This window comes from Perca flavescens, chromosome 18 (genome assembly GCF_004354835.1).
Source record: "Perca flavescens isolate YP-PL-M2 chromosome 18, PFLA_1.0, whole genome shotgun sequence".
In the NCBI taxonomy this organism is placed as follows: domain Eukaryota; kingdom Metazoa; phylum Chordata; class Actinopteri; order Perciformes; family Percidae; genus Perca; species Perca flavescens.
The window spans coordinates 22,992,930-23,281,287 of NC_041348.1; the positions used below are offsets into that span (position 1 = coordinate 22,992,930).

The 288,358-nt window shown below is 39.3% G+C and overlaps 4 protein-coding genes and 2 long non-coding RNA genes across 13 annotated transcripts in view; 3 read left to right on the forward strand and 3 right to left on the reverse strand.

The window, feature by feature from the left end:
- The first annotated feature begins 1,792 nt into the window (after window positions 1–1,792).
- Window positions 1,793–15,634, forward strand: LOC114573662 (uncharacterized). Its single transcript, XR_003694922.1, has 3 exons — window positions 1,793–2,748; window positions 2,973–3,074; window positions 15,551–15,634. It is a non-coding gene; the product is annotated as an uncharacterized LOC114573662 (long non-coding RNA).
- A 936-nt stretch (window positions 15,635–16,570) lies between these two features.
- LOC114572855 (disks large-associated protein 2) lies at window positions 16,571–97,879 on the forward strand. Its single transcript, XM_028604637.1, has 11 exons — window positions 16,571–16,604; window positions 48,665–49,821; window positions 57,332–57,549; window positions 62,073–62,226; window positions 63,491–63,710; window positions 89,839–90,200; window positions 92,297–92,382; window positions 92,472–92,878; window positions 93,236–93,327; window positions 94,840–94,992; window positions 96,544–97,879. The coding sequence occupies exons 1-11, from the start codon at window positions 16,571–16,573 to the stop codon at window positions 96,757–96,759; spliced, it is 3,099 nt and encodes a 1,032-aa protein (XP_028460438.1). The 3' UTR covers window positions 96,760–97,879.
- On the reverse strand, window positions 68,215–84,807 carry LOC114573131 (uncharacterized). The gene is made up of 3 exons (XR_003694865.1): window positions 84,674–84,807; window positions 81,200–81,412; window positions 68,215–68,805 (listed from the first exon to the last, which is right to left on the reverse strand). It is a non-coding gene; the product is annotated as an uncharacterized LOC114573131 (long non-coding RNA).
- A 12,992-nt stretch (window positions 97,880–110,871) lies between the features above and the next one.
- On the reverse strand, window positions 110,872–224,481 carry ptprk (protein tyrosine phosphatase receptor type K). Of its 6 annotated transcripts, XM_028604815.1 has the most exons (38): window positions 224,169–224,481; window positions 180,818–180,940; window positions 174,128–174,288; window positions 170,743–170,794; window positions 170,608–170,666; window positions 165,947–166,028; window positions 164,295–164,410; window positions 163,048–163,222; window positions 154,001–154,113; window positions 153,062–153,242; window positions 144,055–144,237; window positions 142,914–143,033; window positions 142,190–142,299; window positions 141,876–142,077; window positions 141,679–141,784; window positions 141,167–141,239; window positions 140,762–140,884; window positions 140,030–140,104; window positions 139,639–139,675; window positions 134,452–134,587; window positions 127,276–127,436; window positions 126,338–126,373; window positions 123,038–123,225; window positions 122,400–122,487; window positions 122,080–122,156; window positions 120,632–120,649; window positions 119,883–119,919; window positions 119,669–119,766; window positions 119,060–119,176; window positions 118,611–118,765; window positions 118,319–118,454; window positions 117,010–117,159; window positions 116,092–116,265; window positions 114,450–114,581; window positions 113,485–113,610; window positions 113,151–113,314; window positions 112,516–112,651; window positions 110,872–112,351 (listed from the first exon to the last, which is right to left on the reverse strand). In XM_028604815.1, the coding sequence occupies exons 1-38, from the start codon at window positions 224,248–224,250 to the stop codon at window positions 112,298–112,300; spliced, it is 4,356 nt and encodes a 1,451-aa protein (XP_028460616.1). In that variant the 5' UTR covers window positions 224,251–224,481; the 3' UTR covers window positions 110,872–112,297. The 6 variants fall into 6 exon arrangements, with proteins under 6 accessions (XP_028460616.1, XP_028460613.1, XP_028460612.1 ...); XM_028604812.1 differs by lacking the exon at window positions 126,338–126,373; XM_028604811.1 differs by lacking the exon at window positions 126,338–126,373 and having other exon boundaries at window positions 122,400–122,496.
- Window positions 224,482–262,439: 37,958 nt separating this feature from the next.
- Window positions 262,440–274,056, reverse strand: LOC114572856 (vesicular inhibitory amino acid transporter). The gene is made up of 8 exons (XM_028604638.1): window positions 274,038–274,056; window positions 273,293–273,470; window positions 271,973–272,642; window positions 265,835–265,971; window positions 264,867–264,987; window positions 264,432–264,634; window positions 262,949–263,186; window positions 262,440–262,616 (listed from the first exon to the last, which is right to left on the reverse strand). The coding sequence occupies exons 1-8, from the start codon at window positions 274,054–274,056 to the stop codon at window positions 262,440–262,442; spliced, it is 1,743 nt and encodes a 580-aa protein (XP_028460439.1).
- A 1,084-nt stretch (window positions 274,057–275,140) lies between these two features.
- The window catches only part of lama2 (laminin, alpha 2), a 192,402-nt gene continuing 179,184 nt past the window's right edge, over window positions 275,141–288,358 (forward strand). For all 3 annotated transcript variants that reach the window (XM_028604575.1, XM_028604576.1, XM_028604577.1), the window contains exon 1: window positions 275,141–275,288. In XM_028604575.1, the coding sequence (XP_028460376.1) occupies window positions 275,222–275,288 (67 nt within the window). In that variant the 5' untranslated portion in view covers window positions 275,141–275,221. The remainder of the gene's footprint in view (window positions 275,289–288,358) is intronic.

The window sequence follows — 288,358 nt, forward strand, 5'->3', positions numbered from 1 at the left end:
CTAGCACTGTGATGCTTTTGAAGCCAAAGGCCAAGACAAAACCATGAAAGAGCAATCTTAAATTCCGGGAATTTTTATTTACTTGGTTATAAATATTGACACAAAAACAAGTATTCTCAAAATTCTCGTGACATGAGAAAATAATTTGTTTCTCGCTAGGAACATGTTTGTTGGTGTATAAATTCACCAATGAACTAACATTTTGAGGTCAGGTTTGGCTATTTTTAAACTGAACCTTTACCTTTCTGTTCTGTTCATTAATATCTCAGGGACATTTTGCACATTTAGCCCGACACTAATTGTTACCGTGTGTCTGTAGTGCTTCAGCGTCATTCTATATCATAACACCATCCTTAGATAAAGACTGTAGGATCTCAAGTTTGACAGCATTTGCTCAAACAATGATCTTGTGTGTGTTAATCACATTCTGAAAATGTCTTTTTACGCATTATAAAATGAGCTGACAGTGGAGTTTCAGTCCAACCTCACATCAGAGATTATCTGTGAGTTAATCGTGTGTAGGTCCTACTGTGCTTTTACAGGCTTTGTCAGCACAAAGACCCAGATAAAGTGAACGTGGATACGGAAACATCTCTGCTTGTTTGATGTGCATAACCTAAAGAATTGTTCCGAGTTTTTCCTTCTTTATCAGCCATCCGCAGAACTTGCTCTTTATCATACCTTGCTCATCATTTTCTCAAGGTTGAGGCACAATGTTAATGTCTGTGTGGACCGGATCATTTTAAGGAACATAAAGCAAGCAGGCCATGCAGTGATGCTGTTTATGACTATTTAGTGCATTAAAAATGATGAGCATATCAAAAGTCTGCTGTTTTTAGCGTTTTTAATCTAGAACAGGATTACAGCACTAATGTGTAAATCTTTGACATTTTCTAAATCACTTCAGATCAGTGTTACACCACTAGGTGGGACTATGAAACACTGCTATGACATACCTGCTGGTGTGTTTCAAAAACTGGCCATGTCAGAATCCACTACAGAGTGTGTACTGTTATCTTGGAAAAGGTATTTACTTAGAGGGCTTTCTTGTGCTGTTCAACAGTTTGTGTCAGCAGCAGTGCAAGGGTAAGTTTGATAGGACTAAAAGCAAAGAAATCACTAGAGCACAAATATTGTATTGTGTCTCTCTGCTGTTGGAAATGTCCCAAATAAAAGTAAAGGCTTTAAATAAAGAATCTTTTAATAGTTATAAGCAAACTATTGTAATAATTTCAGAAAAGCAGCACCTTTTGGGTTGTCCCGACAGTCTCATTATTCATGATGGCTATTACTGTATGTGAAATAACTATAATAATTTTAGTTCATTTAGATCTGTGTGTCCAAATGTTTTAGAAAACAGAGATAGTGATATAGATATATGTATATAGTTGTTTTATTTGAGACTGGACAGTTTAGAGAATAGGAGCAGATATCTTGTTAAAAAGGCAGCATATTCAGTCCACTTTGATGTGCTGTCAGTCTGTACGTAGTGGAATAATAGAAAAACACCAGTTCATTTAGCTGTAGATCTGCTGGTTGGTATGGTGACTATCCATCACCGTTTTACAGTTGGCAAGAGACGATAGTAAGTTGAAAAACTTGGTCTCTTTCCAAACATTCACCTGCACAGAAGAAGTGTAGAAAACAGGACAAAAACACATCAAGGCATCTAGGTTTGAGTGCTTACATACACACAGTTTTACATCCTTGAGCGTTAGCTTTGTCTTTTACTGTGCTTATTTAAGCGGCCCTTCCTTTCTATCTGCATCAACTACTGCTGATGTGTCTTTTTCATCCAGTGAAGTAGCGCTCATATTTCTCTTGAGTAGCACCTTTACTCCTTCAGAATACCAATAAGTCTTACATTGGGCCTAAAATCAATATGATCCTTTCCAAATCTGTATTTATTCCTCTCAGATTGTCTCTCAACCTTAGACGCTCTGCTGTGCTGTAGGACAGAGAAGAGGCTGGTGAAGGAGGGAGGACGTGAGGGGAATGTGAGGGCTGTTGGACTTGGTGTCGTTCTGCTGGTTGGTGACATTTGCGGTTCCAGTTTGGACAAGAAGTCAGGACTTTAAAAGACAGGAATGTGTTCAAGACTTGTGTTGTAATTTGCTTGGATCTGGTACAGGTGAATTTGAACCATCAGTTTTGGCGTGCTTCCTGTTGTTCAGTTTTGTCTAACTTTCTCCATGGATTGTATGCCATTTAAACACCTGCACATGGCCTGAAAAACGTGTCTGATCTCGAAGACGTCAGCAGGGTCCCGACAAGACCAGGAAATGACTCCCTCCCTTTCAGTCGGAGGAGTGATGTCATCGCAGGGAGAGCGTGAGGTTGGCTAAGGCTTTATTGAGCTTGACGTTTTATCACCAAGAGCACGAGACGTATGACCACATGCACCAGTCAATACGAGGACACAGAGCAGGAAAAGTGAGAGCCAAATGACATGGCAATGCATGTGTGACTCGTTATAAACCCCCCTGGGAGGGAAAAGGAGTGTGAGGCAAAGGCACGCGGAGAGACAGAGATGCAGATAGAAACCCAGAGGGGAAGAGGGACAGCATGAGTGTGCATGCTGATGGGGATAGGAGTGTGTGGAGCTACAGAGCTGCAGAATCCTGAATCCAGCAGATGGAGACTCCGTGTCCTTGTTTTGCGGTGATCTTTGGGAGCAACATGCAGCTCGCGCCGCTGCCTCGCACTGCTGCAGTGGAGGAGTAAATGCGGAGCCCAACACTGCTCCAGGTGATCCACACGCAGCCCAGCCCGGCAGACTGCTCCCTCCTTAGCCTTCCCTCTCCTCCTCCTCCTTTTCCTCCTCCTCCTCCTCCTCCTCCTTCACCTCCTCCACCTCCTCTTCCTCCTCTTCCTCCTCTGTCAGTGCTCCATTCCTCTGAGGGCTTTGAACAAATTACAAGAAAGGAACAGATATACAGAGGAGAAACCCTGCTTTCCCCCTCCGTTCTCAGATGTGAAACACCTCTACATGACTGTCCGCCGCTTCCCTGTCATCGAGTGAAGACGCGCCGCATATGTGCTCCAATGTCTCCAGAACATAGACTCGCTGCAAGGTAAGAAGACTTGTTCGGAAAAACGCTTCTAGTCTTTGCTTCTTTTGCTTTTTTCTTGAGACATTTTCTACGGAACTGTTACAGCCTTGTGTGTGTGTGTGTGTGTGTGTGTGTGTGTGTGTGTGTGTGTGTGTGTGTGTGAATTTAACAGGTAGACGAGAAGTTGGCACAGCAGATTAGGTAATTGGTATTCCAGGCAATGGATAGAAATAAAAAAAGCTTAGAGATAGATCTTTGTCAGATATGACAAAATACATGTCTTCAGTTTTAGAGGAAAAGCACCTCTTCTTCCCCTCAATCACAGCGATCCGAGCAGGTGTGTGTTCATGTAACAGAATCCAGCAGGGTGGGAGGGATTGCTTCTCAAACAGGCTTCTCGATGGGCAACAAGGGGATTTTTATCTTGACAATCTGGCCAAACAGCTTTCCATCGATCTACTTACGGCTACTAATGTCGGCACAATCTCTGGCTTCAAAATAACTGACAGACTGCCTTCTGTAATGGTACCAGTTGTTAATCATTATGTAATCATTTTTATCGGTTCTGTTTGGCTGTAGAGAGAGAAAAAAAAACCTGTCAATTTACGTAGAGAGAATTCAAGTCGATGTGAGGATACAAAGGAGGAGATAAAGATAAAGGCAGCAGGTAGATGGGTACAGAGGTATATTGGGGGGGGACCTTCCCCATCTGTGATTTCGGGAGCCTGCTAACCAACAGCTAAACAGTGTGATCTCTTTCAAATCCTTAAATCTCTTAATCACATGTTGAAGCCTCAAAGCCTAAACCTGTAAGTGACCTAATGGGGGTTCATCACTTTCACCTTACACACAAACACACACACACACACACACCCTTCCTAATGGCATAATAAGGATGGAGACTAGCTGGTGCTGCAGCAATATCCAAATCCTGCATTGTGCTGTTTGACAGGATGTGTGTGTGTGTGTGTGTGTGTGTGTGTGTGTGTGTGTGTGTGTGTGTGTGTGTGTGTGTGTGTGTGTGTGTGTGTGTGTGTTTTGTTGAAACCTTTGACAGTGTCTTGGCGCTCCGTTTAGCTCTTGGATGTGTTTGTCCAGAAAATCACAAATGTGATGTAACCTGAAAAAAGAAGAAGAAAAAACATCAGCTAAAAATTGTATGTACATTCATGCTCATTCATGTTTGCATATAGATCAGATAGCATGCCAGGTTCTTTTATAACTGTAGTGATATGCAGCAGAATACTGACAGATGCTCGCATTAATCCTTGTGTCCTGACACATGCAGGCACACACACAAACTGTGCATATAGTATTTGCCCTGGCAACATGCTCCTTCTCCTGATACACCCTGTACAAACAGTGAGCTAAAGGCACACCTATATGCATAAATACAGACTCACTCGGACAGCTGTGTGGACTGAATCAAGCTGTTTCATGTGTAGTAAGGTGTCTGAGGTGGTCATTTGTCATGTGTGGCATTAGGATGCAGAAGGGCATCTCAGAGGAGCAGAGTCTCAGCTGCTCGCATCTTCCAGGCGGCTTTTTACTGCTCTGATTCTCCAGCAGATACATTGGCATCCTGAAACGCCTCATTTAGCCGGTTCTCAGCAAAAAGCTTGCAGCTCCCAACAAGAATAAAGTGTGGAAAGCCCCGCTAGCATCCCCTAGAGGCTGCAATGTTTATTACACACAATACGGAAATGTAGGGCAATATGGACAACATACTAACCAACTAATTTTGCTAGAGACCTACTGCTACAATGGTTAAATTAATATTCAATATTTTGAGAAATATACTCATTCACTTTCTTTCCGAGTTACATGAGAAGATTGATACCCCTCTACCGTCTGTATAGTAAATATGTAGCTGGAGCCAGCAGTTGTCTTAGCTTAACATAAAGACTGGAACCGAAATGTAGAAACTTTAATGTAATGGAATTTGCCAGGATCAGTAACTTGTTTGCTGGTTGCCTGGCAACACTTAGTTTTTTTGTACAGATTGAACAAACAATATAATGTGGTAATTAATGAGGTTTAAGCAAACTTCATGTATAGCAAGCGTGCCTCGCAACTGCGCATGCTCCATCCCTTGTTTCACACTCCAGTCGGTGGCGTATGCACCTCTAGCTGGGTTGCAAGAGGAAGAAAAAGATAACAAAAAGTATGCTTGTGTGGCCAGGTTAGCTCAGTTGGTAGAGCAGGTGCACATATAGAGGTTTACTCCTTGACACAGCGGCTGCAGGTTCGACTCTGACCTGTGTCCCTTTGCTACATGTTATTCCCCTTCTCTCTCCCCTTTCATGTCTTCATCTGTCCTGTGGAATTAAAGGCCTAAATTGCCCAAAAATTAAATTAAGAGAATTGTTTTGAAGAGAGGAGATCCGCCATATGTAAAGGCCAAGAGAAAGCTGAAAAGTGAAGGCCTGGAATGCCAAACTGACGCAGACCTTTAATGGGAATATGAATGGAAATGGTACAACTCGGCAGCTGTGCACGGAACGCAGAAAGTATGTCCGAGGAGATTTTGTTACCATTGGACAGAGCAAGGCTAGCTGTTTCCCCATTTTCAGCCTTTGTGCTAAGCTAAGCTAATTTCCCAAAATGTCGAAAAGGGTTTATTATCCCTTTGGGAGCATGAATCTGTTTTTAAAATGTCATGTTATGTTATAAGATATCCTAAATTGAGAATAGCAGAAAACATTGAGATTCAGCCTCTGCAGCCCATTAATATCTACGATTTCTTTTAGATACTTTGCAGTATCTTGTAACATTTCGAGGGAGTCCTATGAGGATCATGAACACCAAACCAAATTTGACAATCTGGCCAGTAGTTGTTGAAATCTGAACCAAGTAGCTGAACAGGGGGAAAGACGGATGGTTCGATCAACAGATGGGGCTAATGGAATATTGTTAGAGCTCCTTTTTGCATCATCCTTAAGGCTGACACCTGGTTGTGGATTTGGTTCAGTTTGATTAACAGAGTGATGAAACATTCTGCATGTTGGACATTATTTTAGATGTCATGTTCAAGATCTCTGTTGGACACCAGTTTGCTTTTTGTGTCCTATTTTGCAAATGGGCGATCAGTAGTTTGACAGAGTTAATAAAATAGCTAATTTGTTTATATACCCTCTTTGTTTTACTCACAGAGAGTGTGTGTTTGTTTTTAGGATTAAAGCTGCAGTACATCTGGCTGTTGATGGCATCTTTTCTATTTGTTTTGCTGCATTGGTTTGGAGGTCAGGATGGAATGATTAACCAGCCATTAACTGACGAGCTGATTCATTGCTGAGTGCAGAGCAGGACGACAATAGAAAGACCAGTGAATTCCGTGAAATGTATAGTGATAATCCACAGAATCATTTTTAAGATAGCTTTTATGATGTTTTATCCAATGTGTTAAACATGAACAAGACATCACCTGAAACTGGCACTGCTGGAATGACTTCTTTCTCATATTTTCTTTTTAAGAAGCTTGGTTTCTGTTGGTGGCACCACTTTATTCATGGTGGTGATGACTATGCATGTTATAACCACATAACCTAGTATTAATTCCCAACTGAACACATAAAACATTTAGGTAACACTTTACTTGAAGGTATCTACATAAGAGTGACATTTAAAATGTGTCAGTTTATTACGTCAGTCTGTCTACTGAGCTGCACAACACTGCTCTTTTTCCACTTAGACATGGTTTCTTGGACTACTTGGTTTCAACAATCAGTAACCTGCAGTTATTTCCACCAACTGCGGAACGGCGGCGGAGTCAATAGGTTTCCATTAAAGTCAATGTGTGTATTTTCACTGACTGCGGAACGGCTGCGTTCCGACTCCGTCCCAGCTCCGGCGATCCGCACCCCTCCAGAGCAGATACGCAGCGCTTCTATTTTTGTTGGATGCCGCAGAGCTCTGTAGCACAATTCAGGTTGTGCGGGACAGGAAGTCGAGCACAGAAACAAAACATCCGGTTAATTTTCAAAATAAAATACACCGTGCTCACGGCGGATCATATTTCCTGCACTACACCTTGTAAACGTCATAATGGGCGGAGACGGGCCTGCGCTGGTTCAGTGGATGGACCCAGTACTGGCTCCTTCTCCTTCTACCCCTCCTCCGCAGTCTTGCAAGCAGAAGTAAAAAAGCAATTGTTCTCCTCCTAGCAATGGGCACTGAAATGCACAGAATAATTTAGTGAATTACTATAGTATTACTGGGTTAAATAAGAAACAAAACCACAAAACACAAAAAAGGGGAGATCAGCAGGTCAGCACAGAGTTGTTTCCCCTCTACTCCTCTGGATGGAAACAAACTGTTGGTTTTGTAGTTCTGTTTATAGAAATTACATCCTATTATATCGCGCGATCATAAGTGAATTCGTGAGATCTCGTGGGTCCTCGTGACTTCAGCTGTCAGTCATGGCCGCAGCTGTTCCGCAACATATCCGGACCTTGTGGGTACTGAAGGACAGCGGAGCACGGAGCTGACACGCAGTGGAGCCGATCCACAGCCGTTCCGCAGTTGGTGGTAATTGCGGGTAACAGTGAGAAGTTAAAGTGTTGATGACAACCACCTCAGGGAGTGACACTTCAGATCCAGCAATTAACATACCTTTTAATGATTCAGGATTTGGTTTCTTTCAGCAGCTTACTTATTTAGATCTCAAACTGTTACAACTTTGCTACATCTTTTCTCTGTCTTGTCACTCTCTTGCATCTTTCTAGTGACACCTTGGTATTTTCTCTTGCTTCATGTCAACGTCTACAAACACTGTAGACTATTGTAACCACATTGTTTCAGATACATATCTTACTGTTTCCACCACATGGTACGGCTCTGCTCTACTCAACTCAACTCGACTCGCTTGTTTTTGGTTTTCCATAAGCTAAAGTTGGCTAGTACCTTTTACTTTTTTAGTACCACCTTGGTCGAGGTTACAAGCGAGCTGAGCTGACACTAACAGGTAAAGTTAAAACATTGCAGACCACTGATTGGTCAGAGAGAACCGTCACTAGCACTACATGGGACATCCTGCACAAACCCCAAATTTTTTTAATAGCCAAACTACCATCAATAGGGGCCTACGTACACTGCGCTGTGCAATTGACGAAGTGCAGATGTTCCTCTGTTTGGTTGCCGACGAAATTATTCAGGGAGTGTCTCGTTGCAGATGATATCACAGCAGTTGACGCAGCTGATATGGTTTTGATTCAAGATAAAATGAGAAGAGAAAATACACAATTGTAGTTCCAGTGTTTCAAAGCAGTTAATTACAATTCACACTTGCATATCTTCACTGTATAGCCAATATTTGCACATCAAACACATGTCTACTGTACTTTCCCTCCCTGTATATATTGAGTAGGGCTATTGATTTATTATTATCAATTAATTACCAGATTATTTCATCAAATCATTTGGTCTACAAAATGGCAGTCTATTGTGAAAAATGTCACCATGTCTTGCTTCGTCCAACCGATGGTCCATAACCCAAGAATATTCTATTCACAGTGATATAAACCAGATAAAAGCAGCATATCCTCACATTTGAGAAGCTGGAAACAAAGAATATTTGGCATTTTTGCTGAGTGACTTTATTCAATATCCTATCATAATTTAGCAATATGTTCCATCTGTTGTATTCTTGTCTACAGTGTACCCTTATTCTTTAGCTGCTGCAGTGACCCAAGACAGGAATCATTAAAAAATGTTTCATCTCAGCTCTGTTATCTTAATGTTTCCTGGACACCTGATGTTCAGTCTTCAAGCTGGATGGAAATAACCAGAATCTCCAGAAATGGTTCCCAGTTTTAATCCTTCTTAGTGGTGCTTGGTACAATACCATGTTAGGTAGCAAGAGAAGCTGTGTGGGTGTACGAGTGAGTGGAAGAGTGAATATGAGTTTGAATATAGAGAGCATTCAGAGGAGTGAGCTGGATATTGGCAGCAGAAAGCACGATTGATACAATTTATTGTTTTGTACTTAGAACATGTAGAAACATGTACTCTTCTCACATTTGACCTGAGTGGATAACTGTGTCCTACATACGTTTCAGGAGATGTAGCTGAATGTTATGGAAGATGTAAGACTTGATATTGACAACATCAAGCAATCAAATTTTATTTTCTTCCCATAAAACCATATGGGGTTGATGCTGGTATGTCAGAAAAGCAGTGATAGCATGAATGCTTCGCACCACATACTGTAAGTGAGTGCTGGTTATTGTCAACCTTAATTTTCTCTCTGCAACGTTAATTTCATGGCAAACGCCAGCTCTGTCATTGTCACTTAAACATCAGTTTGAAACAACCTCATTGAAAGGCTTCTCTGCACTACATTACATCTTGTAGCGCATGGCGTACACTCTCAGGCTTTTAACTCTGTGGGATTTTGAGGCAGCAGCAACAGCAAATTCTTAGAAAGAAGAATTCTTAGAATTCTTTGTTGTTTTTTTTTTCAAATTGAATCCCCATCTTTTGTGTTTCGCTTTGGGCTCATGAATGATTTCTACTTTGCATGGTAGCTGTCAGTTACTGTACTAAATCCAGGAGGTAAAATGGTAACTGTGAGGCGTTTGAAGGAAAATCAATGACGAGCAAGGATGAGACTGACTGAAATCATACAATCTGCATTGATCAGCCTGAAGAGAGACTCTCTTGTTGAAGTCAAATAAGCTAGTTGGAGTGTATCGACTACTTTGAGCATGAGGAAACCCCTCATCCAGTGTGTGTGTGTGTGTGTGTGTGTGTGTGTGTGTGTGTGTGTGTGTGTGTGTATGTTTTGGGGTGAACAAGCTGTTGGAATTAATAATGGAATCAGCCGCCTGGTGTGTGGTGTGGTTTGGCTTCCCTAATGAGAACTGGATTCAGCTTTAGTCTCTGACAGTATGTCAAGTGGGATATGCTGCTCTCCAGCCTGTTTCCATGGCGATACTCAGGAGCTGTAGCTTCCCCCCCACGCCCCCTCTGCTGTACATTTCCAAACTGTGCTGCTTCATGCGAGAGATCTGGGCCAGGGTGTGCATGTGGGATATAACAGTGTGAAAACAGGCACACAAACACGTATCAGGCCATTGAGAGATATGCTTATTCTATTGTAGTAGTATCAAGCTCTACGGCAGTGTATGTGCAAGTGTGTGTGTTGCAGCTCAGTATCTCCCGTAGTACTCTCTCGGTGTGTCATGCTAGTAGTAGCTGCTAATCTTGAAGCTCCTTTAACGAATGCCCGAGGGTGAGCGCGTTCGTGTTACGAAGGCTGATTGGTGAGTGGTCATTGACATAGTGTGAGTGTGTCCATGCTGAGTATGTGAGATAGTGAGTCAGTTACAGAAAGAGGGAGAGAGAAGAATGAGATCATGAGAGTGAGAGGTCGAGGGAGGTTGGGAAGAGTGGAGAAGAGAGGGTGAAATGACATGATGATCTAATGAATTTGCAAAACAGTGGTCGACTGTAAACCATGAAGGATGAATTCTCATTGAAAAACAAATCCTGCTGCAATCTTTGTAAAGCGCAAAGATTAATCGATTAGTTGTCAACTATTAAACGAAACGCCAACTATTTGAAAAAACAAATCTCTGATTCCACCTTCTTACGTGTAAATATTTTCTAGTTTCTTCACTCCTCTATGACAGTAAACTAAAATATATTTGAGTTGTGGAGAAAACAATACATTTGAGGAAGTCATCTTGGGAAATACTGGTCGCAGTTTTCACCTTTTTCTGACATTTAGACTAAATTACTAATTGATTAATCTAAAAAAAGAATCAACAGATTAATCGACAATGAAATAATCGTTAGTTACAGCCCTAAGTTGCCTAAGTTGCCCTAAGTACACCCATTTTAGAGGGCTGCATAGCCAGAAACTCAGGTTCTTGCTTAAAAGGTGACAAAGGTGACAAGTGATTCCTGGCCAGACAAAGAGGCTGCCACACAGGGATGGATTGTGTCGAAAATAGCTGCGAAAAGGATCTTTCTGTCTTGGCAGAATAATGCAGTGCAGGCCTGAACAGAGAGTCCCTTCTGTATGAAGGCCAGGGCATTCCCTGTTTCAACAGGATTTCTAATCCTGAAGCCCTTTCCTGTCAATATGCAGCCTGCATCTGTTTGAAGGGTAGAACCGCCCTCTGATTCATTGACCGGATCTGGTCGGTTTTTGTGTGTTGCTGGCTGGTTTTGTCAGAAGCGCACGATAACTAAGATACAGGTTACTATCGCAGAGGACTAAGAAAACTCAAATATTCACACACAGGAAGCTGGAGCCAGTGAGGTTTTAGCATTTTTGCTTTAAAAAAAAAAAAATCAAATCTAAATTGTTGCTGATTAATTTTCTGTCGCTTGACTAATTGATTCATTGATGGATTCTTTCAGCTCTAAATGTGAGCAAACTGTTCTTTATTTACACATCCAGTAGTTACAGAGCAACATTAGCATTCATGTCTGTGGACAGTCCAATATTCATTCTCTTTTAGCTGTTCTTTGGTCTCTACCAAATCCTGAGGGAACTGTATGTCTTTTTAGCTGCTAAATGATTCACCAGCTAGTCCCTAACTGTGTCTGTCTGCTGTTTGATGGGCCCGCGTTACAGTAACATAAGTACTTTTTCAGGTAAAAAGTATTGTAATGTACTACTACTGAAAATTTGGTAACAAAACGTAGTTACATTTTTCAATTTGTTACGTTACGAAACTTTACTTTTCCCAGGGACAGATTTGACAGCGACATTGCCTTCTCAGCTGCGCGCTCCAAAGCTCCACACGGTACGTGACAGAGGCTGGTAGCAGAGTAATCATGGCAAGTGAGAAGCAGTCAAAGCTAACTTTTGAGAGCTTTTCAAGCTTCATGGCTTTTTGCTGGATGGCGCTCTGAGCCAGGCAGACACAAAGCTGACAACTTCACAGATGGATGCAGTGGTGATGGCCTCATACATACACGCAGCGGACCGCTGTGGACTTGTGTTGGTTGCATGGACACGCAAGGATTTCCAGAAAAGACGCTGCGTGTGTCTACGACAATGCAAGGACCCCGGTACAAGTCGATACAGACATTACATAGTATACACTTACACCGTGTAATAGAGCTGGGTAATTTATCGATATTATATCGATATTGTATGAGACTAGATATCGTCTTAGATTTTGGATATCGTAATATCGTGTTATGACATAAGTGTTGTCTTTTCCTGGTTTTTAAGGCTGCATTACAGTAAAGTTATGTCATTTTATGAACTTACCAGACTGTTGTAACTGTTATATTATTTGCCTTTACCCACTTAGTCATTATATCCACATTACTGATGATTATTTATCTAAAATCTCATTGTGTAAATATTTTGTGAAAGCACCAATAGTCAACACTACAATATCGTTGCGGTATCGATATCGAGGTATTTGGTCAAAAATATCGTGATATTTGATTTTCTCCATATCGCCCAGCCCTACCGTGTAACGCCGAGGACCTGCTAATGTGCATTCAACCCGCGCTGGACTCGTGCATAATGAATCAGCCGTCACTCTGTGATTAGAGAATCCAGTCTGCAGTGTAGTTCAGACACTTCACTGATAAACCATAGATTGGTTTTATGGTTAAAGATAGTTTTTGTATAATTAACTTCAGTCTCTGCCAGAGACACCTGCTTTTAAAAGTAATGTAAAAGCAACGAGTAAAGTAAAAAGTTACTTTCCATAGGGGGTAACTAAGTAAAGTAACGGATTACTTTTTTAGGAAGTAACGAGCAAACACTGCTTTTTAAAAGTAACTTCCCCAACACTGTTGATGGGTGCTTTTTCGCTGAAAACAGCTGCCTGCTGTAAAAACGTCACTATGAGAGTAAACCAAAACAGTAAAGTTGTGGGACGAACAGATAAATGAGATGAAAGATGCAATAAAGCTCTGTAAAACCGAGGTGAGCTTCAGATTCAACAGTGACCCCTTTCACATTATTTTTATTATCATTTGATATATTATGAAAAAAATATTGGTCATAACAGCTTTAAATGGATAAATAAAATGTCAAGGTTTGTGCTTATTTAAACACTTACTTTTGTTAAAAACAATTTTGGTGTCTGGGCCATTTTGAGTTATGATCTCAGTCTTTCTAAACTCCTGGCTACGGCCCTGCTTACACTACACAAACATTCCTACCAAATAGAAAAGCAAATATTAGACAAAAACTAAAAATGGATACATGAAGCAAATATGTTCTTGATTTGGTCTTTCATTTTACATCCAAATTCATACCAGAGAGAGAGAAAAAGAAAAGATTAGAATCAGCTTTACCAACCTATATAGTTTTAAACTCTATGCCATCATGCGTGAAATTGATTTGAGTGTGTGTGTTTGCTCTCTGGCAGCATCCATAGTGAACATCTCCATAGCTGATAATAGGATATGCGGTGTGTAGGGTTAGCCTGTGGAGAAGCTGGGTGGTAGTCATCTCAGTCTATCACACTCTGGGGAGCGCTTATAGGATCTGTATGAATCGGAGCAGGAGAGAAGCTGTTTGTGTGTGTTTTTGTGTGTGTGTGTGTGTGTGTGTGTGTGTGTGTGTGTGTGTGTGGATACTAAGGTTAACATTATCACATGGCCTTGATCCTTTGCCAGTGGCATGGTACCTGCCGTGTGTTAATGGCCAGAGTGTTCTGACTCACGCAGGGCGGCGACTCCTGCCAGGTGGTACATGTCCACACAGGGAATTCAGAGTGCTAATACTAATGTTCTAAACCAGCGTTCAGTCAGGCAAGGGGGGAAGCCTGAGCGCCACTAACAGGATAAAACACTGGTAGGGCTTGGCAGGGTGCACTGCTTAGCTGGTTTACTCAGCTCGAAGCTCACACGCTCTCTGTTTCTGTATCACATACGTGAACATGTGAGCACACATGCAAAGCGACAGACAGAAAGAAGCAGGAGTTCAATCAAGACACCTGTAAAATGCAGGTGTTAGTAAAGAAAAACATTTGCTTTCATCCAAAAAACTGTATTTTTTTCGCTTTGCTTCAGTGATTAAGTCAAGCTTTATTCCAGGTTGCTGTCCTGCATTCACAGTCAGAACAACACAGCCTTGAATAAATGTGTTTTCAACTTCTTTTATATTTGATTTCAAACAAAAACTGACTTTCCACTCTTCAACCATTCATTCAACTTTCAAATCACTTTGGCAGATCCCTAGCTAGCCACTAATCAGAAGGCTCTGCCCACTTGGAAACAGCCTATGTAAGAGTTTTTTTTTTTACTTGACTCCAGCAGGCTTCTGGCATACAGCACCCTCAGCCTGGCCTGAACAGCAAACCCTTGGCTCATCATCAGCACAACTTGAGCATGGAAGTGGAATATCAATAATGTTGGATATTCCTCTCAATAGGGATCCATCAAGACTCTCACAGATGGTCTTGAGTTCACTTCTGAGTCCATTTAGCAGTTTGGTTAATTTTCAAATTGTGGTTATTAAGATGTCACTCCTTTAAATAACAATTTGAATAATTACAGTACTGAGACTGCTTTTCCTAGGTCATTTTTGATTTTGATAAAATGGACTTTACAGCAATGTGGCAATGAAAATACTAAATGTTTCTATATTTTATGAAATGAGTACAGAGCTTTGCCAAATGTGTGCTGGCACATGAATGAAATCCAACCTTTTAGTTCGAGGCCTTTTAGCCACCTCGGCATTCACTAATCGTTTTAATTGCGTGGAATTAGAAAGATCTGTCCCTCTCCATAGAAACAAATGAGGCTTAAAGATTGTGGTCTGCACTCTGATGTGTCATCGGCACACAGACGTGAGAACAGTGACAATACAGTCTTGTGGTGGTGACAGTTTAATTCAAAACTAATTATAGACACATTTGGAGCTTGTCTTGGTTTACTCAGAGGAGTCTGCATGGGGTGAAAAGTGTTGACATACACCTTTCAGTGGCCGGGATCATACTGTAGAACAACCTTCATTTATATCTTCACTCAAGGCAGTACAGATTGTCAACAGTAAGGTTTGTGTGTAGCTGACCTGAATCAGTGAACTCAAATAAAAGTGCCATTGCTGCTTTAATTTTGAAATTTTGCTAAAAATATTGAGACTTGCATTTTTCTCTAAGGTAAGAAAGCTACCACCAGAGGGCAACTTTCCTTGTCAAATCTTACAAAAAAAGAATCTCACATAATCCCGAGGAAACAGTCAGAGAGTATTTGTCAGTTTACAGGGTTTTTGGATTGACCACTTTAGAGACCTGGCATGTGTGTGCTGTGTCTCGTGCTGTGTGCTGAGAGGAGGGAGAGACGCACCTCTTTTCCAAGTCATTATTCAAAACCAAAAATCAAAGCTCTCTGCTCACTCGAATCAGCACACTATACGTGTTTTAGTGCAGAATACCAATATCCCACGATCCCATTCAGGATGCTTAAGTGTAACATGTCGAGTCGGGAAGTATCACATACAGCCAGACAGTTTGAAAGCATCTGGTTTATTATCTTCTTATACTAGCTATGTTTTTCTCTGTTTTTTTTAGTGCCACAGCCAGGGATTTTCCTGCATGGAGGAATTTTTGGAGCACCCCCAAAGAGGTTTTAGCCAGCCCCAAAGGAAAATCACCAGCACCAAAATGACAAGTATTGAGAATAAAAATAGCAATTCAAATCCTCTCTAAATGTGTTTAAGAGCAATTTACCAAACAACAGTTGAACAAGCAGAACATAAACTTGAATATGAGAGCTAATCTCAGTTTTATCTCCAGAGTCAGGCTGTACCCGACTTTCCCGGTGATTTTATTTTAATATTATTATTTTTTTAACCAGTTTTGTTTATTGGGGTTTTATTTACTCAAGCATAATATACATTGTGTTTATCAAATTGTCAGCAATAACAGGAAGATGCATAGATTTCTTTCAAATAAGGTAACACAGACTTTACTTTGCCTTTACTGTACGCAGACTGATCATGCTTACCGCCGTGCGTAGTCCCCCCCCAAAGGCCCATTCTGATCCAATCCAATCCCTGACCTCATGTTACCTTATAGTACATAAAAGATGATTCGAATGAGGTATACAGATTTTTTTATTTGAGAGAGACAGCCCTGGTATTGGCAGATTTGAGGTATCAGAATCAGTAACGGGACAGGGAAAGGGGGATCGGTACATCCCTACCATTTAAGAAGCACTCCAAGTTTAAACACATTTCTCCTAAACCGAGAGGCTCAGTAGCAAAATTTAGATTTTCAAGTGTTTGAAATAAATATTTTTACCACTAAAATTTGGCCCATAACATGTTATGACGAATCTGAAAAGAAAATAGATTTTTACCTGGTTGCCATAATGTGGAACGGCCAATTTGAGATGCTTCCATAACACTGTGCAACTGCAAATCTTGTTTATTTCATTTATATGTGGCGCTACAATAACATGGTACATTTAAATGGCCATACCTCAGCGGTTGTGAGTCTGACACATTTAAATCTTATACAATACCAACTTTAACAAAGTCCCAATATTACTAGATAGAATTTGGGTCAAAAGATCATCAGCCAGTCAGCATGGCATCTGGAGGTTTGCTCAGCCATGGTGAAGGTAAGTGCTCTCTGGGTGCTTTCTGGTAATAAATTGCTTGCCTAGAAACACAAGTATGTGTAGACATACTGTACTGTATCGATGTCAGATACTCCTACTGTCTATTGTTTTTTGCTGTCTACATTTTAAGGTCAGTTTCTATGGTAGTATTTATTTGCAAAAGGAAAATGAAAATGCTTGAGCAGGTAATCCTAATAAAATCTTATCTGGATCTGTCATATGAACTGTTGTTGAATATTGTTTACATGAAAAAAGCAACCAGCCTTGTGGAATTACCTTGCGTGCCTTTACTGAAAATCGCATTACTGTACCAAAAAGTTCATATCTACTTGCAAAAAAATCATTAAGATGAATCACTTAATGTCCTGGAGGGTTCTGATTTGATTTTAATTCTATCTTATTTGCCTCTGGACTCGCTATCCATTCAGGCCGTTTTCCCTGCACAAAACCCTTCACAACAGCAAAGCTACCACCCAAGGCGCTCTGAGACCAGGACAAAGGCTCACTATTGTTACTGCAGATGGGCATAATAAGAAATATTGCTATGTGAAATACCCAGTTTGTGCTTGTGTAATCTCCCTCAGCGGCATCTTTATTAAAATAGTCTGTCACTGCAGTGTGCTCTTGGTGTCTTAAAAAGAAACAGCTTCTATTGAATGTCAGACTGCTTTGACAAATCACACTTGAGTGTGAGAGCAACACTGCTGCTTGTGTGCAGTAAAACACAGCTGATGGAAAAATCTCAGCAGGACATCAAAATGGTTTGCAATTAAACAACATAGTGAAAGGAAATACACTAAAATACAATAAATGTATATAGGGAAATGATGTTCACATGTTCAACAGTTTTGACCTGATACAGTATGATGAGATTACAGACTAAACTAAAGTCATCGATAAATTATATTGGTATTACAAACAAACAAATAAATATTCAGTGAGGGAAAAAAAATAGAATTTAAATGGATTCAATTGACCAGAGAAACCCCTACAAGCAGGGAATTTCACAGTTCAACAGACTGAATGACAAAACACTGTCTCTTTTAGTTACAGGTTCCTACCTGTAGGCTCATACAGTGTTTGAAATACTGAGATGTAGCTAGCAGCCATACCAGGCTGAAAACTAAACAGGTAACAGTCTGTCAGTCACCTGGCTGCAGAATTCAGTCTGTGCAGTCTGGGGCTTAACAGTGAAATGATGATGATATGATTATCACATGACTGTATTGTAGACAATATAAAAGCCTTTTCTTGTTTTATTTTCCAACTAATTCGGCAGTTAAGGTGAATTACTCACAGCAGCTCAAAATTACGTTGTTATGCCTAACAATTATCAGTATTATTAATTTAAGTAGTGCACAAATATAACCGCAGAGCTCCATGTGGGCTTAAACAATACCCACACATACATGTGCACAGAGTCACACTGATGAGCACTGACAGGCTACAGAATGTAGACATCTGGTTACATCAACAGGCCAAGGGTGGCTAGAGAAGACATCTTGTGCACACAATAAGACACTTGTATTTGGAAACTGATTAAAAAGTGAGTAAACAGAGCTAATAGTCATTTGGTGCCATGAAAAACTGTATTAGTTAGCCTGTTTGATGCATAAAATGTTCATACAGTGGTTAGTGGCTTCTAGTAGTAGGAAGAGAGAGTAGGGAATGGCATCCTGTGTGTTTGCACACAATTACAGAAACAGTCCCCATAACACATTTTTTAGGATGTTTTATTATTTATGTTTTTTATTATATTATTGGATGCTCTTCCATTTTAGTTTTACAGTAATATTTTGTATGAATGTTGGGGTAAAACAGACCATTATTTTGCATATGAATATACCCAATGGTAAAATATGGTAGATTGTGCCCTTAATACCATATAGAAATAACAAAAATATAAAATGCTCCCTCCTGATTCCTGTTTTATTACCTTAAAAAGTCTGGTGATGTAACACCACCATACAATCATCCACATCTGACAAGGTGGATGATTTAAAATAAAGTCTAACAACTCTATGATGAGAGGAAAAATATTAATGATCACACCAAGGCTTGTGAAAGTTTTTCTTTCACAATTTTCAAGTCCTACATCAAACTCAGTAGATGATTTGATGGATCATTTAAATTCAAGAATGGTAGATATTATGGATGATATAGCGCCACTAAAACTTAAGGAAGTCAATAAAAAACAGAAAGCCCCATGGAAACTAAACCCAACAGTTAGCTTTTGAAGAGGGAATGTAGGAAGAAGGAAAGACAGTGGCGCAAAACCAAGCTCCCAGTACACTACAAAATATACAAGGAGATGCTTAACATTTTTAATACTGAAATGGGTAAAGCAAGTCTTTTCTAACATTATAAACCGGAACATAAACAATGCTCGAGTTCTTTTCTCGACAGTGGAAAACCATTTGGGAAAAAAACGCTAGTTAATTCCCCGCAACAACTAGTTTTTGGCAAACTTCACACAAACTGCAGTAAATTGTGCTTTTTGGGGGACTATTTTCAGTTGCAGATTAATACACACACTTGGTGTTGTAGTGAGTATTTAAGGTAGCAGGATTGAGTCAAAAAATGGGCAGTAGCCCAAATTCAGGGTTATGAAGGAACATGTCACCTAGTGCAACAGTGTGGTGCAAAGGAATGAGCTATATTAAAATCGGCTACAGAGGCAATACTTGTTACAATGTTGTTTGGAAAATATACAATATCTCTGGTCATATACTTTAAAGGGGCGGTGAGTACGAATTTAACAGCCACATAGCACAAAAATAACTGTGATATATCTGTGGAGGGTTGACAGGAAGTTGCTCTGCACCACTGACTCAACGATAACACTCTCTATGGCATTTAAAACTCACTCCCTGGCTCATACTGTGTTTTTGAACAAAACACTACTCTACCCAGTTTGGCCAGTATTGTTGCAGTTACTAGAGGTCCCCGATATAGGCCATAATAACACACACACACACACACACACACACACACACACACACACACACACACACACCTTCCCAGTTCCACAACCCTCTGCCCTTTTCTCCATCCTCCCCTCTCTACATGTGAAGCACCCTTTGCTCTCGCTCACCGCTCACTAAGCTCAGCTAAGTGTTGCTTTGAGATTAATATATGGGAGGCCCACTCTGCCAGATGATGTAATAATCGTGGCGGTTTGCTGTTGCCTAGATACAGGAAGACGGTAGAGAGAACACTCTGCCAGGTCTTACTGTCTCACCAAGACCCTCAGGACTGTTTGAGTCCATCAGAACAAAAGTGTTTCGGGCGAGGGGCTGTTCACTTTTAGAGCCAGTATGTTCATAAAAATGAAATAATTCTTAACTTTTTTTTTATTCCATTTAAGTGTCCTCCTTAAACACACATCTAAAAGCTTTAAAATATGTATGTTATAACTCCACACACATTCACTGTCTACTCGGTTAAAAAATTAGATTTTTTTATTATATCATTTTCTCGAACGTACACTGGGGTGTTGTTTCCTAAACTTGTTATGCCTCATCTTTGTACATATTACTGCTTTGAGGATGCAAAATCTCCATTAGCAACAAACTCACTAACCCTCAATATGAGCTGCTCCCATCAGGTCCACATTACAGGGTCCAAATTAAACATAAAAGGATACCTCAACTGGTATAAAAACTCATTCATCCCCATATCAGTAAATCTTCTTAACTCTGGCCATAAGGTATGAGGAGGAGTGGAAGGTATCTGCACACACTTTATTGTTTGCACTTGTGTTGCACACTGTATTGTATGTACTTATGTATTGTGTCTGTCCATGTATGTATTGTATAATGTATTTTTATGTGGCAGCCTTTCATCCAAGACAAATCTCCCTTGGGACGAACTTGAATCCTGGATCTTCAACACCTTCTCCTCTGTATACCTCTTGCTCTCCTTCAGCCCTTCACTACAGCTTGAAAGGGAACTCCAACATTCTGCAGAGACGCAGGTCACCATGTTTGTCTCAGTGAACTGTTATGTGTGCACTATGGAAGGAGGCGGTGACTAAGCCTCTGCTTCTCTAACAGTGTTGCATTAAGTGCATCTCCATTCTGTTTTTAGCCCAAACAGAGCCAAATATTCAATCCATCCGTTGCTATAGCAATAAAGTCTCCAACATTGAAACTTTTTCTGCCTTTAAACTGCATGAAGATGGTTTTATACCTTGGTTATTAGCATGAAGATAGAGTCTTGAAATAGGAGATGGATGACAACTGAAAAGGGCCTTGAACTTGAGGGGTTGACAAGTATCCCAGCATGCATTTCATATCAACCAGAGGTGATGGCGGTTGATATCAAACTCACAACTACTGATATAATTTTAGTTTTACAGCTGTGTGTCACCAAACTGAGATTTTAGTTTTTTTTTAGGCAGGAAATTAACTATTTAGATATGGAATATGTTATATAATTATATTGTAGTTATAATTATAAAAATAATTGGGGTGAACAGGCAGTTATGTCTCATCAGCATAGCATTTTAAACATTAGATATAATTACTTTTGAAAGATACACTTCAGTCTCAGGGTTGAACATCTAATATGTCGTTTGGCTTAAGGTAAAATTAAAGTTTTTGTTTTTTATTGGGTAGCTGTACAATAGCACCTTAGTGTACTTTTGGCACCTTGATCTTTCCATTCTTAAATACAAATGAATAAATCGATCAACAGGAAATTATATGGCAACATATAATCATTGCATAGTCATTTTTTAAGCAAAAAACATACTCACATTTGAGAAGCTGGAACCAGAGAATGTTTCTCCCCGGACTTTTACTTGGACTTTGGTTTGACAAAACAAGACATTTAAAGACGTCACTTAGGACGTTGTGATGGACAATTTCCAATATTTTCTGATGTTTAAGAGACCAAACAATTAATCAAATTATTAAGAAAATTATTCGTAGATGAATCAATGATTAAAATAATAGTTTGTTGCAGCCCTAGTTATGACCCCCAAGTTCAACCTGCCAAGTTTTAACAAAAAAGGATGCAACTAAAACCAAAAAATAAATTTTCTCATGGAAACCTTTTTATGACAGCCATCTTCTCTGCTGAATGAGTAATGATAGGCCATCATCTCGCCACCATCTGCTGCTCTGGTGCCAGTGCTCTGCTAGAGACTGGCTGGGACCTTGGGGGGATGCTGGGCCTGTCTGCGTGACATGGGCTATTGCTGCCAGCTGTCCATTAGTTCTGCTGAAACACTGTTTGATGAGTCAGTGGTACCTTGCCTATGCTGCATCTACTGTAGATTTGGCTGCTAGATTGGTTATCGTGGTGCATTTTTGTTGCTAAAAAACATTTCAAGTGATCTCTGTCTCATTTGGCCATGTGCAGCACAGAGAACAAGAGATGGAGCAGATCAGCTATGATATTGGAAAAGCATGGTTGATGACTCAGTCCTCCGAGTCTCCAGTAGACTTTTAAAATTTAGCCATTTTCAATGTGACAGCAGTTAAGTCTTACATTTTTGTCACTGTCATGTTAGGAGGAGCTATGCTGGTTTCCAAACCTAAAGTAGAGCCTACCACACATCCATTTTTCATTTCTCTCACACACCAAAGCCAAAAACCTTAATTGCCATAGTTGAACACTGCTGATAGGTAGTATGAGGGGCTCCATGTCTCATTGCTACATTTTGAAGTAATGAAGCTACCCTCCTACTGCCATTTCAGCTCAAGTGCCACATAACATTGCACTGATTGATTGATTCATGTCACATTGTGTTTATACAGGTTTAGCTGATTGGTCACACAAGGATTCTGCCTTGACGCACTGGAGGTGCAAATTAAGTCGTGAATGTTGTTCAAAGATGGAGAGTTTAGAGGAACATTAACTTATCTTGCTACCTCGATTAGACCAGTGACTCTGAGAGCCACTGACCAAGCGGGAGTGAGAACGGGTTGACGTAACACACGTACGTTGCCCAATTAATTTCTTTGTTTCTGATTTGAAGACGAGACATGTGTGACTCGAACATCTCACATTTACCAACAAAACATACAGCGAAAGACTGTGCAAAACATTTCAGATCGTCCTGCCAACCTGTATACATTTTAACATCAATGTACACTGTAACGATTTGTCACTCTAAAGTCGCTAAAAGTTGCTGCTGTTTCAATCCTGTTGGCTCTCTGCAGCAGGAGGGGCTGCTGCTCAGTTCCCCCCACGACTGACGCAAGCACACACACAAACACACACGGTGGATGTAGGAAAAAGCGGAGATGAGACGTACAAGATGACCTAAATTGAGGACAGCTATGCTCGTTATTGTAAGTGCAATGATAAGTTAAAGTTCAATAAGTACTTTATCGAACCGTATGAATGTGTGTCCCAGGCCAGGATAGGAAATTAACATTACACATACAGTATGTTCAAATTTGATTCATTCAATAAATTATTAATTTTTGTCTTAAATCCACCAGCCATTTTCATATACCAACATTTGCAGCATCATGAGCCTTTTTGGTAAGGTTACTAAGAAAGCCCAGAGTAATTTTATTCTCCCCAAAACAAGTTTCCTTTCTATTTTTAAAGAACTATACAAAAGACATCACAACTTTTATTGCAATTTTTTTACAAAAGCTCCCGCAAAATCAAGCATCTCAAAAAAAAAAGGCCGCAAAATCCTGGAGGGACTGTGAATAATAAAACTGCTTTGACATTTGCTTTTGCTTGAATTATTAGCCCTTGTAGCTGTGTCGTGATGGTGGTCACTTAGTCATGCTGGTTTTTAGCTTCCCTCCCAAATGGTAGAAATCGTGTTATGAGAGATGCTATTTGCTTTTGATCACTACCACATGTGTGTGGTTGTGTATTTTCGCAGTGAGCATACAGTGCAGGCTGTATGTACAGTCTGTACATGTATGTGGGTGGCTGTTTGTGTGTTTTGATTCATTTACAAATGAAAATGAACATTACACAGTGCTCAAAGGCACATTTTATACCACAGAGGCAGATACACTTTCTTTAGGCAGCCACACATATTGCTGTATTGATACTCCAGGGCCAGGCCCACACAAACAGTTACATGTCATCTCCTCAAATCCCTTTATTCCCCTCACTGTACTGTCTAATATAGCAGGAACAATTGGTGTCACCTTAGCAAACAGCTGCAGTACATCAACAGCAATTTCATAGTGCTGTGTGTAATCCCAGTGTCCATCGCTGCTGTCTGTGAGCTTCCACTGTGTCTGTTTTTCCCTTCTTGGAGGAAGGGCAGGGCTGCTCAGCTGACAGCCGAGGTCATCACCCTTGTTTTTATCTAGGCTGGTGCTGTGACAGGCTTGTACTTTCAAAATCCTGAAGACAAGGCCTGGAAGAGTAACTTACAGCGAGAGCAAAAAGACACACACACCACTGGGTTGTCCTCTGATGTACCAGCAATCAAATCCCAACCTTTAAATCCAAAGGAAATGCTGTTGGGTGTTTGGAGAAAATATGGAATGCTTAGTTCCTGACAAATCCTAATGCCAGGATGGAGAGCACGCATGAAATGTGGATGTCAAAAGTTAAAGGTAGTTGTGGGAATAAATTAAGATATGATGTACAGTGAGGTGTGTTTGATCATGAATGTCTTTGTCACCCTTTATAGTGCATTTAGCACGTTCTTATGGCTCATTAATGTGCGGCTCAGTGAACAGCGCAGCAGCAGCATGAGGTTTAATTATAGGGGTGGAACAAGATAATCTGTGAAGATGACTGATTTAGACATGTGTGTCCTATGCTGGATATATTTGGTATTTGCAAGATGTCAAATTTACAGTTCATGTAATTGCTCTAATACGCTTTGAGTTGTATTTATCTCTTTCACTCTCCTCTTAATTTATGGGTGCTTCGTTCTCCTCTGAGAATAAGTGCAAAGTTGTAAGTGAGCCCTACCTTGCAAACCGTCTCGCACTGACATATCTAGTGTTGCCTGGCAACCACTTAGCATTTTTGTGAAAGATACTCTCATACCCATATATTTAAAAAAAAAGGCATGGTGAAGGCTAACCTTCTTGAACTCCTACAGTGGGTGTTTGAAAACTGAATACATATATTCTCACCAAACACCAGGAGCAGTATCACAGTCCTATTCATGATCCAACTTCCCTGCCACAACATTTCCAAGAATGCTGCAAACTTTTCTTCTCATTGGCGGCAGAGAAAAAGCAAAAGTACAGCAAGACATTACACACAGTTAGAGTTACAGATACACTTTTCATGTAAGTTCAACAGGCTGCAATGCATTGAGGGGGGATAGAGAATGGAGTGTATAGTTAAATGGAATTAAATGGATGCTGAAAGGTCAGTTGCTGTCCTGGCTTGCAATTTTGTTTTTTTAAAGTGCCTGTTGCAATCACTGCAGATTCACGCTTTCATGCTTTTCATGTTATATATACTTTACTCTATGCAGTTATTACATTCAGACATTGTTAGCCTGGTAGACACCAGACTGCCCAGTCTGGGCAAGGTTCATTCACAGCTCATTTCCAAAGGGGCGTCACCAACGGACGCCGCTCAAATGCCTCTGGGCGCATTGGATAGTCCAACCAATCAGACCAACGATCCGGGTGACGTAGCAGCAATAGCGGCATCAACGGGTTGCTGCGCTTTGCTAGGTAGCCGTCATGTTGAATGTAAACAAAAAGCTGCTTGCCGTCGCTGCGCTATCGTCATCGTGTAAGCCCACCTCAACGGTTGTGATTGGTGCCTCGATTTGGAAAAATTGGAAACGGGCTTGAATGGGCTCTTGGCTAGACTGACTTGCAGAGCAAATATCAAATTTGCCGGAAGTTCGTCATGGTTTTCCCAGGCTAAGACATTGTAGTCGTAACAAAATAAATTATGTAATAACTGCCTAAAATGACTTCAGAATTACATTTAAAATAACATTTAATGTAAATGAAAAACAATCTCACAAAGTGTTTACCTTATACCAACAGACATTTTTGTAGTGCAATCATCTGACATATGGCTGATATATTGAAGGGCTCTTCTTTAGGGATGAAGTTGAAGTCCATCTTTCAAGACATTGCATGTATTGCTAAATTATATATAATGTATTCTATGTTACATTGCTTACACGTTAGTGTAAACAATAATCCTGTATTTAAAAAAGCGGGTTAAACAATTCACAAATTATTGTTCTTTTAAACAACGTAGGATCTCTTTATTGATTTAATCTTAAACTTTATGGAAATAACAAGTAATTCAGAACTCATCACAGCAAATTGTTTTAACCCAAGTATTTAGGATACAGAGTTTTATTATATTCAGCTGAATTATTATTACTATTTCATATAATCATAAAAGTGAGAACCCCAAAAGTATTCTTACTGTGGATAACATATGGATGTCATATTGATAACTTCATTATTTGTTATGAGGAAAATTTGCAAGAAGTCACCATCACAGCCAAATGACATGTTAATGGATTCAGAACAACAGCTGATCAGCCTGTAACTGCAATTATCTCCACATCCTGCTTTTACTTTCATTGGCAGCCTGTCTCCATAGTGTGCTAACTGTGAGACAGCCAAATGAGAACAAATTAATAAGACTCAAACTATCCCAAATCTCTTGGAGAGAAATATCCAGCTTGTTGAGGAAAAGCACAACAATTCAAATACAAAAATAGAGCAACTGTGTTGTGAGGCTTACCTCTGGAGGAGAATACCAATCCTTTAATCTGAGGTTTTTTGGTAGCATCTCATACTGTGTGTTGCCAGATCTATTGACAGACAAGAGGAAATACAGAATGTTAGCTAATGTTGCTTGTTTAATTGAATTTTTGTTTTGGCTTAGGAATATGAAGCCATTATTGCAAATCATTATATATTGGTCTTGGAACATTGTTTGCAACATCCCACTCAGTTAGCATCTTAATTGAAAGGGCATTAAAGAGAACAAACTTGGATTAAATTAAAGGCGGTTCCATTTTTGCAATGTGTGAAAGAATTTTAAATTTTTCCAGCGGCTCATTACATGTTGTTGCCTTTAAAGCTCACTATTTCCAGGGGCATTGTTTATCTAATGATGTAATTATGGAGGAATAGTTGACATTGCTTTGGACTTGAACCAAGAGACCAAGGTTTGCCATGGCAGAGAACTAATCTGTCTTACTTATAAAACCATTAATGAAAGAAATTGAAAATAATCTGTTGTGCTTTTCTATTTCTCTATCTTTCTATGTTTAGTTTCCTGTGCCGATGATTTTCATACTGCAGGTACTCTAGACTGTAGATTCTGTTGTAGCAAATCCACTCATCCCTACAGCAGAAGTATGTCCTTTCATGTGGGTGTGCGTGTGTGTGTGTATGTGTGTGTGTGTTTATGTGTGTGTGAATGAAAAAAGGGAAAGGATAAGTAGGGAGGACACGAGATAAATCACTTAGTGATACTTGTCAGTAAATGAGTCAGTGTATATGCAGTCTTAAAGGCAGAGAGAGGAGATTTACCCAATTTAATGAGGACTACGCTGCCTTATTATTTATGCACAAGGTGTCCAGCATCCTTGAGTAATTCTGATAAATCACTTTCCCTGCGGTATAATCAATATGTGTGGCGCACACAACATTTCAGCCCTAAACAAACCCAGATAATGCCCCAGATATGGAAGCTGTGTTGTTCCTCTCAAGGCGTGATATGCACAGTATCAATAATGCATAATAAGTTGCAGATTGTTTGCTTATTTTTGTAATAAAGTTAGTTCTAAGCTCACACTATGGCGCCAATTAATAATTAAACAGAACATGAGAATCTAGCTGACTTAGGTCAGCATGTGAGACATGTCGGACGAGGTAACATCAGGGGATTTTAAAACAATTTTCAGTTGTAATTGAACAAGAAAATGCCATGGCATCTGAGAAACTGTTTAAAGCTGCGCTTGACAACATTTTAATGTCAAAAGATATCTTATAAACCTGCAGTGTAAATGAAAAGGGGGACACCAACAGAACAGATGAACTGAAGAATGAGCAGTGAGACTTGGCAGTGTAAGATCTACTGCTACTCTGTTGTGTCGTTGGCAGTTTTTGGTTCTCCTTTTTTTTTTACATTTATTAATTACACAGTTACAGGCATGACGTTTATGTGAACAGGCTACATTCTGCTTCAGGTACATTTTTGTAATCTATTTCATCTGTAAAAATAGTTCCAATAAACTGTAAATTATCCTCAGGAATCTGGACATTGTTTCTGGACCAACACCTTGGTATTTCTTTGATGCTTTGATCGCCGCAAAATGGCATTCTGGCAATTTGCGGATCTCTAAAACCATGAATCAAACATTTCAACTTTAACTTGAACAACTAACAACATTGATTCCTCTTCTGTACACTGTGAGATAACATCAATCTTACAATTTTATAGCATATCACAAAAGATGGGGTGTGAGATGGGTCTAATAAAGTCTGTGCAATACTGTATGATATAATTTCTGAAGCATGTGAGATGGTTGTTGAATTATAAGGCTAAAAAAAAGACAAAAAAGATGCAAGCAGAGACAGATCGTCAACCTACTCTCCTGTTTTAAAAATGTAACAAAACAATAAAGGTTTTGTCCATAGTGCTGAGATCTTTAGTTGTAAGGAGTTTATATTACTACTGCCCATGTGTTACAGTGTGAGTAGGATGACATACTTTGATTTGTGCATAAATAAATAACCAAATATGCACAAGCGCTTTAATTTAAAATACCATAGTGATCAAATACCTTGTTATTGGATAGCACAGTGCAGAATATCAGGGGCAGTCTAAAACAAAGAAAAAAAAAAAAAGAAAACTGTGATCAAACGAACTGAGAGCCTAACCCCCCTCTAAGAGCTTTTTTTTATTTGTCACATCTGCGGCATTTCTGTTACTTTTATTTCAAACACAACTGGGAATAGTTTAATAATCTACAAGCTTTCTTTGTAAACTTACTGAAAAGAGATTGCATAGAAGAAAAAAAATCAATATTGGATGTTGTGCTACCTCCAGATTACTTTTCTTTTGCACCATTTTGGACGTATCCTATACCTATATGGTTATGGTAAAAACACTAAGGATGGCCCGATTTTTGGCCCTGACCGATTGTAGGGCAGTTTTTTGGCAGGTTGCAGATGATCTGTATCAGTGTTTCATTTGCCTGATAAACGTTAAAGTTAATTAATTAAAAAAGTGCGCTACTTTGGCTCCGCTACAGCTCTGTCTTTCCCTCTGCTCCAGTTTCACTCACCACTGAGTCTGACTTAATGTCCCGCCCACAACACCTTTTGACTATCTTTTACTAAGTATTATGTTGAAAGTTTCTAATTTATTAAATAATTGCTTAAAGCAGAGAGCTTCAACAGGGGGTCTGTGACCCCCTAGGGGGTCCTCAAAGTTACTGCAGGGGGGCCACCAAACTATTAATTAAAATAAAATATTTTTTTTCAAAATGTTTAATGTCTTAACATGAATTCAACATATTAGCAAATATAAATATCCCAAAGCATTCACTGTGCCACATGTATGTTTAAACATTAAAATATGATTTATAAAATCATGACAATTATTTTAATAGCTTAGTATTCTAGTATGCACTAAAAAAGGTATGTATAAAGGCTTTAGGCCTCCCTACACATCATTGTAGGCCCAATTTCTTAAGCAACTTAATTTTATACATTTTACGTAGTTGCGGGTCTGTCTCTCTTTCAGTTAAGGGGTCCTAGGTTTAAAAAATGTTGAAGGCACTTAAAGCATTTAAACAAAGTTTGTGTTGGAGTTTGTAACATTCCAAAATCTAAATTTTGACTTAAAGATTTTCATTTTCACTGTAAATGCATATCGGTTCCAAATATCGGTTTCATTAACTACTAATAATTAGAATAGTTATCGGCCTTGAAAAAACAGTATCGGTCGATCCCTAAAAAAACACACACACAAATTGAATTTAAAAAGAAAAGGGAATTCACATTTTGGTCCACTCTAAGGCTTTCATAAGAATCCGTGACATCGTTGAGCAGAAAGACTACCGGTATATACCCTTTTGATTAATTAGAAGTAACTGAACCTAATGAGCAGAGGAGCTCAAGGCTTCCTTCCTGGCTGTAGGGTTCTTGGGAAAATTGGGTGCAAGCCAGCACCATACAAGGAAAGCGAGCAAAATCCTTCACATTTTGGCAGATATCAGCACTCTGGAGTCCTGCAGTAGCTAAGCAGTCTTTTACAGGGTAATGTTTTTAATAAGTCTTGTGTTACTCTGTGTAACTAATGCCCTAATTGCACAGCACCAATATAAACCTGGGAGCTGAGGGATTTGTGACCATACAGTATATAGATTATTTGCAGTTTAAATCAATTGTACATCTAATTTGTGAATCATATTCTTAGTAATAGCAGTCATGATTTGGCATGATTTTTATGTACGTCATGTAAAACAGAGGCAGTAGTGTATTCTATTGTTGAGTGCATTTTTAAGAACCAGCTTCAATTTACGGTTTGATTAACCAAAAAGGGTATCTGTGATTTTTGCTAATTTCATTAGCTGATGTGAATGCCTTTAGGGGTTGCAACTAATGAATGATCATTATTGATTAATCTGATGATTATTTTCCTAATTCCCTGATAAAACAGTTGGTCAATAAAATGTCAGAAATTAGTAAAAAAACAAAAAAACAATGACCATCACAATTTTTCCAGAGCCTACAGTGACATATTGAACATATTTATTTTATCTGACCAACAGTCCACAACACAAAGATACTTACTTAGATGTACTATCATACGAAAACAAAGAAAATCAGCAAATACACACTCTTGAGAAGCTGGAACCAGAGACTTAAATAAGAGTATTTCTGTCAAATGTTAAATTAATTAACCAATGATAAGCAATCATTTCAGCTCTAGCGCCTTTGTCTAAACACAGAAGTTGAAAGATAATTCATCAGTTACATGAATACTATTTTCAAGTGAATATAGGCTTCAGACAATCATTTGAGATCTTTTACACCTACTTTACGGGTCTGGCATAAGCAAGACATGTCTATTAAAATCTGCATGATAAAGTACTCTATAGTTACAGTATGGTCCATTTCCCATACTCTTTTGTAGGCAGACAGTAGACGTTAACATGTACCGTGTAATTGTCTAATGCAATAAACCTCACAAGGGACCTCTCAGAGTTGTTAACAGCTGTCTGCTCCTTCAAGTGGAATGGACAATGCTGAAGCTTTAAAGAAACCACATTGACAGTCATACAGGTGTTGCTTTAGTCAAAGGAAAAAAAGTCCAAAGCGGAGTTCCAGTATTTTCTCTCAGCACTGTCAGGTTGAGAATTCAGCGACAAAAGAAATTTCACTTACATAACCAGAGAGATTGGCACTGGGGTTTGCAACTTGTAGTCATAATTAAAGTTCTTCTAAACCCTCATTGACCCTCATTAATGACTAAACAGGGTGTAATTAATCTGCAGTAAAATCTTCGAGAAATATTGTCAAGTGTGAGGAGACTTCAGGCTGAAACTTGAGACTAGACTTGAGAGATTTTGTGACTCAGACATCCTTGAGTTGCAGGTTGAGCTTGTATTTTCTTTTTTAGGATTGGACTTTTATGTTTAGGTTGGTTTTACACAGACATATGGATTGGTTTGTCAACTGGGTTTCCCGACAGTTCATAACCGAATATTTGTAACAAAATACTGATTGAAAGCTTCTTTTTGAAGTAACAAACTAGTCTGAAAAGTGGAATAAGAACCTCAAATAGCATGAGCAATGACAGTTGCCATGGTCGAACTGTAAATTAACGAAACTAACTCAAACTTATGTCACAATACTGTTTAATTGACATGTGACACCACATCAAAAATCACTCAGAATCATAGATGGACCTAAACTCAGATACCTCTTTGAAATGTGCTCTGGACTGTAGCCTGTATTTGTATTTAGATCCCAGGTAAATTCAATCAATGTGTGAGCTCTGCCTCATACAGAGAATGCATATTTAGACCTCAGCCTGTCTTAAGATAACATTGCCGATCAATAAATGAGATTCTCGACTGGCAGGCTGTGCACAATCATGGTAAAGACTGCTGAAACTGACAGTAGCAGAGACATTTGGCTTGCTGGGCTTACGTTATAATGTAATGTTACCTTAAGGTTAGTCTCGCTTTACCAGACCTTCCTCTACAGCGCTGCGGAGGAGGGTCTGGCTAGTACACACAGCATTCTGGGATGGGAGAAAAACATACTCTGGTTTATTGGCATTTCTATAAACCAATCACAATCGCCTTGGGCAACGCTAAGCGCCGGACAGAGCCACGGGGCCGCTGAAAAATAGCCTCGGGAAGGAACTTGTTTTGGTGGAACGTGTATGTTCAAAGGTTGTTTTAGTTGTACAAAGAAAACTCAGATTGGACAGATAGTCTCGCTGAGGAGCAGTTAACCATAGTCCTCATAAATTTGACCGGAGTTTAAAATTCCATCCGGCGGAATTTTCGGTGCCAACGGAGCAATCCCGGAAGTGGAACGTCGTGGATATAGACTACCTTAAGGTTAATAAGGAAGTGTACTGTAAAAAAAAAACAAGAAGTATTTCGACTGAGCTCATATTTCAACCCCACAGTAAATGTGAAACAATGAATTTACAAATCAATGAATGGATATGTGAATGATTTAACAGATTAAATAAATTAATAGACAACGATAACACAGAACAGTAATTTTCTTGCTGCTTGGCACAGTAAGGGCTCTGATACTGGGAGGTACAGGTTGTAGGATCTTGGTTATGTATGGCCTGAGATTTAGGTTGTGATGAACAATGACTAGAGAAACATGGATGGAATGTTGGTCTGTAACATCATCTATGGGTTACTGAAGGGACTTTTTGGGGTTTACCTCTTGCTGTAATCTTTTCAGTGAGTGAGTAAATGTGGCCCTGTGGCAACAAGGGGGGAGCTGATGTGGAACAATCAAACCTGAGAGACTCGTCAATCATCAGACAAACCCCCAAATATGGCTAACATAAACATTATTACATAAAAATTATTCTGTGTATATTATATAATATATATTATGAAAATAACCCTAACCCCTACACATTACCCTTCAAGACGCACATACAAAATTTAACTAGCTATTAAGTCCTTAAATTCTGGTTTAAAATCAATACTGAGTTATTATTTGTAACTACATTTCTCATTGACTTCTATATAGTTTGGATCTTGCAGCGAATCAAAGAACTGAGTCCAAAGGTTACACGCTGATGTTGATGTTTCTAAGAGCAGATGGTGCCTCCGCTGGGGTCTATAGTCTGTGATCCAGGTGAGATGGATGTCCAGGTGTTGGCTTCCTCACCTCTTTTGTAAGGGCAATACCAACCAATCAAATGTTAAAGCAACACTATGTAACTTTTCCCGCTTCGGTCCACCTACAGGTTGTCTCATTGGAACTACAGCTGCAGCTAAAAGTTACATAGTGTTGCTTTAAGTGTGTCTGTTGAAGTGTTTATGTGTTAATGTCTGTGCACATGTGTGTGTGTGTGTGTGTGTGTTTAACTTCATGTACATCAAGAAAAGAACGTCACGTCACAGCCCAGCATGAGTAATAAATCCAGGGACAGGTTCCCCTCAGTGGGCTCTCTGACAGACTGTCAGTGCTGTTCTGTGAGTCAAATTCAGATTCAGATTGTGCTCAATGTGTTCGGTTCTGTGAAATCCTCATTCCAATTGCTAGAATAAGAAAAAACAGAACTTTAGAACAAATACATTTAAGTGGGAAATTATGACACCTGCCATGAATGACAACTTATTTTGTAAGTGGTTAAACATTTTAATAAAGACAAATACAAATATTCTCTGTATTCCCATGCATAAGCTGAATGTTTTTAAATTGGACACACTGCTTTTGATATAACAGCATTAAAGCATCTTCATGTAAGTCAGACCTTGCATGAAATTATTTTGGTTACAGGATTTGTTTTCATCACTACTCTCTTTTAAAGCTCTCGAGAACTGGATCCAGTCTGCCATGTTGTCACCAGACATTTGCGTTGACGTGTATAGCAATCAGAATCAAGGAACAGATCCGTTTCAACAGAGTCAATTCATAATTACTGTGAAAGACGTGTCAAACATGACCTCCTCCTCTGTTAGCAAACCAAATCTACAAAAATAGAAAGTTTTCCCAACAATGAAATTAAGGATTTGAAAATAAAACAACTATTCCGACACTACTAAAAACAAGATTTATTCCTACACTGACAAAAAAACCTGTCGCCTAATGTTATGCATCATATCTGATAGTCAGGCTTTACAGATGGAAATTAGCTTTGCTTCTAGACAGATTTTACTGTTGATTAGTTGGCATGCTCCCTGACAAACTCTTAAATGGAACGAAAAGAAATACTCTACACAGTTTGTCATGTTAACAAATCAAAGTTCTTTCTTTTGTGATTCTGTTCAGCTTCACAAAGCAGCCTTTCATTCCTGTGTCACGAAATAGGTGGTTGCCACAGCAACAAGCCTTTATCCTACTATCTCTTGAGTGTTAGACAAATGGCGTGACCTGGCCTCTCAGCAACACCCTGCTGTGATATCAATGGCCGGACTGTAATTCACACTAACAATTTATAGCAAAGTATTTTAACTTAATTAAGCCTGATTATTAGCATGAGTACACATATTACACACCTTTTGTTTTTATTTGGGATAGCTGTGAAGGAACACACTACCACAACAGAGTATGTAAGCTATGTATGTATGTAGGCTTTCCTTTTTGGAACCGATTATGAATTTCAGTATCCTCCTTTTATGTCGTTTAACAAGCATTGCTGGATGGGGCAATCTTGCCATTTAGGTTTGCTGCCAAGTATCATCCTCTTTATATAGCTTATTGTAAGACTCCTCTCATGGTAGTTTCTCTCTTCCTCTTTTTGAGCATCATGCAGGATCTTTTCATCTTTTAATTCAGCACATTCATCAGAATGGTTGCCTGTCTTCTTTATGTGCTTCACATTTGGTTAGCCATCATTAAAGCTCAACTTTTCACACTGGCTGCTTGACAATCTGGTGCAGGCTGCACAGGTATTGGGGAAGGAGTTGTTCCCCACCCCACCCTATATCCTTTCCCTGTCTCTCTCTTCCTCTCTCTCTCTCTCTCTCTCTCTCTCTCTCTCTCTCTGTCTCTCTCTGCTGCAGTAGGCTCAAGACAGATGGAGTGGTACATGACAAAACAGCCTAATTAAGAGAGTGGTGCACCTTTGAATTCCCACACGTGGAAACCCTCTCCAGAACCGTGACAGAACATGTTTGCAGCGAGGAAAGAAGAAAAACATGTTTTCAATTTGCATCATCCATGTTTATCCTGAAAGTGCTAGGCTTTTACTGCTACCTAGAAAGCCAAGCGAAAGAGCGTGTAACAAATAGGCCATTAAAATGTGCGCTTTCTATGGCACGTCACATGCAGTCAACACAGAATAACAACATAGAAATCCTAATGAGCTACACAGCTGAATACATTTCCAAGCTGAAGATGATTTAGAGATGGATCAAAAAATGGCAAATTGTTAGACCTGCACATCAAGAGAGGTTGTAGTGTTTTCTTGACATGAAGATGAATATATACTGCTTATTTGTGGGCAGCTTGAAAAACAAAATTTTAACAGCTGCTAGATATACCGTACACCTTAGTCTTTGCCACTGAAATAAGGTATGAGTGTGACTGAAACGATTAGTCAATTCATTAGTCAATCAACAGAAAATTAATTTGCAACTATTTTAAAATTCAATTTAATTATTGAAGTCAGTGAAATATTTGATTGTCCATCTTCTTTGTCCTGTGTTATAGTAAATTGTATATCTCTGGGGAATGATGCAGTTTGAAGATGTCCCCTCTGGCTTTGTAATATTGAGATATGCATATTTTCTTTTCTTTTACAGACCAAAATGGTTAATCAACAATGAGTATAGTAGTATTGTTAATGCAAGTAGTAAATAGTTGCAGCCCCACATGAGTGTGCCATTCATAAAAATGTTTTATTTACAATACTTGGTATAGCTAATTCTTAAAATTGCTTGATGTGACACGTCTCATCTGGAGCCGTTCTGCTGTGGCTATTTTGTCTCACTCTAGGAAGCATTTTGCTTAATTTTAATGTTGATGCCAAAAGTCAGCAGCTCAAAAAGCTTTAAATAGCTCTGTTTTCCTTGCGGCAAAATTCAGAGGGACAAATATTAAATTATCTGGAGGACACTTTAAACCCAACAACCTAATAATATCTTTAGTGTTTATATTTAAGGATTGGCTGTCTGCAGTTAGAAGAAAACACCAAATTGTAGTTTACACATAGTATCATCGACTATTACTCTCACAGCACTAATAACTGAGATGTTGTAAGGAAGCACTTCATGCAATGCTGCAATGGAACTTACATTTAAACACCCACCTGTGTATTATGCCAAGTACTGTAGGCATTAGCTACTAATTCCTGAGTCCAAATATAGTGAAGTAGTTGCATTGAAACAAACACTAAGCAGCTGCTTCGCAAGGTATATATAAACTTAACTACAAAAGTACAATTTTACCAAAGACTAACAATCTACTAACAATGGACAATGAAATAACTGTAATACTTGTTTCAGTGTCACTTTGTGTCTCTGTGCCTTCTGTGTGGGAAGACTGAATTACTTTACTTAAGCATGCTGTAAGTTGTCAATCGTTGTCAGTGATGATGTTGCTGCTGAAATAATTGTGAGAGGGTTACAGAGAGTTACAGGGATTGTTTCACTTTTGTACTTAAGTGGAGCTATAAAGGCGAATTTGTGACACACAGCAGTGATTTCTTTGTGCAGAGGTACTCGCTGCAGGCCAGGACAAGCTGCACCACGCTGATGCCTTTCCACATACTGTATATCACTTAAACAGATGCTTCTTAGTCAAGGGGTATTTATGAGATATATTGCAAGAGCATTACTTTTCTATTGCTGTAATGAAGTCCGACAAAGTATCTGGTCGAAGCAGGCATTCTTAATTAAACATCTGTTAAAACACGATGAGGATGAAGGCCTGGCTTGTGCTTAAATATTGCAGTTGTTGCAGATATGAGGTGCAGATATCAGGATATTTTTTAGGAAGAAACTTATTTTTAATTCCGTTTTCCTATAATAAAGAAATCATCAATTAGCATTATACATTTAGGAGGAGCTTTGGTTTTATGCATTTTCTTTTTGTACTTTTCTCTCTCTCTCTGTGCATCAGAAGATGTTACACCAGCTTCAATGTAATAACTGGAGATTAATGGCATGATGTATTGCATTATCATGAAAACAATATTACAGTCAGCCTTACCAAATTACATTACATTAATTTATATAGTATTACATTTATACTAATTATTACCTTTGTTTGTATCTTGCTGTAAGTTATAACTGTACATTATATAAAATTGTGTTTTAATCAATTTAGAAACAACAATAATGGCAGACTACCAATGTTAAATATTTCTAGCCATAGTTTGCCATCAGTTTGGCTACGTTCACACCGCAAGTCTTAATACTTAATTTGGATTTTTTGCTCCAATCCGATTTTTTGTTTGGCTGTTCACATTACCTTTTAAAAAATGGCCTATATCAGATTCCAGTGTGAACTGTTTGCGGTTTCGAACCGACCTGCATGCGCAAAAGAACAATAACAATACATCAGACGCAGCACGCTGTTGCACTAAAGTTAGGGAGTTTATGGAGGAAGTAAGCGTTTTCGCTTTTATTTCAAAATGTTTGTGTAATGGCAGCCATAACATTAATGAGCAGGTGCTGAGGAAGAGAATAATGAAGAGAAAGAGAGCCAAATTGGCTATTTTGGCCTTTTGTGGGGTTATGGCTGCAAATTCACTACAGAGGTCTGTGTGGATGCAGAGACGAAGCAAGGAGTGGTGGGAGTGCATTGTGAATAGCTTCACAGAGACGCATTTTATTCAAAACTTTCGGATGTCAGGGCAACTTTTGAATATCTCTGTCAGCGCCTCTCCTCAAGACTCCTATGGCAGGACACTCAATTTAGGCGACCCATCTCTGTGCAAAAACATATCAGAGTTGGGCTGTATTGGCTGGCAACGGGGGCAGGTTACTGCACACTGGCTAACCTGTTTGGCATTGCCAAGTCCTCTGTGTGCGCTATTGACATAAAAGTCGCATCAAATCCGCCTTGGTTGTTCACATTGCAGCCACATTGACCTGGGTCTGATTCATGACCACATAAGGAAGTGGTCTAAATCTGATTTGAAAAAGATCTGATCTGGGCAAGATTTGAGTGTTTACACTACTTCTGAAGAAGTCTGACCTCTTGACCCCCAAAACCCCCAGATTTGGGCCACTTTTGCCTGCAGTCTGAACGCAGCCTTTGTTCAGCATTAGCAACAGTTTTACATGTGTGAGGATAAATCTGTTATGTTATATACAATAAGTAATAAGTGAGTATTAACGATTAAGAACGGATGTTTTTGCTATAAATTATCTGATAAATTATCTCAAGGATGTTATTTTTAAACAGTGATTCATGCTCTACAGTTTAGCTGCCTGTTGCTCTGTTCTTCCCTGTGGCATTAGCTAGCTGTGCATTGGTGTGGAGGAGGAAGGCCTCATTTATTCCAAGTTATGCAACCATCTTGGGAAATGCTGGCCAGGCACTGATTGTAGCATAGCAGCAGAGCTTTAACTTAGCAGCCAGCAGCACACTGGTTTCCCAGAGAGCCGAGCAAGCAGTGAGGCTTTCCCCTCTCTCTTTTTTTCTCTTCTGCACTAGCCCTAATCTCTCACCCCTTAGTGTGTGGCATCTTTGTCATGGGGGAAAAAATGTTTTACAGGCTTCATCAGGTGCTGACTGAAGCACATTTAAGTAGAGAGGATGTATGTATGTATGTTGATCATGCACCACAATAGTTGTTCCATAAGATGTGATACAGGAAATCTCTCATCAATGTTTAATGGACTTGCAATGTGAGATCTTAAACAGCCAAGAGGGAGTATTTCCATCTATAAAACCTACTGTCATATTGAAGGAAAAGAAAAATCAACCATGACAACTAAATGCATTTTCACTCGGTGATTGTCACCTTGATAAAAACGTTTTGCATACGGTGTATCAACCTACAGTTTGATTAACATTCACACCATGGCTGCATGTAATCTTCTGAACTGTAAATGTAATCTTCTGAAATGTTCCCCTCACCCTAAAATGGAAACAAGCTTGCTTGCTTTTCTCAAAAGCCTTTCAGGAGCTTGAAAAGAAGTTTGATTCTCACCACTCTGAACTCCATCAATCTCTCCAACTCCACACCTACTCTCTTTTTTCCCCTTCACTTCTGATATTAGCTCTCCTCTCATACTGTAAGAGTACAATGTCTGTTGATGCACATGTGCTCAAAGGTGTACACACAGATGTGCTATTGTGTATTTTCTTTTAACCTATTTGTATTCAAGCACAACTGCTCTTTTCCACAAATGGCCTGCTTTGCATTCACACACTCACACCTGGAAGCTGCGAAATACAACAATCTGTAGGCCTCTGAAAAGTTTGGGGTTAAATGTTTGCTCAAAGGCAGACCAGTGGTAGTGACGACAGAGCAGCAAGTGCTCTTTCAGCTCCCAGCCCTACTTATTCTTCCATGGTTTGAACTGCCGCTACTGCAGCTTTACAATCAGTACAGAAATGTGTCCAAAACTACAGGCTGCAGCACTCTCCTAGTGACTGAAATGCAGAGATGGCAAAAGTACTCACTTCCCGTACTCAAGTAGTACGGGAAGTACAGATACTTGTGTTAAAAAATACTCTGGTAAAAGTAGAAGTACTGATTTAACTTCTTTACTCAAGTAAAAGTAACAAAATACAGGCTTGGAAATGTACTTAAAGTATAAAAGTAAAAGTAGCCTTGCGAATGACCATTTTTTACGCAAAGCGACCTGGACCACACAAATGTTACTAGAGTGCAAGCTGAGAAACTTCAGTGGACATGGAAAAAAGGCTCTTTATACACTACCGGTCAAAAGTTCTAGAACACCCCAATTTTTCCAGGTTTTTATTGGAATTCATGCAGTTCAATGTCTTATTGTACTCTGAAATGAAAGAATAGAACAAATGAACAATTTAAGTTAAAAAAGAAATCATGGACCAAAATTTATTCTACATTTTTGACTCATCAAAGTAGCCCCCTTTGGCAGATAAAACAGCTGAACAGTGTGTTTTTGTTCAGTGAACACACTCGTGGCATTCTTTCTACAATGGAAATCAAATATTCTTCAGAAAATTCTTCCCACCTCTGTTGCAGAAGTTCCCATAAATGTGTGGCACTTGTAGGTTGCTTTGCTTTCACTTTTCTGTCCAATTCATCCCAAACCAGCTCAATGGGGTTTAAGTCTGGTGACTGTGCTGGCCACTCCATGTTTTTAAGCTTACCATCTTGTTCTTTTTTTTCTAAGGTAGTTCTGGCATAGCTTGGACTTATGTTTTGGGTCATTATCTTGCTGTAGTAGGATGAACCCTTGACCAACTAGGCGCATACCAGAGGGTACTGCATGGCGCTGCAAAATGCTGTGGTAGCCGTTTTGGTTCAGGGTGTCTTTCACTCTGTACAAATCACCGGCCCTGGATCCATCAGCCCCAGACCATCATGCTTCCTCCTCCATGTTTGACAGTTGATGTCACACACTGAGGAACCATCCTTTTGCCTACTCGGCGGCATACAAAAATCCTGCGTGATGAAACGAAGATTTCAAATTTTGATTCATCAGTCCATAGCACCTTCTTCTAGTCTTCAGTATTCCATTGATGATGTTTCTTGGCCCAGGCAAGCCTCTTTTTCTTATTCTGACATCTTAGCAATGGTTTTCTTGCTGCAACTCGACCTATCAAACCTGCAGCTCCAAGTCTTCTCTTTACAGTTGAAACTGAGACTTGCTTATTACGACCACTATTAAGCTGTGCTTGAAGCTGTTATCCTGTGAGCCGCCAATCACACAAGCTGTTGACTCTCAGAAACTTGTCTTCTGATTCTGTTGTGGCTTTGGGTCTGCCAGACCTCTTCCTGTCAGAGTTTCCCCCAGTTTCTAAGTGCCTTTTGATGGTGAAGAATGCGGTACTCACTGACACCTTGACTTTCTTTGCAATTTCTCTATAGGAAAGACCAACATTTTTAAGTGTTATGATGGTCTGTCTCTCTTCCATTGTTAATTGCCTTTTTCCCGCCATTTTTATAACAACACACTACTTTCTGCAGTACAATACTGTTTAAATAATGCTCACGAGGGTATGGTACCACAGTGTGTTCCAACAATACTTTTATACAAACAGAGGGGGTTGGAAGTAATGCAGACAATTTGGAACACCTGTGGGAATTGGTAGCACCAACTTTCAAAGCTTGATCAACCTCCATTGCTGCAGAGCAGCTTTACATTTTGTACCCATTTCTTGTTCCCTGAAAAAGGCCTTTTTGTAAAATACTGAAATGTACATTATTTTTCAGTTTTGGGTAACCTTACTTTTTTTTTTAACCTCAGGCAGTTCACCACTTGCCTTTGTACCATTTCAAGCTATTCATTGGACTTGAACTGCTAAAATTTCAATAAAAAACAAAAAAAAATTGGGGTGTTCTAAAACTTTTGACCGGTAGGGTATGCCATTGCCTACATTTTAAATGGATGTCTGCCAATAGACGTAAAACATCACATATATGATTATTGTGACAGAGACTGGGACTCCAGGTTAATACGCTTCTGACTGAGTAGCAAGATATGAATTCAATTGTGATTCAAACATTAGTCCTCTAACTTACGTCTGAGAGGTTTGAGACATTAACATTAACATTAGCCCAAAATAAAGACCAAGTAACGTTAACTTTAACGGCCTTGAGGAACGTTATCATTACTACAGCAATGTTACACTAAATCAAGTTACTGAATTTGTTTTTAAAGGTGCAATATGTAATATTGTATGTAATACTGGCAGCTAGCGGTTAAAATAGTTACTGCACTACCAATTCAAAATACTGGAGAGTCGTCTCCCCCGCCCCCTCCTGCTCAGACTCGAAGTTCACGGAGGTTGCCAGGCTGAGACCGCAGCATTCACAACAATGTTGCTAGACGCTTTTCTTACATAGCCAGACATTACTCCACAGCACAGCGGAGTAGCTAACGGTAGATGCTGGCTATATTGACAGTCATAAAAGCCCGTGCTCGCGCGGAGCTCTGTAACCAACTGACAGACACACTTTTTCGGTAACAACCTCACCGTCCTCTCCACACGCCAATCAGGCACACTTCCTCGGCTTAGAATTACAATACGAAACGCTAAAAATACCACTACCTTGCCAACGGAACACACTTCATTGGCTTAGAATTACGGCAACAATTGCTAAACACACTGCAAACTCACAGTCCTCTCTTTACGATTTACAGCCTCCCTCTCGTGGCTTAAAATAACTCACCGTTGTCGGCTGCAGCCGCTGAACTACACGTTGTAAACAGCCATGGGCTGCTTGCCTGGTCCTCCCGGTAACGTTAGCTAGCAGTTAGCAGGGTTAGCATGATAATGGTAACTCCACTGAAATTATTTGAAACTAAAGTAACGAGCCAATTTTGTAAAATGTAAGGAGTAGAAAGTACCAATATTCTTGTGTTAAAAATGTAAGGAGTAAAAGTAAAAAGTCGGCACAAAAATAAATAGTAAAGTAAAAATATCTGAAAAATCTACTTGAGTAGAGTAACAAAGTATTTGTACTTTGTTACTTCCCATCTCTGCTGAAACGGGTGCTATTGTAGAATCAGAAGTAAGAACTGTGTGGCCACATGGAAGTCTGTTCAAATAAGCACTTAAAACACTCCATGGTTCACCTCAGGCGGATGAGCTGGAGGCTAAAGGTGCTCCACAGTTACATCAGCTAGGGAGAGTAGGCGGTATTGTCCAAGATAGAGCTGAGGAACACATCCTCCCCTCTACCCTGCCTGCAGGGCATCCAGACTCAGCCCTGTGACACAGCTAGTTATTTGTTGAGCCTGCCGGCACCCCCTGCATTGATATCACCTCCCCCGCACACAGAGAACAGTGCACTGGGCACTATCTGTAGAAGTTGCAGAGCAGTCTGTTGCAAATATTGGATGACACAAGCCTCTTCGGGCAGACAGTCAGTGTGTGTTTGTGTTGTCATACTGGATCAAGTTGTTATATGATATGAACTCTTGTAGCTTGAATGCACCACCCTCACATCCTCACTATGGATTGATGGCAGGTGTCACAGACCTCCTGCTCTGCCGGGTTGTCTGCCACAGGCTACTAAATGGAGTTTTAAAGAGGGGCTTACATGAATATTGAGTTTTAACACAAAGGTGAACATTTTTGTTCTACAACGCAGAGACATAAAACTACAGAGAGTTGACAGCTCAACTCAGGCTCATTCACATTCACCTCATGGCTGAAATAGCTCCCAGAGGATAAAGTTATACAAAAATGTTGCCAGAATGTTCTCAGGTAAAAGACATCAATCAATTTGCCAAGCCTGGACAAAGCCTGAAGATCTCGAAATGTTGCTCTGCATTTATTGGGAGCTAATAGAACAGTGTATGGATCTTTTATCTGGTTTGTGTCTTTAGTTTGAGTTTCTTAATAAGCACCAAAAGTACTTTGGATGTGTTCATCTTCTACTATATTTAGCTTCACAGGCTGCCCTTTTCATTGACCGTGTGAGAACACACTGAGACAAACTTGCCATAACAATAGTACACATATGCAACCAAAACCCATATTTTCTTTATTGTTGGTGAAAGAAACCCCAATGTTTTACATTTTTTTGTTATTTCAAAATTGGGTTCATGACACAAAGTTGACACAAAATCAATGCTTTAATTGTAATAATACCACCATATATGTGATACTAAAGATAAGATATAAAGTTACATTTTAGCAACAGTAACCCCGGAGTAGCTGGATATATCTGTGTTCTTCAGGAGGGGTAATGCTAAAGTGATCGTAGATAATTACACTGCTGCCATAATCTACATCTGCTTAATGATTGTTTCATCAACTGAAAACATTTTAGCACCTTCTGGGAAGTTTATTTGCTTCCTTCTGTCTCTCTCTGGAAAATGATTTATGTCAAATTAACTCTACTCGAAATGAATTGGTTGATAGCTAAAGAGACCAATCTGGGTTGAAAGATTAGTCTCTAAACAGCTGATTATGGGGTAATCAAACCACCTCAAGAGAGTTTATGTAATCAGAATGCTGGGGTGATTGTAGAGGGAAAATGCAGATGAGGATGACAGGGATACAGACACCACTCAGTGGGAGCAAATGTTTTGTGTCTTCTACTTCATTATTTCACAATATTCATGTTGCAATGTAGCGGTAAATGATTGCTGAATTTGTCTGTTTCCCGTAACGGGAGCGTCTTTACAATATAGTGCAAGCTAAAAGAGAGAATGGTGTGAAAAAGATTCTGATGCACCTATTGGCTTTTTGCAGAGATAAAAATTTACTTTTTCGTCCACCCACCAAATGTCTAATGAACATTCAAATTTTACCAGTCACTCAATAGATTACCATTGTTTTTTTGGCTGGTGAGTGAAGCAAATTTACCAATATTTGGCTGGTGGATAGTGCTAATTTTGAACCCTGGCTATTTATAAGACTAGTGGAGATAGATAAGCAGGCCACAGCATTCAGATGAAACTGCAGTAGAAGACTGCAAAGAGTCGTTTCAACAAACAATTTCAAGTTGTAACCCAGTAGCATCTACAGTAGAACCGCCTGAACGATTACATTTAGAGGTAGAAAAAACATATTGTCTTTAGAGAAAAAGTAATGGCTCTCAGACAGGTATTAAATATTAAGACCTTCCTCTAACTGGAAAACCAGATTTAAAGCTGATGTCTTTAATGTCTTACTGAAATGTGAATTACAGCTTAATTCATCCAGATAATGCAAAATGCTATACATAAAATGTTTGGTAGTCCATTTTGTACTGGGTTCCTTCATCACTGTATAGGCAAAACTGCATTTGAACTTTAAACAATATGTTGATGGATGCTCAGCTGATCTGGTGAATGCAGCCTATATTGTATGTTTCCACAATCATACTGACACGTGTGTTTGGAAGTACATCTTTGGATTACATTACACTGTAGATAACAGAGCATGGCATGTGTATGCATGTACACACACACACACACACACACACACACACACTATCTCTGTGTGCATTCATTGCTATTGTTAGCTTTAATTTGACACATTTTGTTGCCTCAGCAACCGTCGATGTCATCTATTGTAATGCATTGAATTTGAGAGATAGTGAGAGGTGACCTAGAGAGACAACAAAGAGCTATGATGGTCGAAATGAGATTAAGAGAGGAACACAGAAGGATGGTACTATATTCACTGTACAGTGAGTATTGCAATTAAACTCTACAACACTACATCTCTTGCTTCCTATAGTCACACACATTGTTTTAATATTGACCCAAAAATGTACAACTTCGGCTAATATTAAAGACAGAAATCAAATGTGAAAATGAACCACATAGGTGGCTGATTATACCCTCTAATGAATAATAGTGGGTTTCAATGTATTCTACTGTAGTTAAACCAAACCTTGAAGCAAGGCAAGGACATAAATCAAATTTAAACAATAATTACATCTACTCAGGGATGTTGTAAAAACCTGCAGGACAACAAATCCCACTGAGGGAGGATTTTAAGGGTTAGTAAAGTGTTTCCCAACTTGTATTCATTTTAAAGGCAGGTAATGTAAGTCTGGGTATCTGTGGGTGAGAGACATTTTAATTCTGAAATCCATAGTAGAATACATTTATAGTGATAAATTAAATGTGCAATTAGATCTGGGGGGGTTGTGCGTATGCAAGCTTGTGCTTAAATTCATCATTCATTTAAATTCTAATGCAGCACAATTTGTAATGGTGCACCAAACACAGCAGCCCATATGACAAACCAAGCTCAAGTGTCTGTATCACATTACATACTGTATGTGTCTTTTCTCTCTCCTTTTTTAAGACTGGGATCCACCCTAAACAACCTTGAAAATCCTATTACAGTTCCTAGGTTTTCAGCAGTGGTTGTCATGACAACTGTGCATTTTATTTCTGGCTCCTTTGAAATGGTGTGTGAGATCAGAGATCCCAAATGTTATGTAAGACGATGTGCACTGTTCCAGACTGGGGTTTCCTGCTGCAGAGAACTTAAAGTAATTAATTACAGGGGAATGACAGACACTCAAGGCACTTTGTCTCCCCGTTTACCTTACAGCTCTTAACACATACTGGTAAGATGTAGACTGTAATTGTTATGCAGAAAGCTAAGCAGGATGGCATATAATAATGCTGCTCATTTTGACACATTTTGCTGAAAACTGATGTCTGTTTTCTTGAATCTCCATAGGACACAGAAGAACAAAAATAATGATCAAGATTTGTGCGTCAATCAGAGACGGGGAAAAAATGGAGAATAATAATAAATATTGGTGGTGCCTTTGACATTGGTAAATTTATAATAAACAGCGCTGAGGAATAATGAACAAATGGGATTGCAGGACAAACTGTGGCATCAAGATAGGATTTAAATAAGTAGCTAACCACTTATTGGATAAGGGCATTTTATTATTATTCTTCACTATACAATTCACTTCACTACACAATTTCAGTATCATGTAATTTAGAAGAAACCTTTTTTCTTCAAATTGTAAACCTCCCAATTTTTTAGCCACTTCCAAGAGACGGGTTTGTGTGGTTAATGTCACAAATACAATATATGCAGTGCTAACTTCAATAAATCTGGAAATGAAAACCAAAGACAGATTTTGGACATTTTGCTTGAACGATAAATCGATAGAGCTTACTCAGTCATTAACAGCTGCAGACACACAGAACTGATCTTATTGACTCACAGTATCTCTCAGTTCCTAATTATAAAACTCCTTTGTTGCATGCAGACAATGTGTCCTCAAAGCTTTGTAACTACAAGTGCTGGTCTGTTGTTCATTTACCACAGATTATAGTGCCCACATTATTAATCAGAACTATACAGTCTGATTAACAACTATACTATAGAACTATACAGTCTCCATGTTTAGAGGCAATACAATCAGAAATGATGCTATCATAATATGGTGAGTGGAATGAATGAAAGGGAATTGTCTTTATATTAATGTAGAGATTTGACATATATTTTGTCTTTTATTTTATGTTCTTTATCCTTTGTCATTTAACATCAAGTACAATAAATGTTGGATCTCATAAATTACTGTATGATTTTACTATGTGCATATTGTTCCAGCATTGCATGAAGGTAATATAGAAAAACTCATTGGAGCTTGAGGAGTATTCATCATTAAGCACCTTCCAGAGCAAAAGAATATAGGAGGTTAGGCTGAACTTTTTAACCCCTCATATAAAAGCTACTAAACTCTCTAATCTTAAAGTCTCTTTGATGTAGTACAAAATGTGTTGCTCTTTCTGATCACCGCCCAGTGAAATGCATGGCTCTTCTCAAAATAATTAGGCATACAGCTAATAATAACTGGTTCACCACTGCAGGGCTTGAGAAATAATACTTTTATCACAGATTCCAGATGAGTTAGTTCAATTTGTTGAGAGAATCAGCTTCTAACTGCTTACAAAAATGCTGTGGGATAGGTTTAGGAACCTAGGGACAGATGTATAAACAATACTGTACATAAGCACAAAAGAAATACATTCAGTACAGAGTACACCATTTCCCATATACAAACTGCTATTTATAAATGAAGAATGTGCGGTAAGAATGTGTGCACCTCACGCATACTTACATACAGAACAGGCATACGGTTATCAAGAGATTCAAATAAAATGATGAGGTTGTTGCCAATGTTTGCCAATTTATCTGACTTTGTTATTATTTTTGCAGTCTACACAGCGTTCTGTAAAATGTCAAAGGCACAATTATAAAACACATTTTAAATCATCTAGGAGTGATACATTTACATTTTTTATTTACATTCAAGCCGATATTTCCCTGTTGTCAATGATATTTTTAATTTTAAAGTCTGTGTCCATATGAGCTCTTCAAATTAATCATTTATAATTTTTCTGATGTTTAATAATTATAAGATATTGCGCGATGATGGTTGACAGGTATGCGATGAATTAGTGGTATGGTGCTATAAACAGCCAAAGCCCTGTGTAATGGTCGTGCAAACAGCTGTTCTGGTGCCATTGGAGAACCTAGCAGATACAACAGAATCGATGAAATTGCACTGCTTCTTTGCCCTACTTGTCACTGATAGGTCTAATGAGTGGTGGAGCGGGCACAAGTATCAATATGCAAACAGATGTTTAAGGACGTTTATACATCCATTTATGGCTAACTGTGGGAGTGGAAATGAGGCTTTTGCACATTCACCCAGCTCCACAATGACTGAGATTTAGAAAAGAGTTTTATGCAACCTGCACTTGGTCTTTTTTACCTTATGACAGAAATAATAATTTTTTTCTGGTAGCAAAACACCAATAAAAAAGCATTTTGATGCAGCCTTGCTTCTGTATATCTGGTTGAAACAGGATGTTAAGCAAATTTCTTCCAGCCTCCTGTAGAAGAAGAGAAAGTATTTCTACCTGACTTACTGTAAAAGAGAAATATATCTCTTGCCAAACATATCTTTGCCTCCATACTATATTTAAAGCTGTACAGTGATTATTGAAATGTTTGTGTCTTTTATACTGCAGGTTAATCCACATTTCTGACTTTATTAGCGAGATTAACAACTTAAATTCACTTCAACACTCTGTAACTAAGAATTGTCATTCTTAGTTATAAATAATTATACTTCCATGTGTACTATAATACTGTAACAACTTCTCACTAAACATGGTTTCTCTATTGCAAGAATGTTCACCCGTATTATACTGTAGATCCCTTGGTGCATACTGTAATGGAAACACCATAAAGTGGGAGGATGAAATATTTACATAGAGCAATCAGAGCAAGTCTCTCTCCTACTTGCTTGTATCTTATTTCTTTCTTTTCTTCTTTCTTTCCCCTTCTCTGAAACAGACCAGACATTTTCACCTTGGTCCCCGTCTCGAAAGTTCAATGAAGGCAGACGCCTCCCTCCAGCCAGGAACATGAAGGGCTTATCGGGCAGCCGTTCCCAGCACCAGATCCCTTTACCCTATGGCTTGGACTATGACCCTCACGTTCATGACCTCCACGCTCACCATGGCTCTGACTCCCGCCACTCGTCCTACCTGCTCAGCCCCACAGAGAGCTGCCCCATGGACTTCCACCACCGCTACTCGCCGCGCAGCTCCATCCACTCTGACTGCATGATGATGTCTCCTGTCATGATGCCCCCAGTTGCTGTGTCTGAACACATCTCCAGCAGCACATTCCCCAGAATGCACTATAGCTCACAGTATTGTGACCCAGCCACACGGGACGACTGCGCTGCCATCACAGCCTCTGCCACCTCCCCAGCTGTTGCTGCTGCGGCGGCAGCGGCAGCCGCATCTTCCCATCTCGCCGGCACCAAGAGCAACCGCCTTCCTGCTAACCTACTAGACCAGTTTGAGAAACAAGTGCCACTACACCGCGATGGCTTCCACACGTTACAGTACCAGCGCACTTCCACCACCACTGAGCAACGCAGCGAGAGTCCTGGCCGCATCAGACACCTTGTTCATTCTGTCCAGAAGCTCTTCACCAAGTCCCACTCCCTGGAGGGATCATCCAAGATGAATGGCACAAAAGGTGATATGATGGGAGGCGGAGGTTATCACCATCATGGTCACCACTCCACCAAACATGGTAGCAAGAGGAGCAAGAGCAAAGAACGCAAGCACCGCTCTGGTGGCTGGTGGAGCTCCGACGACAACCTGGATAGTGACAGCACCTACCGCACACCCAGTGTCATGTCGCGGCACCATGGGGAACATGTCAGCCACTGCTACCCAGATTCCATGCACAGCCACCACTTTGGAGACCTGTCACTCAAGACCTCTAAGAGTAACAATGATGTCAAGTGCTCGGCCTGCGAGAGCATGGCCATGGCGCCCGAGGGCAAATTCATGAAGAGGAGCTCCTGGTCGACACTGACAGTCAGCCAGGCCAAGGAGGCCTATAGGAAGTCATCGCTTAATCTAGAGAAACCCATGATGCACTCGATGCACTCCGACCTCAAACCTTCATCGCGGACATGTCACTACCTACAGGTAAGTGGTGCTTTACTACTTTATGTTTTAAATGGACAAAAATCAAACAAAATAGAAAAGACAGAAGAAAGAATAATAAAACATGAATATATTAAAAGATGGATTAAGGTTCTTTATGTTATACTTTATGTGGATGGTAGCCTTCTGTTTGGAGCTACTGAAATAAATGTTTATCTTCTACAGCTGGTATATGTCACTATATAACACTGGTTATATATTCCAAATTAAATTTTGGTAATTGAATTAAGTTTGCTATTATTTTGGAGCGCCTGTTTGTGACTGTCACCTGTCAATCATACTTACTATTAATTGTGATGTCACTGAGCTTAAGAGTTCATGCTCGATGAGTGGTTTAATTTATGGCAATTTAAGCAGTATAAGAAATTAAGGTGGACTTTGGAGCTTTAATTTTACACATTCCACTTACTATATATACTCAATTGTCAAAGCAACCTTAACATACAGTAATGGTACTTGGTACTACTTCAGACAGTATTTCAAAGCTAAAGTAATAGGTTGAAAGGGCAGTAAATGCATAGAAGCCCTGAGCGTCACCAAAGATATCAAACAATCATTGAGATCAATATCCATTTGTCCCCAAAGAGGACCTCTTGAGTATAATGCAGTGATTGATGTATTGATTAGAAATCCTGCTAGGGAGGTCTTTTGGATTCCACCTTTATTTGTGTTACTCTCCTGAGGGCAATTACAGTGTCCAGTGTGAGAAGCCAATATGTTTAACCAGGATTCCCTTTTGTGTAATCACCTCAGGGAGCTATTGTCAATTAAGATGTAGAGATCAATTGAGTGAATCAATGTCATAGTGGAAGACTCTGAGAATAAAAGGCTAACTGAGCTAGACTGCAATGTAGAAAACACACAGATTTGGTGTCTTAAAAAAATATACTGTTCAGTCAGAGCTCATAACGCTGTTACCGATTACACTGCAAACGCACCACAGCTGTGTCAAGTAATAATTGTGTATTGCCAAACTCTGTGTAATACCGGTAACATGAACTACTGCTGCAATACAGTTTTTCAGGTCTCTGCCTTTACTATCCCACTGACACATTAAGAGTTTCAACTAGTTTAGCCACAGGTAGTGGCTTCAAAAACACATTCAAAAGCCAAGTGCTTCAGGTTATGGCTATCTTTGATTCAATATCTTTTAATTTTTAATATTCAGCCCTTAGAAAATGCTCTCATCCAGAGTTATTCATGGTCAGTGCAGCATAAGCTTAAATTCAAATGTCAAATAGCTTCACATGAAGGTGATTTAACATCTAAAAATAACGGCAACATGGTGACAGGGATTTCTGTGCCTTCTGTAATGTGAATTAAACTAAAAAGGGGGCATCATCAGGCCTTAATAACACATTTAGGGGTTATCTGTGCTTTGGAACTCTGCAACTTCCAAGAAGACTTTTCTATAAGGAGAAGTTGGCATGGACTCCCCTCTCAGCCCACTAAGAAATAGTCTACTGCTTGTAATTGGGATGACAAGAGCCAGAAGTGATTGGCCATTATTAAAGCTTGCCCCAACTCCCCCTGAAGATGATGTATGCCTTCTACTAACATTGCATTCATCCTGCTCTGGCCCTTTTTTCACATTGTGCTTTGTTATGATTGTGCCTATCCTCACCCAATCACCTAAAATTGTGCTTTTGCACCCAATTTCAGAAAAAATGACAACTGAGTTACATGCATGCACTGTAATCTAATTTTAACTGTGGGCCCTACTTTTACTAGTGATAGTGAATCATGATGCTCTCATATAAATGCATGATGCATTTCTGTCAATGCTTGGAAAGGGAGGAGAGGTTGAATCTTAGCCCAGTGCATGCACGTTGATGCTATGTGGAGTGCACAATTACACACAGACACACAAACTGCAGTTGTTTGTGTGCCATGGGGACAGAAAGACTCTGTCAATACAGAGGCTCTCTCACTGGCATTCGACAAGCTTATGTGTCAGCAGGCAGTGACCCTACAGCTGCTACATGGGCACATTCTGAGTGTGTCCACACTGAGAGCCTATTCAGTGGAATACGTGAGGGGAGATCTGTGCACAGGCGTTGTGGTCAACGCTCTGTTTTATTATCTATCTATCTATCTATATTATCTATTTTATCTGTTTGATGTTTCTCGGTCCTTTAGGTCTGAGTTCACTTGTGATGAGGACAGGTCTGCGTTGGGAAAGTTGTTGACATAATCTTGTTTCAGCAAGTGTCAAGTATTCAGGCTAGCCTCCGAAGCCAACAACCGCTGTTGTACGGTGAAGCTTACGTCAAACAAAATGACTATTACACATTTTCAGCTGTAAATCCTAACTTGTAAGCTCTCAACTAGGCTCAATGCAGAGATATTGTACAATGTGACAATTTCCTATTGATTTTACAAAGTCTAAGAAGCCAACTTGAGGAAACCTTTATCTATCTTTTTTCTATTTTTGCGTCTGTTTTGCTTTCTTTCAAATTCTAAGATTGACTTTTACTAATTATGAGATGTATTTTATCGCTAACTTGGCTGGGTCTTCTGTGTAAAAGAAATACTTTAACACGATTTAGCTGGGTAAAATGTAAATAAAAAATGGTTTGGACTGGTCCCAAGATGCTGGAGCATGTTTTGAAGGTGAGAAACGGTATTAAGTATGCAGTAAAGGCAAACGGTACAGAGTTTCTGCAGTATCCAATAAATCATCTAGCCTCAATCAATCATATCTTATCACCCTTTCTTGTCTGAAATGTAGCCAGAACAGTGCTTTCCTTTTATTGTAATAATGAAATCTGCACTCATTTCAAAGGGTGTTTAACTTCCAGTTACAATAAGTAGGTGACTAAGCTTTCAGAACCGTACTTACAGAATTAAGTAGACTGCATTTAGTGTCACAAATCACATATCTTATCATTTCAACAACCAACAACTAACCAGCATACTGTGGGAAGAAATTACAAGACTCATTCACTTACAAACTAGAAATTGTTCTGCCAGTTCTTAAAGGTCAGTGTTTTTTTGTGCTGGTAAGTGACAAGATGCTTTATCCCAAGGTTATTTTTGTACAAAGTATTCTCAGTGTTTAGTGGTAACTAATGATGGTGTAAAGCAGCTTGCCTGTATAGCTGCCTCAGTGGCACAGCTGAACATGTTCCTTCAGGTGTATCATCAAATAAGCACAGATATAAGGTAATGCTAATGAGCTAGCATGATGCCTCCATGAGTGATGGCGTCCTTGTTAACCACAGCTCCAGACGATCAATGCCCGTGCATTAGGAGGAAAATGATTCTTTTACTTTATTGCGGTCTTTAAGCCTGATTAATTTAGTTTCCAGACAATTGCTGCATTTTATTCCATTCATGTGGGAGAGGATAAATGTATGCATAGCAGATTAGTGTGCGTGATAGTTTTACTGATAGGTCTTTAAAGGAAGACAGAAGCAGGTCAGTCAATTACCATGTTACCTTCCCAGGTTAGGCAAGGTTGGAAAGTACAATCTTTTTTTAAGCAGATGACTCACAAATATGATGTGAATGAATGAATGATCATCATTAATTTCCCTACTCTGCTGTTGTATACTGGCAACATGGCAGTGAGTCATGCTGCCCAAAAGTTTATTTGTTTTGAATTCAAAGGAGTTCTAGTCGCATATGGTCTAAATGCTTCAGAACCCTATTCATCTTAACTACAAAAACATTTGGGGAAAACATCTGAGTAAAATATACTAGATTAATGATGGTGGAAAGCAATTGGTGCTATTATTATCATCTCTCTACATTTTCCCATTTGCCACCTTCCATAGAACAAAAAAATGTTCATCATTTTAATGTTAAGTGCCTTATGCTGTCTAGTCTTTCACCTTTCTGCCCTGCTGAAGTGGACCATCAAGTCAAAGAGGATTTTGGATGTTAAAGGAAAGACAGAGTGGAAGAGATGGCTGACAAGACCAATAGCGAGAACAGATGTGAAGGAGAAAGCATTCCTCTACCTCTAGATGGAAAAAAGCCATATCAGCCACTCTGCTTTCTGTGAGAACAGCTCAGCGACTGTGGCGGAGAAACAGCTAAGCTATATGATTGAGAAAAGTGAGTAACTGGCAGAGCATTAGCGACAGTCCTGTGCCTAGGGCTGTTATTCCAAGAGCTAAGGCAGCCCTGTCCACTGGGACAACTGCTACAGCTGCACTACATACTGACAGAGTGTTGTACTTAGATCAATATTGTGCCAGAGCATGTAGTGTGTGACACATTGCCATCGTAAATCACCATCTTCAGGAACACAAAATCTCATTGTGTGTGCGTATGATTCAGATCCCATGAATAATTTGACTTGTCAATATTAATCACAGTTCAATCTCAATAAAAATCAGGTGAGCTAAAATGTAAACAGTATATTGAGTACATTAAAATATTGAGGGTAAATGCTTTTTAAGAGTGAGTTGTATTCTACCTTGATTTCTATCACATCAAAATGTAATTAAAACCTAATGGTTTTTAGTACATGAGTACTTTATTATGTGTAGATGTTTGTAGCAGAACACCCCACAGTGTACAATAATTAGTACACAATCACTATGTTAATCATGATGCTGTAATGTTAAGAACAGTCACTGTTTTACACTTATTAGAATATGAACACAAAAAAGCTATTCATGCTACATGATGTCAAGGCTGTGATTATATACTGTATGTATTTGAATGTTTATGATTTCTGTATTTTTGGTTGCTTTCAGGTATTGTATGTCAAAACATATGTTGTGCTCCTTTGGTTGTCAGTCAAAGCTAATTTAAGAGCTCATATGTTTTTTTTTTGTATTAGCAGGGATGCTGGATGCTGTGCCATTAATGACAGTGTGCTGATTTAAAAGTTACAGCCCTAGCCTCAAGGGTATGACTGGCAGCCTTGGCTGTACAAGCATAAAAATAAACAAACTGCATCGCCGTCAAAAGAGTGCAGGATATTCTATTCATCTTTTTCTACAAATCCTTGAATTAAGTATGCTCATGTTTTGATTTGCAATATAAGTTATATTCTCAAAAGTAGTCTTACCCTTCCCATTCAACTGGTTTGATGATCCTGCAGATGTAAAGTAGTGGGTTCCGTCGGGTTCGGGCTTAATTTCTATTATTTTTCACGGGCTTGGGCCGGGCTCGGGCTTGCGCTTCGGGCTGCATGGTAAATGAGCGGTCAGGTGATGCGTTTCAATTAGCGTGAAAATGGATCTTGAGAAGGTGAAACGGAGGATAGTCTCTGGAGAACTTAATTAATTTCTATGTTCCAACTTCCAAGTGGCCTATAGCCTCCGTTATTCATGAATAAATTATGTTAAAAAATGTGTAAATGACTCATTTTTTTTACGAAAGACAAAGGAGCTGTGTGCGTGCGGCGCAGTCTCTTTTTTCTTTCTCTCCCTTTTCCGCCGAGTGCTGCGTGTGTCCGACACTCTAATGATGCTGATAGACGGCCTTTACAGTCAGGCTGTAAATGGGTTCGGGCTTTTAAAAAGCTGTCAATCAAAATGTACGGGTCGGGCTCGGGCCGAACTCTGTCGGGCTCGGGCCTTTTCGGGCCGTACTTTTAAGGCCCGATTACAGCTCTAATTTGAACTCCTTCTAGAAATGTGCTGATGAAACTCACACAGTACTTCACAAACATTTCCCTTTAAACCACAAACATGGACTCTAATAAAATTAATGAATGGAAAGCTAGGTTGTGGATATTATTAAAGTTATATAGTTGTTGAATTGCTGACATACCACAACTGCAAATTGTGATAGTGATTAGAATTTATTTAAAGTTATATGACTTGGACAAATGCTACAAATCCTTTAAATGATGGATCTAAGTGCATCCCCCAACTGTAAGGTGTTTGTAGAGTCTAAACATATAAATAAAGAGAAAGAAGAGGTTGTTTTTCAGACCACTAAAGTAAATGCAGTTAACTTAAACAAACCTGTAAATGTATTGGTGTTACTTTTAGTCTTCACACATCTTGACAATTAACATGTACACAAAACACACAATAATATACTTATACTAAATAAGCCTGCCTGCTTATCCCTCACAGGATGCAGTGCCCCTCGTTATTATCACCCACTAGTCGAAATAATACAGATGGGATGGAGCTTTCACTTACACTCCCACGCACACTTCCAGCCACCATCAGGCTTATAAACAGTGGTTACGCAGTTTTTGTGTTTATTCCAGACAAACCAGTGTTGCTGCTGTCGGAAGTGTAAAACCCACGACTCTTAGTGCAGTAGAGGATTTTACCGAGGAAATAACTGACAAATGTGTTGAGAATAGCAAATAAAGGAGCTTCAATGAACCAGGGCAAGCCTGATTCAATGTCACATGAAAACATTGCACATTGTAAGTTAAATGTTTACCAGCGATTTACCCTCTTTCCCACTTAAGAGATTTAAATTTGTTTCCGAATGCATTGCATTTTAATTGAACATTCAGAATTTGGACACTTGAATAAAATTACAGAATGCGAATGTACAATGTAGCAAATTAGTAATGATTTCAGACAGCATAAAGAGAGACTGCGTCTGAAAGTCTCAGCACCATAAAGAGAAACACATGGAGAAAGCATAGTGAAGCAGCTTCTTTGTGCAGAAATGACAAGAATAACGATAGGCAAACAACTTCAGAATTTCAGTTCAGTTTCATTATTCCTGTCATATACAAGGAAAATGTGCCTGTTTAAATAAAACAAAGAGAAACTAAAACAAATCATTTTTAAAAATTTTAGAAAGTAAAAAAAGAAAAGTCCAAGTGCAATTGCTTTGAATAATTATAAAAAATAATAAATTCAACAATTTCCACCAATACTGCATTACTAAATATATATATATATATATATATATATATATATATATATATATATATATATATATATATATATATATATATATATATATATATAAATAAAATCACATTACTTTGTGATGCTTTATTTACACTTGAGGTGCACACACAAGTAGTGGCTCTTGTTGACATCAGCTACTCCTTGAGTTGTCAAGTTCAATAATTGCTTTGGTTTAAGCCATTTCACCAACAGTAGTTCATGCTTTTCACAAGAATGATGCCTATTCATGATTTTGAATAGGATAGATACTTGGCTTAAAGAAACCCACTGGATCTGAATCCCAAGGGGGGAGAAGGGTTAAGCATTGAGCTTGTTTAATTCGAGAGCCCAGGCTCAGGGGGGAATGAAATAGAGGTGGAGCTTGAAACCAGGGATGTGAATCAGCTTAATTTTCTGTTTAGGGAAAAACCAGCCAGAGCTTATCCGACTACTTGTCTGATACTGTTCTCACACTCGTTTGGCTAATTGGGCCCTATTGTACTTGCAATTAATATCTCTGATGTAGCTCCCTGTACAAGCCTTAAATTTGGTCTCTGAGCAGGACAACCTACTGTTACTTGTCTGTACTCCATTATGGATTAACAAGTGTATGTGTATAAATGTGTTTATAGTATTCAATACATGTGTGTTATCTCCCACAGGTGCCCCAGGATGAGTGGGTTGGATACCCAGGCGAGAAGGATGAGGAGATCCCATGTCGGCGGATGCGCAGCAGTAGCTATGTCAAAGCTATGGGAGAGGTGGATGATGAAAGTGGTGACTCTGACACCAGCCCTAAGACCTCCCCACAGAAGGCCATTCCGTCTGATGCTCTGGTCCTCAAATCAGCCATGCAGAGACCCCATATAGACTCCCAAAGGTAGGCCTGGCTGCCTCGCTTAATATGTCCATGCCAACGCTTTGTGTTGATTTCAATTTGTTCCACTTCTTTTTCATGAAACCATTAAATGATTGGATGATGATCAGAGGATATGCTGAAAATAAGGTAAAAGGATGCAAAAGGATTGCATTTTCTTAACTTTTTAGAAATTTAACTTATGAAACTGTCACTTTAAAATACACTTATATAAATAGGAATAGCAAAAAAATTGGTGGTTGCTTTAGGGTCAACAAAATCAACAGCTTTTTGTTGGAATTATTAATTATAACATGCAAGGGCTTAAGTTTTGATGCAGTGTGTGTCTTGAGTGAGTCTAAGGAGTAAGGAGTTGGACTGTTGGCTCCAGTGTCTGACAAAGATAGTGGTAAATGGCACATAGACTGTACTATGAGGTCAGTACAAATGGAAAGGGTAAAGTTATGTTAATGTGTTGTACATTTACCCATGCACACAAACACACACTTTGGTGGCAGACCTGACATGCAGGGCATTGGCGCAGGTGCTGGCTTTGGCAAGCTTTAATGCAGTCGAAAAACTTATTAGTAACATCACTAGTGCTACATCCATATTTTCCGAGCCCTTGATCAGTGAGCAACTAGTCTTGCATTGCCAAACCTATTTCCACAGCACTGTGGAATAAGGGCTAGCTCAACCATGCATACATTCTAGGACAGGAGAAAACATTCTTTGGGTTGTTTGAATTTCTTTAAACCAATCACAATGGTCTTGGGTGGTACTAATCTCCGGACGCAGCAACGGTGGCTCTGCAAAATGGTCTCGGGAAAGATCTTGTTTTGGTGGAACATTTGCACCCCGCAAAAGAAAGCGCCACATCAAATATTAAATTAAGTTAACTGTTTACACAATACAGTAAAGTGAGCTATTTAAATTAGCTGGATACATGGTTAAACATAATATGCTTTTAACAGTATATCGCCATGTGTACTTCGTCCATAGCAATCCCCGCCAATGCGTCCCCAAACCTCTCAGCGCATGAGCCACATGCTAGATGTTAGGCAATTATCCTGGAAATGTACTTCCGTTGATCCAGACTAGTGAGCATCAATAGTGCATGTCAGTAATGCATATAAGACCTTTCTTTCAGCATTGTATGCAAACTACTCCACACACTTCCAAATATTCGGGGAATGACTGGAATACGAGTTTGAGAGAAATAAACGAAAGTTTCATGCACAACTGATTTGCACTTCAACTCCTAACTACACGCTGTTGTGTCGCTGAAACGATAAACTTTGGTAAAAAGATAGGTTCAAAGGGAGAGCATTCAAATAGGTTTGTACAAATTCTAGACCTTGCCTTCAACACATACAGTATTTCTCTTACAACCTACTTGAAATTTGTATTCACAGCCTCACAGCCTTTTTGTTTCTATAAATCTGAACATCTAACAATGACTCACTTTGTCAGCATGCTGTCCAAGTAAAACTGTTGTTTGCCGATTCTGCTCTGCTGTCCCTGAGAGATTTGAAAAAGTTTTACATTATTTGGTGATTTTAAGTGAAGCGGCTTGGCAACAACACGACAGAATGGGTTTTGGTTATCGTTTCTTACATAACTTTATGCATGCCTGGATAACTGTATTAAGCTGCTATTTAGAGCTGGGCTGTACTTCTTGGCTTGTTTTATAACCACATCACTAACTTGCTCGAGCATTGTTGGCTAAGTATTCAACCGACAACTGTTTTATGAGTTTAGGTAAAGTAGTGCTCTGCTGAATGCTGCAGTACCAAATGGGTTTTGTGTTTGTGACCTTTTTCAATATTTGCCCAACATCTTACACAGGCAATGCTCCTCATTTTACCACAGTGTTGTTGACAAGTCTGTAGCAAAACATTTATACAATGTCAGACTTAAGAGAACAGGTGCATTTAGTGCCTGGGTTTACTGGATGGGGGAACTGTTGTCATACAGAAGGCCATACATTAAAGTTACTGTCTATTGTGTTAAAGAATACTGAATGATGAGAAACGTAAGGTAGGAGAGATGTGTTTGATCAGTAACACAGCAAAGTTTTGAGTATATTTCTCAATCCCAGAAATGTTTTGTTTTGTTTTGCATTAAAAAGACAATCATGGAAAGTTGGTTAGTTGTATTACATTAGTTTTAGCTAGGTGTACTAATACAATAGCCTTGAATGAATCCTACTTTCATGGAAATTACAATGTTACAATCCATACATTTGGAGTTTGTTGTGCCGGCAATGTATTGTGTTATACTGAGAGGTCTTTGTGGTATTTACTCTACACTCATTGATATAATTGTGGTGGGAAGTATGTATCAACACTTATAATCTGTTAATCTGTAAATATACATATAGAAATAATGTGTTGCAAAAGTCTCTGCACTGGTCAAGCAGAATGTGAAACATTCGGGATTGATTAATCAGACGCCTTAAATACAGAAAACAACTTGTGGTGGACAGTAATTTAACACCAGGCTGAAAGGCAGTGGGTTGTTGTTTCATGTCTGACTGGGTTGTGGAGTTCACCTGTATTCACTGCAGCAAGGTGAAAAGTTAAACCACTGGAGGTCAGTAAAGATTTTCAAGGGGGGTTGCATTACTCTTAAATCATTTCCTAATCATCTCTTTTGTGGCATCATGCATCTGTTGCCTAGTAAACCAGCACAAACCACCAAATATTCCATTAAGTGATTTTGTGACCCAGAGGATACTGTTGCTTCACATTCCCACTAATTACGATTCTCCATTGGGCACGTCTGTGCTGCGTTCCGGCTGCGCCACTGTTTTGTTCCATCCTCGGCCACGCACCATACTACACCGGGCGCGTCTCTGAAGCGGAGCGTTTTGCTGCCCGACTCGCAGATTATATTGACTCTATAAGTACTTTACATAACAATCCTGTGTATCAGTCCCTCCAGGATTTCGTGATGTCGCAATCGCAACAATTCATGCAAATTCAACCAATCACCGTGAATTTGGCGTGACTTGCAATTTTGACCAATCACCACAACTTCAACCAATCCCAGCAGTCTCACGTGCCAGACTTTGCATCAGTATGTGACTCTAAGAGCTACTGACCAAGCGGGAGTGAGAACGGGGTTAACGTAAGACACAAAGTCGCCAAATTCATTTCCTTGTTTCTGAAATGAAGACGAGACATGTGTGACTCGAACATCCCACATTTACCAACAAAACATACAGCAAAAGACATTTCAGATCGTCCTGCCAACCTGTATACATTTTAACATCAATGTACGCCGTAACGTTTTACACTGTAACACACACACACACACACACACACACACACACACACACACACACACACACACACACACGGTGGATGCAGGAAAAACTGGAGATGAGATGTACACGATGACCTAAATTGAGGACAGCTACGCTCGTTATTATAAGTGCAATGATAAGTTTAAAGTCCAATAAGTACTTTATCAAACCGTATGAATGTGTGTCCCAGGCCAGGATAGGAAATTAACTAACAATGTAAAGATCAACAAGCCACTGACACATATGTTCAAATTTGATTGATTCAATAAATTATTATTTTCATATTATACCAAGATTTGCAGCATCCTGAGCCTTTTTGGTAAGGTTACTAGGAAAACTCAGCCCATAGTAATTTTATTCTCCCCAAAACAAGTTTCTTTTTTTATTTTTAAGGACATAAAGAATAGAAGACATAAACAATATTTGGGGGTGTGTTTTGGTAAATTGACTCGATAGTCTCGCGGTTTCACTGCCTGCCTGGCTGTCCGAACGGACCTGGTGCATATATTTAGCGGAGGGGAGCAGAGAGCCGCTTCACGCACACTTCTGGGACACGCTGTGGCGCAGCTGGTGGAATATCAAACATTGACTTGAATGGCCGCGACTGCTCGCGGGGCACGCCACGCGCCTGGTGGGAATTAGGGGTAAGCCTATTGTTGCTCAGCTTGTTTTTACTCAGCTTATTGTTCTATGTGACTTTCAGAAAAAGCCAAATTCTATGAACTTGGAGAGGCGTCATGCATCTGTCATCCCTACTGACACTATTTTTGTTACCATCATCTCAGCAGGGTTCTGATAACTTCAGCTTTTGTCCACAAACAAATCAGCCTTCTTGTTCTTTAGCCTCTGGTGGAGAATATAATAATCTCTTATTATTGCAGCTCCTAGCTCTCATTGTTTCTCTAATAAAAACGAGAGACATGCTCTCTATAGTTTTGGGATGGAATCATAGGACACTTGAAACTAAACTAGAAGTTAACAACGCAAGTCAATAAAAATAGGTTAATGTTGATCTTAGCAGTTCAGATACTGTCGGAGAGGAGATAAGTTATTCAAGTGGCTGATATTCATTTTGGATAGAAATACTTGATCATGAACTATACCAAACAGAAGTCACATAATGCCCATAGATGCTTGCCAGTAGATTTGTTAAGTACATTATCATCTAGTGATGTTCCATTTGTGTGGCTTTTGAACTGTGCAATCGTATCTATCCCTACCCCCTGTCCTTGTTCAGCCAGGGCTACCACTTGCAAACCACAAGAGATATGCGACCCCACCCTAGTGTCACGCTGGACCCTGCCACCTTTCACCCCCCGCCCTTCCGCTCACGCAACCAGAGCTACATGCGCGCCGTCAGCACCCTCAGTCAGGCTAGCTGCGTCAGCCAGGTGAGTCTTAAACACATACATTGCACAGAGGCAATACCTGGAGACATTAATGAGAGCTTATGTTATGTTGTTTTGTATGTAGTTGCTTTGTGGAGACAATATTACAGAGACATAAAACATCCATGTGTCCATATTGGAGATCCACAGCTGATTGACCAGTAGACAATCATGGCTGTCTCAACTGAAGTCAATAGGCATAACTAATTATCTTTTTTGGACTGGGAATTGATGATTTAACTGATAGTCTACCTCTAAATTCGCTCCAGACACAGTTGTTTCCAGTTTTTTTTTTTTTAAGTGTATCGTGTTATAAAGGAATGTAAAATTGTAGAAACAGTATGGCTCCTGATTTGGCACAAGGATGTCTGGTATAGACCACAAATAAACGATTCATCACTCTCCTGCTGTTTTGGCATGGCAGCTAATTAGCTAACGATGCCAATTTAATTAACTGAGCTTATTTTTCTACTACTAATTTTTAGAATTAGAGACCAGGGCTAGAGGCAACTTCATGTCTAACATCACACACCAACCTTTTTAGCTATCTCCCTTTTTCATACCCTGCTGAATCTATACAGTTGCATCAGTTGTGCAAGTCTGTTTTGGACCTCCATGGTGGCACAAGACGTGGTTGCTATGAAGATGTTGGCACAGCAAGAAACCCTCCATAAGGAAAAGGAGTAACAAGAGGAGGAAAGATTTTGTCCAAAAGAAGGGTTGTACTATCAGCTTACTGCTGGTGAACCCAGCTCTCTTCTGTAATATAATTTAGTATGTTAAACATTAGGCCCTATGTGGAGAGAGGACAGGAGAGGACATGACAGGATAGAACGTAATTGAAAAGATAGCTCCTCCTCATATGGTGAGATGATTTTGTTGCATGTTCTTGACAAAAAATAATTAATCTTGTGTCAGCTAAAATAATTTAAAATATATGTAAGAGACTTGCTAGAGCTACAAGATAAAACATTGGGACTGCAGTGTTTTCCTATTTTCCATGTAGTAACATAGTAACAGATAGTTTTGGGGTATGTGATAAATTGAAAGTTTTATAACACAAAGTGAATATTTTTCTGTTTGTTTTCTGTTGTCATCTGCCTTTTTTCATTTGATCTTGACATTTATTCAGTTTAAGGTCGGAATGAGTGGCATTTCCTAACGCTAACACTCCTTCATATTTGCTGTGCAAAGGGGAAGAATCAAAGTGAGAAAGAGAAAGGAAGAGGAAAAATTAAGGACTGCTATTCCTGTTTTTGTCTCTCAGGTGAGTGAGACAGAGATCAATGGCCAGTTTGAGTCAGTTTGCGAGTCCGTTTTTAGTGAAGTAGAATCCCAGGCCATGGAAGCCTTGGACCTGCCTGGTTCGTTCCGCACTCGAAGCCACAGTTACCTCCGTGCAATTCAGGCTGGTTATTCCCAAGATGACGACTGCTTGCCTTCAATGACATCCTCCACTGTCACTTCAACTCTCAGATCCACAACAGGTAAAACAATCCCCCCCCTAAATGAGAGAGGGCTTAGACTACATATCCTCATACATCCTATACATGGGCACAAACTTGACATACCTACATATGTACAGTGGGGAACCCTTGAGCTTCAGAGATGCCGAGCTGAATGATCCCATGTTATTTTCTTTGGAAGCTATGGTGTGCGTGTGTTTGTTTTTGCCTCTGCATACTCCCAATTGTTGAGATGGATTTGCTTGTGTGTTACTTTGCACGATTCATGCATCATTAGCCAAGCTTCTGGTTGGTCACTTGTGGTGTTGCCAAGCTGTAGACTAGGAAAAGGGTGGGAGGGTCGCATAAACACTGAGAAACTAACACATGCTCACGGTACACAATATTACAACACAGCACAGCCACATTACATGGCATGCCTAAGAGGAACAGGCCCTACCCTAAGCATGTTAAACTGTGGTGTTATATATGTGTTGTGCGAAGCGTGTGAGTTACTTAGGGAGGGATGAAGACTGAGGCGGGCCAGGGGTAGGCTTTGTAACTGACCTGGTCATTGACCTCATAAAATAAAAAATAAAAATCTTGTAACCAATTAAAGGTAAGTCAACAACCTCTAGAAACTAGAACAGGTGCACACACACACACACACATGCTGGTTGCACAAAGGAACCGTTTACCGATGGCATATTCAAGTTTGAGAAGTACAACCCTTGATTATTTGCAGTATTGTTGTATTGTGTGGCATGAAACTCAAGCTTTTGAGCAGCGGTCTCAAAATAAATCAGTTGTATGTAAAGTTTATTACAGGACTTCCTAAAGTTTCTTAATCACTGTCATCTTCAACTGCAGGTTTCCAATTAAGCAAACTTAATAATTTCATTGTTCATATTTCAATTTTTAGCTACAATTATAATTTGATAGTGGATCCAGACTCAACATGTTCTGAAAACAGCACATTTTGTTTATGGACTTGCATATTTTTGTCCTACATGCTGCTTTTTTATTACAACATGCAAGGATTTCAAGGTTTTGTGCGACACAGTGCAAACAATATAAATATATATAAAATTAGAATTTCAGGTTCTTTGTGCAAGCAGAGTCTTTTGCAGTAACTCCCTCCCTCTAAGTGCATTTGGTGTTTACCTGCAAGAGTAAAGCTATGAACCCTATTGAAACATTTTTCTTTAATTACGTGCATTTTTAAATATTATGACCTGGATTTTTATTGTTTTTGTACACTTTTCTGTCAATTGAATATTTGCATTTTTACTCATTTTGTGGGTTTTGTTTTCTTGTGCAATCTGGACTTTTGTTTTTGGAATCCTTTCATCGTCAATTGGGTTTCCATCGACGATTTCTTCGATGTGACAGAAGTACTGAGAATACAGGAGTGTTCTCCAATCCCACTGTCTTATTTGCTGAACTCTATTCATTTAACTCTCTGCTCCAAATCTGTCAGCTCTATGTGGACTAAAACAAGCAGTTGACTGTACATATGTTGTAAAGTTGTATTTTGAAATTTGGCATGATTCATTAATAATAATAATAATAATAAAAATAATAATATGTCAGATAAGGTTATAGCAACCCAGACAAAGGGTTCCCTAGATGGTGATTAATTATATACAGTACTGAATAAGTTATTTTATTTAATGTCACCTCCCAGTCAAGCCATAATGTAAATTATATTTCTCCTTTGGTGTACTGTTTGCACTGTTCTGACAGAATAGTGGCCTTGAAATTAAATAAAATAACTTATTCAGGCTACCTTGGCTAAGAAAAAACATTGATTCCTGGAATCATGTTTTTATGTTAGTTTTCAGTACTAGTTTATAATTAAATTGTAAGCGGCTTACGAACCAAACACTGTGTGAGGCTAGTGGGCCCTTGAGTGGGGAAAGGATCCCATGGTGCTCCATAGGGCAGACGAGCAGCAAACCCCTCTCCATTTGACCATCCATCTCTTGAAGGATAACCAGGGGAAAAGAACAACTGGAGGCATCAGTGATGATTGTTGCAGGTATTTTAATGTTGACACGCATACATATATCTATGTATATGTGTGTTTTTGCACTGCTTTCTCAGTAAAAATAATACATAGAGTTTATATATATTTATATAGTTGGTAGAAATATCTCAATATGCTATCCTAAGTAGCAAACACGGTTCCTAACAACTCACAAAACCTCAGACGCTTTGATTTATTCTTAAAACCTTGATACCTCTGAATATTGATTACAGTGATGAATGTGATGCTGGCTTTTGTGAGTTGTTTACCATGTCTCTATTTTACTATTTTACGTGTGCTTAGACCACATTGTAAGTGTAAATGTATGAGAGATATATCTCCCAAACTTTTCGGAATGTTTTCATATGGCAACCGTAAAATAGCACTAATTATTGCATTGCCACTGTCTCCAATCATTTGTGAGAGCAGCATGCGTCTGCTGTACATGTGTGGACTCTATTTTTTATTTCCATGAAAATCTGACTTCTTTTAAAAAGGCCACATGTGGCAGTCTAACCCTTGGCATTGAGTCTGTCAGCTGTCTTTGACTGTGGGATTGCAGCCTCTCCCTGGTGCAGCCCCGGAGGGGGGAGTGACCCCTCCCCTCAACGGGTTACTTACTCCACATGGTCTAATCAGCCACCTTGGACCTGATATGTTCAATAGGGTTCATATCTGCTTCTTGACCCAGTGGGTTGTGATTCTTCTACTCCCTTTACATCTTTTCTTTTGCACAAAATAGCACAAAAATAAACATTTTGATGTTTTGAGAAAAGGGTTCTCAGAAAATGGATTCATGATTTGATAATGATTGATGTATTTCATGTTTAATTCCACTCTTTACTGTGCTGTGCAGTGAAAAGATGGAAAGAAGCCTTGAGATGACTGAGAAGGCAGTGTAAAAACATTGTGAAAAGCCTACAGTATGTGAGTTTAATGACAATCATTATTGTCTTAGTTAAGGCTCTCAAGAAGCTATTTTAAAAAAAGGTGTCTATTCCGTACTGGCTCTGGCAGGAAGTAGCTCTATTAATTTGAGCTGACCCATTTTAAATTTGGTAAAATGCTATACTTGAACACCACAGAAAGTTCATCCAACATTTTTACTGATGATAAGCAACTTTCAAAAAGATATTAAGAATTCCGCCAACAATATACTTAAAGCTATAGTGCATAGTTTCTGCCGCCCCATGAGGAACTCTAAGTAACGACAAACTCCCCCTCCACCCCCAACATGATGGACTCTTCAGAAGAGGTAATTATCTTCACTCGAGTTTCTGCGTGGGAAAGTCACCGGATGAGCTCAGAGAAATCGGGTTAATATCCCCATAGACATGATAAACTAGTATCCTGGTTACTGATAACTGCAGTTCATTTGCACAGGCCTGTGAAGTTTACAAAACAAACAACTTACACTGTACATTTACTACTACTAGGCTAAAATGTTCAAACCGGTTTGATATCATGCCTAATACTGGAGCAGACCGGTATACTGAAGTTGACCACTAGGTGTCACACTTGTCTCAGCCACTCCCGAGTGAAACAGCTGAGAGAGCCCATAATAACAGTGTAGACTCCAGACCACATGGTGGTTATGCGCCTCTAAGCCATGACCTTTTACCTGCAGTGAGGTTATAACAGAGATGGTTTAGTATCTTTGGTTATAATAACTCTTTGGTTAGGTGTTCACACTTTGACTCGTTTTTTTCAGCTCACTTCTTTCGTCGGCTTAAAATCCCAAAAATGTAATCTCGGCGGTGCAGTTTTAGTTTTCTTTGAGACTAACTGCCATATAGGCTATCATCTTGTCACTAAAAAAAAACATGAACTTTCTAGTTACGTTAAACAAACATTGTGTGCCGCTTCCCCTCTCACACATACTCCCACCACTACTGGAATGTAAAGGAAAGGAATTTTCAAAGTGCCACTCGGCTCGGCAGTAAATTGCCACTGTTTGCGTTTCTGTTATGTCACTTGGTTGAAGCCGTGCCAGCATAGGTAGTCGACAGCACTCAATAACCGGTATAAGGTGTATAGGGCTGCACATTATATAGTTTTTTTTTTTTATTGTCATCGCAATATTAACTGGAGCAATAAACACATCACAAAAGGCTGCGACATATCGCGAAAGAAATTTTTTTGAGTTAGTTGAAAGAAAATATCAGTAGAAAACTGCACTTTCAAATGCAACTGTCATAATTTTAAGTGGTGCCTTTACATACAATTAAATGTTCAATTTGTTCAATAAAATAATGTTGAAAATGATTCCCTTGCGTTTGTTTTACATTGAACTAGATTTAGTTGTATTTTAGCAGAAAACTGTAAGCAGCAGAAAGGCGGAACAACAGAGTACACTTTAATATATTTATTTATTGTAAGTAGGCCTAATATTGTTATTGTGATATTCAAAGTTATTGCATAATTTTCCTCATATCGTGCAGCCTAGTGTATACATGCAAAACTTACTAAATGCACCCATTGAGTAAAAAAAAAAAAAATAGATAGTTTCTTCACATTTGTGAGTTTATTAAACAACTCTGTTACCTCTTGGTTTTGTATAACCTGGTGCAGACGTAGTCACATTTGAACAGCACACCAGTCAATGGTGGGTGCTCATCCCTGATTAAATGCTTAAATCTTTAGAATCAAACATGAAATGATTGGGTCTGATCTTGTATGTCTTTTAAATTACTTTTCACTCACATATTGTATGTTTTCCATAGATATGTGTTTGTGTTCTAGTTGAGAATCCAAATCACACTCCAGCGGTTCCTTTCACTTTGAATGTCCTTCTTTTTGCATATTTACATTTTTCTTCCAGAGGGATATGATGTTTTGGATGGTACCTCTTTACTAAATGACGACATGATAGAGGATGATGACGGTGCTAGCTCTTCTGCCTATGTGGAGCTGGAAAGGCTGGAGAGAGAGACTGCTGCTGTTCGTAGCCATCACAGTACTAGCTCCACCGTAACAGCCATCTCTGTCCCACCGGCATCCCCACCTTCATACAGGGTCCCTTCTGCCTCACCCGTAGCCTCTGAGCCGCCGGTCCCTCAGGCCATTCAGGCCTTTAAAGAGTCTGCTAACATGGTTGCTGCCTTTAACCTGCAGTGGAAGGATGAAATCTCAGCAATGCGCTATGAACTGGCAGAGCTGCGTAGAGATGTCTGTGGGGAATTGAAGACTTTCAACAGTAACTTCTTCAACTTTACTCAGTGCTACAATATGTGGACTTTGTGTCGGGAGCCTTGCAGTGACAGCACCACACAAACAGATGACAGAGTGTCCATAGGAATTCAAGCAGGCTCAAGCTGGTCCATTCGACAGAATACAGAGGACAAGTCAGTGATGTGCCAACCAGAGCCAGCCCCCTTCAGCATTATGGATTTGATGGACCCACCCCGAATTGAGATTATAGAGGGAACCCCCGAGAGCACGCCAGAGGGGTCAGGCAGCCCTGCCAGTCCACTTCCAATAGAGGATTTCCCATGGGAGATCAACAAAAAGCAGGCTCAAAAGCAGCCAGACATAGGTGGCCACACAGGTGGTCACAGAAGCGCCAGTTTAGAACTGTGGAGCAGGAAGTACACCAGTGGGCCCATGTCATATCTGTCTATGTCATTCTAATCATTCCCATTCTACGCAAACTGTAAAATGAGATGAGGAAGCCAGTGTAAAAACATGACATTTACTAAGAAAGGCAGGGCAGAGCTGTTGTTAGATGTCCCTTTACTCTATGCAGACACAGTGTCTGTCATATCTTGAACAGGCTATAATGTTGTTCAAGCAATCTTTTAACAAGTGTCTTGGTTAGCCATGGAATAAAAGAGAATGACTTTACACCAGAATGAGGTGACATAAGAATGTGAGAGAGAATGTGGCTGATGTTAAGATCCTCAAGTGCCAACAAGTGCAGCATCATCTTCCCTCCGCTGTCTTAAATACCCAACCTTCAGAGAACACGTCAATTCAAGTAAAAATGATCGGAAATCTGAGGGTCTTGTAATGATAAAACTCAATAATCAGCCATTGTGAGGTGAGGCATAAGTTTGTCTGTTTCTGCAAATTTCATTCCAGTTTCTCTTCCTGTAGAAACATTATCTTAAGCACCAGAGTATACTGAAAAAATACTGTGAATAACTTTATAAACCCTAGTTTTTTAATAAATGCATTAAAGATGATACATTAATGAATATATTAATATATAATTTACTTGTTTGTTATTTTTAGTTATTCTAATCAAAGCTTTGTTTTGACATGGCCTTCATCCATTTTGTAGCCAGTTCTAGTTGAAATGGGCATTTAGAAAATATCCAACTTAAAGGTTTTCTCAATGGCAAACTAGTGTACCACACAGCATAAAGAAGTTAACTGTAATAATTTGATAAAAAAAGTAGATAGACCTGACAATAACTTCTAATGAAATGTTTGAAAGCCTAATCCTTTGGAATACTGTATGGATGACACTGTCTCAAGGCTTTGTGGACTTGGTCCCTGGCTAAAATTGTTTACGATGAATTACTTATGAGTCACTTTAAAGTCTAACAACATGTGGAGGGGAGATTCACAAGTATGAATGTATTGGCTTTAGTTCATTCTTGCACAAACTGCATTCATGTTCAAACTCTGTATATGTATATACATGTACCATTTGTATATAGAGAAGCTTATATTCAATACTTGTACTGTTTGCAGTTATTAACATTCATTTCTGACAGCGTTGAGAGGGGCTATACAGTAGTAGTTATTGTACACAGCACTTTTTCCCAGTCTTCGAGGTCTGTCTTCATTTATTTCATCATGTTCATCATCCAGCTGTTTGTGCACGTTATAAGGAAGTTGGTAGTTCATACCAATGTTTAGCCTATTGTTTTTCGTGCAGTGGTGACTGGAGATTCTTTAATGTTTTGTTAAGTATCTTACCTATCCATTAATTTTATTTCAGTGGAAAGGGGTCGAACAAATACTGAATTGGATTTGTCTTTGTTAAGATATTTGGACTAAATTCTATATTATTCACTTTTTTAAATGCCACATTTCTCTAGTAATGGCAGACTTTTTAATGCTGGGGGGGTTCATCACTGCGGAAAGATAATAGAGAAACATTGGTCCCTATAAGTAGACAATCAGAGCCACTGTGGGCCTCTACCTCTCTGACATGTCCCCAGAGGTGCAGTATATTACCACTGAATGTACTAACACCGCCTCACTAGTGATGGCTTAGCTGGGCTCCTTTCAAACCTTAATGGGTGGGAGCCCTCGATCAACTGCTATATTTGGCCAATTGCTCATTTTGTCTGTTACTAATAAAATAGTTGCTCATTAGCCACTGGCATTCCCCGCAACCACTCACCTGGTCCATTGTCCCATTGTACCAACCAAAGTTACTGTAATACTGAGGCCATGGAACTGAGGCCAACAACAAACATGTCCAAGCTTGACAGCACTTATCTTTGGACGATCACTGCAGCACAGGACCATGGGAAGCCTATATGTATCAGACCCCTGACTGAAATGTGAACCTTTCAAAAAGACTTTTAATAAAGCAGAGGCGTCATCTCTCACTTTATAAAGAAAATGGATCTTCTTCCCCCTTTGCACGACCAAAAGACAAAACTTGCAGAAAAAGTGGCATTTTGAAAAAATATATTTATACAAAAGGTTGTACTAGAGGTAAGATCAAAATGAAAGTTGAAGCCACAGAAGAGAAAAAGGCAAACATTTTCTTACAAGTTATTGCAGTAGCTCCGCCCCACACACCTGTTACAGTAACTCATTAAACCTGAGCTTGAATGCCTAGCTAAATGATTCATTTGCCTTGATAATGTAATATATGTGTTACATAGGAACACTATATTAAAGGCATGTTTTGCTGGTATTTTCTGGCAGCAACTCCATAACTCAGAACTTGAGGTTTTGGTACAACGAATAATAGGTAAGGACCAAGCTCAAATGTATTGTTGCCATTCTCCACTATTTGCAATACAGAATAAGAATTTTAAAAACCTTATCACCTATTTATTGTTGTTATAAACCCAAACAAACCCAATGAGTTTTTCATAACATACCTGCCAAAGGCTGGGTTAGCATAAATCATAAATGATTTCAGTTGAAGGCATATGACTGTGAAAACATTTAACCTAAAGCCATTTTAATATACGAGATATATATATATATATATATATATATATATATATATATATATATATATATATATATATATAAAGTATATATGGAAATAAAATTGTAAAGGCTTGTATTCATATTTTTGCTTTTTGAATGATTAAGAGGGGATTTCAGTGACATTCCTTACTTACATCTTTTCCCATTGTTTGGGGAACGCAAACTAATTTAAAGGTGCTGAAAACTGGCCAATCATGATGTCTCCAATCTACATTAATTCATTCTATGCAAGTTCTTTGTTCTTTGTTCTATTTTTACATCATCTAAATATTTGCAGTTATAGATATTAGGTGTTAATGTCAAAATTTTATCAAATGTCAATGTCATCAATGACGGGAATGAAATGACGTTTTCAGAAAATATTTAATATTTTTTTATTTAATTTAGTTATTTTTGCATGAGCCAGGGGCCACACACTGAAGGTTGTTTGAGTGTTTCCTAGGGTTGGGTATCGTTTGGGTTTTATCCAATACCGGTGCTAAAACGATACTTTTAAAACAGTGCTGGTGCCTAACCGGTGCCTGAACCGACTTTAAAAAAAAAATAAAAATAAAAAGAGCACAAAACCACGGTCAGCAACATTAAAGAACGGCTTGTTTATTGCTAAGGCCATATGGTCAACAAAAAGAAGAAACACTTGGATGGATGGCAGAAAGGTACTTTACAACAAAAGCTTAAATTTTTTGAGGTGCAGTTGAATGCACCATTAGTTTACGAGGTGCAATTGCAGCGTTGCCAATTTGGCAACTTTCTCGCTAGATTTGGATCTATTACATTGTAATTCATTTCCATGCATGCTGCTCTGCATAATCAGAGTCCACGGCTCTTCTGCCAACAGCACGGGATCTCTCTCCCTCTCCCCTTCGGCCGTGAGCAGCAGGCAGTTAGCCGAAACAGCCACTAAGCTTTATGCAAATGATACATGATGACGTCATCATTATGCAAATGAGAGTGACATCATCTGCTGAGTTTTAGTGACTTTTGGAGCTAGTGCTAGCTACTTTCATTGAAAAAGAATTGCTAACACTGCATCTCCAAATGCGGTTGTGGCCATGGTGTCTCAGAAAGTGCAGCTAGGCTTACACTGTCTTTAGCTGCAGACTGTTGCACATCCCGGTGTTGGAATCCTTTTGAGTGTAATACATCCACACTTTGGACCGTTTAAGCAGTTTAACCATGTGTAAGCCAGCTACAAGCTAACGGTAGGCTAACGTTACCTGCTAAGTTATATGTAATGTTAACTAGCGACAAATCCAGTAATACTTCCGTTGCCTGTAATGACCACCAGAGGGAAGCACAGGCATTTAAGTAGTGGTCCGGTAGATACTTTAATACATCCATATCGGCACCGGGTTTCGGTACCCAACACTAGTGTGTTCTGGCAGACAGTTATTTCATTCACATTTCTCCCATTTTAGAGTATATGTATACTAGAATCAAAGAGTTTGTTGGTGAGATTCTTGAGATTTCTGCTAAGTGGTAGCATCCGTGTGTTTTGTGACATCATAAAGAAAAGAAATTAATCATATTTGTATCACACATTGTTTTTTTCAATTTACTTACGGACTACAGCAAATTTGGAAAACAATGCTGTACAAATGCTTAACATTCTTCTAAATTTATATTTAATTGAACTGTAAACTGGTGATTAATTGATCCCAGGGAACTCACCCATGCTATAAATAAGTTCAATCTACTGTTTCATTATCATTTCATCATTTAGTCCAAAGAAATTACCCTTTCCTAAAACAAGTTGAAATGTAGCAAAATACAGAAATAGAAAGTATTATTTTAAAAATATATACATGAAAGTTGTACATTTAACAAAGACTGAAGAGGAAATAGACAAAGGGTATTTAAATTATTTTTTAACCATGCAACCATATTTTGTGTAATGAAATATATCATTATATATTGAATTGTCTATCTTATATGTTACAGTATGTAGTCAATTGCCCCATGAGTTTTTGTTTACATTTTGTTGTCATCCAGAGATCTGATGCAACAACTATGCCAACTCTGTGACGTCCAGCTATTAGGACAAAGATTTTTGGATGGAATCTGATCTCACCTGAACCTGTAACACTGCTTGAATATAAATCCTTTTCTACCCCTATGTTCTCTTCCTGCATTTATTCAAGGTTTCTTGGAGAAAACATGGTACTCTGTTTTGCATCAATCATGTTGCAATTTTCAGGGATCTCAGACTGTATTGTTAGTGAATCAGACTTTGTCAAAGTTATAAAACACCTTTTGAAAACCATACTTTAGCCTGCATTTGTTAGCTTATGCTTGTTTTGTTAAAAGTATGCAATACATTTTTTTGGCTTATTGTGGTGTTTCTTGTGAATTTTCATTTACAACTTTTATTGGCCTTATGTATTTTTCATATATTGATATAAAACAATGGATTCAAATGTTTATGATGTTCATGTTTATGGTAATTTAAATGGCAAAATGGGGGTCATAGCTTTACAATGGCATATTTTGTGTCCATAGTGAGTAATCTACACACTGTTAACACACAAATATTGTACACAGCATGGGCCAGACACAGTGTCTTTTACTTTGACCCTGTCAATATGTATTGCTTTTCTACTAAGCTATCATCATTTTGTTTTATTTTATTTTTTCCCCCATTTTAGGCGCCCGTAGCTTAGCAAGGGGGCGTAGAGAGTACGGTAGGTCTGGTAGGGAACCGCTTTATTCTATCTTTTTTTATATGTTGTTAATAGTTTTTCATACATTTTGTCTGACTCATTAACATTTTCCACTAAAATAAGATATACCATAAGTTAAAAATTCTGTCATACTCACTAAGTATGTATAATACATTTAAATGTTTTCATCTGTTTCCACATTGAATCAAGTGGAATTTTTAAGAGTATGTACTAGTACTAGATAATGAGTTAAAAAAAACCAAAAGAACTAAACTAAAACATCTGTTGTTTACTGTCCCACATGTTGGCCTTGTGTTAGCACACTGGCATTGTACAATATCTACTGTATTTGAACAGACAACTGTGCACATCTGGAACATACTTTAACTGAGATGTGGATGAAGCCTTTTACAAAATCCATGAAATTATTTATTTGGTTTGTTTTTATTTGTTATGATTTATAATACTTCTGTTCAAATTCATTGGTATTAGTAGTGATTCACCCACTTGCTTTAACCATTGTATACATTTTCTTTGAGCGAACAGAGGGGAATAAAATCAGTATTTATTATTTTAAATATCCTGGCATGCAGCAAGGCAGGTTATGACCAACATAACTGCTTTGTTCTACAAACCAGCACAAATCAATGCTGCTTTGAGATGATATCATCAAATCAGGTTTTCATACTTAAATTGTGGACAAGCCACAGTTCTTTAAGTATAAAAAGACATTTTCAGATCTGTATTCAAGTCAGTCACTTTCAGTAGCTGTGATTTTGACAATGATGGCATAAATTCAGCTTATTTGTTTTAGGGGAAGGATAAATACTACTACCAATACTCAAACTTAACTTTAAGGGGGTGAATGATTTAATATTCAAAACTTTCACATGGTTGCAGATTGCGAACTCTGGCATGCTGAAGTAATTGAAACATGGAAGATTTCATGCAGTCTACAAGTAAACCTACAGTATTATACTTGTAGTCAGATATATTGGGTAGGTACAGTTTCATATGTGTTATTGGTTCCAGCTTGTTTTGAACATACAATTCTCTAACAAACTACACACATTGTGTGGGCTAAAATTCTATCTAAAAAGGTCTGTTCATAATGAAATGTTTATATTTGGTGGCAAGGTTTATACTCAGCTGCCATTGCTGTACTATAGCAAACCCACTTTAATGGCCCCACTAGTAGCAGAGCCTGTGAATGGTGATATCTAATGATTTGTCAGTTGTTTTATCTGTCCAACACTTTTGTTTAAAGCAACATATTAAAGAAGTTATTAAAGACTGGTTGAGAGTCAGATCCCCAAAGGATGAATCCTTAAGTTTTTGGTGAACCCATGGCCTTTCCTATAGTGCCACCATCATGCCAAAGATTCCATGTGTACACATGGAATGGGCAGATTTGCTTAAAATTTCCGGAGCAAATGCACACTTCCCAATTTAATTAACTATTTACGTTTTCGATAGAACGCTACTCTAGTTTCACTTTCAGACCAAAAATATAATCTTTGCACACAAATCCTTCAATTCAAAACTCTTTGGATTTTCTTGTACATGTACACTGTACATTCAAGACAAACATCCTTTTAACCCAACTATATATAGGTAAGGCTCTAACAATAGCAATATGGTCAATATGTTCTTTGTTTTGTCCAACACTTGTGATTATAGGGTACAATGAACTTCACAGCTTCTAGGGGCTGCTATCGGGGCGTTTTAAGTTACTTTAACTGTGAAGGCCGGAGAAGGTTAACTTTTTTGTGGATTTATTTGGGACACTATCCAGTACCTCATCACTGGGGCAAAGGCAATTAAAAGAGAGTTTGTTGAAATTATACTTTCAGGCCATTGATTTGTATTGGTTTGTTGTGATATATCATACATAAAAGGTTAATCCACCTTGCATCCATGGGGGCATCACCACTGTATGTATATATGTATGTGGCTATGAACAACATGTTTGTTTTAATTGAATTAATCTTGAAAAAAGGCCTACAAAACCTGTTTTAAATTTTGTAAATCCAGCAGAATCAGCTGGAATTCCTGACCTACACACCCTCAAGTCCTACTAATTGTCCTATGTCAAATCATCCATCCATTCATCCATTTATAGATCCATCCACTCATCCAACTTTGCTAACCACCAGTGTCATACTCAAGCTCAATCCTAGGCCCGACGAATTTTCACAATGGTTGAGTCAGGTATAGTAACATTGATAGAAAGAAATTATAAATTCCCTTTAGTCATTGCTTTTTTTTGCATAGCCCAGTTTTTTTTTTTTAGCTAAACACAGTAATTTATTTTGCCTGTGGCAATATGTGTCTTTTATGCCACACTAAAGAAATACCATTTAGGTAGGCAAGAAAGTCAATTTTAGACTTCAGTACACAAGTAATTAATTTGCACGTAATCCTCAAGTTTATCACTAAATAGACATGCAATGTAAGATATACAGTAATCATCAAATTAATATCTTTTCTCAGTTATTTTCACGTTAGGGATTTTGTGATGAGCCTAGCAATAAACAAGCTACACTAGCTTCATGAAAAAAAATTGGAGTAGACTACATGCTACATTTATGCAAATATGTAAAATAAAAGCAGTGCTTGTTGGTCCATATATAGTATACACTCACTGCTCAGACAGCCAGTAGAACAAATTGTTAAAGAGAGTGATAATTCTCAAAAATATTGCAACTAGATAAAGCTGTAGGCAGTGGTTTTTAGGCTTTAAACACAATGATTTTGCAATATAATTACTTGTTTTTTCTGAGCCCCTGCTAAATGGAGTGAAGCTAGATACTCAGTTTCCATGCTTAGTACAGCATGGAGTCAAACAAAAGTGTTACATTAAGACCTGAGAGCCTTCACATTCACTTTGTTACATCTTCAGCCCCCATGCTCATGTATGCAGCTTGTCAGTCATTGCATGCACATCATTAAGCCACATCCACCCTGACCTGAGTAAGAACAGCATCTCACCAGCCTCTTTGCCAGTCTGAGTCCACAACTATGGCAAGAACGGCCTCTGGCACGAATGGAGGGAGTCGGACGGGAAGGAGACACAGTCAGAACTTTTGCAACGATTTTTCTGAAATTTAAGTCTTGACCACAAAGGAACAAAAGGTTTGAGGGGCCTTGTTGAAAAAGCACAAGAGAGAAGGTCTGTTTCATTTCTCTGCACCAAAACGTTTATGAAATGATATTAGGTCACACTTTACATAAAGTCCATACAAGTACCACAGTTTTAATAGTACCTACATAATCTGGAATCTCAGCTGCACTTATCGTGTTCACATGGCAAAGTGTGAACACAATAAGGCGTTTTTCCATTACATGGTACCTGCTCTACTCGCCTCGACTCTACTCGACTCTACTCGCCTCGACTCGCTGTGCGTCCGTTTTCCATTGCAGATTTTAGTATTGCCTCAGCGTGGCTGGTCGTCATAGCGACTAGGGTGGGCGTGGCTTAGTAGCTTGCTTTTCCCATTGACATATCCCCGACGCATTTCCTGGTTCTCCGTCTCCGTAAACAACATGATATCAAAGAGATAGTTAACGTTTACTGCTCCAGATTTCCCACCGTGGTCACATATATATGACTCTAGAGTCGCTACTCGCTGCGGAGATAATCGCCGTCACTCTCTCACTTCTCCCTCGCTCACTAGCTCCCCACACACACACATACGGTGACTCGACACACACACATCAAACATGCACACACCAGTGCACCAGTATAACCATCAGGCCACTTGTATGCTACGGAAAAAGTTCTGCGTGGAGCCTCCAGCAGCAAAAAAACACTGCTGGCTAAACTATTTAAAAATGCCGTCTCTCACTAGCAATGCAGTGATCAATGACGCTTCTTTCCGACCAATCAGAAGCCTGCAGGGTTTCACGTCACCTTCTCGGCTCGCCTCAGCTCGCTTGGAACCTCGACTGAGCAGGTACTAAAAAAAGTATCTGTTAGCAGGTACCAGGTACTTTTTTTCGTAATGGAAAACCAAAAAAGGCGAGTAGAGTTGAGGCGAGTAGGTACCATGTAATGGAAAAGCACCAAAAGTGATCACTTAATTTTCCAGTAATTAGTATTATAATTATATTTTAAGTGCAGCAATGTACTTGCACTTCCTGTAAAGTATGGCTTAAGCTCATGTAACCAAATACAAAGGGATTGAAATGCAGTAAACTGGCTTTAAAGCGTAACTCTCGCCAAAATGCAACCTAGGGTCTTTTTGTGAATGTACCCGAGTCAAACTTTTGTTTAAAAGCATAATTAGGACGTAAACGCAACTTTTAAGATTTACCGTATTCTCATTTTCGGTCAAATGGCCTTTTGAACAGGAGAGCTAGGGGCACTACTATGATAGCATCAAAATCACTATTTTTAAAACACTAAGATGACACAACATGAAACTTTGCTTGAAGTATCACCAGGGGCTCTACACATGAACGCGAGCCTTGGGAACATTGTTTGTGTACACAGAGTATACTAAAAAGAAAGGTTTTAACGACTCACTGTAGCTGTTGGTTTTTCCGGTCGCCGTCCATCTAGCTAGTCAAAAAGAATCGTTCTCCGAATGCAACGTAACAGGGAGGAGAGTAAAGATGGAAAGCTCCTAAAGCTTATTTCCATATAAAAAGGCATGGATAATTTTTTTTTTGTCGTTGGTGAAAAACAATATTGACCTTGTAGTTGAAAAAGGAGCCTCACATAAGAATGACATTTCCTCCTATGGAGTCTGTTCATTGGCATTCGGAGATCGACACTTTTTGACTGACAAGATGGCGGATAGCGTAAACAAAAACTGCTAAAGTGAGTCGTTCAAAACCTTTTTTAGTAAACTTTGTACACAAACAATTTTCTCAATGCTCGAGTTTATGTGTAGAGCCCCTGGTGATCCTTCGAGCAAAGTTTCATGTTGTGTCTTCTTAGTGTTTTAAAAATAGTGATTTTGATGCTATTATAGTAGTGCCCCTAGCTCTCCCATTCAAAAGGCCATTTGACCGAAAACAAGAATATGATAAATCTTAAAAGTGTCTTTTCCGTCGTAATTATGCTTTTAAACAAAAGTTTACTCAGGTACATTCATAAAAAGACCCTAGGTTGCATTTTGGCGAGAGTTACGCTTTAAATAGAAGCGGGGTGGTCATACCCATTCAGGATAAGATTTGAAAAATGGGAATGTAAAAAGTGGAACTCCACATGCTGCAGCACAGCATGCCACTTTTAAATATACTATATTTTGTTGCATCACCAGAGGCAGTCAGCTTTGGCATCTTTCTATCTTTGTCTGGATCTCTGTGCACATTTTTTCTGCTTTTCTTTGTTTCCCTACTGTCTAGACCTCATTTCTGTTAGATTTACAAAAATTCCACTTGACAGGGATTGAAATGTTTCTATTCAAGCTAATATTTGTGGTATTTTACTACAGTTGTGGAGTGGCTAATTCAGTAGTTGTATTAGAATGATTGTCTGTGTCTCTTTTTGCTAAGTCTTTGCCTGTACATGACATTATTTTTGGCCTTATACTCCAAAAATTGCAATACTCTGTGCCTCTCTTTTAGGAGACACACTGTACCGCTAATGAACCAAGTTTAATGTTTAAATATTTAATATATGTCTAATATCCAAAAATTTGAGAGAAAAGGAGTTATCTTGCCATTTAAAACCATTAATTGGAAAATATGAATTGGTTTTATTAAGTTCAGAATTTTAAAATTTGACTTAATTTTTATATTTATGTTTTAATGATGTCTTAAAATAAGTTAAAGCATAGCGGTCTGTTTTCAGATTCAGATGATGCATGTTATCTTATGCCTGATAAGTAAGGATTGCTCTTTAGATAATGATACATGGTCAACATATTAGGGAAATGTAAATGGATAAAAAACAACCTTGGCAGACATTGATAATTCAAAGGCTTTAACCTAAAGACAATATAGCTGATTTTCAATTTGGTCCATTTTGGATAATCTTTTGCCTCTTACTTAATTTTATTGTGATTCTATTGTTAGTGTTATAATTTAATAAGACATTTTTCGACAATATTGGCAGCTACAACAGAGGCAAAAGCGAACAAGTATAAACTAAAGTCTAGACAAATACATATTCAAATGTCCCTGGCAATATGTTTTGTTATAAGGCACTTAAATAAGGCTGAGGCACCTCCTGGAGAATTGTTGCCTATGTGCATTGTCCATCAAGATGCAAGTTTTGTCCGTGTCATTAGAATGTCTGCATTCTGAGAAAGAAACACAGCAAATGCTGGATAATGAATGTTACCCAGAAATCAACACTTCTACTTATTTCTTATCATGGTGAAGCAGTGTTTGAGATTGTTACAGTAAGACTGTAAATGTAGCTCATTCATATGAAATCATTATAGACCAAATGCACTTTCCCCAAGTGCATTCAGCTGCTCTGCACATTCAACATTTAGAAAAAACATTGATGTGACCCATTTCTAAAACTATATTGAGCACATCTGTGTTTCTCGCTCTCCATGCTGGTTACTGAGGGACTTAACAACTGAAGAAGGCAAAAAGAAAACATTCTGTAAATATTTTTTAATGACCTCTTGGAGTTAGTTGTGGTAGGTATATGAAGATGATTTACTGTAGGTGTGCATTAGTGTGTTCGATACCTGCATTTGTCCTTTCTAACTGGTGTTTGCTCCTTGCAGGGATTCAGTTTCGTCTCCCTACTTCCTGCAGCGTGGACCGCGCTCAGCCACCTCCAGGTACCAGTCCGTCTCCATCTCTTCTCTTTTTCGCCATACTAGCCCTTACCTTTGCAAACTACATTTCAGTTGCAGTCATACATCTGTGGGTGTATTAAGGGAGTCCGGCTACTTTTGCTAACGATAAGAAAGAAAGAAAGAAAGAAAGAAAGAAAGAAAGAAAATATCTTCCTGGTAAATGGTTGGGTTACACATAACTTTAATAGGCTAACATGTAATGGCTCTTAACACAGAGGCTTTGGTTTAATGTTTTTGAGGTTTTCGTACATTATGTTGTGAAAAACATTCCCCTCTGTAGGCTTGGAAAGTGGCTCTGAAAAGCTTGCCCTACAAACACAGTATGTCCCTCGTCACAGTGTTTCCTTTAGGATTTTTTTCAGCAGTGGGGGCAGGTCTGTCCGAACATTTCACCAGTAAATTCCTGTTAAATGTATAAGCTGTCAGCATTTTAACCAGGTTTACTCCAGCTGCTAGCTAACGGTAGGCTAACGTTACCTGCTGCCAAGTGTAGTGTTAACTAGCGTGATATGCGGCGATGTTTAGGTTGCCTCTAACGTCCATTTCGGAGTATCAGAGAGAAGCGCAGGCATTTCAGTGGCACCTAAATAAGGCCCCGAAATCCACGTAGTGTGAAATAATTTTTTACTGTCGCTGTTCTTCACTTAAAGTAGGCTGATAAATCTCCATGGAGGGTTGAGGTGAAAAGATAGAGGCAATGCAATTTTCTGTTCACGTGAATGTGGCCTGTTAAAATCAGTTGTATGTTCATGTGAACGGAGCATGTTAAAAGCAGTTGACAGAGACGGCCATGGCTGCTGGAGGAGCAGAATAATTTAAAAAAGCTGTGACACCGGCAACAGAGCTCCGTCGTATCAGCGGTAGTTGGTAGTTGAGTTACCCGAGAATAGGGTGACCAGACGTCCCGAAAAATTCGGGACAGTCCCGAAATCCAAGCAGTTGTCCCGAATCCTGAATCCTGCCCTAATTGTCCCGAAAATTAGAGCAAAGTCTCAAAAGCAGACTCGAGTATTTATTTTATTTTTTTGACTCTCGAGTAGTTCTAGTCTGATAGAACATTAAAACCTGTTCATGGTGATTGAGTTATCCTGCAGCCCGCTCCCATCGGCTGGTCATTGGCTGCAAGTTGCAACGCAAATTTTCATTCATTCATTTTTTAAATGGAGGCTCAGGCTGGTGTCTGGGACCCGATCAAGATCAACACGTAGCTAAAAAGCAAAAACGTCTCTGCAGGTACAGGGAGGACTGGGTAGGGAAATACCCCTGGATTACTGCAGTTTTCCGCAATGCAAACAAAGCGTTTTGCAATGTATGTAGGAAGGAGTTTGGTGTTTCACACGGGGGGGGCGACTTCAGGCTAGCAGCAAACTACATATAGCCTAGCCACGTATAGCCATGCTTTCCAAAAAAAAACAATTCTTCATCTTGTTTAACACACAACTTTAATGAAACCTAGATTTTTTTAATGGTATATGTTGTTTTTTTTTTACTCTCAAGTAATTATAGTCTGATAGAACATAAAGAAGACCAATAAAAAAAAAAAAAAAAAACTTTGTCCAGTTTATTATTCCGAGGCGAATAGAACGGGCAGCTACGTGCGGGGTCCGACCATGCTGTATTTGTTATGGATGCGCTCAGCTGTGTCCATGCTGCGGCAGATGTGTTGCGTTTGTGCTCCGTGTATTCTTTAGTTTCGGGTTTCCACCTCCGACGTAGAGCAGCGTACAGCCACTTCCATAGCTAAACAATTTGTCTCATTCAGAGACCAGAGTCTCAAACGGGGCTCTGTGTCTGTCAGAAGGTCTGAGATCTACCGTATCAGCAGAGCAATCACGTAATGCACAGCAGACTATGGTGCTGGTATAGATTATTTTCTGAAATATAGCTTGTGATTTTATTCTTGTAATAGCCTATTATCACTTTATTTTTCTCAAAATATCACGACTCCTCCAAATCACAGAGAACACTACTGTGTTTATATACTTTGAATGTGCACAAAGTTTTGGATAAGAGCAGTAAATCTTGCTCAAACATCTGAAATATTACAATCCAGGGGTTTATTAATAAATTAAAATGAATGAATGTATCATTGAGGTGAATAATTGTCATATGCATATTAAGGAGGTTACCAACAAAAGACGCAAAACAGGAGGTAAGAGTAAATGATGCCTATAGGCTACATGTGTGCTGACTCAGATATAATTAGAAAAGTCCATCCAAAGGAGAATAAATAGTTGAAAGCAATACAGAATGCCTGACAGCCTTATTGCAATATATTCCATTATGTTTTTGTATTTGGATTGTAATCTGTTTATCTTTAAATAAAGATATTTGCAGCATACATTGATTCAGAAAAAGGTAGAAATAGGTGCATAAAAATTGACCAGAATGCAGGAAATTAAGTGTTTAATGCTCAAAATGTTCAATAAATCATTTTAATTACTTTGCTGTTATTGGAATAAATAACACTTAAAAAAATCTTTTTAAAAAATCTCAAACTAATTCTCAAAATTAACTGAAAAAGGCTGTTACTGCAATTTTGTTAATTTCATAGGAAAAAACACTTATTATTAGACTAGGAGCCTAGGATCAAAATAATGAAGATACTGTGTCTGTGTCTGAACAGGGCTGGCACATGTTCACGTTAAAAAGCGTGTGCGTGCACAAACACTACGGTCCCGTGCAAAGTGTCCCGGTTTTAGCTCCAGGAAATCTGGTCACCCTACATTATGCGCCGACATCAAGGTTAGGCACGTGGTTTGGATTAAAACATTCCCAAGGAACGAGCATTTCCGTGAAAGTCCTTTGTTTTTCTAGGGAAAGCGAACTCCACTCTCGGCATCAACACGCTGTGTTTTATGACAATTATTTAAGTAATAAATGGAAAGCATTTCAAAAATATATATTGTCCCCCTTTTTTTGTGCACCCTTAGCTACTTCAAAAGGTGTAGCGAAACGTCCAAACAACAATTCAAACTACGTCAGCAACATTCCTCTGTCCATGCCTAAAAGCTCTGTTTATTTGAAACACTGATACATCTCCAATATTACAAAATAGGGCTATTTTTTATTGTTAAAATATGTCAATATATCAAAACAAAAGAAACTCCAAAAGCACTTCTCTAAACTCGACATGTTCCAAACATTGATATTTTCCCAATGTTAGAAAAAAACTGCTTCTGATTGTCGATTAACCACCGTGAATGTACTAGTTAGCTAGTTTACCTGTTTGCGTTCTGTTTGACGTGGCTTGACGTTGGTTGCGAGCGCTAGACGTAACAAAGCCAGAAACCATCGGAAGCTGTATTTATTTATTTATTTATGTACATGTCGGTGTAAATATTTGTATTTATAACATACTGTGCTGACAGACAATAAGTGGATTCAGTCGCAGGAGTGTTTTGAGAGGCTTATGAACAATTTACATGACAGAATCCTCCTCAAGCTTCCTTCAGATCGAGCGACCCCTCAAGCCTTTGCTGCATTCACGTGCTCCTGGGATGTTTCCGTTTCCAGAACTGGGAAGTCGTTCTTCTGACTTCGGTGTGTTCTGTTCATGAGCTAGTCGTATTGTGGGGAAAAACATGGACGCTACAAAGAAGATGTGATGTATTTTATTGCTCAGAGCTGTTTCCAGTATTTATTTCCAGTTTGAAGCTTTTATTAGTGATTTTGTCCCAGACGTGTTGCTGCAGCACTAGGCTACATTCCTTTACCTGACTTGTTATCAGGGTTAACGCTAATAAATACCTTTTCTAACTAGTCCAGGTCACTCTACGTGGACAGCTACTAACGGTTAACGTTACAACCTAATACTATATTACAAATTGCATACAAATGTATATGCAATATGTGTATATATTTTTTTACCATTAACCCAACATTTACTTTCGTAAATCAGTTTTAAGATCAATTGACGTATAGATAATTATACTCATGTTGACCCCTGCATTCTCAATTGTAAAAAGTAGTCAATAGAACAGTTAAAATACTTACGTATTCATTTGACTGTCAACCGTGTAACAGTAGTCTCAGTCTCAGTCAAATGCTTCTCAGCTGTGTACTTGCCCAAACCAACTTTTAAATCCAGTTCGTTCTTCTTTGCTCAAGGATCTTGTCAGTGTTCCAACTTTTAACAAACACAGATTTGAAGGGGGAAATTGTAAAAAAAAGAAGAAAAAAAAGACTGTATCTGTGATCATTGATTAATCTGCCAAGATTTCCCATCACAATGTCCCAGAGCCCAATCTTCAAATGAGAATGATAACCTATAAATGAGAGAAAAGCTGTAAATCATTAAATTGTGTTCCAAAGTATGTTAGACATTAGTGCTTGATACAGTACACAACTTAAACGATAGCTGTCAATAAATTTCCTGACAGTTAATTGATTAGTTTGATTATTTAAGCAATAGCCTGCTGCTTCTCAAATGTTCTAATATGATAAGCCTTGCCGTGTCACGCACAGTATTGAGTCACTGAGTTGATGAAGTTAGAAAAGGCAACAGAAAGTAATTGGATAGTCAGTGAGGACAGCAAGGAGATACATGAGGATGAATTGTAGATAGGTTAGTTAATTTGAGTCTAGGTGCAGAAGCATGTCCCTGCTTCTGAGCTGCAGTGTGGCAGATGATGTGTCAAAATATCTATTTTGAAAGCAGAAACCAGGGTCTTCACTGATAACTTGTAATACTACAAACAACTTTTAAGCAGAGCAGCAACACTATTTTTCTTTTTTTTAAGATTATTTTTTGGGGCTTTTCCCTTTATTAGAAAGTGGATAGATATGAAAGGGGGACAGAGATGGGGAATGACACGCAGCAAAGGGAAGCAGGTCGGATTCAAACCCTGCACCGCTGCAGGACTCAGCCAACATGGGGCAAACCCTCTTACTGGGTGAGCTAGAGGCTGCCCACAGCAACACTATTTTATAGCATGACATTCATGTCCATTTAGTCTTGGCTGCACCTCCAGTGTGTGGGTCTGTTTACTGAACTGCCCAGTGCAGCAGTGCTAAACCAAACAATCCAATACAAACAAAGCCATGCAGGCACAACTGACTACACGAAGGACAGGATGCTTCCCTAGACTATATTAGCCAAACTTTCAACTAAAGCCGTAGTATTTCAAAAGAAAACCTGCTGTACAGTAGCCCTGCAAATTTACTTTGTTGACGTAAACCCTTTTTGCCTTTGCCATCTTCTCAGTGGGCGATTTTCCTTTTTCATTGAGACTCTATTGTCAGTGTCAACATTAGATTTTCTTCGTCTTTTATATTTGAATTCCATTTCAGATTTTTTTTTATGTCCGTGTAGTAGACATTGAACTTTGATCTTCAGGAACTGATATTTACCACAATGTTTTAAGGCTTAATGTTGTTCCTCCCTGGCTGTTAATGAGCCCCACCACCTTCAAGACAGTAATGGAAATTTAATTTTACAGTATCTTGCATGGACCCAGACATGTAAACCCTATACCTAGCACCCGTTGTTCTTATAGTGTTAAAGTGAATTCTCTTTGGGGCAAACGCAAATTTGCACTACACCGTAGCACTTGAATCAGTTATTACTTTAGGAGGTGCTGAGAGTTCTGACTCTGTGGTTGAAAAAAACATCAATTTGGAAAATTGAGACACTCCTCATTCTGTGCCCGACGCTTTTGTAGTACAATATAAGACATAGGAGATATGCCCAGCATCAACAGTTTTGTAATACTACATATGATTACTATTATTACTGCTCTTTTACTGTGTACGCAGCATTGTAGCTAGATAAGGTACAGACCTTCACTTTTAACTACTTTAGAAAATGTTTAAATCTATAACCCTGTAGTGAAAATGTAGTGAAATAGAAGTATAAAAAGGCATATAATGGTGGTACTTAAGTATGAGCACTGTACCTAAGAATTGTACTTAAGTATGGTAGTTGAGTGAATGTACTGAGCTACTTTTAGGACTTTTAGCAGCTTAAGTGTGCGCTCCACGTATTATAAACTATTCTTTTTTGTCTTTGTGAAGCACTTTGGTGCAAACTTGTTTGCTTTTAAAGTGCTATATAAATTAAATAAACTTGAAACTTAAAAGGAGATAACCTAAAAAAAAGGATGCTAATACACGGATGACGTAGGCACATGAAGACACTCACAAATCACAATGCAATCTTAATCCACTGACAAAATCCAATATTGATATTGGAATCCAGGTAGATATTTAAAGGAAGTATGTACAGTCCATAGGAGGACATCTGGTGTCCAGTGAATATTATTGCAAGACATTGTGATTTTTCTTTTTCTTTTTCAGATTGAGTAGGGCATATCTCAGCAAAAGAGGAGTCAGTAAATGAAATGTCTTCACTAAACAACATTAAGCTAAGCAAATAATTGTGTAATTATGCCCAGCACATAAATGTAGGCATATAAGGCAAAACATGTGTTTGCATATTTCAATCCATTTAGGCAAGCATACATTATATTAATGAACTGCAGAAGAACTGTGTATTACTGATTCAACTTTCAGTCTGATGATAGGCTAATTTAGAGTCCAGGGAGCACAGTCATTCATTATTTCTGCAAAGGACGTCATGACTGTTCAATTGTTTGTTCGTCTTAAGTCTTAGCACATCCCCAGTATGAAGTCTAATGTTGGGGACCCTATGACCTTTCCTGTAGTGCCACCATTACTTTAGGTCAAACTTCCAGTTTTAAAATCTCCTGACTCACTGGTTGTTAACACACAGTATATGCTGTGCACAGTCATGCTTTTTGTAGTTAGAGTAGGTAACATCTACATCTCAAGTTTACAAAAAACTTAATTCATCACTATAATGTGGACTGTGGCTGCCAAGAGCAGCAACTCTACCATGCTTTAAAAACAGTCCTTTATATTATTAATTTTGACTGAGGACCAGGATAAATGTCTTTAATTAGAAGGCCAGGTTCCATAAGAAAAGCATGTTAGGTAAATATTTTACATGTCTTTGAAAAGATGACGAGGAAGTGAGAGTTTAACTTCATGTTCATGGCTTTTCATTTACTAGTACAGTTTTATAATCAGCTATCTCTGATATTTGTATTTGTTGAAATGAAAAGTGAGAATGTTTAGAAAAGCCATGGGTATGGAAGTGAACTATTATTTTAACATCTTGATCGTTGACCTACACATGATAATCATGACAAAAATCAAACTAGTGAACTGACTTTAATGTGTTTTATTGGTAAATAAATGCAAGGTAACCACAAGAAACAGATACTGGCAGTGGGGGAATGCCGAGGTTTATGCCACTCAATTTGTATCCGATACGAAGCAATCTGTAACATTTTCGAAGTTGAATGGGTAGAATGTGTAAAAATAGAATGTGTGGTGTTGCTTACTGCCTGAGTCACCGTGCTCTTTTCATTTTGGTATCCACCCACTGTGTCTTGCAGAATTGCAGCCCCTTCAAGTTGGAAGGAAGTCAAGTCTGTGACTGGATTTATCTTAACAGAGTTCCCTGTGGTTTCTTATTTCTTATTGCACTTAACTACCTGTAATCCAAAGTGGTTTGTGTGTGTGTGTACGCGTGTGTGTTTGTTTGACGAAGCAAAGCACAACAATCTGGCTGTATTAAGCAGTGTATGTACTACCATGAATATTTTCCTATGGAAATTAATATAAGAATAATGAGGAAATGAATAAAAGACTCACAAGTGAATGACCAAATGAACTGACCAGAAGCAATGTAGGAGTGGATGACTGAATGCTGATTATAGGACTGTCTTGACAGAGCTTAAACGTGTAAAGAAAGTTTCAGCTACGATTCTTTTCATAGTTTCATTTTCTCTGTGATTCATGCAGATTTTAGGTTAACATTTGACAAAAACTCATGAATGGGGTTCATGGATATTCACCCTCATGTAGGGCATTAACCATTAGGCTCAAGATGTGAAAGAACATTGTTTGGAATTTTAAAAAGAATTGTCGGTCTGACTTGAACAAACGGATGCTATTTTCTTTAAATTAATGGAGCAAACTTACTTTATACATTGCAATCTCTTAAAAGAGAAATCTTCCTTTACCATGTAACAAAAATGTATTCAAAATTATTTTCAAAATTTGTATGCTGAGCAACTGTTACAAAAAAATCAAAGTCAGTGTTTTATTATAGCTTTGAAGAAGAAAACAATCCAGCAAGTGAAGTTTGTACGTTTCTCTGCTGTGAGGTCCATCTGGATGGATTACCATCAGATTCTCATTTGCACTTAACAGAGCAAATCTTTCCCACAATCCTTCATTGAACCTCCCCAATAAACACACACATATTACAAAGCTGCTGTTGCCTTTCACCTTACTGACATTTCCCTTGCTTTAAGTGCTAAAGTGCCCTATTGCTTGCTATCATGCTATGATGCTCTTCTATCACACTGTGTGATACAGGTGAACTGCAGCACTTGGTCCTTGTCAGCTTTTGGCCACATTTTTCATTCTCATGTTTTATTTTATCCCCTTGTCTTGCCTTGTCCTCGTCCTCTCATCCTGCTTGTGCTATCCAGCGGTATCATATCCTCCCAGTTACAAGAAGACTCCACCTCCTGTGCCCCCGCGCACCACCACCACCAAGCCTCTTATCTCTGTGACAGCCCAGAGCAGTACAGAGTCCACCCAAGATGCCTACCAGGAGGGCAGGCATCCACGGGGTGGGCTGTGGACCACGGATAGCCTTGGTCGTCCCATCTACAGCTCCATGGACAGCCTGGACAGCACCAAGGCAGTCACCATGGCCATGGAGTCAGCAGCAGGCAAGAGGCATGCATCTTTGGGCAGCCACAGCTCGGTCCAGACATGCGACAAAGCAGTGCTGGTGTCCAAGGCCGAGGAGTACCTCAAAACCCCACGTTCCTCTATCGGGATACAGGTAACAACATAACTGACAATGCCATTCAATTTGCTGCTCTCTTTGCAGTCACCAACTCACTACCCAGCCTTCATGCTAATTACACCAATCCTATCTATCTTTTTCTATCTAAAACCACCTCTCAGTTTTCTATAAAAAAACAACAACAAAAAACTTAAATCGACCAAATACACTTTTTTTTATCAGAACACAACAGGTACATATTTATGTACAATATGTAGTTGTTTCAATTGCATTGCAGTCATTGGATTATTGACAAAAGGATTAGGTTTCTTTATTGAAGACTTACTCTAACTCCATATCCCCAGGCAGACTTCAAAATGTTGAATTAGCAATACAACTACACACAGGCAAATTAGCTAATCCTGTATTTTTTTATTTATAGAATTACAAATTCTCAAATGTACCAATCTGTGTGAAGTATTCCAGAAGGTTTTGGAGGCTTCTTGACCTTTACAAGTGTCAGGCTGTATGACATGGACAGGGCTTATTTAAAGTGAGGATTTCTCTTACTCTCTTTGTTCTAGCTTGTGATCTGGGTGCTAAACCTGTTTAGTTCTTCTGTAGTTTGCTGATTTGCATTGGCCTGATCATTACTAGAGCCCATAACTAAACGAGTAGCTCCACCGCAAGATAAGGATTCTTATTCTGGTCCTCATTGACATCCATGCAACTACCCACACTGCAGTTATACTAGTGTTTATTTCGTCAGACGAGACGAGACTAAATATGTTCGTCAACGATCTTTTTTTCCATGACTAAGACGAGACGATGACGAGACTACACCAATGTCCAAAAACGCTGACTAAGACTAAATTAACATGCATTATTGTTGACGAAAAAAGACGAGACTAAAATGTTTTGCATAAAATAAAAACTAAGATAAAATCTCTCTTCATTTTTGTCTACAATCGTCTCTACTTTTTCATCATGATCTAGAATATTCAGTTACTGAGACCCGGTGCTACGGCACCGACAGGTGCCCTAACGACCGGTATCTACCGGACCTAATAGCCTGCGCTTCTCTCTGATGCTCCTAAACGGACGTTAGAGTCAACCGAAACATCGCTGCACGGGGCGCTAGTTAACACTACACTCAGCCTCGCCAGTTTTGTGCTGCATTTATTTTATTGTAAAATATCCTTTCCCCATGCAGTGGTTGTTTTTGTCGTTAACTGGTGAAATAAGCAAGATGCTCAATATTTATATAACTTTATAGCATTTATTTATTTTTATAACTATTTGACTGAAATGGTTATCAGAAATAATTTATTTAAAAAAAGACTAAAATGTTTTGACTAAAACTTGACTAAAATAGCGAGACTTTTAGTCGACTAAAACTTGACTAAGATACCTTGAGTTCTCTTTTGACTAAAACTAGACTAAAATGATGAGACTTTTAGTCGACTAAAACTTGACTAACAAATATTTTTGGCACAAGACTAAGACTAAGACTAAATTAAAAATAGGTGACAAAATTAACACTAAGTTATACATGTTGGAACTAATGACACCAGGTTTAAGCCATCAATTAAGCTGTAGCATGATTTCCAAAACCTTGGAAAGCATTAAATGTACCCTCCAGATCATGTATTGTGTATCATTACAGGATAACTTTTAGTTCACACTCACAAGTGCTGGTTTCTTACAGTTGCACTGACTTTTGGTATACCTCTCTACCCTGAAGAACGAGTGGGGAGTGGCCTCTTTTATGGTTCTTGTTTAGCACTTAAAAAAATTCCGTAGATTTGAGCAGCATCAATACGGGCCTACATGTGAAAATAAGCTCTTTTGTAACTTTTTTAAACAGATGTTAAATATTGGATTGTAAATAAAGAGCAACGTTTTTTTAATTGTTAAAAGCCCCCATCAGAACCAGCACGTCCAGCAATTATTATGCTAGCTTAAAGACAAAAATGGAAACTTAAATCTTCTGTAATACAAAGTAGGTAAGAAATCTAGTCAACATATAATATATTTCTAAATATCAAGCTGTCATTTTGAATAGCAGACATGTGTGTCTGTACTGTACTGTGTGTTCATTTCAGTTGTGAATGATGATCATTTGACATTGTTCTGTTGACTGTATTTACCAGGTGGAAACTGTAACAGACTCTGAGACTGAAAGTAAAGGCCTTCCTCAGTTCCATTCTATAGGTATCCAGGTGGAGGATCACAAACGGTATGTGGCTCAGACAGAAGAAACACAGTGTCCATAGTCAAAGTTTACTACATTTTCAAGCAATGTCCCTGTAACTCATGCATTTTTAGGCATGGGAGGTTCAAGCGCTCCAACAGTGTGACCACTGCAGTACAAGCAGACATGGAGTTGGAGGGCTTTCCCTCCATGGAGGACAAGGGCCTGCAGTTTGGTGGTGGATTCGGTCGCCACTCTGAGCCCAGCACGCCCACGCAGTATGGGGCCATCCGTACGGTGCGCACACAAGGCCTGTTCAGTTACAGGGAGGACAACCGGCCTTCCAGTGGGCCCTCCAGCCCACAGCCTGAAACCTGGCTGGTTGAACCCAGTCTGGAGAGCGCCGAAACAGGCCGAGTGTCCCCCCTTCGCAGGGACGGCAGCTGGTTCATGCAGCTCCTTCACAATGAAACCAAGCGGCTGGAGGGATGGTGCAAAGAGATGGAGAGAGAAGCAGAGGAGCATGACCTGTCAGAGGAGAGTGAGTGTCCTGAGTGAAATTACATTCTTGTCAAAGCAGGAGCTGCTTTTGTCTGAGGTCAATGCTTACATATGTTCTCTATGATAATTTCTTTTTTTGCAGTTTTTATAACAGTATAGCCAAAGTGAACATTCACGGTATTAGCTGTCACGTTGACTATGAAAACACAGAATCGTGATAGGTGTTTTGTGAGCAGATTGGATCCTTGTGAATGACATGTTAGCCTTTGCCAAGCTGTGCAGTGATAAAAACCAAAATCACTCTCTATCTCTGTCTGTCTCTGTCTCTTTCTCTATATATGTGTGTGTGTGTGTGTGTGTGTGTGTGTGTGTGTGTGTGTGTGTGTGTGTCCACCAGTCCTAGGAAAAATCCGGAGTGCCGTGGGAAGTGCTCAGCTACTAATGTCTCAAAAGTTTCAGCAGTTTTACTGGCTATGTCAGCAGAATCTGGTGAGTAGTATGTGTTTGTGAACTAGAACACTGTATCGACCTACATGCTGTTAATATGTTACATAGAAAAACACCAAAGATCATTGGTAAACTTGTTGATAGGCCTCTCTTTCTCAGAGCTCTGAGAAGGTGCTCGGCCCGATGCTGCACTTGTGTGCCTTCCAGAAATAGAACACAGAGATCAATAGTGAAGCAGTCCCTCTGCCACTATTGAACCCACAGTTAATGAAAGGGGAATTCCAATAGGAAGCAGCACCTGTGTTGAAGCTATCCATTAGTGCACAGAGGCAGCAGTTTGAATGGGATCTCAGATTTTGAATAATGGACTGCCACACTGTCTCACTGTTTAGCCCTCATGTCACGTCGACTAGAAATTCATACCTTTTCTAATGCTAACTATCCACAGAGTCAGCATATATCATAGGATGATAGTGTCATAAATGGGAATGTTTCTGCAGATACAGTAGAGAGAGACAGTGGAAGAAACAGAAAGCCACTTAATCACACCTTACCAAAGCATAGCTACTTTTTTGAATGAAATGCTAAACATTGTATAGGTGGTCTGCCTGCTTTATCACTGCCCTGTTTTGGTGTGTGCCTTAACTCTGTGTGTTGCTCTCTTTTGGATGGTTTTGGACCGCTCTCTCTCCCCATAGATAATGGGATGATGAATTAAGTCTAACATTGGTAGTGACAAGCCTTAGATTGCCCTAAGCTTTAAGACGTGTCTGAATAAGAGAATGACTCAGTTTCCCTGTTGGATGGAGGGGGAACTGCATGATGTGTCTATAAAAAGCTCCAAACCTTTGAAGTTTAACTTGACAGACCTTTTCTTGGTTGGAGATCACACTCATTCTGTGTTTGGTGTCTAGGCTTATCAGCCATGTCTGTATGTGGCTGACTGATGAGATTGAATTTTGATTTGTAGTTGCCAACTGGGTACAGTAGGTATTATGAACAGCAAAACACCTGTGCTGACAGTAATTCGTGCACACTTTGTTGGTACAAAAGGGAAATTCTAAAGAGGGCAAATTAATATATTTCCCTCCCCCAATGAATTCTGTCCTCAATGCATATGCCCATAAAATTACAACTGATAATTAGTAATCATTGTTGTTGCTTCAGCATACAATAGACCAACTCTGCCGTTATAAAGAAGATGCAATGAAAGGCAGTGTAGGGAGTCAGTTGAGGTTATGAACCAATGTTGATGCTGCGCTGCCACACAGTGGTGGGAATAGTGAGGTGGCTATGTATCACAAGCATTACACCACCTGTATCATACTAAACTTAAATTAAAAAGCAACAAAAAAGCTAAATAATTGGAATAGATATTGCAATTATTTAGAAAAACTGTACCTTTTTTGTTGCTTTTTAATTTAAGTTTAGTATGATACAGGTGGTGTAATGCTTGTGATTAGTGTTTAGTAGTCCTGCACCTAACAAAGACGGGATATAATTTCACTTGAGTACGAATAACCCACTACATTTTGTACTCCACTGTCTCTTCAGGACCCTAGTGCCATGCCCAGACCCACATCTCAGGACCTGGCTGGATTCTGGGACCTCTTGCAGCTTTCCATTGATGACGTCACTGCCAAGTTTGATGAGCTGCAGCAGATCAAGAGCAACCAGTGGCAGCTGGTGGAGAGCCCAGCAAAGAAGGTAGAGCTGGTAGCTGTTTTCCCTGGGATCCACAAACTCATAATAATTAGTCTTAATGGGCTCTAGATGCACTCGCTCAGCTTTTGAAGAAAAAAAAAAAACTACAGTGACAACATTTGCCATCCTTTTTAGGCTTGTGACCAGCAGGAAGTTAATCATTCTTATCATAACACTGGAAGGACAATATGAGGAGGCTTAGAAAACTAGTGCATCATCTAAAATCTAAAATGTTTTCCTATAAAAACATCAGTTAATGCAGGACTTGTTTTATCTGTCAGATGCATGTTGGCCATATTTATTTGTTACCAATATTATAGTAACTCATCACCTGCTTTTGGTCTGTGGTATTGTAAACTTTGCCTTAATTATTACAAAACAGTGACACCACACACAGCACTGGCTATTTGCTGGCTTTGCTTTTACACAGAACACTGGTTAAGTCTTAAGACAGTAGGTGTAGTGGTGAATCAAAACACTTCACATGTAACTTTTGACATACTTGCAATTCTTTAAAAAACAAATTATACTGTAAATTGTTGATAGCATTTTTAAAAACTTGATTTCAAAGTATGTCACTGTAAAAAATAAAACTGAAAAGCATTTAGAATATCAAACTATCCAGTTAAATCACCAATTCACAACAGTTGAAATAAAAGCACATTTGTAAGAGTGGAGCTGCATTTGTAAGAAGCACATTTGGATAGTAATGTGGTTTTAGAGATAGAAGAGCTCCTTCAGGGCACTTGGATAATTATCTTCATGCTACAGTTGTAGTTGTAAGGGAGTTATTTACCTCCAGCAGTTAATAGGCACATTGCAAGCTCCATGAAGCTGGGCCCAAACAGTGACACAGATGCTCTGTATTGGGTTTCTATCCTTCAAGGCAATCACAGTTATACACTTAACACCAGCTTGCCAAGCAATCACAAAAGCTTGCCTTGCATTCAAAAGGTTTTGTACGTTAGTATGTTCAGATTTGTAGGTCATATGGGTGAAGTTGTACTGCCTTCACGGGTAAATGTTGCAAACACTCTTTGCAAAGGGTAATGTTCTAGCAACATAATCAATTTATAGTTGCTGTAGTGTCTCTAGATGCCTTTTGTTTGAGCGAACATCTTCTGGTTCACATGAATGTCTTACTGCTGAATAAATATACAGCACCTCAGCAATAGTGAGAATTATTCATGCTGTGGCTCAACAAGCTGCGATACCTAAGATGAGGCAAAGTGGCCTAGGTCTGTCCATGACACACACCTTTCCAATATACAAAGAGTCCATATGTTAAAGGATTATAGCCAAAGTAAATTAAAGCTGTGCACTCCATAGTGAATAAAACTCCTTAGCATTTTCTGGATTCTGACTTTAAACTCAGAACTCAAATACATTTTTCACATGTGGCCCTAATCCTCTTCTGTATAGACTCCTACACTGTTGATTGAGATACACCGTTTTATTTGCATTGCCCTGTGAATCAACGAGTGCTGTCAGATATATAGAATAAGAACCCTACAATTGTTTGCCTTGCTTAATCATGTCATTCTGGATCCTAAGGAGCGGAAGTGGCCACCACCTATGCCAAAGCGGCCGTCCAAGGGGCGTGGCGGTATCATGCGAGAGCGCTCTCTGGACCTTCAGGACCGCCAGCGACAGGAAGCCCGCAGACGCCTCATGGCCGCCAAACGAGCAGCTTCTTTCAGACAGAACTCAGCCACAGAGAGGGCAGACAGCATCGAGATCTACATCCCTGAAGCCCAGACACGGCTTTGAGGTTTACGGATTCATCCTTAGCTCCTCTTGTCCACCTTCACCCAATACCAGCTCGTCGCATCACATCCAGCCTGCTGTCATCTGTCACTGCTCATCCACTTTTTCATCATCTGTCGCCATTCTTTTGGTTGCCCCTACTGAAGCTACACTAGGCAAGAATTTGTTGTTGTAGTTATTAGCTTAAATGACAATGTGGCACTGCCATAGGGAAGAACGCCCCATCTATCCTGAGTGAGAAGTTCGATGAGTCAGTTGAGTCAGGTGTGGATGGTTGTTTTCTCACAGAAAGTAATAAATAAAAAGTTTAAAATAAAGCTCAACACACACAAAAAAAAAAATACTAGACACACCAGCAACATTTTGCCTCTAGCCCTTCTTGGTTAAAACTGATTGCAGGCCAGCTGGATTGGTAAACATGAGCCACTAACGTGAAGTTGCCTAGTGTTGCTTTAAACCCACAAGGGAATGGTATTTATTTCAGCATTATTTCAAGTTGGTGATTTATTTGGTCATGGCCATTATTGTTAAAACTCCAGTCTTCACCATTGTTGTCATTACACCGCTGTGATAAGGCTATACTTACCACATTCAAAAGTCAACACAAAGTGCAACTTTTCACTTCTCAACAGCAACAATGGTCTTTGGCCAAAGCATCCTGAAAGAACAGCGGCAGCAGAAATTGATTGTGTATAAAATATTTTGTCATAATAATACAAATACATTTTCTTTTTGATGAGGTTCTAATTTCACATCCAGCCTTTTCTATGGAGGTGGCTAAGACCTGGTACCTTGCTTGATCAATTTCCAGCCAAAAATTGTCCAAATAATACGGTTTTTAAAATGTTCTACAGCGTGTCTGAGGTTCTGCACAACTATATAATCTATCCATCTTTAACCAGGCATGCTGCAGCCGCTGACCAGTGTTGCTGAATGAGATCTGAAAAATAAGGCTATCCTAGAACCTAGAAATCCTAGACCATCATTTCAGCATTTATTCATTTCCATTCATGTACTACCATACACTCTTAGGACTATACATTTTTAAAGCTATGTACGTTATTTGCTGCAGGATACATTCCATTGCAGAATAAATATGAATTATTAACAAAAGACAGTTTTGCGCAGCCTGGAAGAAGTGACTGTATCAAACAATGCATTTTGCACCTTATAATATTCATGTTTGTATTTCCAAGGGAAATGTAGTTTTTGAAGCTCATGTGATAGTGTTGCAGTTGAATTGCAAGGACAGATATGGGAAATTTACTACAGAATTTCATGTTACTTACTATAGGTTATATAAACTGCACCTTGTGTTTTCATTTCTTGCTGATGCCATTCAGGCCTCTCATTATTACAATATTGTGATTCTAACACTTTTAATTATACTTACAGTATCTATCATATGATCGACATCACAATCTACAGTATACATTTAGTATTTATAGTTGAAACAGTGGTGGGTTGATTTGACAGTGCATTTGTCTTGCTGATTAAGGGTTGTTTCTCAGCTAACAGAAACCATATCTCATCAACACACTGCATCCAACCTTTTGTTCCAAGTGGGGCATAATGAAAACACTTCTGTTGTTGTTTTTGATCTGCTCATGTAGTTTAGGAAAGACAGGTGCAAATGACACTTTAACAATATTCAGTTACTATAGTAAATGGTGCTGCTTTTTACTCTAAAACTGTTGTCCTTTACCCAGTCCTACGTGCACGCACACACACACTCAAGGACTTTTTAAACAGAGATTTATTAATATGGTGCCCGTTGTCTCTCCGAAGACTTGTAGTAGATTGTGACTTTAGAAAAGATCATCTTTGCAATGCTCTTGCCCTCAGTTATGTAAATAACTGAGGAGAAGGTTTTATGGTTTAACTTCCTTTCTAACCTGCAAAAAGGCCAGTATATTTATTTATCAGATGAGAGAGATTACAGGCTTTGACATTCCACCAACCTTAAAGTCAAATCAAATATGCCCACCCTGAGCCAAGGGCATACTGCTATAGCTAGCTGAACATACTGCATTGTACCTGTCCATATTTTATACCACGCAACAATGTTTCCCTAACATTTGCAGTGCATGCCCATTCATCCTTATTTGCCAATCTAACCCCAGCTAATTAAAAAATTTTTTTGATTTAGGGCCACTAGAATTATCCTGCAGTAGTGTTTAATGTTTCCCATTTTATTGTAATTAGAATAGCACTCAGTAGGTGAAGGAAGTCTGGTACTGTAAATACTTGTGCGAAGCAGTGAGTCATACTTGTCGAGATTATGATGGGGTTTATTTGCTTGCATTTGTCTGAAAAATAGCTTTTATTTTGTGACTTGTGTACATCAGTGCTAAATCTGAAACCCTTACCTTACCAGACGGCCTTAACCAAAGCACTCATGAATGTAAAGCCCCTAATGATGCAAAAAAAAAAAAAAAAAAAAAAACTTTGCAGGAGATCAGCAGCTGCTGAAAATTCAACTAAATTGGACAGGAGAGAGGTCACTCCCAAACTTTGACTTTTTGTTTGATTTTTATTAAACTCAATTTAGTTTTTTTAATTCTTTTGGTTTGAAGATTGGTTTGAAGCTTAACTATTTAAGGGCACAATATAATACTGACAACGTGCCAGGTCACCAAGGGCAATACATAATTTCACACTGATTTCAGGTTCTCTTTTCACAGGAAGTACAGACGTGTGTGCTTTTACTGAAACACAAGCATGTATCTCTCAAAAAAGATTTTTGAGTCCTATTAGGATCAATCCATGAAGGTTCCAGAAAAAAATACAGTTTATTGATTTAAAGGTGCAATATGTAATACTGACAGCTAGTGTTTAAAATAGTTACTGCAGTACAAATTAAATCCCTCCTCCCCAGACTCAGAGATCACGGAGTTTGCCAGGCTGAGACCGCAGCATCCATAGTCTCACTTTGCCAGACCCTCCTCCAAAGCGCGCTGAAGGAGCAGCCACAACAATGTTGCTAGCCACTTGTCTCACATAGCCAGACATTACAGCACAGCGGAGTAGACGTTAGATGCTGGCAATATGACATAAAATGTCATAAAAGCCCGTGCTCACGCGGAGCTCTGTACCCAACTGACAGACACACTTTTTCGGCTTAGAATTACGGTAGGAACCGCTAAAAACACAACAACCTTGCCGTCCTCTCCACCCGACTGAACACACTTCATTGGCTTAGAATTACAGCAACAATCGCTAAACACACTGCAAACTCACGGTCCCCTCTTTCCGATTTACAGCACCCCTCTCTTGGTTTAAAATAACTACACGTTGTCAACAGCCGTGGCCCACCCACCCGCCTGGTCCTCCGGTAACGTTAGCAGTTAGCAGGGTTAGCATGGCGGCGTTAGCCAGGGCCAGTTGGGATCACTTTACTGGCTGTGTCTCAATTGTTTTTGCGAGTAACCAACTCCAGTATAGCTATATAATTCAATGTGAGTACACAAATGTTGAAATGAAATAAAATGCCCTTGTAGCCGTGATAAATTAGCCTGAAGCTAATGCTTACCTTACTTCAGGAGGAAATTAGCCAACTCGGCGTCCTCTTGCGCTCTAAGCTGTCTCCATCTTTCAAATACATCTCCAATATTTACCCGGGGTTGGTTACATCTCTGGTCACACAACCGTTTTTTTTTAGGTCGGGTAGAATCTATCTCCATTGATCCTGTTTGTTTGTTTGCTACTTTCATGGCTGTACTAACGTTAAGGCTGTAGCGTGCTGGGTTTACGTTTTTAAAGTTATATCTGGCAACTCGGCCTGGCTGACAAACTGGGCAGTTGATAATAACACACAGGCCAAAACATAAACAGAAATTCCGTCACAGAACGTAAATCTTAAAAAGGAGAAAATACTGACATTCAACTTAGCATGTTTCCTTAATAGCTGATGACGAATTTGGGTCATTTTGGGATTTATTAGGCCTACAGTAAATATATTATATATTGGACCTTTAAAATACAAAATGGAATGCTGGCTCATTTATATTTACAAGTCAATTCACAATTTAAATACAGATAAAAGAATTGCCTATGCGAAGGTCTTCTTGCAGTATATATACCATGAACCATATTTGCTGATACGTTTACACATAGTAACAATATTTATACAACATAGTACACATTTTCTCTGGAGTTTAGATGCCCAGTAAGTGTATTCACAAGACCTATCCAGCTTCCTCAGTAACTTAATTCTTAAAATCAAATTCTAGTCGAGTAGTTTACTTTATTTAACTGTATATCTCTTTACTGTATAAATACTGTGCCACAGTATACACTAAAGGACTAGGAACTGAAGGGAAGAATAATTTGCTTATAAAATCAAGTGCATTATGTAATTACAGAAACTGTTAAAATGGCAAGGGCTTACTTTTAAGTTCAGTGAATTCTCTACAGAATTCATTGAACTTAAAACCCTAGCATCTTCTTCCCATAAGGGGCTTTACCTCCAACATTAACACACCCTTTATATTGTATTTCAGAGAAGAAGGATCCAACTCTGATGATTACCCTCTTTAGACAAGCTACATTATTTGAAGTTATCTCAGCTTATTAAACCTTTTCCATTTCATATTCAATCTGAAGAACAGGTTGGCAATTCATCTTCTACAAATTGCAGTGCTTAAATGTTCTGTTTCAGTAGGAATGCACCAAGGATGCCCACTTTTCCCATTACAATTTGGTGCATAGTGACACATGTTATGGTGACTTTAAAGTCAGTTAAATTTCTCTTCTTCTAATCTATATTTCATTATCTATTCTCCAGCACATCCTTCACAGGAAGTAACACATTCTGTACTTTTTCTACAACACATAATCTACCTACTAACCTTCTCTTGGCCTGCTTGGTTGACTATAGTCATACTTTTGGGGGATACATACATACCATAACTAACTAGGAGGGAGTTTACTACTTTATTATTTATTAATAAATAATGTCTATTGTGCCCGTGCAATTTTAAGAGCTAAGCTAGGAGAGGACTGATCTTAATTAATATATATATATATATACAAATCTAATCCAGCTAAACATGGTTAAGGGCTGGCTTTACTAAACACTGATACACAGTAGTGCTATCCAAAAGTCTAGGCACTTTGGTAGTCATTAAGCAAAAGTATTGATGGTGAACAAGAACCTTCCATCTTCCTTGCAAGTCTATAAATAGCATCTTCACTCATCATTTGAAAAGATGGAGGATACTGTTTGAAATATTAAAGTCCTCATTTATTTCACTGGTTCCTCCTTAAGTCTTGCCCCCCAGAGGAAGTAACACCAGTTGATGGGCTACTCCAACAATCCAACTGCTCTTCCACCTGACTGAAAGTCATGCAAATCAAGTCTACTTCCCACAGACTGCATACTGTGATTCCACCATGTGTAGTAGTACTTGATCTGGTACTCATTATCATCAATCCAGGCTTTCCTTAAAAAAACAAACTTTTAAAACCGTTTCAAGTTTGTACTTTTTGTTGCTAGTAATTTCCTTGCAGGTTGTTTAAATCAGTTCCACTTTCCAACCAGTAGGTATGAGAAAAATCTCTAAAATGTTGGTAGTACAGATAATTAGTTGGTTTTCCTGCTGGGTCAAGTAGTCTTGCACCACCATTAAAGCCTGACTATAACCAAGCGGGAGAGCATAAAAGGGCACAGCAGAGTGACAAGGCTTAACATCACTGGCTGGAATGAAAAATGATGTCACTGTTTTTGCACCAATCACCTGTCAGAAAGACTGATATCAGACACAAAGATGTCCTCAAAAGTCACAGGGACACCAGCTGCTGCGAGTGATGTACACTATTAAAGTATGTGTGACGTGAAATACACATTATGACGTGTGTTTGTGGTATCAAGCAGGGCTATTCTACAATCATAGTACCATTTTCCTGTTGTGTACTTTAAGGTTACTCAACATAAGCATGGCATCTCTGACGAAAAGCTAAATGTTGTTCTTTCGCATCTGTGTTGCATATTTTCACCCACCATGATATGAGGGGCTTAGTAGTTTGGCAATTATGTACATGACAAATCCTCAGGTGCCTTACAGTTTGATTCTCATAGGACTCTGTGAGTGAATGTTTTATGTGAAAGGATTTCAACACCTCTTAGAATGCAGGTTTGTCCGTAATACCGTTCCAAAGGGCTGGAAACTAGGCTGGGTTGGACTGCAGAAAATATTACATTTATATTTGACCAATTCAAACGTCCTACTGTAATAAACTACAGCACAATACAGTCGAGGAATTCAAGGATATTAAAGGAGAATTTGCTAACTTTTGAGTATTTGGTTCATGATCACATAAATGTTCTACTACGATTCACCACGATGCAGTTATATTTTTAGAATTTAATTAATGTGTTACGGACAGCAGATACAGTCCATTAAAAACAGTAAATTGTAGAAAATCTGTGAATTTCTTGGAGCGGAAATGATGGTGTAAACACAACAGCTCAGAGTGCACGTCACATCTATTTCAGCAAATCATTTCTTTAAAAAGGTCTTTATCTATTTTTCCTCCTTTCTGTAATATTGTAATCTCACGATGTTTTTTGCCTTTTTGGCATCTACAGAATCTGGAAACTGACAAAACTTGACCAGCCAAAAAGTGCAATAGTGTTTTCAAAAAATGATAGGCAGGCTAACCTACAGCTATTTACCTCACGGTTAAGTGTTTTTAGCAAACATGGTATAGTAGGACTAGTTTAATCTCCACAGGAACACTTTGTCATGCCTGTGTACTATGCAGCGGTACTTCTGTGGGGCGGCAATGCTTGCAGGCCCCGGTGCAGATCACCTTTCATTTACAGAGCACTATCGTGCTTCACACTACAGGAGCAAAAATGTGTGCTGTCATTGTCATTGTCAGGACTCAATACATCCATGATAGTTACTTTATGCTGATTTCAAAAATAAAGTATCAAGTGTAAAGAAAAAGTCAGCTAACTTTCAGTCTCACGCTTAAATTATTCACATGGATGTGATAAGTTAAGAGTTCCTTTGCCAGGGTAACTTTTCCTTGTTAACAAGACAGTTCGCAGCACCATATGTTAAACTAAAATTGTTTAACAGTTGTCCTGAAGATAAACCTCAGAGAAGTCTGTATAGGTGCTGAATCAACCAACTTCTCTCCTTGTACTTTTCCTAAATTTTCTTTTTCTTTTTTTATTCTGACAATCAGCACACACCAAAAGCATCAAATGCACACACATACACACTACAACAGCAGTGTCATATTATATACTCAAGAAAACCCCTGAGTTTCCTTTATATGTATCTTGAGGATGTCTTTACAGACTCCATTAAAAGCTTTTCTCCTTGTTTCAGATACAGTTGCACTGCAAAGATGTCTTTCTATTGCTTGCTCTCTCCTCTCATAAACCGTGACTTTTGATGACATTGATCAGAGTTTTGTCTGTTGTTACAAGCCAGTCAGTTGTGAGTAATTATGGACCATATTTGATGTCATGTTTGCATTAATACTGGGCTGTATGAGAGTGGATCTGCTCCTCAAGCAATAAGCCTAATTTAGATATTTAGTTTGGCTTTTCATCTTGATCTTTAGACTCCTGATAAACCTAAATTTGAGGGCTGTTAAAAGGACTGTTTAGGTGGTTGTCAACACTTAAAGAAACATTAACATTTTGGGAATTTTGCATATTAGCTGTCTTGGCAAGAGTTAAATAAGTCGATTGATACCACTCTCGTATCTTTCCGCTAAATATGAAGCATAGCCAACAGCTGGCTAGCTTAGCATAAAGACTGAAAGGGACACAGCTAGCTTGGCTCTGTCCAAACGTAACAAATAAACACCTCTAAAGCTCACTAATTAACTCCTTATTTATCTTGTTTGTTTAATCTGTACAAAAACTGAAATGTAAAAATGAAAATCTGTGGTTTTACAGGGAGTCATAGGTCTATTTCTATTTTTTCGTGGTGCCTGCCAGTCTTAATGGCTAAGATCGCTTCTGACTTTAGCATTTAACCGATAGGGAAACATCTAGCCTGGCTCCAGAAGTAACAAAATCTGCCTAAAAACAAATTCATAACTAGCAGGTTGTATATTGTTTATCTGTAAAACGGCAAAGTGTAAAAACAGAAAGTTGTGTTTTTACGAGGTTATATACGGGTCAATTTCTAGCTGTTTCCCCTGTCCGCAACACCCAAGAAATGGTTAGCTTAGCCATGAAGACTTAAACAAGGGAAACAGCTAGTCTGACAAATAATGAAATAGACCAGCAAAAAGAGATTTTTTTTTGTATGGAATTAACAAACAACATATGTTAATTAGAGAGCTTTAGGGATGCTGGTAGGCAGATTTTGTTACAGGCTAGCTGTTTCCCCCTGTTTCCAGTCTTTATGCTAGGCTAAGCTAACCGTCTCCTGGCTGTAACTTGATATTTATCGTGCAGACATGAGACTTGTGTCAATCTTTATCTCTCCAAGAAAGCTTATTTATTTCCCAAAATGTAAAACTATTATTTTGAAGAGGCAAATGTTTCGCTTAAGTCACGTTAGATGAGAACGTTTTAAGGCAATGTAGATGCTAACATGTGACATTTTCTCACCCTTGATTTCTGTAAGTCTTTTTTTCTTTTTTTTCTTTTTTCTTGTGACCTCAGTGCCCATCTACAGAGTTATGGGTCTGTCAATGTGAATCAGTCTACATTGCCTCTAAAGGACAGCTATACTATTTTACACTACTGCTTGTAACTGCACCAGTTCTTGGAAACACGATCACAACTAGATTCTACAGGCATATGTTGACCACATTTGCATATATGTTTTGGGAATTGTGTGCTACTGTGTAACTGGGAGGAGAAATCTTTCTCTATCTGTGCTGTTCTTTATGTTTCAGTGTTTTATGAGGGGAGAGAGCAGTCACAGTTTTGTTTGCCTTTGGTGGAGAAATGTCTTGTTTCGTGGCTGTGTAGAAATGACAGAAGGCCTCGTATAGGTTTTGCAATGTGACATGAAAGAAATTTGATAACATAAAAGATTTATGGTGTGGTTAGCTTAAAATTATTTTGAATTGTTAGATATATCAATAATGAGGATAAATATGATGCCAAATATTCAGTATTTGTACAGAAATATACATATATAAATATATAATATATGCCTAATTTAAATGGAACTATTTTCCGCTCTTGACCATGTTTTTGTTGTTTAACGTTCCTTTGTCAACATTATTTTATAAGATCTTCAGATAGCATGCAGGATAGTGAAAATGAATGTATTATTTAGTGTTTCATTGCTGGTCAGTATAACGGCATTCTACAGATCAGTTTGTGTTTGTAAGATTAATTTAAGCTGAATATTTAATTTCTAGATTTGTTTACCTATAAATGAATTGTAAACTTTCTTTTCTAAATGCAAGGTTTTAAAATGGTTTCAACAATTTATATAATTTGATTATTTTTCCTGCTTTATCAACGTGGCTCAGTATATTTTGCCTCTTCTAAGTACGCTATCATCCATCTGTTGTAAATAATTATGCAAATTAAACTTTTTGAAGAAAACGGCATGGTTGTGAGCGAGCACTTTCATTGTTCCTCTATAAGTACTGGGAGTTAGAAGAGGGTTCAGTGATGCAGCTGTACCAAAAGTGGACAAGTCATGCAGGATTTTAGCTCAATGGCTGGGTTATTTATGGGGAATTACCAAAAACCCAAATAAAGTTTTATTCATCCTCTGGAGTAACTCTGCGGGTCTATATAATAATAATAAAAATAGAAATTGGTTCTCAGTTGCAACTGTGGTGATTTAAATGAATTGAGTGATCTAATAAGTTATTGATAGAGCAGTTATCAAGTTATCAAGTTCAAACAACTGTACACGATGTCCCTCTGGCCTGCTCTTGTGCATGCTGGCTCACTGTCATGATTTACTGGGACACTTATATTATTAGTAACATCTGTGTTTTTCCAACGACCATGGGGCTGCATCTCATAACCCTCGACTCCTCGGTCTTCGGCTGAACCAGAAGTGGTTCTGTCCCTCCTTGGTAACGGCTGTCTCAAAGCTCTTATTTCTGTCCCGGAAGCCATGCAGCTGAAGGAGATGCTAACTCCGCCCATACAGCTAACAAATTAATGTAACGCTTCAGAGGAAAGGATGTCTCCTCCCTCTTAAACACATATGCTCGTTGCCTCTCTCCTCCCTTGATTTCCTCGCGTCTCTCCCGTGCCTCCTCGGTGGGAGCGACTAAGGCGCCAGAAAGGGAGGCAAATGGAGGACTCAAGGAGGCAATTTAAGGATTATGAGATGCAACCTGGGCTGCTGCTGTGGAAAGATCTATTGTCTTCTAGGTAGTTGGACTGGATGGGACTGTCACATCACTCCAACTGTGAGCAGCTAGTACCTGAGGTTCCACCTGAGACCCAGGCAATGGCATGAATGACAGAGGGGCAGAAGATATGTTTACATCAACTGTTTTCTCTCACAAACATACTATGAACTACAATGTAAAAATGAGATGATGTAGTAGTGAGTGAAGTCAGTAGTGAAGGTGGTTGATGTTGGAAGATAAATAAGTAAACAGAACAAAGTGCATAAAGAGACAATAAGGTCTCTGTGGTTCCTCTTAGTGTTTGAGGAGCACCGGGACCTGGTGTTCCCAGTTGTACTGATGAAACAGCCCTGCCCACCAGTGACCTCTCCTGGCAGATATATAGCAGGAAAATAATAACAACAATAGCATTAATGATGCACATATCCAATGAGATTCAGGGAACTGGTATAGCTTCAGCCACTGTTAATGTTCCGGTTATGAAAAGTCAAAATGTCTGCACTGAAAAAGTTTTTATTAGATCAATATAAGTAGGTTCACTCAAGCTTGCCAGAGGAGAGGGCTGTCCCAAACAGATATAGCTTAAATTCAAATGTTTATAGGCCTTTTTCACAGAAGACATTTTGACACATCACATTAGGAAAGGCACACGTTAAAATGCAAAAAATAATGATGGCTGAATTTCATTTAGCTGCTTTGGTTTCAGGGTCCTGGTATTGTGCATACTGGCTCGATGTCACGCTGTTGGGGCTTACTGGGACAGAAGGAAGCTTGTTATTTTGTAATTAGTAACACCTGTGCTTTTCCTACGACAATTCAAGATGTCCGCTGCTTACTTTGTCTAGTTTGACTTCAACTCAGGTGGTGCTGCCAACTACGTGATATCATCAAACTCTATGAACCAATACGTGTACATGTTCCTGCCCTAATAGATGCAACGAGTCAGTCAAGCCCACATCGTACACATCCACAGAGAAAAGGGCTCATTAGCACAAGTGAAAACTGTGTGGGTGGACTATAGGTGTGAGGGTAACAGACCTCTTTCACGGCAGACATGTTATGTCATAGTAGGAAAAGCACAGGTGTATTCAAAACCATTAGTGATGGCTGCATTCCACTTAGGAGAGGCCCTGGTACTGTGCATGCTGACTCACTGAAATAGCTTATGCTGCGTTCATGCCACCTGGGAATAACAGGGACCGCCCCCGTGATTACGTTGTTTCTGCAGACTGCCAGCGTTCATATGGTCGGGGATGCGTGTTCTTCTTCTTCTGTTATATTGGCCTTTGGCATAACAACTTGTTGCGTGACTGCCACCAACGGTTGGGCATAGAGCATCAGGTGTGTGAAAACATGGAGGCCACAATAACAAATGATTTGCTGCTGTTTTCTTATCCAAGCATACAAACATCACATGGACAGGTGTTAGGACACGGATAAGGTGTTGTTTTTTTATACATGGGCCTATTTATGAATAATTTGCAATATATGTCTGCGTATGTTTCTTGGCAGAGGTATTTGTCCACAATAAACTGTTTATTGTCATTGAAATATTTTCAGTGAACCAAAGTCGCCTACATCAAACGTCAATGGTCAACAACCCGTCACCAACTGGGAAACTCCGTTAGCTAGATCTAGCCCGAGTTTCCCACAGGAAGTGACGTGAATGATGACGTTTTCCGTCAATTTTTTTTTTTTTATCCGATGTCTATGAACGCAGCATTACTGGGACACTTGATGGAATTGAGCCATCATTAAGGTTATCAATTTCAGCTGTGCTTTTCCTACTATGACAAGTCAAAATGTCTGCTGTGAAAAAGGTCCACCATGTGTGAACATTGTCAGGTTGAAGATCGAGTTTAACTACTACTAAATAAAAAGGTTTAAAACATAGAAAATCTGGCCCTATATATATATATATATATATATATATATATATATATATATATAAAAATAATATATATATATAATTTCACATATGCATCCATATGTTTATGCTCACACTAGCTAGCCTTTCCATTAAGTGCTGAGTTGTACAATCTGACTGCCGTGGGCAGCGTTGCTGTCTTCAGTCTGTTTGTTCTGCACTATATATATTATATAATATCTGTAAGATGGTCTCTGTTTGGCAGCAGCCTGTTGGCGTGTATAGCTCTAGTCAGTGGGAGCAGGTCATGGAGAGGCTGGTGTTCAGATGTCATCTCTTTAACCAGCGGAACTGCTGCCTGCTCCCTCCTGCTCTGAAGAGATGGGAGTGGCACCTCTAGTGATGATCCTGAGGGCCCTTTTCTGGACCGTTCTCTAGAAGAAGATATCAGATATAACATCTTTTTAATTGTAAGCTAACAACAGAACACTCTACACAAGTTTTAATTAAAGAAGTGGTCTTTATTACATCAAAGAAGTCAAACATTACAGACAAGAATAATCATGAGCCATGAATATCAATTCTATACTTAGACAACTGCTCCATTCACTGCTCCTCCTTGCGATTACTTCAGATTTATTAAGAAGGAATTATGGGCATCTGAACAGGATTTGCTCCTTAGTTTTCCCTTACATGTGTAGTTATGAAGGCTAATTTACTTTATATAATTTCTGTTGACACACTTGTCATTATTTTCTCTCTCTGCTTGCTATAGAGATGGGCCATCAGTTTTGTCCAAACTGACTGTATTAACGTGGTGTTATGGCCTGTGAATTTTCTCTTCCTCCTTTGGGTCAGACCAGAAATCTGCAGAAATAAACTAAAAAAAAAGTATGTTCCACCAGCAGAATAAAGTTCTGTATTCCGTGGACACTAATAAGTTTTAAACAATATCTGTCCTACAAGAGTACAATCTCTTCATCTACAGCAGAACTAATGTTCTCACATTGCATCCATCATCTAAATCTCTACTGTTCATCCAACAATAGAGCCTTTTAGAGTACTCATGATAGTCTATTTACAACAACATCCTTAACAGGAGACCCGGGCTACTCTTGATCCAACCAAGTGGAACCTCTGACATTTTATTTACATTAAAGTTGTTGTTTTTTTCTGAATAAGTTTGTAACACACAAGTGGTATTCGGTAAGACTGTGAAGTCTCACAAAGAATTTGTGAAGCATTCTGATTAATAAAACACGCTGAATCATGGTCCAAAAAGGTATTCAAAACAGTGATCGTCCATGAGAACGCATTCAACAAAGCCCTGGTTGCGATCTAAGATGGTGTTAAAATGCTTGTATCAACAAGAAAATTCAAATGATTAGGCACAAAAAATGTTTTTGTTTCACAGTCCTGCATGTTTCACTCACTAAGCCTGTTTGCATCACTGAGTCCGTGTGTATTCAGGGATAATGGTGAGCAGGATATGAGGATGAAGATAAACAGCTTATCCCAACTAAAACATTAAGAGGGATAGGAGCGATTATCCAAAATACTCTGTGCATATAAATGCATTGATGTTCTACTGACCACAAACAGAGCAATGGGTTTTTACACAAATAAACCACGGTAACATCACAGAGTTTCATTATTTGAAAACAAGACAATTACTACTGAATTCCACCTACATACTGAAAAACTACTTCTAATGCTTTAATATACAGCTTCGATTAGGGGTTCTTAAACTTTTCTTCATGGACTCAACTTGAGCAGATCTCTTACCTAAGGACCTTTTATGGGCTCATTAAACCATACTAATACTCTCAATACTTGCAGTCCATTTTGCATCCCGACCCCCAGTTTAAGAAACGCTGGTGGTAGAGTAAACGTGGAATGAAGAATGATTGTTCTTACAAGCAATGCAAGTAAACAAACAATAAATACAAACAATGTGCTTTATCCATATAGACATATTTACACAAAGTCTTTGGCTTATGAATAAACATCAGCTACAAAATAATAATAAAAAGTGTTGGCCACCAGTGCACAAAACAAATGAGGCCTGGGGTCAGTTCACTTCCAATTCCATTCAAACCATAAATGGAAACCGTAATTCACCCATTCATGAAAAAGCATTTATTCTTAGTCTTTTCTAAGAGTAAATAAGCCGATTCCTTCGTACCCAAAATCTGTTGATATTAGAGTTTTGAAATTAAATATCCCATTTCTGAATTGGCTGAATTGAAAGTGCATTGGGCCCAGCCCTGAAACAAACATGATTATGCTAATGTCACATGGTTGAACACAATCTTCAATTTTTACAATTTGGGTTACAAAGAAGACTTCAAAACTTCTATCCAGACAATCAATAAATGATGCAACAAATCAACTCTGCAGTGACTGCAGAAAAATATAACAAATAAAACAATGATACATATCACACTTTTTTGAACGTATACATTTTAGTGAAAATCCTACACTTAACATTTTTCAAGTCGCCACTTCATGATATCATAAAAAACAAAAACAAACACACAAAAAGCCTAATACTCCCTGTGTAAACTTCCTGTTTTTCTTTTATTGTCAGTCTTGTTTCTAAGATGCTGCTTCATCTAATTACACGTAGCAAACTTACATTGACATTTAGGGTATTTTCTGTCTATATATTCCGTTATCTGACAATATGCTGTGTGTAACCAATGAAGAATGGGTTCAAAGTGGCTATTACGTACTTAAATACATAATAATGTTCTAACTCAGAAAAATAACATGTAAATGCTGCTGATGTATGGAGTAGAAAACTGAAGCATTCACAGAGTTTGGCCAGGCTGTAACTTTAAGTTTCTTGTTCTTATACAAAAGTACTGGCAGCAAATATTCAAACATCACCATGATGAGATGCTCAACACTGTTAAGTAGTCAGAAATAAGCATGAGAGCAGGCTTGGTTGCAGTTAGCAAGGCGGGAGGGAGACATCTACAGTGCACATTGAGTACTGCAGCTGGAACAGCATGAGGCATCAAGTCCATGGGAGGAGGGGCTGTGGTGAGAGGCTAAACATTTAGTGCCGGCCGGCACTCAAAAAGCTGTACAATAAGCATAAAGGAGTAAAAGCAGTAACATCTCCACCTCTGTTGCACTCCCAGCAGCCCCTTCTGTTAAAAGTCTGAATGTTTCCCTTTGTTTGGATACTTTACAACACTGTACAAGGAGCCTATTTTGCTTCTCCCATTTGTAGGGACGCAAAATGGGTACTACAGAACGGCAACCACAGAGGGGAGTCGGGACCAAGCTAAAGCAAAGGATCAAACACACGGGAAGTGAAATTAGTTCTTCACCTCCTCCTCCTCCTCTCTACTTTGTTTATGAGGACTCTATGAACTCCAATGACAGGTCGTAACAGAACCGGTACTGCTCCTGTAGACAAACACAGACAGACATACTGAACTTAACATCTGGGTGGGTTAGGGTTCATATTTTGGGTCAATCTCTGACAAAGTCTGATATGTTGTAAAACCAAACCAAACATTTAGGTAATCTCCCTCTGTTACTCGGTCTGTCTCTCCTTCTCTCTAACTCACCGGAGTATCCACCATGTTGGGTTTGCTGTTCCTCAAGGTCTTTACGGCGTGGAAGACATCGACCACACTCTGTCTCTTGGCCATCTCACACACAATGCTGCTGGCACAGAACACTCCACTACGCCCTCCTCCGTTCCTGTAAACACGCAGACAACGATACAGAGACATGTCACAAAAAGCACAATTTAATATTTCATTTGCAGTTTTGCCACCTCTCAGTGTTCATGGCACTGATTTTGGAACACTGATAACAAATCGTCCTGCTCGTCACTAAATCTTGTGCATCATCAGACAAAAAGACATTCTGGTGAAAGAGAAGTGTCACTCTGAGTAAGCCATTAACACTTTCTATAATAATCACCAAATGGTGCCAAGATAACTGGTAGTACCAGTCCTTATAAGACCACTGCTAGATGCAGTCTTAACAAACATGTTAGGCAAATTTAGCAACCTTTATTTGATTCTTTTCCTCTTTACTTGAACAAATTAACTGATACATTTTTCACGTTTTTTAATAAGTAAACCAAATGCTCTTTTGTTCCTGACAGAGCTGCTGATTGCTTTTCACAAATACACTTGCTAAATTAAAAAATTTAAAAAAAGCGTATGAGACTGTATGTTTGGCGTGAACCCACAGGCAGTGTACGATGGTTCTTCCCTCTCCCTCCTCTCCCTCACGCTGCCACTGGTCGACCTGCAGGATCAGTTTGAGGAAGGAGCGTTTGGAGGCGGGGATTTCTCTGTGCCCCGCCCACCCCAGGTACTGGAACTGACGAACCATCAGGTAGCCTTCCTGGGGCTGAAAGATCAAACAACAAAAAACATTTAGAGGAATGGATTCTGTTAAACAGGAGACTGTTCGAAGAGATGAGTTAACACTGTTTCTGTTCGTTTCTCAATCCCACATAAAGGAAGATGTGGCTTGAAGAAAATCACATAAACATAGCAACACAATATCAATCAACTAACCCTGGTGAGGTTGCAGACTCTGAAGAGTCGACTGATTACGTCACATTCCATTGAGCAGGACATACATTCCACCTGGACCGGACCGTAACGCAACATGCCCTCCTCTGGCCAGTACTGAGGACAGCCCTGGGCAGAAACAGTCACAGCGTTTAGATACAGTATATGCAAGAGTGAAACAGCAATAAATAGAAGGGCAAAATTCAATATTGTAAGCATTTTTCTTATTGTTGTTTCCCTATATGTTGTATGGTTTTTTGCCTGTTTGAGGCCTTGGTGATCAAAGGACAACTTTTTACTCTTCTGGAGACAGTAAAATCCTGTTCATATATGCTGACTTTGGTTTGAAGTTGATGTTGAGGCTAGACTGACATTTTAAGCCAATATTAGCATTTTTATACAAATTGCTGCAAGACAGGATTATTTTCTTCAGTATTATAAATGTTCCTCTCTGTTCACAGACAGAGTTTAATTAACTTTTTATTTGATAGAGCTGACCATAGAAATCATTCCAGTGTGGTCTGCAAAAGTTTTTACTTCAGAATGGCAAAGTATTAAACATTAAAACATATACTAAATTATACATTTTGACTATATTAAAGATGATACCTGTACATGTATACGTTTTATTTGTAGAACTCTACAATGTGGCTCCTCTCCTGTCGATTATTCTTGCTTGTTATGACTGTTGGATACATTAGATATTGTTTGTCTTCCTCCCTTCACTGCTTATAATGTAGGCATATTGTATTTGTGCCCAAGTGCCTGTATATGAGTATAGTATTTTGATAGTATAATAAAGTTCATAAATGTTATACTACTATATTCATTGATGTTGTTTGGTGAAAGCTTTATATCTCAAATATATCATCCTCTCAGAAAGTAAGACAAACCGTGACAGATCAAAATTGTGATAATCAAATGATGATCAAAAGTGATAATCCTAAAAAAACTGAACAGTGAATTACCTGAGCCAGGTCAATCTCATTCAGCATCACCAAACTGGTACATCCATAGTCATAAACCAGACGCCAAAAGTCTTTGACAGTGTTAGGCAAAGGATGCTGGGTAACGATGAATGCAGCAGGCTGTCTGTAGCTCTGCAGGAAACAGGCAACAGAAATAATGTCAGGTTTTTCATACACACAGTGGTGTCATTTCATTCACAAACTTATTAAATCCAGCAGCATGAAGCACGAAGTTTTGCTTTTCATACACATCGTTCACATCCCTGTTTTGTTACCTAAATATCTTTATCCTTGTTTCTATTACATATTTCTTTCTCTCTCTCATACACACTATCATGGTCACATAATCATGCAGTAGGCCTATCAAATGTGAGGGTGAGGAGCATGCATTGCATATACAAATACACTGTACGTACATCTATGTCTAACAGGGTCAGTGTACTTCATGTTCAGGTCAAGTCTTTAAATGGCAAATTTGTCAGTCACAAAATAAAGTTTCTATTGACATAATGAACTGACTGAACTCAAAGTGAACTGAGCCCAACTCATCCTGAATGAAAATGTGCAGCCAAATGTGTGACATGAGTGTGAATGACTTTAGTGACTTGTAATCATGAGGAGAATCTAATGTGAGGGTCGGGGTCAGGTTTAGGATTTAGGGTGTAAATGGCTTTACTAAACATGGACCTGGTGGCAGAACGACACTGAAGCCATGAAACAAATCCAGTATTGGACATTTGAAGTAAAATCCCATTACCTGGAACTCCTCTGAGAGCTTGGTTAGAGAGAGGCCAAAGGTAAGTGACTAAACTTTAAATATGAACTTTAAAAATTGGAAAGTTTTACAGCAATTACAGTATTTTTGTCCTCCAACAGATTTGTTGGAGAGAAGCCAGGTTTCTATCCACACCATGCATATATTACATTTTGTGTTTCAACCATTATTACTCACATACTGTATCTATAGCCCACCCCTTACTATCCTTCTCTCTGTCTAATTTCTATGAAAACAGACCTGCTAATCAACATTAAATTGTATTTATGTCAGACAATGACCAGATATTGCCATCTTACCTGCCAATTTCAACCTACATAATGACTTTGTTTTTCAAGTCATAGTGGCAACATGTTGTCAACTGTTGCCAATGTTAACAATGTCCTGCAACAATGAGGCTGTTAAAGATTGGGTGGTGGCCAGAGAAGCTAGTGGTCTTTTCAGAACCTGGATTTGTCTCTAGCCTTCTGCTGCTAAAACCACAAACACAGCATCACACAAACAGGGAGGGGAGTCTGTGTGTGTGTGTGTGTGTGTGTGCGTGTGTGTGTGTGTGCATGTGTGTTGTCTCTATAAACATATGTGCATAAATATATAATATGTGTTTCTCTTCATCATCATTTGTGTATAACGTCTTCAAAGTGTGTATAATTTTTAAACAATTATGTGATTGCAATTTGGGACAACAGACATTATACATTGTTTTTGTTTTGTTTAACATATTCAAATTGTGTTATGTAAATGCAACACATCTGTCTAAAATGCTATTTCCACATATGTTGTGAAATGTCCCAAACTACTCGTGCTTGATGTGTTGAAAATAACACAACCTAACTGTATGTGAATGTGAGTGTGTTATACACTTACATCCATCAGAGCAGCATTGATGTAGTTGCTGCTTTCTCCGTCTATTGTAATGAGAAAGGGAAGGCATCTATCAGGAGGAAGGCCATCCATAAAGCGGTTCTTATCTTGGTTTCTAGGCAACAATGCAATGCTGCAGTCTTCGGGTTGAGGCTGAGGGGTCACAGAGTTTAACGTCTGGAAAAAGAGAGACATGCAAAACATATAAGTTAGTGCATAAGCAGAGTTTTTAGGTCCCTGGAATACTCTACCTTTCCGTGCAAAGTTAGGATTCAAAGTTGGGTCCCATTAAGGTTGAAATATATCCTAAAATCATGCTTGAAAAACAGGTGTCCATAACATTTTTTTGTTTTGCTGGTTCATTTAAGGTACCCTGTAGATGTTTTAACCACTATTAACAGCTATTCCATTCATTTCCATGCTATTGCACTAATTGACATTTACCAACGGTAATGCACCAATAAAGCCAAAGAAGAGGAAGACTGTGCAGCATTTACAATACTTGAAAATACTTAAAAGCTTCACAGCTTTATTTTATATGTCAAAATTCCATTAATAAAGTTGTTTTTAGAGTTGTTTCTGTCTGTTGCTTCTGGGTTGGAGCTAAAGGATTACATTTTTGGGTTGAGAAAGGCCAGGACTGGATTCAGAAGCTGATCATTTCCCCAAAACGTGGCTAGATATACTTCTTAGATGCTGCATGGTCATTCAGAGGCTCAAAAACTGCCAGAAGCCTTGTTAAAACTATTACAAGCAAAATACTGAACAGCTGAGAAGTGGATTATGCTGACACGAGACACTTCTGTTGACATTTTGATATTTGTTTTGTTTTGTAAAAACTCAGCTTCTAAATGCATTTTAAGATAAACTTTGGAGGGGTGTAACTTTAAAGGCTTAAGATACAGATTACATTAGGTTTACCTGGAACTCATCCTTCAGATGTGACGAGTTGGTCTGCGAGTCAATGCGGATCAGCTCATAAAAAGCAGCTTTGAACTCGCAGACTGGTATGGCTGTTTCTCCACATAAACAAGCCTCTAGAATGGCATCATGGATGAATATATACTGCTCCTGAAGACATATAATTCAAGACATGCATAGTGTTATATACATACACATATTTCACTCCAGATAAAAACAAAGGCAAACAATAAAACACACACGTGTCACATAGATAACACAAGCGGCTGTGATGTCAAATTAAAGTGAGCATGCGGACACTGAGTTAGTGATGACTGATGGGAGATGGCGCTATGAATGAGACAAGATGATGAATGGCGAATTTTGGTTGTGAGTCAGTCCACACAGGAAACTGTATTTTTTGGAAATGACCGCAGCTTTAATTCAATGAACAAAGTGAATGGCTTTGTTATGATGTTTTTTGTTACACCGTTACAGACTAATATGTCTTACATTTTACAATCAGCACCGAAAGATTATGATGATGGTTACATAAAAGAATGTATTTAATGTAATCAAAATAACTCTTTTTGCATTGTTGTAAGAGACATAGATAGAGATCGATAGAACAGATAAAAACGACATATAGGAAATTAAATTTGTAATTCTTCATCCTACTAACGAATGGTGCCAAAGTAAGATATTTTCAAATCCTTGAAAAAGTGTCTCTTTAAGGTGCTCTAAGCGATGTTGGGTGACGTTACTTCTTGTTGACGTTGGAAGTATTGTCAAACAAAACTTAAGCTAGCTCGCCCCTGCTTCCTCCTCATCCCGTCCCCTCCCCCTCCCTTCCGTGCTTCCTGAAACAGTCATGAACACGCATTGTGGAAGTAGCCTACATGCTAACGCTGCTGCGAGATGGCTCAACCAACTCCTTCTTGTCAGTTATTGGCTGGAACACTGTTTGTTATGTTTCGAGATTGCGTTGTTTTTTTTTTACAGTGTGTTCAGGGGACAGGCAGCTAGTGGATAGTGAGGAGATGTTTGCTGTATGTGACAAAAAAAAATTTGTAGCCTAAAAAACGTTAGAGCACCTTTAAATAATAACGAATTTCCCTTTCGCCCAAGTCAAGATAATACTCCTAATGGTAAGTATATATTCCATGAAATGTTTTCTGTGTTTCTGTAATGAGATGACATGTTTATGAATGGGTGGAAGGTAGATGTAGTCAGCCAGCCTACACCATGCTAATGGCTGAGTCTTACACTGAGGGTTTATTGAGTATATTCTGAGATGTGGATGCAGATGGAGGATGGGCAATGCAGTCACCTCAGTCTGTACCATGTTGATCCTCCTAGAGCGAAGAGCCTTCACACAGTTGTAGATGTCGACCACTCCTTCTCTCTCCGCCATGTCCAGCATGATGTCAATGACTATGAAACAGCCCGTACGCCCTGCTCCAGCACTGCAGAGAGAAACAGAGAAAAAGAAATTATTCTTTATGTTCGTATTAATTGAGAGAGAAAAACAAAGACATTTTTAATGACTGTATGTATATTTCAGATATAAGAATGCCTAATAGAGTGGTACAGAATCTAAAGGTCTCCATGTATTTCTATACCTGCAGTGGACCACAATTGGCCCAGCAGAAGGTGGATTGGAGATTTTAACCCTGCGGATGAAGGAAAGTAGTCCCGTAGCGTGATATGGAACTCCGTGATCAGGCCAGCCTGTGAAATGGAACTGCTTGACTTCCCGCACCTCGTTGAAACCACGCTGAGTAAAGAAAAAAAAGACATCTTTAGGTTAAATTGCATGGTACCTGTCATTATATATTTTCCCTCATTGAATATGACCCAAACCTATTAACCAGTTAATTAATGTGGAGCTCCCTAAGATCACACAGAAGAAACAAACACATCCTCAACTAGACAAGGTCACATTTTTTAGGGTACAAGCATTACAAATTTAAGTATTTGCAATACTGTAAATTATGCTAAACAAATACAATGCCAAATGAATACAAAACGAAACATTATGCAAAATGTGAGTTAAATAAATATCACTCACCCTCTCCAATGTAAATGTGCGAACCACGTATTCAGCAAGAGGTTCAACCTCTACAAAAGTCACCTTGAAGTCTCCGTACACCTCTGCATCGTCTGGCCAATACTTATAGCACTTAACCTGTGAAAAATAACATTTAAGATTTCATCAAATACAGTATAATAATTATAATCAAACATGTTCAAAGACCTGGATCAAGTAGCAGATATAGCACCTTAATAATAAAATACAATGCCCTAAACATTGCATACTAATAAAATGGTAGGACAGCAGAGATGGTCCACTAATTTCTTTGCACCCGTCAGCTAACCTACTTGTTTTTTTCAATTAGCACAAATTCCATTGACATTAACACTATCAAACATTAAAATGCTTGAAGAATATCTTTCTGGCACACGTGCTAAAGCTGCTTCAAAGTGTAACATGATTCTCATTCATGATTTCTTACTTGTTATTTCTTTTATCTGGCTATTATAATTGTCAATGGGCCTAAATAATCTTTGCTAGGCAAAATGCATGTAAAAATATATTTTACAACTATGGGTGAAGGTAAAATGTCTTGCACAGTCAAACTTCACAACAGAGTGAAGAGGGAAAAAAAGAGCAATTTACCCTTCCAACTTCTACCAGATTGGTTACCATGACGATGCAGGCTGACTGTTCCTGCCACACCATTCTCCAGAAGTCATACACTGTCTCATGAACGGGACCTACACACACAGACACACAAAGTCACATACTCAGTACTTTGTATGATTACTAAGTGTGAAGAAAACTGTAAAATCCTGTAAAACAGCAGTTATGAAGAATTGTTGCAGTATCGTACCCTGAGTAGCAATGTAGTGACTCGGTCTCTGGTAGCCCTGAAAACAAAACAGCAGAACACAACAACTCAGTATCCATACAAGTGTATGCATCACATTGTAAAAAAATCTCCTATCACAGTTGGAGACATCGACAGTCAGTGCATCATTATAACCGTCAAAACTAATCTCTGCGCTTACCTGTGGCAATAGAAACATTATGGAGCGTCTCCAAGTAGTTTATAGTGAAGTTAACTAAAATATTTGGACGATATAATGAATGCAACTGTCATTTTTGTTGCAGTGCAACATGTTGAGTTGCACTGCAAGTTGCAAAAGTTGGTCATCTCATCAAGGGGATGGGATGTGGGGGAACTTTTACTCTGAATACTCTGATATTTCTGCATTCTCAAAACAAAATTGCAAAATTATGCTCAAAGTAAGGCCCTGCCAAAAGCTACAGATGACTGCATTGATGCCTGCCACCTTTACAACAACTGACAGGAGCAAAAAGATATGACAACCACTGATTGGGATTTCCTATTGGTAATTAGACAAACACAGATACTACGAAAAAGTAAATGCACAGAGTGGGAAGTAAGGAAGACTGGTGAGAGGGCAAGATGGAGTGAAATCTTTCATGCTGCAGAGGCCCCAGCAACTCAAAATGTTCGAACAACGCGACTAGATGCATTTAATGACGAGTGTATGAATGGACGTATAGGTGTAAAGGTTGAGGGGCGTGAATGAAAGAATCCACAGTGATACTTACATCCCTGTACAGCCAAATCTATAGCCCAAGCCACAGGTTGAAAGAACGAGTGGAAGAAAGAAAGAAAGAAAGAAAGAAAGAAAGAAAGAACGTCAGTGAGTGTCAATCAGAAAAAGAAAAGTTGCATTGACATAATGGGACTTTGAATAGGACATGCAGAAAAAAAAAACATGATCTTAATCATCTTAAAACTTAGAATTAGACTGAGTGGAATGGACACTCCCTGATGCCATTTGACTTCCTCACAGCAAAAGCACATTGAAGATCTGCAGCCCAAAGAAAGCTGGTTGTTAATCTAATTTTCGAATACAATCCAAATTATATAACAGCCATCGGACCATAGTTGTACCAACAGAGATAAGCTGGATACACCAGGGAGTGTCCACTCTATTCATCCTAATTCAACCTTAATGTGGATGATAGCATGCATGTAATTGTTTTAATGGAAGGTAATGGTAATATAAAAGAGCATGCTAGAAGCAGTATTAGCATTTAAAAAAGTACAATTTGAGAGACTAACATGCAGAGTGAAGTGGTGGAGATGGAAAAAAATGAATGGATGGATGTGTACTTAGATGGAGTTATGCAGTGATAGATGAATGAACAGACAAACGATGAATAAAATGGATAACAATGGATGAGTGGATGGATTGACCACTTAAAAGATGAATGGATTGAAGGCTAAGTGTAGCGACTTTAAGGAGATACTTCTTTTTGAGAGTTAGATAATAAGATTGATACCACTGTTATGTCTGTGCAGTAAATATGAAGCTAGCACCAGCAGCCAGTTAGCTTAGATTAGCAAAAAGACTAGAAACAGGGGGAAACAGATAACCTGGCTCTGTCAAAAGGTAACAAAATCTGCCTATACAGCTCATTCAAAGCTCACTAATTAACACGTTGTATCTCATTGGTTAAATGTAACTAAAGTGTAACAATGGCAAGCTGTGGTTTTACAGGGGGTTATGTACCAGACTATTTATCAGACTATACTGGCATAATGGCTTCCTGGAGTCACATAATGTGTCAAACTATTTCATTAAAAGGGAGTTTATGAGGAAATAACAACATTTCTCTTTGTATAGCTCTTAGCGTAATGTGGTTGTTCCAACTAAATCCAAATGATGACTAAAATTCTACGGTTTTATTTAATGTAACTTATATAAGACTAAATTGAAATTTAAATTAGGATACTATGATAAATTCAGAATGGATACATAGATGAATATATGGATAGAGACAGAAGAAAGAAAACAGAACAGACACCTGAGAAAGACACATTTACTGTATGCATGATGTGTTTTTTGGAGTGGCTGGATGCGTAAAATGGTATGATGGATGACTAGTAGACGCAATAAAGGTATAGAGGCCTGACATACGAGCGAGGGAGTGTGGTTTCGTTGGTTTCGTTGGGAGCCAATAGTAGCATTCGATGCGTTTCCACTTACATCGATGTAGTTGGCGTTGATGTAGTCGGAGGAGGGGTCGTCTTCTATGGGCTGGAGAATAACCCTTGAATGGTCATCTAAAGAAAGTACAGTGTTGGAGAGAGCAACAGAAATACATAAAAAAAAGAGAGACAGTGAGATTGAGAGGAAAGCAAAATGAAAAAGAATATTTGTTTTAGGGCATATGGACATTTTGGGACAAAAAGCGCTTTAATGTATTTTTTCTGTCTCTTACTCCCCTCTTTCCCTTTTCTTCCTCCTGTAAAGCAAGTTGTAACTTCTGATGTGAACATAAATATACATAAATGAAGCTTGCTTACATGCTATAATGTTCCCATAGCGGTTCTTGGTACGGTTCTGATCCTTCTTGGCCACGTCCCAGGAGGCCGACTGGCCCTCGAAGAAGCTCTGTATCACCAACAGCACACAAAACAATACAAAAGAAAATTACACGTCATGGATCCTAAAAAAGCAACATTCCTACTGGATGACTCTGAGCAGGAAGATGTAATTGAACACCTTTATTCCATGGGCACATGAGTGGTGACAGAATGCTTATTAGATACATAAAAAGGGGAAATAAAAAAAGGTTTGTAGCTTTTTGATTGTTTAGTCGATAAGCAGAAAATATTCTGAAATTAAGAAGCAATTCAACCCTAATAGTCACTTTATCATTTCAATGTAGCCAAAATATCAAATAAAGCATGATTGATTTTCTTCATAGGCTTTTCAGATATCTTACTCTTATCCGATATCGAATAGGAAAAAGCCTTGTTTGGGTTATACTTAAGGTACTAACATTTATATCACTACTTCTTAAACCAACAACATTAACATGACTGCTTCTACTCGTTAACACTTTTGCTGCTTTTGCTACTGTAACCAACCAGGCTACTAATACTTCCTTTATTGCTACTACTAGTACTAGTAATCTAAGTACTGTTTATAATAATCTTACTTCATACTCCTCCTTAAAGCCGTAGCTGTCAGATGTTTTCATCAGGTTGATGTGCTGCAGAAGATCGGCCACTCTGATGGCAGGGTGAAGCTGTCCAGTCTGATAGGGAGATTCGGTTCCTTCACAGTGATACCGAGGAACATCCAGAAGCCTGCTGTTCTCTGCTGCAGAGCCACTGTGGTTCTCATCTACAACAAAAGAGGAAATTACTGGTTAGTTCAATCACGAATTTACCAAACATTTCATTATCAGTGCCTTTACTGTTTTATACTGTCCAGGGTAAAAAAAAAAGTATAAAACGGACCCATTTTTTGTTATCGTGTCTGAGGGATGAATCATACAGTAAAAGGCTGTGTTAGGTTGGATAAAAACCGAGTACATTTACTAAACACTGGCTTTAAAAAACAAAACAAAACAAAAAACATATTATTTTTATCTATATGGCAAAATAACAATTACTTTTTCGTCTTCCCAAAACCAGTTCTAGCTGCTGGCTTCAAACTATTACCATAAGAAAATACTAGGGGTGTGACGAGATCTCGCGAGATTAAAACGTGACGAGATTTCTCGTCGAGGTGAAAAGTTGTCTCGTGAAGCGATGTGATGTCAGCGTGATGGAGCGTGAAATTACTATTGAAGATCCCCCTGCCACTTTTAAATCATTTGTGTGGCAACATTTTGGTTTTCCTGCGGAAATAATAAAAGGCGAAAGAGTGACAGACAAGACGAACGCAATATGTAAACATTGTAAGAAAAAAATGACGTACTACTAACTACTGCACCCGTGAGTCGCGGGTGCAGTAGTTAGTAGAGAGCTGTGGTGGTGCTGTAAGTGCTTTTGCATAGTGCTCGTGTTAGCCGCGGTACACGGCATTTTTTTCTTACAATGTTTACATATTGTGTTCGTCTTGTCTGTCACTCTTTCGCCGTTTATTATTTCCGCAGGAAAACCAAAATGTTGCCACACAAATGATTTAAAAGTGGCAGGGGGATCTTCAATAGTAATTCCACGCTCCATCACGCTGACATCACATCGCCTCACGAGACAACTTTTCACCTCGACAAGAAATCTCGTCTTGTTCTCGTGAACCCAATCTCGTGATGTGTCTCGTCTCGTGGAGTAAGCGTCTCGTCACACCCCTAGAAAATACTTTATTTTCCTCACACCAAACAAACCATTTTCTCTGTCTAATACTCACCTGTGATTGGAACTACATGTCAAAGCAGCAGAAAAAGAGAAGAGTAAAAAAGTTTAGTCAGACAGCCAGATAGGAGGATTTGTTAGTAAGACTCTAAATGTGAACTACAGGTTACATCGACAACTTTGATCTACAAGGACCTTAAACGTTACACATAATGGATGATTTAAAAAAACAGATGATCTCACAAAACTACAGAGCATGGCCAAAAAACATGAAGTGCCACTTTGCTAAAACAATGTTTATGGCAACATAAAAGCCGTAGTCTACTGCAATGTCCTTTAGTGGTATCATCCACTGCTATTTACAACTCTGTTACTTCATTTAGTAACTGATACTTAAATTTCCCTCTACTATTCCAAGCTTTCTACACTTTCCATACCCACTGTAATAGCAAAGGTAGTGGTTTTATTCAATATTTACAAACTTTACCGCATTGACATATTTCAGCATCTGGAGCTACATGATACATCTGTTATATGTGGAATAAAACAATACATTTTAACCACAGATGAGCAAGCATCTGCTATATACTGTAGTGCAGAAAGGCTGCAGGTTTAATTATCAATTGTGAGTATAGTATATATGATTTAATTAACTTGAAGCTTGTACATAGAAAAAGTATTTCCGTTGTAGGCAATTATGGGGTCAAATTGTTGCAGAATTTCCAGGTGAGGGTTTCTGTGTTGTGGGGAATAATGTGAGTTGGCAGCAGTAATGCACAGACTGACAGGTTTAATGGAGCAGCTTGGGGTTGCAGAACAACCGACTGATTTCATCTTCACCACTGTTTATTAACTGACACTGTTTATTTCATCCAACTGCTGCTTTTCTCTGCTCTGAGAACATGTTAGCTCATTACTGATATTTAAAGGTTTCCTAAGCCCTCGTCAGGCCAATTAACAGTAAACTTAACCCGACACTGCCTCTTAATTTGCTACTTCCTGCTACTTCTCCCCACTCTGTGATGTGACTGGCCAAGACGGACTGTAACTGCAGCCTTCACTCCAAATTAGAGGCTCTGGATCAGTTAATTAACACAGTTGGGTGGTGTCGTGGATTGTGGGGCCCTTAAGGGTATGTTAGAACTCCACATCATGCTGCGGTCAGTGTCAACACTAGAATAAATTAAATATAAAAACATTGCAGTGCAACACTGGAGCTGAGGTAACATCCAACTTGGCAGAAATTACAGCTACAAAACAAGCCTAGTGGGTATCACAGATGGTAGACACTAAAGCAGACCTCCAGATCCAGTGCATAGAAAAGGTCCTGCCAAACACACAGGCCTGTAGACACTAAGTTATTCACTGTCACTTGATGTCACAGATTTAATCTGCACTCGTTTTGCAGTGGCACTGTGACAAATTGTCTTCCTCGTTTTACTGTATGCATTAGTTTCTGTCACTTTTGGGACAGGAGATGGCATGCCTTAAAACAACTCCAAACTGTGGAAATAATGAGGTCTCTAAAGGGAGAATGATGGTAATTACTGTGAATATCAATCACTCTCAGTATGAAACAGAAACCATGGGTGGGATTGGGAGTGATTGAACCTGGGGAAAACACAGTATGACAGACGAAGTGCTTGGCTGTTGTTTTTAGTACCGGCCATGTTTTACAAAGACAGTTGGCACTAGGTGGTAAAAAAAACAAGATAAAAGATGAACACACAGTTTTGCTATCCTCATATATTCCATACATTACACATAGTTAGATTGCCTTTGAACCAAATCCAAACATAATTTTAACATCAAAAACAACATTTTGTATTTTTGTTGTGTTTAAACACTCATCTACAAAAATGTAGATGAGAGACAACACTGTGGTACGGAAACTTTCAATCAAGCCAAGGTATCCACCCACAAAACACACGGTACTTGACAGAGGTCAAAGTACATAAGACAGGATGCAGGATTTAACGGAATCTTTGACAAATGTCTGACATTTGAATTGGCTATTTGGACACAAAACTGGGACCCACGTAATGCTGAGATGTACACACGGGGTTACAAGCACAGGGGCTTTAGGATGAAGAGGGGTGATCACTAAAGGGAGCTGATGGTAAATGTGACACATCCAACCATGCTACAAGTCTCACCTAGCACAGCAGTTGGAACCAGAGGATCGTTGGGCACTGTGGGAGGAAACACGGTGAAGAGATTTTCTAAATTTCAACGTTACTCAAACGTACATGAGGACCTAAAAGTGAGCAGTACGCATCAGGAAAATTCAATCCGTATGGCTCCTGATGGACTACACGTTCTCCAGTCATGACTTAAACATGAAAACCATCCACAATTTTTGCTCAACGTGATCTTATAAAGCTATGAATTATTTAACTTGCGACAGAAATGATTTATCAGCAGTTCTTCGAGACATAAACATGTACACTTTCTACACTTTTCTGCACTTTTTGTTATTGGTCTTTGTTTCCAATTTTGTAACTGTAAAACCGATCAGGCTGAATCGATTCTTGAGTTGTTATTTTTAACAGCTGAAATGATTAGTTGAACGAACAGTGATTGGCAAACATTTTGATCGTCAATAATTTGTGTCAATCATTTTCAAGGCAAAAATACCAAACATAACCTCGTTCCTGTTTCTGTAATTTGAGGATTTGCTGCTTTTCTCCGTGTTATAACACTGTAAACTGAATATTTTCGGGATTTGGACGGTTTGTGAGACAAAACAAGACATTTGAAGACGTCACTTTATAATCTGAGAAGCTGTGATGAACATTTTTCCCTGATTTTGGACATTTTGGAGAGAGACTAAATGATGAACCAAAAAAATTTGCGTAAGATTCATCAATCAAAACTGATCTTGAGAACGGTTACCTGGCTGTTAGTAAGAATAACCTTGCAACTGCAAAATTCAAGTCTTATCAGTGAGGATAGAAGAAAGGAAAGATAAAAAAGGATAAAACTGAATATTAGATTCCAAGTGCACTTATGAGTTTTATGTTTTGAGGTAGCCCATGGTTAATACTACTGTTTATGGTTAGAATTACAATATTAATCTTGTTTTTAAACCTACATCTGTTGTTGTAGTTGTGAGAGTCCATGAATGTCACAGCCATGGGATCCTCTCCATGCAGAGTGCTCTGGTCAGCATAGCTGCGATCCATGGAATTCACCATGTGAGTCATTTCCTGCCGTGTTGTTCCGATGGCATCTTTACGTTTTTTAGCCAGTTTCCTGTTGGGGGCAGAGACAGACACAGTCAGGCATCTTATAAACAAATACACAAACATCAGCTAGCCTGCAGACCACCGCCTTGTAAGGAATAGTCTAAAATTTTAAAGTATAATAGGATCTAGTACGAAGTAGGTGGTATCACGTCTTTTTTGGAGATGAAAGCACGGCTGGGGGCTGCAGGCTGCTGATTCAAGATGCAGAGTTTGGATCCAACAAGGAAGAGAAAAGGAGAAAAGACGAATGGTGAGGAGAAGAGAAAAAGAGAGGAAGGAAAAAGGAGAGAGCAGGCGAGGGATGTAGAGGAAAGTCTTGTTTGTAAATGGCAGCATGTAACAGGCTCAGCTATAGAGCTGAGGGAAAAAAGCATCTAATACAGACCAGGGACAAGTAGCAAAGGGAAAACCTGTTAGAAACCTTGTTACCAAAGATGAGCTGTCAGATGAAAGCCTTTAAAAGTGTTTTATTTTCAAATATGTTTCTAGTTGTCTGAAACTGAAAAAAAAATAATAAATAATTGTAATTTAATGAAATTTCTACATTATCACAAAGAGAAAAGGAAAACAAACACAAAAGAAAAAATTCACAGCAATATTAAATATTTGGGTTTTCATCCGACAGCAAAGATAGGAAAATACCAATTACAACAGCAGTAAGGGGATGACTTATGATCTATGGGAGCTCAGGAAAAACCATTTAGCAAACAAAGTACCACCGTTATCATCAGATGAGTAGTAGCACTCCGGTGACATCATTAATAGTCGGTCCAGAATTTTGAGAGACAGATTCATTGTCTATCTAGGAAAAAGACACCTTTAGGGATACCTGATTTTAAATTTTAATCTGCAATTTTTCTTCACAGGTTGTTTTTGTATTGTGGAATTAAATGTTGCAAGCAACATAAACCTTTCTTTATCATAAAGACCGGTGCCTGGTGAAGAAAATTAACAGATTAAAAAGGTTATAATTTACAGGTTTAACATCCATAAAATCCCAGGAAAAATAACTGTAAAGGGCTTAATACTTTGAGCATGACAGAGCATGCAGGAACATTTTGTACCCAGAGCCACAGATATATATCAGTTAGGACAACTTCTGTTGTAGCAAAACCAACATTTATTACGTTTTTAGTTGACCTGCTTTAAATTAGTTAGTCTCTAACTTGTATAGCAGTTTGAGGTCCAACATAAATGTAAAAAAATATTCTCTCAGAGTTTTGATGAAGAAATAAATGTTTGATTGTTGCATAACTGATAAAATGTACAGCTCTGACTTTTCCCCAGTAAACAGACAGAAAGCATGCTTTGTTTTATTGTATATTTTACCTCTTCACCCCAAAATACACCAACTCCACCTCCACCTCTAAGACCACACACACAATGCACACAGAGACACACACACACACACACAGACAGACAGACAGACAGACAGACAGACAGACAGACAGACACACACACTCACATTCACTCACTCAGGAACAGTGATTTAACTGCTGACCAGGTGTAGCTGTTTATGTGGGTGTTTGTGAGTGTAGTACTGGTTGTTCAACAGAAGACATGAAAATCAGAGAGAAGGCGATACATATATCATAAACCACCATATTCTGTGTACTTATACTGTATATTTATGGTATAGAAAGTAGAGAGAAGTAGAAACTGAGAGAAAGAGAGGGGGTAGCTGTGACCAGAACTAGAGTAATATAATTTAAAATAATTTTTAAGGTCTGATATGTAAAATGAAACTGTAAATTGATTTTGAGCGCAATATGTGTTATAAAAAGTACTGTAATATCCACTGAACATGCCTGATTATTAAAATGGTAAATGTATGCCAAGAAGACACTCGCTTAATAATGATTAACAAAACTAAAACATGCCACACCCCCCTTATAAATGTATGAGGACAATATTTGTGAACAGTAAATGTTGTTTCTGATAGATGTATTCAAAAAGTTGCCAAATTGTCCTGCCATTTAACTTCAACTTCAGAATTTTTATATTAACAAATAATCCCATTTTTCTACACATATTATCTCCATAACTAATAACACACTGATTTGCAGGCTTGGGCAGTAACAGAATACATGGAACAGCGTAATCAAGATACATAAAAGGAACTGTATTCTGTTTAATTACAGAAAAAAAGATGTAATCATATTACCGATAGTAAAAACAGGGATTATTAGCAGGATTACAATTTTAAAAATACATTTTAAAATAAGGATATACTACAATGCCAATGAGCACACATTTCAACACTTCACGAGCCTCACACAACACTACTCCAGTCTTGATTGAAATCATAGCTTACAGTTGCCAATTTATTATCATGGCCTTTAACGTTAGTGAAAAAAAAAAAAAAATCTCTTAATTATTTTGTATTTAAAGCAGAAAAGGGAAAAAAACATCACAGTACAGTGCCAGTGATGCCAATATTTGGTACAGTATTGAGGTAATCCAAAAGTTAACAAAATAATCACGTTACATTACTTTAATATTGTGCAAAATAAAAAACACAAGCTGGTGATGAATAAATATCCATATTTCTTAATTGATGTGTTTTGTTACTGCTGAATAGTGCACTAAATAGACCCCGCCTCTTTTTAAAGGAAGTGGAATTGTCCATTGTGGTCACAGCCGGTGAGAGACAATAACAGACATAGTAGAGAAGTAAAGAGTACCCACAACACGAGAAAACCCACCAATAACTACCAAAATCAGAGCCATGTGCTCCACACAGAGAGCTGAGAGGGAACCAGAAAAGAGACACTGAGTATGTGCAGCAGAGTTACCATGATACCGGTGACTTGATGGGTGGATGGATGAACACATGACTACATGCACACAAAGAGCTACAAGTCACAAGTGCAGCATTCTTTTTTCAAATAACACGCTTAGGCCTGTGTTGTCCCACTTTGGCTTGCTTTGTTCTGGTTTATGGCCTACTTTGGCCTTTATAAGCCTGCTTCAGAGCAACTTTGGAGCATGTAGAGGACACCAGGGCTGAGGTCAATTCACTGTCAGTTCAGTCCCTTTAAAATTAAATTTGCTTATGATTCAGCATTTATATATTTATTTGGAGATATTTTTTGACAGGAAACCAGCAAGGATTCTCTTGCTCGAGAAAACGTTTTTAATGTCAAAGCATTTAAAAATATTTATATAAATGGTTGAAAATCCTGACCTGACTGATGTGAAAGTGAACTGACCCCCACCCTGGCAAGGCGTCAATGAGGATGGCTTTGGCTGGTTGGTTAGAGCTGAAAATGTGTTTTGTCTTGAAAAAAGTATACTGCATCTTTAAAAATAACAACAACTAGCCACTAATAATTTGCCCAATAAGATAACAGCAGCTGGGTGAGCTGATTGTTGATTGGTTGTTTACTTACAGGTAATAAGAGTATGAATAGTAGGTCCTCCTGGGGTTGTGAGCCAATCAGAAAGCAAAGAATGAGACAGGGTCATGAATATGCAAATTAGGACAATACTGTCCTGTCCCAACCAGCAACAACAGAAACAGAAGAAACACCTTTTGATTGCTACGACTTGAGGGTCATGCAAGGGGTTGTTATAACTATGGGCCCTATTTCTTTAAAAGGTTCAATTTAAATGCTAAATAAATACTTAAAAAACAAGCTAAGAGATTTATAAAAAAAATATTACTAAAATAACAACGAACTATCAATTTTAAACTATTAACGTGCAGTCTTTCTCGTCTTTACTTCTGAAGGTGTCAAATTTAAAATATTCATGCAATATTTTTAAGCTGAATTTACTGTAACCGGAAGGCCCTGATCAGAGATTTTTAAGCCCTAATCAGCCAATCACCTTTACTTACTCCTACTGAAAGTAAACAATTTGTCAAAACTGATACAAAGCTATCCGATCTGTTGCACCACGCAGCTCGCTTCCTGCAAAGCAAGCATGATGTCATTGCGATGTCATCATGTCCCACCATTTTAAAGATGCAGTATTGTTCAAAGTTGTAAAGGTTCAATGACAATGAAGATTGATCTCCCCAGAAACCTTTATGAAAAACTACCAAATGCCGTCAACATAGCTTCACACTCATGAGGGTGACATAAAATCACAAATCATAAAAATTAAAACCATTTCTGCCAGTTGTCAGTAGTCACAGTTTAGTTACACATTAATGATTACATGTCAGGTCTGTTTTTATCAAAACAAAGATACATTTTAAATGAAACCAAGTTTTTAGGACTCACTCTCAATTTTCTATACAATAGAGATATGCAAATGTTTTCTCAACCAGAAACTGCTGTCATGAGTTGATCAATGTTGGTTGCCGCACAATCTCATGTGTTCTCATAAATCAAACCAAAAATGTAACTAAAAAAAAAAGTTATGTAAAAATACCACACACAGTATATACCTTGAAAATATTTTGTTTCCAAAAATACCATTCATTTCCGGTTGTTGATGCTGGTAATATATTGTTTCAACCTGTCAGAAACACACTTAAATATAACATTTTAATGTTTTACTTTAGAGGAACATTGTCATGCTGTTGAAGTCCTTGAACTCTCAGTGATCTAGTGCTAACATTTCCTCCAGCTCAAAAGCATGAATGCAGCTTGAGCTGGTTCAGTTCAAAACAACAACAAACACTGAATTCAGTTCCTCCCAGCTGTGCACACAGAGTAGTTAATAACAGGCGCCTACCAAAAATACTTTATCTTTCAGTTTGGACCAATTTTCTTTAGTCAAAAGGGACAAGTAATGTTGAGTAATACATGTTACAGTAATCAGGCCAGCCACTGAGTGCAAACTGTGGATGAAACACTTAAGTTTTTGGATGAATGTGAATATATTTCAAACACTGCCAGGTATCGTGGAATAGTAGCAGCTTTGGCAATAAATAGAACATTCTACCCAACACTTGAAGCTCAGGTCCTTGGGATATCATTTACAATTACACTTTGACACTAAGTCGGCAACATGACTGCTGAATCACATGAATTCATTAAGAGAATTAGAATAAAAATCTGTAGGTCAGGGGCTGCAAGAGCAAAGTTCTCCTGTGACAAGAGTTCATTACTGTCTGATATTTAATGTCTCTGATTTTTTGGATTGGCTGAGTGAGATCACGATTGGTTGTTATTGAGAAACTGTTTTCCTGGTTGCTCTCTAAAGCCTCTGGCACAATGCAATACTTCAGTGTATCTCCTGAAAGAGACAGTTGATAATTACAAGTTAATGATAATTAATCCTGCATTTCTCGTAACATGTTCAAGATACATGGGGATCAATGAGCGAATCAAGCTATTTATGTTGATACTTTTTATCATAATAAGAAAGGATGTCATATGAGGCACTCAACATGCATGTATCTGTCCTGAATATGCAAATTAAGTTCCTAATTATTCTCTTTTTAATGAGGCACTCAGGTTCCCTGAACACCAGATTTTAATTAAAAGGTCACTGGAAAAAACGGCGTGTTAAGTAATAGTTAATTATTACACACATACACTTGTGTGCATGACTTAGAAATGTGCATACACACATATGCAAACGCAGGCCCTGAAAAGTACAAAGACATAATTCTACCTCATGTAACCTTGCAGTTGCTCAGGTTAGATTTGATGAATAGAGAGCAGGTTATATGCAAAACAAAAATTGTCTAGACTTGAGATGGGGGTTTGCGTTTAAAGCATGATGATGACGTGATAATATTTCACAATTCAAATAAGCCACTGTGATTTGCCTTACAGTGTGTCATAGCTGGAATGATGAACCTGATGTCATGTTAATAAACCCAAAACAACATGTTTCATGTGGAACACTGAAAAGTAAACACATTTTAGTGCTTCATAGACATACAGTCATCTTACAGAAATAGAATGATAACATAAGACTACAAGGTTTCTAAAGGAAATGTTACAGCCATACTGTATATACAAGTCACCTACTGTCTAAAAACAGTTTGATCTACTGCAAAAAAGACCTGTATGATTCAGCTGCTGTTGTAGCTGTGTTCAGCCACCACATGGTGGAGCCATGCACCAAACTAACACATCACAAGCCAAAACGTTAAAGTGACACAAAGACCAACTGAGACTCTTCTCGACGCTGTTCTCAAAGTGAAGGAAGATACAGTATATAAAGAGATATCCCACTTTCAGTCTCTAAAAAGCCTTAATGACACCAGTACAAACCCCTTTTACGTGTTTAATCCAGTTCACCACATTACACTAAATGAGAAATTGTTGTGCTTGAATTCTTCTATGTGTGAACCTAGGTTATAGACACCTCTATCCCTAACTTCAATCAAACACCTTCCAACCCCTTACATTCTATTCACTGTGCAACATTTTGCTTTTTCCCCTCAATCAACTTTGCCAAAATATCCTTTTCAATGCATAATGGAACTTCATATATGTCTCTTTTCACCTCTAAAATACCACATTCTAGGTTTCTATTAGATATTATGTCTTTTATGTGTTTTTATAATCCATGTGTGTTGGAATTTTCTAATTTTTATCTTGAAAGGTTGCTTGAAATCTTCTGCTTGAGGATCTCTTTCACTGTGGTTCTCTTTCTGGCTCTGTGAGTCGACTGTTCTGAGTGGTTGTTTTGTCTAGTTTGATTCAACAGCTGTACTGTACAAGAAAAAAAAACCAACAAAGCTTCAGTTCTCTCCTGTGCTAAATCCCACAACTGTGAGGCAGGAGTTTCTAATTTTGGAAACACCATATTTTTCACTTTGGATCTCAGGAAAACATACCATCCGATATTTAGTCCCTTAAAAACAGAACAGACTTCACGAAGAGGTTCTGAAGGGAGATCAACGTGTATGGTGGATGGATGGAAGATGGTGTTACTACAGCAAATACTGGACCAACACACAAGAGAATGGATTTAGGTGCACAGTTGTGTCTGCGTGTTCTTGCATCTGCATTTGTGTTGGTGTAGTACTGTTGTCCATGTAGTATTTGCACTCTTCATGATACTCTTCATTAAAGCTACTTTAGCGCACATGGTTAGGAGCGGTCACTCACCTCTTCTTGACCAATAGGATGGCTACTAGCACCAGAAGTATAAAGACGAGAACACCAGCACTGATCCCAGCGATCTTCACCACCCGGTCCGTCTGTTTAGCGGGGTCAGGGATGACTTCTGGCTCCTCTGTAGCACCTAATAACAATAAAGCAACAGTAATAATGTGGCTATAACATAATATCAGCTCAAACTACCTGATTAGTAGAGTAATTATTCTTTTGTAGGATTAGGAGTGAACAAAAGGTCATGTTGCATTCCCATTTGAAAAACACGTGTATTTACAAGATGCAAAGTGACAAATCACCATTATAAGAAAGTATGTTTCGATAGGAAATTACATTAAAGGGACATTCCAACGGGACTTTAAAACTTTAGTTCTCTAAGAAAAATGGCAACATCTTGGAATGCTGCAGAACAGCGAAAAAAAAAAATTAAAACAAAGGATATGAAAAGTACTTCGTAGTTTTTTCAATTTGTAGTTCTCACTTGTATATATTTTTTTCATTGTATGAGCTCACAGAGTAAATGTTTACTGGACAGCAGAAGTTGAAAAACGTCACTGACACTAACCTCCGAGATATCACTCACTAAAGTACTAAAAGCTTTGTGAGCTTGAGGTTGCTTTGTGTTCTTGTACTGTTATCATGGTGACCATTGCTGGTGGTAGCCATCTGGGGGATACATATGTATAAAATATCCAGTTTCCTGTATATTCCTTTTTATTGACAGGCTACTTTTTAAGCAGTAGTTTAAGAAACAGAAAGACTGAAAATCAAACACTACAGTTGAAATTATCTTCAATTATCTTCTGTGAAGTGCTGTATCCGATAAAGAAAAAGTAAAAAAGTGATAATGTTTCTAACCACCCCTATTTTTGAAACAATCTTCTTGGGCAGCGAACAAGTCAAATCGAACCAACTACGCTTTCCAGGAACCCTGAATCTTCAACTGCGTAGACCTCCACATTTCTAAAATGTTGCCCTCTTGCACTGACAGTAAGTCTGTTATACAAATTATTGAATCCTGGCACTATTTGAAGTATACCTGCAACCCTGTGTCACCCACGGCTGAAAAAGAATGCCACCTAACAGCCTCAGGAACTGTGTTTGTTTTCTCTCAAGATGTCTTTACAAAATGCCCTCACGTCAGGAACGTGGTGAGGAAGGTTTAATCATTCCTGTGCTAAAGATCAGGTAAATATCAAGACTCTAAATATTCCTTGTAATACAAAGTCAGACAGCTGCAAACACAAATGCCATGGTAACTGTCATTTGTGACCCAAATATAGCCAGAAGTTTTGTTTGAGGAGCTTATTTGGCACAGAGATTGAAATATTGACATTAACAGTTAACTCTCCTTTAATATGATTGCCATGTAATAATGAACAACATAGATTGCTTCTACCCACAACAATCACCTCTACTGAACAATTCATATCTGCACATTTTACAAGTGAGTATGTGTTTTACATTAGACATCTGGGACTAAGGCAGCTAGAGTTGTAGCAACACAACAAAGAAACAAGAGTCCGTGCTTTGAGCTAAATGCTAACGTCAGAATGCTAACGTCAGAATGCTAACGTGCTCACAATGACAAATGAGCCGGTATAACATTTGTTCACCATCTTAGTTTATAATATTAACATGCTTACCTTTCCTAATTAGTACAAAACACAAAGCACTATTAAGTAATTTGTTTTGCAGATATTTGGTCATAAACCAAAGTATTAAACAAATTAAAAAAATTGTCCTGATGGTGGCGCTACATGAAAAGTCAGGGGTTCACAAATATAATTACAACTCATCCTGAGGGGGACATGGATGTTTGTACAAAATTTCATGACAATCCATCGGGTAAATGATGAGATATTTCAGTCTGGACCAAAGTGGTTAACCAACCAACCAACATGTCCCTTGGGCCATGACGCTAGCACGGCTAAAAATCTAATCTATTTCAATCTAAAAAGGACAATATAAAATCCAGTTAAAAGACAGTAACACAGCAGCAGTGGAAGTTGCCTATTTTTATCATTGGCCTGTACCACCTTCTGGAGCTGGGTCAATTGAGCAACAGGCTTACGCAGATATCAGCTTCTCATTCATTTTGTTGTATCACCTGAAGGCAAATGTAGTGAACCAGTGAACTCTGCACACTCACTACTCCTACTCTCAGCTGCAAACACACTAGAAATTGAAAACATATGCACAGATAATGAAATTCTCAATTGACCGTGTGTCTTTTCAGTGTATTTAGGTTATCCTTGGCGACATGCTCTCATTGGGAAATGCTTTTGAAATGCAATTTGACTGGAACTGGCCGATGTTTCTGCACCAAATGTCACAGTATATTACTTGTACTCAAACTCATTTCTGTTCCTGATGACTTCAGAGAATTTCTGAACTCCCTGATTTGGTCTGTTTGGAATATAATTCACAAATGGTGTTTCAGGCAGAGTGCACACTGTAGTGGAGATTCAACCATGTTGATCATGCACAGAAAGTCAACAGAAAGAGAGCCTGCATCGGTTTTCATGCTCCTAAGCTTAATGATCTGATCCCATAACACCAGGATAGTTCGTACTGCAACGAAAGAACATTATCATGCATTATGATAATCCAAATAATCCAACACAAAGACATATGCACAAAACTCAACATAATGCAATACATCAATCAAAAAATAATCCACTTCTAATGCTAAATATCAACAACACAATCTCTCTATTTTTATCTCCCTCAGTATTTGTGTCCTTAACATAATATTTTGTTATAAAATGTTTCTGCTGGCTGAAATGCCCCCATCCAGCACCGTGTCCTTATGCAACAATATTACACTTAAACGTCGGACTCAGATTGATAGTTGAAGCATTAGCAGTGATGTGTCAGCCAAAAGGATTAGTTTGACTTTATTCTATATTTTTCTTATTGCCAGAAAATTCCACAAAAAGACCAAAACAACAATCAGTTCTGTCCAACTACCTTCCCTGTCTGTGGCCCTAAGCCCTAACACACAACAGTTAAACTAAAAAAAAACCTCAACAAAAAACAGTCACAAATATTATGTTTATTTTTCATAAAAGGCTAAATCATTTTCAAAAACAGCTGGGCAGTGAAGTCATCTGGATATATCACAGATTTTTTAAACACTTAAATATTGACATCAATATCAGCTTCAAAAATCCAGTAAGTCTAGCTGTAGTTACTTCTGCTTTTAAAAAAAGTTAAATCTGGCCATTTATTGTTTTATGTTAAACAAGTCCTGACTATGACTGCAAATCATTTTGCATATACTACACCACACTTAGAGGTTGCGTCTACTTTTTTATTATTACTGACTGTCGGACCAGTCATTGGGCAAAGGGTATCAAAACAAGACATAACAAAAAAGAAAAACAATCTTTAAAAGCTTCTGAGTCCTAAGACCTGACCTCATAATGTCGGCGGTAGCTCTTAATGTCTGGAAAAAATTATCCAGGTCAGTACACTAACACTCAACTTACCCACACAGACACAGACACAGACACACACAGACACACACACAGACACACACAGACACACACAGACACACACACACACACACACACACACACACACACACACACACACACACACACACACACACACACACACACACACACACACACACACACACCCTGAGGCAGCAATGACAATACACAATACCCCAGATGACCTAATAGGACCACCATCGCTTAATCCTCCCTCTCGGATGTAAGGTTGAGCGGACACACACATGCAGAAGGACAGAGAGAGAAAGGAAGGGACAGTCGTCTGACCTCTCTGTCCATTAGTGCCTTGCTGCCTTATAAAATAAAAAAAAAAAACTAAAATAAACTTCACTTAGACCTCCTCAGGCTAAAACGACAGCGTGTCATCTCTTTCTAAGCCTTTAGCGAAGTAACCAACCTGTTCTAGTAACTACAACCACCAGCAATTGTTGAAATATGATGACACCGGAAACACGGCAACTCGACGGCACGGAAACATGACACCTTACAGGCACTGTAGGGATTGAATCCCACCTTTGATCTATCCCAATTTCCCATGAGCCTACTGGCTGACATGTCTTCGTCACATTGAACTCTGTACTCTGTAGATGAACAATTCCAGTTCTTTTCAACTAGATCCTTATCATATTTGAACTTATTTCATTTTATAGGAACAAGGAGATAGCATGGAACGATGCCACATGCCACAGTACTTGTAGCCTAAGCTACTTTTCGGTCTGATCCTAGATTGGTCTTTATAAAAATATACAAATCAATCAGCCACAATGCTTCATTCTACAAACATTATGGCTGATTGCTTTGAAAATGATATCACTTTTACGGTCTGGTTTTATGCTCCTTTGGCACTAGAAGGTCAAAGCAAGGACCCTCAGCTGGGTGCAGAAAGTGATTAGAACTTGTTTACCATAATAACACCCAAAATAGTAGAAGGAAGATAGCTGGCAAGTACAATATTCAAGTAATCAGCTTTCTAGTTTTGCGTTACCAGCCACAAACACTTAATTGACTTCGCTGTTCTTTGAAGCTCAACGCTACCAGCCACCAGGATTGTCAATTTCATTGAAAACACGTTAATGTATTTTTCTGTTTATCCTTGGTTTTACTCTACACAGCTAAACTCTGATCCATCAGCCGCATTTCTAAAAAATCTTTCCTGAAAACTGTGTTTGTGTGTGTGTGTGTGTGTGTGTGTGTGTGTGTAGTTGCCCGGGGATTAAACCAGTCTGATAATCTATCAACATATGGCTGATGGTAAAAACATGACATTTAGACTACGTGCACATACAGAGGCTAAATCTGCACACAAACATTTAACATCAACGCGTTTTCTCTCTCTTACATGCAAAACAATACATCGTCCCCACTTATACTTAAAATACAAGTATCAAAACAATCATTACATCAGTCATATAAAATATTGGATTAACAACAAACATGAAGGGACGGTAAGCAACTTAACAACAGACGATAAGCAAAGTTGACTGGACACACTTTAATATCATTAGTGATATCCAAAAATGTATTCTGCATTTTTTTCTCAGCAGCCAAATTCGGGAAACATTTTTTAACCCCTGAGTTGCATCTGATTGTCAAGTTAATATTGATCTGGGCTCTGTTTTTTGGACATACAGTGGTATCAACAGTGACAGTGTGTTCTTACCTTTAGTCGCCAGCCTCAGACACTGTGTCTTAGTTTCCTAAAGAAAAACAACAAAACAAAACAATAATAGCACACACAACACACTATAGCATTAACAAAGAGAATGTGACTTTGTATATTATTAAAGACTGTATATATGTGAAAATATGTTTAAAATATATATGAAAAACAAGTAGGGTGTATTCAGTTGCCTGCAGATATGTTGTAGTTTTAAGTACTCTCATAAGGCATGACTGCTTGCAGGTAGAAGCTGGGATGCGCACTGTAATTAGTGCGTCTTTGAATGTGAATAAATATACAGTAAGTATATTTATTTATGGCAGCTAGAAGGTGAGAGTTGTGAGTTCACTTCGTGTTTAGTACGTCTTCACACGAGTAAATATATATTTACTCTCTCTGTGCTGCTAACAGCTTGAAGGTAGATGTTGTAGTTCTTTCTCGGGGCCAGTGGAGGATTCCAGAAACCCTGGGGATTAAAAGAAAGCGATCATCAACTTTATTGGAGGCTCAAAATACGTAGATTGTCAGCTACTAATTCTTTGCAAATGAGGATTTGTTTTATGCCCTATTGGCTTGCTTCTTTTGAGTCAGTAAGCAGGATATTTCAAATCTTGTCAAAGGAAAAGTTCAACATTTTGAGAAATACCCTTATTCGCTTTTTTTTGCTGAATTTAGATGAGAAGATCAATACCATTCTTATGTCTGAGTCTGTATAGTCATAGTCTGTACGCTAAATAGGAACATATAGCCAACAATCTGCTAACAAATACTGCCTACCAGCACACACACAGCTAACAAACTACAATAAATATAATTATTATATCTCGTTAGTTTACCACATAGAAAATGAAAATCATTAAAATAACAATTTGCTGTTTCTTAAGTAACTCACTGCCAGAAAGCGAATAAGCGCATACAACCCCTTTTATTACAGTATATTATAAAAACCCAAGTTAACATAATTCCCCCCTTTCTGTTAGCTTTTTGCCTATGAGTATTTCACATCCTTATTCTTCTGCATTTAAAGCTATGAGTTTACTATGATTTCTATTTGATTTATCTTTTGACTTGACATTTTTGCTGCACTACGTACAGAATATGTTGCTCAGATAAAAGGCCTTGCCTGATATGTCTTGTTGTCTCCAACAGTGAAGGGGAGCGGCTCAGGCAGGTTGCTGGGGGACAGCTGGGCGGCATAATAATATGGAGATCCACCGCTAGACGCACTGTGGTAAGAAACATGGACCTGGGAAAGAAGATATTTTTACATTAAAATGATATGTTCATAAATCTGTCTTAGATATACAATGTAAGTCAGTTAAAAATGAGTTTTTTTCTGCAAATAAAAGGACTGCTTTGTAAGAGTTGGGAATCCAAATGTCCAATAGTTGATCGAGCCAAATGGTGGCTAGTTATGCTTTTTGGAATTAAACTCTTTATATTGTATGTTAGCAAACAAATATATGCACATTAGATAGGCTGTAAAGGCATGGCTTGTTAAATGTATTTAGAACAGATTAATAATCACCTCATAACAATCAGAGGAAGCTTGACGACGTGTCCGCTGAGGATTCACTTCCTCAACTACAATCTGGTATGCACTGTGGACAAGAAGACAATGTAAATAAGTTATTAAATGAGTTTTTGTTTATTCACTAATACACTTGGTTAATGAAATATTTCAAACGTAGGTTGTGTAGTGTCATGTTTATGGGGCCTTGCTCATTTAATTACTGTTTATCAACTTGTTTTTTGACGTGTCAAAGAAAACCTCCACGTTAATCCCCAAAATAACAAGGTTGGCATAATTATTATAATAACTGATTGTACTGTAATGCACATGTTCAAGTTTGAACACTTTTCATGGCTTACTGGTTGCTTTACATTAAAGGAGAATACAATATATGTACAATATACACACCAACTACATGCTAAAAGTAATAAATATGGACTATGGAGAGTATGAAGACATATAGCCAATTACAGGCTGGTGTAACAAAAGTTTGGGTCTGGGTATATACTGTATATGTATGCATGTACCTTATAGGAGCTCCCTTGGCCTGGGCAGGTTTGAGCAGGACAGTGATGGTTGTTGCAGTTTCATTCAGAAAGGCCTCTGACCCATCGTACTCATCTATTGTGGGGGCTGAAGAAAGAGCAAGAGTCTGTATTAGTGTCCATGTATCACCTTTTATCACATTTTGTGACAATAAAACATATTAAAACTTATTTTCTACCTGAAATATTAGTAGTCACGTTGAGCGTGGTTGCAGAACCGAACCCTTTGGAGGTGGATGCGCGTATAGAGAGCTGGTATGTGACACCTGGGTGGAGCTGGGAAAACAGGTGATGGGTGGCGTTGGAGGGCAGAGACACTGTGAGTCCTGGCCGCTGGAGAGGCACCGACGGGTCAAATGAACGCACACCACTGTAGCTGATCTGAGGCGAGGCAGAGAGACAAAATTCCGGTTTATACATATATCCCACAGACTGAGCTGAGTGAAAGTTTGGCTGCAACAATTACTGTTCCCACTGTTTCTGCTTATAGTACCTCATATTGTATGATGACTCCGTTGGGTTCAGCTGGTTCCTTCCAGTAAAGAAGAATTCGGTCTTCAAATGGAGTGGCTCTTAGTGACTGACTGGGAACTGACCCTGGGACTGTTAACACACACACACACACACACACACACACACACACACACACACACACACACACACACACACACACACACACACACACACACACACACACACACACACACACACACACACACACACACACACACACACACACACACACACACACACACACACACACACACAAAATTATAAAATGCTCACAAACATTCGCTCCTCCATGTGAAGGAGCTCCTAGTAAAAACATACCAACAACAGGAATACATTGTGACTTTGCTGAACCAGGTTGAAGTGTACCCAAAGTTATAGCGCAAGAGTTTTCTTAATTAAATGTGACTTTCTCCAAAAATATCAGTGACAAAGGTCAAATGTGACATTTCTTGTTAATTTACAACAGCCTAGCACTAGTCAGGATTGTCTTTGTGCTTTTTAATTTGTTTAATTTACTTCCCAACAGCGGCCTGTTGTGTCACCTAAGATGTCAAAGTACCTGTAAATAAGCTCACAGAATTAGAAGCATTTACTTTTTACTCTTTTTTCAAAAGTTAACACAATAAGTTAAATATAAATTATTTTTTTTAAATGAGAAAATAAATACATAGATACAAAAATGAAGTGTGCTTTGTTTATCGCACCATCTTCATCAGTTTGTATGACGGTCTCGTCACTCTCTTTCCGTCCCTCTGGATTGGTCAGAATCATCCTCAGACTGACGTTGGTGTTGGGTGGCAGGTTTCCCACCAAGTGGCGTGGTGCTAAGAAGAAAAAGAGAAGAAAAAATACATGATATTGTAAAATAATAATGTATATCATTTTAGTGCTGCAACTAACAATTATTGTTCTATTGAGTCTGCTGATCATTTTCTCATATTATTTGATTGGTTGTGGGTGTTGTTGGTCACTGGACTCCTCAATGACATGTACTGTATCTTCTTATTATAAAGTACAGTATTTCAGAAATGATATGAGGAGTTGGCTTATCAACCAGACAGTTCTCTATCAGCTACATTTGTATTAGTATTTTATTAACTTATCATTTGCTTTAAGAAAGATACCCATAATGCAGCCTTTACAAATGTAATACTGCATTCTTTTATATTGTCATATTCAATGTATAACAAGGACTTCCTTCCTTTGACACACTGAGCTGCTCTCTCCTCTCCCTTTCTATTACTATTACTATTACTATTTGTGTGTATCCCGTCCCAGAAATGCTTGTTACTAATCCTATCTTCTAGGGAGTTTACTCCCCGGAGTCCTTATGTTTTTTCCCCTAGCGTATTTCCTTGGAGAACATTGGCACCAAGATCCTGGTTCCAGCTGTCGCCGTGGTCCTGCTGCACTCCCTGCTGAGCTCAGCGGTGCCCTGCAATGTCATGCTGCTTCCTGCTGAACCCTGCAGCTTCCCGCTACATCCAGTCACTGTTCCATTATTAATGTGACTACTATTGCCACTGTTCATCACACCCCCAACCGGCCCGTCAGACACCGCCTACCAAGAGCCTGGGTCTGTCCGAGGTTTCTTCCCAAGAGGGAGTTTTTCCTCGCCACTGTTGCACTGCTTGCTCTTGAGGGAATTACTGTAATTGTTGGAATTGTTGGGGCTTTGTAAATTATAGAGTGTGGTCTAGACCTACTCTATCTGTAAAGTGTCTCGAGATAACCTAAGTTATGATTTGATACTATAAATAAAATTGAATTGAATTGAATAACAGTGAAAACAGCAGTATAAGTAATGGTAACAAAGGCTGTATTAACAGTTAAACTGAGTATTACCTTTAGGGTCCATGTCCAAGCATTCGTCTTTGCTGCGGTTGTTGGCAGTCGTGTAACGGTAGCAGATGGTGACGTTAAAGGTGTGACAGCGAGTGATGTTGTAACCCAGCGACTCCCAGTCCACCGCTATCAGACGAGACCTGGTCTCAGCAATCTTTAGCCTCTTAGGAGTCCGCATAGGTTCTACAGAGAAACAGATGATAACAAGGAAAGAGTTTCCTCAGTGACCCAACAGATTATTGACACATGAACTGTGTTAGACTGTAGCATTCTGATCATAAATATGCCTGGTGCACTGTAAGAGGCAAATGTACTTTGTGTTGCCAAAGCAAGAGTGCTGAATCAACATTTTCCCCAAGATAAAACAAGGGTTGTTTACGAAGATCTTTTTCTGCTCCTCGCTGCCATTCAACCATTTTTCAAATGCAATAACTTCTACAAGGCGCGTCTTTGCTTTCCATCTTTTATGTGAATTTAGAACGGTTATTGTCAATATAATCTACCTTCTCTCCAGTCTGCCCAGGGCTTTAATTACCTTAACTGGCTCATTTAACTGGATCAATAACCCCCAGAACCCACCCACCCACCTCCACACACACACACACACACACACACACACACACACACACACACACACACACACACACACACACACACACACACACACACACACACACACACACACACACACACACACACACACACACACACACACAGACCACAAACACAAAACCAAACATTTTCCCATCTACTTCCTGCCTGCTCATATCAGTCCACTATATATCAGGCATTACATTCTCATGAATGTTTACCAACTTGTGCTTCTCCACCCATTCAACAGTAAAGATGGAGATATATACCTGGAAGAGCTGCCATTTTCTGTAGAAAAGCTATCATCTTTAGATACTAAAAATTGTTGTAGAAGAGTTATTTCTGTGGGTAAGGAAACCACCTCTCCAACGAGAGCAGATATCACTCACAAATTGAAATGGAACACAAACATGTACTTTTCTTCTAGTCTTTTTGAAATACTTAATGAAGTCCGAATGAAGATTGGTGAGGTTGAGTCAGAGATGTTCACAAGTCATTTTTGCAAGGCCAAGTCTAGTCTCAAGTCTTTGAGCTCGAGTCCAAGTCAAGTCTCAAGTCTTTGAGGGGCAAGTTCAAGTCAAGTCTCAAGTCTTTTGCCACAAGTCCAAGTCAAGTCTCAAGTCTCTGGCCATCTGATCTGTCCCTAACACTGTATTGTTAAATCTTCTGAATTCAAAGCATGTGCTGTAGCTACCATCCATACAGTACAGTATCAGAATCAGTTGTAGGATAACTTTATGGGGTCTACTTAACACATCCTTCTAGCCCTCGGACCTGGTGAAATATTAACCTAAGTCTGTCGCATCATATGGATACAACTATAAAGATACAATTTGCATGTTCCCAGCATTAGCACAACACTTTGCGATGGTTAGCTTGTTACCTGTGATGATATATGCTAAATCTAATATCTCTTTCACTCAAAAAAATGTCTAATGTCCAAGTGGAAATCAAGAGAATAGTGGCAGCGCCACACCAGTTACAGAACAACATGCATCTCAGTGTCAGTCCAAATTACGCACAATAAGCAGTTTGAACTCACTGATGTAATGCAATTTATTTTCTAAGTGTTAGTAGGCTCAGTGAAACTGAGTTCAGCGCGAGGGAGACCCGGCTCAGAGGAGGAGAGGTTAGTGAGGCCAGTGTCTCCACGGCAGGTGACAGAGCGCACGGATCCGCTGCGCCACGCATGGATGAAATAATGAAATAGTAAATAGGACTACAGTAACAGAAATATGTGCAAAATTAAGACAGTCAAGACAGTGTTTGGTGGACCGGGTACACCTTGTTCACTTAATAGTCTACAAATCATCCACGGGATCAATTACACATCATGTTGCGTAAGTCATTCACGGTGATGGTCAGTTTTATCACCAGATGATGTTCCCTCCTCCTCCTCCCTCTATAACCTACTTGGTTCCTTATGTCCTTCCAGGATTTTTTAATAAAAACAGCTCACCTTAAATACAGACGAAAGTCTCTCCCCAACCCCTACTTGTCTCGCTCTCTTTTTTTCTCTGGGTCTTCCTCTCTCAGAGGAGACAACACAAGGACACAAACTTGTCATTTTTTTCTGACAACCCATTATTTGCCTGTCACTCACACACACACACACACACACACACACACACACACACACACACACGCACACACGCACACACACGCACAGAAATGTACAGGCACGGACACTCACACACTCGATTATTACCCAAATACACACATACACACGCACGCAGGTTGTGACAGATTCAAGATTAAATCTGGGCAGAGCATGTATAGGTGTGTGTTTATGTGTGTGTGTCAATAAAACTTCTTATAATAAGAATGCATAGTGAAGGACAAACACAACTCTCTTACACACACACATACACACAAAATACAAACATGTTGAGGTTGGCTAAGTAATTTAGATGTAAATAGCTTACTAATAAAGAGCCATACAGGCGTGAGAGAAAATGAGTGTGTGTGTGTGTGTGTGTGTGTGTGTGTGTGTAATAGCTGAAGGGTCAGAACATTTCATTTTTGCTTCAACCTGTTATTGGATGGTTGACATTTAAATAGAGCAAGAGGGAGACCTACTGCCTGTCTCTCCCTCTATTTCGGTCTTCTTCGTCTAGGTCTTTTCCTCTCTGTCTCCCTGTTTAAATCAATATTTGTCATCATCATGATAAACCTGGCTATTAGGAGACGGACACACGGACACACAGACACACAGACACATACGGACACACACGGACACACACACACGGATACACACACACACACACACACACACACACACACACACACACCTCCATTCAAAACCCTATTCCCTTCCTGACCCACAATTCATTGCTCTCTTGTCCATTTACTGTAGGCAGTAAAAGAGGGTAGGAGGAGAGACAGTAAGCGAATATGAACAAATAGAAGAAGGAAAGAAAGAAAACAACTGGAGGGCAAAGAGAGCAGCATAGAAAATGAATAAAGAAGAGTGTAAAAACAAAGCAATGCCTGAAAAAATGAAACTGGGGCTGGAGGGAGCGAGTGACAGATAAAGGGAACAGAGAGAAAGAGGGAAAGAAAGAGGCAGAGAGGAGGAACGGGGAGAGATGATAACTAGTTTGGAACGTGGCCAGAGTCAAGCGGGAGCAGGTCCAACGGTAAACCACAGAGGCTGCCTTGTCCCTTTCCCCTCCTCCGGTAGACATACAAACGGCTGGATTCATGTTGGAACTAAAAGGCTTTGTTCTCCACAGATGGAGCTTTGAAAACAACAACAATACCAATAAACACCAACAATAACACAAAGGACGGCAAGCTTCATATCAGCTGAATCCAGAGGTTGGAATTAAAGAATGGAAAACAAAGGGAAAGGAAATGAAACTAAATTAAATAGAACTACGTTCAGGGCAAGAGAAAAAAACTGTCCCTCAAATGAAGCATTAGAAAGGGCCAATAAATATACATTAAAAAGACCACAGAGCAGGAGACAGAAGCTTAAAGAAAAGCAGAGAAGTAAAGAGGTAAGGTAAGGGGAGAGGATATGAGGGAGGGAAATAGAAAAGGTTGACAGGAGATGCAGCTAAATCCAAGTTAATCTGTCCAATTAGTTCCTGGTAATCCTTCCACTGTCATGAGAAAGACAAATGAAACTGCGTGTATTCACTCTCATTTTCTCTCTGCATTTCTCACTGGGCCAAGCACATGAAAGTTGCAAATAAGTGCTGAAACATTCATTCAATTTGCACTTGTAGGCTACGTGGAATTTTATTCTGACTTGCCTATGCAGAGGCTAAATATGAAATCAGCAACCAGGACTTCTAGAGTTTCAGAAATAGTGTAGATGTTGTTGAAGTAGTGGGAATTGTCAGAGATCAAGAAGCTGAGAAAAAGAAAATAATGAAGTAACAACATTCAAATACCTTTACAGTCACAAAAAGGCAGGTTGGTAAAAGCAACGAGGTAAGAATAATTTAACAAACAACAAACCTCTATGGACAGGAGAAAGTAATACAAAAAGATATGCACAAAACATTTTAAGACTTCATAAAAATAGCAGAATGTCTTTTAAAGTTTCATTTATACTTCTGCGTGGACGGCTATGTGCACAGGCTTCAAAGTTTCACCGTAGCAGAGGTGTGCCTCCTCAAAAATGATACTACATGTCGGGCCGCTAGGATTATAAAACATGTGGACCGCAACTCTCCATTGTTTATTTCACTTTTTTTTTATGGTAAAATATTACAGCCATTTTTTCATTAATAGACTATTTATTTCTTCTGAGAAGCGGTCACATTTTGTCCTTTAAACTTTATCTTAACAGCTTTCCCTGACTGTGTGTCTGCACACTTTTTTTAATACACAATAGAGTTTAAGGTATTTCTTCCCCAAAACTACAGATCTAGATGTGCCCATTTAAGGCAGAAAATGATCCAAAACAATCAGAATTTGCCATGAACTACCACATGCACACACACACAGAACATCATTGTAAAACTGCTTGACTTCTTAAAACACACACACACAGCGTACAGTACTGTGTCTATAGGTTCCAAGGACCTGCCCCTTAAAGCTTCGTGCTGCTGACTGTGTGTGTGCATGTGTGTGTGCTTTCACATATATAAAGAAGTACATGTGATATATTGTGTGTGATTCCTACAACATCTGTGCTTGTATGTCTGGAAGTGTGTTTTGTGATTCCATTCTTCCATTAATCCAAGTGATGCTGAGTTTGTGCAACATATAAGAAATACTGTAGCTCCCTGAACTGTGTGTGTGTGTGTGTACATTTCTTTCAATCTCAATATACCGCTTATTGTGTCTCTCTTCTCTGTGTGCTCATGCCTGTTAGTGTGTGTTCATTTGTGTGTGTGTGTGTGTGTGTAACCTGCCATGACCAAGAGGTTTTCAGCAGAAAATTCAGGATTTGGATTAAAAGCTACTTCATCACTTTCTTCTGTCACACACACACACACACACACACACACACACACACACACACACACACACACACACACACACACACACACACACACACACACACACACACACACACACACACACACACACACACACACACAAGCCCTTCACTTCAAGTTGATTATTTTTCACCCTTCTGACAAGAGCAATGAATCACTACTAAAGAAAAATCGAGAGGAGTGGGAGAGGAGAGACAGGGGAAGCATGAGAAAGCAGTAGAAATGGAAGAGAAATAAAAAAAAGGGTAGAAGAAGAGTTGAAAAGAAGAGAGAAGAGATGAAATCTTTCCTCTTACCATATCAATTGCTCTGCAGTGTGTGTGATTTTTGCTCTGTATCATATTAACTTTATTGGTTATTAATTAAACTGTTTTGTGTGGTGACATGCATGAGTTTATGCCTGGTGTTTGTGCACAAATTTCCCTGTGTGTGTGTGTGTGTGTGTGTGTGTGTGTGTGTGTGTGTGTGTGTCTCTTCATTATTTTGCATTGAACTAAACATCCAGTAAACTACAGGTGGTGGGATCAGACAAACGTAACCAAACAGAAAAAGCAAAGGAATCATTACCATTTAAATAACATTTCTACCCCATGTGTGTGTATGTGTCTCTCTCAACAAACACAAGTCCATCTCCGTGTGCATGTGTGTGTGTCTGTGTGTGTGTGCGCACACGTGTGTGATGTGTGTTTGAATACACGCGTGTGTGTGTGTGTGAGAGTTTATATGACCTTAGTCTCACTAAAGGCAGGTAGGAGTAGGTAGGTAGGAAAGGAGGTAGTCTCTGTCTTTTTACACTATGCGACACAGGAAAACCATTTACCCATAGAAATAGAATAAGAGTTGAACAGTCATTGAACGTTTTTTATCGTGGGTCGTGGTCCTTTGACTAGTTCAAGAGAAAATGGTGATTGTTGTTAGTTGTTATGGTGACAACACATGTCAGTGGGGCCGTAAAGTTTGTCTTACTCCTCACTCTCTATTTTGAGAAAACTGTTTTGGCCTACCATTAATACAACGCCTGGGTTATTTTTCTAAATTCAGCAATCCTCAATTCTTCTCAGTTACTGTAACAAACCAATAAACGTCAAATTTTGGTTTCATGGGATGTTATATGCTGGACTATTTCTTGGCTGGTTGTTGTCACCATGAAGTTGCTAGACAACCAGTGCTTGCCTGTGAGGCAATTTTTGTGAAGTGGCCACACTTAATATTACAACTTCCGAGCAGAGTGAGATTATTTGATCTTTTTTTAAAGAGCTATCTTTTCTTAGTACATGTGGGGAGATGCTTATTTGTTTGCATTGTTTCAAGAAATTAATATTCAGTGCAATAGGTTCGCCCTATTAGCATCATGTTTGCATTTCCTTTACAAATATATTTTTAAACTGAACATAAAACTAGATAACTTGTTCATTACAACATTTGCTGCATTGCTAGTGTCTGAAATGCATTAGAGTGGAAATTCCTCTAAAGATCATGGAAGATTGAAGATGTTGTTCTCTTTACTTTCTAGTCAGTAGACAAAAATGATTCAGATATACAGAATGATTTGATGCAATTCTGTATATTCATAACCATATTTTTCTCATTTAGTCTGATATCAATGTTTTTAATATCTCATATCACATTATGTGGATTACAATGTGTTATCGTCTTTAACTCAAATGTGTTCCTGCGTGAGTGAGGAGAGGAAGATTAATTTCCTTTTCCTGTCAAACAGGAAACTGTTCAATACATGGGTCGCCTGAACAAGTCTATGACTTCCTTCTCTGTCAATAAACACACACACACACACACACACATACAGATACAGATAAAAACACACACACACACACACACACACACACACACACACACACACACACACACACACACACACACACACACACACACAGGTTGGCAGACATCAGTCAGGCCCCGTGCTTATGAGTTTTCATCTCTTTCATTTTCATTCTCCAGTTTCATCATTCTCTCGCGCTCTCTCTTGTCACCACTTCTATTTTCTCCTTCTCTTTCTTTTTTTGCCTTATTGTTTTTCATCATCTCACCATCACTCCTTGATTCTGTTTCTCATTCAAGCTCACTGCTTTTCATTCTGTCTTTTTCTTTCGCATATCAACCCTCTCTCGCTCTCTCTCCCTCAGGCTGGCTGTGTTAATATTTCAGTCGTTTATTTCTACAAATGTCAGACAGTGTTTTTGCCCTCCGTCTATTGATCCACAGAGAGAGAGAGCGAGATGAGGAGAGAGAGAGGCAATGAGAAAAGTGGGAAAGGCAACGACAAGGAACAAAGCGGAAAGAGAGATATATAGAAGAGGAGTGGCAGTGAGAAAGCAGGAATACAGTGAGAGAAGAAAAGAAAAATCCAGATAAAAAGTGAGAAAGGTGGAGAGAGCCTCCAGTATTTTAATCACTCTTTCTCTCAGATCACTGGACTGACTCAGGCTCTCCCCTCCTTTCTTTTCCAATTCTATCCCTCGCTACACCTCTCCTCCCTTCTCCCTGCCTGCTCATAGTATAAATATCACTCTACCAACTAAAATATAGATACCAAGACAAAAAAGAACAACAGTAGATGGACAGATCGATAGATAATCAGACGGGCAAAACAAACTGTGTGCACAAGCAGACTTGGCTAAAATCAAGGTACCTACCTTTTTCTTGCAGAATGCAATTCATCATATTTTAGGACATACATGTTTATAATCAATGATTTATTGAATTCATTATAGTAAACAGTGTGAGGAAAAAGGTTGTTTCATGGTAAACTTTTAAGAATTTAAGATTATATATATATATAGCAGTGCTGTCAGTTAAACTCGTTATTAACGGCGTTAACGCAAACCCATTTTAACGGCGTAAATGTTTTTATCGCGAGATTAACGTTCTTTTTGGCCCAGCAAAAGTTTTTTCACATGTTGTTGCAACAACTAGTAACGTTAGAAAAAGTACAACACCACACCGGATCTAGCTAGACCGGAAACAAAACAACATGCACGCTGCACACACTTGTTTGCACTTGCTTGCGAGCCGGCCAAAGAGTAGTACATACCTGCAAACTAGTCGCTTTTTGACAAAAATCGCCGTTTTGAATGGGGTCCGAGACCCGGTGCTAACACGGCACCGGTGCCGTAATGACCGTTATCTACCAGACCAAATAGCAACGCGGATTTTGGTGCCTTATTTAGGTGCCACTTAGATGCCTGCGCTTCTTTCTGATGCTCCAAAAACAGACGTTAGAGGGAACTGAAACATTGCCGCACAGGAGGCTAGTCAACACTACACTTAGCAGCAGGTAATGTTAGCCTAAAGTTAGCTAGCAGCTGGATTAAACGCGTTTAAAATGTTTACAGCTAAACGGTGTAAAGTGTGTCTGTATTTCACTGGAGATGATTCCAACACCGGACTGTAGCTGCCGTTATCTGAAAAACACAGTCATGATGTTAAGTCGCTCACCTCGCCAGCCTCATGGTGCATTCACTGTAATTGTAAAATACCCTTTTCCCATCCAGTGGTTGATTTCACCGTTTTGTGCTCCTTTTTTTTAGATCAACTTTTTATTGTTTTATATTTTTTAACATACAGACAAATACAATTGAACAAGGTGCTCCTTTTTTAAATATATATATATTTTGGTTCAGGTACCGTTTTAAAAGTATTGTATCATGTTGATAAGAGCATTAAAATGAGAAAAAAAAAAGAATGGGACAAAAAGAAATCAAGGGACATTTAAAATAGATAAAAATGTGCGATTAATTGTGAGTTAACTATGACATTAATGTGATTAATCGCGATTAAATATTTTAATCGTTTGACAGCACTAATTATAAGTGATTTAAACAGTGTTCAATTTATTTTTGCACTTCTGATGGTTATTTTCCTTATAGTAATCACAAAACTGATTTGTATATACTAGTTAATATTAACACAGTCAAATACAGTATGCATCTATGTCCTACCTGCACATTTGGTCCGGGTAATGAGAGGTGGTCCAGATTTGCCTGTCCCTCCCTCTCCTGGTCTAGTGAGTAACACTCTGATCTCATACTCTGTGTCTGGGTCAAGATGAAATAACTTATAGCTGGGAGAGTTCACAGCGTGAGTCTCCGTCCAGCTGCCTGTTGTCATGCGGTACTCAACCTAAAGAAGAAAAATCAAGTATTACATATTATAGTTATGGGATTCTTAACTATTAATCAGAATGTATGCAGGATATCAATCGAAAATATCATTAGCTTTCAGATTTATATTGAGTGGGAAATAAAATTACTTATCTATGGTAAAAGAATAGTTTGATATTTAGTTAATAATTCCTGATGATTTGTTTTGCCTCTGATCAGGTCAGCGGGAAGTTGCTGGCCCCAGCCAAGAAAAGCTAAGTGGCTACGGTAGCTTCATCTTTACTGTATAGTAAATTATCATCCTACTCTCTGCCATAAAGTAAATAAATGCATTTGCCAAAATGTCAAACCGTTCCTTTAAAATGGGTCCTTATAAAACACTCGATAAATACAGTCACACTAAATCACAAATAATTTCACTAAAATGTGAATACATTCAAACATATAATTCAAAATTACCACTTATACCTTATATTTAAAGAAATAGTTTGAAATAGGAAATAGCGAGTGTAAGACTAGAAGATCAATATCACTCTCATGTCTTTATACTAAATGTGAAGCTACCTCTTGTTCTCAAATTTAGCGTACAGACACGAGTGGTATCGAACGTCTCATCTAACTCTCAGCAAGAAATCACATTTCCCAAAATGTTGAACTATTCCTTTTACATATGTCAGCCAGAAGTCAGTCTATTTTCCTGCTTTCCTGTGAAAGGATACATGCTAATTGTCATGGTCATTTATTGCTTAACTATACAATGTCTCTTACTGAACATACCTCTTTCAGTATAATAGGTCCATCTCCAAATATGGAGTTAGCATTCAGCTGAATCAGCAGATATGTAGGGCCGACGCCAAGCAGCTGGGGAGGGGCGATGGGGTGCGGAGGCTCTGAGGAAAGAGAATAATGAACAAAATCGTAAAAGAAGGTTTCAAAGGGCCTCACCAGGTGAATGAAACACACTCAAACAAGGTCACAGCAGAACAGAAGAGGCAATACACAAGGAACAACATACTGTAGTGACTGTCATACAAAGCTGTGTGAGTGTAACAGCTGACGTGATATCTGTGAGCTCAAATGAATATTTTAAACAACCTACCAGTAAACAATGACAACTATACTAATGGCAGAAATTGTAAGGGACATCCTAACAAGTGGAAACTGCACTAGCCTGCAATATTATGACAACCAAGCTGCGTAAATCTAATAGTGAACTAATTGGCTGAATATTTATGGTCATGGGGGAAATACATTTTGAGACCCATTGTGTTTAGTGCTGAGTAGCTGATGTTTGGAGTTAGTTTCAATCCTAGCTTCCTGTTCTTACTTTGTGTTGAGTGCTTTTCTAGATACTCAAAGACACTTCACATAACAAGATTTATATCCAGTTACTTTCATCAAACACTCGGAGCCATGTTGTTTCACGCATTGAAACTCCTTTTCTGTGTTGACGGAGTTATAATGAACTTAATGTTAATGCAAACACACCCTTTGCAGCTGCTTCACATCAAAAGCCTTCCACCTTCAAAACAAGAAACAGGAAGGCTTTTATTTGGAAGCGGCTTCAGAAAGTGTCTACCACATTGGTTGATACTGCCCTCTTCACACATCTTCATAGCTTTATCTATCTGAAAGTAATGACTTTTTTGTTTTTCAGACATGGGTGTCTGTTAATGTTCCTTACAGCTTCATTCAGACATGACAGGACATTTACCGAAAGAGCCACAATGCTAGGGTGATATTTTGCATTTAGTACGAGAGGTGAAAGAACTGCACTGAGTTTAAAAAGTAACACTATAGAGGGAGAAGAGTGTTTTACAAGCTGCATGACTGATATCTTTTAAACCCTATTTTTCCATCAAAGTGAATCCTCTACATTAATACATTTTCTCATCAGTTTCATCATTTAATGTTATTAGTGAGCAATTTCTGCTGCTTATTTTATAAAGTCCATCAGTGCACTGCACAAGCAGAGAATGATAAGATTCCTTTATTGTCATTTCTAAGCACTAACATACAAACCAAATGTTCCCTCTGCCTTTAACCCATCCTATACATAGGAGAAGGGGGCAGCCTTTAGTGCGGCACCCGGTGACTACCTCCAGTTCTTTGCCAATGCAATTTAAAAGTGACAGAAATGTTACAAGGTCCAACCTGGTCAGATTACGGTTGTGATTTCTACGTACAAGTGAATCAGTGTTTATGCAGACATGAGACCTAAATGTTAAATTGACATTAGATTACTGTTATGTGGTGTATGTCTGAAGACGGCTTTGGTTAGCAATTGCTTGCTAACTGCAATTTAAATATTCTGATCACCGTTGCCATTTGGTGTATGTATCCTGATGTAAACTCAATTTTACAATAAGCTTACCAAATCTCTCCCTAATTGGTCTTTATCAACATCTCATTTTTGATTAGCATAGATTTAGCTAGGGATTTAGTAAGGGATAATCCCCTTTACCTACTTAGATAAGACTGTATTTCATAAAAGGTACCATTAAAATATTGTATATGTGTAACTTAAACTATAAAAACGACGCAATGACGTTTTTATGATTATATAATTTGATTGCATATACTGGAGTTTTCATTCGAAATATATATGAAATATGTCTTGTTATGTAGCCATGTACTACGTCCTGTGATGCTCTCAGTGAATAAATACTGTATGTACATAGTGTATGTACTTGCAGGTAAATATGATGGATGTGTGATGGTTCAGGGCCAGTCAGCCAGATCAGAGCTAACTGTCAACCATCTGTGATTGACAAGCCGAAAGCACAACACACACACACACACACACACACACACACACACACACACACACACACACACACACACACACACACACACACACACACACACACACACACACACACACAACCTTAAAACACACTGTATCAAAGATTTATGTACTTGACACACACACCCACAAACACACACACACACACACACACACACACACACACACACACACACACACACACAAAGTGGTCTATCTCAAAACCAAAAAATCATATGGCTCTTATCTCTCTCAGTCACATTCTGAAAACACACTACCAGGCAATATTGCTATCAGTATAAAGATAGAGAAAATGTCTTTTTTTTTTGCAATCCAGCTTCAATCATATCATATCTAAGTAAGTGTTATCTAAATTATATATGTGTGTGTGTGTATTTGTGTTACAGTGCATGTTGTTCCTTTAATATCTATATTTTGCATTGCTGTCACCTCTTTTTCTCTTTGTTTGTGGTTGCATTTCTGTGTGTGTGTGTGTGTGTGTGTGTGTGTGTGTGTGTGTGTGTGTGTGTGTGTGTGTGTGTGTGTGTGTGTGTGTGTGTGTGTGTGTGTAAATATGGCTGTCAGAGGGGTGCAGGCTGGGAAGTGTCTTTTTAGCAACAGATGAAACACCATAGTTTGACAGTGCCACACACACACACACACACACACACACACACACACACACACACACACACACACACACACACACACACACACACACACACACACACACAGAGAAAGAGAGCTGAATCCAGATAACGAATGCAGAAGTGACTTCAGTAAAAAACCGACGTCAACAACATGTCAGCTCACAACGCCATCAAATAAACAAAGTAAACAAGTCGATGATTAACAAACAAATAAGGAAATAAAGCAAAAATTCAGAAAGATATACATTTATACAAAATACATTTATTCAAGCAAACAAAACAGTAGATTTGTCTGCTGACAGCCTCTGTGTTAACTTAAATAAATGTGTGTTTCTTACTATTGAATATCTAAAAGATAAATAATACACATAAAATGAAACCGCAAGGAATGTAAGTGGGTCATTATGTGACTCCAGAGAAAACAAGAGCTGGAATGAGTTCATGCATTTACGTTTTTTTTTCTTTTGTTCCATCACTTGTCATTTGCAAAGTTGACCTAAAAAAAATCGTACAAATCATCAATGGTGTTGTTTTGCGTTGAGTTATTTGTCACCATCTTTTTTATTATTAATCACATGTGCGAACCCTCTCATCATTTCTCATTTTTATGGGTCAAATGTAAATGATGATAACAAAACAAATCAACATTGGGAAGACTCCAAATGTGTTTGTCATCTTCTGACCTAACCCGTCTGGGTGATTAATTTGTTTTCACCGTCACTCACGTTCTTTACTGATATTAGAATTTAAAGAAATCTTCAGAGGCATTGGCAGAGGGTTTGATAGATTTTCTGATTTAAGATTCATGATGTAGTGAACAAACAGCGCGAGAGAGCGACAGATAAACCAACAGAAAAAAGAAAGAAAGAAAAGAAGGAAGAAAGAAAGAAAGAAAGAAAGATAGACAGAGATTTTGTTGGTGACGAGAGCCCACTATGCTTTGTTTTCCATCGTCAGCAACCTTGTCAATAAAGTTTACTTTTCACAAACTGCTGCTGACATCATGGAGCTCACTGGAGGCCATCTGACCTCCAGAACACGCAAGGAGTGTGTGTATGAGTGTGCAAGTGCGTGCGTGTGTCTGTGTGTGTTTCAGTCGTATTGACAGCCAACAGTGGTAGTAGGTTTTCTATAGTTCCATAACGCCTGAAGCTTCACCTGTCACTATTACTTAGAGTGTATGTGTGTGTGTGTGTGTGTGTGTGTGTGTGTGTGTGTGTGAGATGGGTTAAAAGGAGAAAGGGACACTTCAGAAGTGGACGATTCCAGGTTGTATGAATTCAAGTCAGTTGTGCGTCCTCTTAAGTCTGATGTGTGTGTTTGTGTGCATGTGTGTGACAATAATATTGCAGGAGCTTTTTGGGCCATGGGTTGTGTGTAATGCAAGCTGGCATGGGGTGTGTGTGTGTGTGTGTGTGTGTGTGTGTGTGTGTGTGTGCATGCATGATACGAGCTGGCGTGATGATGCGCTCTGTCACCGTAGGAACCAGAGGGCAAGGCTTTATTAGAGTTCGGCTCTGACCAAACCACTAGTGACACACACACACACACACACACACACACACACACACACACACACACACACACACACACACACACACACACACACACACACACACACACACACACACACACACACACACACACACACACAGTTAGATTCTCTCATACTTTTTGTCTCTCACACACACACACACACACACACACACACACACACACACACACACACACGCACACACACACAGCAATTATAAACCGTTCATCTCAAGTAAAAAAAATTGTCCATCTATCTAGTTTTGAAACGTAGGGCTGGATATCGATACTCTTGGTGTTTGAAAAAAAATAAAAAAAATAAAAATAGTGTTTAGATATTGTTAAATAAGAAAAATAATTGGTAGAAAAACATGTTTCCCCCATGACGAATTCTAAGTAACTAGTACAGTGCTCATTGAAAATGTGCCTGTTTGAAAAGGGCCAATTGCTTGGCCTATGGTATTGCTTCTTGTAGAAAAAATGACTAACAGGAGGACCCCAAACCACTTAATATGAAACTCCACTGTATAGCCTACTGCTGACTTGAAGACGTAGCCTACACTGACAGTGTAGGCTACGTCTTCATCAGAGGAAGACATAGTACTTCTATATTTACCTGACAGAAAACGTTGCAGATTTGGAATGTAATCACATAATATCACAACGAAAAAAATCAAACAGTTGCCGTGTGTGTGTGTGTGTGTGTGTGTGGAGAGTAATGTTATTAGTGTTATAAGTTAGCAGTAGACTTAATTAACCAGACTCAGGGTGAGTGTGATGAAAACTGGTGTGTCTGCCAGTTCAGCGCCAAGATAGTTTCGCATTGCCCTGTGCCGTGAAGGAATAATCTCAGAGATTAGGTTATGTTCTGCCTCTGTTTAGAAGTGGTGAATGTAGGCTACAGCTCACGGCAACTTAACACGGTATAGTGTCTGGCTTTTGTTTGATATTTAGTGTTGGCAAATGGCTTTTTACTAAGTTTCCTCTTAGCCAAATAATAGACACGGAAAAGCCAGCGTTACGTAGCCCCTTTTTCCATCCTTATTCGACACAACAGTTGCGATGTTCCTGTCAACTATCCGTTCATGCTCCAGGAACATGAAGAAAAGTTAGCTTGGTATATCCAGCAATCATGTTACGTTAGAAGCATCAAAAAGTGAACCGCAGCCCAAGCCGGTAAACCTCCCCCACCCCCCTTGCTGTCCAGAGGGTGTCAACAGCCTGCTACGTGCTGCACCAGCAGTTTATTGTTACCCATTTAGTTTTATTTTTAATATCCAATATGCAATGCTGTCCAAATTGCTCCAACATCCAAACCCAAAGCTCATTGGGTACCCAGGAAACCAAGTGTGAAGTAGAACGGTTCATGAGATATTTGATAGACACACACACACACACACACACACACACACACACACACACACACACACACACACACACACACACACACACACACACACACACACACACACACACACACACACACACACACACACACACGCATCCCGCTTTATTAGATAGATGACAACAACGCTGTCTTTGCATCCATATGACGCAAGCCTTCGATGATCGCTCACCACCCCCACCCTTCCTCCACGCCGTTGCTACTACTAAGGAGGACACGGAGGATTAAAAAAACATGATGAACTCTTCAGATGAGGTAATTATTCTTCTACTTTTGCCATTTTGTAGACTAAGCCAATAACTGAATTATTGGAAAAAATAATTAACAGCTCAAGTAATGAAGAAACAGACATTCCTGTTCAAGGAACAGCAAAAAACATCTAGGTACAAGAACAATCTGGAAATCCCATGTCACACCCCTCATGCTCCCATGATGCACCTCTGCCTCAAGCAATCTTGACAACTCTAGCACACACAGAGGGAGACGATAATGGCACATCTCTGTCATCTACATGTCATAAATATCAATAGACAAGGCCTGTGCGTACCTGCACCGAGGGAATATCACATCACCCAGCAGACCACTTTTCAGACTTTGAAAATGAAACCTGGGTTACCGTCCTACTGCCTAACATTTTTAACATATACATTGTCATATTTTGGCACTTTCCTATGATTCTTTATTCCATTTTCCTGTTCATCAGATTCGTACTCCAGTAATCATCCCTCATCTTTTTTCAATTTCACGATAAATACATTTTAAAAATAAAATATTCAGAGCAAAATATTAATAATGCAGCTTAACTCTGTCCATATGCATGGTCATCAACGTCCTGCAGGAACCTCAAATCTCCAACACGCAGACTTCTCAAGCGAAATAAACATATTCCCTGTTCCTTTGATTTTTCTCTGGCTCTCATCTACCATCTGATATTTCTAATAAATAAACATGAGGCTTCTCTCCTTCTACATTCACACATGCAGTCCTCATTCTTTTATTGTGATATCGTTCTAACGGCAATATCCCTCAGAGCTCCAAAAGCATCTTTTCACAGATTCAGAAAGTGGCTGGTTTTCAAGCTGATGCCTGGCTATGAAACACACGTCACTCAATGCATATGTGTCTTATTGAACCTGAATCTATTTTCATATATGTAGATTGGTCCTGTTCATGTTTAGACACGTCTCCTGCTGAGTGGATCCTTCTTCTCTCTCCTCTTCGCCTTCTCATGTTCATGATAAATAAACATTAGCCACTTGTGTATTCTTACTAAATCAGCAAGGTCCTCCTGCAAACAAAACTGGACACTGTAAGCGCTCGATTATCTGGGCAACACCAGCTGAAATTCGTATTCACGGTGCTCGCTTCTGCTTGGATTTCTCATTTCATTCTCCTCTGCCAACTCTTATGCAGAATAATAAACACAACTCTGCTCAGCTGTTTACATATTCAGACATATTCCTGATTCTGATATGGATATTCTTGAGATAATGAGCAGACTATTTACATTTAACTTTTCTTCACCATCTTCACTTCTCTCTTTGCTCACCCTCTTTTGCCTCCCATTTCTACCCCTCCTTTCTGTCACTCTCTTATCATTCTTTCTGAATCTCTTTCGCCTTCACTCTCTCTCTGCCCTCCTCCCCTGTCTCTCTCTCTGGGAGATGAATTGAATATGTAAGCTACTGGATGTGAATGAATAAAGCATCCCGTCTCAAACACACATTGGTGACACCTTATTAACCACATGTCAGCTGCACATGACAGCTGGAGCACGCACAGTTCCCATTCACGCACACATTCACAGCATACACATGTACACATAGACACTAATGCAGCTGCTGCTTCACACAAGCATCCACAAACACACACACATGTGCACGCATACACACACACGCTCACAAGCTGGCATACACACATCTATATACACTCTCACACACAAACTCTCCTCATTAGTCTATATTGTGTTAGTGACTTACATTTTATCAGTCAGACACAGTGAATGCACATTTGATTGGAAAGACATTTGACATTCCAAAGGTTAAACATAATACAAAAGTTACCCATTTCACAAAATATATATAACTGGGTCAAGAAAACAACTCTGGTCAATGACGACTTGACTTTATAACGCGTCACACGCTAAAACATTCCGCCCAACAGCAATTGTTTAATATTAGGCTTAGCAACCGTAACTGTTTTTGCCTTTCCAAAGTAAAAAAAACAAACAGAAGAGCAAAGTGTAAGAAATTGATCAAACAGTGTTGGTTTGCTCTGACGTAAGCCGCCCAGGACAGTGATTGGTTTAAAGAAATACAAACAATTCAGAGTGTTTTTTCCCCTATCCCAGAATAGATAAGCGGTATAACCAGACCACAAACCAGCGCTGTGGAAACAGGTCTGTCAAGACACGATGTGAGTCCTCTACACGATGTGAGTCGCACATGTGCAGAATGGCCGCCATCTTTGACAGCTAGCTACGGCAACACCACTTGGGCGAAGTGATAACACAAAATACTTTCACCCAGCAAAAGTGTCTGTTCTTCAGGAGTGTTTTATCCAAACCACGATCTTTTTCCTAAACTTAACTATTTGTTTCGGTGCCTAAACCTAAATGTCGTGGCCGAATACCGCAGACTTTTTCTGGGCTAAACTCAAGTGCCACGGCCCCTGAAAGGGCCATCATCTGGTGGTGCCTGTACCTAGCTGACTGTCACCTATTGGCAGCAAAACACAACTATCAACTGCCGCTGATACAACGGAGCTCTGTAGCCGGTGTCACGGAGCTCTGTGGCGGCTAAACAACCACAAACTGCCCAGAAAAAATAAAAGGAAAATAACATACATAAATATTGGCCTTTATATATACATGGAGTTTTTCGCGTATCGCTTTGGTCGATAACTATGTGGTTTGCCCAAATAGTGTTGCCGTAGCTAGCTGTCAAAGATAACAGTCATTCTGCAAATGCGCGACTCACATTTTGTCTTGACAAGGTCTAGCAATGCGAGACTGTGGTTGTCCTTATATAAACTAAGAAGCCAAGCAGTGTTATGATACAAGACTCCTCCTAAATTTTTCTCATCATACTTACAAAGTTACTAGCTCTAAACTGCAATACACAAACAATGCAGGTTCTTTAGCCTGCTGTCGTCTACCTCTGTCTCACATCAAGGGCCCATAGTTGAGTGGTAAAACTGCCGCTGTTGTCATTGTAAACTGCACTACATTTAGTGCGAGATTTACATTGCATAGCAACAGTGAATAAGGGAGGCAGGCCTTAGCGAACAGTGAGTAGAAAGCACCTTTGTTACTTTCCACTTAAAGATTTCTACTAATGCTGAGGTATCAACTATTAAATCAGAGAAGACAAAAGAAAACACAAGTATTACAGAGATAACAAAACAATCAGGCAAACAATCAAATAACCTTGAAATAGTTTGAAATCCTCACCTCTGACGATAAGTCCCGCAAAGTTGGACACCCCGGAGCCGCGCTCTGATTGGGTGACGCAGCGGTACAGATCTTGATCCTGATTAGTGACTTCTTTGAGGTGGAAGGAGGCGGCGAACCGTCTGTGGTTGATGTTTTTGGTCTGGGCCACGGGAATATCTTCTCCATTCCTCCTCTGAATCACAGACAAACACAGAGACACATATCAACGACTGCAGAGGCTGGTAGAGGGTTAACAGCCTTGCTGTAACAAGGCAGCACTGGACCACACATGCCCATGTGTGTGTGCCTAGTCTCACCACACACACACACACACACACACACACACACACACACACACACACACACACACACACACACACACACACACACACACACACACACACACACACACACACACACACACACACACACACACACCCCCTCTTCCTTACTGACAGCAGGTTTGAAGGTCATGACTACAATAGAGCCTTAATGAAATCAGCAGCTATTAAACTCTTAATCATGTTAGCAGCTAGGGTGTATGGCTTGGGGTCACTGTGTGTGTGTGTGTGTGTGTGTGTGTGTGTGTGTGTGTGTGTGTGTGTGTGACACTTTGTTAATGGATGTACCAGACCTGAGGGTGGCGCACCGAATACAATGTTTCATTTCTTTGTGTTTGTCTATTTCATCGCCATCATAGTGGGGGCATGCAAACATACTAATTTGTATTTGCATTTATTTATTTTGTTCCAAGAATGAATAGTCTCATATTAAAGGCTTGGTTCACCAAATGAGAAAAAAAAAAACATATCTCTCACCTGCCTATAGCTTTGTTGGTTTTATTTGCCCAGGTTTTGAGATGGATGTCTTTATGATTTCTGCCCATTTCAGTTTGTGGACAACCATTGGACATTTAAAACAACCAATAAAAACTGTTAACAACAGTTAAAACTGTGGGTTTTATCTAGTGATTATCCACTATTTCTGGAACAAGGAGTTGCTGTTAAATTTTATAAATTGTCTTTTTTTTTAATGCTGTGAGCAACATAAATTAAAGTCCCTTCAACTCCATTTATTTTGGGGGAAAATAAATCTCAGAAACAGAGGATTTAAAACTTGGGCAAATAAAACCAAATCTATCTTTAAGGCTAGATACCACAATAGTGAGTAAGAAAGTATGTTGTCATCTCCTGTTCATCCCATACTAGTAGACTAAAACATAGTTCGTATTCAAGTGTGTGTATATGCATGTTTTGTAGCTGTACCTGTAGCCAGAGTTTATTGTTCGATGTGTCTCGTCCTGTAGCGATACACTGAAATGTGGCGTTTTGTCCGGCATTCACCTCTACGTCCCCAAGGCGAAGAAAATGAGGAGATTTATCTACAAAGCAAAAGAGGACAAAAAATTATTTGTGAGGTGACAGAGTCAGAGGGATGTACAGATTCAAACAGGTCATGTTATCAAAAACGCACTGTATACATTTCAGGACATTTTCTAACCCTAAGGAATATGTTCATTATTACTGTGATTAGATTTTATTGGAGTCAGATGAAGCAGCAGTGCTGCATTGCCACTGGGAGGTAACATCAATGTCACATACAGTATATGTAATTTGCACATTGCTAAAATATGAAATAAGCCTTTCAGACCCTGAAGATGCAGTTCAGCTATGATATTCTTATTCTGGGGAGGTGATTGCAATCATAGATAGCAGCTACCATGTTGAATACACACACACACACACACACACACACACACACACACACACACACACACACACACACACACACACACACACACACACACACACACACACACACACACACACACACACACACACACACACACACACACACACACACACACACACACACACACACACACACACACACACACACACACACACACACAAACCTGTGTCCAGAAATGCAGCTGTGAGAATGAATGCTTCCACTGTGGAGACTAAGTATAATTCCTTTTCAAATACTTGCTCCTTCCCATTAGGAGTCCTGCTCCTCTGCCTTTAAAAAAAGACTGGGACTCTTCTTTTTTATATCTTTCTCAGATTCCAGGTCACTTTATTGACAAAATCAATGTCGAGGAATTATTGTCAGAGACATATCGCTAACTTCTGACAGGGACAACAATGACACCAGGACCTCACAAACGGTACAAGAGGATGGTGCAAGACAGTTTATCTTTATGACTTTTAATCAATAGAATCTATTAAGAAACAACATTGTCCTCAGAGATTTCAGTGCTGCTACAAGACAGATGACCAAAAGGATTTGTAATTGCTTCCTTTTGCAACACAGGGACCCTCCAGGAACCTGCCTATGGCTCTAGATTAATAGGCCGTTCTGTTAACAGTAACAGTTTGTTGTGCTAACTCTTTTCTGGTCTCTGGAAGTAAGGAAACACTCAAGTGAAGGAGAGAATACAACTTGAGATGTAGCGAGAATTTAAAATGGATCACAGTCCTCATCTCTTTCCTGTCAGTGAGACAAGACTGCTACTGTTCACTGTGTGTGTGTGTGTGTGTGTGTGTGTGTGTGTGTGTGTGTGTGTGTGTGTGTGTGTGTGTTAAAGAGAGAAAGTGCTGAGTGGTCAGAATCTTCTCTCCCTATGATTGCCCTAATACTGTCTCATTTCCCGCTTCACTCTCTCCTATTCCCTCTTTCTCTCTGTTTCTGTTTCTCCCTCTCACAATCTCTCTCTCCCTTTTTATTTCTCTAATTTTTCTCTAGAACTTGTCTTTCTCCTCTCGCTGCATCCCTCCTCTCTTGTGTCACCTTCCCACTTATCTACCCATTCAAGTGCAACAGAAACCATCCCAGGTATAGTCTAATTAGTGGCCAAAGCTATCAGCGTCTATTCAGCGAACTAGGACTAATTGCTGGCATGCTAATGACTCACCGCACGGGTAACTGAGCACCTGAATGTCCTCAATGGCGATGAAGCCGGCTTTGCTGTCTGAAACCTCTGCTTCAAATATGACCTGTGAAAGATCGAGAGATTTAGCCATTACGGTCTTCATTAATACCAATTTTATATACCATATTTTCTAGAAAAATGAAATCCTTTATCTAAACAGAGAGTCACACACAATTTACACACACTAAACAGTGGTTTAATGAAAACATTTACAAGTAGCAATAGAAATGCTAAAATAAAGATAAAATAAAGGTTTGAAAGAAATGAAAGCATTAAATGAAAGCATTGTTTTTAAATTACCTTTTTAAGTTTATAGCTCTTTTATTTGTTTAAATTTATGCGGAGTGTATTTGCAAAGTGTATTTTGGAAGAAAAAAAAAGGTTTATGAAATTAAACACAAAAAAAGATTGTTAGAATATCAAGTCATTTCTGACCCTCCATTAGCCTGCCAATAGAACAGCTTAGAGCACATACAAAATGTACAAAAAACAACAACAGCAAAAATACTGGAAATGCTGGTCCTAGGAGAAAACTGAAACTTACATAACCAACAAATGCTCTGCTTGCATATCACAAGCCAAAACATCAACCCTCTTTAGTATTGTTACTAAATCAGAAGCTGTGCCTCTGAAGTTTTAGATGCATTCTGGGTGCACTGAACGCTACAAAGTAAGACTATTGCCATTTAAATTGGCAGTTAAAGTGATGGATCCAATCTAAGTTACACACAGGATAGATAGAAAGTCAGTGATATCCGCCGGTGATGTGTGCTAAACTGGATAAATACAAAAGCTGCCATCCCGACTGCTGCTGCATTTATAAATTCAGGCCAACAAGTCTGGAAGGATAAATGAGATACCTTCTGTTGGATCATAGTGATCTCTTTTGGTACACATAAAATTGCTGCCAAAGAAATGATAAAAAGTAATGAAACCAAATGCGGTAAGGTAGAGAATAAAGGATTGGAGCCAATGGGAGCCCATTTTTTTTCGTTCCCTTCCATTATCTGAATTTCAACACCCAAAAACCATAGAACAAAATCGTGAGTCAAATACATGGAAAAAGAAACGAGAGGAAAACAGCAATATTTGGAATGGGATAGTCCAAATGGCCTTTGTTGTGATTTAATAGTGTTTTGTGGTTGATGAACGTCAATACTGCATGCAATAGGTGCTTCAATTTACTACCGTCTCATTTCATGAACTTATAGTCTAAATAACTACTCCCCTCTCTCCTCATCCATGTCTTCGTCCCTCCCTCCTTCTTGTCCATAAGTTAGCCTTCCAACTCCCTTCACTCTTTATTTCTTACAATTTCAAACCACCAACTCTTCTCTTTCAGTCTCTCGCTTCGCTTGCCATATCGGTTTTCTAACACTGTTTACTCAGAGAGGTGCACTGCAATGAACAGAGAAGAGGAGGGAGGAGAGGAGGTCGCTACCAAAAAGAGAGGCAGATGGAGAAAGAGAGTGTAGGGGTGAGCAGTTGTTGTCATTCATCACCTGTAAAAGGAAATCTGCTGTGAACTGTTTACCCATAGCTTATCATCCTCTGCTTGTCACACTCTCCCCCTCTCTGTCTCCCTCCCATACCAATCTATCTTGTCTCTCTGTCCTATCATCTTTCACTCATAGTTCACTGCGGAGCACAGCAGAAAGACATCAGTTGACTTTTAATACCTTCATATCTCTGTCTGTCTGAATACCGTCTTGCCTGTCTGCCTGCCTCCCCAGTCTGCTGGTCGGTGCTTGTTATTATAACCACGTTTGTTTTGGCAGCCATAACATGACCTCATGACTTCTTCTTCTTTGTGTGCACATGTACGTGTGCAATGAGACCTAGTCCACGTGTATACAGGTATTTTTGAAAACCGTGGTTATCCCATCTTCATTCTCAAAAAAATAAAATCCTGTCCACACAAGCACTGTTTTGAAAAAATCGCTGTTCAAATAAAAACGCAAAAACACAATTGAAGTGTCAAGAGCATGCCAAACCAACAGCAATATAACCAAGGGGGTAAGCGAGCCTCCGCAAAGCGTACTGCCTATGGAGGCATTTTGATGCTAATAAGCCATCATCTGCCGTTAGCATTCCATTGACTGCCATTCATTTTGGCGTCACTTTTACAGCAAATAACTTTACATCTGAAGCGTTTATAGACTCTATTTGTCCATTGTTTATTTCTAAAGAAACACAACAATGTATAAAAGGCTCCATTATCTTGTATCTCATGTTATGGCTCCTTAGCAGATGTTTTTTTCTAAAAATAGGCTAACGATTGTGCCATAACCACGCAACTTACTGTCGCATAGTAGAGGAATTACCGTACAGTACAGGAGAAGCTCGCAGGCAGTTTCGACTTACATTAGTTGTTTAAGTTTAATTACTAATTTTAACTAGCATTTCAGTTAGCAATAATTAGCTTGTGCCTATGTTATCTCCTTACATACACACTCTGACATCACAAGCACAAAAATCTGTTTATCTCTATCTGCACATCAACACTGAAAACTGAGTTTCTGAAGATCTTCACGCTGGCAGGTATTTTCCAAAATATCCGTTTTCAGTGACCTAAAATGTAGTTGGCATGTGGACGAAAGACCAAGAAAGGATAGAAAAAGCTAAGTTTAAAAAAATAAAAAATACCCGTGTATGTGTGGATTAAGCCTAAGTCTCAAGTCTATTGCTTTGTTAATTATCACATATTCCAAAAAGTGGATTTTGAATGCTTTGCACAATGCCTAGAGTCACTGCAGCCTGAATACAAGTCATTGCTCATTTTGTTTCCTTGTAGAATTTAAATCAGTCATGAGATCCATTCTGTGATTCATGGGTCGATGGTGGTCACCTCTGAGGAGATAGTGTTTCAATCATGCAGGTGTCAAGCAGTCACTTCCTGACTGGTCTCATCACTGTGAGGAAGGATTACTGATAGCTCGGGTTTACAAGTTCTCACATGGGCAAAGCAACTCTGATACGCTCAAGGCTGAGGACTGACATATCATCCCTCCAGAGTAGGCTGGGACGATAGCAAACATCCCCTTATCAACTAATGGCATATATCATTTTGATGTATGCATGTATAGGCACTGAATCAACTGTGTTTAAATCTACAAGCACAGAGTGTTTTTCACTTCATGTTATAGTTTGACTCCTCTCAGTCATGAGTCATCTGGGTTTAGGGCAACCGTTTATTCTAAACAAATTGTAATTAAACTTCTACATGTATATATCTGTGTGAAAAAGTTGTGTTTTACTTAATGTGATGAATGCTGAAACTGACAAAAACAGCAGTGAGATTTCTAATAGTGATGGAAACAAATACTGAAATAAAATAAAACAAAGGGCTGCAAATAATGATTAATTTCATTATCAACACAAGATTTTGTCTATTATTAGTTTTAAAAAAAAACATCCATGCCAGTTTAACTGAAACTATCAAAATAGTTGGCAATTAATTTTCTGTCAATCAGCTAATCAATTTATCGATTCATTGTTGCAGATCTAATTAAGTAAAAATTTCAATCTGAGGTCAGTTAATTGTATTGCAGTTCAGTGATAATCAAAGGAACATCATCTGAAAGCCAGTTTTCATTCAAAGTAAACTTGACATAAAGACAAAACTGTAATTACAAGGTCCACCATATTGCTGTGTGTGTGTGTGTGTGTGTGTGTGTGTGTGTGTGTGTGTGTGTGTGTGTGTTTTCTTTTGTGTACACATCATTTCTTGTGTGTGTGTGTGTGTGTGTGTGTGTGTGTGTGTGTGTGTGTGTGTGTGTGTGTGTGTGTGTGTGTGTGTGTGTGTGTGTGTGTGTGTGACTACACGTGTCTGCATGTGCCTACACTTCCCCTGGTGAAACCAGTCTCATTACAACTCAAGCTAAAGTGCTAACACAGAAACATGTTCCCACATGAAAAAAATTGCTTCATAACCTCAAATCCAATAACCTGTTCCATAGCCTCAAATGCCTACATAAGCCTTAGCAAACCGGGATGATTATATTCAATTAAAACATGTTGACACAAGAGTTTCATGCTAGTGATCTCCTACCATAGTCACTGAGAGGGACTGGGCTCCAGATGGGCCATTTGGAGGATGCTTTCACACTTTGTCTTGCAGTAATATTATATGGTCCCCAGGCTATGTGTTAACATGATCAGTGTGTGTGCATGCCTGCTAGGACATCCGGAGACAAGCTATCCCACAACAGGCACACATCTGTCAACACCAGCCAACAAACACACACAGATCATGATGACAGCCATAAATTAAGAAAGAAGACGAAACATACAAGTAGAGGTCCTGCAATAATTTCTAGCCCTGTGAATCTTATAATGTTAGACAGTGGTGCATTAAAAACAACAACAACATTGACAACAATATCAATGCCCAGCATGGTGACACACACCCATGAACGCAAACACATGTGCTCACACTTCATTTTTTTCTGTCTTTCTAGCCTAATCGTCACCTCCTGAGCCTCAGTCAACACAGATAAATCAGCTGCCTGCCTCCCAGCATGTGCATGTGTTTGCGTGTGAGGTGTTTGTGTATTCAGATGAACACAAGTGGAGATAAAAAACATTTACATGATAAAATAATCATGAATTAACATAGCAGTTGGTGTTATTTAGGGAGTTACCTGATATTCATTAGGCCAAAAGGTGGAGACGGCGAGTTCGGCTCTTAGCCATCCTTTACCTGAAAAACAACATTACTGTCAACACAAGAAATAAAATCAACAGTGTCAGAGAGTTTGACTGGATCTGGTCTTTACCAGTGTAGGACGTCACATTCCATATGGGGTTGGCCAAGGGACCCTTGTTTACCTAGAAACAACACAGAACACAATATAAAACACAAATAATAATAATAAAGGCATATACCACCTCTAGGCTAGTTGAAACTTTGTTTTGCTCAACACAGTTCAGCAGGGAAGATGTTTGCAGTAATGTGGGTATGACTTTGTGTCATCACATTAAAGGGCAGTCTACCAACTCATAATGCCACCATGCTGTTCAGAACCAGGAAATGGTAATACCAGTAAAAATGGCAATCTTCAGTTAATGGGTTTTCTAACCACTTCCACAAATTGTAAGAAAACTTAAGAAGAGAAGAGAGGAGAGTGAAGACAGGAGTGTCATGGAAACAACCAAAGTGGAGGGAAAAGTTTGGATTTAATGCATCATAAAATGTGTGTGATAGATATGCCCGCCCTGAGTCTATCCCCTACACTTTGTACTTTAATATACAAAATAACATTTTAAAATAAACACAAAGACACTTGGTGCATTTTAAAAGTCAACATTGTTTTGTAAAAGTAATTGTTAAAGCTTAATTAGGCAACCTAACAAAACTCTTGGTTAAGGCAAGTCAGTCAGCAGCCTCTTTTGCATGCTAGATGCATTACTTGTGGTTGTATTTCATAACATCCAGACCACATTTCCCATAAATCCTGGTTTGTTTTAACTGAAGAGGCTCTGTTCACCATCTGCTTTCATGACAAACAGAAAGCTTTAACTCAGCACTTGAACTTTGTTTCTAAAAAATAAAAAGATACTGCAGTCCAACTTGTATTTCATGAAATCAAACCTTGCTTCACACAGTGTCAACTAGAGGCCAGTAATAGATTCAAATGGTCTCTTTTCTATACATTATAAAAGGTGCAGTAGGTAAGACTAACTTTCTGTCATACTTGCTGAAACTGACCCTATGTTCCAGTAGAACTACATGAAGCAGGTAATAAAAAAAATTAAAAAATCCAGCTTCTGGCACCACCTACAGCCTGTAGTGTGATTTGTAAAAATCCACAGCTCCCTGATGCACCAATCAGGGCCTGGGGGTGTGTGTAACACATGTCAATCACTACTCATGTACACGCATTCATTCTCCCTTGTGGGGGGAGGGGCTTAGGAGACGGTTTTGGGCTTTAGCAGAAAGGGGGGATGGGACTGAGAAGTTGTTGATGTTCAAATTTTTCCTGGATCATCACAATCCAAACTACGGCACCTTTAAAGGGGTGATAGAATGATTATATAGGGTATTTTACACTGTTCCTTAAGGTCTCCTAATGGGGTATGTAATATTGGTTGGGCTGAAAATTGCCTGAATGCTATTTTATTAGGCCCTTAACTACCCTGTGAATATGGCTCTATTTGGAACAAGAGCTTTTCTTCCAAATATGGTATGCTCATGAATATTCAGAATGAGCTACGCGCTGATTGGTTTGAGCAAACTACATAGAAACACATGGGAGACTGACAGCAGGTCTCATTGCAAAGTTATACATTGTTTGTCGGGCTATTACGTTATTAAATTCACTTCTGAGACTTTTTTAAGCGAGAAGTCAACTATATAAAGCTCAAATATGGGACGTTTTACGAAAATTGATGGCTTATTGCAAATTTGGTAAGACTGTGTGTCGGAGTTCAGCTGCTGGTGCTGCCTGTGTTGCTGCCTCGCTGCACGGCCTGAATTCCTCCACAGACCCCGGCCTGCAGCTCCCCTCTTCCTGCTAGCTAAATGGCCCGTGTGTGAGAGTGATAGCGCGGTCAGCGAGCTTGTTACACCAGCAATCTCTTACAACAGTTCCAGTTAATCTTGGCTGGCTGTCAGCATAACTAGCTATATTTACAGTTTGAATTTTGTCACGCCACTTACAGTATACAACATATCTCTAAAAGGTCTTATAAAGCTAACAACGGTGTCCGATTTCAAGTTAATGAATTTTTGTGAACAGTGGGGGTTTCGTTATCTATGACTGTCCCTTCAATCCTAGCTATGTGTAGCTAGCTACAAATCACGGATGGTTAGCTTCATTTTTGGCGTAATTTCTGTATATTTACAGTTTGAATTTCATCATGCCACTTATACAAGATTTCCCTAAATGTCTTATAAAGCTAACAACGGTGTCCGATTTCAAATTGATGAATTTTTGTGAACAGTGGGGGTTTCGTTAGCTATGACTGTCCCTTCAATCCTAGCTATGTGTAGCTAGCTACAAATCACGGATAGTTAGCTTCATTTTTGGCGTAATTTCTGTATATTTACATTTTGAATTTCATCACGCCACTTATACAAGATCTCCCTAAATGTCTTATAAAGCTAACAATGGTGTCCGATTTCAAGTAAATGAATATTTGTGAATTTCAGAGGAATTCTAGGAGGAGCTAGCTCTCATTGATATAGCTACATCCAGCCGCAGGCTCTATCAATGAGACTCGCGGACAAGCGGCGTTTATTTCCCCAATAGTTTGTTTAAATAACTCAACACATTATAATTACACACATTAAAAGATTAACTGGAACCTGTGGTAACAGATTGCTGGCGTAACAAGCTCGCTGACCGCGCTCTCACACACACCGGGCATTTAGCTAGCAGGAAGAGGGGAGCTGCAGGCCCTGGAGCTCTGTCAGAGCACCAGCGTTTAGTAGTTCATTATCCTAAAACCGGTGACTTTGAGCGGGTATGGAGTGTTGTGGGTTGCCAGTCGTCACGGAGCTCCAAGTACCTCAGAGCAGGCGGGGTGTGTAAAGGAAGGCAGTCCAGGCGGCGAGGCAACAACACAGGCAGCACCGGCGCTGAACTCCGACACACAGTCGGACAAAATTTGCAATTAGCCATCCATTTTCGTAAAACGGCCCATATTTGAGCCTTACATAGTTGATTTCTCGCATAAAAAAGTTTCAGAAGTGAATTTTGTAATGGAATAGCAGAGATCTGCGCGACCTAGATTCAGAAGACTACCTGATCTCAGGTCAGTTGTGTAGCCTATGTAAATGTTGGGGCGTGACCGTTCTCTTAATACACTCATGGGCTGACAAAGGTTCCGGTTTTTGGGAGGTTGACGTCAACTTCCAGCTTTGTTGGGATTCGCCCGTTTTCAGCGGCAGTTTCAAAATATGAAATTTTCATAGTAAAGGGGTGTCAGTGGGACTTTGAGCTTCTATGTATGTCCTATTTACCCACCGAACTGTCGTTATTCAACTATGACCCCTTTAATGTTAATTTCCAAAAATGAACAAGCTAAGGACATGTAGTTTACTGGGTAGGCAATACCATATAAAGTGTATCAGTACAGTACAATCACTCCCAGTCCGCTAAAACAAATAAAGTACTATATCTCTTTTACATTCTGTTCTATTGTGTTTCTTCTCATTACCTTCACCAGGACGTTGAGGGTGCCAGGGCTGGAGCCATCAGGGCTGGTGAGGAGATAGTTGAAGTCGATACAGTGAGTGTCATTCTCCTTCATGACTGGCAGCTGAAACCTGGCCTTCTCCCCAGCATCATACTGTGAGATGTCCACATACATGTAGGAACCTGGACACAAAGACAGAGACAAGGAGAGGGTCAAAAAAGAAACTCGATGAATCGTGTTCAAAGTGTTTGTGAATCAGCCTGGTGAATCAGCACATTTTTGTTTGCAGCTGTTTGTGCGTGTCCCACATACCTTCAGTAATTCACTGCTTGAACAGACGAGCAGTGGTGGCCTCTGAGGAGGCAGTCAGTGTGTATAACTGGAATTGTTAAAGAGTAAGTTGTACTGTATGCCCACTGCCTGTGTTACATGTACCTACATGAGTAAACCAACTCTCTCTGCTACTGTGTAGCTTGAGAATAATCCATGTTGAAGACATGAACAGCTTAAACAGACAGCTGCAACAGTTCTGTGAATTGTTCAATTACAGTAACTGAATAAAAGTGTTTTTAAAAAAAGCTATTTTTTCATTTGCATTTGTAGAATTTATTTATTTTTAACTTTGTCCTTTGCATGGTCAGTACACTTAAGTTATCTAAATTTAAAACTTCTGTTTATAACTTCTGTCATCGCCTGTATCCTGTGTATATTCTGGTTGCTTTGACTTAATTAGTCAATATTTATCTTTCTTTATTGGGCATTGGCTTTGTTGTCTTTTGTGGTGCTTGTCACTTTACATTTTACTGTACATTCTGTGCTGAATAAAATCTAAAATCTCACCCCTTACCCATTTATGTATCTCTCCGACAGTTAGTATTACTATACTGTATATCTGTATATCTGTGTGTGTGCGTGTGCGTGTGTGCGTGTGTGTGTGTATGCCAAGGAATGTTAAGTAAGCCAACCAGGAAATCAGGACATTCTCCTGTGACAACATTGTGCTTTTGAGTCCAATTAATTACACACACTAAACTTCAACCTATTAATTGAATCAATGACCACCTAATTTATGTTATCTTGGACACAAAACTGGAAATCAAGGTGAACTTCCCCCATTCTCCTGCTCTGTCCTCAATTGGCCTTTAAAGACACTTTGAAGCAGTGAGTTTTTTGTCATGAGAACAAAAAAACACAAATAGCCTTTATTCTTTCCCTTTATGTTTGCATGTTTTTACTCACTTCTGTTCCCCTCCTCTCATTGCTTTCATCTTTACAGTAAGAATCCCCCACCAGACACATAAAACAAACCCCAGTCACTACAACTGTGTCATTTGTTACTCATTTGTGATTGTGAGGCAAATAAACACATGGAATTGGAAAGAGAAGAGAACAGAAAAGCTACTTCTTTTTTTCTTCTTTCTTTTATATTAATTAAGTTAATTTTCTTTCATCATTTCTGACTAAGAATTGTGCAGCCTCCAGGTGATAATGATTGCTAATGTGTGAGCGTAAAAGCAGAGATACATGTCAACAAAATTGACCAGTCGCTGCAGTTAGTACTCCCTAATCATTCTAGTCACATTTTTCCACTGCCTACAACATGATTAATTGCATTTTTCATAGCTATCCTTCAGGCTATATTTTTCTGGCTTACTTTTCTTGTTTGCATTAATTCAAATATATCCATTGGTTTTGTTGTTCTAATATTTTTGATCATTTTATTTATCACTGGCAATCAACATACTGTAAAAGAATGAAAAATCTGATAAAAACACAGATAAAATACAAACATAAATCCGATTCCATCAAAGAACAAAAAAAAGGATGAGTTCGACAAGGATCAGGCAGAAGCATAATGCTTATCAAGTCCTGCCCCTACTTTACAATATCATATTGTTACAGAAAAAAATAAAAATACAATAGGACTCTGGAGAAGGATTTTATTTACTACTGATGAGAAAGATAATATGTGAGTATAAATGTACATTAGGTAATTACTGTCATTACTGAGTAAAATACCTTGTACCTATAGTAGTTTACTGCTGGAAATGGAGCTTGAAATACTACATAATCTGGGTGTGCTGACAGGATGGTCAGTCAGCCCATCCAGATGTCCCTGTAATCAGCTCAGACCTTAACCAGATGTTGTTCCAGTGAAATATGATAAAATGTGAGCCTTTCCTGCCTGATGTCTAATCTCACAATATCACATTAGCTTATCACAAACTGAGAGAAAGTAGCCATGATAGTGTTTAATTCTATTTGTGAGACAGAATAGAAATGAATTGAAATAGAGCTGAAACAGTACATCATTTAATTGGTTAGTTAATCTTTGATCATTATTTATATAAGTCATCTCTCAAGCAAAAATGCTGGTTTCAGCCTCTGAAATGTGAGGTTTTGCTGCTTTTCTCAGTTTTATATTGTTATAAATTGAATATCTTGAATGTCTTAGGGTTCGGTCGGACAAAACAAGCAACATGAAGTTATCACTGTGGCCTGTGGGTGATTTTTCACCATTATAGAGCATAATTCATTAGATTAGAATAGAAAAGAACAAAATACAATACAACACATCTGTGCTCCAGTTAAACAAACACAGCTGGTTAAATCTATTTGCATATTATACTATTAACATAAACAATATGCTCTATACAATGAGCTGGGAGACAATAGTGATTATCACTTATTGTTTAGCTAATCTATTGTGAGAAAACACTTTTCTCTGCAGAATACAGCAGAACATAACCGGCTATCAGCTAGTGCACAAAAACGCACGCATGCACGCACGCACGCACACACACACACACACACACACACACACACACACACACACACACACACACACACACACGCTTTTTAAAACATCCAAACTGGACTACAGCCAATCAGAACCGAAACAAGTCAGAACCATTCTCTCTCTCCAACTCTGTCATCTAAATCCATCCAAAACGAACCCACGATGGACATCACTCCTGTTCTTTCATTTTTGGCGCTGATACTAAGATGGTGACATGGGAAAAGTGCCTTTAAGATGGCTGCCAAGATGGTGTACCAGCTAAAAATACTCCTATCAGTCAGAGACCCAGATATGTCACACAACACATAAAACATGGCCAAAATATAAATAATTTCAGATAATCATAATGCTACATGCTGCAAATTTATAACATCAAGTGGATGATGTACATACGTAAAAATAGCTTAATATTTGGTAAATAGGAAATGTCCAACATGTTAAAGCATTACCACTACATGGTCACTGAAATAATATTCAATAATATTCTGTATATCATTCAAACGCTTCAGCCTGGAGAGACAGAACAATAACAAAAATGGAAAATATGAGTAACAAAAGACTGAAAGTACATGTAACTGACACAACACCCATTGCTAAGAGAGCAGACCTTGTGATGCCAAGAACATCGGACACCTGAAGTCTGCCAGTTTCTAAAATGGCTGATGTCTTTGAACTGCCAAAGTCTAAAATGGCTGCTAATAGAATGACAACACAATATAACGATGAGGCTAAAAATACCCCTGTGCCAGCCTTAAGACCTAGATATGTCACGTAACAACAACAGCAGCAGCAGCAGCAGCAGCATGGTAGATAGAGGACAGTATTCTTCAGCAAAATACTAACAGTCTGCTGTTGGGATAACAGCTAATGGGAGGGTTTTACGTTCAGCATCTTATGGTAACAACCATATTAAGTGTGATACAAAATAGCTGACAACTTCTTGGTATAACATACTGTACCTCAGTAAAAACATGCAACTCGTCCAAAGTAAAGAAACAAGACTCACCATGTACGTTCATGTTAAATATGGAACTGATTTTAAGATCATTTAATTTGTATTAAAAAGGCCTGCATGGACCAAAACTGCTCGTTTCTCCTCAGCTCGTATTTCATGTTAAGGCCTCTCAGATTTACTAACCAATCACTGCTCTTCATCCCATGTTCCCAGTTAAAAATCCAAGGGCGATCGAGTATTTTTCATTGCTGCTCCCAGACTGTGGAATAATTTCCCCCTCACTATTCAATCCTCCCCTTCCACAGGTATTTCTATGTCTTTAAGATCTGTCTTTTTAATGTAGGTTTTTGAACGTTAATACAGGGATTTTATGATTTCTTATAAAAGCGCCAATATGTGTTGATTTACTTTAAATGTGCTCTATATGAAGAATGAAGGGGTGCGGTCAAACGAGGAGTGGGATTGTGAGATAGCTAGGGTGCCGGCATTTGAAAAAATGTCATATAAACGGTTTGCCAGGTTAATATTAAATCTTCACAACTGAGAAGCTTTAATCAGGGGATTTTTGCTTGAAAACATCTTGTTAATCTTCTGTCAATCAATGACTTGATCAAGCTTTGCAGAGACGCTGTCAGAGAGGTTTGATTTAATGGTAATTTTAAGGCTGCATAGTTTGTGTTGCTGTAACCATCATTATTCACTCATTATTAAAACATTCAGTGAATGAGAGACCAGCTCTACTTCAGTCTAAATCCCTTTTTCTTCTCCCTTATTAGAGAGTACACTGTGGCAAACAAGAGGAAAGATAGAGAGAATGGCATGCCAAATAGGTTTAGAGTGGTACTGGCGGACAACATTATGAGTCAAGAGTATCTGCTTTAGTCCACTGAGCCACAGAGCCCCAGCCCATGAATGTTCAATGTTGAAACAACACACATTGCCAGCGTAGCATGTAGACCCTGCCATGGTGGCTAGTGCCAACATCAACCCCTAAAGAGATTACACAGAATAGTTTTAGCTCTATAAAAAAAAAAAAAAAAACTGCCAAACCATCCCTCCACACTCAATACTGCCTTAAGCACAAATGGTGATTAACAACTGGGACAAACCAATGTGGGTTATAAGGAACAAAACTATAATTGTTTGCTGAACTATCTAATGACTAATAGATTCTCCGTAAAAACCTAAGATGAACCTTATTTTCTTTTGCCAATACCTTTGACACTATTTGACCCCCTGAACTACTAATCAGCTAAATACACTCACTCCCAAAGGTCTTTGAGGTGCCAAATATTATTAAAAACCAAAGGGAGTAGGTATTCCTTTGTTTTAAAAGGTCAAAAGCCCAAAAGGTTTACTGCCTATGCTCTAAATCATGCCTAATAATAGACATTATGTGTCCCTGCATTTAAGCTACCAACTCAACCCCTCACCCATTCCCTGCCACTTCTTCCAAATACAAAACCTAGCCAAGTGCTGTATCTGTATGTAATTCCCTCCAGCAACCTTGTTTTCCATCCACAGCCTTGCTGTCCCACACCCTGCTGGCATTATTAACACATCAAATGTCAGTTCATGCTCTCGTACCTTTAGGCAACGCTCTGAACCCCCCTTAGGATCCAACATCTCCAAACCATTAACCTGCCCTGCCATCCTCGTGCCCCTGCTCAGCCCACTGGCTTCTATAAGAGTTAATGCTATGCTAATTCCAGGCATAACTTTTGCACTCTTGTGCAAAGTATTTAACCTCTTCAAACTGCCAACTCTGCCCTGTCTTTGTACGGACTCCACTTGGTATTATTATCACTAAATGTTAGAGTTTGGCACCTTACCTTTGGGCAATGCACCCCATGCTTGTATTTTTGGCTTATATGCTAGACCACATGCACCAGACAGTAGGTAAACACACATCTTGGGAGGAAAAGTGTGTGTTTATGTGAAAATCGTAAAGAGCTGGTGTTGAACTAAACCTTTCTCTAAATGTCAGCGAGGATGGGCTGTCATTATGATTAGCATGAGAGATAAATAACAGCATCACATTGTCATGGTAACAAAGTTATAATCTCCAACAACAGAGATTGAGAGAAGAGGAGCAAAGAGGGGAGACCAGACTAGACCATAGAGCAAAGGAGACAAAAGGAGACTAGAGGACAGGGAAGGAGAAGAGAAAAAAGGAGACTAGAGGACAGGAAAGGATAGGAGAAAAAGGAGACTAGAGGATAGAAAAGGAAAGTATTAGAAAGGAAAGAAGGGGAGATGAGAGGAAATAAGATGAGAGGAACGAAGGTGAAATGAGACAAAAGGAAAGGAAAGGAGAGGAGAGGAGAGGAAAGGATATGAATACTCAAGCATGTTTGTTTGTTACAATTTAACATGGTTTTCTTACTGTGGTAAAGGCCATTGCTCATACATTAGTCAACATTCTCACTCTGTGGGTTTATTTTTGTAATACCAGTTACTATCTCAACATTGCATAGCTGGTTATTGTTGTAACATTTTGCTTTTAAGATTGTAAAGTAGGCAACCTTTCCTGTTCCCTGCCGTTGATTAATGACCTCATATTCTGTTAATTAGACCCTCAGCCCTGAGGCAGAAAGATTTAATTTCCCCTTCATCATCACCACAGAGAAAAAAAACCAACTGATTAAAGAGGAGAGGATGTCTTAGAAAAGAGAAGAGAGGGAGGAAATGTGGATGGGATACAGAAAAGGACGAGGTGTCAGTGGTGAAAGAAGTACTCAGATCCTTCACTTGAAAATGAATGAAAAGTACCAATTAAAAGTGTATAAATACTTTGTTACAAGTAAACATCCTGCATCTAAATTAAAGTATTTTCAAAATGCACTTAACACATCAGAAAACATAAGTTGGCCTCTGTGTACTAAGTTACTTTCCCCGACTGTTAGGTGTTGAACAAGTGGATGATAGAGAGAGGAGAAAGGAAGTCAAGTCTCACCTTGTGGCAGGTCTGGTGAGATGTATGGCACTTCCTGGGTGTTGATGTGCGTCCAGTCAAAGTCATCATAGGGATCTTGCTGGTAATCACACTGAGTGAAGCCCTCATCAAATGTACAGCTCCCTGCAAAGAGAAACACAGTAAGATTTAGTTCACCTCATAACATCAGTGGTTATTGACTGTATGAAGTAAATCTAATTTATTGTAATACAACATGAATTCCTCCCTGGTCTAATCCAGTAAAACGTCTGAATCTTTCCTGTATGTTGTTTTTCTGTGCGTGTCTGTGTCTCAGCTCATTAACAAACCACCAGGAGTATGAGCTCCAACAGTCATCACTCAAGGCCAGTCAGGATCACCTCTGACTCAACCATCAGGGCCTTCAGCCGATCATCTGAGCCCATCGCCACAGCCTCGGGACACCCATGTGTGAGCTGGCCGCCTGTGGCCCAGCCTAAACAGGAAGTCGCTCTAATACAGTGAGACGCCACTTGTCCCTGACGGCTAGTTGAAACAATCAACTTGCAATGATATGCGGCTTGTACTTGCAATATTGCGGATAGAAATAAAATGCTGGCTACTGCAAGCTATCTGATTCATTGACCTAAGAGGGATGCATGGCTTGTGTTAATAAAATGGCTAGGAGAGATATGGCTAAGAAAAGCCACAATGCCATCTGATTCAAGTCACTGGTCGTTAGTGGTCACAGATATGTGTCCTCCGTGTCCTTCTTGACTTTGGCCAAAGTAGGAGAAGATAAAATGTGCCATATATAGTTTTATGGTAGTGACATATATCATGATTTACACTGTACATATAGTACACAGTAGTTGTAATTAATTAACTAATCGTTTCAGCTCTAATTAAAATAACTAGACGATAATTAATTATTTTATCACGATATCCATATTATAGTGATTTATTGCCCAGCTTTAGGCTAAAGCCAAACATATAGGAACATGCATAGCTGAAAGGACATTTCATTTAATTTTTTATGGCCACAAAATACATTTGCAAAGACATTATAATGTGAAATGTGCACATTTCCAGGTATTTTGGAACATTCTCGCATCTTTAGTTTTCGAGAGAATGAAAGTCATGAAAGAGCATCAAACCTAAACATTATACACAGAAAGCACACTTATACTATAGCCACAACCACTAAGAAACTGAAGGTATACAAGAGCAGGCAACTATGAAGCACTATTAGCAACCTGCACTGCCGGCAACAAAAATCTCCTAGCATTCAGTTTGCACTGCAGCTTTGCTACCTGTGTCCTAGAGCGTGCTGCGGTGGCTGTGATAGAGAGCAGACAGACAGGCCCTCAGATACCCCACTGATCTGAGCTCCTGCTACAGAGGGATACCAAGAGGTGACAGCCGCCGCCGGAGGAGAAACAAGTTCACGTCTAACTAGGCGACTGTCTTCAGCTGCCGGCTGTATGGTTGGCTGTGACTCAAAGCCTCGGAGATGTACTGGATCACATTCCTCTCGGCATCCTTCTTTAAACCAGCCTCTCCTCCCATTCTATTCAATTAAGTCTTTGTCACAGCAAGTGACCTGCAGTCATAATGCGAAAAATGCTGGGACATGTAGAGGGCATCAAGTACAGCACGACAACACATTTTGGTCTACTCCAAACTACTCTATTACAAGCTCAGCTTGGATGAACAGAATCTAATTCAACAGATGTCTAACAAATGCTGCAGTGTGTGTGTGTGTGTGTGTGTGTGTGTGTGTGTGTGTGTGTGTAGAGCTCCATGACTTCCTGTCTCCTACAGTGTGTGTGTGTGTGTGTGTGTGTGTGTGTGTGTGTGTGTGTGTGTGTGTGTGTGTGTGTGTGTGTGTGTGTGTGTGTGTGTGTGTGTGTGTGTGTTTGTAGAGCTCCATGACTTCCTGTCTCCTACAGTGTGTGTGTCAGTTTACATCTTGCTGTCAGGTAGCTCTCTCTGCATGGGTTTAAAAGAGCAAAAGTGTGTAACTCTGGGAGTATGTTTGTATGTGTATGTGAATATACTGCAACATAAGCAAGGACAGCTGTGTACAAGTGTAGCTATGTTTTCTGTTACCAACTGCCTGTATACAGAAAGGGTAAACTTGTGCAGGTTATGCGGTTATGGTGAAAAATAATATTCTTTGTTAACGTTTTCCACTTTCTTTGTACAGAAAGGTACCTCATAACTGTTGGCAAAGTGAGAGTTGGATTGTGTGGACCACATGCACAGTAGCACTATAGGGTTGTTGTAAGAGTATAGCTTTGCTTAAATTAAACTGTGTATCTTTGTTCCCAAATTACTCCCAAAATGCTCAATCATTCAGACGCTCAGTAAATATGTTCAAGATTAATTAGCAATCTAAATTACCAGCTATGATTGTGTAATTATTATGATCTTCCATAAGTTTGCAACCTATGATGAAACAAGATGAGCAGTTGTCATACATCAGTATCCAATAATTGGGTTTGATTGCTAATGTGCATGATAACACAATTTATTATACATAATTTGTCCAGCTTAAAAGCACTGCAGTTTACTGTGAAGCTGGTCTTCAGTGGTTAGCATTTAAAGTGTCTTACAAATGAAAATTAAAAAGAGTTGAGGAAAATGTAGTAAGGTTAATGTCTGTTGTATGGAAGCTATTTCTAATAAAAGGTAAGAGTAAAAACGAGATAAAAGATTGATTCCTTCAAAGAATGGACTGTTGTGCTCAGCATTGCACCTGGTGGCTGGAAAGTAAAATTTAACTTTGACATTGTAGAAGTATGTATCCTTAGTTTACAGCATGTTTGGCCTCTGTAGAGTAATTATCTGGGGGTTTGTCACTATGGCCAAACTCTTTCACATGACTAATAGCCATCTGATTAATTGATATTATAAAAATAACCACTTTGGTTAAACATGTTCCAGATATACAGCGTATTTGTGCATTTGTACTGTGGCTGTCTGCATCTGTTAACGGTTTATATTGTATAACAAATCTCTACAACAATTTTCCAACTATATGCACAAATGTGTGTCCAGATGGGTCATTATTGCCCCCCTCCCCTTCATTCACAAGGACACTGAGAGAGAGAGAGAGAGAAACCGACTGCATGCTAATCACTTCCTAATCAGCTTCTGTGATTGGCTGCCTCGCTAATGAAATAATGGCAACTCATTTGCATTATAAAATAATTAGAAGGACTTGATAAAGGCTCAAGGGCAGAGAGAGGAGCTACACACACACACACACACACACACACACACACACACACACACACACACACACAGACACACAGACACACACAAAGGACAGCCGCAGTCTTTTCTCAAAGATTGTTGAGTGGCATCAGACACAACATCTGCTACCGTCACTCAGATTCATTTTGTAGTGATTTGCACTGACCTCCACCTCCAGTAGGTGAGTCAAAGAAAAGTGCTTTGACTCAAACTGTTCAGAAACATGGGAGCAGAGAGCCCCCAGGGGGGGTCGCCGGAAAAAAAGACCACGTTCATTCCTCGGTTATTAGCTTAGATCATGATTATTAGTTGGCAACACGGCAAGAATTTGTAACAGTAGCTAGCTGGAGAATAGGTAGCATTAAATCAGATCTAACAGCTATAGTGTGCTCAGACAGAAGTCCCTGGGACACGCTTATCAAATGAAGGTCTGAGGTGCTTTTTTTTTTTTTTTCTCTAGACAATTCCATAAACTCTATTATGACAAAGAAACTCGATTATAACTAATAGATGGCTAATTATCACCGTAGTGTGGCCTTGGTGGTGTACAATCAGTTAAAATAAGCTAACTTTACATTGCCTCAGCAGTTACTACTGGCTTTATGCTGCAAACTGGCACTGTTTGCACATGCTTTGACATTGTCTCATGTGTAAGTAAATAATTAGGGTCTTCAATGCCATTGAATATAAGGCTCCATTACTGCAAAAAGCTCTTTGGCTGTTTTTATTGACATTTGATATTTAATTGCATTCATTTTTGAATTCAAGAGATCAATAGTGACTCCAAGGAGATAGATGTTATATAAGACTTAATATTCTCTAAACCATTTTAATTATAAAATGATGTGTCAATGTAGGGAAAACAGCTAAAGCAATCAGTCCTGTAAAGTAAAAAAGTGAGATTTTTAGTTGAACTACATTTATTCTACTGTATGTGTGCTGGAGTGCCAACCAGCCTGGTTTGAAATGAAGAAAGGATGAGTACTTTCAGGCATCCAATCTGACAGATATAAGGTCAGAGTTCTGCATGCAAGATATGCAGATATGTGTGAGATATAAAAAATATGCAAGGTCATTGAGTTGAGATCATGTCAGCATAACTTTTATGACACCAGAGAGTCTGCATATTCAAGGACATTTTCTTCTTTCTTTCCACCTGTCCACATTCACTGTAAATAATTTTAAGATAGTACAACGTAAAAACTGTAAGTTCCTCTGCTGCTCCCCCCCCTGTGCAGTATTTATTCTTTATGCAGTAGTCATTGTTTTGTAAATAGGCCTTGAATGTATATAATTTTTATAGCTCCTTATATTTTGTTAGCATTTTTTATATCTTTTTATATTTACTGTTTTTCTTTCATTGCCTTTTAGATTTGCTTATTTTATAATATTTTAATATATCCCTTACATGTTCTACTTAATGTTTTTCTTTAATGGAGCCTCCCAGCATAAGCTTTCAAGGTGTTTGTACTTGTATAACAGGTGTGACAATAAACATCTTACCTTACGAATGTGAGTTGACCGATCTTCGGTTGAATAATTAGTTCAAAGAAAAACAAAAAAATGCTAAAGTCAGATTTGTTTTCTTTTTACAATCTCAGTTTGCAGTGCCAGTTCTTTATTTGACATGGAAAAAAAAGTTTAAGGGGGTAGGGACTGGATTCCATGCTGACCTTCACCATGTTTAACACGGTTTTTATTACTATGAAAAGAAAGAATGACTTATCTTAACATGTATTTAAGACACACAGCATGTTCATATAGGTTTTCTTCAAACTATGAAAAAGAAGCATCTCTGGTGAGTTTTAACTCTCACATTTCACAGGCTGAGGCCAAACAGCATCAATCTGCTCAGGAATCTGAAGGATAAGCCCCATTTCACTCCCCCGCAGACCAAAAAAAAAAATACACATTTCTTCTCTAATGTACGTACAGTAAATACTCTTGCTCTTTCTCTCCCTCTTTCCGACTGTGTCTAGTATTTATCAGCTCAGCTCCATTTCAGTCTGCAGGCAGAGATATAATCACCGGAGAGCAGATAAGACAGGATGAGTGAAAGAGGGTGAAAGAGAAATAAAGAGTGCAAAAACATGGAGAGGGACAGAAGACAAGGGAAAACAGACAGACAAAAAGAAATAATTTCAGGGAGATCACTCTAAGTCTGTTGATTAACTTTATTATATTGTTAACAAACATGCATAAAAACTTTTCTTTCTTTCTTTTCTTCTTTTGTCGTGTATTTCTATCCCTGTCTTTCCTGCATTAATAATGAGTTCAAAGAGGATTCAAATATTTTTAGTTTGGAGGCATCACAATTATACCACATGAAGAGAAGAGAAGCTCCGTTTTGCAAACGGAAATCATTTTCAAGGACAATAATTACATTTACATCATTACAATCCAATTTCAACCATACAGTTTCCCTCCAAATCATTAACATTTTGGCAGAGTCCAGTTAAAAATTACGTTTGCTGACCTGGATTTCTAACCATATATGGCTTTTTGGGACATTTCATACCAGTGAATCACTACAACGGGTTTAGTTTTTGGCTCAAACACATGAAGATAACTTAAGAAAGGAGAGAGGAATAAAAGGAAGGAGAGGAACTCATGCAGAAATTATGGTATATAGTATCACTTTACTTGATCATACTGTATTATATATTATGTTATTATACACTATCTCTTTATAATGCCCTCTTGACATTGCAACTAAGCTATAGTCCTGTTGCTATGTTAGTTGTTTTCACGTGTGTGTGTGTATGTGTGTCACACACAGAGTGGCCCTGACCGCCTCAAGGACACTAATAAAGTTGTACCTTATCATTTACTTTTTGTGTTGTCCCTATTTTTTTGTTCTCTTTCTCTGCCTCTTGTTCTCTCTCTCCCTCTCTGTGAATAGGTGAAATTAGCCTGAAATGATACAAGGTGACATCAGAGAGGCAGGCGCACACACACACACACACACACACACACACACACACACACACACACACACACACACACACACACACACACTCTCACTCGTCACGCTTCAGTGGTCCTTGCAGCGCAGCGCGACGCCATCAAAGCCAAGACCCATATACACATACCTCGCCTATTAAACATACACACTGGCACGCGCAATCACGCACCCAAATACACACGACTTACACAGCAACACACACAGTGACACTCATGTATGTGCACACACTCAGAGCAGTAGTTTAATTGGAAGTGCTGAAGGCTGAAGAATTTCTCCTTCATCTCACAATGCTGTAATTGAATCTGAGACACGTGTGTGTGTGTGTGTGTGTGTGTGTGTGTGTGTGTGTGTGTGTGTGTGTGTGTGTGCTCAGCTGATTCAGGAGTTTCCATTGACAGTAACAGTAAAACAGAAATGTGTTTTTCCTTCTGTGAGGAGCCTTTCTGTCCTTCCATCCCTGACTATCTCTTCACCTCACCCCTCTCCTCTCTTGGGGTTAATGCCGCTTTTCAAATCAAATTCATACCCAAGCATTTTTCAAGCGCCACATTATTTTCCACAAACTGATGATTTGGCCGTACAGGCTTTGTGGTGAAAGGCAGCCCCGACCTCCATCGCTGCATGTTGGCATTTCATTGGCCAAAATGTCTGGATGCGGTATGTTTTTAACAATAAAACGGACTGATTGCCAACAAATAGCACACTCACTGTATTTGGAGTGCTTTCTTTGTAAAGTTGTGACTACATAGACTTTTGCTGTTGAATGGGGCTCTCATTGATGGTTCTCGTTGCTGGTTCTCAATGCTATATGTTGTAAGACAAAGAAAGTTGAATGTGGCACCTGAAAACACACTGTCTCTCACTCTTTCCAGCAATGGTGCATCAACTGTAGTCTGGAAAAGGTTGTAATGTTGTAATATGGATATCAATTTCAGCCTCAAAATAAAATTTCATTATTGGTCAGGGAATTAATTATTCCTTCCATAAGCCGCTAGCATGTTGATTATTTATTTAATTAACTGATTAGTCATGTATTATAGATCATGAAACTAACGCTGTCAAACGTGTCGATACTTATACCACCTGTGCTGTTTTCCATTAGTTTTATAGTTTGTAGCTTCAGCACCTCAGCTTAGCCTGATAGCAGGTGAGCAGTTTTTTTTTCTTTCTCTATCACAATACCACATGTTTAAAACCATCCATTATTCATACATTCGAAAACCAAAAGATAATATAAAACAGAATTACAGCAAATCCTCACATTTTCATGTTTTGGGGTATTTTTGCCTGCAATTAAAAAACCAAAAATGTCAATGTCAATTAATTTGCTGTTGGTCAACTAATCTATTAATCAACAAACAGTATCGGCATTAATACTGTATGTAGCTCTAAATTCCTCATGGCAGTGACAATTATACAGTACATCCTAAATGACCTGTTGACAGTCAACATGATACTTAAACCCTAAATACATCACACCTCTATGGGAATATCTCCTTTCTTTATTTCTATCTTCGTCTGACAACTATAAACAGTATACGCTGTGTGTGTGTATGTGTGTGTGTGTGTGTGTGTGTGTGTGTGTGTGTGTGTGTGTGTGTGTGTGTGTGTGTGTGTGTGTCCAGAGATAGCTGTTAGCACTGTTAGCAGGGGTTGAAACCTTTCATAGACACTATCTTTATGGCATTCACCTCTCTCCTGTGCTTTCTCTCTCTCTCCCTCTTACGCTCCGGGTCTATCTCTCCATCGTTAATCTCTATTGCTATTCAAATGCTGACATTTAAAGCAACTTCACATGCAGACTGACCACCCCCTCCTGACTGAGGAGGGGGTGGGGATGATAGAGAGACGGAGGGGCGAGCTTGTCGTTCAGAGAGAAAATTGGGAAATTCTCCTCACCTCTCTTTTACCTCCCTCCCCCTTCTCACTGTCTGTGAATGAGTTCACCCATACACTCCCAGAGGGAGTCAGATTTCACTCGTTCTCAGGAAAGCTGAACCATATCCTCCTCTTTTTGTGTGTTTGTTCACTCATTTATAGCCCCCCACCCCCGCACACACACTTCTCTGTTTACTGTCTCCCTGTCCACTCCTTTCTTTCTGTCTCTGTCAGTGCAGGTTACAATACAGATACAGTTTGCTACCTGAGGTTCCCATTTAACAATTGACTGTAAAACATGGGTCAATAGGTCAACTTTTCTTTGCTTTTCTGTAGCAACGAGAGCTGAACTGAAACAGACAGAAAAAGTTTTATGGCCAGCAATTAAGTCTTAAGATGACTCTAGACATTGGTAGCTTATAGCGTCACCGAAAGAGTAGCCCATAAACCACGATCTGATCCTATGTCAGTGTGTGTCATTCTGAATGAGTCAGGGGGGAGTAATTATTGGGCCCTGAGACAGCACTCAGCTCGGCTCAGAACTGAGAGCACCGCTGGTAGTTTCTTTTAAGTAAAAATCCCCAAACAACAAGTCCCAACTGGCTGCTCCTCTCCACCCTTCATTGCACACTTGACCTCAAAAATGCTGACTGGCTGACTGACTCACTACAGACACTCAGCCTGTATAAACTTTAACCGTACTGTGACTCCAAGTGGGAAAAATGTAGAAAGCAATTAATATTTTATCGCAGATATCTTCGTCAATCATCTAAACATCATGTGAGTGATCTGAAAGTCATAAGATTAAAAAAAAAACATTCCAGATTTTACTGTACAGTTTCGTAGACACACAATGTGAATGAGGCTACATGGACAAGTCCCATTGAAATATACAAAAGGGGCCTGGACTGTAAAGCGATCAATACTGGACAGAATGAGGTCAGAATGATTGCTAGCGGTTGGTGGGCTGCATTTGGACGGAGCAGAGAGCCCCACACCTGTATGTACACACATGCCACTGGATCCGGCAAGCTTCTTTACCCTGTGAAACTAAACCATTCATCATGTTCTCCTGATAACTAACTGATATATTACCAGGAGAATACAATCAAATAATGCTTGATCCATTGTAGAGGATTTAAATGGGCCAATAACAGAGCAGACAGGAGGCAGTTTGTTTCTGAGCCAATCAGGGCACAGCTGAGGTTTTGGACTGAAAAGCAGGTCTGGTGTGGACGAGATAAGAGCAGAACAAACACACATTAGACACCAACCCCCACATAAATGCACACACACTCAAACACACCCACACAAGGTAAGTAGGGCCAGATGGAGAAGGAAAAAGAAAAATGTACAGAAAACAAAAGGGAAGGAAAGGGAAGAAAGACTGAAACGGAAGGAAAGAGTCAGAAAAGGGAGAGGAGGAGGAATCTTGGAGTTTAGAAAAGAAAAGAAAAAACACACCCGGGAGCTATAAGCAGGTTAAATCTGAAGCAGCTAGCTTAGCAAGTCAGCACAGAGGCTGGTGACACACTGAACTGCCTGGCTGACTCCTCCAATTGTCCAGCAAGCTGGTTCAAAGGTTGGCTGACTGACCGACTGGCGGGTCGGATTTAGTCTATCCTGTGTTTGTGCAGCCGAAGCACTTCTGTTGTTCAGCCTGTCGGACAAAAAGCAGTTCTCCACACCGACACACAAAGAACAACCTGAAACAGCACTAATAATACTGGAGAGGCCGACAGAGACGGAGAGAGAAAAAAAGACGGAGACCAATAAATAAACACACTTCTTCACGCCTCTAAAACATCCAACTTCAAAAGGAGATAAAAGCGCCTAAAATAACAATTGGAAAATGTTTCTGGGACTTCTGAAACCAATAAAAATCAAATATGAAAAAAAAAATCTCAAATAGAAGAAAATAATGTCAAAGAAGCTCTTTTATCTGTGGTTGTGACACAGTTCTGTCGAACAACAAAAGATACCTAACGATAGCATTTACTGTCCTGGAGGAAGTTTACTTTTCACTGCCAGCACAGAACAAGAGCACATTACCCAGCGGTGGAAACCATGGAAACCATAGACCCAAACAAAGGGAATAACATTCAAGTGGGAAAAAACATGCTAGCAGGCCAGACAACTACCAAAGCACCTAGTTCTGAGACTGTCTGCAGAGCTAAACATACATTACACATTTCTGTCATACACATTTCATTTTATCTGTCATGATGGCGGCTGTGCTGAGGGTAAAAGCTACGTCTGCAATGATGACAGGCATAAATAAAAGGCCGTAGCTGTGTGTCACAAGTGCCAAGACCGTGTGTACAAATGTAAAACAACATAAAATAATATTTACAGCTATGTTTGCACTGCTGTCAGTAGGTTTACATTCAAAGGTAGGTGTATATTAAAAGGGGAATACTGTTTAATGCAACGTGGTCTTGGCCATCATTCCTATCAGAGATAATAATAACATTGCTCTCATAATGTCAATTGTTGACATCTGGGAAGATGTCAACATTGCTAAAAAATACATCAGATGTCCTTTATAAAAATCTAAATACATTGTAAACATCTACAGTATACAATCTCCTCTCTAATACCAAGCCTTGTCTTCAGTCACACTTAAGCTTGATTTATGCTTCTGCAGAGGCTCCACACAGAGCTTTCGTCGCAGCCTACGTAAGTAGCGTTGGTGTGTGCGTCAAACTCTTTAAGAGAATAGCAGAGCCGGAATGTGTGTGCGTGTGGGGAGTGTGTGGTAGAGCGAGTGAAAGAGTGACGGCGATTAGCTTCAGAGCGTGTACCGACTAGAGTCATAGTGAGAGAAACAAAGTGTCTCCCCTGTGTTTTCTGACCACGGTGGGAAATCTGTAGCAGGAAAAGTTGAGTCGGGGGAAATGCAACGCTACCAAGCCACGGCCGAGTGACGTGTAGTTTCATTTTTTGAGAGGTGCACGCCGGGCTACGGCGTAGCGTCCGCCGTGGGGTCCATGCCTCCAGGGTACCCACGTACGTAGCCCCGGCGTAGATTTAACACAGAAGCATAAATCACACTTTAGATTTTTCTGGCTCAACTTTGAGCTACTGTAGTTGTGCGCAAACAGTTTTCCTGTGCATTGAAGGATCATTTTAAGCTTTACCTCAAAATGGAATAGTTAAAATAACCTGGCTAAACTGTAGGCTTGTTTACTGAACATCCGATGGCTTGTGTTTTTTTGCCCTGTTTGACTGCTGCCGTTTTCCCAAATCTTAGTAATCACTTTTGTAAGTATGCTAGTAAGTTAAGCGTTATTTATTCAGGAAGTTTCATTAAGACCAGTATCTTTTTGCAAGAAAGTCATGACATCAAATGACATGCTGTATTTTTAGGAAGATTTTAAGGTCAACCACACAAAATAATCATCACATAGACACACTGATTAAAAACAATCACAAATATGATTTAAAATATTAAGTACAACTTTAAAGTTGCCCAGGAATGGGTTTTGCAGTTCACTCCAGTAGTTGGGTACCAGAAACCAGAGTACCTCAGTCTACCCCAGTTGTAACTTCACCACCAGTTCTAGGAATGTGTAGCATCTCATGTTTCAATTACAACACCAATTCTTCAAAGCGCAACAAAAGCGAAACTGCAGGAATGTGAACACACTACTACTCTACTACTTTCTCCTCTTGTCTGTTTCCCCTCCCTCCGTCACAATCCCACAATCAGACACACTAGCCTGGAGACTAGAGAGAACACATAATGCAGAGTGTGCATGAATGTGAATGTGTACGTTGTCACCTTCAGCTGTAAAAAGTGGTCAAACTTCACTTAGGGCTGAAAAAGAGAGATGCAAGACAGAAAGAGAGAGAGAGAGAGAGACAGCGACAGAGAGAGAGAGGAAAGAGAGGGCAAGATAAGTGCTACAGAGACCGCCACTCCTCCTCCCTCCAGGTTCATGTCGTGTGTGTGTGTGTGTGTGTGTGTGTGTGTGTGTGTGTGTGTGTGTTAAATGAGTTTTGGGAGTTGCCGTCTCTTTACGACAGCTGGAACTGGCCCGAGGACAGCTGTTATTACACTTTACAACAGGGAAATACTGTATGTGAGAGCGTGTGTGCATGCGTGTGTGCATGCGTGCGTTTGAGTTTTCAGGCAAACATGTTCATGTACTTGTTGCTTGTGTCGCCGTGTGAGTTAAATGATAAAGAAAATTAAAGATGCTGTGGATGGCGCTCATTTGGACAACGAGCCATATATAATATATATAATTTACCTTGATTCAATAATTCACCCAAGTCTAGTTATACAAACTCTTATTTTTTTTATAAGTGTATGTGTGTTTTGAAGCTAAGGAGTGGCTCCTGGGAAAGAGGGCAAGTTACCTACAGGGGAGTGGTCTTTGACTGTAAAAGATAGTGTGTGTGTGTGTGTGTGTGTGTGTGTGTGTGTGTGTGTGTGTGTGTGTGTGTGTGTGTGTGTGTGTGTGTGTGTGTGTGTGTGTGTGTTGTTAAATGACAAAGCCTTGAGCAGTCAAACCAGTTTCTGAGACACATTTAGGTGTGACCATGACCCATGACAATTGTGATTGGTTTAAAGAAATGCCAGTAAACCAGAGCACGTTTTTCTCCCATCCAGGAATGCTATGTGGACTAGCCAGACCCGGTGTTGTTGTTTTTTTTAACTTGGCAAGAAATTTAAAAAAATAAAAGGAGGAAACAAGGATTGTGCCTGGCCTTGACAACAATACGTGCAATGTGACAATTTTGTATTCACTGTAAAATCTTTGAACACTTTGAACTGTATGAATGCAAAACTGAATGTAAGTGCCCCAGTGTCACTGCAGAACTCTGTTTGAATAAATGATATACTGAGATGATAAGAAACGGTGAATTAAAAACAGTATTTCCTCAAGGATGTCGGCCGTGTAGCTGACCATGAAATGTCCTTTTCATGTGGAGAGTGTGTGCACATTTTGAGGGGCTGTGGCCTATTGCTCTAGGGCATCAGACCCTGTTTGATCAGGCATGGACTCGCACTAAAACGCCTTTAATGTCAGCGCCATGGCATACACACCCATTCCATTCCATGACCTCAGACCCAGACATGAACACTGCACAGGCTGCACAGAGCAAGCGCTACAAGTTAGCTCACAATGTACTTTTCATAGTAACATGACTATTATTTCCATGACATTTCATTTATGCAGCACAGGGAGCCTATGGTACTCATACAAAGACTTCTGTTGCTAGCTGTGAGCCGCTTACATTCCTGTTCTACCTCTTCCTTGTCGATAAATTAAGAGAGAAATCAATTTCTATGGAGACTTTTTTTTCTTCTTATAAACATGATCTTTAACTGAAATGTTTTGACGAGGGAGGAACAATTTAATGTGATACTTTCTTTACTGGCGGCTGTGGGTAAATCTTTTGCATGCGCCCTCTGGAGAGATCAGCGGTCAAGATCTGATGCAGCACCAGATGCCTAAAGCTTGTAAATAGTCACTGTTAGACATTTCAGCTGTACTACATGTCACTGCACAGTATCCTATGATTATTATAGCTGAATAATTTCAGCAATCTCCTTTCAAGGTGACCATAAACCCTGGATTGGAGTGCTGGGCTTTGATCACCACAGATGGCACAAACCTCCTGTCACAACATGTCTGTGTTTTGGCCAGGTCTGGTTAGTTGTCTGCAATTGGTTGACAACATCGTGCTTCATTCATGTTGATCTCATAATTGGTTAGGCTAGGTAGAGTGACTTTGAAACAAATCAAAGTCTGATGACTTGGAAAAAAATCATCACCTAAGCAGTGCCAGATGACTTGATATGGGGGAACATTTTTATTTCAGCTCTGTGGTGCATTCTTTAACATTTTTGTATTGCTAAAATTTCTAAGAAATGAATATTGTTTCTCCAAAATGATATATGAAATAGATTGTAGATCAAGAAAGATTCACTCTAGCTGCTTATGAGTGTTGCCCCACATCTTTTAAACTTTCCCACAGCATTGTCCTTTCTATCTTTGTCTCTCTCCCTTTTGTTTTAGAAACATGCACATTCACAAGCTCTTACTCCCATTGCGGCACGTACGCCACAATGTGTGCCAAGTAATTAACGCTGTTTGTGTTTGTTCTGTGAACAGTTTGGAACCTTGCTAATGGAAAACAAGTACAGACTAGATGCTTTTTTTCATTTATCCCATCTATCTCTATCCATGTCCATCTTCTATCCGTCCCTCCTCCTTCCTTCCTCTTCTTGATCACTCATCCTCCCCACCGTGACCACTAAACACACACAAACACCGTCTATCGCTTTCCTTCTCCTCATCCCTCCATGTCAGTGCCATCGCTCACAGCAGCCAGGCAGAAAATGCTGGTTCCTTTCTGGTTTGACTCACAAGGAAACCATTGGTTGTTATACAACGACCCAAACAATCACTGCTCTGTTTGGTTGTTGACTTGTGTCTAGGCCGAACACACACACACACACACCCCGTCACTCTCTCTTTCTCTACAGCGCACACACAGGCAAATCCAGAGCGCAGTCTTTTTCTTGCTCACGCTAATGTAAGTAATCAAAGTGGACAAGGGGCTTTGTAATGCTGAGAGAGCGAGGGAGACAGAGAGAGGGGGAGTGAGGGATCATCTCCTTTAACTGTCCACTCCTCTCTGCCTCCTGTCCTGCAGGCAAGGGGGAAGGGAGGGAAAGAAGGATGAGGAAAGGAGAACGGGAAACGGATAGTGACAGAGGCAGAGAAAGAGAGGATATACAGACGTGATAAAAGAGGAGATAAAACCAGTTCCCCCACTTTACCAGCATTAACTGCCCATTCTGTCCTCAAACTGGGGTTTTTCAATCGCAACATTTTTGTTTTCTTTCAGACTAAAACAAATCCCCTGGCGATGCACAATGTGGACCATTTCCTGAATATTTACTCCATAAAACCCAAAACGGACTGTAATTTTTTCCAAATCACTACACAACATTACAGCAAAAAGCCTCAACTAGCAGTCTGTTGCAGCTGCATCCTTTGATTAACAAACCTACATTCATCAGCAAAACATACAGAAGAAAAATGTCTGCCATAACAACAGATGCAATTTGAGAAAACATGCACACACACACACACAGTACAGAATAATTGGACTGCATAGTGTTGCCTAAAAATCTGCATGTATGCTTCCACATATCTCTCTGAATGCATGCATGCATGCATGTGTGTGTGTGTGTGTGTGTGTGTGTGTGTGTGTGTGTGTGTGTGTGTGTGTGTGTGTGTGTGTGTGTGTGTGTGTGTGTGTGTGTTGTTATGAGTGTGTGTGTTATGTTATGCCAAGGGCATTGTGTAAAATCCACTCGAACAAACAACTTGAAGAGTAAAAAACTTGTGTTTCCTTGGACCAAATTTTTAGCCATGGGCAATGTGAATGTGTGTGTGTGTGTCTGTTGGTCTGAGGCTGTGTGTGTGTGTGTGTGTGTGTGTGTGTGTGTGTGTGTGTGTGTGTGTGTGTGTGTGTCTGTGTGTGTGTGTGTGTGTGTCTGTGTGTGTGTGTGTGTGTGTGTGTGTGTGTGTGTGTGTGTGTGGAGTGGATTGCTTTATGCCTGGACGGACATGAAAGGTGGAAAGAGAGAGAGAGAGAGCGCACACACACACACACACACACACACACACACACACACACACACACACACACAGGAAATAGGAAAAGCCCTTTGCCATCATACTCATGTATGGATACGTGAACAAACAATTGAATGCACCCATCTCTTTTCAGTATAAACCCAGAAGACACAGACGCACAAACACACATGATTATTGTGAATAGTGAAGCAGAGAATTCTTCAATAGTCAAGGGTGGTGAAAGGAGAAGAAGTAACTAACTAAGTTACATCTCTCCACCCTCTATGTAGTGATTGTGATGGCCAGACTCATCCCTTGTTTGGGAGAATTTGGAGAAGATCAATGTAATTTTAAGATGACCTGTACCAGAAAGGTATGTTCATGTCTCCTAAGAGAGAAGTAGATGGAGAGAGGTGGGACCAAGTGGAAAATCATGCCAACATCGACCTCTAACAAAATCTGTATCTGTGTTCTGTGGTAAGCTATAATGATAGTTTCTGTGCTGACTTGACTCTCTCCACTGACAGAGTCTAAAGTGGAAAGAAGTGTTAACTTTGCATTTAAAGTAGGACTAGCCAGTTAGTAGCTGCACCTCCTAAGCACCCAAATGGTTGACATGTATCTCCTCAAACTGATCTTTAGAATATTAAACGGGTAAATCTGTCTGTAACAGCAGAAAGACTGAATGGAGGACATTCCTCCATATAGCTAAAGCTGATTTCATTATAGATAAATGAGATTCATCTATTGAATCTCTCTTTCTATCAGTTGGCCCATTTCCATTTCTCTGCCTTTCTTCTTCTCTATGTGTTTCTTTCCCCCCTTTTATTTTTCCCTTAACGTTTTAACTGTCTGTCTTTCTCAATATCTGTCATTCCTTGTATTGGTCTTGTTATCTGTGTAATATAATAAGTATGATTGCAGATGAGTCGGGGGAATGAGAGAATAGATGAGGGTAGAGGAATAAAAAGCAGTGGATGGTAGAGAGAAACCAGGAGGGAAGAAGGGAACAAAAAAGAAGTCTCTCTCTTTCTCTCGGCCTCTGATACAAGCTGGCCACAGTAATACAATAAAGAACTTGGCTCAGCTCTGTGCGTCGGTTTGCATGAATGTGTGTGTTGTGTGTGTGTGTGTGTGTGTGTGTGTGTGTGTGTGTGTGTGTGTGTGGTAGACGACACCTCAACTCCCTACTCTCTGTCTCATCATTGCAGCTGTTCCACAGAGGTGTGTTTCAATATATCACCCTGTCACACACACACACACACACACACACACACACACACACACACACACACACACACACACACACACACACACACACACACACACACACACACACACACACACACACACACACACACACACACACACACACACACACACACACACACACAAGCGGTCCCTGCTTAATAAGCAGTATTCAGAGCTCCTGGGTTTATAGAAGCTGAAACTGCACTCCTGCACAAAAAGAGTCTTTCATTCTTTCCTTTGGTCCTTCTTCATTTCTTTTTCTTTATTCCCTCTCTTCTCCTTTCGGTCGTCTTTCTTTTGCTACCATTTCTTCCATTCTATAATATTTCTTCTCGTCTTGGCTCCTTCCCTTTATTTGTTCTACTTCGGCTGCAGTTCTGCTCTTATTAATTTTGTCTCTCTCCTTATTCCCCGATTAATTTGTTTTCTTTACCCTCAATCTGTGCTTCATCCTTCAGAGTAACTTGAACTTGTACAAAACGATTTAAACCAATGGCTAGCTCATTCAATGCCCATCACACAAGCTAAAGATATGGACACTAAATGAGAAAAATAAACAAGCTAAGTTTATTGGCTGCTGGTTGTAGCTACATCTTTAGCGTGCAGACATTAGAGAGGTGTTGATCTTGTAATCAAACTCTCAGCATGAGTAAAGCGTATTTCACAAAAAGGTTCAACTATTTCATTGAAGGACAATTATATAAAATTAAGGATTACCCTGAACATGAGTACAAATGAGATTTAGCATGAAAAGAAACTGTAAGTGTAAAAGATCTAATAGCAAATAGGAGAGTTGGGCCACATCTTTCACATCTTTTTGATACAGCAGTTCTGGTTAATTTGATGTATTTCTTTGCTTTACTGTGAAGATCTGTCAGTTGTCCAGTGATTTTTATACATGGATAGAACAGAAGGCAAAGAGAAAACAGAAAAGAGAGGAAAAAGAGCAAAGACGCCAGAGGAGGAAAGTGGACACCTGGATGAGTCCTGAGGCTCTGCAGGGAGGAGGGGAGAAACCAAGGAGGGGGGAGGATGGGTGGAAGGGTGGGACGTTTCTTTCAGCTGTTCCCTCATATGAGTGTGTATGTGCTGTTAAGTGTGTGTGTGTGTGTGTGTTTACAGTCCATATGTGCATTAGTGCTGGAGGAGTTGAACAGGGGGTCGTACCAGATGGACACACACAAATGACAGATTCCACCCACTAGCCCGATGTGACCACAATTCAGGAGTTCTCCTGATTGCTGCTATTCCACATACATTATTCTTACTTTTAAAGCTGCAATATATGAGCAGGAGATGCTTTGGCGAGGGTAAATTGAAGTGAGATTTTCTGTCAAAATTTAACTGTTACAATGTTCTTTGCTCTTGCTCTTTGAATTAAATGGGTGCAAATTGTTCTTCTGTGGCACTGATTTCAACAGCTATCAACTAATTCACATGTTGTTATCTACTTGTACATCAAAGCAGGTGTTTCTCCTTTAAATTGCAGATGGGAAACACCAGCTGCAACATAACTGACTGGCGAGTGGCCAGAAGTGCAAAGTGTCTAAAGGCGCAGACACACCAACCAGATCATCGGCCGTCGGACAGTCTGGCGAGGTCGGTGACACGAGTTGTTTGGTGTGTTCCGTGCGGTCGTCAGTCGGAGGAGTCATCGGTGTTCATTTTGGCCAATTTGACTTGTTGAATCGGCCAGTAGGCAGTCGGACTCAATGACCAATTACCGGAAATGCCGAGCGGGAAAATCTTTTAAACTGACCTTTGTCGATCTGAAATGAAGACAGATTCAGCAACTGCATGGCCCATTTCTCACTTAAAATGTTTTCAGAAACACGTTTCGGTGAACTATTTTCGTAAAACAAGAGATCGCATTCCGAAAGAGCTGCCATTATGGTCTGTTTTGAAATTCGGGAGAAGCCAGACCCACGTGACGCGTTAGTCCAATCAGCTGGGCGACAATACAGATTAGCGCCGCCTGAACGCAGAACGTACGCTCAAGTCGGCGTCACTTCGTTGTGTTCCGAGGCATTTTTTTACCAACTCGGCGAGACTGATCGGTCCGACTGGCTTTTTTCTGCTGACGGTCGGTCGTCGGGTTGGTGTGTCAGAGCCTTTAAGGTTTCAGCCCATAGAGAGCAGTGTAGCAATTTAATATAAGATTTAAGAAGCGTCTTAACTTTTTAATTGAAAGATTTCTATTCATTTTACAAAGTGCCTTTCTTACACTGTAGAAGGGCAGTAACTAGTAATTATTTTCATTATTGATTATTCGTTTCTGGCGTATAAAATAGTGAAAATGCAATGAAATTGCAATTTCCCAGAACCCAAGGGGACTTCTTCATATTGCTTTTAAGTCCAACCAACCGTCCAAAACTTAAAAGACTATCAAAAAAGACTACGAAAACATACAAATATTCACATTTGAGATACTGGAACTAGTGAATTTGACATTTTTGCTTAGAAAAAGGACTTAAATGATTAAAGGATTATCAAAGTTGTTGTTGTTGCCCCCTTAATTTTCTGTTACTAATCAGTCAAAAAACTAACTGTTGCAGCTCAACTCATTACAATATATGAAAACGTCCTACAATATAGTATTAATATATTATTGTATATTATAATATAATTATTCGATAGTTCGGCTACTTGTCAGGTCTACACAGAGTTATTCTCATAATTATAAAGTGGATCCTTCAAAGCTCAGAGAAAAATTGTGTCTATTGACCCTGATCAACCTCTAACACACACACACACACACACACCCACTCAACACACACACTCAACACACACACCCCATATAATATCCTCAGCACTCCACTCACCACTCCATTTCTCATCCAGTAAACTAGCTCTCTGTGTGTATGTGTGCGCCTGTGTGTGTGTAAACTGGGGTGAAAGGTTAAATGATGGCCATTAAGATTCATCTCTGAGTTCACTACCAGCAAACCCACACACACACACACACACACCACACACACACACACACACAGAATCAGATGAGGGTGGCCTCTGTCAGAGTGCAGCAATTGTCTCTCCTCTTCTGTTTGTCTCTCGCCTGTCAATCAGGCCAATTCAAATCACTGAATGCATAATGAATGCAGTAATTGCAGCAATAAAGCATTGGTAAAATAAATAAATAAAAACAGAGATCACAACAAGCTGCTCATTTTGTTGCTTCTCCCTTTTTGGCTTAAAACTCCTGTTTTGTTAAGTGATTTTGGAGAGAGGCAAAGTTTTTCATGCTTTATAATTCCTGCATAAATCACTTTTTGTACAACTGTCTCCAAACTGTCTCTGTGGATCTGTTGTGACATGCCATCTACACGTTTCATAATATTGGCTCTCTCTAGCCTCCTGCTGCCTCCTGAGATGAATAAAGGAAAAGAGGGATAAGGATGAGAGGGCGAGAGGCTTCCAGATAGAGGTGACGAAGAGATGGAAGAATAAAGTGGTGATTGAAGTCATTCCATCTTCCCACCTACAGATTGGAAATCCCCGAGCAATTTCCTAGTTTAAATTTGTTTACAACCCAAAAAGTGTGTGTGTGTGTCTCAGTTAATCCCTACCTCACTGACTAATTGACTGACTGGCTAACAAGGAAGTTACTGGCTGACAGACAAACAGAACTTACACACACGCACGCACGCACGTTTCTCTTATCATTATTAGATTATTACTGAAGCATTTATGTGTAAGAAGCATTTTAATGTAGTAGTTGGTCGAGGTGGAGATCATTTTTACTATTTTATATGTCTGACATTTCATAGTCTAAACCATAAAACGATTTCTCATATTTTATAGTTTGTAAAATATTAATATGTAAAGTAACTTGTAACTACAGCTGTCAATACGTCCCTCTAAAAGGTAGTGGAGTAGAAGTGTTAACAAGTATGATATGGGATTACTCAGGTAAAGTACAAGTACCTCAAATTTTCTCCTTAAGTACAGTACTTTAGTAAAAGTACTTAGTTACTCTCCACCACTGCTGTGGGTATTTCTTTTTTTAAATGGCTTTTGACAATGATGGGCTAATTTTTGTCTGTCACTATAGCTCTGTCTGAACTGTCAAAACAAGTGACTTGTATACATCGTCCAGTTAACTAAACAACATGAAAATCATGCTTGAGCCAGTTGCTCTGTCTCTTTAACATACTACTAGTGAGCGTCCACATCCATCCAGCACATTAAGCAGTGATGCGGGTTCACTGACTGAAAACTCTGTGTGTGTGTGTATGTGTGTGTTTGTGTGTGTGTGCAGTCAGTAATGAGGTGTGACTAGTGTGTGTGTCAGTGAAAGTTGAGTGATCGGCGTAATGAGCAACAGAACATGGAGGAAAAGAGAGAGCAGACAGGAGGGGGAGAAAGACAGGAGATGTACAGAGAAGGATGTATTAATATCTATTTCATAACGATTGATACACATCTAAAGGCAGTCTGTGTCTCTGCAAGTTGTTTTTGTTGCTTCTGGATGTGTGATGGGACAGACCAAAGAACGGGTGCTTAGAAGGGAAAGTCACGTGTACGACTTCAGGAAACACCAATGTTGTCAATCTGAAGTTACTCTCAGCTAGAATTATTTCACTTCATTTCTGTCCATTTATGATTATGATGAATGACTCAAGAAAGAAGACACAATATATGAATCAGGATATTGGTATCTAACGATTGGATTTTTTTGTATTACAACTAGGGCTGGGCAATAGATCGATATTATATCGATATCGTGATATGTTGTTGTCTTTTCCTGGTTTTAAAGGCTTAAAGTGATGTACTTTTCTGAACTTACCAGACTGTTCTAGCTGTTCTATTATTTGCCTTTTCCCCACTTTGACATTATGTCCACATTACTGATGATTATTTATCTAAAATCTAAGTTTGAATATATTTTGTTAAAGCACTAATTGTCAACCCTAGAATATTGCCGCAATATCGATATCGAGGTATTTGGTCAAGAATATCGTGATATCTGATGTAATGTATGAACATATATTTCTCCATGTATGCTTATATAAATAATATAAAGTCATACCTACATATTACAAAGTTTAATATATAGTAAAAAAAGAATCGCTGGTGCAACACAGATGTCTTCTTACTTTATAGTTTTTATTTTTCAAGGTGCATAACAGTGACTAACGTTACGATGTAAGGTTACATCTTCATCAGTCCATCAGAGTAAGAAGCCATCTGTGTTGCACCGGCAATTCGTTTTGTCCTGCCCTGGTTGCCCTGGATTGTTGTGGATTGCAGAAGTGCAGAGAATCCTCTCTTTTTCACTTGAAAGTTTAATATAAAAGTTTAATATATATATATATATATATATATATATATAGTCCCCATAAAATTGTTCTGTTACAGCTTGAGATGCTATCATGACTTCTTGTTTACTTGAGATGTTTCCTCACTAATGATTTATTAGTGTTAGGGTCACGACACTGGAATTATTAGATTTGATACAATACCTTAAAAAAATAATATAATATATGGGTTTGCTTGTATATTTTGCCTTTCCTTCATTTGCCAAAAATCTGAAGTATTTCCAAACAGCCGTCCTGCTGTTTCTTATGTCAACCAAAACCAGTCGCAGAAGCTCTGCACTAGCCATCATTAATGAGCTAAAAACATAACAAGTAAATTGTTAATTCAACCGGAGTGAATGAGACCAGTGAGTGAGAGGAGGTGGGGCTATTTGGACGCTGCAGCTTTGTGGGTTTCAACTCGCTGTTGGAGAGAAGAGAGAGTATCTTGTGCGGAAAATGAGTATTGAAACCGTTTTAAACATTCAGAATCAAAATCTATATTTTTGACACACTACACTAACTTACACAAAAATAAAGTTTTACTATCTAAGATATTTCTGGAGTTTTAACGGTGCAACTCCATTTAGCAAAGCACTAGTTTGAAACGTTTAAAAAGAACGTAGAAAGATAATAATTATAAGCTAATAATTATTGGATTTACAAATAGCTGGTGAAACACTTTTTGAACTACTTTTGCCTAGTCTAACTTTACATACGTAAATTTAATTTAATTGAATATTAAGATGACCAAAAAGGAAGTGGGCCAACTGACTGAAGTAATTTTACCCTCCACTACATCTTCCTGGTTTAATCGAAACGGCTCCAGCCAAAAGCTGAAGAATGTGAAACAGAAACAGGACCCTGAAAGACAAACAGACTGATTTCACAGAAGAAACCCATCAGTCTCTGCACAGGACTTCGCCCATTTAGAAATGTAAACATAAATGTACGAGAACAAGGAACAAAGTCCATCTCTCAAGTCTCTTCCTCCGTCTTTGTGAATATGGGTTAACAACTTGTATTTGTCCTCTTTCCGGTGGTCAAAGTGTTACCTAACGAGAAAGCGAGGCATTGCTTGTTACAGAACAAGACGAGGCGCTCTGCATCCTATCAGTCCAGCAAAACTCTCACCCACTCTGTCTCGCTACACTGTTGTTATCAGCAGATATGGAGGAGGTAAGGAATGAAAGAGTGCAGCTGCAAGTGTTTGTTGTGTCAGTCTGCTCTGGTTGGCTCTGCTCTTGCATAGCTCCTTATCACACTTCAAACAGCTCTTGCTCCCACAGACTTGTATCTGCCCACTTGTATTCTGTATCATTCACTCCCAATTCATTCTCCTCCATTTTGTACAGGTTTATTGTCCAAGTCTGGTCAGGTTAGGGTCTGTAACGTACATCTAAATAGTACATCTACTTCAACCTGCTCTTTTCTGTTCTACTTTCTTAAATTCTGCTTTGTTCTATTCTGTGTAGTATAAAACTTCTATGGTATATTGAGAGGAAAAGTTAAGCTATAAGATGAAATACTGGTGACAGTAACACTCACAGAGCTCTTTTATGTCTAATTTGTAGAGCAAATCCAAAAATGTATAACTGCATATCAGCAGGTCGAGCCATATTGTAAGTAGTAGTTGCTTCACCTCCCAAAAAAAACTGCCAAATGGTAAGAAATTGCAACTTTGCGAAGCTAACAGCCATGAAAACCGACTGGTAGCAATACTACCCTGGTTGTTAGCACTGATGTTCAGCAGCGACCTCATCACTGGATTCAATTTCCATTTACGGGGCTCATGAATTTAAGGTGATCTGATTCAGTATATGGCAACTAGAAATGCTGCCACTGTTCATGGTCAAAATCTTGAAAAAAAAAAATCTATTTCACTTCTGTTGTGCTCATATTTTACACATTATTCAAAACAGACAACGATGCTTTAAAACAATTTCATAAGATGATTTTTCACGTTTACAAATCTTCTTTGAACACACATATAAAAAAGGTACAGAGAAAGCTTTCTAAATTGGCATACTGAAAAAGCCAACAAAGAAAAATTGTATCATAGTCCCAAGATACATTACGTTTTTAAACCATGCTTCATTATACTCTAATAACACACTAAATTCATATCACAGCAGCCAAGAAAAATAATTCACAATTCACTTACCAAGTCAGGACAGAGTGGGTTTGTCATAACAGCCATGGAGTGAAAAAAACGTGGAAAACTGTATTCGTCAAGCCCACTCTTTGTTCACAGTGTCATTTAGACGACGTTTGTCTTTCCAATTTGTTTTCACAAGCATGTGAAGGTTTTGCACTCTTTTAATGCGTTGGTTGCAAGTTGGATTTTGTGATTCTAAGAAAAACCAGGCAATATTATTAATGTGACTCATTTTCTGAGAAATCCCAGACGAGAGGGCTACATATTCAGTAGCTTTACAGTAACTCATCATATAAACTTTAAATATAGAACAAACTATTTTTTTTTTTACATTTTTTTACATGCAAACATGCAAAGAACAGGCAAAAAAGCAAAAGCTTTGTGTATGTTTTTGTGTTCATATATTTAAAAGGTCCCATGACATGGTGCTCTTTGGATGCTTTTATATAGACCTTAGTGGTCCCCTAATACTGTATCTGAAGTCTCTTTTATATAGGCCTTAATGGTCCTCTAATACTGTATCTGAAGTCTCTTTTATATAGACCTTAGTGGTCCCCTAATACTGTATCTGAAGTCTCTTTTATATAGACCTTAGTGGTCCCCTAATACTGTATCTGAAGTCTCTTTTATATAGACCTTAGTGGTCTCCTAATACTGTATCTGAAGTCTCTTTTATATAGACCTTAGTGGTCTCCTAATACTGTATCTGAAGTCTCTTTTATATAGACCTTAGTGGTCTCCTAATACTGTATCTGAAGTCTCTTTCCTGAAATTCAGCCTTGGTGCAGAATTGCAGCCACTAGAGCCAGTCCCACAATGAGCTTTCCTTAGTATGTACCATTTTGGTGTCCATAGCTATTGAGGAGGAGAGGGGGGGCAAGGTGGAGGGTGGGGGTGTGGCCTTGACCAACTGCCACTTATCTCGTTTGAAAGCCATGATGTCTCTCTCTCATGGGTGGGCCAAATTCTCTGGGCGGGCAAAGCAGAGAAAGGGGAGGTAACCTTGCTCCTTATGACCTCATAAGGAGAAGATTCCTTATGAGGTCCATCTGAGCTTTCATTTTCTCAAAGGCAGAGCAGGATACCCAGGGCTCGGTTTACACCTATCACCATTTCTAGCCACTGGAGGACATAGGCAGGTTGGGGGAATGCGTATTAATGTTAAAAAACCTCCTAAAGTAAAATTTTCATGCCATGGGACCTTCAAGACAACAGACACAAAATGCTCTAAAATCTTCAACTCTTCACTGACTAAAAAAGAAAAAGCATCACTAAACTTGAGCTGTTTGAACTTCAAAACATGCTCAGTTTAACTTCAATGAAATCTGGCATCTTTAAAGAGATAGAATACACCAAAGCGATATGTCCACTTTCTGACATTATTAGGCAGAGCTGCGGATAAAACCAGAGCAAGTCTTCAACAACTTTAAATGATAATATAGGAGATCATTTCAACAATTGAAAAAACACTGGTGATACAAGGTGCTTTGTATCAAGAGTAGTGCTGCTACTTATTTTAATAGTTTAGTATTCTATGCATAAAATGTATGTAAAAGGGATTCAACCAAGCCAACAGTTTGCAAGGCTGCAGACCCGATAAGTAGAAGGAACACAGCTACTTTTAAACATTATCAAAGACTTGGATATCAACAGGTTTTTGGGTACGCCGACCTACGCCGACCTTTTCAAGAAGCTGGTTTAGGAATGAAAGTGGGATGCTGTGTTCGCACGGTCCAACAAGTCCGCCACCGCTGGTAAACTATGAAAAACTTGTATTATGCACGGCTACATGTAAACGGGAATATACGGTAAGTGGAATATTCACTTTCATTAGCCATGTAAACAGCTTAGTCGGAATTTCGTCTTTTTCAGAATAAGGGCAAAAACCGGAATATTACGTAGTCAGTGTGTAAAGGGCAAACAAATAAAACGTTATTGAGAAAATTGACACTGGCATTTAAGGTTTCCCACCAGTAGTTGTACAGTAGTTGTGCCATACAAGTACAGGAGAATCCACTTGGATCTATTATTAGCAACTGAAGATAGATCCTCTAACAGCAGATTATTTTGCTATAAGCCGACATGAAATAAAATCCCTGCATTGCCCATGGCCCGTTTTATGAAGTCCACATTGATACAATTTAACATCAACAGCTGACCATCACCACCAGTAATGATGAAATAATTATGTTTAGGTCATACACAAAGCTAGAAGTGAGCTCACTAAAAACCTGCACTTGCTCTCCTCCTCTTTCACTCCCTCTCCTACTTCTGCTGCCTCGATTAAAGTCACCCCCCCCCTCTCTCCTTCAATATCTCTTGCTCTCTTTGGACCACTAACCTTGATTCACTGTTCTACTCGACTCTGCCTCAGGCTGGAACATGCATTCACACACACACACACACACACACACAAATGCATGCATGCACGCACACACGCGCACACACAGGCAGATTTACAAGCAAACACACAGCGACATACACTGAACAGGGGATATACACATGTACTTGACCATGGTAAAGTAGAAGTGGTTAGTTTGGGGCCTGTGTGAGGGAAAAGTGTGGCTAACCGAAACCACATGTGGCTGACTTTCTCTTGCTCCATCCAGAGGTATGTGAGCCTCTGGTGTGTGTGTGTGTGTGTGTGGTGGGGGGGGAGGTGTGATACCAAACGGCAGAAGGAGAGAGAGTCGTGGCTTGACTTTAACCTTTATTTATCCAGGGAAACGTTGTGTTGAGCCATGCTGCTATACACTCACAAGGTTACACGCTTGGGAGCGGTCCCACTGTAACTACAGGTTTCTGCTGGTGACCACTGCAGCAGTGCCACTCGATCCGTCAAAGGTTAGGTGCTTTGCTCAAGAGCAAAGTCACAAGTACAAAGTAGTACTTAACGAAGCCACGGCATACATCTGAATCGCTGTTTATATGTAAAATAGGACACTGAACACTTGGTTTTTCAAAATGTGTCAAATCTAAACGTTTGCATCCAAAGCTCTCTTCGGTTTCCTCCATCTAAGTTTCTGTGTAGCCAATTGTCAAAATAAGGGATGTCACTGTATTTTGCTTATACAGTCCAATGACAACATCAGTAATTTAAATGTGAGTTATGGTAACTCTTAAGTACAGCTAATGATAATTCCAAGGTTGCTGCTTGATTAAACTGACCCCCAATCAAATCAACATTCAAACTTCAAATGAGTTTTTATCTAGTCTGTACCCACGACGTTTCACTTCCAGGATTGCTCCGGTGTCGCCGGAAATTCCGCCGGATGTCCGTTACCTTCGACTTTCTTTGTGTTGGAATTCTAAACTCTGGTGGATTTCTGAGGACTATGGTTAACTTCTCCTCAGATCTCTGCAGGGTAAATCGAAACAGCTAGCTAGACCATCTGTCCAACCTGAGTTTTCTGTTGCACGAATAAAACAACTTTTAAATGTACACATGTTCCACCAAATCAAGTTCCTTCCCAAGGCTATTTTGCAGCGGCACCGTGGCTCTGTCCGGCACTTAGCACCGCCCATGACGATTGTGATTGGTTTAAAGAAATTAACCAGAGCACGTTTTTCTCCCATCCCGGAAGGCTGTGTGGACTAGCCACACTCTCCTCTGCAGCGCTGTGGAGGAAGGTCTGGCAAACCGAGACTAGCTTTCACCTAACAAAGTTACTCAGCACTTCCTGGAAAAGGATGTGACATCATGATTCTGATGTGGGTGATGAATAAATATGAGCAGATGATCAAAAGCTTTTAAAACAGTGAATGAGAGCAATGCTGCAGTTTAAGGTAAATAGAGACCATTTTCAAACACAATGCTGTTTATATTGGCTAATTTGCTAACGGAGCTAGCCTGAGTTCACACCGAAACAGAAACCATATCCTTGAATCGGTCAGTTGAATGGGCTTCAATTGAAGTTGCAGGAATTGTTGCTTGACTGCACCTTTTTACTGTTGTAGTCTTTGACATAAACATGCCAATGGAAACTCACGCCTCATGCCATGCTTGTGACCTATGCATGAGCATACGAGAGCCTTGTGGGACATGCAAATTTATCTGTAATTGGCTTGCAAATCACTTTAGTGAAAAAGGCCCCTGGGTAACATGACTCTGGCACAACTAGATTACAACTAGATTAGCTATTTTTGCATTGGTCATGTACTTTGGGGGAAATCGCTGGCTAATGATCATACAGAAACTTGAAGGTTACAATAAAGAGATTGTCATTGGAGCTTTTCATCTAAAGAATCCCCATTGAGAACTCTCAGACTGCAGCAGTTCTGTTTCAAGCCTGTACTTAACTTCATATAGCTCACTTTGTAGCAAGAGACTAAGCCTACAAGACAGAGCGACGCTGTGTGTTAAGGTAGTATTGTGTGCATGCGTTTGTATGTGTGTCTGTGTATGTGAGGATGAGTATAAGAGACAGTTTATGTCATGGGGAGGTAGAGTTGTATCTGCTAACCGTTACTCCAACAAGACAGCTCGCTTGGCTGATACACACACACAAAACAAACACACAAATGAGATGCACACACAGACACTTTATTTACCTTTGGCCCAATATAGACATAGTGACAGTTAACCTAGCCACTTAATACAAAGCGACAGACTTATATTCGGGGGGGGGCAAGTGTGAGTCAAAGTTAATCTGGCTGAACTGAAAACAGAGCAGAGAGAAAACACTAACAAAAGCATTCCAGAAAGTGGGTAAGAAAGAAAGCAAGATACAGAAAATGAAGGAGAGAGAGAGGCCTTGACGTGATACCAAAGAGGGGGGAGAATGTTTTGTGCCAGCATGACACTGTAGAGAAGAATCTGTTATTTAGTTTTTTTGAGCTATCCGTTAAAATCCTTGTTTTGTTTGGCAGCTATACTAACTGACATCAACTGGCAATGGTTGAAGTAAAGTACGCTTACTTTTGTTGCTATAATTGAGTATTTTTTGTTTATTTTACTTTAAGTTTTCCTAAAAACTGGTTCCAGCTTTTCAACTGTGAGAATGTGCTGCTTTTATCCGTTTTATATCATTGTAAATTGAATATCTTTGGGTTATGGACTATTGGTTGGACAAAACAAGCAATCAGAGGACCTCACTTTGGGCTTTAGGAAATTGTAATGGACATTTTTTAGTATTTGTAATCAATTAATCAAGAAAATAATTAGCAGAGTCATCCTAAATTTCTACATTTGTGTATTTATTTTCTCATGTTGTCTTACTTACTTAGGACACTGGGCTGTTGGCTGATTCGTTGGTTGAACCTCGGGTTGGATGTCAGTGCGTTTGTAGCTATTGAAAATTGCAGTATGAGTAAATTTAGGTCAGTAAGAGATTCATTATGTCTGTGATTCAATAAATGAGGCTTACTGTCCAGTTATAATAAGTAACAATAATTTTAAATCAAACTCACTTTTAAACTGTATTATTCTTATGTTCCTCGTGTACCCATGTAACTCCTATGTGTATAGCTCCTTTAACAATTACAATTTCCACCTTAAACATAATCTATGCACTTAATCCCTGTAATTCAACACCATTCAGGCTGGATTTGGGAACACAAAATCCCACCCTTGATTTTGTTGTGGGTCTTTGGAGGGGGAAACACTAAGAAAAGGGGGAGAGAGGTAGGATGAAGAGGGGGGAAAAAGGGGGAGCTGGAGGTGGGGAGTGGGAGGAGGAGAAGGACGAGAGGGGAGAAAGGGGGAATAAGGAGAACATGAGAAAGGGGGAGGGTTTGATAAACGTTGTGTTGCTTTGTTTAGGCTAGCGGGCCATAAATTCCAAGGAACTGGAGGGAAGAGGACTGGAAGAGGGGAATGAGGTAAAATAACCGTTAGGAGTAGTTTGGATATGTTTAGCAAAAAAAAAAAAAAGAGAGGAGAGGAGAGTTTGTTTGACTAAACTGACTGATTTCGCTCAACTCCACCAGACACGGTGGAGTCTGTACAGTATCAACACTGCTGGGGAGAGTGTGTGTGTGTGTGTGTGTGTGTGTGTGTGTGTGTGTGTGTGTGTGTGTGTGTGTGTGTGTGTGTGTGTGTGTTGCACTAGTCCGTATCAACATAAAGAAGGTGAAATACTTTCACAGTAAGAATCTCACAGCTACCCCTGATGAAAATGAATGTCCTATTTTGGTGGTTTTTTTTGGTTCACATGTTGCTCTACAGCGGTGTGGGAATTTCACTGCCTTCTTAACACTTCCAGTGGAAAGGACACATTGTTTGCACCATTCAAAAACATTTGTTTAGTGCTGCTTTCCTAAAAACAGAAGTGACTTGGGAAAATACGGTCTCAGTAGGTGTCCTGACGCTACAATCTATAGAAAACGTGGAAAAACTATTGTTTAGTTCCATGAATGCATGGAAATAAATCAGAAACGCTGAATGTTTGAAGGTATTAACTGGCCTGTCCCAACTGTCAGTTGAAGCTGTTGGTGGTGCTGCATATGTTAATTTTGTTGTAAGCCAGTAACATACTATGATGTTTACACATCATTTGCGACCCCCCGCCGAGACGTATACATTGCAGTTGCAAAGGCCCATTCAAGACTACCAAGCAGTAATTCTGGCGTTTTGGGTTGAAAATAACTTAAACGGTTACTCAATATTAAAATTTGTTGTTAATTCACCTGCTATCAATCACTTGGTTAATTAACGTTTCATCACTTTTATTTTACTTAAATTTTGAGTCATTGGGCTCAGCTCTCAGTAAAACATCTATATCAGTCAAGTGGAAAACAATATCAAACATGAATTGGGGAAGAATTATTATTGCAGAAAACAAAGGTTAATGACCATCATATATTAACTAGCTATTTACAAGCTCAAAAGACATATTAAGCATCATGGAGATCAGTTTTGTTTCTCGCTAGACATTGGTCTTGAGTAGGAATGCACCAAATCCAGGATTCGGGTTCGGATTTGGCCGAATATTGGGCTTTTTGACGGGATTCGATTTCTGCCAAACCGTAGAATTTTTTTCCACCGAACCGAAGCCTATGCTTGCACCACGCACGCTACGCTGGTTGACCATTCAATGTAGTAAGTGAATGTGAGAAAGTGAAAATGGAACTTACGAGCAGAAAAAGTGCCACCCGGCAGCCCCCCCAGCCAAAAGAAAGCGACCCAAGCCAAGCCACACGCCCAACCCGCAACACCGGCCAGTCCCGCGGCGGCAAGGACCCCAAACAACACACTACATCGCCGCTGCCAAAACACCCGCGCATGAAACATCCGAAAGAATATAAGCCACGCATGAAGGAATCCACAAACAGCAGACAAAAACGCAGCAACCCCAGGTACGGCAAAGGAAGGACAGTCACAGCTAAAAACTTGTGCTAACCAGACAGACTCTCCCGGGCTGTCAGCTGTTCTCTCGGAGTCTCCCTACAGTGGGAGCGGAGCAACTGCTGCTCGTTAGCTAATGTTAGCTTTCTAATTTCACCCACCCAACATGCCTTCATCATAAACTGGTTAACGAAAATGTGCCAAACAAAATGGAAAAACGGAAGTGAATAAAGTGCTGTATTTTCTGACGGTTGACTGTGTGTTGGGGTGGAATAAAGTGAGGTGTGCTGTGCCGTCTTGGTTCCGGCATTGGAAGCCCGTGTCTTTATTTTAAAGCCAAACCTGAGTCTAGACGATATAAGAAACCCTCGGTTATACATTTAACTATTTTGGAGGCTGTGGACGTTGTTTACTTCATTAATGTGTTTACTGTGTTAATGGACTGAGGATGGGAGTAGGATTCAGTATTCAGTTTCGGATTCGGCAGAATCTTAACCAGTGGATTAGGTATCCTGCGCCACCCACCACCACGAGTAAATTATATATATATATATATATATATGACTTTGCCAGAGACAGAAATCAAGGCTGCAGAGGACCAACCAGAAACCTGACAGACAGATGTTCAACATTTAAATGTCTGTCTGCAAACTCCCACACAGAGCCTGTCTGTTGGAGTGATTGACTGTAGATGCGTGTACATGTACGCAAATGCTGTCAGGCTGGCCATGTGTCTGCAGTCATCTAGTCATCTGCAGGCAGCAGGGACACACACAGGTGGGCTGACAGACAGATAGACCAGAGGACAGATTAGGATGGCAGACAGACAAATTAAAAAAAAAAAAAAAAAAAAAAAAAAAACTGTGTAACATTAAAAAAAAAAGAAAAAAAGGTTGCTCTGCATAATCTGATAGAAGATTTAAATCTCCGCTTACACAGACAGACAGAGGACCAGCATCGTGGTGATGTGAAGATACATGGCAGGGGATGGAGATGATAATCTTAATGGACTGGTCATCTGTCTGTGAGCCCCTGATTCAAACACATACACCGATAGAGGAGGGTTTATATATCTCGAAAGCTTTTTACAGCTCTTGAACTAAAATCAGCTTAAAGAGCGGAGGAGAGAGTTATTGGAAAGGAGTGTAAGAACAGTAAAAATAGTGTCCTTTTAGATATCAGGATGAACATACTGTGGCTGAAAGTGACTGTAGCAGAATGTCCTCTGGGATTTTATCATGAGACTACACACAGAGATCAGGAATGAGACTTGCTATGGTGTACTGCACAGAGATTGCTTATGGCTACTTTTTTGTGTGTGTGTGTGTGTGTGTGTGTGTGTGTGTGTGTGTGTCTGTGTGTGTAGCTTCATGACAGATGTCGTCTTAACTGGACTAATGGAAACCACTTCAGCCACTGCCTATAGCTACAAACACAACAGATACACAAGAGCCCTTTGGCCAAGTCTATACACCCAGTCCACACACACACATACGCACACACACAGCTTCATTGTCACATTTACTCAACATACAGACAAACCAATGCCTAAAGTAAAAACAAAACAAAGAGCTTTTGTTTCTGTATTAAACAAATTTGAATGTTAGCGGTCACTTTGATTTGTTGAACTGTCATCTTAATTTGTCTAAAGTGTTTTTAAGGAGCTTGAGGGTAACAAAATTAGCCCCAGCAATGACACTAAAAAGTCATACTTCAAATAATCTTCCTATTTAAATTCTCCTTTCAAAGAAAGTTTTTGAGCAATTTATCTTTAGAAGGTAGTTGATAGTAGAGAAAGACAAGAGAGGGTGAGAAAAAAAAAAGTGTGAAAGGTAGAGCTGGGCAATATATCGATATTATATCGATATCGTGATATGAGCCTATATATCTTCTTAGTTTTCGGATATCGTGATATGGCCTAAGTGTTGTCTTTTCCTGGTTTTAAAGGCTGCAGTAAAGTGATGTCATTTTCTGAACTTACCAGACTGTTCTAGCTGTCCTATTATTTGCCTTTACCCACTTACTCATTATAGCCACATTACTGATCTAAAATCTCATTGTGTAAATATTTTGTGAAAGCACCAATAGTCAACACTACAATATCGTTGCGGTATCGATATCGAGGTATTTGGTTAAAAATATTGTGATATTTGATTTTCTCCATATCGCCCAGCTCTAGTGAAAGGACAGATTTTAAGCTAGGACTCTGAGTTACACTTTAGCCAACTGAGTCACCAGAATTCCCCAACACTCTCTGTGGTTTGGCTTGACCCCAGTATCGTCAAACATTTACCCAAAAGGCAGGACAATGGTTACAGGAAAACTGGAGATTTAGTGTAACGTTTCTGCCCCAAGGTTGACACTAACCTTCATAATAGTATTATAGTTAATTTGTGCTATTAATAGCAGAGTTTCCTGCAGTGCAGGACTTGCGCAAAACAACATATCAAGGTAAGTTGCAAAAGCCTCCTACAGCTTACCAAATAAACATGATTTGTTTTACATGACTCATTTCAAAGGCTTGTCTCTGAGTGTGACCGAAAGTATACACAGAAAGTAGCCACTGGGAACGGCCATTATGGCTAACTGCATATCATTCTTATTATTATATTCATGTTACTGGATAGAACTGTGAATTGAATCATTATGATAATTGTTTATTAGTGGAAATAAATCATTTGATTGGATTGTTTGGATAGTAAGTTCACTTACTTAGATAGCTCATGTTTCTACAAAAAAGGTTATTGACGTATAGCATAAGAGAACACAGAAAGACAGCTTGGATATTTCCAAATGTTCCATTTTAGAAAGAAGCTCAGTGGGATTTGAATTCTGAAGGGAAATTTTTAAACTCGACTGGAGCTGGAGGATGTGAATATACTATGATCAGATCTCGGCCCTTCTTTGGAGTCATGAGTTTTTCAATATATTATAGTAACATTACAGAACTGGCTTTCTAAGGGGTTTGCATCTAAGTTGATTTTGTCCCTATAAACTAGAAATGAATGGAGATATGTGGTAAATCTACAGCCAATCAACCAAATCAAATTACAGATGGACTAAATCGAACCATATCCTTTAAAAACACTACACCTTTATTAATTTCTACCTCATCTACAAACTATCAGGTAAGAACTCACAGAGCAATACAAGTAGTTACAAACACCTCCTGTCTCAGGGACTGAGTATTTTATATGGAGATTAGTGAGAGCAGATGTAGAACCTGCCAAAACCACTTTCAAAAACCTGTCCTGCTTAATGTGAACTGGCAGTATTTCTGCCTCGCTGGGCTTTCATTAGGTTTCTATTATTTTTGTATTAAATAATTTGCCTTTTGGAGCATAGCACTCCAAATCCTGTTTGACTCTGACACACATACAAAACCAAAATGTAAAAAAGAAATCAAAGCTTATTTTTTTCAGTTTTAAAGGATTAACCAAAATGTGACCTTCACTGTCGATTTTTATTTGCCTTTGATTTTTGCAAATAAAACACATAAACATCATATTTGCTTTGATTTTTGTCAGAGCAAAGCCTTGTGGGATACCAAAATCCACTACACAGTGATCTCTCTGCAAGTCTCTGCAGTGTGAAATATCTGTGGTGTATATTTACGAACCTGTCACTTTCACAACAAAAAAACAACTCCCTCATTAACAACCATCCGCTGTGAGTGTTTAAATGTGAAAGAGAGAAAGACATAGGGGGGAGGTAAGATAGAGGATATGTGTGAGAGGATATGTGGTCATTAAAGTGGACATTTAGAAGAGAAGAAAAAGAAGAAGAAGAAGAAGAAGAGGTGTGGTCGGCTACAGCAGGAACAAAGTTTCTCAGAGCTCCTTTATTAAAGACCAGGCTCAACTAAACAAACAGCACCTGGAAACTTCAAACCTCCCGACAGCTGTCTAGCTACACGGTGACAGACAGAGACAGACAAACACAGCAGGGGAGACACACAGACAAATGGCATGTAGATTAACAAACAGACAGGTTGGCAGAGTCACACAAAGACAGACAACAGCAAACCAGCAGGAGCACTTTAAATATGCTATCAATTAAAATCATGTTAGTCATTGTAGAAATTATTCCCTGGGAGCAAATACGTAGCTGTCGACAAATCTCTATGACGCACTGAAACTATTTAGACATTTAACATAACAGTTCCAGCGACAATCAAATAGTTCATGATATACTAAACATTTTCATACAGTCTAAATATCACTGCACATCAATACTGGCTTAATAAGGTGTTAGCAGTATTTCAAAAGATGGTGTACTGGTGTGTAAAGGTGAGATTGCTTATCAGGTGCATTAAGAACTATAAATGAGCATTGAGTCTAAATGGTAAATAGTTAGTAAAGACACATCGGTTAAAAAATGGAATGACTTTGGATGAGAAGAAAAAGTAATTAGATCACAACAACGGATGTCTACACATTGAAAAGAGAACTCTAAGTGACAGTTAAGGTGAAGATGGTGGGCTAACGATGACGGCACTAAAGACTACGACAAAGACGACGATGATGACAGATGAAGCTCAGCTCTTGGCTGGCCACTCACCCTTCTCAGCGCGCCCCATGTGAGCTGGGTCCAACAGAAGCATAGCAGAGAATAATAAGACAGAGTTAGATTGGATAGCATGCACAGGTGTATAGTCACATACACAAGAGAAAAGCTGTGTTTTTTTTTTAAGATTGAACATACTGTATCTCTATGGATCCACAAAGGACTATTACCCTCTCAGTTGCAGGGCGGCAGCCGGCAACTAACAATTATTTTCTTTATTATGACCAAAATATAATCATTTTAACATTACGTAAAACAGAAAAGACGAAAATCCTTACAATTGCGGAGCTGGAACTAAAGACTGTTTGGTAATTTGCTTGAAAAATGACTTGAAGCTATTGAACATCAATACTTTTTTTTGGTAGTGTGTCCATAGTAACCTGACTCCGCCAGATGGATTGCTTCGCATTTGCTCGGCATATCCATCTGGGAACTTTCCGTTGGAGAACTTTTGGGAAGGGGCAGAAATACTGGTTAGCTGATTGGGTGAACCATCTGTCTATCACCTATGTTGGTGATAGACGGGCCAAATCAACCAACCAGATCCACGAAGCGTATGAAAATACAACCACAAGCCAGGCTACCCCTGCTGCTGCAGGCAAAGCATAGCTCGTTAGCTCAGCATGTAAGCAACATGACGGTAAAGGATATTTGCCGTTTGTGTAACGAGAATTTAGGAATAAAAGGCACCATTTCAGGTTCCCGGACCATATTCCAAAAGAAGCATCCAGGAAAAAAAAAGCATTAGCGAGCGGCTAACAGAATTAGGGCTACCGCTGTCTGAAAATACTGGTTAGCTGATTGGATAAACCATCTGTCTATCACCACCTAACCCACCTCAAAACCAACGCTGATTGGCCCGGTCGTTTGGCGAACGGCTCCAAATTTTCTCTGCCTCAAGATGCCAGACTGATCTGCGAGTGGAAAACTGGAGCTCGCCAGATCAGGACCGTCTCACGAAAACTGTAGTATCAAAAACTGTCCAGTATCAAAAGCTAACACCAAACCTCCTCTTTTATACATACTTTTATTTACTTATTCTGAACAGACCGACAAATCATTTTGCCCATTTTAGATTGTATTTTATATAGACACAGTTATTGTGTGGCTGTTTGTGTTTGGACAACATTAGAGAAGTCTGGTGTTGTATATTATGTCTATTGGCTATGAAAGCAAAGCATGTTGTAGAAAATATCTTGCCTAAATTGCCTTGCCTTAAGTTTGATTAACAGTAGCAACCAAATGCACCAACAGCTTCAGAAATCATATAAAATATATGAAAACACATACTAATGAAAATATAACCTCCCATTTGACATAACACACACAAATCTGTATCAAAAGTAGGGAGGACAATCTGTTGACTTGCACGTTTCCTAACACAAACTCTCACACGCGCGCGCGCACACACACACACACACACACACACACACACACACACACACACACACACACACACACACACACACACACACACACACACACACACACACACACACACACACACACAATGTCTCCATACATATATCATTATCACCACACAGACTACACAACTGGTACTAGGGCTGCTCACATCTGTGCGAGTGTGAGGGAAAGAGAGAGTGTGTGTGCGTATGCACTGTAATGTAATTAATCAGCTGAGAGTGTTGATTACTTAATCTGTCATTAGCCAGCCATGTGTGTAAGTGTGTGTATATGAGTGTGTATGTGAGGCAGCAGGGTGTTTCTAGGCCCCCTTGTACTGACAGCTGTGACCAGAGCTGAACAGGGCACTGCAGAGATTGATGATACTGGACTAATACCATCATTCATCAGGGATGTGATATTTCAGGGATTGGGATTTGTTTTGGACCGCACTGCCTCCCTTCATTTGCAATGGGACTTTTACACTTTCTTGGTTCACTTCCTGCTCGCTGACTGATTTACACCCATCACGTAACTGTATTGAAAGGCTAATCTTGACCATAACATTAGGTACATTTCTATCCGCCTGTTTTATGTACATTTTCAAATTGTGCATAAACTGCCTGAATGGAAGCACCAGAAAAGTTGAAATACTGATTATAAGCTTGTCGGAAATGAAAATGCGATATCAAAGAAGACAAGATGCAATAAAGGCTGATGGAAATAGATTTTTCTAAGACACCTTGATGCTGCAGTACCTGCTTCTTCCACTTCCATGTCACGCTGCTTCTAGTACGGATGATAAATATGGTAGCGTTCTCTGACACCTTGTAGACTAGGGCTGCGGCTAACAATTATTTCCATTATCGATTAATGTGCTCACGTAATTCTGTAATGTACCAAATGTCAAAAAGATGACGCCTGCTTAATTTAATTTAATGAATTGCTTAATTTGTCCGACCAACAGTTCAAATCCTAAAGAGATTTAGTTTACAATCGTGAAAAACAGCAATGGAATAGCAAGTGAATGTTAAAACTCAAGTGAACTGATACAATAAATCGATTATCAAAATAGGTTGATAAGATTCATTCTCTATGGATCAACTAATTAATGAATCAATTATAATTTTAAGGTCTATTATAGACTACATGATTAATCAAGAAGATAATCAGCAGGTAAACAATTATGAAAATAATCGTTAGTTGCAGCTCTAAATTCTATCTCAATAATTTAATCATCATAAAGATAGTTCTATGGAATAAGGTCAATATTTATTGATAAATTGGTGAGTTTGTGTAGCATTTATATTATTATTTTTTGTTTTTCATTTAGTTTGTTTTTTTACGTGATTTCAATTTCCTCCTCCATATTTTATGTCTTTCCATAATGGTTTGTTTGCTTTTTGTATATTGTTTTACATGTGAAACACCAAGGACCGTGCTGGAAATAAGTATTTTACTTCAGCATGTTATCCTTTGGATTACTGTTTTTTATTTGTCTTTATCCAGAAATAAATCAATCAATCAATCAATGGAAACGTCCAACGAGTAATATTTTGTTTTTTTGATTTTGGATTTTTTTCCTGAGACTATCAAAGCATACTATTCAGTTTTTGCACAGCATGTTGATGTATGGAAACCTGAATCCCAACCTGTGTCAATCATGTCCTCACTCTCCCTTATTCTTAACACTCAAACAACAGCAAGAGGCTAAAAGGTTGCACCGTCACTAGCTCCGTTTTCAACACAAACCCTCAAATTAATTCACACACACACACACACACACACACACACACACACAGTCTAATGAGGGATTAGCTAATGAATTCTCTCAACAGATGAATTACATTTTACACACACACGCTTGTGTGCGCACAGACTTCATCCCCAAACGACTGAAGACATGAGCCAGTACTTTCAAAGAGATGTTTTTTTTTTTTTTTTTTTTTTTTTTTTTAAATCTATCACTGAATTGAAATCCGTGGAAACAGATTGGCTCTGGGCAAAGTGGCGTTTGATTTGAAGAGAAGACATTAAGATGGACAGCGGACTGAAGCATTACTTTTAAAGAGAAAATAAATAAAACAGCCTTTTGATTTGGTGCCATTTTAAATGGCACGAGTAGAATGAGGAGGCATTTTCACATGAATCTACATACAATGAGAGGCAAACATTTCACAAGCTCATCTTTGTACCACTGTACTCCAGAGGGCTTAAAAGCATCGGCCTCCCTCCTTCTCTTTAAGTGACAGCAACACACATGAGTTGACACACACATTTGCTCCACACACACACGCGCACGTGCGCACACACACACACACACACACACCCCCTGCCGTTTTCACAGTCTCTTGAGTGGAAGAGATGCCCACGGCCAAAAACCATTGGTTGCATTTCTTGTTTTTTTTTTCCCCCTCCTCCTCTCCTCTTTTCACTATCACTCTCTTTCTCTCGCCTTTCGGGGGGAAAACACACAATTCTATTTGATCTTCCAAATGGAGCTGAAAAGTAATTATAATTAAACCAACTTGGTTCTAATGTTCAAAATACTAAAATAATTTACAATTATAATTAAACCAGCTCAGATTTGGTGTTCAGTAGCAACGGCCGCCGTCTAATTCGTCTGGAGACACTAATGGAAAACAATTATTTCACTTCATTAAGATTAAAGACGCCTTGAATCTATGTCACAGCTCGATCAGAGAGGAGACAGATTTAGAAAGTTGTCAAATTTACATAAACTCAGTTACACTCGTTCACATTTATTGCGCTGACTTTGTAAGAGATAGGCCAAAACAAAGCTGCAGCAAAACAGCGTGATAAGAAGAGACGAGGGAGAGACGGATTTATATAAATGCCATAATTTATAGTTTGACTTTCTAAATGGGAAACTAGAAGATGAAGAAAGAAACGAGACACATTTAGAGAAAAATCGTCTCAAAGTGACTTTGTTCAAATGTGATGGACAGTTTTAAATCCTTGCCACTGATTTTTTTCTTGTCCTTGTCCTTGATTTCTGAGAGCAACGGCTACTGATGCTGCACAACACAAATCTCTCCTGTAATGCTCTGTGATTTCCTTCATTCTTGGCTCCTGATCCAAAAAATCCCCACTTTTTGCGCAGTGACAGTTCACACTGGCTGCGTTAATGATCTGCCTATTAACCCTATCAGCCTCATCAGTTTAACATTTTAAAAGTGCAGTCAGTGATTGAAACAACTGTGAAAATCCAGCCTGTGCTGCAACTATCTTTGCACTAAATGCAAGCGCTTTGTTTTAAGTGTGATAAATGAAAAGTCTTCTTCAACTCTGCAATTTGTCATCAATTAGGATTCACAGTGTATACAGAAAAGGGCATGGCGATAACATATCTATCCCTAAGAACTGGGTCCTTTGATTGCAATTAAAGTCTTTTTCCTCGCATCTGATTTACTAAAATGACTGTTAATGTTGCTTGGTTTTATCTAATCTTTTTTTATTCCGCAACACAATCAACTGCAAGTTCTTTTATTCAACCCCATTTCCAAACTAATGATTGCCCACCTCCCAATATCTTTAAAGCAGCATCCAGTCACTAGTATTTACTTGCTAATTAACAGCACTCGATTCCCAGAGGCCTCAAAGAAATTCCACACATTTCTTACCCAGAGGGCCAAATGGCCACAAGGGAGGGGAGGAGGGGGTAGTTACAGGGTGCAGGGCTGGGGAGAAGGGGGGGGTAATAAAAACGTTAACAGATGAAGACGTAATTAATGTGTAATTTCTATGCAAATCATTAACAATCTTAAGCGAATAACAAGGCTTTATACTATTTCTGGTTATATTTCCACTTAAATGGAGCTTGATGTGACCTTTATTCCAGCCATATATGGCTTTTTTTATTTTGGAGGTCAGCTTTCTAACAGCTGTGTGAGTCTGTGTGTGTGTGTGTGTGTGTGTGTGTGTGTGTGTGTGTGTGTGTGTGTGTGCGCGCGCGCGCGCGCGCGTGTTGGAGTTCAGAGACGAACAACTGCTGAATGCGGAAATAAAACGCACAGCGGCCACGCAGACAGACACAGCAGGTACTGAGAGTTTGCCTGTGCGGACACCGAGAGCTGCAGAAAATATACGGACTTTTTGTTTTCTCCGCGTCCGATCAGTTCTGCACCAGCAACAAGGCTACATGATAACTTCGCTATAGGACTTTTGCATTGGCATGGTCCCGGAGCGCATCAAGCAGCGCTGTGGCAGTTTATTTCTTCTTCTCGGAGTGCATACGTGTTTCTGCAGACTATAGACGGACTAAAGGGGAGCAGATCGACGCACTTTGCGATGCTGGTTACTGTTTAAATCCTGGAGAAAAGGTGTCAACGCATCCCGAAAAATATAAAAAGGAAGAGTGTTATTTCACGGACGTTTTATTTACTAAACACTGGGAATGCACACGGTTGCATGTAGTTGAGCTATGGTCTATTTTAAGTTTAGGTGCCATCCCTCCTTGCAGATAGTCCATATAAAATCACATCTAACGTCATACATTTTCACAGAGTTACAATTTGTAAAAAGATGAAACTGGGGGCTTCAGACATAGTAACTGATCCTCTTCATCTTTTCTCTCGTTAAAGTTAAATCACACGGTGCAAAGGACCAAACCCATTTAATCAAAAGAGGCGATCAGCTTAGAGGCTATATTTCCAACCATTAGGTTTTATTGCATGCAGCGCGAATAAAGATGGAGCAGAAGAGGATAATTTGGTTTGCAAAGACCGAAAAGCTCACGGAGCTTGCGAGCCGAACCGACCATTGCCCCGTACAAAATAGTCCCAGTCCTGTAGTAAGAGTTGAAATGCATCACAGACTATAGAGAATTACACCATATAAAAAAAAACATTAGTAGGCTACGAATGTAGAATAAGTAGTAGAATATGAGTCAAACTAATTGCTGAATGCTTTAGATGACTGCACTGAATCACACGATGGAAACACCATAAAGCACAAGATCACTGTGATAAACAGACATAACAAAGTCATTACTGTGACACTATATAGGTGAATGTTTTAGTTATTAGGGGGTAATCTCATGATGTATTATTATAAGGGTGATCTCCGTGCACAGAGTAACTTTTTCTCCATCCATGCGCTGCTCGCGAGGCTGCACGGCTGAACGATGTTTGCCCATACTGTACAAGCTCTACACTCTGCTGAGAATACAAGCTCTTAACCGGTAACCCCATGCAAAAGCTGTGAATGTTGGTCACTGTAGCCTGTTGTGCTTTCGGTCCTCAAATCAGACCATCAGTCCTAAAACACAATAAGAGCCCAAAGAGAAATAATGCAACTAAGTTGTAAACCTAGGTCAGTAGTAGTTATTTGTGCAAGTAAGTCCGACCTATGGTTACTTGGCAAACAGTGCCTGAATTCAAACTCGAGCCGACTACCTCACACAGGCTTTTAAATACGACTTGAATGCAACGTTAGAAACATTTTACATTTAAACTGTGACAAAAAGCCTCTTCACTCCGCGAATCCCTTGCATGTCTCGCATCCGGGGGTATCTGAAAACAGCCCCAAAGCGATAAAACAAGACACGACGATACATTTTCAACACGGAGGCTAACTTTTCTCTTGCACCTAAACACACACCTGTCAGCGATTCCTACGCGTTACACAGCTGGAGAAAAATAGTCCAAACTTTTCAAACAGAAAACACTCCAAACTGTCTATTTCTCCTGTGTTTGTCCTTACCTGTCGGTATCTGACCGGAGACGTTACCAAGTGCCGAAAAGAGAAACAGGAGTCCCAGGAATACAGGGAAAAGTGTATCCATGATTTTAGACGTGGCCGTGTGTGAGTCTGTAACAGTTTCCCCCGGAAAAGTTTTCCCTGCGACTTTTCTCCTTCTTCTTCTTCTCCTCCGTCTTCTGTCTTCTTTATTTCTCTCTTTAGTTGGTTATTTTCTCCTCCTGTTGTTGTGGATTCAGCCGCCCCATTCTCTCCCGGTTTCTCTCTTTTCGCTTCCTACGGGCTCTCGCGGACACTACACTTTGTTTCACGCGGAGTGAGGGAGCGAGAGAGAGAGAGAGAGAGAGAGAGAGAGAGGCAGAGAAGGAGGGTGAGCGAGCGCAGCAGAGAAAAGTGTGTGACGTCACGAGGTAGGAGTTGACTGAAAAAAATAAAAACACAAATTAGAAGAATGTGTTGTAGCCATATAACAGTCTATGGTTGTAGCCTATTGTTTCACCTTGACGAGCTTCAACAATAAAATTAGGCTTAAATGTTTATTCATCAATAGTTATTCATCATCACTAGTGATCTACTAATTCAATGTAATAATATAACATTCGGAAATAGGCCAGATTCTACATGTGGTGAGTACTTTTTTGGTACTTAAAGTACGTTTTTGGTCGCCCGGATAGCTCAGTTGGTAGAGCTGGCGCCCATAATTGGAAGTTCACTTCTCGACGCAGCGGGCCCGAGTTCAACTCCGACCTGCGGCCCTTTACTGCATGTCGTTCCCCCTTTCAGTTCTTCAGCTGTCCTGTCAATAAAGGCCTGAAACCTTAAAGCGTTTTGAATCCTGGTCTTTCACTTGTTATAGAGTTTTTTTTATTTTTTATTTTGTTGTATTGTTACTTTTACTTAAGTAAAGGATCTGAATACAGTGAAGCACATTTAAATGTGTCAACTCAAAAGGTAATAGGTCAAAGTTGTGTTTTATCGTTATTGCAGGTTTAAACATTGAAACCTAAACCATTCAGCCACCCCCACCACCAAAAGCACTCCTAATGCTAATGCCTAATGTACTGCTAATAAAGCGTACAGAAAAGAATAGAACTGGAAAGAAAAGAATAGAGTCAACCCGCATTTTCTGTAGTTGACACTAGAAAGAAACAGACACAGGGATTTCAAGTTAAAAGGCTATATTTTATCATATGACGATGTTTGTGTTTATGTTATGTATGTATGTCTGTCTGTAAATTGAGCTTATTTACAGTACGGAAAGATTTAACAGAGACATAAAAGAGTTCTGCAGGACAAAAATCCTACTCTTTCAAAGAAACAAACTAGAGCACCAGGGCTTGGATCTGCAACGTCATCAAGATGTACAGCCAGGAGGAGCTTCTTTTTGATTTAAAGAAGACCTTGTGGACAGTTAGTGGACTGTGGACATAACTGTATTTTTTATTTGTGCTCAGAACCTTTCCGTCAAAAAGTGATTTAAATTACTTCAGGATTTGATTGAAGGATGACCTTTATATCCTTGGTTTCAGTCCATAAAATGCATCACCAGAAAACTGCATTTGGCAGATTTTACACATTTCCAATTCATTTTCTGGATATATAATTAACGTATGTGGGTACTTGCACATTGTGGCCAACTTACTAGTGTTTGCAGTATTGCAGATAGTATTAAAAACAAATTGTTTGCCCACATTTCACCATTCACACAGTGGTGACAGCCGTGCGTGTCAAAGTGAGGCAGATGACATTATGACAGGCGCTTGCCAAAAAGACAAAATAGATCTTTTGATTTTGGTACACAGCTGAGCCAAAAATATGTGGTGTGGATGAAAATGTACGAGCAGGGAACCGCTGTTTATCCTCTAAATGTGATTTGTCTTTCTTACTTCCGTCTCTCCCACATAAAAGGTGTGAACGATATCTTCTCCCAAGTTTCTGGCTGTGAGAGACAAGAATATTCACACAGGCAAACGTTGGTCTCTGCAGAGACATTAGCTTTATTGCTATGCTGGATTGTTGGTGTGCTTGTAATTATGGTCTTTCTCTGACTGTCCTCACAGTAAATTGAAGTGTCCTTTAAATAAACCTGGGTGCCCTGTCACCAAATATGACACTAATGCTACTACCTTGTTTCAAAATATGAATTTGCTATTGTATTCCCTGCCATTATAGACAGCAGTGCATCCTCACTGTTGTGATTGCTGAATCTGCAGGTTTCAGGTTGTTATTTGCAGTTATTTTTTACTCCCACACTGCTATCACGTCATACTTTTGTATGCATAGATCCAGGCAACTTTTACATTTGAAAGTTTGTGTACAGTGGGCTGAAATCATCTAACCATACCTATAATTCATACTCAGAAATGATTATCATTGGATATGTACAGTGGATACGACTCGATTTACAGTCATGAACATCTTTGTCGCCCTGTCCAAATATCTAAGTGTTCAACAGCTGTCAAATGCATCTGAAAAACACATTTCAAAGATAAAACTGTTTTAAAACCTTTTTCTTTTAGAAAGTATTCACTCCTAATGTCAGATGTTCTATTCGGTGCAACATATCAAGGACGTGCTGAAGTCAATTTCAAAGTAGATTTTGTTACTTAGATAACATGAAAGCATTTTCTCTACTTTCTGTATTTCTTTTTCAGAAGCCTTTGTACCAAATGTCGTCTTTCACAGTGTGTGTCTGGTCTGCAATGATTTGAAGATGTTTGTATCTCTCCCACCATTGCTTTTTTATCCCTCACATCGAAAAAACTATCATGTTGCGACACTTATCTGGCTGCAGGTGCCAAAAGCCAGCTGAGAAAAACATTACAGGTAGTCATTGCTGTGTAGTAACAGACCGGGTAGACAGAAAGTTAGTCCATATGGAAAAAATCCTTGTGCTGGAAATGGACAACAAGCATAAATATATCTTTTATTTGGAACCATATGGACCCCATCCTACCCTGATTCAGGTACATTTTCCCTGTGCATGCAATTTTCAGCAATCTAAATTGTCATAGTTAGGGCTGGGTACCGAATTCAATCCTTTTTAGGCACCGACCGAATTGCCTCTAAAGTATCGGGTATCAAAAAAATGCCTCGTCCTTCAATACTCAATTTCAATACCTCAGGAGTAAATCTCATTAGCGTCAGTGGAGCCAATAAGCATGCAGCATGCTTCTACCAAGATCTAATAATGTTTGTGATTGGCTGTCTAATGTTACACGTCGTAGAGACACGCAGGAAAAACTCTACGTTACGCACAGAGACGGGGCTCGCGTAGTGAGAGCTGAAAAAAATAAATAAAAAGATTTGTGCCGTAATGTGTAATGTTTTAATTTCTTTTTGTTTTGTAAAATTTGACATCTGTGTCGAGGAATAAACCTCTGCATATGCGCGCCCCCTCTACCAACTGAGCCAACCGGCCACAGCTCAATGCAATTTTGAAAATGTGCCATCCAGTGTCTGGTCTCTGCAGAGGAGGCTCCTGTGTTATAAGATCCTATCACCAGACAAGAGCAAAATATTGGACGATTTTGCAAAACCCTAGATTGCGTTCAGTGACAACGTATGTTTGTAGCCACACTTTAGCATTGCTCGAGGGACGGTCTATTGCTTTGGTCCAGACTGAAATATCTAAACAGCTACTGAATGAATTTCCATGAACTTTTGTACAGACATTCCCTGGTCCCCGAAGAAAGAAGACCACTGGTTTTGACAATCACATTAGCGTTTTTCTAGTACCAGCTGGCTGATAATTTTGTATTTTAGTGAAGTATCTCAACAGCTATTAAATGGATTGCCGTGCAAATGTGATATTCATGTTTCCCAGGTTATTAATCATAATGACTTTAGTGATCCCTTGACTTCTCATCTAGCACCACCATAAGGTTTACATTTGTGATTTTGATAGAAATGTCTCAACAGCTTTCATGGTTTCAATGATGGATTGCCATTAAATTTGGTTGAGACATTCGGGCCCCCCTCAAGGATGAGCCTCATCATCAGGTACAATTTTCAGTTTGTCCAATACTTTGTTTTATGACCAAATATCTCTAAAATTAATGACATTCCCATCAGCCTCAGCTATACCTTGTGCTAATTAGCAAATGTTAGCATGCTAAGCTAAAAGTATACCTGCCAAATATCAGCATGTTAGCACAGCATAGGTTCTTAGTCTTGTTTTCTCACAGACACAAGTGATACTATACTGTACATACAGCTCTGTGTCTCTAGTGTCCATCTGACCACTGCTTGATTGACAGCTCTGTGACTCTTACTATTGATAGCCCACTGGTGCTAATGATACTGCACTTTACTATTTTATAATGTAGAGATATTTGGTGTTGTACATTGTTGTTGTGCAGGGGGGGAGGAAAGGTTTAGTGGTCCTGTTGTTGTCTGTTGTCTTGGGTCTGTTGACTGTCTGTCTGATGAGCTGTGTGGTGCAAGATGAATTTCCGAAAGGATCAATAAATGTCTATCTATCTATCTCATTATTATTTCATTCCCAACTGTTATAGCAGGACAACTTCTTCTTCCTCCACTGTCTGTCTGTCATATGCTTCATTTGAAAATAGAGATAGACACGGAGAAGCCAAGACTGACTTTATTATCTTTTTTCAGGTACTTTTGGAAAGCTGAATGAAAGGATGCGTAGATTTTATCAAAGAGATTATGAGATTTGTGGGAGCATTAAGGTCAGAGACTTTATAAAGAAGCCAAACATCTGTGAAAATGTGTCATAGAAATGACTTGCTTAAGAAAAAGTCAAATATTGAGTGGTAATACAACATTCAATCGACCAAGGAAATGAAAACGTAGTATTGTCTCTGATCTTGACTGCTAAAAAAAGAAAAACAAAGAGGAGGACCGAAATTCGAGGTCATCTCTTTTGATTTTACCTTCCACAGTCTGAATAGAAACATTAATTTAATTTCGATTTTTGTAAAGGTGCAAGCTTCACTCTGTGAATGTGACGAATGTGACTTCCAATGCAAGCAAATCTCCACATAAAAAACTGATTGAATTACATTGTTATAAAGAGAACTTGACACTGGATGTTCCTGGGATTCTGCCCTCAGATTTGACAACTATGAAGTTAATTTGTCAAAACAGAAAAAAAGGTGACCAGAGGATCTGACAAAATCTAGAAAGCACAAAGGGGCTTCAACAAATAAATGATGAATGCCCTTGATTAGAGCAAAAAAAAAGCAGGACAGACCAAACAGTTTAGTGTTAATGATGGTTGAATAGCTGAAAATGCCAAAACAACAAGATCAATGACTATGGCAATGAATTTAAATAACTGGAAATTAAAGCGTAAATAATACTTTTTTTCATCAACATCGACATTGATATTAACTTGTTTTGGTTACATGTGCAGTTGCTTATTTACACATTTAAGAGACACAGAGCAATATGTACTCTCCTTTTATCGTGCGTTCCATTTACCTCGGAACTCGGAAGAGTTGAATGCGTTCCATTTACAAGTCGGATTTTCATTGTTTTCATTGGCTCTCGCCAGCCATTGTTAGCAATACCAGTTGATAACACACCGGGCGTGTAAGTGTCTTTCTCTCTTTCCAATAGAAAGAGACAGGATGAGTCGGGAAAACTGCGGTAATTGTAGCCTACGTGTGTGTGTATGTATGTGTGTGTGTGTGTGTGTGTGTGTGTGTGTTTGAGAAGTCAAGACAGCCAAAATCACCATGAACCTAGGTGTTTTATTTTTGTAAATGTTTTATTTTTGTAAAGTAGGCTATCCGGCTGCACTGTGGTCTTCCTGTATGTGATTACCTGCCTGGCTTGACACATTCGCACGCGTCTCACACAAGAAATAGATGTGACGCCGAAACGATCGCTGCATCGTGTGGTCAGTGGCCGTGTTTCCAACTTTGACCTCGGAAAAATGTTATATATGTCAATGGGAAAATCCAACTTCCGAGTACAAATAGAACACACTATTAGCTCTGTTTTTGGTCTCTACCAACACCTGAGGGTGTTGATCTCTTTACCTGCTAAATGCTTCACTGTGTTCACCAGCCATCACTAACTTTGTCTGCCTGCTGTTTGGTGCTGAGCAGGAAGTGTACAAAGGATTTATCAGAGTCTTTTGTGCTGAAAACAGCTGCCTGCTGCGGTTGGAAACGAGGTTGATGAGAGAACTAAACTCATAAAGTTGTGGGCTGGGAAACCAAAGCAATGAGCTGAACAATACACAGTCATTTGATCCACTGTTGATCAATTGGTGCAGCTTTAAATAAAGGTGGAATGTGTGTGTGTGTGTGTGTGTGTGTGTGTGTGTGTGTGTGTGTGTGTGTGTGTGTGTGTGTGTGTTTGTGTTTGTGTGTGTGTGTGTGTGTGTGTGTGTGTATATGGGGGGAGGTGTTTGTATTGTATGTTTTGGTGAGTTCGAATTAGCGAGAATTAATGTGTATGACTGAGGGCTGAAATTCACCCCAGGCAACACTCTGGACCTTAAATTATTTTAGGAAAAGGACACAGTGCCCTTGTCTCAGTAGCATACCGCTTTATGAGGTGAAGCCTGCACTCTTTAATGATGAAAAAGATGTGACATGAAAAAATACACTGATGAACGCATTCAAAGAAGCTTTAAAAAAAATCTCTCCCTTCCCTGCCGTCTGTGCAGATGTGACAGATAAAGGCAGGTAGGTTTAGCACTGATTATCCATTGTCCGTCATATCTAAACAGTGTTTGGGGAAAGCACAGCATAAGAATAAAATAAAAAGACAAAAAATAAAGAGGAAAAAAAAGTGTAAAGTGAATATGTAGACATGTTTGAAGGCCAAAAGCCTAAAAAGCACAGAAAATACAGGAAAGGAGGAATAAAACCAGAATACCAAAGCAGAAAGTAAAAAATAAAGACAGAACAATGCTGCAAATACCTTCTGGTCAAAAAGAATAATACATAGAAATGAAGAAAAAGTCTATTGAGCAGGCATGAAGAAAAAGTCACGTGCCAGTACACCTTTGGAAAACACTGGTTCAACATTCAACATTCATTCTCAGACTCAATTAAGGGATTTTGCTTTTCAGAGAGCAGAAAGGTATTTATTACAGTAACAGATATGTCAGCACATCCACATCAAATCCACATGTTGTGCAACAAGATTGAACCTGATTTCTCAGTCCAATGACCAAAAGCTGAAAAAAAGTGATTTATGCTTCAGCGTAAAATGTACACCATGGTTATCTACGTAGGTAGGTGGAGACACGGACGTACACCGAACTCTACGGCGTAGCCTGATGCGCACCTCTCGAATAATGTAACTACACGTCGCGACGACGCACTTCGCTCGGCCGTGACTTGCTCATTTCTGGGTTCTCCTCCTCCATAAACAACATGAAATCAAGGAGAGGTTTAACTTTTCCTGCTGCAGATTTCCCACATTAGTTTTATTGTTTCAACATCTTATAGTCCAAACTGAATTGCCTTTACTTTCAAGTCTCAAGCTAGTCAAGCTTCACAGCAAGTCAGATCCAAGTCAAGTCTCAAGTTTCTAAATTTCGTCACCTGTGTCTGACTCTGGTCCAAGTTGAAGTCTAACTAAGTCTGCGGCTCTGGAAATATGAACAGTTATGAGCCAGGTTGTATTATTTATTCAACCGGTTTCAAATGGCTCTTTTTTCTAACTCTTCTCAAAAATAAAATATTCTGGAACGAGGAGAGAAAAGGAGAGGAGAGGAGAGGAGAGGAGAGGAGAGGAGAGGAGAAGAGAGGAGAGGAGAGGTGTGGAGCTTTTTGTAGACAGAGTTGGCAAAGCTCCACGTTAACACACATACACAGAGTTACTGTAAACCATTTGGGGTCTGTATGCGGGAGATATGCATGTTCATGTTCAGTCTCAAGGTTGCTGCTATGGTAGGAGAGTGCTGTGGGTGTGAGTGTGTGTGTGTGTGTTTATATTCAAAATAAAATATTTGGCAGATAGGGAGAGAAAGTTTGTGTGCATACTCAGGTCTGAGGTATGCAACCTGGTGTGGGAGTGTGCAAACACACACACACACACACACACACACACACACACACACACACACACACATACTTGCTTAGAAACATACTTGAAGCCGGTTTTTCAGCTCATCCTTCAACACAGTGTAACAGAGGGTATTGTGCTCGCCGGTGTAGACAGATTACAGAGTTGATCAGCAAGTAGCTGAAGGAAACATGTGTCTGAAGGCAACCTGACCTGACACACAGCCAAGAAAAGGTTGAGATGAAGCCACCAGTTATCATAAAAAAACAACCTGTTTGTGTAAGGAATACCATCTTGCTCTGTCTGCCAAAAAAAAAAAAATCTCACCTTGTGTAGCTTTAATGATTTTCCTAAACTGCATCTCATCAGCTGAGCTCATGTGTGTTAACAAAAAAACCTTCCTAAAAGGAAACCACATTTACAGTTTTTTTGGATAGCTTACACACTAAAATTAAAAGTAGTACACTATTAGCAAAACCTTACACTCAAGAAGCAAAACATCAGCCCATATTTGCACAACTATAAGCACATTGTCAACCTCACACTTGTTGCAAAACTCTACACACAGTGATTTGCAAAACACTAAACACACTTAACATACATTATACACAAAGATCGATCATGAAGTCACTTCCTTGCAATACCAAAGCACTGACTGTCAAATTACCACACCGTCCAACCAATTGGTTCAACACAGTCATCAGGTGTGCGAACACTTGTTTGCTTAATTGTAGACACACCAATCAGGTGTGTAAGCACTATAAAAAGCAGCAGGTGAGTTCATCGGTCTTCAAGCACAATGGAAAGAGTCAGAGAAAGAGTAAGACGGGGAGGAGAACGAGGAGGAGGACAAGGAGGAGGAAGAAGGGGAGGAAGAGGAATCAACAGAGGAGGAATCAACAGAGGAAGAGGAAGAGATGGAGGCCATGCTGGAGGTAGAGGTAGAGGAAGAGGAAGAGGAAGACAAGAAGGTGCTCAAAGAGGACCGAATCTGACAAATGAGATCCGCGCAACACTGGTTGACCATGTTGTCAACCATGGCCTGACGCTGAGGGAGGCTGGACTGCGAGTACAGCCAAATCTAAGCCGATACACAGTGGCAAGTGTGATAAGAACATTTCGACTGGAAAATAGGTATTGTAAAAATATCATCATATCAAACACATCTGCACGGTTTCAGTAACTGCTTACAGTACTGTATTCTATGCACTATCAGCACTTCTGTTACCTTTTCCTGTGAAATTACTGTACTATTGTATACTGTTTTTTTTTTTTTTTCTACATATGATTGAGGGTCAGGAACGACAAGGGGGAAGGCCTCCTATGTTCACAGAACAGCAAGAGAGGGAGATAGTAAACATGGTTTTGGCCAACAATGCTATAACACTCAATCAGCTCCAAACTAACATTGTCAATGACCATGCCAGTTTCAACGATATCCATCAGGTCTCAACATCAACACTGGCCCGCATCCTAAAAAAAAAACCATATTCAAATGAAGCAAATTTATCGAGTGCCTTTTGAGCGCAATTCCGAAAGGGTGAAACGACTGCGGCATGATTATGCAGAGGTATATATTCACTTTAGCAGTGTGATCTTGCATACTGTCTCATAATCTTTTACTGTACTGTAATATGTATACTACATCTACACTGAACTACACAATTTTTCTGACACTGTTTTTCAGTGAGTTTTACGAATGGATGGAGAGGAGATCCAGCATGAGTTCATTTACGTAGATGAGGCTGGGTTCAAATTGACGAGAGCACGAAGGAGAGGAAGAAACATCGTTGGCCACAGGGCTATAGTCGATGTCCCAGGGCAACGTGGGGGTAATATAACCCACTGTGCAGCCATTACACAGAATAGGGTCCTCCACCGCCATGCCCATATGGGCCCTTACAACACAGCACTCATACTTACATTCTTGGACCAATTGCACAACATAACCGCAGCAAATCAAATCGATCATATGCAATACATTGTTGTCTGGCAACATCCACATTTCACCGTCCTATATCTTCCACCATACTCTCCATTCCTCAACCCTATAGAGTTTTTCTCTGTATGGCAGTGGAAGGTATATGATCTCCGTCCCCAGGCTGAGGTAGCCCTCATCCAAGCCATGGAGGAGGCCTGTGACCAGATGGAGGTAGCAGCAATGCAAGGATGGATTCGTCATTCAAGACGTTTCTTTCCAAGGTGTCTTGCTAATGACAACATTGCCTGCGATGTTGATGAAATTCTCTGGCCAGATCCAGCTAGGCGAAGAGACAATGTCTAGTTTTGTTGTGTGTCTTTTTTTTTTTTTTTTTTTTTTTTTACAGTAAACTTGCAGTACAATACGTAAAGTGACATTTTGTTACAGTATTATGAATCTCCATGTCAACATTTTGGGCGTGTTGAGAAATAAATGAGTTTCTTCAGTCTGCAACATTGGTCTTGTGTAGTGTTTGGTGAATTTACATTATATTTGTAATTTGTTGATGGTAGCCTACTCCAATCACAGGGAAGTAGAATTTCTAAAAGTGTTTTAGGTTTATCACAGAAGAGTGTAACTCGTGCAAACAGAGTATAGTAATGTGAAACGTGTGTGTTTCATATGGTAACAAAGTGTGGTTTTTTTTTTTAAACAAAAGTATAGTTTTTACAAGCGTGTTTTATTATGCAAAGGATCTGTAGTGTTTTGCTAATTGGGTGTGTGGTTGTGCTAATTGTGTGTAGTGTTTTGAAAACCCGGGCCCTGTTTTGAAAATCGTGCTTAAGCAATCCAAAAAAACTGTAAACACATGTAAGCTGTGTACCATAAACCTGCTTCGGCCTTGCACGTTTAGTTTGCTTGCATTACACTGGCGATACATGAAGCCCGGAAAATTATTTATTTCCTAGCAAGCATGATATCTTATAACTGGAGATGAGACACTGCAGTTTGACCAATAAGCCTGTTGCTCGTTTGCTTCCAAATTTATATCCTGTGCCTCTCTGCCAATGTCTGTGCATGCCTACAGAAGCCATGTGACAAAAGACATGGCCAAGAATGTTAAATTTAACCCAGAACACAATGTCTCTGTGACATTGTTGAAAAAGTTCTTGTCTCCTTTGTTGTTGTTTTTACAACATTGTGTTACAACGCACAAATTGTTCAAATTTCTTAATCACAGCTTTTAATGACTTGGTCTCTTGATATTATTCCCATCCATGCTCCATCCATCCACTGAGCAACAAGGGGAAAGGGTTAGTCCTCACTTCGACTGTAGCGATTATTTCTCACAGTGCTTACAGACTGAGCCAAGGAAGACCCAGTTGGCTGTGTTTTTTGTCCAGTGCCTGGCTTTTACTAAAAGCTGTGAACCTGATTTAAAGTGATAATCTGCAAGATCAGTGCTCGGTTTTGTTGCTTTTTGGCGCAGCTAAAGAGGATTTTCCAGGTTAAGACCAGCAGATACAGGAAATTAAAGCATCTATAATCTGGCTACAGGTTGATGTAAAACAATGGGAGATAGAAAGTGACAAAACTGGCACTGAATGACATCCTAATGTAAGAGGTTATTACTTAAGAGGAGTGAAGTAGCTGTTGAATGGAGCTTTGAAGCTGTGTGTGTGTGTGTGTGTGTTGCTGGTCCAGCTTGGCCTATAAGTCTGGCACTGCCCACTTTGTCTGTTCTGCTGTTACCATGACAATGCCCGCCATGCCAGGCCAACACCATGTGGTTGCTATGGTAATGTTCCCTTTTTTTTGGCGGATGCTGGTGAACCAGGTGTATCTGCCAGCTGGTATCGACAGGTTGATGGTGGGAGTGAGTGTGTGTGTGTGTGTGTGCGTTGTATCTGTTTTAGAGCAGATAAACCAAAAACATTGAGCCTGCAGGAGTCAGAATTAAGCAGAAAAGAATACAGCAGAGCGCTGTGTTTTTATTTATTCCCAAAAACATAAATTTAGAAGCATCAATTTGTCATTTCTGAAACTCATGGGTGGACCATCGCCTGTAGTTCTTGCGAAAGCCGCATTGGCTCTAGTTGGCTTGAATCAGCTTCTGCTCTGCCAGTTATGAATTTTGAAGCAGTGACACATGGACTCAGTGAGAGTGACCTCAGTGGTTGTTCAGTATTTATCAGAATGGTTTTTAGTGAAGTTTTGTCAGTTTGTATTTGAAACAGGACAAAATTTGCAGCGCCAGAAATAATTATTGGCATTATTGGTTTGTTTAGGTTATCTTGGCCTTCTTTTGCAGGGATTTTTACACAAGTACAAATACACCTGCAAGTAAAAATAGTACACATTGTTTTCCTCATGCAGGGGCAGAACATACATGCATATCACACCATAGGGTTTCCACAGAACTAAATTAAAAGTGGGTCTGGAATTGTTTCATTCCACCCAAATCTTTACATTAGAGGTACCTCGTTGAATTTTCTTTTTGAGTAAGGCCAAAGTAAGGCCAGTAAAACAATGTAAGGCCAGATTTGCCAGAACTGTACCTTTTATACTAATTTAAGTGTACAACAGGAAAGAGAAGGGTACACAATTGTACCTCTCCTGCAACAAGCATTTTTACCCTTTTAGGTACACAACGGTACTTCTTGTTTGAGTGTGTAATAACTACAAATTTGATACTGGTACAATACTACAGTGAAGGATCCATTAAATAATGTGACTGAGAACCTGACTGACCTGAACTTGCGTCACTTGTCTTGGACAGCTTGACAGCAGCTTTTAAACCAGGGTTGTTGATGATGCCAGAGTCAACATACAAAACTGGCTGCATTATTGAAATAATTCCATGTATCATGTGGCTCTTTGCACTGCTTGATCAACCAGTTTAGACAGATTCCGCTCAAGATGCTGTAATTGTACTGTTAAATTATCCAATGACTGCTGCACTCTAATGTTAAGAAACAGACTAACCCTTTTCTTACTTCTTACTTCTTACACTTCACATCAACTGAATGCGTTTGTGCATCGATGTCATAACCGTATAGACATTCTCTGAGTTGGAATCTCCCTCTGGCGAATTGAGTTGATTAAATGTGGAAGCAGAAAATCACATCTATGTCCCAATTCCATAACATGCTAACATACAGTATATACTGATTGTCATACTAAATATATTTTGCTAAGCAGTTGGTATATAAGAAATCAATGTACCTTACCATTTTGACCCAACAGCAAATGATGCTGGACATTAACCAAACTGTGACCTTAAACACCACTACCAGTCCAATGTTAAAGGTCCCATGGCATGAAAATTTCACTTTATGAGGTTTTTTAACATTGTCAAAATATAAGTCAAACTATATTCAAAGTCAAAAATATTTTGAGCATTACATTTTGCTCTCGAAGTAACATAAAAAATTATGACGTATTCTCAAAAATCTTGCACATTTTTCTCAAAATATAACCTTGATGAAATAAAATGACCCTTTTTTAGAAAATAAATTCATTCCAAAAATTACAACTTGATTGTCAGTATATTATGAATATTATCGTTTACTTGTTATGTGACTTAATTCTTATAATCTCAGATTATAGTTTTTCCTAATGGTTGATAGATAGATAGATAGATTGACTTTATTAATCCCAAATTGGGAAATTATTCTATTACAAGCAGCAAGTTACAAGGACAAACACACATACTCACTCACACACATTCAGAAAAAACAAGAAATATACTAGAAATAATAAATGAGATAAAAAACAAGATAAAATAAAATAAGATAGATAGCAAAGATAAAAAATGCCAAAACACCTACTGAAAAAAAATATACTCAGAGGGATGAAAAAGAATGTACATGTATGTACAAGTGTAGGATGAAATTTACAACCTAATACCCTAATACGTATGCCCGAATATTCTCATCACTGTCCTAATTTCTTTAAAAAGACCTCAATTTTTTCATTTGCTTATACTGTCTTTTTTTTTTTTTGAGTGTGCTTAATTGTGTCACTTTTTCACTCTTCTACAAAGCCCGCTCATTAGTTTATGGTATGGAACTGCAACACATCTTATCTTTTGACACTGTATGTAATTATTCCTGGTTTGTGAAATAATCTAAAAATTTCCAAATTCAACACCACATTCAATCTTTCACAGAGGTTAGTGTTGTTAGTCCATTGTTGTAATATTGATACTAAAACAGATTTCGTGACATCAACATCTTTTTGAATAGATGATGGGTCTCCCCTGTGGATCACGTGGAGTATAAAGAATGGGTAAGTACCAAATGTTGGGTCATGAGGTTTATAATTGGCATTCACAGCAGGCCAGAGAGGACAGAGAACATGAAAAATTACATCAAGTTTAGGAGCCGTTGTAAAAATATGCTCTTGCCAGAGGAGAGGTGTGTGTGTGTGTGTGTGTGTGTGTGTCCTGTAGCTTTTCCCTGTGCATCCATGTCTCTCTGTGTGTCACCGTAAATGTGTGTGCTTACATGTACATTACAAGTATCTGTGTGTTGTGTTATTCAGAGTGTTTTTGCTACAGGCATGGTAATTATGGCAGTTTTTAATAACTATGCTTTATAATCATTTAGCACTGATGATGCACACACACGCACACAAACACACACACGCAGACGCACACACACACAACACACACACACACACACATCTCTTGAGGCACTAATGAATTTAGATGTGATAGGCACTGAAGCTGAACTTAAGGGTGGGGACAGAGAGAGATAGATAGATGGATAAAGAGCGAGGAAGGCCAAGAGACAGAGAGGTGGGGAAATTCTGTTTTCAGCGTAACAAAATTACCACTTGTGTATGAAAATGTTGCGCTGCATTGATCATTTTGAATCAGTGTGTTCAGGAAATCATCAGTGAGTGTGAGTCCATGAGAACGCAGAGAAATAAATGCAAATATTTCCAAATTACCAAAGTTTATGAGCCTGAGTGTACAGAATTGTGGCTGAGAGGAGCAGCAGTCTCTAGTAATCGACAGGTCCAGCATAAGACCAAATTTACAATCCTTCAAATTAAAAGCCTTCAGAAATGTCGGTAGAAATGTAACAGGTTATCCTTCCTTCAGACTAATCCAGTGGTTCCCAGTCTGGAAGATGAATCTGAGCAGTCATAACATGATTTATGTAACAGGAAAAAAGTAGATATTCAGATAATAGGAGGTTTAGAAGGGAAATGAATCTTTGGTCAAACTGATCACAGCTCAGACATATTTGACGGGTCGCAATCAGACCCTGCTTCAAGGGGTCAACAGCCAAAAAGGTTGGGAACAGTAAAAGCATGTTCTGTTGGATCAAGGACTTAGTCTTCTTTCAAGTCTTTCTCACGGTCTTTATCTCCTCTCCTCTCCTCTCCTCTCCTCTCCTCTCCTCTTCTCTCATAGGTTTAGACAGGTACTGAGTGTGGCAGAGCTGAGTGAATTGGTTGCTGAGATGGGTCATTAGCTTTTCGCCCTCGCAATCGATCTGAGGCGGAGGAGACGGGGGAGAAAGAAAAAGGGGGCGACAGACTGAGAGAGAGAGACAGGAGCATGGCGGCGCCTTTAAATAGAGACGATTAGAGAGAATCAAACACTGAATGGAGTGCCCGCAACAACGTTGGCCAGGTTAAATGGATTAAACTGTCTAGAATGCTTTGTTTTAACTTAATGCCACAGGTCCAGTAAGTGGGCCCGATAAGTCGGCCATTTTGTGTCCCGCCGTGTATAAAATTGCATTCAGTTTATAAAACCAGCATAGAGGATTATTTAGTCTCAGTTATCCAGAACAGCTAATCTACTGCACAGAGTTAATGAACTAATTCTAAAGAGCGAGTAGTCTGAATGTTATTCTAATTAATTTGTGGAACTGTAGTCATTTTCTTGCTGAAATATTAATATAAAACTGCTCAAACTATGTGTTGGACTGAGAGAGGCAATTCAAAGTTTAGGCATGGATGATTCCCTTGATCCCCCTTCCAACCTTCAATCCATTCCTCTATTTTCATTTTTTTTAGCCATGCTGGGAGTGTTATGCCGAGTTGTGCCTGCCCGCTAAGATTTGCGTGCACCTCGCGGGAGTGCACACAGTGTAAAGTGAAAGCTGAAATAACAGGGGGATGCAAATCCCAGCAGGTACAAAATCTGTTCTGCCGAATAATGCATCCACTTTTTTTTTTTGACATTTTGAGATCAAACAATGTAGCCAGTCTAAATTTCATACATGTAACACTCACCTGGTCTGAGAAAGTAGGGTATGCAATTCTCGGCAGGTAATAAAATATATCTCGGCAGAATAATGCATCCACATTGTAATTTAATTTCTAGAGATCTATGAATGAAGAATAAAAACTGTCTGAAATACTTAAAAACAAAGTGAAAAAGAACACCAAAGATTTCACCCTCAGAAATACTGAGAGATTATTTACATCTTGCAAATTTCAGACCAATCGTATCAACGGATTGCTACTTTACCACTAATAAAACATTGATGCCTCTACATGTTCATTAACTATAGACTTCAGAAATCATTACAACGTCTAGTAGGCTTCACTTTACGCTGTGTGCGCTCCTGCAAGGTGCATGCAAATCTCAGCAGGCAGGTAGAACTCGGCACAACACCGGGGCTCAAGGGCTGGATCGTCGGCCTGTTGGTCCACCACTTTGTTCCAGACTGAAATATCGCCACATTTTTGGATGGATTTTGTACAGACATTCATGATTTCCAGTGAAGAAATCCTAATTACCTTTTTAACATCTCACTTTCCCTCTTTCGCGTCACCATTTTTGGATTGCCTTGACCTTTGGTACAGACATCTATGGGCCACATGACTTTGGTGTTTTAAAGTAATTTTCTGTGGTACAATCAGCAGGTCAAAGTTTTGACTCTCAGCATCTACTGGACACAAACATTTTGTGCAGACGCTCATGGTTCCCAAAAGATGAATGTCTGTACTAATGTAGCTGTGCGTAAATTCTTTCAGGAAGACTTCAAACACTTTAATCACTACTCTCTTCCTAAATCGAATCAGCTGTTTGGAGGCGTTCACCTTCCTGTTAAACCAATCAGAATCGCCAACAAATTTCAAGGGCCAATCACAGCACCACAACCCTGCTTTAAATCTCTTCTCTCCCTGTGCTATCAGTTGTCGTTTCAGGCAAAGCGTGCGACCCTCAATCCTCCCCTTCCACCTCCAGTCGTCGTCTTTCTCCGGCTGAACGCTCCGGAGCCTCCTTCGGTCTGGTCTTCGGGCTCCTTCTCTGCCACCACTGGTGTCTGGATTCCATCGGGGGGTTATGATATGGTTCTCTACCCCTATAAAAAAATTATTAATACAACGACGGAGTCTAATCTCCAAAGATTCTGTACATTTTATCATGCATATGTACAATAAACCTTTGCATATCTGCAACAAAGTCTCTCCTGATTGAAATGAATTTGGTGATCCGTCATGCCATGATGTTTTACCATACCATTAACTTACAACATGTGCAATATATTACAATAATCATACATGTGCAATGTTTTATCTGTCCTGTCCTAAGTGTTTTATGTCTTAAAGTATTCATGCTTTTAGCTATTTATGCTTTATCTTGTTTTTATCTCTAATGCACCTTCAGTTGTGGCACTCACAGTTTCATTGTATGGGTCTCTGTGCAATGACAATAAAGGTTTATCTTATGTTATATTCATATCCCTTTCCAGTGTAATCACTTTGCTGATCCTCTGATTTTCCATCTAGCACCATTATGAGGTCAAAATGGAATTTTGTCCAATACTACTCAAATTCTTGCAAAACTAATAATATTCCAACACAACAATCACAACACACTAAACTAAGCTGGTGAGCATTATACCTGCTAAACATCAGCGTCTTAGCATTGTAATTGTGAGCATTTAGTGTAAAGCACTGCTGTGCCTAACAGTCTCACAGAGCCAACTGTGCACGTAGACTCCAAAGCATAAGGTGTGTTCAGACAAAGACTGACCTCTCACCAGATATTCCTGTTCTTTCTATTCTTTCTCTCCTGTCCCTCTTCTTTTTCCTGTTGTCTCTGTATTTATGGAGTAGATTCATAAAGCCCTGGAACTCTCATACATTTCTAACATCCCCCATACATCCATTGCTTCATGTAACCTTCTTCACAGTCTCTCCTTCCCCCCTCCACTGTCGCTTTTTTTTCTTTCCAATCATGCATTTCCCTTTACTTTGCCAACACCATGTAATTATCATGAAAGATGTGCTGCGTTTGTGTTTCTTTCTCTTCAGACTCGCACTCTCTTTGCAGCATGTAGGTGGAGTTTCCTCGGATTCGACTACACGTTGAAACACCTCAATCCACTCTGCTCATCCCTTCCACCATCTTTACAATCCTAATGAGCTGTGACATCACCGCCTCGCCATTCTAACGGACTGTGACATCACCGCGTTTGTGTTTATTGATTAAAACGCTGGCAGCCGTCAGGAAGTTGAAATGAGATCCCAATCCAATCACTGCTCGACTTAATGGCATTAGTAGCTGCCATTGGCTGGCTGGTTTCTCGGTAACCTGATTAGTACTAAAGCAGTTTGATGTTAATGAGATTTGCTCTTATTGGTGTCTGATCAAATCACATCATGGATTGCGTGTGCACAGACACACTCGCAAATACACACATACATGTGAAGCTTAAAGAAATGCAAAAAGAGACACACATGAACTACACAGATATTAATGCACGCATACATACACGGACTTATGTACAAAATCACACGTGCAAATACAAACCCACGTATCTGTAAGATGCACACACACACACACACACACACACACACACACTGCATGGTGAGGATTTCGCTGCGTTAAAACCAACAGAAAACCAACAGACACTCAATAAAACAGAGCAGGAATTATAAATAGTGGAGAGAGGTGTAAGAGAGAAAAAATAGAAAACAGAGTAGAACCTGGTTTTGACCCAACGATGAGTCACAGGATGTTTACAATCTGTGCCCCAAATTATGCTGCTAAAGCTGCTGATTTCGAGGCACAACAACAAACTGGAACAGAGGGATAGACTGGGGGAGATTTAGGGCTCCCCAGAATCCAAGTTCTGCAGTAACATCGACAAAATCAATCTGCAGCGAAAAACTCCATCAATCCTCTGGAATTGATCCACTTGGAGAGAAAGCTGAGAGGTAAACAGTCATCCGGAGTTTGGAGATTCCCATCCACGCCACGTAGGCTTTTTTTTTTTTATACCACACTCAAACATCTGCTTTGAATTTTTGTCAGTGTCAGATAATCTGGTCCCAACATGTTTTAGCTGCAGGAGCAGATTGTAACAACAGAAAGAAGAAGGAGGCTGCAAACCGTGGAAGTATCGGTAACGGTTGTATACCTGCCTTACATACATTTATGACTATGATAATACCATAAATATTAAAGTATCTTAAGGGCATTTGAAGATTAATTGGCAAAAGTGAATAAAGGGATTTGATTAAAAACACATTATCAAAAGAATGTGATAAGTCCTTGGTGGACAGAATTATACTTCTCGTACAGGCCGAGTCCTCCCTAATGCAATGCTATGATCATTAAGTTTTAGTTTTGATGACTGGCTTGGCAAATGGAGCACAGCTCATGGCAACCTGCCAACTGGCCAGGATCTGGTTATGAATATTCATGAGAGAACCAACTGCAGATACTCAGACTTACTGTAATGTCCACAATGAACTGACTAAATTTAAACTTGCATCCTTTTTCAAAGTCTCAGTGCAGCAGGTAAGTAGGAACAGATAATAAAACATAAAATTTGCCAAATGAAAAAGGATGACGACTTTAGGAATTTAGATTTTCCTATTGTTTGGGCCCAACAGCTTGGAGAACTTAAAACAAAGATGAAAATGCAAGTGTTGTTTTCACATGTAAATTATTGTAAATGACAAATCACTTCAGATGTGTGTGTGTGACAGTGAGTGTGTTTGGGAGACAGATAATCTTGGTACAAGACAATGCAGAGGTAAAACCTGTTGTTTGTGGTTTTGTGTGTGTGTGTGTGTGTGTGTGTGTGTGTGCGCGCGCGCACGCACGTGCGTGCGTGTGTGCAAGCGTGCATGCAGGGCTCTTTTCTCTTTGTAGGTTGAAATGCCAACTCCTTTTTTCACTCTTACTGATTCCCTTATAATTAATCAGCCATGCAATTATTCTGCAGAATAGAGAGGGGGGGGCAATAGATGGGGAAGAGAGAGGTAGAGAGACACAGGGAATAGGAAGAGGGAGAGAGAAAGAGAGAGTGAGGGAGTTTAAAAACTTCTATTTGAATCTATTGTTGGGAAGCTAGAGAGAAAAAGAAAGAGACGAAAAAGAGAGAGACAAAGAAATAGAGGGTTTCTCTTGAAAGGTGATAATAAGGAGCCCTTAAAAGAACAAATGAAAATGTCAATTCTCCTTCCACCTCCACTTCCACCTCCCCCTCCCCCTCCCCCTCCCTCCTCTGTCCTGTGGAGGGACAATGAGGGGGAAAGGGAGAAAGTGAGGGAGAACGAGTGTTTCTCAACATGAGACCTTTTGTAGAAACATCTCTGTACCATGACGCCTTTCCTCCTCTTCACCATCCAGCCTATCTTACCCACCCCTTCTCAGCCAATAGAAAGTCAGTTATTATGGTAACAGGACACAGTTTGATATTAGAACCGCTTTCTTTGTTCCAGTTTCATTACTCTGGAGAAGCTCTCATTACAAAGAGCAACGCCTCACTCGGGCTCCCTTTTGTTGAGAGGATAATACATGTAGCGAGTGAATGTAAGACCAATGTCTGCCAGCTGTAAATACGCTGCTGAGGTGCCCTTGATAAAAAGGTAATTAATACGGGCCTATACATTGCTTCTGATATTGATATGAATTATAGCTTTGCATGTGCAAATAATCTAAAACACACTCACAATGAAATGAAGACAGCACATTCCTAAAATGAGACTTTGCTTCGGGTTGTATTTGTTTCATTCAGAGCTTTCAACTGAATTATATAATCAAAGCAGATCCTACTCTAGTGAATGGTTACTTCATCTTTGCAACAAAAAACAACAAACTCACATGAATTCATTCAAGTGTCAGAAGTCTGCTTTGAGCGGCGACAAGAGAGTTCAGTGTTCGGCGCTGCCTCACCTCTCTTTGAGGCCGTTTCGCGGCGTAAGCGACGACCACTGAGAAATCAGTCATTTCCAGTGAAAGGTGAGTGCAGAGCCGTTGGCAGGCAGAGCAGGAAACTGGCTCCTTCTCATGGAAACAGCTGTGACACGGCAGGCGAATCATGTTGAGCTTTTCGAGGCCGTCTGTGCGCAGTGCTGTTCTTGACCAATGACATGACAGCCCCGATCCCCTCTGTCAGAGAAGAAAAGGCGACTCATGCTGCATGTGGTTTTTCTTCTGATGTGTGTACAGTTACAGTGGTCAGAATCATGAGCGCAAAGAGGTGCAGTTGTTGTACAGTCGTGTTGCACACACTGTACGCGGTGATTATATTGCTTTCTCCATGTACTGAAAATAATGTAACTTTTGTGAAAATATGAAGAAAATCATGAATTCATCAAGACAAATTTAGGCTTCATGTGTAAACACATAACATTATGTAGCCATACAACTCTGAAATTGGAAAAGAGCCATTTATTGTTTCATCTAGTGCAGAATTTTCAGATTAATCTGTCAAACTAATGTCAATGGAAGATTAACTGAATATTTAGCACCACAGTGACAGCCACCATTAATAAACAAAGAGAAGAGTACAAACTCAACAAAATTCCAGGGCAACTTAGATTGGGTAGCACCAAAGGTGGCGAATGAAAGAACCTTTAACACCAGTGCATTCAAACTAATGATAATGTTAGTGACTGTAAACGTAGACCTAGTTGAAACTCTGCTCTTTCCTCCTCTAAGTGTTCCCACAGAGAAACAAGGATGTTGCAGAGAGGCTGCATGGGTCTGCAAGCGACACGCTGCTTATCGTCTGAGAAAGAGTTTAGGATGATTCTGTTATGCAGCCGCAGGGAGGCTGAGTCCAGCTGGACCAGACTGATCAGAGATCAGTGGAACACATCGTGGAATCAGAGAAGACTATTACCCAAAGATAGAGGGGCTTTGTGTCTATATATTCTGTGTGTGTGTGTGTGTGTGTGTGTGTGTGTGTGTGTGGCTAACAGATGGGCGATAGAAGAATCTGTAAATTAATCCTCAACACATCACAGAGCACTAATTACTGATTAATAACCACTGGACTGCTCTCTCTCTCTGTCTATTTTTCTTGTCGCACACGCACACACACGCGCACACACACACACACACACACACACACACACACACACACACACACACACACACACACACACACACACACACACACACACACACACACACACACACACACACACACACACACACACACACACACATACACACTGTTTAGATGGGAATTATACAGAAATTGGAAAGACTGAGAGGGGAGAGAGAGAAAGTCCTCTTGTATTTTGATGTTTTAAGCAACATTGTGATTGAAACTTCAATGCCAATAAAGCCCCTTTGGATTTGAGTGTGAGAGATGGTAGAACAAAAGGAGAGAGGGAGCGATGTAGAGGGAAGTCTATTGTCTTTCCATCACAGAGCACTCATTGTTTCTAATCCACTTACGCACACGGGGGTAACTGACAAACAAACACACACACACACACAGCATTTAGTTGGCATCATGCAAAAAGTGCAGATGCACACACACATGCACAAATCCCATACCCGGTTTAGACTAATTGTTGCATTCTCTGTTGTTTCACTGGAGAGGATTCATATTCATCTCAACATAACTACAGTGTCTATATCTGCCTATTGCTATTGTCTGACTGTTTGTCGATCCATTCATCCTCTGTTTTATTCAATTACCTATCTCTCTCTCTCTCTATCTATCTATCTATCTATCTATCTATCTGTTGATCTATGTACTGTATCTATCAATCAGACAGGTGCTACTCTTCTTTCTGCTATAAAAAAAGAGTGATGGATAACAGATGTCTGTGTTGAGCTACAAATAACTGCAGTTGATCAATACAGTACATGAAATCGCTCCACAGATAAGCTTAGTTACATCAACTCCATTGAGTTAATGATGCTTAATTTCAAGATTTACTCGTGGCAACGTTTTCCGTCCAGCCAGATTACTGTAAACAAACCACATGATTTCAGTGACTAATATGTTTTCACCCACAGAGGAGGAAGACAAATCATTGAAAGGAACCAGGGTAGTTTTCTGGCTGGTTTAAAAACTGGTAAACATGTTTGCCTTCTCAAAACACCACACATGGTTACCTATCTCTGATCCAGGCCATTGAATAAAAAACTACTATTCAAGTCTCAAATGTTCATATGCAAATTGCGAGTCACACGTCTGCAAGTCTTTCAGGTCTCTGAACACTGACTATGGCTGTCATTTAAAGTTGTAAGAGGTTTAAAGAAATCAAACGCTGTTTTTCATACCTTTTATGGGCTTCATTTTTCTAAAATAACCATTCAATGAATTTACATTCTGTAATTGCCTAAATGTGAAACAACAAACAACAAAACAAAAGCCATGGACTATATTGTATTACAAGTTGCTGTGAGCTGTAAATGCACCACTTCTAAGCAGAAGGCAGAAGATAACTTTATCTCGGAGCCTGACCGGGCAAGGCTTCTCTTCATCCGGGCAGCTGCCTCCATCTCATTTAGACTCACCCTGGTTCCTGGTCCGCAGGTGCCTGTACCGGAGAGCAGCATGAAAGCGGCCCATACTTCTGCTTTTGTTTTGGGCTAAGCGTTGAAACGGCAAGGTTGACTTTTATTGTGAAGTGGTCACAGAAAACGCAATGTTTTTGTCACAGAGCTAATGCTAACCGCAAATGTGTCAATCGCAAAGGTCTTTTTTGGCATTTGTTTGCCAGTGGATCAGTTTTATATATGACTGGGAGCAATTTCATAAGAAGGAGCAGCTACAGTGAGCAAGATAATCAACTCCTGTTACTGTGCCCTGCTGTCGTGTTGAAAACTACTCCTGCTATTAAAATTAGATCAAGGTTGCAATTATTTTTGCCTGTCTTCTTTGTAACAGTAAAAAAAACTTGAGTTTGTTTGGTTGCACTGAAAATAGTGACACCAGTATCTTCTGTTGTATTTCTAACAAAGTAGCAGCTTTGTAGTGTTTGCTGTTACAATGGTAACCACGGGGATTACAACGCTAAAGTTTTTGTGTCAAAGATGCATAGTTGAGACCACGTCCATTCAAGGCACGGGCAAATTAAATATTTACAGTAAGGTGTGACAATGCTACAGCCAAGTTAAGTAAGAAGAAGTCATATTTGTGACTTATATGTCCTAAAAGCCATGTCTATGGCTCATTCTAAAAGGTAATAATATAACTCTTTGTTTTGGATAATCACTGTACAGTATAACTCAACATTGTTGCACCCTGCAGACATATGTGGTGTCTCCATCCTCCTCACTTTACATCAAACAGACCAGCAGGACAATTATGTGGAGCTCGGTGTGTCCCTTTAAGAGGGACAGGGAGTATTGGATGGACTGAAATCTCTGCACCCATTACTCAACATAATGGACAGAAAGAAAGAGAGAGAGGGGGAGGAAGAGGGAGGAAGACATAGAGAGAGTTAGTGAGAGTGTGAGTGAATGTGTCCCGCACTTGATCATGCACTATTACCGCTCTAATAGATAAAGTAAAAAATGCTGAGTTGTAGTTTCCCCACCTCTCTCCTGGACCATCTATCTCACTAACTGCTACAGCCTGTTGAAGCTGCTATTTCTACAGGAAATTACCATAGAGCCTTTACTTCCTCCAAGAAGGACCACATTAGCCTTATCTCCAGCAGAAACTACAATATGTGGAGCTAGACTGAAGCACTCAGATGCTGACTCTATAGTCTCACTGTGGCTTTTCTTTTTCAGAAAATAAAATTTTAATTGAAACGTTATATGGTCTTTTGTGTGATGATTAAATCCAGTGAACCCTGTGAGAACTCCGGTCCCAAGAAACTATTTAACTGTACCCTGTCGATTTTTGGAAATGCAGTCATTTTTAAATCTAAGTATGGAATTGTTCATCTTTAATCTTGAATTAGGTTTTTTTGGAAATGCATTTTAATTTTATTCAGCAGCAAAAAAAATGAAGGTCTACACACAGACCGACCCACTTTTATGGTTATAACCACCATGAACATTTCACATTTGGCTCATTTCAACCAGGAAGCTGAGAGCAGTAATAATTTACTTTAATTGATGTGGAGGTGATTCAGTGGGGATGTATATTGTTAATGCGTCCTCTATATTCCACAATTTATTTCATATAGGTTTGACATCACCTACTGAATTTAATTAAAACTAGTTGTTTTGTAAAAGGTATTGTCATAAACCAATACAAAAATAAAAACAAGTAAAGTAGCACAACAACTTGTAAAACCACCTATGAATATATATATATATATATATATATATATATATATATATATATATATATATATATATATAAAAATGAAATTCCATGACAAACGGCAGTCATCTGGTGATGAAGGTGTTGTTATAGGTGGACACTTGTGTGTGATGTTAAAGTTGTATTGTATCGTAGAATGCAGCAGCATTTCTGTTTCAAAAGTGACACACACACACACACACACACACACACAATCCTGTATCCTGCTGTTGAAACAGAGCAGACCAACAGCTGCTGAGAACCAATATCACTAATGACTGACCTCATAATATACAACACATACACACACTCTGACACACACTAGACTTACCTACCAGCATGTGTGTGCGTGTGTGTGTGTGTGTGTGTGTGTGTTGTGTATTAGCACATGTACTATAACGTATGCATGTGTGTCAGCTGTGGGTCATTGTGTATGTGATCTGTGTTTGATTATATTAATTTTAATCATTATCTGTCTGTCCACACCACAGCTGCCACAGCGTAGAACTGGAAAAACTCTTGTTTAGAATGGGCCATTTTTTATTTAATTTAATAGTGTATTTTGTGGTTCAATGCTGAAAAGTGTACTGCAGCAACATTGAGACCAAAGCATACACTGATGAGAAGTTTGGGGTCAAGCAGGGTTTCATGATTATGGTTGAAATAATAATAATCCTTGTTATTCTTTACAATACTTATATTATGAATAACTTCATTATTTATTAATTCATCCCTCTTTGGGGGATTCACTCTTCTCTCTGCTATGTAAAATGTATTTAATGCATCTTTTGCAATGAGGCGGTCTATTTAAACCTGCAATTTTGCAGCGTAAAAATGTGAAGACAATATTGACATATTATCAACTTTTAAGTTGATGTGGTGAACTTGTTAGCAGATAGTAGCTTATTTATCCATCCAGCAGTTACCATTTGCATTCATTTTGAGTCATGTTTCGGGCCATTTAGCAAATGTAAGTTCAATATTTACTCCTTTTATCTCCATGTTTGGTCTACTCCATCTCTAATACCTAACTCTTTAGTTGCTAAATGCATAACTATGGTTTGTGTGGAGCAGCTTTTTCCCCTGAAAACAGCTGCCTGCTGCACCAAATAGCAACAATAGAGCTGCAAGAGTAAACCAAGAAAGGTTTATAAAGTCCAAGAGAGCTGCAGATTCAGGTGATAATTCATAATTCTCTTCAAGGTTATTGATTACTACAAGCGACCCTTCACATTACACATTGAAAAAATAAATATCCATTATACTGTAGGTGTTAATTACTACTCACTCTTTTGGTCTTTCATTCTGCCGCTGAAGTTAAATATTTCCCAACTCCCCAAACTCAGAGTTGAGCGTATGTTTGACAATGACAAGGATAACATGCAACTGAAGCAAACATTTGTAACTGAATTGCATTTGGAAAAGCCAGCAAATGAATATGTAAAACACATGCAAATTCAAACGTGAATTCAAAAAAAATTGACAACACACAGACGACGAACAGAAATGTATTGTTAAAGTGAGATCAGCCTTGACAGAAGTTACAAGCTAGAACTGTATGAAGGAAAATTACATTTAAAATCTCAACAGAACGATAATCACAACCTGAATATTCACATGAAATTCTCAAACTCATTCTATGAGTGGAATTTCTATGATGAGGCATCCTCCACATCTGTTGACCTCAAGCTCAAAGAGATTAAATATGACCCAGGCTTATTAGGATGTTTAATTATCATAATGCTCTCATTATGTTGCTATGGCCAGTGATGCAATACTATTATTTCATTATTTAGGTTTGTTTAACCTTGTAGGTCAGCTGGGCATACATTCTTATTTGCAATGACAGTTGAGCTAGGGGCAGGGCTGAGATCAAGTCTTAGAGATGAACAAATAGAGGCAGTCTGGCTCATGATGGAATCCAAAGATACAGTAGAGTGTACAGTAAAGGAAGCAGTCAACTGTCAAAGCACATGTAGAGAAAGAGAAGGCCTGCGTGGTTTGGAAATGTCAAAAAGGCAGCAGGTGCAGGAAGCTGAATGTTTTGACTAGCCTATTTCTAAAGGATATGGCTTGGATGAAATAATCAATTTTAGGGATTTTGGAACTCATTGCAGTCATTGGCAGCCGCACAGTGGAGTGGGTTACAGCCAAAGGAGGTGTGAGCTTCGGGGGAGGAGGAGAGGAAGAGGGGGAAATTGCTGGAGCTGCTGGAGATGTGGACTGGTGGGCTCAGATAAAGCAGAGTCTTGCCAGGGATGGATTTGCAGATGAGTTGGTCTGATGAATGAGCGAGTACAGCACTGATAGACTTGTAGGACTGCCCATGAGTCGTTAATATTTATGACAGCACCAGCTGACCAAAGTGCTTTGATTATAATGTGCAGGCCAAGTTGAGTGCTCAGAGGCCCACCTAGCATGCTCCACTAGATCCCTTTAGTTTCAATTTATTCCCTCTCATGGCCGGGTTGGCTCAGTGGGTAGAGCAGTCGTACATATTCTGAGAGGTTTATACCTCGACACAGAGGTCCAGGGTTCGAATACAATCTGTGATGATTTCTTGCATGTCTTCCCCCTCTCTCTCTCCCCTTTCTCACCTAGCTGTCCTATCAAATAAAAGGCGGAAAAGCCCAAAACATAATCTTAAAAATATATATATATATATATATATATATATATTAAAATGTATTGTATATATATATTTTAAGATTATGTTTTGGGCTTTCCCGCCTTTCCCTATAGCCAAGGGAATATATATATATATATATATATATATATATATATATATATATATATATATATATATATATATTCCCTCTTAGCCAGCAGGCTTTCCAGCATTATGTGAAGTACATACCATACAATAGGAATAATCTTAATAGTAATGGGTATGCACTTAATCAGAGATGAAGAGAAATAAAGTATAAAACGTGATGTAAAACAAAGGCCAGAATAAAAAAAATGCAAGCAGCTTCATAAAAGCTTGCAAAATAAGTATTTCACTAACTCTCCAAAAGAAACATGGAAGTTCAAGACTTAGAAAAACATTAGACTCAATACTTCAGTATTTTGATACCTAAGTACAATATCCTACCCTAGATACTTTAATTTGAAAATAACCTAACTTCACTATGCAAACTCAAGCAACGTTAATCTCATTCCTCCCGAAGTATTTGACTTGCAACACTCTTGTCCCTGACTTCACCAAAATGTAGCTTTGGTCAACTGCAGCTTGTCCAAAAAAACAGCAGCTGGAATGTGAACATGGGTTTAAAAAAGATGACCACATTAGTCCCGTCCTGACCTCCTTGCATTTGCTTCAATTTCAAGGTACTCCAGCTGACATAGCATTACATGGACTTGCACCATCTGAAGCCTGCCTGAACCCACAATGCAGCTCCTGACTATTCAGAGAATTAACACAAAAAAAGCTTTCTCCAACAACCTTTGCTATTGGGAATAGTTTTCCACCTCTTGAATAAGGTCAGACAGTACAAATCTAGTATACCTAGCCTCATATGTGAACTGTTATTGTAATCTATTCATTACAGTGTATTTGATTCTTGCCTATGCATATTATCAACATTTGAATGTTGGTAACCCTCCTGCACACATCTTAGTTTGTTGCCCTTTTGACCTCATGCACATTGCACATACTGTACATGAGCAAACAAATAAATGATGACACATAGCTGTTTTATTAGTAGTTTAGTTATTGTTTGTCTTTGTGTAACACATTTGTTTAAAAAATGGGCTGATCAGCCATTATATATGTTCAACTTTGTAGTTAGTTTTTGTCATTCAATCTAGTAGGTGGTGGTATATACACCTTATAAGTAACGGTTGCAACCCACCATAATACCAAAAGAAAAACGAAGAAGAAGAAAAAGAAGATGAAGAAGAAGAAGAAAAGAAGAAGAAGAAAAGAAGAAGAAGTTTTTGTCATTGTTAGGTCAGTTTAGTCTGTTCACTTCTAGTCAGTTTATGTTAAATTGTTGCCTTATGTGCTCAGAACGTATACATATTTTGTAAATAATATTATTCATTTTTGGGTCAATAAAAAAATTTAAAATGCATCTGTGACTCCTAATGTCTGCCAACTCAGCCCCTTATTTGTTATACTTAGGTTTGATTAAACTTTGCTTGACATATTGTAGTTACTGCAAACCTTTACATGTTTTGTCCCTGCTTCTTAATGCCCAAATCAACCACATTTACTTAAAAAGAGCTTTAAAAAAGCTTTTTTTCTTTGAAGATACAACCTTTCGCCCAACAGTGACACAAATTATGGAGATGTGGTTTTTTTTCCACAGAAACAATTCACCAAATTAAGCCAATAAAGTGCCAGAGGGGAGGGTGGTTTGGTTTCAGTGTGACAATTTTATCGCTCTGAAAGCAGCTCAGTACTGTGGGGGAAAAACACACACACACACACACGTGCATCAATACATGGAGGCACATGCATAACCATATGAGCTGAGCTGAACTGATATGCAGACTTTCACACACACACACACACACACACACACACACACACACACACACACACACACACACACACACACACACAAATTCAACCATACACACATGTACGCTGCCCTACAAAGGCACTCCCACATACACATTCACACACATACATATATACACACAGTGTCTTCGCCAGCCTGATGTGAGAAGGATTAGCAAAGTTGGCAGTCAGCACAGAGCTCCTTATCCACTGGAGCTAATTCACTTTACTACGCTACCTCTCCCTCACTTTCTCTCCATCAATCTTTGTCTCCATCTACACCTTATGATCTCTCTGTCTGGCTCTCTCTTCTTGTATCTATCTTCACCTCTATCTCCATTCTTTCTCACCCCTTCTCCTACCTCTCCTCTGTTGTTTTCGGTTCCAGCAGGTGCTCTTGATTTGCCTTGTCAGGCAGGAGAAGTTGTCTTGGAAAGCGCTCCATGCCTCTGGTGGTTAAAGTCCCGTGCTGATAAAGGCATAGCCCAGGTTTAGATTCAGATTTACCCTGGTAAACCTAGATTTATCCTGGGAATGTCTAAATGGTGCTGGTAAAACTGGAGGGTGCAACACAGCTAACAAGCTACAATAGTTTCCTCCATTGGGAGTGTATTTATGTCCCAAAGGTTCTACATTCCCTAGCTCAATATCCACATTAAGGAGACCTTTTAAAGGCCTTTCTGTTCTCAGCAATGCTTTATTCCCCTCGGTCAAATGTTTGATGTATGTTTCTCTGGGTCAGTAATGTTGAAATCACCCACCTACAGCTCCTTGAAACCTTCGCCCTCAAATTTGCAGAGAGTATTCTTGACTTTAGAGATTGATATCTCCACAGTGGCTGAATACATTTTTACCGTTCAAACTGCATTTCAAATGTCCATATCACTTTGTTCGTTTGCATTATGAACTACTAAGACAGCCCTAAACCAAACTTTCAATGGATTAAATAAATGAGATATAAATGTGTTAATTAGTCAGCTTTAAAAAGTGCTGGAAGGCAGATTTTGTTACCTTGGGACAGAGCCAGGCTCCCTGTTTCCAGTCTTAATGCCAAGCTAAATTAGCCAGCCGCTGGTGGTTGCTTCATGAGAGTGGTATCAATCTTGTCATCCAACTCTCTGCAAGAAAGATAACAATTAGCATATTTACCAAAATGTCGAACCTTTCTTTAAAATGCTGGTGTGACCGGGCCTTAAAGTAGGATATTGTCTTCACAGGGGTTTAAACCTGGGTCACCCAGCTGAAGGACAGCCATTGTGATAGCCATATGTCACACAGAGGATACTTTTATCCAAAGCAGCTCACAGTATGGTGAGTGCATACATCTTGTGCGTAATTGGATCCGGTGGGATCGACAGAAACAACCTTCCAACCTGACCCCGGACGACATGGCACAACCCAACCCACGCTTTTGGTTAAATCAGAGCCAATAAGGTCTAAAAATACAGTACCTAAGTATTGGATGATTTTGGAGGAGAGGAGGTAAAGCATAAGAGCATATTGTAAAACTCTGGGGAGTGAGAGATCATTTTTCAAAGAGGACCTCACTGGAAAGTGATCATGCGCTCTGAAAATCACCAAAAAGCTGCACCAGTTAAGTGCTATTATTGTAATTCAGTAAAGGTATGGCAAAAGCCCAGTACATAAATAGTATCATTTATCAAAAAGTACAGCTCTGGGTATATTGAATGCAATTTTGGGGACAACTGTAGCAGTGACGGATAACAAGATATTAGGTCTGCTTTATGATAAATCAATAAACCCAGAGGTCACCAAGCTATCAGCACAGAGGGAACATTGGTTCTTTTTTTTGGTATGGCTTCCATTGCTTGTAATTTAATGCTGTTTTCAGCACAGTAATGATTCAAAGATGAAAGCAAAAGAAATTACTTCTGTGCATGGACATCAGTGTTTTGTAGTCACTGCAAGAGACAGAGCTGTTGTAAAAGTGAAAGTACACATTTCCTTTTTCATTAAATAATATATTAGTCTCATGCACTATTTGTTTTCCCATTGTGTTTAATGGCCACTGGTCATTGTAAAGGTCAACTACTGGTTTAAGGGTTCAATTTATTCTAAAATTAAGGACTAGTGTTTGTTTTTATCCTTGTTGTTGTTTTTGTCTTTTGTGTTGTTTTTTTTTGCTGTTCAAGTAATTTATTTTTATATCCATCTCTTGTTTGTCATTATCACAGTTAATTTCATTGGATGAAGATCAAAAAACACATTTGGACATTGCAGTACCCAGATATGAACAATAACTTTTTAATAAACAAATAAATGCAGTCCATTTAATTTTAGAGAAATATTGTTTTCTGTAATTTGAGGCATTTTATTCCTCTTTTAGAGAGTTGATAGGAAATGTCCTGAATCAGGGGCGTTGCAGTTACATGGTCAACACCTTAAACCCCTGGGCTGCCCCTACAACACTAAATGTAGACCTACACAGTCAATATTCCTGTAGTGTCTAAATGACCAAACAGCAAAGCAGTATACATGCTAATTCATTTCTGCCTTTATTCAGAATATGCACTGCCCTGTTTGTTTGTGTGTTACAGCAGGAAGTGTACACATGTGCAGTAAATACTGTCCCCGGGTGGGAATAGTGTGCTACTTCAGAAATCCAGTCATACAACAAGTCAAGGCCAGACTGACCCTAAAACTGTGACGTTGTTAGAATCTGATTTGGGTGAGATTTGACCAGCCGGTTCACGGCTGCCACAGTTGCTGGTTGTTTCACAGTTTCACACTGAAGAGGCTCACACTGACAAGTGTCGTTTAGACTCTAGACTCTAAATGATGTAATCTGAATAGACCGGCCCTGATGCTGTACAGTGTGAGGTTACTTTATGTTGAGATTTTTTGAATAGACATGAGACCAGTTCAAGTCAATCTGACCTGGGAGCATTATCAAATTACAAGTGAAGACTTCAGCAGTGTTGGACACTTAACCCTCAATAAAGAATGCAATCACATTACTTTTTACTACTATTTAAGAATTAGTCCAAAAGATTAAATATGCAATTTGATACATGTCCCTTCATTTATCCCTGCTGCTGCACAGCTAGGTGAAAACTGATCTTAGACTGTCTAGCAGGGGGGGGTGGGGCGGCATTCTCACCATGATCCGTAACAGGACAATGCTTTTTTACTACCGATCTGTCAGGGGCACATTTGTGTCAAGGTATGTAACCTGGCTATATGAAAACATCTAAAGAAGCTTTTATTTTGCTGCTGGTTTTAAGTGGATGTCCAGGCATCTTTTGACCTTCAGCTCAGCAAAAAAATGTTTGCTGGGGTGTGAAGGATGGTTGAGATGGCATTCAATGTCTAAATCTGTCATTTTGTTTCAAGGGTGTGCGTGTGTGTGTGAGAGAGAGGTGGGGAGGGGTGAACAACAATGAATGGAAACAAACAATGGATAGCTGACAGACTGACATGCTGTGTACATGCCACCACATCGCCATATGAAACTGAATGATATGTGTAAGGAGGTGACAGGTGTGTTGGGTTAAAGACTTTGTCACACTGTCAGCTGTGTGTGTGTGTGTGTGTGTGTGTGTGTGTGTGTGTGTGTGTGTGTGTGTGTGTGTGTGTGTGTGTATGAGACTGTTAGGTTGTTAGGTTGTAACACGAGAAGGTAGATAGTTTGTAAGGCTAACCCTAAAAAAGAAACCTGAAAAAAGTGGGAAAAAAGGAACAAGGAAAGAAGGATGGAATGACGTGTGGAGAACCAGACACCTTATTTTCACTCTCACTCTCACTCTCTCTCTCACACACACACACACACACACACACACACACACACACACACACACACACACACACACACACACACACACATATTTTATATTTTTACAATTACAAATTCAGACATGAGATAAGAAAAAACATCTCCTCCAGCCCAAAGGAGAAGAAGATAAGTTTTAGTTGTTATTGTTTATTTCCCCTTAGGCTAATTAGACCATTTTCACAGCAAAGATAAAGTTCACACACATTTATATCACAAAAGACTGCATTTTACAATAATGCTGCACAGCAAAAATGAATTCATCTAGGGGTAAAACAGTGTTATATTTCACCATTGTAACTTAAGAATTTTACTGTCCTTACTACAATACATGCTTTGACAAACTCATTACTAAATAAATAATTGGCATTACACTTAATCATTTGAACCCTTGTTAATATGAAATTATTAGTTATTGCTGCTTTAAAGAGTAATCATGCACTCTCAATAAAGTATTATAATACACAAATGATTGCAAAGGAGAGCTTGTAACTGTTATTTTCTTCCAAACAACCTGCTTGACCTGTCCATCCATCCATCCATCTATCCATCCATCCATCCATCCATCCACTTACCCATCCATTCATCCATCCATACATCCAACCAACCACCTATTATTCCATCCATCCATCCATCCATCCATTCACCTACCTACCCATCCATCAACCTATTCATCCATACATCCAACCAACCACCTATTCATCCATCCATCCATCCATCCATCCACCTACCTACCCATCCATCCATCCATCCATCCATCCATCCATCCATCCAACCACCTATTATTCCATCCATCCATCCATTCACCTACCTACCCATCCATCAACCTATTCATCCATACATCCAACCAACCACCTATTCATCCATCCATCCATCCACTTACCTACCCATCCATCCATCCATCCATCCATCTATCCATCCATCCATCTTACAGTGCTCCCACTAGTCTTTTCACTGAACAAATCACACCAGACACACTACAGATGACCCCTAGACTCAGTATACACACATCTATCAGTTGGTCCCTCACAGTGAGGCGCCCCCACTGCAGTCTGAGGTGAAACACGCACGGCAGTATGAGTGTCATGGCTGCCCCGGTTACACTGCCTGTCAAACCCATCAACAAGGAGAAGCTGGGGACTAGCAGGGCCAGTAGGTATGATGTCATCAGCAAGGCGGTGCGGACCAACAGGGCCGGACGAGACACACCTCGGCCGACATGTTTGGAGTTCAATGGGACATCTGTCAAAAGATTGAAGCAGAGAAGTTGCTTGCACATGTAATGGGTGTGACGTCATGGCCCTGGTGAGGGCGCAGGTTATTTAGGGACACCGGTAATTTGCGCTCTCTCTCTCTCTTTGTCTCTATCGACCCGCAAAGTCAGGAAGTGCAACGGGGTGTACATGTGCGACGGCCAAACATTTTGCCTTGTGGTAGGTGCCGTTTTTATTTAAACCTCTACAGCATAAGAAGTGTAAGAAAAGTTGTTTAATTAGGAAATGCATTTGTTTTCATAGAGTGCAGAAGACTGCAGTGACAGAATACAGGTTGCCGTAGGCTATAGGTGCGCTGTAAAAAAAATCCAGTCAGCTGTTCAGATGAGCTCAAACTTGGAGCGGAGATAATGATTGTAAGTTATGAACCGTGAAATCTATTAAATATAGTAGAATATAACTGAGATGTTCAGTGTGTTTTTGTTTTTCCTTTCTAGTACCGGTCATAACGACATTAAAACATACGGCTGGTCTGAATGAAACGTAAATGACTTAAAGGTACGGCAGACTGTCCGACGATTTTATGAATTATTTATTTATATTGTGTCTTAAAATATGCTGAAAAATGGACTAATATTGTCTTGATTTGTTATAGGTCTGTTTTCGAATGCAATATTGTCTGTCATTGTTTTTTCCCCACCCTTATTTATAGTAACGGGCATTTATTAGTACAACTGGTTTTCTTTCTTAGTTGGGTTTGTTCGTTTTATTTCATTTTTATTATTATTATTATTATTAAAGGGTAAAGTGCAATATCACTGACGGGCGCTGTGCAATTCTAAAGCTGGTTATAGGCTCAGATATAGCTTTGGAGGCCCCTTATTGCCTATTAGTGTGGTTTGAGGTGTTGTTTTCTATTACTCCTTGCATGGAATTCATGTTTTAAAGTGTGTAGTGCTAATTTGTTCTTTTGCTCTTTTATTGTGTATATTGGGCCCTGAAGCATATCAATAGCCTCTATTATTGCTGTGCATTATTTGCTATATAAGTGATTGTGTCGATGCCATTGCACTTTCCCCGTTAAGTTGTTACTGTGTAGTTTTATGCTGGCCTTATTGGCCTTTTCCTATTAGTGTTTTTTATCTATGCCAACTTTGTGAATAAACTCAATTCATATTTTGTAATTGGCCTCTCGTCCTGGTTTGTTCTGGACACTTACCTGTTTCAATCACTACACACATGAAAAAGTAACTTTATGTTTATGGGTTGCTCTGTTCTGACTCATTGTTTTCCAGTTGCTTCTATGTATGTGTTATCAGCCTCCAACTTACTTATTTACAGTGTGGCATCATATTAAAGAGGTAGTACAAGGACAAATTAAGTGAGATTATTTACTGTAAGAATTGACAGTTGTGCTGTAGAGGACAGCGAAGCTTTAAATGGCTTTTACATTTGCCCAGTGAAGATATTCATAATTTGAACCACATTACATCACTTGGGCAAAAAGTAAAGTGTTGTAATGTGATTACTTCATGATGCACTGTCCTGTTGACAGTCAAATGTGTTGACAGTGAATACATTAGCAAAGTTTCCCTGATAACTCAGCTCTCAAATGACAATAACTGCTTGTTTTCTGAGTTATACAGGTTATATTTTTATATAATTTGTAAGGTTTAGTTTCATATGTTTTGCTAGTTTTATTGGACTACATTGCATGTGCATCCCTCATGATCAGCCCTTAAAGCTATAGTGCACAACTATTTTATGTTATTGAACGTCCGTTACATTCAAGCCATTGCCAAATGAGTTGATACAAAGCTAATTAACTTTATCAGCTCCACAAAACTTTCCCTGTATTTCTCAGTATGGCTATGTTTAGAAAATGGTGTAGTCTGGACACTTTTGCGTGCAGAAGCTCGAGTGAAGATAATTTACTCTTCTGAAGAGTCCATCATGTTTTTCTAATCCTCCGTGTCCCCCTCTTCCACACAGTTGCTACTGTGTGGAAGAGGGGTGGGGGTGGTGCGCGATCACCAAGGCTTGCGTCGTGTAGATGCAATAGTATAGAGATATAGATAGATAGATATAGATATAGATAGTGTTGTTGTCATTACATGGAATTTCTCATAGGGGCGACAGAAACTACGCACTATAGCTTTAATTGATTAATTGTACAGTATTTCTACTGTTTTTTTTTAGTCGCTAGGTTGACTTCTGAGCTACACCTACTTACTCTTGGAATATGTAGTTTTTCTCTTAACATAGGGTGACCATATTTTGATTTCCAAAAAAGAGGACACTCGGCCCGGCCTCGAGACACGAATTCCGTCAGGCTTCTCAGAGGTTAATGAACATTCTTTATTATGCCTCAATTGTGCAAAAGTAACTTCTGTAATAAAATAGAATCTGTAACAACCTACAATAATAGCTCTCTTTTAAAATAAATAAATAATATGAATTAATGTTCTAAATATGACCTCTTCTGTGTTAGAAAATCCAGCTTCAACAAAAGTGTGTGTGTGTGTGTGTGTGTGTGTGTGTGTGTGTGTGTGTGTGTGTGTGTGTGTGTGTGTGTGTGTGTGTGTGTGTGTGTGTGTGTGTGTGTGTGTGTGTGTGTGTGTGTGTGTGTGTGTGTGTGTGTGTGTGTGTGTGTGTGTGTGTGTGTGTGTGTGTGTGTGTGTTAGAGCGAGGGAGAAGTGAGACAGGGACGGTGATTATTTTCAGAGTGACTAGTGACAGCGAGCGAGTACGACTCTAGAGTCATAGTGAGAGAAACAAAGTGTCTCCCCTGTGTTTTCAGACCACGGTGGGAAATCTTTAGCAGGAAACGCTTCGGCATTTTCATGTGTATAAGTAGTAATACGTGAGCTACGCAAGCAATAAAAAGTTAACTGGGAGCTCATGCTCCTCTCTTCAAATTGAAACACCTGCAGAGATACCCACCTGGAAGCTGCCCAGTCTAGCGATAGTTTACCACTGTAGACCTCTGGAGCCTCTATTAGATGTCATGCTCAAAGTAAACTAGGTAGTATGATAAAGTAAAAATGTCACTGATTCACTTTCCTAACGCTATTTTCATTGACCATCCAGGAAACCTCCAGCCTTAGCCTGCTTTTTTAGGTCTCTGCTACTCCACAGAGTATTAAGAAATATGTAAAGGAAAGAGCAGCTTCCTAAGGCCATGTGTAATTTACAAATCAGTCATTGTAACGTATCAAATGTAGATCTACAGTCACAATGTTAACCATTGCACCTTAGATCTTTAATAGATGACCTGAAGGAACTATTACTTAATGTATTGGGGACGATACCTTGAGCAAGGTGAGCGGTTTGAATATAAAGTAGAGCTGTCAGTATTGTTCACCTCCAAGCAGACAAGTTTGTAGTATTTCAGCAGCAGAGTAGAATGGCAGAGGGTAGGACAGCAGGGCTTTAGCCAGCAGACACAGGTTGACGAGAGGTCGGAGGTCAGAGGGCAGGTTGTCTGTGATGACCTCGCTGGTCTCTGCGCCCCATGTTAATACGGCCTAATGGAGGAGGGAAACAATCAATGCAATCAGTCAATCAATCACTCCATTTGTCTGTCCCTTTATCCATCCTGTGATTAGACCTGGTGCTGGAAGCCAGATTTTGAGCCAAATGTTTTATTTCTGTCTCAACATTTTTATTATAAATCATATATTTTAATATTTTTTGGATATTTGTCCATTGACACATTACTATATATATTTATCTCTATGTTACGATATTTATTTAACTCAGCAAAAAACTAACTTCGGTCCCCTCAGAGGCATCACAAACACAATAATGTCACTAAAATTACCGGAGAATTTGCTGTGTCACACAATATGTCACCAACCAGTAAAGAAAACAGAGTTTTCATGATGCAAGCAGCACCATGGGTCCACCCCAGCATGGCATTGAACTGCCCTCTGTCCTCCATACTGCCCTCTAGAGGAGGGAGGAAGATCTGCGAGGTGTAGGAGAAGATGATGACGCCCACGGAGACGAGGAAGTTCTCCGGGTCCACAGACAGAGACAAAGTGGACCAGGACCAGCTGCTGGCTCGACTCAGACAGTACAGCATGACCAGCAGGCTGACACAGGGTCAGAGACAAAAGGAGAGAAAATGAGAAAAGATAGTGCTCCATGAATGAAAAATCTAAAATAAATATATTGATAATTCTTTCATTCATTTATTATTCAACATGTATTTGCACAGGAAGGTCCATATATTAGCTGTGTACTCTGTTACACAGGGCAATAAAAGCAGACGTCCTGCCTAAAGACACGCGAGAAAAAATAAAGAAATGTATAAAAGAAAAGAAAATACAAGAAATAAAAGCAGAAATTAACAAAGGGACAGTCAATTTTAATTGCATAAAATAAAATACTGATGTCCAAATATTATTTTTACCATGTAGCTCAGATTTGTTATAATAAATTGAATTAATTGTCCCTGTATGGTTAGAAATGATCCTACTTCTTGGCTAATTGAACAATTTAAAAACAAAGCTCATGAAAGGTTGACATTTTGGAGATACATGGTTTTCAAAGGATAGTGACTATGTTTTTCTGAATAAAATAGGATACACAATCCTTAATCATATGAATGAATAAAAGCACATTAATAACTGTTTTATTGTGCTATTATTCATTTGGAAACAGCCATGAATCTAAAGAAAAATACAAAATAACATGAGACAGATAAAAAGTAACTCCACTGACTGTTTTTTTTGTTGTTTTTTTACAAAACTAGTTAAATGTTGTGTTTATCATATACCATTACAGTATGTGTACTGTATGCAACATATGGACTTTCATTTGGTGATTTGAGCAAGATATTCAGCAAAAATAGATAAGGGTTCAAATAAAATATTTTTCCCATCTGCCTAATAGTGCGTAATTTCTGTCCCCCCGTTGAGGAATTCTAAGTAATGGCAACAACACGGTTTTGCATCCACATGTATTAATATAAAAACGTTGCACACTACAGCTTTAAGCCTTGAATTGTTAGGGAATAAACCAAGAAGAAACATGTATTTGCACATAACTTAATAGCCAAAGAATAGAGAAACCAGAGGGAGCCAGGAGCCAAAGATCTTTACTGTAAGACCCAGCTCCACTTTCCCCAGACACTTGGCATGAGAAATGAAATGAAACAACCAGTAACAGCAGTGTGCAGCAGGTGGGAGCAGACAGCATAACCAGCAGCAGCAGCAGCAGCTGCAAAATGTTCACAGGAGTGAGAATGAGAGCAGATTATGAAGGCCACATTGTTGTCTTTACTTAATATGATTGTGGAATTGATGCTGATCATTCAATCACTTATATGCCATCACCTGATCAGTATGTGAGTCAAGGAGCACAGCAGGCTGAGGGTGGAGACTGGTCTGAGATCAGTCAGCAGCAGGCAGGGCAGCAGGAACATCAGAGACACCAGAGAACACACCGATCGAGGAACAGCCATCCCTGATAGACTGTCAGACAGCAGACCGGTGGAGACGACCAGATACAGGGTGCACGTCATTAACAGTTCAATGACCTGGGATAAAAAAGAAACACGGTGCAAAGAGAGATGTTTACGTCATGCATTTCCTGTGGGAAACAAACCTGTTCATCTATACTATACATGTACATCTTGAAAAATGTTAAAGTAATCTATTCCAGTGTGAGAAAAGTGTCAAGCCTTAGTTTATAGACATGTGCATAGCAATTTTGCATAATAAAGTGTGTGTGTGTGTGTGTGTGTGTGTGTGTGTGTGTGTGTGTGTTACCTGAGATACATTCACCATCCACCCTCCCAATCCAGGCCAGTTGGGCCACAGTCCTTTGCAGCAGGCCTCCACTACGTCCTGGTAGCTGTGTCGGACTCGGACCTTTGACACCGAGCCTCCACTGAGGGATACAAACACCTTCTTACTGTGATAAATTGTGTGTGAGACATTTTCACATTTTTGACCACTGTCATGGTTATCACAACTACATGTGGCCTTTGAACTATAATTTAAGTACATCTTTGACAAAAAGTAAAGACTTCCCCAACAAAATGTAGGCTCATGTGTTTATTATCTGTGTTGAAGCGTATGTTCCAGTGATTTAAGGGAGCACGTTGAGGTGTTTTTTTCCCTCTTCTTTACAGCGAGAAATGTATATTCAAACTTAATTTCACTGAACCCCACAAATCAATGGGGCAAAAGTAAAACTCAAACACCACGGTTCTGTAGAACACATTCACATTTCTCTCAGCTGCGGGGGTGGGGTTTTTCTGACTGCCTCACCACTGCTGAATGAACAGAATAACATGTTTGTGTATCTATTACTCTCTACTCTGTGTTCATACCAAAATTGGGGTTAGATTCCCCCGAGGTGTCTCAATAGAAGAGAAGGAATACATATGAGAACGACTCCGTTGTCAGAAATGATAGTTGCCATTGCTGAAGATACGGAGAGGAGAGCCCCATCTACAGAAACTTCAACTAAGCCAACAATGACTCCAAGAAAGAAATAAACATCCCAGTACCGAACACACTGCTCTTTGGGAAGCACGGCCCAGAAGTGCTACAAAAATTGCTTAGTACATCTGCTATCAGTAAAATAGAACTGTAGATAGTAGATAGACTGTAAATAGACTGTAGTGATAAAGTGATTTTATGTAGTAAAAGTGATGTAAACTGATTATAAAGTGATATTGCACTTAGCTAATTGACACCAAATTAATAGAATATGATTAAAAAAAACATACCTTTGTTCCTCTTCATATAGACAGGCCACCAGGATGCGGCCTGTATGGTTACACACCCAGGCTGACAGAACCAGCAGAACTAGACCCACATAACCTGACTGGACCAGAGCAAAGGGTAAACCCAACACAAAGATACCCTGAAGGTAGAAGAGAGAGATGGGAAGAAAGAACAAAGATGGGTTGGTTTGTTAAGGAAGATAAGGAATGAGAAGAGATCAAGACATAATTTGAAAAGCTGTCTCAAAAACGTCTCTCATGGTGCTCCCAGGTAGTCGAGTGGTGAAGATGTACCCATGACAATTGATCAAAATGAAAGAAACAATGCTGATGACAAACTCCTTTTGATATTTTCCATTATATTTCACTTGAATTGGTCTAAGTGCTTAGAGGAAATTGTGCAATAAAAAATATATATATATTATTTGAATAAGAGGAAAAGTAAGAATTACAACAATATAAACGATAAAGAAATTAAGGATGAAAATAATAAATATTAACAAGTCCGACCCACAGAAGCGTGTTCTGTCTCATTGTGAAACGGTCGCAGTTTGGATAGGTTTACAAAAACTACTTGGTCAAGATTCGAAAAAAAATTGTTAGTTAAGTTTTGGATTATAATAAGTAGATTTGTTGCGTTACTTCACTCCCGTGCAAACATACATACCGTCATTACGCACGTGACAGGGAATTTGACGAAATTCCGTTTGCTCCGTACAGTTGAAATAACTCGCCGTTTACTTAACCCTTGTGTTGTCTTACCATCAAAATGGACCCAGTCTGTTTTGCCTGTTTATAAAACATAGTAAGTATAATTTATCACCCAATTATTTTTGTACAATTTGGTTGAAAGAAACCCATAATTTTGATTTTGAAACTCTGAAAACAGGTCAAATTTGACCCGAGGGCAACATGAGGGTTAAACTGGACACAAACACCAGTCTCCTGTTTGTTTGACCTATCTACTCCTGGAAGGCTTACTACACAAAAATGCCAATGGTTTAAAATTGAGTGTTAGTTCCTATAAACAAGGGACACGGATATCAGATCTCTAACTTAACCAATCTCATCCTACTGCCTGACGCTCATTTTAACCTGTTTCCATAAGAAATTGTTAAAATGTGTAACATTTAAAATGTTGTTGCAAGAAATGAGAAAAAAAGGAAAGAATAAAGAAGGAAAGGAAACGAAAAGAGAAGAAAGTGTTCACAGTTGAGCAGAAGATGAGGATGCGAGAGGAAAGTTTTGGCGTGATGCCTGGAGAGTTTGAGGATGCAGGAGACCAGCAGGAGCAGAAAGGCAGAGGAGAGTGGAGGGGAGCGACTGCCAGAGAGAGAGAGAGAGAGAGAGAGAGAGAGAGAGAGGAGAAGTGGGAATGGAGGCGGCAAGAGGAAGAAGGCAAGTAAAGAAAGAGGCTATAAGGAGAGAAGGAAACAGAATAGAGAGCGGGAAGAGGAAAGAGAGGAGCAACCTCACAGAGAGCAGGAGGTTGAAGGAGGAAGAGGAGCACGACGAGGGGTGATCAGAGCAAGCTACTTTGATGGAGCTGCTGCCTTATGAATGTTGGAACATGGATATACACACACTCACTGAGAGAGTTATGGAGGCACATCATAGACACTATACACACAGTGTGGATGTAGAAACAGACATGCACACATTCTCTCTCTTTCAAGTCACTATTTTGTAACTGATGTCTGTTTAGGCATGCTGATAGAGCTTTGATGTTCAGATGGAGCTGCTGGGGATGAAAGCAGTTTGACGATCACGTATCTGATTTCATCCCCCACCCCCCTCTCTCTCTCCCTCCACTTCTCTTTCTCTCTGTTTTTTTGCCAGCTAATTCCTCATTGGTTACTCAGAGCACAACTTGAAACAGCTCCCAATCACAATTCAGCTTCATCCCGCCACAATACCTTACTCTTACCTACCTTACACTTACATACTCAATATTGGCCGCCGGAAAATAAAGATTATTACATTCACTGCTCCTGTCTGAACTTCCCAGGTGCAAGATTTCAACTGCTGCTCTTTCAGGTCATGCACGATATTTTATGCAAGCACATGCCCTGGGCACAAATAAGTGATAGAGAAATGTCTTTCCCTACCATGAGGGGATAAGGTAGAGCAGAAGCGACCAGAAACAGACAGGTTTGACATTTTAATAACGGGACATACATTCTCAAATGTAGAATTTGCCCGTCACATATGATAGAAAATAATATCTTTGGACTCTTCTTTTGGTTGCTATTTAAAGCTGCACCTTGGGCTGTGGGAACTTGTGGAGGGATTTTATAAAGTACATAATGAATTAAAGGGGTATTCCGGTAATTTATTAAAGCACTTCCATTAATTTTTCTGACTCACAAGGCATTTTCTTTTAAATATGGTTAAAATCAAAACAGAGATATCCTAGTCCCTAGACAAGCTCCAAAAAAGAGGTTCTTACATTTCCCATAATGCGACTGACAAGCCAGACCCACATCAAGATTTTGGGTCTGGTAACTTACCATTGGCAGGGCTCAATCTGAGGGGCGGGATAAACGGTTGTCTTTCGAATTCCTTCTGCACTCATAGCCAACCACAGCAACGCTAGTTCATCAAAATAAGCAATCTGAAGATGTTACCTCGGCTCTGGGAAATTATAATGACATGTTTCTTAAATGTTTTTTAATTTTCACTTGATCAAGTCAAGTCAGCTTTATTGTCAATTTCTTCACATATACTAGACATGCAGAGGAATCAAAAGTTTGTTTCTCACCATCCCACGGTGAAGAGTAAAAAAATGCACAACAGATAAGACAAGACATTCTAACACAAGAGTACAAAAGAGATTATGAAGATAATAGTGGAGATGAGGATGATAATAACAAAGACGGTGAAGACAATGGTAATGACGAATGAATGGTGGTAAACATGAACTGCAGAAATGAAACTTTTTTAATGGATAACCAGCAGCATTTTATTTCGGTCTTAATTTTTTACAGCATCTCGGGACGTATTTGGCAGCATGATGAACCAAATCACTTTTTACAGCAATCTTTTACAAAACAAAATGGGGACATTCTTATTAGCTAGTGTTTGAATTTGAAAAAAAACCCAATTTGGAACTTGAATTCCCTCCCCATTAAGGTAAAATGACGCTCAAAAGCAGACAATCATAGGCAGCTTTTCCTCAGTGTCAGAAACAAAAAGGTTCAGGGCTCTAATCTTCCATGAAGACATGCGAAGAGGAGCTGCCTAATTAAAAGTCAGGCGGGAATCAAAACCGAGTTTCAAAATATTCCCAAGTCGGGAGCCTTGAGAGCTGGAGCTTGTTTTGTTTTGCATTTTTTGGCAGCAAATTTGCTCTCTAATAAAAACTTGATTATGCTGGCAGACAGCCATATTATAGTTAAATCGGCATCAATATACAACCACCAGAAAATACATATTTTCTTTTTAGCCTTGATAGAAGATAAAACTGATGTTCTTTTTTTTTATCATTAATAGCCTCTGAACAAATGGATTTGTCATCACTGATCTGTGTTTATATATCAGACACTGTACATTCTGCGTCTTTTTATTGTTATTATGTGGTCATCCATCACCGTCTGAGGTTTTCAAGCATGCAGTGAATCGTCACCTTTAATGAAAAGACTTCTTTCTGCTACGGGAGTCATCCAATAGTCACCTCAATTTAACCCATCTGTGACCTCAGCCAAAGGGATTACTGAGCAATCCATTTGGTTAAGGTTCCTGATTACAGTGCGCTGCAGGTAATGAATAACCTATAAATCATTAAACCCAACAACCCCGGAAAGAAGCCGATGCTCTTTAAGCAGTTTAAAAAAAACAAAAAAAAACATGCTGATGTAAAATACAGTAAAATAGGAAGTATTTAAATCACAGCCATGGTTTCAAGGAACAAATTAATTTAAATAAAGATGCAAGCATTGAGGTGATATAAGCAACAAATCTTAGATTTGAATAGGCAATTTAAACCTCAGATTTTGTGCCTTGTCTGGCACAGAAATTTGGTCTCTAATTACTTACCTTAATTACTTACAGAAAAAAATAAATCCTGGCTCTCAGATAGATAGTCTAGTATCGATAAACCAAGCACATAAAATACTTGTTTATCTACTAAAGATCATGTTGGTATAGGAGGTATTTATGTACTGATGACAGTGCTAACGATGAATTAAAATCGGTGTTCACGGCAACGTGATGCAAAAGCATTTGATTTAAATGTATCTTAACTCCTGAATGCATGCGTGTCTTCATTGTGTCTCCATTGTGTGTGTGTGTGTGTGTGTGTGCTTTTGGTGTATCTGTATGGTTGATCTTTGCAAATGCTGTCCTCTTCCAGACGGTCATAAAGTCAGACTCATGCGTACACTGTATTGATGTTCTTTATGGACCCAGTAACGCACTCCAATTACACTAAAGTCATTCAGTGAAAGGACACATTTACAAGAGTGCAGCAGTTGAATACGGCTCAGCATTTACAGCATAATAAGCTATTAGCATTACCGCCACGAGCACACACTGTGACTGGGAGCTTTAAATTTATTTTATTTTATTCACGCTTTATTTGATTATGCGGACTGACAAACAGCCTGCAAGACCACAAAGCATTGTTTAATAATATCAAAACACAGTGGGAGCAGATTAACTAGTCTGCATGTTTAATGCTTTTTGAATGTATTGTGCAGCTTGGCGCCTAAACAGTTGGCATTTACATTTTTCATTTGCATTTTGCAAGAGAGAGAGAGAGAGAGAGAGAGAGAGAGAGAGAGAGAGAGAGAGAGAGAGAAAGAGAGAGAGAAAAAGGAGGAATGACATGCTAAAATTGAACCAACAAAATAATGAATTCCAAGTTTGCAGCTGCAATAAACATGAAACTGAGAACAGTGGAAACTCCGCCGGATGCATGTAGGCCTATTTTCTGTTTCCTTCCGCTTTCTTTGGGTTGGAATTTTAAATTCGGTGGATTTATGAGGATTATGGTTCTGCTCCTCCGACCTCTGCAGGGTAAATTGAGACAGCTAGCTAGACTATCTGTCCAATCTGAGTTTTCTCTCGTAAAACTGTTTTGCAGCAGCTCTGTGCAGAGTTTGGCACCAGCCATGACAATTCTGATTGATTTAAAGAAATGCCACAAAACCAGAGCACGTTTTCCTCCCATCCCCGAATGCTATGTGGAGTAGCCAGACCCTCCTTCGGCGCGCTTTGTGGGAGGGTCTGGCAAAACGAGATTATGCAATGATGAACCCTTGTGTTGTCTTCCCGTCGACCATGCAACTGTTTCTTTTTTTTCCAACATTTACGTCGTCTTTTTCGACACACTTTTGTCTATGCTCTTTTTTTGCACCCCAGATATTTCTTGAAGCTTTTTTTATTATTATTTTTTGGTAATTTTAGGCCTTTATTTATATAGGACAGCTGAAGACATGAAAGGGGAGAAAGAGGGGGAATGACATGCAGCAAAGGGCCACAGGTTGGAGTCAAACCTGCAGCCACTGCGTCAAGGAGTAAAGTTCTATACATGGGTGTCTGCTCTACCAGGTGAGCTACCCAGGCGCCTTGACATTTTTGTCTTTTACCATTTTTTTTTTCAAATGCTATAAAATTGAATAAAACACCCAAATTCAATCAAAGTAGTGAACTGATTATTTGTTTTACTTGTGAAGAGTAACAGTTGTAGGGAAGCATCCAGGTTATTTTAAATTTTTTACAATTTGGTTGAAAGAAAGCCACATTTCTGATATAGAAACTTTTTGAAAATAGGTCAAATTTGACCTGAGGAAAACAAGAGGGTTAAATAACTTTTCAGGTTTCATGCCATTACATGAAACATTACATTACATTAATTTGGCAGAGGCTTACATCTTGGTGACTCCCCCACATTGACATATTGGGAGCAATTTGAGGTTGTGTCATGCCAAGGAAACAGGAAAAGGGATCAAAGAGGGATAACCCTACAGTGGCAAGACTTCCTGGAAAGTAGTAAAACATACAGTATTCACAAGTCTAAACGAATGAAGGTATAGTTTGGCAATGGTTCACATTGTCCTGACATTGGTGTGATTTGGGGTTAAGATAAAACAAAGATTTTGCAAAGATTTCCGACCATGCATGTATACTGTATAAGTGTACCTGTATAGCATTTGTGACATTCCAGCCAGCCTCCCAGGCGGTGATGGTGAGAGTAGGCTTAAGACCAGGGGTGCCGGTTCTGGGGCTCTGAACTGGATTAGCCAAACTCATCCTTGCTTTCTCTTCTTCAAGGCTGGCACAGAACGGAGAAGTTCCCTCCACGGTTTCCTCTCCTTCCTTTTTCTTCTCTGCATCTTCAGAAAGTCTCTGTTTTTGCATATTCCCTCTGAACAGCCTGTAGGATCCTCTTTTCTTACTCTGGTTCTGGTTGAAACTCGGGTTCTTCTCAACGTTGCTTCCTGTTTTGTCAGCACGCATCTCAGAGGATCTTCTTCTTTTGCCATAACTCTTGTTGTTTTTGAACCAAACGGAGTCTGCAGCAGAAACCGCTGAAGTTATGGTGATGGTTCTGGGTCCAGTAGAGATTACAGTAGCTCTGGTTTCTTTAAAAGCTGGACTCTCCTGCAACAATGTGCTGGTGCATCCTGGGATACTGGGATTATCTTGCTCAGTCGGAGACAGGCTGTTCCTTCCAAATATGGATGTTCTGTTTCTTTTGGTGTTATCCGAGCTTCTGTTATTTTTGTTTGTAATGTTGTCCTCACCATAGGTTCTGTTCAACTCATCGCTGTGGGTCAGAATCAGCATCTCTTCATCCTCCTGAAACAACCTGCTAACCAAAACCACTTCATTTAATTTTGAGTTCATCTTTTCTGTGCCCTCATCCACTTCACTAAATTAGAATAATTGTATTCCAATAGGAAGACCCATTTTTATGAGGATGTGGGTAAAATAACTAAAAGAAATGACACTATGCTGGGGTAAATTGTTGGAATGTTGTAGGGTTTATCTTAATCAAAGCAACAAAAATATATATATACTATACTATACATATACTTTGTGACTCCCAATCAAGAAAGTAAGAAAATACAAATAAAAAGGTGCTATAAACACACTTTATTAATTTATTTATTTTTCTAATAATGTATTTCTATATAAATGCATGATGTCACATATTAGTGCAGGTAGATATTTATGAGGAATCTAAACAATATTTATACGTTTCTTAATAATAATAATACTGATACTACTACTACTACTACTACTACTACTACTACTACTACTAATAATAATAATAATAATAATAATATTCTGTGTCAATTAACTTAGCAGATACTCTACATGACGCTCACTAACATATTATGTTAAAAATCAACACAAAACAGCTTTGTTGATTATAATATGTATTTATCATAATATAATAATATAATAAATAATATAGTAAATCTATAAATTAATATATCCCATGATGTGACTCACCTTGTTGTCCAGTCTAGGTGTAGCCTTGATAGGGCCAAGCCCCACAGAGACCCAGCACTACTCCAGGGCTGCCGAGAGCTCCGAGCCCAGCGAAGAGAGCCCATCTTCAGCCTCCTTGTATGCAGAGTCAGCCTCCTTGCATCTGGAGGTCTAAGGGTCTGGGGGAGCTTGACTGACACTGGACACGTAAACATACTCATACACAAATTCTCCCTGAATACACAAACACACACACACACACACACACACACACACACACACACACACACACACACACACACACACACACACACACACACACACTAACAATGTCTGCCTGTAAACAAACTGCACACACACCAGAGCCACACACACAATTGCACTACTACACACATGCAGGTCTATGAAGTGATTGACAAGTTGGTGAGCTGTAACATTATAATACACCAGTGTTTTCAACAGTGAAGGAGTAAACTGCTATGATTGCCTTCACAGTAGATACCTATAAGTTTCATTCACTTTTATTTTGTGCAAAATAAAATATACACTTGCACATGCTGATATTCTCAAAAAAGCAATTCTCTAATTAAAATACAGATTTAGGTGCTTGTGTTTTTGTAACTGTATGTCATTATTTAGCAACCTTCGCATTACACTCCAGTAAAAAAAAAGGTTTCAGACGGCCGGGTTGGGTCAGTGGTAGAGCAGGCGCACATATACTGAGAGGTTTATGCCTTGACGCAGAGGGCCAGGGTTCAAGTCTGACCTGCGACAATTTTCTGCATGTCTTCCTCCTCTCTCTCTCTCCCCTTTCTCACCTGGCTGTCCTATCAAAATAAAGGCGGAAAAAGCCCAAAAAATAATAATAAAAAAAAAGAAAAGAAATTCAGCTAGTTTCACATTTCACTTTAGAAACTTTTCGAACAACGTTCTGAGTTTAGTATACAACCCGATCTATACAAATGGATAACATTTACATTGTTTTCCCCTATTATATGTCTCTGTATTTTTATGAATGCTCATAATAGGCTTCTTCAGTTTTGCCCCGGACTGTGGTGAGTTGTGCAGGGCAGCAGGAGGAGCCACAGAACAGTTGTGTAACTCACTGGACCAAAAACTTCTGTCCAACTCTTTACTTCTTAATTATTCTGTGCTCCATTTAGTTGTTGTTTCTTTGCCCTTCTATGGTCTTTGTTTGTGGTAGCCGAAGCACTGCTGATGCAATACTTCATTTGCTTTGTAGCATCTGAAGCATTTTCAAAACTGCTCCAGTTCTGCAGCACCCTGATGTAACAGTATAGGCTGTGCTTTAAAGCCCTTTGTGGACTCAGTGTTATAGCACCTACCTCACACTCAGGTTCATATTTTATACAAGCTGTAGAAAGTTTTCTTACAATACTGCTTGAAAGCTCACTGGACTACAACAAAAAGTAATCTGATTACACAAATTTAGAGTTGATAAATGCTCCCAAAAGCCCCAGGATGTAATGTTTAAAAATAACATGTTACATGTTTTAATTAACTAAGAGCACCCCAACAGTTTATAAAGTATTAAAAATTAACATAATCTCAACAAGCTAAGAATTCTGATTAACTGATGGGGCCTTTCTGCGACACTGATACTTTGAGTAGCCTACATGTTGGTGCTAAAAACTATCTATCTATCTATCTATCTATCTATCTATCTATCTATCTATCTATTTTTTCATTATCATTTCTTCCCTCCTCTGCTCCAAGATTAAACGTGGAGAGGACAGAGCAGAGGGGAGGAGGAGAGAGAGAGAGAGAGAGAGAGAGAGAGAGAGAGAGAGAGAGAGAGGGGAGTTTTGTTCAACTTCTGTGAAACTTTCCTCTGACATTAAACGCAACACAGAGCTGCGCGAGAAGACAACGGCGCTGCTGACTCCACAGCGCGCGCGGTACGATATCCAAACTTCAACAGAGGATAAAATGAAGCGACTCCGGCTCGTGCTTCTGACCGCGTTGCTATGGCAATGCTGCCATGCCCAGCAGAGAGGTAAGTCCTCGACAGACCGATAGATAAGACCACCGATCGATACACCAATACTCGACATGAACTCCGTGTCACTCACTCGGGGCCGTTGCTCATTTCCCTACATAAAAAGTGTCATGTCTGACCACGAGAGGCTTTTAAACGCCCTAACATCAGTGTGCCAAGCAAGACAATGATTCAATGTCCTCATTGATCACACTTTGATTAGTCAACAACTCTCGCTTTGCTGAGGGCTTCTTTACTTTTGCTTATCGTTAACAGAAGAGGGCAAATCATGTGGAAACCCCTTTCATGACATACCGTGTTGAGCCGAGCTAGCTAATTAAAACTAACACAAAAGAGAGCACGTAACGTTACATGGACAGTGACAGATGCTTGTCAGTTGGTTGTCTGTTGTTTGTGATGTTCAAGTAGCCAGAAAACATTGAGAAACATTATGAATCATTAGGGGTCAGAGAAATGCACGTCACATAAGTCAAGTCAACATGACATTCCTTGACATAGCTAAACTTAATGTACTAATTGCAGCACACCTTAATGTCATTTGGATTGTCCTTTTGCAGTTACTGATTAGCCAACAGAGTTTATCATTACTCTGTGCAAGTTATGTCTACCCCCTAGGGAGTCTTGTTTTTCACACAGTTCCAGTGCATGAGTCAATGTGCACAATGATCTGTATCCTACTGTATAGGCCTTACAAATCATCAGAAGATTAAGACAATTTAGTTTGTAAAAGAAGTTTTGGCCAGAGTTAGGAGTAACAGCGTTTAAGTATAACGGCGTTACTAACGATGATGATTGGCTGGGTGGGCGGATGCCCTGCTCACGCTGTCTCACTGCTCGCTCTGACTACCACTAAACACAAGACAGCGACAATGGCGATGAGCCAGGGGAATTCAAAGGTAGCGTTCTCGAACTGGAAGTACCAGTGTTCTGACGATCTATGCTGCCTTGTCAAAAAATGCTACCGTAGCGTAAATCGATAGTAGAGTATATCGAGTCGCGCTGCCCTATCGAAATGTGCTTCCTTATGTGATATATTTGCCTGCATATTTCCAAATGTGCAGGCAGGCTGAATCCCATAGAGGTATAACTCTAACAGTATTGACATCTTATGTTTATTTGAGAATATTTTGATACTCCATTATATCTTTATTGAATATTTCAGTGGTAGCATATTCTGATAGACAAATATACCCTATCAAATAATGCTCCCCCAACAGAATCATTATATATTGCACCACTACTCACTCCATGTGCACTGTCAGGAGATAAGGAGCATATTTTGATATTCTATTAAATTATATTTATTGAATATTTCAGTGGTAGCGTATTCTGATAGACAAATATACCCTATCAAAAGGTACAATGAATAAATTATTTATTAGATATTACTCTATTAACCACAGTATCGGCCGTATGTCCGACCGCAAGGTTGCATAGATTTATGGGCGGGGAATCAGACCATGCTTGTGTGTCGTGCGCATGCGCAGAACCGCTAAGTAGCACATCTCGATAGGTAGCATAAATCGACAGAACACCGGCACTACTTCTCGCTCATTGAAATTAAAGTTTAAGTTTGGATTCTTCAATCAGTTAATATAAACATCTTTGACGTTAAAGATGCTATGGAACGTAATAGCGTTATAGAACATAAGAAATAACGTCGCAGTAACTTTGCTGAGTAACTAATTACTTTTACAATGTGGTAACTGAGTTACTAACTCAATTACTGTTTGGGAGAAGTAATTTGTAACTGTTGTAAATTGGGCAGTTTGCCCAGGTGTCACTTTCCCAATGATATGAAGTTCAGATTGTCATTGATATCTCATTGTTACTGTGAAGTATGTCGTTTTTCTGTCTGTTAGTTAACTGACCGACAGGCTGGCCACTGTGTATTCCTCTAAATCAGCTATTAATCAGGCCCAGACGGAATCTGCGGATTCTTTCCTTTCTTTTTTTTTTTACAGTTTTCAGCGGTGATCCAGAATCAAAACTCTGCCGAATTCTGTGTCCGCAGATTCTGTGTGGCCCTGCTAATAATCCATCACAACATGACTTGAAGGTTGTTCACCCAAATTATGAAAATACATTTTCTGTTATTTTTTTATTAATCTATAGTGGGATCTAGTCACGCAGATACGATATACATTCCTGAGTTTGAACTATTTTCTACCAAATAAAGGGTCTATATAAAACAGTGTTCACAGTGTGTTATCTAGAGTTATAACTAGAAAGAAAAATGAATGTTCAATTTCTCACATCTTATTTTCAATGCTTTTAGCACCACAAACAAAATCTGGTTCACGTGCACTGTATTGCTGTGCAAGCAGAAATCTCAGATGAATCTCTCAAAAGCCAGACAAATAAAACCACATCAATCTGCATGCCTGGATACCACCGGGGTTAAGTGGGAACATATTATATATGTTTTAGACATTTGGTGAACCAACCTTTTTAAAGATCAAACCGAATCATGAAATGCTCTTGAGAAGAGCCACTGCTCTATTACTTGTAATTGGTGTATTTGTGAGATTGTGAAACATTGGGCCGTGACATAGTCAACAATGAAAAATGAGCAACAATGCCCTCAGTGGAGTTGGATTGACAGCCAAAATCAATATACAGTAACATGGCCCACCGTGAGAGTCAACATATTCAAGCAAAATTCCTGATGCCTATTATTAGTCAAATTGCCCCACTTATTACAAAAATTCTGTAAAAGTTGGCATTTTTAGAAGATGAAAACAAATACTTCAATACGGGAAGCTGATCGGTGAGCTGTTTGAACACATGAGTGTGTGGAGGATTTGTTTGCATGTGTGTGTCTGTCGAGCGAAAGTTTGGCGTTGGTGACTGGCGCTTGGAAGATGAGACAAATCTAGTGCACGTCATGCTTTTATTTATCCTCTTCAAAACATCGGCAGATACTGTTTAGCCCAGGAGTGCTTTGGGGGCGGGGAAGCATCAGGATGTGTGTGTTTCTGCATACTGTGCCTGTGTTGAGAGAGTGAAAGTGAGTAGAAAAGGGCGGTAGAGGCCATCTGCATTAGGAGCCTCATTACCAGGCGTGTCAGCCAGGCATGCTCTCTATCAGCGACGGGGGTCAGAGAGACCAGGAGATAATCAGAAAGAAAAGAGAAGAAGAAGGAGGAGGAGGATGGGGGCTGAAAATAGAGAGGAGAGAGGAAGGAGGCTGTATTTAAGATAGGGGTGTGCAAAAAAATCGATTCACATTCGAATCGCGATTCAAGCTCTAGCCTACCCATTCAAAATCGATTCATAGAATTCCAAAAATCAATTCATATTTAAAAAAAAAATGTATGTCTACTGCAATCACATGGGAAAAGTAACTACATTTACATACTGTGAATCGTTGTTTTTATCGAGAATCGTTTTTTGATAGGGATGCACCGAAATGAAAATTCTTGGCCGAAACCAAAAACCGAAAAAGAGGAAACCGAAACACCGAAAAAAATTATGCCAATTATTAGTACCATTGCATTTATGGCTATGACTGTGTACTAACTTTACTAAAATCAAGGCATTGCAATTGTATAAATTAATATTAAAGTTTAATTAAAAAAATATCTAGCAGAAATATGGCTACAATCTGATAGTCACATACAGTATAGTGGCCTAAGAACAGAATAGCTTACCTATTGTTATTATTATTATTATTTGAGGCACTTTCTGCCAGGATTTCACTGAACATATCAGACAACGAGGGTGCATGCCCCTCATCTGGTGCAGAGAGACGAGTCTTTTTTTCTGCGTTCTGATCTCCTCCTGCGCTGGGCGCTGCTCCGTCTCCGTCTCCACGCGGGTTCTCCTCATCCATCGCGGCCTGGATCATTTCTCGTGCGCCCTGCTTTATTTCCGCATCCAAGTAATGGTCTTTATAACGCGGATCAAGTACAGTCGCGATGTAAGTGCAGAGGATCGGAATAGATCTCACTGAAACGTGTGCTGACAGACTCTAAGAGCGTACTTTTCATTGTTTTCACTCCGCGGTCCGTCTCAACCTCTTTGCTTAGGAGACGCTTTGCAGGTGGAACGGAACGAGTACTGACACACGCGCAGGTCGCGGTTTCTGTTTGCGTCATCACAACATTTCGGCCGTATTGTTTCGGTGATAAAAGTATTTCGGCCGAAAATCGAAAAAGCCCATTTGGGCCATTTTTCGTTGGCCGAATATTTGGTGCATCCCTAGTTTTTGAAAATCGATTTTTGAATCGAATCGGGAGCCTAAAAATGGAAATCGAATCGTGACATTTTCTGTATTGTGCACCCCTAATTTAAGAGTTGTTAGGCATTGGAGGAAACATTTGTTGATGATGAAAAGACACTTGTAGCTTTAATTGATGCAGCCCTATACTGTGTTTTCACATTGGTTTGATGCCTGTATTAGTCAATAATGTTAAGTCGAAAAATTAAACTCCACTGCATCATCGTAAAGCCAGAAAAGTTCAGTGTAATAATCAGCAGAAAAACAGAAGAAGAATAGTCTTAATTGTCGTTGTACGTGTACGAAATTGGACAAAGTCCTTTCAGTGGAAAAGCATGTGCAAAACAGGTGAATAAATAAATAAATATAAAAGAAAACTCTAACATTGCTTGGACAATATGAATTATTTTGCTCCTGTGAAGACAGTTATATACTTTGCATCAATATGATTCTTCTTGCAATATAAGTTTTGAACTTCATTTTGAACTTTCCATCAAATGAGTGTCAGTATGATGCATGAGGCTCTAGAGCCAAGCCAAACAACTATATTGATAAAAGATATTAAATGTCAAGAACGTGTGGCTGTCGCCGGGGAAAATTTTCAAAAGTTATGAGAAGTTGCCAGAAAAGTTGACTTGTTAGAGTTGTGTGTGTATTAATGTGAATGTTACCAACCTGATTTGCATGAATGGATATGTAGTAAACTCACTAGAGACACCTGTGTGGAATGAATGCAGACAGACAGGATTGTAAACCAACTGAGGAATCACATGTTTTTATTAAGCAAATCCATGCGACTTATTCATAATATCGCTGTCCTGCAGAAACCTCAAACTGCATCTTCAAAAAAGCAATCAGGAGAAAACTGATTGATTTCCCTGTTGATGTTTATCGAACTTTGGGATAATCAAAGGTGCAGCCTGATTTCTCTTTGGAAGGATCTATGCTGAAAATTTAAAAACAGTAGTTAATTTGTAGATAAAAGGGCTCCTTAGATCAACTATAGATGTGTTTATAAGTGTGTGGTTACGTGGATTTAACCAAGGCAGAATGAATGTGATGTGACTCACCATAGGTATCGCAGTGAATATGATGGGAATCAAGAGTGTTTTTGTTTTTTTTCTTCCCATCAGAGAAATCAACATTTTGATAAGGTAAATTCATCCCGATGTCATAATGTATCCAAAATATGTTGATCTCAGTCTGCTATGTTAATGTGAAAGCAGCCGAGCTTAGCTGAATGGATTTGATGTAATACACCAGAGGGAAAGCGCTCAGACTTTCTCAGCCTGGGACCCAAATTCAGTAAATATAATCAATGTGTCCTAGAAAATAAGAGAGGAGGCAAGGTGACAAGGAAGAAAATGAATCTGGAAGATTGGAAGGATGCACAAGAGTTTAGTCTAGTTGGCTCTGTGCTGTAATAACAGGTGATATGGCAAAATGATATGTCGTTTGTTAAAACATGCAGATGAATGCAGATTATGGATACACAAGTGCTGTATTTAAGAGTAGGGTTGGAATAAATACAGACAAACATCACACACTTATTTGTTACTCATAGAGTCCCATTCCCACTAGTCTCGCATTGCCAGATCTTCCTCCACAGCGCTGCAGAGGAGGGTCTGGCTAGTCCACACAGCATCCCGGGATGGGAGAAAAACATGCTGTCGTTTATTGGCATTTCTTTAAACCAATCACAATCGTCATGGGCGGCGCTAAGCACCGGACGGAGCCATGGTGCCTCTGCAAAACAGCCTCGGGAAGGAACTTGATTTGGTGGAACGTGTGTACGTTCAAAATTTGTTTTAGTCGTGCAACAGAAAACTCAGATTGGACAGATAGTCTAGCTAGCTGTCTGGATTTACCCTGCAGAGATCTGAGGAGCAGTTAACCATAGTCCTCAGAAAAAAGAAAAAGAGTTTAAAATTCAAACACAAAGAAAGCGGAAGGTACCGGACATCCGGCCGAAAACAGTGAAATCCGGCGGATTTTCAACAGATCAATCCCGGAAGTGGAGCGTCGTGGATATAGACTACATTCACACCGTATCATGATGGAAGTATTCAGATTCTTTACTCAAGTAAAAGTAGCACTACTAGAGAAATACTCCATTACAAGTAAAACTCCAGCATTCAAAATGTTTTGCAGAAACATTTCTCTAGTCAGTGTTATATTCTCATCTATACATTGTATGTATTAGGCCTACTAGATTATATAAGTTATGCATTATTGTGTAAGCAGCATTTTATGTTGCAGCTTGTAGAAGTAGAGCTGATTTTAACTCCTGAATAGATTATCCTAATTGTTGTCAATTTACGAATGAATCAATAAACGGACTAATTGTTTCAGAACTGCTTGTGGCATGATCTGTCGGTGATGATCTCAGGTGCTAGGAATGGTTGTCCAGTAATTAAAGAGTTAATTGTTCGGTTCCCAGCTCCACCAATGTCCAAATGTCAAATATAGAGTTGGACCTATGAATCCACCAGGCTGACATATCGACCGATATTTGCTTTTTGCAGATGTACAGTACAGGCCAAAAGTTTGGACACCCCTTCTCATTCAATGCGTTTCCTTTTTATTTTCATGACTATTTACATTGTAGATTCACACTGAAGGCATCAAAACTATGAATGAACACATGTGGAATTATGTACTTAACAAAAAAGTGTGAGATAACTAAAAACATGTCTTATATTTTATATTCTTCAAAGTAGCCACCCTTTGCTTTTTTTATTAATAAGGGAAATAATTCCACTAATGAACCCTGACAAGGCCTACCTGTGAAGTGAAAACCATTTCAGGTGACTACCTCATGAAGCTCATTGAGAGAACACCAAGGGTTTGCAGAGTTATCAAAAAAAAGGAAAGGGTGGCTACTTTGAAGAATCTAAAATATAAGACATGTTTTCAGTTATTTCACACTTTTTTGTTAAGTACATAATTCCATATGTGTTCATTCATAGTTTTGATGCCTTCAGTGAGAATCTACAATGTAAATAGTCATGAAAATAAAGAAAACGCATTGAATGAGAAGGTGTGTCCAAACTTTTGGCCTGTACTGTAGATGTTGGCCGATAAATTCCAGTACAGAAATGCTAAACTAGGTTTGAGGTACTTTAGAAACAGTGTATTCTACAATACGGGAACTGTGAAATGTCAAGCGTTCAAAAAGTACTTGAGAAAGAAGCTGAACTCCCAATTGCTACAGATTGTATGTGAAAAATAAAAAAAATGCAAGTCACTTTTCGACAAACATGTTGCCAAATTAATGGCATCTGCCTGTTTGCTGCACCTTACAAGGACATTGAGTCTTATGTCTAAATCTGTTCAAACTGACAGTGTGAAAGTATGGGAAGAAAAGGGAACTACAGTATAGAAGTACCCATTGTGGTTCTGCTGCGACACACCTTTTGATTGAATTATAAAAGTTAACATGTAACGCTCGTCCTTCATCTTTCATCAGGCCTCCCACCAGAAATGAAAGTTTATCTTGTTTTTTTAATTAGGGGGCATTTTGGGGTTTCACACTCAACCTGGCACTCGGTGTACGTGTGTGTCTGCTTGCACTTTTACATATGAGATTAGTCTCATTACAGCACTCGGATGGGCATGTTCTGTATATGTGTGTTTGTAGCTTACCGTTAGACTGTGTTTGTGAAGTTGTCATTGGCTTCAAGGCAGCCAAGAATTAATCAATGACACTGTGCCAAAGACACAGATCACATGAACTCCAACAGGTGTGTGTGTTTGTGTGTGTGTACTTTAGAGAAATCCTCAGGGAGCTAAAATTAGCCAGGTGCTAAGTTGGAACAGTGCTGTATCCTTCCTGTCAATAAGAAAGACACGAAGCTGGAGAAGAAAAAAGAGCAAAGGATTTGGTGGCACTGACTCTGAAATGTTAAAGTCTTTGTCGGGTTTTTTTTTTTTTTTCTTGACACTTGTCACAGTGTGGGGCAGAAGTAGGTCAGGACGCTGGCTTGCAGCTAGGTGATACCTGCTGATTTCAAAATATGAAGTTATGCACTGACATATTACTTTTGGAATTAAACTAAGTATCAGAAGTGTTACATGTGGAATATGAATATAAATAGAGCAAAGGCGCAAACATTGTGAGATAAAGGTGTAAGTACTGTGAACCAAAAAAGTACATTATCAGAATGATTACAATAGCAGCTTCTAAAGCCCCCTAGTAAATTGCACATTAATTTGGTTAGTTTTGGTGGCTGCTGGATTGCATAATTGCTCAAAACAAAATAAGAGGATGCTGTTCTGAAATGACACTGAAGCTTTCAGAGTTCCTTGCATTGGCACATTGTAAAAAATGTTATTTCAGTAAAATTTAGTGGGACAAGCACTTTACTTGCACAAGCTTTCTCTTTACTGCAGAAAGAAAATGGGATTGTGGTCGCAATTTTTGAAATACACAAATAGTGACTGGAATTATGGAATAATGTAGGTCTACGGAGGTTCACAAAGGCTACGTTCTGATTGCATAAGCAATGCATAAACATGTGATACATAAACAGTCTAATGTTTCATGGGCCAGTGTTTATCCTACTGCATGTGTGATAGGACTGAAAACATTTGGTTCACTTTGTTTTGCATGTTTGATTATTTGCAGGCATCATTGTTTGCATATTTGCTAGAGTGTCCTTATTACAATATTGTGTTAATATTTGACTTTGCTTTTCCCTGTGGGGTTGTGCCGCCTCCTACAAAGCACATCATGCACTGAACATCTAGGTCTTTGTGTGTGTGTGTGTGTGTGTGTGTGTGTGTGTGTGTGTGTGTGTGTGTGTGTGTGTGTGTGTGTGTGTGTGTGTGTGTACGCCATGTGTGTGAGTGTTTCCTAGCTGTTTTGTTGTCAGAACAGCATTGATAACGCTGAGGAGAAAATCAATAGTTCATTCTACCAGGGACACAATAGCTGCTCTGCCCAGCTCCATTCTACTGTAAGCTTAGACACAGAAAGAAACAGAGCACGAGTTGATGCATTGGTAAATGTGTGTGCATGTGAGTTCATTCATACAGGGTGTGCATGTGTACCACAAGCGTCTGCACCCAGACTGACAAAAAAAATGTGTGCTTAAAAAATAAGCAAGACTGTAATATGGATTTGTAGGAAAGAACATCAAAAATGGTACAATAGGTTGGATGACAAACCTTTTTGGATGGCGTACAACTCCCATCTTTGGTTTTAATACATTTCCTGTTTAGGTCCACATTCTGCTCAGACATAATCCCATGTGTTAGCAATATATATGAAAAATAATGGAAATGAGTTCACGTAAATGTGTTTAATAGCGTCTCCATGTTGAGAGGCATTAAAAATGGGTATCTTGTGAAGTCATGCCCCATGAACTCCAACTTGTAAATTTCAGTGGTGCCATTTCATGAGCAGAAATAACAATTAAATTGACCCAGCTAGCTTGAAGCACCAGTCCAGAAATGAAGACATTTTCTTGATACTAGTAGACTAATCAAATTTTTCTTATCAAGCTCTATCTAGAATATCTATTTTTCCCCATACAAAAAAGGCAGCGTTAAACTTGTTTCGAGGGTTTTATTGAGACTTTTTGTAGAAGCTGAACTTTAACAACCTTTCTGGTTCTCTGAAAATTCCATCAAGTAAAATGAACAGTGTTCGTTTGAAAAATGTATGTATGCATGTCTATGATAAATGGCTAGATAGATGTGAGTGCATGTTGGCTATGGGATTTGACACTGTGACCTTATGGCTAAAACACTGCACGCCTGACATACAGATGTGCAGCTGCTAAAACAGAGGCTACAGACCCTTAAACACACACACACACACACACACACACACACACACACACACACACACACACACGTCTGCAGCTGCAAAGACTTTGGAATGACCTCTGTTTCTTCATCTTTCCTTCTCCATGTCGTTCTCTCATCTCTGTCTCACTCTCTGATCTTTCTTGGTGCTTATATTTTCCCAAGGAGCTTCCTGTGGTAACACATGGTGTCAATAATGAGCCCCCCCACACCACACACACACACACACACACACACACACACACACACACACACACACTCAGCCACTTTCCCCTCCTCCGCTACTCCTAATCCTTCGTCCCCTCTCGCCTTCTTCTTCCTTTCCTGTCCCCTCTTTGCTGTTTCTTTCCTTCTCTTCTTTCATTCCTTGGCCTCCAGATTGTCATCTTCTTCCTCCCTTTCTTTCTTCATTTACTCTTTCTCTTGCTTTCTTTTTGTCCCTTCAACTCTTTTCCCTCTCATCTTTTTCACTCCTTTTGCGGACATTGTTTGGTTGAATTAACACTGAAAAGACATCCTGCACTAATTTAAAATATTAAATCAGCAAACAAAAGTTGAAGCATTTGTAGTTGTTCGTAGCTGATATCTGCATTGTTTTATGACGCCTTAATCTTTGAAAAGTCAAAAGTACTTTGGGAAAGTGTATTCATTTTGCCTGATGATGGACTTCTTCTACATCTCTGCCTATCCAAAGCATTTTCTGTTTCTCTATTTCATATCATTCCCCCTCTACTCTGTGCCCCTTTGTACATTCCCCCCTCTCATCTCCTCCTCCTCCTCCACTATCTATCTTTCATCCTACGTAGGAGTACCTCGGACAACCTCTGCAGCCATAGCTGAGCTCAGTGTCTGGCCTCAGTTTGTTTGTCTTGCTACTCCTTCACCGTTGGTTTCTGGAGGTCTTATTGTTCTGTTCCATCTCAAATCACTTCAGTTGAAAACCTCTGTTTATCCACAGCCAACACACTGGGAGCAAGCTGTCTTTTCCAGGAGAAATCTGTCTGACACAGGCAGTTCAAAGACAGCCATAAAGCAAGACAGATGCCCCCTCAGCTCTATTTTGGATTTTTTTTTTGGATTCTTTTTTCAGAGTTAAACTTTGGGAACTAGTTCTCAGATTGTTGATTTTGGTCCCCGGCTGTTTTTCTTATAAGCTCTCGTTATGTTTTATGTAGGTTGTTTAGCTACAACTGGGGAATGCACCAACGTGGTTTATTTGAATCAGAGATTTTTTTTTTTTTAACCTTTATTTATTCAGGGAAGGTTCACTGAGAGGAAGCCTCTCTTTTGCAGGAACACCCTGATCACATTCACACAGTTCCACATTCAAACCTGGAAGCTGCTCAGTACAACCACAGTCTGATCTGCTGGCCACTGAGCAGCTCCACTGTAGGGCTGTCAACAAATATTCTAAATTCGAATATATATTCGAATAGTTTTAAAAAAAAGAATTTCGAAGGTGAAAATTAATATTCGAATAAAAAAAAACGCTTGCGGTAGCAGAGGCTGTCTTTCTGTCTGCTTTGCTAGCGCGCCTGAAAGCCGTTACATACTGGATGCAGCCCAGCTGGCGCATACAAATGTGACATCATGAGATTTCCGTGACTATTTATACCTGCGCTGGTGCTCGCGACACTAGCTGCAGTCTTCTCCTGAACAGCGGTGGCGCTAATGAGCAAAGGCTACCGACGCTGCCCTTTCTACGGACTAGAAGAAGAAGAAAAAGGTAAACACCGGCAGAACTGGCAGCAGCATTGCCGTCAATGCTTCGATGTGATTCACTGACCTACTTTGTTGGATCGAGCCTTTCATCACTTGCTCAAGGGCACCTCAGTGTTGGTAATGAGGGAGGGACAAGCGTTGCTCTTTCACTTTCCCCACCCAGATTTTATCCTGTCGGTCGGGGGATTGAACCAACGAACGTTGTTTTGCCAATAGGAACGTCCTATCCCCATGGCCTCATTTGGTCATTTGATATGGAGGACCTGTTGGTTTATTGTTGATTGACATTGCTTTTATCACTATCATTGGAGAGAGTAAGTTGCGCTGATTCAAGTGGTATGTGTACGAGTATTGACCCCCTATTTCTGACCCAAAATTCAGCCAATCAAGTCAATTTAAATGTACAACCTAAAACCTAATTCTTCAACACAATACTGCCGAATGTGACTTCTCCGGCAGTCCATTCAATGCAACACACATGGCCTTCACAATCTCTGATTCATTGGCTTTGTTGGATTCCTTACTCACAAAGCTCAGTTATATTCAAAGCTGCTAACCCACTTTATTAAAGGAACACGCCAACTTATTGGGACTTTAGCTTATTCACCGTAACCCCCAGAGTTAGACAAGTCGATACATACCCTTCTCAAAGCCATCTTCTAACCGTATACAAACTGGGAACTATATTCGTTTGCCTGGAGTTCGCTCAGAGTTGGAGTAATAGAGTCAACAATTACTAGATAAAAGCATAGTGACCTTGTTATTTGTACACCCTGTGACTATACAAATCACAACATGTAAATAGGAACATGTTGGCGTTATTTTGTCACTTATTCGGAGCAGTAGGCTAGTTGGAACCAGTTACATCCAGGATCTGTGCTAGGTTTAGCTAGCGCTGGGGTTGTCAGACAGAGTTACAACACACACGGAAATGAGAAGGGTATGTATCAACTTGTCTAACTCTGGGGGTTACGGTGAATAAGCTAAAGTCCCAATAAGTAAAATACATCAGTTTTTACATGTCATTCAGTGCAGTTTTCTTTTTGTTGAAAGATGTGAAAAAAACCTAAAATCTTTTGCAGAATCATTTAAAAGGCCCCCTCAACGTGGACAGCAAACTCACTGTACCAGACTCCCACCGGCATCAAAATGCTTTGTGGATCATGTTTCAAAAGCAGATTTTTACACTTTTGTTGGCAAGTCTGCTGTGGGCCTCTGTGGTTCCAATGTCTGAGCTGAGGCTTCTTGTTAAGACTGCTGTTTCTCTGAAGTCGTGTAAAGATTGATATCGGCTGGTTTTAGAGGCTGCTAG

Coding starts and splice junctions, on each gene's coding strand:
- LOC114572855 (XM_028604637.1), top strand. CDS start 16,571: ATGGCATCTGGAGGTTTGCTCAGCCATGGTGAAG. Junction 90,201..92,296: donor GTTCCTCTATCGGGATACAG/GTAACAACATAA, acceptor TGTATTTACCAG/GTGGAAACTGTAACAGACTC. Junction 92,879..93,235: donor GCATGACCTGTCAGAGGAGA/GTGAGTGTCCTG, acceptor TGTGTCCACCAG/TCCTAGGAAAAATCCGGAGT.
- ptprk (XM_028604815.1), bottom strand. CDS start 224,250: ATGGATACACTTTTCCCTGTATTCCTGGGACTCCTGTTTCTCTTTTCG. Junction 166,029..170,607: donor TTTGGCCTAATGAATATCAG/GTAACTCCCTAA, acceptor GATCTTTCACAG/GTCATATTTGAAGCAGAGGT. Junction 122,157..122,399: donor CTATGGGAACATTATAGCAT/GTAAGCAAGCTT, acceptor TACTTTCTTTAG/ATGACCATTCAAGGGTTATT.
- LOC114572856 (XM_028604638.1), bottom strand. Junction 272,643..273,292: donor CACCTAGACTGGACAACAAG/GTGAGTCACATC, acceptor TTTGGTTAGCAG/GTTGTTTCAGGAGGATGAAG. Junction 265,972..271,972: donor ATGTCACAAATGCTATACAG/GTACACTTATAC, acceptor TTCTACCTTCAG/GGTATCTTTGTGTTGGGTTT.